Here is a 281,935-nt window from a genome sequence, read left to right as displayed (position 1 = left end):
TATATATATATATGTAACGTGCATGGATAAGATGATACGCTGGCCGCTGGCTCGCGGGTGTGACCTTTTGTCGAGCGGTTAGCGATGTCTCCTGCGGTGCGGGCGACACGGGTTCGCTTCCCGGCCGCGGCAGTTCCTGTGGTTGCGTTGTCCCCCGAATTCGCTACAATATATATATGTGTGTGTGTATATACATCCGTGATCGTTACTATATATATAGATAGATAGATAGGTATATCTATATATATTGGGTTGCTGAAGCGTCATGTGATGTAGGCTGAGAGGTTCAGGCTACCGATTCCTGCATGCGTGACAAACTTCGGATAGGTCCCTCCTCGAGGTATTGACCGGACTTCACTTGAGTTAGCGTAAGATGGGCAGCGCTCAGCTGCCTAAAGCCTAACGGGACCGCGGACTGGCGGTTATAAAAATCCCACACATCCCTGGCTCGTAAGTGTCTAACAAGTGGGCAGTCCAAACTCCCAATCCGACTATCACTTGGGTGCAACCTGTGGCGGATCCCATCGTCTTCACTCTTGTGTTGTCATGGAACTAGATCATCCCAGGCCAAGAAGTGTGGACCAGCGTCGCGACCTGATCACCACTTTAATCAAGGCTTTAGCGAATGGCTCCAAGTCTTTTTCAAGGACCGTGCTTTACCCCCCCCCCTTCACAAAGTCCATTGGCGATGCTGCGGAGCGACGGGAGCAGGGAATGATCATCCTGGAAACTCCTAGCTCCAAAGGCGCACAATTGGCGGCAAGGATCTGATGGTCGTCTCTACATGAATCCGGGAAACTTTGTGTGGATTCGGCAGCAACCTTGCGACGGAGCAGCCCTTTTTAGGGACAGCACTGCCCTCCCCCCCCCCCCAACCAGGGGAAGGTCCTAGAAAATGTGGGACCACCACTCTGGAGCCCCAGAGAACACAGCTGTCTTGGATGCTCAGTTCATCTTTTTGTTTAGCATAAGGCCTCAGTCTCTCATCCTCTACCACAGGGGGCCAACCCTGCATGAGGAATCTTTTCACCTGAGACAGGACCGGGTCCCTCTCTGTCCACTGTTTGATTTGTTTGGCAGTCACAGGGGAAGCTGACAGTCTCTCCAGCAAGAAAACTGTCTCTGGAGGTACCACGGTCTGGGTGGGTGTGTCAGGCAAAGGGAGCCGACTCAGTGCATCCGCATTTGCGTTGTCCGCCCCTGCTCTGTAGACTATAGTGTACTGGTAGGCTGACAATGTGAGGGCCCAGCGCTACACTCTCACTGATGCCATGGAAGGAATACACTTAAGCTCACTAAAAAGGCTCATCAGCGGTTTGTGGTCAGTACATATGGTAAATGCCCGACCATAGAGGTACTGATGAAAATTTTTAACAGCGAACACAACAGCTAGACCCTCCTTGTCTAGCTGGGAGTAGCCCTTATCAGCTCGTGTCAATGACCGTGATGCGAATCCAATGTGTCTTTCTGACCCGTCCTTCATCACATGCGAAAGAACTGCCCCGACACCATATGGCGCGGTGTCAAAGGACAGGATGATCTCTTTGGGTCAAAATGAACCAGAAGCCTTGCTGAATGCAGTAGTGTTTTCACATTGGCGAAAGCGCTCTCCTGTGCAAGCCCCCACTCCCAACAAGAGCCCTTGCGGAGAAGTGAGTACAGGGGCGCCAGCCATGTTGAGAGGTCTGGGAGGAACTTACCAGAGTAGTTCACCATGGCCAGAAATGACCGGAGCTCAGGCACGTTTTTGGGGCTTGGAGCTTCCTTGATGGCCCTGACCTTGCCCTCCACTGGATGCAAACCCTGGGCCGTGATGGTGTGGCCCAGGTATGTCATGCTTGGTGCTTGGAAAATACACTTGCTATGCTTCAAGCGGAGCCCTGCCTCTGAGAGTCTCTTTAGCACCTCCTCCAAGTTGCTGAAGTGCTCCTCCTGAGTCCCTCCAGTGACCAGGATATCATCCAGATAAACTGCTACATGGGGAATACCCTGCAACAGACTGTCCATTGTCCTTTGGAAAATGGCCGGGCAGGAGGTCACTCCAAACACTAGGCGGTTGTACCTAAACAACCCCTTGTGGGTGTTGATTGTGGTGAGCTGTTTAGAGTCCTCGTCCAACACCAACTGTTGGTAGGCATGGCTCATGTCTAATTTTGAAAAAGTCTTACCGCCAGCCAGGGTTGCAAACAGGCCCTCCACTCTCGGGAGAGGGTATTCATCTAGCTGGGAGGCCTGGTTGATGGTGAATTTGTAGTCTCCACAGATACGTACTGTGCTGTCGCGCTTGAGAACTGGGACTATGGGGGCCGCCCAGGCTGAGAACTGGACAGGATGCATGATTCCCAGCCTCTGTAGTCTGTCCAGCTCCTCCTCCACTTTGCCTTTCATAGCATAGGCTACTCTTCTGGGCTTGAAAAAGCGAGGGGTAGCCTGAGGATCTCCATGCAATTTAACTGTAGTTCCCCGCCGTGCCCACAGCTCATCTTTGAAAACCTCAGCATACTTTTGAATGACATCCTCAGTCACCTGTGTGTGTTTAATCTCATCCCAGTGCAGCTCAATTTTCTGGAACCAGTCCCGTCCCAGTAGACTGGGCCCCCTACCTTTTACTACCAGGAGCTGTGCTCTTGCTTCCTGGCTGTCACACTGTATGCACCTCCAGTGCACCGACCAATGGTATGGTCTTTCCTGTGCACATTCGTAGCTTAACACTAAATGGGGTAATGGTGGGTGCCTTGGTATCACCCCAAGTCTCTCTGTAGTCTCCTCACTGATGATAGAGGCAGAAGCCCCTGTGTCAACCTCCATCCTCATCTCTTTTCCACTGAGTACCACTGTGGCGTAGGTAGGCTCAGCACGCGGGTCACTCACCTTGAACATGTTGACAGAGCATTCCTCCTCCTGCTCTGTATCCAGGTAGTGTGCCGCCAACTGTTGCTTTCTAAAGGCCGTGTTGCCCCGCCCAGTCTATGTTTTCTCCTTAGAACACCTGCACCTTTTTGACTCTGCCTGTGGCTCATTCACATTGAGCACAGTGTAGGAGCATTCCTCCTCCTCCTCCTGCTCAGAGTCCTCCACATAGTGTGCAGCTGACCGTGGCTTCCTAAAGGTAGCATTACCCTGCTGAGTCTTTTTTTTTACCCTTAGCACCCCTACACCTTTTAGCTAAAAGTCCTTTTAGATTGCAGTTGTGACACACTGCCTCCTTGAACTTGCAGTTCAAGTTAATGTGCCCCTCCACACCTGAAACACTCCACTGCTCGAGACCTATCTATCTCCCTCCTAACCTGGTGCACTTCTCCCGCCTGCGCGCCAGCACACGCTCTCTGAATGTCTTGCGTTGTTATCAGCCATTTCCATTCCTTGGGCCAATTCCAATGCTCTCTTGAAAGTTAACGTGGTCTCGCTTAGTAAAAAACGCTGAATCCTGTCGTCATTAATGCCAACTACAAATCTGTCACGGAGCATGTCCTCTAACATCAGCCCGTACTCACAATGCTCTGAGAACTGACGTAACTCTGCCACAAACTGGGCTACGGACTGACCTGACTTCCGGACCAGAGTGTTGAGTTGAATTTAAGCCTCTGTGCGATCACTGATGGCCTGGGATTGTGGTGAGCCTGAACGAGCTTGACTAGCTCATCAAATGAAAGGTCACCCGGTTTCTGTGGTGTCGCCAAATTCCTCATCATTTTGTACGTCTTCGCACCACACACACTCAGTAGAATTGAGCGCTGTTTATCCTCATCGGTAATTCCGTTATAGCAGAGAAAATGTGTCCCAACCTTTCCACATATTCCGTCCAGTCCCCGTTCTCCTCCACTAACTCTCTGATAGTCCCAAACGTGGCCATGGTGCCGTTTCCTCTGTCGGCGTTCTCACTCGAACTCATTAACGTAACGTTAGCTCAATTAGCTAGCAAACACCGATCAGATGTAGTTCTATTCGCTGAAACTTCAGCAGTCAATCTCCCGTTTTATCCTCTTCGCCAAAAATGTAGTAACTTGAACGACACCTATAGTTTATAATAAGAAAGCTTTACTTAACTGAATGGGACCGATACATAGCCGAATTGCAGTGCACTAACCGTCCGCGAACATTAACATGGCACATACACAATAGACTGATGGACAGAACACATTTACTACTTCCAATGTGACGTCCTAAAGGGTCCGGGAACCCCACTAAATAATAACAAAACTAGTCCTGTTTAACTCATTATAACACTTACAACAATTATCATCATCAGTGAAAACATCTATATGCCGTCAATTGATTGGATGCGAGACTCCAGTTCTTTTTACTGATATTTTATTTACACCGTAAAACTAAAAGTGCAGACAGACAAAGAAAAAATAACATCAGCTTGTACAATCATTAGGAAAATAGCACTGCTTAGCACTGCAGCTAATACAGATAAAGAAAACATAAGCTAATACTAACCACTTTAGCCTGCTTCTCAACCAACGGCAGAGTTATCTTGGATATTCCTCCCAGGCAATCTTCTCAGTCCAAATACGATGCTTGAACATAAACTTTTCTTCAATCTTACATGCACTCTTTCATATGTAACTGTAGTGAAAAACTACAAAGCATAGAGTGACCAAAAACAAAAACGACTAGCAAGGTTACAGTACTACTACAGGCGCTGCTCAGTCCTTGCGTCAAGTTCACGGAATTAATGGGCACTGCTTCCGGTTTTGAGAATGTCAAAATAAAGGCAAGTATTTCAAATAAAAGCACATAGAACGGCTGCAATTACAATCTATGTACTATAGTAACTCACATAGTTTGTTTTTCTCTTCAACTGTGCCACCAATGTTAAGCTTGTTAAAAACTGACTGCACTCTACGCTGAGCATCAGAATAATTTCTCTCCACTGTGACCTGCTCAACATCAGCAGAGATGCGCTGAAAATTTACTTCACAGGTCTGTTCACTGTCAACACTCTCAACTCGAGATACAATACCCAGCCGGGTTCTCAGGCAGAGCCACACATCCTCTTGTGAGAAACTGACAACTTGGACTGGGACGGTTTGACGCTGACCACTCACCAGCGTTGGAATGACCGCCAGACCTTGAGGAAGCGGTGTGTTCTCAGGTTCTACCAGCAGTTGAGCATCTTTCTCAGCCCCCTTAAGGGTTCCCTTTACCATGACAGTGGCTACGGATGATGCAGGTATGTGTACCTTATCTCTACCAGCGACTCTGCAATGGGTTTCTTATCAACATTGCATGTCTGCATTTGCTGAAATACAGTTCTACATTCCGAATTGAATGTCCCACCCAGTGTAGTATCAAATTCAGATTGCACTAATTGCCAACACCTACGAATGATATCCATACCAATGATACAGGGTTCTGTCACATGGAAGCTCTTACACAAGAGCTCCCAGGTGACAGAACCCTGTATCATCTTCACAACCAAAAAGCCACAATCTGGGATTTTCATACCCATTGCTTCAACTTCCAATTCAATGTAACCTAGATAAGGTAGCTCTAGTCCATTTGCAGCAGTTATTCGAAGCCAGCTGGAGGTGGAATGCACATCATTCCCTTCCAAGTGCTTCCGAAAGAACTTTTCAGTGATGGTGCTTACATTGCTACCAGTATCCACTAAACAATGTGCTGTAGTACCACCGATATTAAGCTCTTACTGGGCATTTTCCTATTGTACCCTCTATCACCTGCTCTCGGGTTGGTTGTCCTTTCTGTGAGTCGTCTATCTGCTCCCGAATTGCCCAACTCTTTACAAACGGGGGGGGGGGGTCTCGTTACCATGAGCGTATGTGAAGGCAAGGTCTTAGAAGCACTGTGACGCTTCTGTCTGCAATTCTAGCAATATATCCCGCAGTCTGGCACTTGAAACATATCGGCTTACCATCGTCTGTGAATTTAGGCTGAGCTCTAGGTTTGCTACCTGAGAAGGCACCAATGCCCTTGGTCTGCATAGCCAAATCCTGTACTGTCTGAGTTAATTTACTGATGGCTTTCCTTTGCTCTGCAATGATTTCCATCATATCCTCTAGAGAGACTGTCTTCTCACTAGCTGTAACTGTTGTACATTGCACATTGGTAGTCCGATGACTAGAGCCCATGTTTTTACTTTTAGTCACCTCTACATTTTCTCCTGATTCCTCCATAATCCACGAGTAAGCTTCCTCACGCACTTCTATCGTCGTAGCATTTGGGTGAGTTATGACATATTTACGGAGTTCTCGTTTCAATTAATGGTCTCTGACTCCCTCAACAAACTGATCCCTGAGTATCAATTTTCCATTAGCCACAGAACCGGGACTTTGTTTCTGCAGTAAGGTTAGGGCTTGTGACAAAACATGTGAAAAGTCACGTATGTTCTCGCCTTCCCTCTGTTACAGCTATAAAAGCTCTGCAGTAACTGAGAAGCACTACGTTTGTCCCCAAAAGCTTCATTGAGATAGTTAAAGAGGTCACTTATCTGATCAGTTCTAGCATAATTTCTCAAACACACCTCCTTTAAGGCTGGCCCTTTCAGGAGGGACATGACAAAATCAAACTGTTCAGGAGCAGATTGATTTCTTGCATACAAAACACGTTCAACTTCTTCGATAAAATCATCAACAGATTTCCCATCGTCATCAAAATCACCACTAAATGGCAAAATGTGACGTTCTCTGGGAACATAAACATAGGATCTAGTGGGTGCATCATTCATTGAGGCAACTGCATTCATTACTTGTTCCTGTTTTCAAATCAGTTCTCCGATCTGTGCCTGTACATCAATTTCTTATGCCTCACTTTCACTCTCTGAGGAGTGCTCCTCATTCACTGTTGACATTTTTCCGTTCTGTTTTTTTTTCAAAGTCCAGTCTAGTCTTATAGACTTTGACAAAGGATAGAGACAGGGCAGCAGGGTAGACTTGAAGGAGGGACTCTGGTGACGTCTTCTCCAAACTCTGGATTCCCAGGACTTCTCTGGCACACCAGGCACTGCTTCCTCTATTTCAAAGGGACAGCTGGGCCACTCCTCACCACTACCGTATTTATTTATTTTAAGCTGCATTCACAACATTTTTCTGAACTATCAAAATAGGGACCCCACTCCTGGTACAAAAATTTGAAGCCGGGGGAATTACACACGGGACATTCAAATATAATATTAGGGTCTTTATTCCGATAGTAAAAATATGGATAGATAAAAGGTAAGGCGTTCACAACATCCCACTTTAGCTCTGTGGGTGTGAGAGGTTTTTTTTTTGGATGGAACAACCGTTTCAATTCAATGCAGCTCGAAATACAAAAAAAAAAAACTTGTATAAATCCAAATCCAAATCCAATAAATACGGCAGTGGCAGCTTCTATGGATGAACATAAACAGTATTATACACAACTCTTCGTATTCACAAAGGAAAATACAATGAGAAAATATAAAAATAAAACAATCTCTATTACACTGTTGTATTAGCATTAGTCTACCGTTGTACTAGCATTAGCCTATTGTCTTGAATCTACAACAGCGAAATCAATTAGCTAACTCTTGTTCTTATGCACAAGCATACATATGCAACTCAAAGTTATACAAACAAAACTCTTATCGTCCGATTCACATTTGTAAACGGTTTTAACAAACCTCAAAGGTTGAAAGATCTTATGGCGGACACAAAACCTGTTACGGCTCGACCACCCCGGGCGCCGTGGCCCGCCCACCCCGCGCCGGCAGCCAATCAGCTCGTCAGGGCCGGGCTTAGCCGTCGGGGCTGGGCTTAAGTTTGCTGGTCTCCCAGCGCCCTTTGTCTGTTCGTGCCGTAACCTCCTCGAAGTGGTGGTCATTCTTCCCTTCCGGTGCATTTCTCTCCGAGTTTACCTCAGTCCTTGGTTTAGGGTTTTCTTTGCAAAGTTCCCCTGAGGAAGTATCCTGCCGTTCCCAGTTTGGATTACCCGTGAGTTTTTTTCCTTGGACTTCCCGATTTCTTGTCGCTCATTGCCCTCCTGTGTTTGACCGTTGTACGAGCAAGTAATAAAGTACGCCAGTTTCGGCTAACCCCATCTCTGTCTGGTGTCGTGCGCTTGGGGTCTTCCACAAACCTTAACAAAACCCTTGCCATCATCTGGTCTGCAATTGTTCGCCTTCTCTGCTCTGCATGGTCCAAAACAAAAAAACGTGGCCACAACGAACTTTTTTTGACAAAACTTTATTTAAATCCAATTCAAAACATTACAAAGAGAACATCGTCATATACTATATATGTGTGTGTGTATATATATATACACACATACACATACATATACACACACATATAAACCAATTATAAACAATACAGAACAATACATGAGTTCATTTTTACCCATATTTTTCTATGGCAGCTCTCAGCGCCTGTGCGCACAGCGCTAGCCAGTTCCCCCCCTCTCCTCCACCAAAGACTACCGCGCTCTGGGTGCGGAAGCGGACAGGATTTTCATCGCCAACCGGCAGCAGTTCGTTGATGCGATGCTCCCCGCCCAGACCTTGCCGCCGCCTCTGGAGGACGCAGCGGGCACCGCGGCTGCTCGCCGCCAGCGTGACAGCGGGATGTGTTATTACCACCATAGGTTTGGTGCCAGGGCTAAGCACTGTCGCCCGCCATGCCGCTTCAGCGTCCAGGGAAACGCCAGGGCCGGGCGAGAACAGCAAGCTGTTGTTTATTAAGGACGCCTTATCTGGCCGGCGGCTGCTGGTCGATTCGGGCGCTCAGCGTAGCATCCTGCCTGTATCGGCCGCGGACACCATGGCCGGCGGACAAGGCCCCCCGATGGATTCCGCGAACGGCACGCCCATACGTACCTACGGCACCAGGTATGTGGAGGTGTGTTTCGACGGGCGGCGTTTCGGCTGGGACTTCGTTATGGCCGCGGTGTCGGTTCCCCTGCTGGGCGCAGACTTCCTGTGCGCCTTCGGGCTGCTGGTGGATGTTACGAACTGTCGCTTGATCGATGCTGTCTCTTTGGCTACGTACCCGTGCACACTGGGAGGTGCAGGGACGCTCGGCCTGTCAAACATGCTCGCCGCCGGAGATACGTATCAACGACTGCTCGCAGGGTTCCCTGACCTCACCACACCTACGTTCTCATCAGCGGTGGCCAAGCATGGCGTAGAGCACCATATTGCCACCGACGTTCCCCCGGTCTACGCACGTGCTCGGCGCCTCGACTCTGCTAAGGTCGCGATCGCCAGGGAGGAGTTTGCCACGATGGAACGCCTCGGCATCGTGCGCCGCTCGGACAGCCCGTGCCTCCCCCCTGCGCATGGTTTCTAAGGCTGACGGGGGTTGGCGCCCCTGCGGCGATTTTCGTCGCCTGAACAACGCCACAACCCCCGACCGGTACCCCGTCCCGCACATACAGGACTTCTCCGCCCACCTGGCGGGGGCCACATCTTTTCCAAAGTGGATTTGGTGCGGGGCTACCACAGGTACCGGTCCACACTCGGGACGTGCCCAAGACAGCGGTCATCGCGCCGTTTGGACTCTTCGAGTTCTTGCGGATGCCCTTCGTCCTCAAGGGGGCAGCGCAGACGTTCCAGCTGCTGATGGACTCTGTGCTACGGGATGTGCCGTTGTTGTTTGTTTACTTGGACGACAGTCTCGTGGCCAGTGCGTCCACGGAGGAGCACTTGACGCACCTCCGGCAGTTGTTTGAGCGGCTCAGTGCGCATGGACTCATAGTCAACCCAGCCAAGTGCCAGTTCGGCCTGTCGTCCATCGACTTCCTCAGCCACCGCGTCTCCCCGCAGGGAGCCGTTCCGCTTCCCGCCAGAGCGGACGCCGTCGCCAGTGGGCATAGTGAACTTTTATAACAGGTTCATTCCCCGCGTAGCTCACCGCATGCGGCCCTTGTACGAGGCCTTGCGGGGCAATGAAGCCATGGGCGAAGTAGACTGGTCCCCGGGGCTGGACGAAGCTTTCGACGACATCAAGGCTGCGCTGGCCAAAGCCGCTTTGCTGGCGCACCCGTCCCCCACCACTCCGATTGCCCTCACGACCGACGCCTCTGATTATGCGGTCGGGGCGGTGTGCGAGCAGTCGGTGGGCGGCGCCTGGCAGCCCCTTGCCTTCTTTAGCAAACAGCTTAAAGAGAACGAGAGGAAGTACAGCACTTTCGACCGGGAACTCCTGGGTCTCTTCCTCGCCACCCGACACTTCAGGTTCCTGTTGGAAGGCCGCCGTTTCACCGCCTTCGTTGACCACAAGCCGCTGGCATTTGCCATGGCCAAGACCTCCGAGCCGTGGTCCGGGTGCCAACAGCGTCAGCTCTCTGCCATCTCGGAGTTTACCACGGACATCCGGCACGTGGCTGGCAAGGACAACTTGGTCGCCGACTGCCTCTCCCGGGCGGTGGCAGGGTCCGTTCACTTGGGACTCGATTACGCTACCATGGTTGCAGACCAAGCCGCTGATGCGGATATCCAGGCCTATCGGACAGCCGCTATGGGGCTGCGGTTGGAGGATGTGGTGTTTGACAGCACCAACGCCACGCTCCTCTGCACCGTTTCCACGGGCCAGCCCCACCCCATGGTGCCCGACGGCTGAAGGCGCCGTGTTTTTGACGTTATCCATGGCCTTTCCCACCCCGGTGTGAAGGCGTCCACTAAGCTGGTGGGGGCCAAGTTCATCTGGCCCGGTCTCAGGAAGGACGTCAAGACCTGGGCTGACTCCCAGGTTTTCTGTGAGGTTTTCTGTGAGGGATGACAGAAGCGTTTGTCGTGGTGCCCTTTCATCTTCTCTTTTGCTTGTGTGTCTTTGGCTCTCATGAGCTCGTCCGGGACTGTGGACTGGACACTGGGCAGTGTTGTGCGCACTTGCCTTACCGAACATTGCTGTGGCAAGGGGCGTCCCAGTGGAGCAGTGTGGTGTTGTTCTGTATGCTCGCAGGAAGTGATTCAGTTCTTGTTGAGTGTTTTTGTGCCCCAGTGTTGCAATCCCGAGTATTTTTTCAGGGTCTTCATGAATCTTTCCACGTCGTCATTTGCTTGGGGCCAGTATGGAGTTATCTTTCTGTGGTGGAATTCCAGGTATGTAGCAAACCTGGAGAACTCTTCAGAGTTGAATGGTGGATGATTGTCACTCTTGACAACTTCTGGGATGCCGTATTCTGAGAAGATTTTGTCTAGTTTTGGGATTACAGCTTTGGCGGATGTGGTGGATACTGTCTCCACCTCAGGGAACCTTGAGTAATCATCCGTCACTACAAGTAGGTACTCTCTCTTTGGCTAGGAGCAAAAGTCAATACTCACTTCAGTCCAAGGTGCAGCTGGCAGAGGAGTCATCTGAAGTGGTGCGTGAGACTGTGTCGTGTTTGTTACTGCCTGGCAGGCAAGACAGGTTTTGATGCAGTCCTCTGCCTTTTGGTCGATTCCTGGGAACCACACTTTCTCCCGCAGTAGTTTCTTTGTTTTCACCACCCGCTTGTGGCTTTCATGGGCGATGTCTATCACCCGGTCATGCAGTGAGGAAGGTATTACAAGTTTATTCCCTCTCAGCAGGAGATCAGATGCAGAAACCATTAGCTTTGATTTCTTTGCGTGAAAACACCGGGGAACTGGTTGCTGGGCTGGAGACATGTCCGCTGTCTGTTCCAGAAGAGTGTGCCACTTTCCAGTCCTGACAGTAGTCATAACACTTTGGAGGCATGGGTCAGATTGTGTGGCAGCATGAATCTCCTGTAGTGTCATGGAACGGGGCACATTGTGGTTGACGATGAAGCGCACATGGGCTTTAGCCAGTTCAGTGGCATGTGTGTCCTTGGACTCAGGTGTGGAAACAGGGTGCCTGGAGAAATAGTCTGCTGGGTTACTGGCGCCTACCCTGTAGACCACAGAGTAGCTGAAGTTTTGCAGTTTCAGCAACCAGCGTTCGATTTTGGGAGGAGGGGCGGACGATGGCTTGTTGAACATGGGCATGAGCAGCTTGTGGTCTGTAACGACTGTGAAAGTGCATCCAAGTAGATAGAGTTGGATGTGAAGGCAACCCCAAATCACAGCTAGGGCCTCCCTCTCAGTCTGTGAGTATCTCTGTTCCACAGGTGACAATAATTTGCTGGCATAGGCGAGTGTGTGTAATCTACCGTCAGAGTCAGTTTGGGTTAGAACAGCCCCAAGGCCTATAGGGCTTGCGTCCACGACAACCTCTGTGTGTTTTGATTGGTCAAAGTAGGCCATGACTGTGTTGCTGCTTAGGGTACTTTTGTGTGTGTCAAATGCGGCCTGGTGTGCGGGGGACCAGTCCCACAGTTGGTCCTTCTTTGTGAGCTCTATGAGGGGCTGTGTCAGGGTAGCTAGATCTGGAATGAAGGTTGGCCTTTTGCGGGGGGGGGGGGTGTTCCTACTGCTTCTGGAGAGGGTAGTGGTCTGCCACACTTGATTTTGCCATTTCCTGCGCTTGTGACAGAGGTGCTAACAGCAGCTTGAAACCTTCGCAGGGGCATGGGTTTCTGCCTCGGCTTCAATTTCTTCTGGTCTCTTCTGTAGAGGTTCCATGCATTGATTACTGCCACTGTGACAGTGTGCCACCAAATGTACATATACCATCTTCGGGATCTAAAGCTGAACTTGTAAAGTGCAGATAGCATATCAAGAAGGTCAACTCCTCCCATGAACTTGTTGTATGTTTCAAAGATGGCTGGTCTGGGAACCATTATGTGGGTTTTGGATGTTCGATCCCAACGCTTCACATTGCCCAGTGGTTCGATGCTGACAAAAGAAGAAAGCAGGTTCACAGCTTTGTTGTCATACCATCTCACAATGATGGTGTTGTCCTGGTTTACTCTGAAATCCAGAGACCCTCTTCCCTTTTTCTTCAAATCTTTCTCATCCATCGTGTTGCAGTCTTTTACCCTGTTCATTCAGACTGTGCTTATGTAGTAGATTCCTCTTTCTTTCAAGTGCTCCACCAATGGAACTGATGTAAAGCAGTTGTCTGCAAAAACCTTGTGATTTTTTCCTGCTGGAAGGGTTGAGGTCATTTTCAGGACACTGTCTCCAGTAGCACCAACATCAGATTTCACTTGGTCTGGATTTTCTGCCCCTTGGCAAATGTCAAAGTCATAAAGAAAACCACTTTGTCCTGCACGTCCCCACATCTTGAACCCCCACTTGTGAGGTTTTGCTGGCATGTAGACGCGTAGATGTGATTTTCCCTTGAAAGGCACCATGATTTCATCAACAGCGTGACATTCTTCTGGAGCTATGCAAAGAAATTGTTTGTGTAGTTTTTGTAACCATGGCCTGAGTTTCCAAAGTTTATCTTTCTTTGCATCATCAGACACATTGACGTTGTCCTCAAAGTGAATCAGTGTCAGCAATTTCAGGAATCGATCTCGAGACATCACATCACAAACTGTGGAGTGCTTTGTCTCCATCTCCCAAAAGGCTCGTACATTGGCCATCTGTACTAACCCCATGCGCATGTACATACCCAGAATTTTTCTCAATGTCTTTAGCAGTTCTGTTCACTGACTTTCCTTCTTTCTGCACACTGTTCAGGTTTGCTTGTTCTGCAATTTCCTGTAGCATTTCGTCAGTCACAAAATCTTTGAAATACATGTATGGTTTCCAGTCAAGCCTGTCTTCTGAGTCTTCCTCAACACATTCATCAAATTCAACATCTGGAGGTTCAAACTTTTTCTTCTTCCACTGATACTCTTTCCTTTTCACTTTGCCTCTTGCTGACTGCTTTGTTGTTGTGTCCTGTGTTAGTGTTGGGTCCTCGACTTCTGCACTTGTCTGGTCCACGCTTTCATCTTGTAAGTCCTCCTCATCACTACTATCTGAGTTTTCCTCAGTACACATTGCAGTAGGAGTCCATTCCTCCTCCTCCTCATTATCATCACCTTCCTCTAACTGCTCCATGTCACTTGAATTCCCATCCATAATCATCTTCAACACATCTTCAACACTCCATTTTTTTGCCATCTACAAATACACACCAAAAAAACAAATTATTTTGTATTTCTTCTCTGATTTGTTCAGTTTTAGTAGAAATCAATTAACAAAAGACAATTATTAGCAAAGGGAGCCATGGCAACATTCAACTAGTTATCAATCATCATGATACAACAGGTTGCATATATAAAAATACAATATAGGTTAGAATTATCTCAATTTCTAATCTAAATATACCTAATTATGTCAGTTAAACCTTTAATTAGTTTACTTAAATAAGAAAAAGACTGTATGTTGCTTTATTGAATTCATAATGCATGAAATGCAATAAAATGACAATTGACAGATTTGCAAATAAATTACCTTAAATGTATATCTGCTGTATCGATTTTGATACACACATTTTCAGCACGGTTTTACTATAAATTAAGTTATGAAATATTAAGTAGTTTTACATTGCATCAATCCATTAAATATTCCTATTGAAGTTTCAGTAACAATTTGAAAGTTTTTCTTACCTTAACTTTTTCAAAATTGGCAAAAAATATCCTTGAAAAACCACTTGTGGGTCACCGATTGATGGCAGCCATTTTGGATGTCTCAATCGAAGGCCCTGTGGTGCATGAATTACTGATCCCTGGTGGATTATCCGTGCACTGCATGTGTCTGATTGTATACATCAGGTTTTTCAGGAAAAAAAATATCACACTGATGATGTAGAGGTCTCAAAAACTCATGTATCAAATATGATACACTTGGCGTTAAAGGCGCAATGCTAAAACACCATCTAAACCAGTGTCAGTTTGTTTTTCCATTTCAAGTGCTTGTTGTTCAGATGCTTCATTCAGCCTGGCTATTTTAAGGAGTTTTGTCAGTGTCATTGTGGGATCGGTGAGAGCTTGTCTTCTTCAACAGCGGGGAACTCACAGCATGCAGCCAGTGTGCATAGGCGAACGTAATATTCCCCAACTGTTTCATTTTCGGATTTAATAGATTGTCTGAATTTGTAAACTTTGAAGTCCACATTTTCATTGGTGAGAAATAAGTAGCAAGAGCCTGTTTGGCTTTATTAAAGCCCTTATCCTCTCCTCTATCAAGAAGTGTGATAAAAATGTCGTATACCTGTTCGCCAGCATAGTGAAGTAACATGGCACGTTTTCGAGTGTCCTCCTTGATGTCCGTGGCGCGCAGGAAATTTTCAAAACGAGCCATCAGTCTTTCCCATCTTGATCCTAATGATCCTGGTGCTCCACCGTGAACGTCAAAAACGGAGAATGAATCAGCCGTAGCAGAGAGCATGTTCGCGATGGTTAGATGCGGTGTAGGCTACGTTCTGATCTGAGCTGTGAGCTAATCCGTTTACGCAACGGGTAAACGCTAAACATTACTTAGCAGCTATCACTGATCGCTATTAGGCTACTCAACAATCCTTTCGGTCCGTAACAAGGTAGGTCCTTTTAATCCACAAAATCCTCGTCGCCATTGTAATGTCCACAAATACACGGGACGACTGTGTGAGCGAATAACTGGGGCTTTATTTTTTCACTCTCGTTCTGTCGTTCATACATCCATGCTGTGTGTCCCGTATACATTTTTTTGTGTCCCGTATACATGCTGGTTCGCCCTCCTACTTCCGTACTCGCCCCATAACCCCTTGCTTCTCTTAAAGAGGTATTCTCTATTAAAGTCTGAACATCACAGTAGGAAGGGTTTAGAGTTTCCAAGGAGGTGGAACCATGTTTTCGACAACCTAGCCATCAGCTTGTTGCCACGAGAGATTGTGCTGTATCGGTGTTGTTTTGTGCGGCGAGTAAACGGAATTAACTCGACTCGATCTCTCCGTCTCCCCATTCCTGCACTCCCACAATAATAATAATAAAATAATCCTTAGAAAAACAATAGGGTTCCGCAGCTGTCGTTGCTTGGACCCCTAGAAATAAATTACCAAACAGATATAAATAAAATAAAACACAAGTAAGTGGTCAATCAGGAACTAAGGTACATGGCTTTTTGTATTTTACAACATTTTACATATTTTTGTATAGTATTATCTCATATATATATAAATTAAACTTATATAGCGCTTTTCTAATACTCAAGGTCGCTTTACGATAAACGGGGTGAACCAAGACGACAGATAAACATAACACAGACATAGAGGGGTGGATAGGAAGGGGGGCTACGACAGGGAGAAGCGGCAACCACACACGACGCCAGCAGTACTCTCCGACTTGGACAGATACAAAAGGGAAAGAAAAACAAACTCATAAATCACATAAATCACAGATGAAGTCTGAAGAGGTGAGTCTCGATCAGTGACCTGAATGTGGGCAGACCGCAGCAGTGTCCGATGCGCTTGGGGAGGGAGTTGAGGGAGGGAGCAGGTCGAGCGCTTCGTCCTCAGCCTGCCCCAGACCAGGGGTGGACGAGAGGACGGGGGGGGGGGGCACGAGAAGGCAATGGAGGAAAGGTGTGTCTAGAGACGGGATTGGAAGAGTGGGAGGGGTTCCGAGTTGCTAATGATTTGGGGGAGTGAGTTCCAGAGCCTGGGAGCTGCTCTGGAGAAGGCTCGGTCACCAAAGCCGCGGAAGTTGGACCTGGGGTAGACAGAAGGGAGGCTGAGGTGGATTTGAGGGACTGAGAGGGTTGGTAGGGGGAGAGGAGGTTGGTGCGGTATGGGGGAGCCAGTTTGTGAAAGGCTTTATATGTAAGAACCAGGCTTTTGTAATTGATCCGGTGGGAGATGGGTAGCCAGTGGAGGTCTTTTAGGACTGGGTGAAAGGATTTGGTGAAAGTTAAAAGTCGGGTGGATGCATTCTGGACCAACTGGAGTCTCTTGATAGAGCTAGCACTGGGTGCCATAGAGGAGTGAGTTGCAGTAATCAAGGCGGGAGGAGATGAAGGCATGGATCAGTATCTCAGCAGCAGGGCGTGTGAGAGAGGATCTTATTTTTGCAATGTTGCGAAGGTGGTAGAAGGAGGATTTGACCATTTGGCAGATATGTGGCTCAATGAAGAGGGTAGGATCAAGGATCACGCCAAGGTTGCGTGCCTGGAAGGCAGGGGAGACAGTTGTGCCATCGATGGTGAGTGCAAGGTTGTTGATTTGGCTGAGAGTGGACTTGGAGCCAATGAAGAGGAGTTCAGTTTTGTCACTGTTGAGTTTGAGAAGGTTTTGCTGCATCCAGACTTTAATTGCAGACAGACAGGAGTCGGTGTGCGAGAGGGGTGGATTGTGAGGGGATTTGGTGCTGAGGTATATCTGGGTGTCATCAGCATAACAGTGGAAGTCCAAGTTGAAATGGTGGAGAATCTGACCCAGGGAGGATGTAGATGATGAAAAGGAGTGGGCCGAGTACAGAACCTTGGGGAACACCTTGTGTGACTGTGGATGGAACAGAGGAGTGGTTGTGAAGTGAGATGAAGTGTGACCTGTTGGAGAGGTAGGACTGGAGCCAGCTGAGTACGGTGCCTTCAATACCAACATCTTTCAATCTGGTGAGCAGGATGTTGTGGCTCACAGTATCGAAGGCTGCACTCAGGTCGAGGAGGATGAGGATGTTAAGGGCTCCAGTATCAGCAGAGGTGAGGAGGTCATTAAGTACTTTAAGGAGTGCAGTTTCAGTGCTTTGGAGTGGGCGAAAACCAGACTGGAGGTGTTCGAGTAGGTTGTTGGAGTGTAGGTAGGTTTGGAGTTGTGTGGCGACAATGAGTTCCAGGGTTTTTGAGAGGAAGGGGAGGTTGGAGATTGGCTGGTAGTGGTTGAAGCAGGATGGATTGAGACCGGGTTTCTTGAGAATTGGGGTGACAGCGGCAGTTTTGTAGGCAGAGGGGGCAATTCCATGGGACAGTGAGGAATTGAAAAGGTTGGTGAGGTAGGGGCATACGGCAGGGAGGCATTTCTTCAGTAGGGGGGTGGGGAGGGGATCAAGGGAGCAGGTTGTGGATTTTGATGAGCTGATGAGTTCAGAGATAGTGGTAGGGGCAACTGGAACAAACCGGGAGAGGTGGCGATCAGGGGGAGGGGTAGGGAGGTCAAGAGGAATGGGGAGAAGAGGGGCCGGAGTAGGTGCTGCCGATTCAGATGAAGGTGACAGTGATTTGTTGATAGCGGCGATTTTGTCAGCAAAAAATTAGGAGAAATTAGTTGCATTGTTCAGGAATAGTGTTGGAGAGGGCATCGGCACGGGGCTTGAGGAGGTTGTTCACAGTGGAGAAGAGGGTGCAGGGGTTACGGTTGTAATCATTAATGATGGTGGAAAAATAGGCAGACTTGGCGGCAGTGAGGGCATCTTTGTAGGCAGAGAGGTGGAGGTTGTGGGCTTCTTGATGTACAGTGAGAGGTGTTTTCTTGGCGAGTCGTTCCAGTTGGCGGGCAATCTGTTTCATTGTGCGGAGCTCAGGTGTGAACCAGGGTGCAGGTGTTGAAGGAGACCGTTTTTGTTTTAAGAGGGGCCAGTGTGTTGAGGGAGGCAGACAGAGTGGCATTGAGGTGATTGGTGAGATCATCAGGTGAGGTAGAGGCTGGTTCCAGGGGGACAGCAGTGCAGAGCAGATCAGAGTTGGAGGGGGTCAATAGATTTAGTATTGCGGAATGTTATTTCTCTGAGGAGGTGTGGCCGAGGAGTTGGGGATGGAATAGTGATCTGGGTGAGATTATGGTCTGACAGAGGAAATGGGGATGAATGGATGTTGTGTACCGGTAGATTGACAGAGCAGACCAGGTCAAGGATATGGCCTTTGACTTGGGTGGGGAAAGTGACGTGCTGGGTGAGGTTGAAATTGTCCAACAGAGTGATGAATTCTGATGCAAACTTACAGGTGGGTAATTCAATGTGGATGTTAAAATCACCAAGCAGTAATAAGTGTGAGGAGAGAGATGAGACTACTGAGAGGAGTTCAGAGAGGTCAGACAGGAAAGATGGATTTGGTGTGGGTGGCTGGTAGATGATAATGACAGCCACTGGGCAGGTTATAAAGGCAAGGAATTCAAATGATAAGACGGTGGGGAGTGAGAGCTCAGTGGTCCTGAAATTCCAATTGAATTAAACAGCAAGACCACCTCCACGACGGGAGGGATGGGGTCTGCAGATGTAGCCAAAACCGGGGGGGGGGGGGGATGCTTCGTTGAGGGAGAAAAAGTCACCAGGTTGTTGCAAGGTTTCAGTGGGCAGGAGAAAGTCAAATGAATTATCAGTGATTGTTTCATGTAGGATAAGGGCTTTATTATTTAGTGATCGGGTGTTAAGGAGGGCAAGGTTGATGGAATGAGAGGGCAACGTAGTGGGGGCATGCTGGAGAGGTCTGAGGTCGTCCAGGTTAGCGGTGCGGGGAGGTGCAGTGGGGGGGGGCAGTGGGAACATAGGGTTTGGATGTGGGATATCCTCACTGCAAGAAGGTCCTGGGTTCAAGCCCCGGGGTAGTCCAACCTTGGTATGTCATCCCGGGTCGTCCTCTGTGTGGAGTGTGGAGCGTGCATGTTCTCCCCGTGTCTGCATGGGTTTCCTCTGGTGGCTCCGGTTTCCTCCCACCGTCCAAAGACATGTAAGTCAGGTGAATTGGCAATGCTAAAATTGTCCCTAGGTATGAATGTGTGTGTGTGTGTGTGTGTGTGTGTGTGTGTGTGTGTGTGTGTGTGTGTGTGTGTGTGTGTGTGTGTGTGTGTGTGTCGGCCCTGTGATGGCCTAGTGGCCTGTCCAGGTTGTCTCCCTGCCTGCCGCCCAATGACTGCTGGAATAGGCTCCAGCATCCCTGAGAGCAGGATAAGCGGTTCAGATAATGGATGTATCCATTATCTGAACCGCTTATCTTATATATATACCGGATATATCATCATGGCAACCTGGTTAACACATTTCACTTGTAGATGTCACCAAAGACTTAATATTAACATGCCTGTAACAGACTGTTTACTGACTGACTGACCGGCCTTAGGACCATGACTTAGACTGACGTCGCCAGTTGTCACCTCGGGGGGAATCATTGTGTTGTAGTTTTGGTCGGTGTGTTAATAAAAGAGCACTCCCGGGGATGTGTGGTGTATGGGACACGGAAGCTGCCATAAAAAGCGATTTGTGCCTCTTGATTCCTTCTTCCACGCCAGCTCGACACAATATACAAAATTACTTATAAAACATCACAGCCTCACCAACCGAGTAAAATAACACATCCAGTCAGGTCAGCCTTTGCTGCTACCATTATGACAGTAGATGGTAGTATCTGCATCTGTTTCTACTGCCTTGTAGATTTGCCACTTTAGGCAAAGGCTAGGAGAAGGTAACTCTGAATTCAAATCCAAGAAGGCGCTGGCAGCAGGGCGCTCGGTGGTGGTTGTGGTAGAAGAGCCATTAGGATCATGAGCCATATCGGACCAATGGCACAAACATCAGATGATATGCAGAGGAACCACTCTGTTGGTCTATGGATGGCATCACTTTACAAGTAAGCTGTCACTGCTGGGCAACCTCTTTATCTACTGAGCCTGTTGCACTATGTTGTACCGCTTAGGAATGGGTTCTGAGGTCCAGAGAGACTGTTCAGCGGGGGCATGACACCGACTGTCTTAACTACCGTGCAAGGCATGATGTGAGGAGAGCTCGATGGGAAAAGCACTTGCGAGGAGGGGATCTGTGCCAGAGAAAGGGGAGCTCTGCCAGGGAAAAAGGAAGCAGGGAGGTCAGAAGCTATGCTTCAAAGATGTGCTCAAGTGCCACATGAAGATCTGCGGTATGGAATGACTCCAGCTGAGAGACAGTGGCCCTGGACAGACAGAGATGGCGCTCCTCAGTAAGGCAATCGAGAGCAGCTGTTGAACAAAAGAGACAAGAAGCCGATGATAAGGCCCACCATGCAAGACGTAACAGAACAACTCAAACAACATTTGTCTGTGACAAATGTGGACGATATTGTCACTCTAATGCGGGCCTGATGGACCACAGGCGTGCTTGCCGAGCTTAAACTGCATCACAGTCATCATCGTTTCGATGGACTGCCAAAGAAAAAAACACAGCAAATAGTTTCCCGGGGTTGCAGTCAAATGCGCCCTAACAGCCGTGGTATCTCCATATACCCCCCCCCCACACATATATATATATGTGTGTGTGTGTGTTTGTGTATTAATAAATGTATAAAAGTGTATTTGCATAGCTGTTCGGCGCTACAGATGAACACAAATTATATTGCTGAAAGATTAAACCAGTAGTAAATCAGTTATACTGGTAACGTTTCGAAACTACTAATGGTGGAAGCCACTTCCGGAATGATTCGTTTTCTAAACCTCTCTGGAACGTAACCTGCCAAGAGCGAGCTCATTCATACAACCAATGTTATGGGATAAGAGTTAAGCTGATTGTTTTCTAAAATCAATTAAACGTGAATTATTTTTACGATGAAATCTCAAAATTAGTTTATATTTATTGCTTTAAAATATTATCTGTATTCAAGTGATAAAGTTTTCTTAAGAAAATACGGCTTTACGCTGTAATTTCAATAGGTCGAACCCCATCCACGTCGCTGAATGGTTAGGTCTGCTTTGGAACCGACAAGTCTTTTTCTCTAAAAGGGCGTTTTTCTTTTCACAAAACCTCATCACTACAGCGTTTGCTGATTGATGAAATACACACCTTTACCTGTGTTAATAAAATTAATGGTTATGTTGGCGAGATCAATTGTCTTAGGGAACGCAAATTGATTTTATTTTAATTTTTAAACACCCCTGCCATAGTAGTCTAGTCTGACACTTCCTTGTTCAAAAGTTTTATTTAGGAGACCCTTTAGGAAGAAGTTGGCTACCGGCCGTTCCTTGCAGACATCAGTGTGATTGATCAACGCGGAAATGAGTTGTTTTGACTTTCCATTGCGGATCAACTAGGGAATCAGCGCATTTTCCACATGGCTGTAATTATGAGCTGTCCAGCTTCATAGTGAATGTCTTCATTATAAGTAAGATGACCACGGCTAACGTTAGCGAAGATATCGGGGTGAAGTTTCCCTTGCATTCCTCGGTATGGGAGAATGATTACAGGAGATTGGAGAGCTTGTTACCCCAGGTTTGTGAAATTTGACCATGCAGGGAAACCGTTCAACACTACTTGACTTGGCTAGCTAACGCTAGCTATTTAATGTCAGATGGAATACGTGAGCTATTTCGGTCTCCTAGTTGTCTTTCGTCGATGTAGGCCAAGCATCGTACTAAACGGACCGCAATGGCTACGCCGGCGGTTTGACAGATACCAAACACACGTGATGATGTAAATATGACAACCCTCACCGATCAGAAATGCACACAACACGTACATGTAGACGGTACGAGCCATGATGCTTGATCACATCGCCATAGTCGTTACTTGAATCTGGGTAGTGTGTCACACTGAATTGTAGAAATCTTAGATTGTCAATTTTCCCAGAATGACATAGAGGCCGTGGATCCCAGAGGGAGGACACCTCTCCATCTGGCTGTGTCGCTTGGGCACCTGGAGTCAGTGAGAGTCCTGCTGAGACATGGTGCCGAAGTTACTAAAGAAAATGCCAAGAATTGGACAGGTGAGACATGGTGACTCCCTGGCAGACTAGAAATGTTAGTAATGCCCTTATGTTTCCCGTACTTGACTTGCAGATGCTTTTAGTGGGTTTGTGGGCTGCCTGATCACTTAGAGCCCTCCTCGCATGAATCTGCACAACATCTTAATGGGATTTGTAGCAAATAAAAAAATCCCCAAAAAAATCCATGTTTTCTTATCTCTACTGACTGCTTTAAAACAGTATTGCTTTTGGGGTTCATTGGCACTATTTTTTGAGGTTTCATAATAATTTCTTGCCATATGTAGAGAACAAATAGTGGTCTCTGATTCACATTTGTCTCTATGTGCACAGTGCTGCAGGAAGCAGTGAGCACCGGAGACCCAGAGATGGTTCAGTTGGTGCTACAGCGCCGAGACTACCTCAAAGCCTCCACAGCACTACGTGGAGTGCCTGAACTGCTGTCCAAGATCCGAGAGGTGTCACTTCACAAGCATCATCTGTCTTGTGCCTACCTTTACCTGTGCATGTTGATCAATTAGAAGAAAGTAATTGCCTCATGTCCTCTTTTTATTTTACCCTCAGTCTCCAGATTTCTATATGGAAATGAAATGGGAGTTCACCAGTTGGAGTAAGTTTTTTTTTTGTACTTGGTACATGCTAGAGCCAAAGTTGGTGACCTCATTTACACTGTACATAGTTGTGGCCTTATTTATTATCTAAACAAAAAATGTTTCCACATATGATATGTCATACAAAACTCCCATGTTTATTATCCATGCAGTATCAAAAGTCAATATGTACATGTTGCTTACAATAAGGAGTTGTCATTTTATGATGAAAAATCTACATGAAGAGTCCTTCTAGTCAACAAAACATTATTTGGAGTGGTAATAAAGCACACATTTTTGCAAGCTGTATTGTTTAGATCAGCTTTTTTATTCTTTGAACAACTCATTTCTTCACAGTCCCTCTTGTGTCGCGGGTTTGTCCAAGTGATGTCTGTCGTATTTGGAAGAGTGGTGCTTGCTTGCGGGTAGATTCCACACTTCTGGGCTTTGAGAACATGACTTGGATCAGAGGGGGTCGAAGTTATATCTTCAGAGGGGATGGTGAGTATTGGAATACACATGAAAATGTTGAGTGCACAGAAACCTCTCCTGGCAATAATATCACCTGATGTCTTGCAGTGATTTTGATCTTTGCTACTATTTGTGTGAAATCCTAATTTTTCATAGACTAATTCCTTGATAGATACATGTACAGAGTTGATGGAGGTGAACCACGATGAGGAAGTGGTTGACACTGAACGCTTCAATATATCTCAAGAGATGGAGGATGTCACTCTAGATTCAATGCAACCACCTGAACAGGAAGTGGCCAAAAGATTGACTACTTCCATTGTCAACACTTACTTGGACACCAAGGATATTGCTTTTGAAAGGCAAGTACTCCTTCTCCATCCAAAATCCACTGATTAACCAACAAGCAATTCCACTGCAATGTATTTTCATGATAACAAATGGCCATCACGGAATGGAATTTTTACACATGTTCTCATACCAGTATGCTTAGAGTTAGGTTATTAAAATTGACATTCATTCCCAGCTAGCATCTAATTTCCTGAAATATAATATTTCAATAAATTGGTAATTTGTTTGATGGACTGTCAGTTTCAAACGCTGCATATTAGGGTTGGGCATATCTGGTGTGAGTACGATACGTATCTCGAGACACTTTCAATGATCTGATGCATTAAAGATACATATGCAGCAACTACCGATGTGATTCACACCCCAATCACAATGCAGTGCGATTCAATGCAATGTGATTCAACACAGTGCAATTCGATACGATACAATGTGATTGGACAATGCAACGGAATGATGCTACGCAATTCAATGAGTTTGATTATTTATCAATCAACTAAATTTAAGACCTTTCACAAACTGGCCTTTTTTCACAAATTCTGTGAAAGTGTTCTCTGTTTCAAGTTTACAATACACACTTTTAATACACCTGGCTCACAGAATTAAGGATGCTCAAGATTAACAAGAACAGTTAGGTGCAATATGAAAAACTATGGTTAACACTCTTAAAGCAGCAGGTAGGCTAACTCACCAGTGAGTAGCACAAACCAATTTTTTATATTATGAACAATAAAAAATAAATTAACCTTTCACGAAGAGGTCTTCCATAACTGCTTACAAATGAAAAAATGTAAACTAGTATTAGCAGTCAAATGCTGCTGTAAACAAACATCAGTCTCACTGTCATAATAATAAAAGTCATGACAGTAACATAGCCGGTCTACTGACAGACCCCGCCACGGTTACACTGTGTCATTGCTTCAGGTGAGTTATAAGGTTAGTTGTACTGCCTGTGTACTTAACAGCAGAATGGCACATTTTGCAAATTGCATCAGACCTGTCAATTTTCCCGCCTCTCTCGTAAAACCTGTAGTGTTCCCAAACTTTCGATTTGTAGCTCACAGGTGGGTATATCTGCTCAGCCTCCGCCATGTTTGTTGTGCACAACCGCCGTGCACATAATAGTATACATCCATGGCGCACGTTAACGTAACGTAGGTCCAATAAAAGTATGAAAATATCAAATTATTGGGTCGGCCACATTTATAAACAAATGAATAAAACATCTAATAATCTAATAGATTTTACCGATGCAAACATTTAATAACCGATGCATCTCGATTTCTTTCCAAAATTGCAGCGATTCACAGCTGCTCTACCGATGCACTCGCATCTTGCCCATGCGTGTTCGTGTATCGATACGAATTGGTTAATCGTCTCATCCCTACTGTATATAGGTCAACATTTCAAATTTAGATTACAGAGGTTGGCAACTACATTACAAATGGAACAGTGACCTTAAGGCCAGGCCACTCTACATAGTGGCTAGTGTAACACAGTGTCTTAGCTTTACCTATTACTGCTCAGTTATTATTACCAAAATTAATGTCATTGTGGTATTAAATGGCATACTAGTAAGGTTTTGTTTTCACAAAGCACGAATGTTGTTTTTCTACAGGAATAAGTCAGGGATATGGGGTTGGAGGACTGACAAAACTGAAGTTGTTAATGGATTTGAATCAAAGGTTTGTATGAGTATTTCTTGTAATCAGCAAGCGCTGCTGCTTGAATAAAACAATGCAATATATTTATAATGTTGTGCTTGCTAATATTGAAGTACAAGTGCTGGTGTTTTCTCAGGTATTCAGCGTGAACAATGTGAATGTGGTAATCCGGACAAGGACAGAGCATCTCACAGATGAGGAAAAAGCCAGGATAAAAAGTATGCTTGGAACTTTGTTCACGTTTTATTTTTCTGCATGCAAAATATTACATGTTAAATTGGTAATTATCAACCAATCAGTGCCAAATATATATATATATAGACTGAGATCTGCTGACAGTAGAAGATTGACCTTTTGTTGACAGGTGAGCGGAATATCCTTGAGTCTCTTCTGGGGACTGTGGAGCAGCACATAAGTGCACAGGGGGTAAGCGATGCAGATACTCATTACATATGCATAAGACCTTTCAATGCTACGAGTTAGATGATTTGATAAAAATGCTGACTGTCTTGTCTTGATAGGACCTTACTCTTGAGTATGCAACTGCCACCAATCCCACTGCCATCACTCCAGATGAATATTTTGATCCAGACTTTGACCTGGAGAACAGAGACATAGGCCGGCCAATTGAACTGAGCATACGGACGCAAAAGTGAGAAATACCAGTGCTGTAGCCAGAGAAAATGTATATTCAGCTTTCATTTCTTTTTTGACAGGGTTCATAGTTTGTAAGTACTTGGAAATTGTATTGGTATGTTTACGTGTGTGTTACTTTTTTTCCAATGAATTTTTCTGTCTTAACACAGGTTTAAAGGCACATTGTGGATGAGTGAGGAACACCCCCTCTCCCTGGTAGAGCAGGTTACTCCCATCATTGACCTTATGGCCCGTACCAGCTCCCATTTTGCAAGGCTGCGTGATTTTGTCACCCTGAAGTTTCCCCCTGGATTTCCTGTAAAAATAGGTACTTAAATCCCTCCAGAGAGCAGGAGTGGCACAAAAGAGGTCATGAGTTTTCATATAGACCACACATTCAAGATGCACACTGAAAAATACAAGGCCCCTATTGAGTCATTCAGATCTATTTTAAAGTCTAATCTATTATTTGTTCTTCCAGAAATTCCTCTGTTTCATGTGCTTAATGCCAGGATTACTTTTGGGAATGTCAACAAATGCAGTACGGAAGAACCACTGAACACGTCCCCAGCTGCCACACCAACCCCGCCAGGGGAAGATGTAGATGCAGCTGGTATGAACATAGCCAGTTTGAGCACTAAACACTTTGGAAGTTGTTTCTCCAGATTACTGTAATATACTAATATGCACTTTCTGAGTACTGTTCATTCTATTTTTCATCTACACAGCCCCCCTTCCATTCCAAGTGTGTCCCTCAGTGTTTGAGGTGCCCGTCCACTATCGCCATCGAGGTGGCAACCGCCACACACCCGTATCCAACCACGAGGAGGAGCTTTTGCAGTTTGCAATCCATCAGAGCCTTCTGGAGTCTCACCAGGTTCCAGGACAGGTCATAAAGCAACAATTATTTGAAAGAAATTACTCACTTAAGCCCAGCCACACACGTTATATCATGTTCTTTTTCAGTACATTGCATAATTTCACTATATTCTTATCCACTGAAGTCCTTCCTCCTATAAACTTCTATCTGTTGAATCTTTTTACATAATTACAGGAAGTGACATGGGATGATGCTAATGGGGACTTAACTGATGCTGTGCTGAGTAGCCTGAGTGATGGGTAAGGACATGAGATAAAGGCTGCAGGGCTGTTCTCTAATTTTGTTTTGCAGTCTGTTCTAGGTAAAGCATTTAATGGATATGTCAACAGTGCATATTTATTCATACAAGTATATATAACGTCACTTTAATATAGAATGTATTCACGGTTTTCTACTGTTGACGAAAACACCATCCTTTTTCCCCATGTTGTTTTAGAAGTATCCCAGAGGGGGCACTAGTAGACTATGGAGACACTTCCAGCCCTGCGAGCTCGGTGTCGGCTTCTAGCCCTGACTCCGATCTCCGCCTGGCAATGGAGCTCTCAGCAAGAGCTCAAGAGGAAGAGGAAAAAAGGAGGAAGCAGGAGGATGAGGAACTACAGAGGATATTGCAGCTATCACTCACCGAGAAGTAAAGGCTAGAAGAGGGAACAAGGAGCGAGGTCATGATCGTATTAACTTCTAGTTCCAGAAAGAACCACCACACCTCAACTTACCTTCCCAACCACTAGAGTCATCTATGCAACCTCAGATCTTTTCTGTAACAGGTCATTATTGCACAGGCAATATTAGACTCTCTGTATTCAATATTTTCAAATGGCTATTTTTGGTAAGAACATACTCCTTTATATATTTGTATCTCCACATAATTCATTATCACTTTTCTGTGCTCTAGCTTGATCCATGGATTTGTTGAGATTATTTTAGACGGGGCTCTTTTTGGTTCAGTTGAGAGCTGCAGCTGTAACCCATAAAAGTGGTTTTCATCTTATCATTATCAGGGTCAGTGGCAGATGACAGATGTTGAAGGTCTTATAACAGATCTTTTAGACTACTGGAGGTGATTCTGTAGTCCTCCTACAAGGTCACTTGGTAAAGGGCAATGGTCTCACTGAATGATTGAATATCTCAGGGTTCCACTATTCCACAATCCCTTTTGCATTGAAATTGCTTTGTTGACACATTGGAGGTCCTGCCATGTTTCTTAGATGCAAAATATGATCATACCTTTGCGGTCCACTCACTGCTTTTCCAATGTTATGCCATGACTGGGTTTCATTCAATTCAAACTGAGCTGCAAGTTCGTGGGTAAATGGAAAACGGAAGTTCTGGTTCTTTGTCAGTCTACGATATTCAGATGGGTATAACTCAAAGCATATAAATGTGAGAAAATGTCATTAAGCTGCTTGTAGAGGTCTTTGCAGCCGGAGACAGCTGATCCCAGTTTTTCTAAGCCAGTTTAGTGGAGTATGTCCCTTTGTATTGTGGTTGGAGGGGATGTCAGTCTTTTTTTTCTTTTTTTTTAATAATTATTTTTCTCTGGGCCGCCAACTGTCGCTGAACAACATCAGCCATTATCACCTCAGATCAAAGGAGCAATAGCAGAGCCCACTGTGCTTGCCTGTAGATAAAACAGCATTCATGCAGCGTAGGAGCATTCGCACAACCAGTGCTATGTAGATTATTATAACTGGGCCATTATTTAGTTTATAAGATTAATTCTGAAATATTAGCTTATGTATGGCCACAAGGCCTCAATACGATGAGTTTTCTAAGGGTAATCCTTTAGTCTTTTACTGGTACAAAACAACATGCTGAAGGAAGTTCAACTTGGATTCAGATTAAATGCACTTGTGTGATTCAGCAGTGGTTGCAATTTTGGATGCAGATCCCAGTGATGACCGCTGACAAAAGGATGGTTGAGGGAAGTGGTTTTGACTGTGGTGCATTGCCACCTATATGACACTTACAAAGTCAAAACATAATTTCTGAAATGCCATATCTTACAAACCAAGATGGTGTTCAAATGTAATTGTGATGTTGAATCAGATGCATTAACCACTATAGTTGATTTGCACGATAACTGATCATCAGAAGTGTCTCTCCGGGTTTCAAGGGCTTGCACTCAAAACCTGCTAATTATTATAATCAACCTGCCAAACTGCCGAACAGTCTACTTTAACAAGGTTAATTTGACTAGATTTTGGAGAGATCGTTTCTTTTGTAATGCGCCATTTGTTTGCTGCAAAGTTCTAGGGTTTTTTTAATTGATAAGATTTTAAGATTTGTTTTCCAAATGCTCTTTTTTTTTAATAAAAGCACTTTATTTCCATGTGGACTGAATCTGACTTTGCTTATTACTTTTTTCAAAAAACATCAAGAGATACTTTATGTAAGTAGCCTTATACAATTTGCTGTCACAGCACGTAAGTTGGATTTCTTCATATCTGATGCTGTTATGCCCGTTTACAATGCGAGGTCCATAGCATGCAGCCATCCAGGTTAAGGCTCAGATCTCCATTTGTCGACAGCACGTGAATGAATGGAGGTTATGTTTGGTTAGATGCTAAATATAGCTACATCCCTCAGTAATTCCTATCTGGCTGCGACATAATCAGACTATATAGTAACTGTTTATTGTAATTCGATTGGAGTGTGTAAGATGAAGCGTTTACACAGACACTAGGTAGGAAGGATTGATTCTAAAAATGGAATGAAAATTGTGTGTTCCTGTTTTGTGTTTTTGCCTGATCTGTCATTTGTCAAGGCCAAGTTTTCTACAAGTTTGAATCCCAGATGAACTGAAATGCCTCTGAAAAGCAATTTTGTTTTTGTTTTTTTTGTTCTGTGTATTTTGCAGTATGCAAACAGCCTGATCTTGGTTGGGACTGGGAGGACTAAAATAACAATGTTTGAGTCAGACATTTTGGTGCTTTGTGAAAATAGGGGATGATTTTTTTGTATCCGTGGCTGTGGACTAAGGAAATTAGATCTTTATCTTCTTGTAAACGTGCATATTTATCTTTTTAATGCCTGTCTCAGAGGTATGCTATTCAAAAGGCTCCTGTAATACGGCTGTACCTGTCACTTCTCATTGAGACCCGGGGCTCTTTTGTGGAACATGGTCAAGTTAATAAAGAAATTCTGTGAAGCAAAGACGACCCAATCGAGCTTTGTGTTGCAAGTAGGTTGTTTCTTTTCACTTTTATTGGATTTGAGAATATCAACAGGAAATAAAGCTTCAGCAGATTGTAATCTGTTTCCAAATTTACATCAGTCTGCTCACCGTGTTCTTTTCAAATTAGCTGACAAAGGCAGAAAAATGATTGTTTATGCCATAGAATAACCAAATGAAAAAAATAAAACAACTCTTAAATAACCAGGTCTCGTGAATAAGTCCTAGGTGTAATTGGCTAGTAAATGGGCGCCATGTTAAATCCTCCGTGAAGAGGTGAAAGCACCGGGTTGCTTCCTCACCACTTCAGACATCTTCATCGGCGAGGCAAAGGTTTGTAAACACACACAGCCATAATGATCATCGCCACCAGCAGGATAACGAAGACACTCACCATTGTAGCTGAAACACGACAACAACAAACTACGCTGCATCATCATCATCACCATCACCATCACCACCATCATCATCAACAGCAAAGATTGTCCTGACGTTTCATCCCGTCTGCTACCCCGTGGGGTGGAGCAGAGACCGAGACGGCTCGGGGTAATTGGCTAGTTACAATTGGGGAGAAAAAGGGGGGAAATTGAAAAAAAAATGTTTTAATTAAAAAAAAGTTGTACCGAGGTGTTGCGCATGCGTACATTAGATTGACGCGTTCTGGTCACAATTAACGTAAATGTGCGCCACGGTTAAGAAATCCGATAAGGCAGGTGAGGACAAATAATCACAACAGGGTGAAACAGCGCGAAGAAGAGTTTCTGTAACAATATGCCACCAGTTTAAAAATGTCCTACGTTTATATTCCTCCATGCCTCAAACAAGGTGTGTCTGACGTAGAGTCTACTGATGAAGCCCGTAACACCTTGTGGGTAAGGAGTCTGAGGCGGAAACGGTACGGAACCATTCCCTCGGTGATGGACACACTTTGCATTTCGAGATAGGCCATGCAGCTGTTTCATCATCGTATAATAACTTACCCAAATTCTGATTTTGTAGGACCACGTAAGGTCTATCGTTCGCTCTAGTGTTCGCCATCTGCCCGCTAACCATTAGGGTGGACGTTAGTATTGTAGTGTTTATTCGGATAAAACGCAGCATCATCGTAAGAGAGATTGGAGGGAGAGTAACGGGAACGAGGCGCACCGTCCTCCGCTGTGATGTCTGGGTCCTAGGGCCGATATTTTACTGAGGCTTTACACTGACCTTTATTCTCCCTGTTCACGTGGTGCTTCATTATGCTCCTGTATTATTGTGTTGTATCACTTTTACTGGGACAAAGTGCACCAGGCTACAATATGGGGGGAAGCCCCAGATGCGGCCAGGATAAACCTGCAAAAGGTGTAGGGATCTCTCTTGGGCATCATATAATGTGAGATCTCTATCCCATCTTTTCGTTAACGAAATGTCAAAGAGCAAGGTGGTATGGATCTAAAGGTCAAGCTCCTTGTGGTTAAACCCATACGACATTATTACTGTGCATGACTGATGTAGATGGCCTTTATCATTCACACGTCTTCAGGATGCACATCATAACAAACACAGCTCTTAATGATGTGCCCAGGGACCCTAAGAGGGGCTGACTTCCATGTTTGGCTTGAAACTGAAATTGCAAGCTTCATGGTCAATGTAAAGAAGGACCAAATAAACAGTATGCATGTATCTATCTAGGCATTATAAAGTTTGCAATTACCATGAAATGATCAGTTCATTTTTAAATTATGCACTGAAGGACACTGTTAGAATAAGATATTCAATGAGACCTCTAATTGTCATTGTGCATCATTGCTGTAATTTTGATCTGCCACCTACAAAAATGGTCAGACAAATGAATAAAGACGGTAGAATATTGGAGGTAAATTCACATTTGTCGAATGAGTGAAATCAGAGGTTGGCGGTCAGGGTTAATGCCACGGTGAAGTGCGTTGCAAATAAAAAATGCACTCAAGTTAAATATCGCCTGAACAGCGACAGCTAGCTGGCCATTGATTTTGATTAAGAGCATTTTAATGAGGTGATTTATCTGCAAATTCAATCCTACTTGGATGATGTTGAAGAGGAAAAGAAAAAGAAAACGCCATCTTAAAAACTGCAAAAGTATTCAGTAGTGTCCACCTCCATAGCCTGGTGTTATGTATGCACACATCGACAGTGCTGCATTTGATTTGGTGCTGTTCTATTGTGCTGGGATCGATTGGTGATGCCTGCGGGCTCTGGGTTGTTTGATCGGGTCTGCCTTTGATGCTGGGTCAGTCTAAATAAAGAATGCCACGGAGAGGTTGTGTCGAGCGACAGCGCTGTGCCCTGACGTGATTTAAAAATACAATATTGGCGACGAGGATGGCTGATATCTCTCTCCCACCACCTGCCCCCTTCCTGGCATTACCTGGCGAGCCTCCGGTACCATGGACTCGCTGGCTACATAGGTTTGAAAATTACATCATCGCCTCAGGGCTCGACGACGTGAGCCAGGCTAGGAAGACGGCTCTGTTGCTACACTGCTTGGGAGCAGAGGGTCATCGTGTGCTCGGGTCTCTGGGGAACGTCACAAGCTTTGCCGAAGCTGTGGGACTTATGAGCACCCATTTCGCTGCTCCACAGAGTGCCCTCCTTCGGCGATTTATATTCCGTCAGCGACACCAACTGCCTGGTGAGTCTGTGCGGCAGTACGTAGCTAATTTGCGAGGGCTAGCTAGCTCATGCAAGTTTGGCGCGCTTCAGGACGAGATGGTTCGTGACCAGCTAATCGAACACACCAACAACGCAAAGGTGCGTGAGACTCTCCTGCTGGAAAAAGACGATCTGCTGCTGTCCAGAGCAATTACCATCGCACTACAGGTTGAGGGAGCAGCTGAGTGTGCTGCTATGCTAAATACACAGCAAGTGGCCACCTCCAGTCAAGCTGCCAACGACTCCTCCCTCTACTCACGGCTGCCCCTCGGGACGCAACCCAACCAGAGCGAGGCGGGCGCCGACTCCACTGGGGACGTCTTGCAACTGCAACGACGGCGTTCTCGGCCCCGCCCTCAACAGTCCTGTGGTAACTGTGGGTCTCGGTCTCATGTTTCAAGGGCTCAGAACTGCCCTGCCCGTGGCCAGACATGCCGTAGCTGCGGTAAGCACAATCACTTTGCCAACGTCTGTCGATCTTCCCCGGCTGGGTCAGAGGGCTACACCCCCCAGTCTTCAACCGCCGTCATTCACAAGGTGAGCTCTGGGCCAATGTCATTCAAATCATGCACAGTCAACATTAATGATGTGTGCATCCCCCTGCTGTTGGACACCGGTGCAAGTGTGTCTCTCCTGAATGTTGATACCTACAGTCAATTTTTCGGTTCACTGCCACTGTCCGCACCCTCAGCTGTCCTCTGTGGGTATGGTGACTCCAAAATCGATCTGGTTGGCTCTCTCCAAGTGACTGTCCGCTATGGAACCAAGCTGGTGCCCAATGCAGTTTTTCATGTGGCACGCCGTGGGGCCAACCTGATGGGCCTGGACCTGTTCTCCGCTCTGGGGTTCTCCCTCTTAGACACAAGGGGGGCAGCAATCCTGACTGTCGCCACACCTTGGCAGCAGAAGTGGCCATCGCTGTTTATGGGGCTGGGCTGCCTCTCCACCTTCACCCATCAACCTCTCCTCAACCCTGCTGTGAAATCTGTCATCCAACCACTGCGCCGCATCCCGTTGGCTCTCCGTGATGGGGTCTCCGCCGAGCTGCAACAACTGCTGGAAGCTGGCATCATTGAACCGGTGGACGCGTCACCTTGGGTCTCAAACCTCGTGGTGGCTAAGAAGAAGTCGGGGGGCCTGCGTGTCTGCGTCAATCTACATGCAGTAAATAAGGCAGTGGTCCCTGATAAGTATCCACTGCCCACCTCAGAAGAACTCACTGCTCAGTTCTATGGCTCTGAGGTGTTCTCCAAGCTCGACCTCAGACAGGGGTACTTACAGGTGCCCCTCCACCCCAGCAGCCGAAACCTCACAGCCTTTGTGACACATGCAGGAGTGTTTCGCTACACCAGGATGCCTTTCGGTCTCAGCTCCGCCCCTAGCTGCTTCCAGAAAATCATGGTCTCCGTGCTGGCTGGCATACTGGGCGTGGCCATTTATCTGGACGATATAGTGGTACACGGGTCCACCAGTGAAATCCACGACAAGCGCCTTAACATGGTCTTCGCAGCCCTGTCCAAGCACAAGCTAACTCTCAATGCTGAGAAATGTGTCCTCTCTGTGCCAGCCATCGACTTCGTGGGGTTCCGGCTGTCAGCGAGCGGTGTAACTCCACTACAATCCAACGTGGACGCCATTCAGGCCATCCCTGAGCCCAGCTCGGCCGCCCAGGTCGCCTCCTTCCTGGGTATGACAAGTTACTACCTGAGGTTTCTTCCCCAGTACTCTGCGACCACAGCCCCCCTGCGCCAGCTGCTGCGTAAGGACGAGCCATGGGTGTGGTCAAAGGCATGCAGTGACGCTGTGCGTGATCTCAAGACTCAACTGACTTCACCACCAGTGTTGGCTCACTTCGACATCTCCAGCTCCACCTTTGTGACCTGTGACGCATCAGCCACAGCGATAGGGGCTGTGCTGTCTCAAACCCAGAACGGTGTGGAGAAGCCCATTGCCTTCGCCTCCCGTGCCCTCAACCTGACCGAGCAGCGGTACTCCGTGGGTGAGCGTGAGGCGTTAGCCTGTATCTGGGCTTGTGAAAGGTGGCACCTCTACCTCTATGGCCGCTCCTTCACCCTCAGGACAGATCACCAGGCCCTGACAGCGCTGCTGTCCACATCTGGGACAGGCCACAAACCCCTGAGGCTGCACCGCTGGTCTGACCGCCTCCGCCAGTACAACTTCAGCCTGCAGTTCACCCCAGGCAGAGACAATGTTGTCGCCGACCTGCTCTCTCGCTCTGTCTCCACCCCAGCTCCACAGACGGACGCTGACTGTGTGGAAAAGGACATTGTCCAAATGCTACACACACCCCTCCAGGCCACTGTCTCTCTGCAGGAGCTGAGGGCAGCCTCCGAACAGGACCCTGTCCTCTCCCAGCTCCGCACCTACATCCAGAACGGCTGGCCTCACAAGGTCCCAGAGGAGCTGGCTGCGTTCGCCCGAGTCAGACAGGAGCTCTCCTGCTGGAACGACACCTGCGTGGCACGTGGGTTTTGCACAGTGGTCCCAGCTGCTCTCCGTGCACGTATTTTGAATACGGCGCATGAAGGCCACCTGGGCATTGTGAAACTGAAACAGCGCTGCCGAGACCTGGTGTGGTGGCCGGGGATAGACAGAGATATTGAGGCTCTGGTGAAGGACTGTTCTGCCTGCCTTGTGAGTGGCAAGACTGGCCACCAGGCTCCCCCACCCCTGCAACCTCTCGCCTGGCCCTCTCAGCCCTGGGAACACCTGCAGTTGGACATTTGTGGTGAGATCCATGGAGTTCCCCACCACCAACGCTTCATGGTGGTCGCCTACGATCTACACTCAAAATGGCCTGAACTCACCACTTCCGGCACTGTGACCTCACAGATCATCATCGACTTCCTGGACTCTCTTTTCTCTCGCTGGGGCCTCCCAAAGGCCATCACCACTGACAACGGCCCTCAGCTGGTCTCTGCTGAGTTCACTGCTTATCTCGAAAGCAAGGGCATCCGTCATATACGCACTGCGTACTACCACCCCCAGGCCAATGGCGGCGTTGAACGTTTTAACCAGTCACTGAAGAACGGCCTCAGAGCACACATGGCCCAAGGGTGCTCTTTCACGCAGGCCATCCGTCACACTCTGCTGCACTATCGGGCCACACAGCACTCGACCACAGGCGTCTCCCCAGCCTCTCTCATGCTAGGCCGGGAACTGTGCATGCCCCTTGACAGGCTCCGCCCCTCCACACCTCAGGCACCTCCCTCTGGGGTCAGAGCCTCAGTCACTCGTCAGCAGACGCGGATGAAGCAACGGTTTGACCAGTCAAAACGAACCAGGGTGCCAGACATCAATGTGTCAGACTGGGTCAGGGTCCGCAGGCCCCACAGGGACAATAAAATGGCTTCATACTGGTCCTCTCCTCTCCAAGTCACCCGTCAGCTGGGCCCAGCCACTTACCTCCTCAGCGATGGCACTCGGTGGCACTCCAGTCGTCTACGGAAGGTGTCAGCTCCGCCACACACAGCTGGTGACACAACCATAGCCATTCCCTCAGCATGGCGAGACGCCCCGGGGCTTCATGCAGCTCCTACACGGGCCCCAGACATTTCTGGGCCTCAGCTTCCCCTGCCATCTCCCTCCCCACCTCGGCCTGCCCAGCCTCAGGCCGCCCCGCGACCTGTTCGCACACGTTTACGCCCTGGCCACCTAGAGGACTTTGTGTCAACCTTTCATGTTTGAAATCCTGCCGGGGGGGGGGGGGGGAATGTTATGTATGCACACATCGACAGTGCTGCATTTGATTTGGTGCTGTTCTATTGTGCTGGGATCGATTGGTGATGCCTGCGGGCTCTGGGTTGTTTGATCGGGTCTGCCTTTGATGCTGGGTCAGTCTAAATAAAGAATGCCACGGAGAGGTTGTGTCGAGCGACAGCGCTGTGCCCTGACGTGATTTAAAAATACAATACCTGGTTCTGCAATGTGCAGAAATAACATGGAGGTTTTTCTTTGAGAAAGCAGCAGGAGCGACAGACAGCTTGTCTGCGCCTACATGTGGACACTTGAGGGGGGGGGGAAGTAGTAAATATCTGCCATAACAAACTGAACCGTCATGATGATGGAAACGTTCAAAGGTTATGTCTTTATAATACTGTCTGTAGCTAAAGCATGGCAGGAGCACTGGTAGGGCCATTTGGCCGGAGTGCAGGGGTCACTGTGCAGGGCATGCAGCACGGCTCTCGTGTGTCTGCTTTGCACGAGTGCTCTAGAAGGACCCTCACTGCAGTGGGCCACACAAAGGGGCTTTGATCTCTGCTTCCCCCCAGCAGCACCTAAATGGAGACGTGTGTGTGTTTCAGTTTATATTCCTATCCTCATTTTACTGGTCCTTGCAACAATCAGGCCCTTCCAAACGGGGCATTTGTGAATAACTACAAGTTGGAGGGGCTGGCTGGGAGGAATGGTTGTGCAGGTGGATGGGTGGGAGTATGCATGTATGCATGCATGTGTTTCTGGTTGTAATAATAAAACATTTTATTGAGAGCATTTGAAAGAACAAAAATCTGCTCCATTGCCTGATTGTCGGTGAATGTGAGACACCGTGACACAGTTTGTTAATGAGAAAGTCCCATCGCGGTGGGGAGTAAAGACACATGAGCCAAGGACGACATGGAGGTGATGAAACGTGGTCTCCTCACGTCATCTCCATAACATCTATCTCATTACCGTTTTTGGGGAAGAGAGAAAAATACAGCTCCATATTTTAAGACATTTAAGGAACTTAATCGCCTGAAAGATGTGTGATTTGATTAAAGTAAAAAAAAAACCACTTTAAGATCGTAATGTACCCACTCCAGGAATAGAAAGAAGAAAAAGACAGATTAAGTAGATTGTTTATATCATTAGTTGTTGGACTTGTCAATTCAGACAAAGTTTGATCACATCATACATACTAACACAGAGTAAAGAGAGATGACATCGCACAACCATTCACTTGCTCGTGACAATATTCTTTCAATATAAATATAGTTTTACATAAGCAAAAATCTGCAACTTTAAACACAAAACTATATATATATATAATCTGGATCATTTTGCTCCTTATTCGTTGAGCACTTTCCCTACCATTGAGTGTTTCTTTAAACAGTTTTATATACGTATATATATATCTGCAGAGAAGTGTGAACAGTCCTTCAGTCAGAGAACACAACGTTTTCTTAATGTGGAGAGGCAACACAACATGTACAACATCCAGGCAGATTTAAGGCAAATCAGGTGAGTTCATCTTAACTGAGGCCATCAAATGTTTTCACAAGCCAATATACTTGACGTTTTACAGCCAATACACCTTGCTTGGAATATGGATATTATGTCACCTGAAAGTACATGATCTATACTTTTTACAAATTTGACGATATAATTCTTTCTGAACAGAACGGTACTGTTTGTTTGGAAGCTTCACTTACCCCCGTTACATGGACGAATAAACGCAACTCCTAATTTTTTCAATACCATTTAGCAGCTGGTATATACAGACGCTTTGAAATATGAAATGCATCTCTGAAAAAAAAAATTGAAAAAACTGCTTTTAGACATTGGCGTTGTCTTGGGTTTGGTCTCACACACCGCCTTATTTGAAAATCTCCTTTTCTGCTGTCCAATACAGATGGAGTTTAAACGTTAGTTGAAGACGTAATGTAAAGCTTAATCTTATCAGAAAAACACATTTGCGTTGGTTTTGGATTTGTTTTAGAATCATCTGCTGGAGAGGGAAATGTAGCAGTGTACCATGAACCCTTGTTCTCAGTAGGACAGCCACATGCCTTCGTATAAAGGCCTTTATTTCCCTTGACGTTGTGTTTCTGTGTGATTAGACATCTGATTTAGGTCAACGGTGGTATTGAGGAAAAAGGCTTCCTGTTTAGATAAATCACAATGTGGTCCCTTACACAGAGAAACCAAGCACTTCAAACTGAAAACATTTGAAAGCTATCGATTTTGTGCTATATTTAAGGTCAGTGGGCTGTAAATGCCTCTTATATATCAGATTTGTGGTATCATTTGTGTATATTGCATTTTAACAGTATATGATCATTACTTTTATTTTCTGTTTCATTATAATGATCTTCCAGTAGAATCTGTTACACGTATTACATTTAGCTATGATACAAGGAATTGCTAAAAAAGAAAAAGAAAAAAAAAGGTCATCTTCATTTCTCTATCTTGAGAAGAGGTTTTGGGGTTTTTTAAGTGCAGAGTTGCCAACTTTGGTAACCGAGCCAGAGGGAGGTTTTGCGTGTGCTTTCATTGGTTGCTCTCGTTCGTCTGTCTGCCGTTCCCTTAACGTTAGACAGCTAATGAAAGCTAGCTGACTTTACAGAGCGCTTATTCAACACGCGCATCGCGCACCAATCAGACAGTAGTTTAAGGTGCCTCTCCACACAAAAGACCCAGTTTTCGAATACTCAGCTGTCTTCTAGACTCAAAGTCGTTCGCTTGGTTTAATCATTACTATATACCTTTGAGACCATTACTATACCAGAGAGAGTTTACGTTCGCCTCTGTTGCTGTCACAGTATTTTGACGTGAGATTTGTCTTGGTGTGGTGTGAGCGTGAAACAGCCTGACAGCGTGAGAGTTGGCAACCCTGCAGTGAGGTGACATGATGTGCATAGCTGAATGGTGGCGATGTACTTACTGTAGGACCTTCAATTGATACTTGAGTCATCAGGAAGAGCTAACTCATGGGTGTCTCTTCATGCTTGTTTTTACTAGTTTACAGTCTATTTACAGCGGTGAAAGCCACATATTTGAAAGCCTGCCTGGATAATATCACGACTAATGAAAATACAAAACATACGTTTATGATTTGGTCGCTGATTAACTTAAAAGGCCTTTTAGGTGAGAGTCTACAAGCAGGAAACACAGGGGGTGTATCCCGCTCGCAGGCTTTTCCAGTTTATCACCTTTCTCTATGTGTCTATGGCACAGGGGCCATGTTGAGGCTCTCTGTGTGGATGTCTAACACAATCCTCTCTGGTCTCAGACATACCGCCAGACGCTGTGGACAACAACAACAAAATGTGATGGTTAGGGAAGACAGCCAAAGGATAGCTTTGCATTTATATCAAATATTGTCAAATCTTCTCTGCATGCAACCATCTATTTCATCAGAGCTGCTGGAGCCCCCTGACCTGTTTGAGAGACCCCGGTGTCCATACTAGCTTGTAGACCATGTAGATTGGGATCCACATGAAGGATGACAAGCCAATGACATAGCCCACTGTGATGCTCCAATCAGGATACTCATAGTCGAACAGGGTAAGCGGTGGAGCTTTCAGCAGGGAGCTCACGATGATGTACTGAGGATAGAGATGAGCAGCTTTGCCAGTAAGCTTTAAGGCGTACTACCCCGGGCATTTTACCATATCTGAATGTAAATTCGGTCTTTATACTTTGGAAATGCTGACAACTTGTTAAGGCAAGCTCAGCTTTTTGCACCAGGTAGAAGAAAAGTAATAAAGGAAAGCATTGTACAGCGACAATGCTAAATGTCAACAACAGGACGAGTGGGCAGATTGATGCAAAAGAGAGACAGATAATACATACAGTGTCTAAAGCATTATAGACAATGGTATACTCGAGAAAAATACTTAAATAAGGACTTTCATAAGCATGGTATGACTGAAAGTCAGCCCCAACCTCAGTCAACTTTGCCTCATCTCTCAATCTCATGCTGAGTATTCATCCACGTCACTCCAGCCTGGTGTCGCCAGCTACGGCTCATTGTTTGATCTTGTTTCCCAAGGGCCACACCGTAAACTGTTCTCCCATTCAGCGTATCATAATACAAGAATGAATTAACATGTTCTGGTGTTGTTTACATGTAGGCTTAGCCGTTAGTGTGTTCATCTCTTACCGCTAAAAACGCCGGACTGATGGCAACCCAGCACACCTTCCAGAATAATCCAGGAGCTTTGCCCAACATGGCTTGGATGTCATTACTAAACCTTTTAATACCTGAAAGCAATTTCAGAGCTCTCAAATACAAACAGGACATACCTCAGCCTCAAAGTTGTACATACTTGGTTTTCACCTTACTTAAAGTATGTATTTTGTTGGTTAGTATTTTTTTTGGCCAAAGTGATTAATTTACATGATAGTTCAAATGCTAACTGAAAGTCACCAAAATGAATTTCTTACCATAGAACCAAGAGACAGCAATGGCCTCGAGAAAACCCACAGCGATGATGGAGCATCCAACCCCAAACTCCTCAAGCAGCTTCACTACATAAGCCCCGCCCTGTCCATAAACAATGCAAACACAAGACTGTAGTCCATTTCAGCAGATATGGGGATTTAATCTCCCTTGTTAGCTAGAAAACAGCAGATTATCAACAGTATTATGTAGTTCACACAACCTACGGCTTTATGAAATGTTTCAGGAAAACCCTTCATGTAGTAGGCACGGGGCGGTTTGACTGTCGGCCTGTTTGGTTTTGATCTAAAACTGGACAACTTTAAATATTACTTACATGAGTAAGGGTGCTTAAAGAGCCCAAAAAACAGACAACTACCAAACCCAGAACAAAAAGCTCCCGTCTGTGTGAGAGATAATCTGGGTATTCGTCCAGTACAGCAGTGATGATCGCCTCCAGTCCACCAAACTGAGACACACGGCAGAGACATGGTGAAAGAGAAACACAAACAATTAAAGTGAACATAAACTTGATCTGTGCCTGATAAGACTCACAGAAATTCCAGATATCACAGAAATTAAAATGACAAAATTCCTTTACTACACTACAGCAGATACACCTTTTTTCAGATTCATATTTTGTGCAGCATGTGAAATCATATTTCCATTGTACTGATAGTGCTTTAAAAGTGGGCAATTCGGCTGTGATGGCACCACAGCCTAGTTTTCATTATGCCTACTATTTCTTTGAGACAGCTTAGGACGTAAGGGCTATACACTGTGACCTACCGTGCTGTCCAGGCCCAAGGTGATCATCATCACAAAAAATATAACGGCAAAAAAGGTGGAGCCCATCATATTGGCGATGGCCTCTGGGTAGGTGATGAAAAGTAGACTCGGGCCTGCAAATATGACGAGAGAGTACTGCAGTGAACGCCATGTAACATTTAAAGGTCTCCCATTTAAAGGTCTTCTCTCCAACCCAGTGGCTCACCTTTATCCCTGGCCACATCCTCCACCTCCACTTGTCTCATCTCCGCCATGTAGCCCAGCACGGTGAAGATCACAAAGCCTGACACAAAGCTTGTCAGACAGTTCACCAAGCTGGTCACAATGGCATCACTGTCAAGGAAGGAAAATACATATAATGTGTGTGTGTGTGTGTGTGTGTGTGTGTGTGGGGGGGGGGTAATCATACCTGTTCATCTTGTCAGAGATAATGGTGAGAACATCTCTAAAATCAACAACTCTCAAATGTGATCTTACAGTTCTGTCACCACTGTCCTGATAGATCTCGGTTTTTGTGTGTGAGACGCAAGGATCATCTGAGCTACAGCCAAAACACACATGCTTCAGATTTACAGACACGACAGCCTTATCAAACCACTGGTAAAACAAGACGGCTCAGTGAAAACGCACCAAGCTGGGCGTCCAGGTAGCGTAGAGGTCTATTCCGTTTCCTACCAACACGAGGATCGCCAGTTCGAATCCCCGGGTTACCTCCAGCTTGGTCGGGCGTCCCTATAAACACAATTGGCCGTGTCCGCGGGTAGGAAGCCGGATGTGGGTATGTGTCTTGGTTGCTGCACTAGCGCCTCCTCTGGTCGGTCGGGGAGCCTGTTCGGGGGGAATAGCGTAACCCTTTACGCGCTACGTCCCTCTGGTGAAACTCTTCACTGTAAGGTGAAAAGAAGTGGCTGGCGACTCCATATGTATCGGAGGAAGCATGTGGTCGTTTGCAGCACTCCCCAGATCGGCAGAGGGGGTGGAGCAGCGACCGGGACGGCTCGGAAGAGTGAGGTAATTGGCCAAAAATACAACTGGGAAGAAAAAAATGGGGGGAAATAAAAAAAAAAACGCACCGAGCTGTAAACGGTGATTTTTTTTCTCTCTCTCTCGCTGGGTTAATCAAATCAAACGTTCACTTGCAGAATGATTTTGTTAGATGAAAACAGTGTTTCTTCAGAAATGTTTTCAGAGAGCAAAAAATCTCCTTGCGAAACACTGTACATTTTAATGAAAAAAGCTGCAGTCAATGAAAGAGTTAATGAAAAAAAATCATTTGGGAAATGATATATTATGTCACTTGCACATCAGGCAGTGCTTGTATATAACAATAAACCATGGCCTGGAGTAGGCTATTGATTTACTGAAATCATAACTACCCTCTTCCACAGACTATCAGAGATACACTCTATGTACAAAAGCATTGGGACACCTGGCCATTACACCTACAGGAGCTTTTATGACATCCCATGGGCATTAATATGGAGTTGCCCCCCCCCCCTTGCAGCTATAACAGCTTCCACTCTTCTGGGAAGGCTTTCCACAAGATTTTGGAGTGTGTCTGTGGGAATTTTTGCCCATTCATCCAGAAGAGCATTTGTGAGGTCAGGCACTGATGTTGGACGAGAAGACCTGGCTCACAATCTCTGTTCTAGTTCATCCCAAAGGTGTTCGATGGGGTTGAGGTCAGTGCTCTGTGTGGGCCAGTTAAGTTCTTCCACACCAAACTCACCCAACCATGTCTTAATGGACCTTGCTTTGTCCGCTGGGGCACAGCCATGCTGGAACAGAAAAGGGCCCTCCCAAACTGTTCCCACAAAGTTGGAAGCATAGAATTGTCCAAAATGTCTTGGTATGCTGAAGCATTAGGATTTCCCTTCACTGGAACTAAGGGGCCTAACCCAACCCCTGAAAAACAACTCTATACCATTATCCCTCCTCTACCAAACTTTACAGTGGGCACAGTGCAGTCAGGCAGGTAATATTCTCCTGGCATCCACTAAACCCAGGCTCGTCCATCAGACTGCCAGACAGAGAAGCATGATTGGTCACTCCACAGAACACGTTTCCACTGCTCCAGAGTCCGGTGGCAGTGTGCTTTACACCACTCCATTCAAGGCTTGGCATTGTGCTTGGTGATGTAAGGCTTGTATGCAGCTGCTCGGCCATGGAAACCCTTTCCATGAAGCTCCCGGCGCACAGTTTTTGTGCTGATGTTAATGCCAGAGGAAGGTTGGAACTCTGCCATTATTGAGTCAACAGAGCGTTGGCGACGTGGTCTGCCACTTCATGGCTGAGTTGCTGTTGTTTCTAAATGTTTCCACTTTTCAATAATACCACTTGCAGTTGATTGTGGATTATCTAGCAGGGAAGACATTTCATGAACTGACTTATTGCAAAGGTGGTATCCTATGACAGTACCACGGTTGAATTCATTGAGCTCTTCAGAACGACCTATTCTTTTACAAATGTTTGTAAATGCAGACTGCATGGCTAGCTGCTTGATTTTATACGCCTGTGGCAATGCACCTGAAAGAAACACCTGAATTCAATGATTAAGAGGTGTGTCCCAATACTTTTGTACGTATAGTGTAAATATCTAGCATAATCATTGTGTTCAGATGAACTGATTCAACTTTGTGTGAATTGGAACGGTACATTTAGTAAGTACTGTTGGACTTGCAATTTACCAAGAGATTAATTTTTCATCAACAAGCTCAATGGTCATGACCATTTTCCGACAACATTGAAAAAGGGAGGGCGTTCGGTAGTGTAGCGGTCTATTTCATTGCCTACCAACACGGGGATCGCCGGTTCGAATCCCTACGTTACCTCCGGCTTGGGCGGGCGTCCCTACGGACACAGTTGGCTGTGTCTGCGGGTGGGAAGCCGGATGTGGGTATGTGTCCTGGTTGCTGCACCTCCTCTGGTCGGTTGGAGAGCCTGTTAAGGGGGCTGGGGAACTGGAGGGAATAGCGTGATCCTCCCACGCGCTATGTCCCCCCGGTGAAACTCCTCACTGTCGGGTGAAAAGAAGCAGCTGGCGACTCCACGTGTATCGGAAGAGGCATGTGCTAGTCTGCAGCCCTCCCTGGATCGGCAGAGGGGGTGGAGCAGCAACCGGGACGGCTCGAAAGAGTGGGATAATAGGCCGGATACAATTGGGGAGGAAAAAGGGGGAGAAATGTTTGATAAAGGGAATTGTTTTTCACTAAATAAGTGAACTTTAACAATTAAGTAAGGCTGACACGCAAAGTACAGTAATCCTTAGATGTAGCACACCTTCAAAAAATGTTACAAAACATATTAAAGTAAGATACTGAGCATGCAACGCATCTCAGCCAAAATTGTTTTAATCAATACGTTGCCTTTTGGTGTTCTGTCCCATTTTTTGAAGACGAGTGAGCCTTACTTCATAATTAACAAGGTCTACCGATGAGGAACATGTGCATAAATTGTGTCCTGAAATACAACAGTTTTTTTATATTGATGATCATGTTTCTGAAATGTGTTTTGCACAGATCTGATCATCTCTAAGGTTATGAAACGGTTAGCACGAGTGGGAAAAAAGTTGTCAAAACGACAGCGACATGTTTCGGGTTCATTCTGTGGCCATGTTCTATGCTGACCTCTCAAAGTGGCTTTGCACCACTTCCTCACGTTAGCCACTAATCGCATTAGCCACACACAACACTAGTCATACTGGGAGCTTAAAATTTGATTTCTTCCGCCGAATAAGTCCAACATATAGTATTCACCACTCCCTGTTCTAACGTCATTGTCTCATCCGTTTCAGCTTATTCATTCAACACATCTACAGTAATCACCGCTGATCTTCTTGAAGATCCCTCTTCCAAGCGAATGCTACAGCCTTTGTAATGAAGCCTGCAGCAATCTCAAGACTGAAAAAGGGAATGTGTATGTCCATGAATGTTTATACCAGAGTGTATAGAGCATACTCATGTGTTTGCCATTCATTCAGTTGGATCTTCTTTTTTTCCTGTTCATCACTGACAAGGTTCATATGGCTAACCGTATCACACTATATGTATTTTCAATTATGAATGAAGTTCTAGATGTGCACTGCATCACTGTTACTGAATGTAATATTCGTTTCTTACCGATAGCAGTTGTTTGTGAATGGGTTGTAGCTGGAGAGGGCCAGCAGCACCCCAAATCCGGGCCCCAAAGAGAAGAATATTTGAGCGGCAGCATCTACCCACACCTACAGAGAGCATTAAGACTCATTAGACAGCAACGTCTTCCCAACTTCATTATGCCCGCTGTCGCTGTCACCTTTGCTTCAAGTTTTTGAGATGTGGGAGTTGACCGAAAGTGAGAGGGATATGTGATCTACGACCAAACTGCTAAATCCATATTTTTGAGGCTCATGCCATGTGAGGCTGTGTGCTTAGCAATATTAGTCAAGTTGAAAAGCTCCGTGGTAGCCTTATAGAAATCTAGTTGCCACAGCTGTACACAACAAGATCTGAAGAGCAGCAGGCATGCGGCAGAAAAGAGAAGAGGGAGCGTTGGGTATGGGGAGTGAGCTAGAAAGAGAAGCCTTTGTTAATGGGGAAAAAAATCTAAACCAATTATGCATCTTATTATCCTGGTCTGTGGCTTATTTATGCATCTCATCTCATCTCATACATATTCCCTGGATCCAAAGCACTCACACGCGCGCACCTAACAACTGCACTGGACACAGTGGACAGCCCTGGGACATTCAGCAAGCCTCACCACGCAAATTCTCAAGGAACAAAAACAACACTTTGGCCATTTTTCTCTCCTTAAAATATATTTCATCCCATTCTTGTGCAGTGTGCACCCAGCTAAAAGCCAACTCTGCACCACTTACGCTGGTTTCAAGGAGCTTCCCCCACTGCGGTTTGAGATAAAACACTACACCTCTCCAGGCCCCTGGCAGCGTGGCGCCACGGATCAGCAGAACAAACAGCACCACGTAGGGCAAGGTTGCAGTCACCCACACGACCTTGCATGGCAGGGAGAGACAGAGAGAGACAGAAATGGAGGTGGGGGGCAAAAGGAGAAAGGAGGGAGTGACAAGAGATACCTTAATGGTTGAAGTAATATGTAGCATGTGGTAGTAGAGCATCCACAATGTGTGTTACCTTGCCTGAAGTTTTCACCCCCTTCCAGAGGCTGAAATAAACTATGGTGAAGATGAGAAAAAGGCAGAGCATCAGCTGCCAGCGAACACCCCCAACGTTACGCAGCCCTGAGGACTTGTGGATCTCAAGAACATTTCTCCTGTTCAGGCAAAACACAAAAATAATCAGCGAGTAGATATCACAGAAAGGGCTACTCCTTATCCAAAAATCTTCGGTCGTTATCGATGACATGCATTCGGAGCCTCTCTTTCTCTCTCTCTCTCTCGCTATATATATACAGTGCATCCGCAAAGTATTCACACCCCTTCACTTTCCCCACATTTTGTTATGTTACAGCCTTATTCCAAAATGGATTAAATTCCTTTTTTTCTCATCAATCTACACACAATACCCCATAATGACAAAAGCGAAAAAGTTTTTGTAGAAACTTTTACAAATTTATTAAAAATAAAAAACTGAAATATTGCATGTACATAAGTATTCATACCCTTTACCCAGTACTTGGTTGAGGCACCCTTGGCAGCGATTACAGCCTCAAGTCTTCTTAGGTATGAAGCTACAAGCTTGGCACACGTATATTTGGGGTATTTCTCCCATTCTTCTCTGCAGATCCTCTCGAGCTCTGTAAGGTTAGATTGGGAGCGTTGCTGCACAGCTATTTTCAGGTCTTTACAGAGATGTTCAATGGGGTTCAAGTCTGGACTCTGGTTGGGCCACTCAAGGACACAGACTTGTCCTGAAGCCACTCCTTCATTGTCTTGGCTGTGTGCTTAGGGTCATTGTCGTGTTGAAAGGTAAACCTTCGCCCCAGTCTGAGGTCCTGAGCGCCCTGGAGCAGGTTTTCATCAAGGATCTCTCTGTACTTTGCTCCATTCATCTTTCCCTCGATCCTGACTAGTCTCCCAGTTCCTGCCGCTGAAAAACATCCCCACAGCATGATGCTGCTGCCACCCCCATGCTTCACTGTAGGGATGGTATTAGCAAGGCGATGAGAGGTGCCTGGTTTCCTCCAGACGCGACGTTTGGCATTCAGGCCAAAGAGTTCAATCTTGGTTTCATCAGACCAGAAAACCTTGTTTCTCATGGTCTGAGAGTCCTTTAGGTGCTTTCTGGCAAACTCCAAGCGGGCTGTCATGTGCCTTTTACTGAGCAGTGGCTTCCGTCTGGCCACTCTACCATAAAGGTCTGATTGGTGGAGTGCTGCAGAGATGGCTGTCCTTCTGGAAGGTTCTCCCATCTCCACAGAGGAACGCTGGAGCTCTGTCAGAGTGACCATCAGGTTCTTGGTCAGCTCCCTGACCAAGGCTCTTCTCCCCCGATAGCTCAGTTTGGCTGGGCGGTCAGCTCTAGGAAGGGTCCTGGTGGATCCAAACTTCTTCCATTTACGAATGATGGAGACCACTGTGCTCTTCGGGACCTTCAAAGCTGTAGAAATTTTTTTTGTACCCTTCCCCAGATCTGTGCCTCGATACAACCCTGTCTCGGAGGTCCACAGACAATTCCTTTGACTTCATCGCTTGGTTTCTGCTCTGACATGCACTTTCAACAGTGGGACCTTATATAGACAGGTGTGTGCCTTTCCAAATCATGTCCAATCCATTGAATTTACTACAGGTGGACTCCAGTCAAGATGTAGAAACATCTCAAGGATGATCAGTGGAAACAGGATGAACCTGAGCCCAATTTTGAGTGTCATAGCAAAGGGTGTGAATACTTATGTACATGCAATATTTCAGTTTTTTATTTTTAATAAATTTGCAAAAATTTCTACAAAACCCTTTTCACTTTGTCATTATGGGGTATTATGTGTAGATTGGTGAGAAAAAAAAAGGAATTTAATCCATTTTGGAATAAGGCTGTAACATAACAAAATGTGGGGAAAGTGAAGGGGTATGAATACTTTCCGGATGCACTGTATATACATATATATATGCAACTCCCTTTTAATCACACTTATGTGCACTTACGTGTAAAACTCCTCTGCTGGAGACCTGGAGGAGTTGGTCCAGGTGACGTTGTGTATGCCAAAGTAATTGGTGCAGTCAGGGGTGTTCCACACGTTGTCACAGTTTGTCCAAGGCAAGACACTTGAGAAAGAGGAGTAGAAGTAGAAGAGGGCCCAGGCGATGATGGTGTTGTAGTAGAAGGACACGTAAAGGGCAATGATGCAAATCGCGTACCCTATACCTGGAACAGGGAAGAAACTCTTATAGAGGGGGAATTCACCACTTGCATAAGTCGATTCACACGCGCGCACGCGCACGCAGGCACACACACACACAGCAGGTACTGATGCATTACTTCTTATAGGAGTGCACACGAGTGATTATCTGCAATCTGTAAATGCGACTGGGAAAACATGTGCAGCGGTCAGACTATTAACGTTGAACAAAATATCAAGGGATATAAGAAGAAAATAGGGAAATAATTACTCTTACTCTTGAATGAAATGATAACTGATTTATGAATATCTCAAAACGATTCAGAAGTGTTTTGATGATGTATTCTACAGATTTGCATTATCTATATTGTGTTAATGGGAGATTGTGTTGTGTTATTGTAGTTGTAAGTACAGTAGTGTTTGCACCAAATTTGTGACAGATTACAATTTAAAAATCCTCCTCTTGATTTAGACGGAGAGACAATCCTTCAATGATCGATGTCCAAATGTATGCTGTGGATAGACTGAATGTCATGTGGAGCCTTTGAAAACGCAGAGGGAAGGAAAGGGAAGAGGGAACAAGAAAGACAGGGTAGACAGGGTGAGAGGGCTCACCTTTGAAAATGGGACAGATGTGTTTCCATATAGATATGGCTCCGGTTCTGTGGAATTGTCCTAGTGCCAGCTCCATGTAAAATAGTGGGACGCCACCGAAGATGGCCATCAAAATGTAGGGAATAAGAAAAGCCCCTGCACAGACATCCACATCGGTACACGTTTATGTTAAATGTGCTTGTTTGTTTTTCAATTAGGACATTACGACCTTAGTTTAACTGCACACTTTGAAACTCAAGCCTTTCATATAATGCATGACTATCTATGTTTTCCATAAACATCAAACCAAATAACCACAATCGAAGCAATACCTTAAAAATACCTCTGTGGGGAATAGATGGAGTCATAAATACAAAATAACCTCTATTTCTCTCTCTCTCTCTCTCTCTCTCTCTCTCTCTCTCTCTCTCTCTCTCTCTCTCTCTCTCTCTCTCTCTCTCTCTCTCTCTCTCTCTCTCTCTCTCTCTCTCTCTCTCTCAGACAGATAGATAGATTCACTATTGTCTATGGTGCTGAGCCTGCTGTGCCTCCCATACTTGTTAATAAGAGGTTTTTTCCCTCTATACAACAATACCTGACCTAGTGCACACTTCAGCACCATGGACAGTCTTAAACATGATCAAAAACCAACTTCATTTATCAACTTCATCATTAACGAACGAATTTCGGTTGAATTTGAAAAGCCAACCTCAGCATCAGGTGTTCAACTAGTCAGCCTATGTGGTATAAACCATTACATATGTGTGTGTGTGTGTGTGTGTGTGTGTGTGTGTGTGTGTGTGTGTGTGTGTGTGTGTGTGTGTGTGTGTGTGTAATCCAGTGATTCAAGTACATTTTTTACAGCTGATGATTGCACATAGTAGCATGAAACAGGCTTGTACTGTCTAATTAAAAAAATACTTTAATCACTGGATTATTTTGTTCGTTTGTTGAGCACTTCCCTATCGTTGAGGGTTTCATTTAATAAAGTTATATATATATATAGATAGATAGATAGATAGATAGATAGATAGATAGATAGATAGATAGATAGATAGATAGATAGATAGATAGATAGATAGTTAGATAGATACACACACACACACACACACACACACACACACACACACACACACACACACACACACACACACACACACACACACACACACACACACACACACACACACACTTTTTAAACACCAACATCAACGTTTCGAAAAAGAAAAGAAAAAAAGACCTTACCTCCACCGTTTTGGTAACAAATGTATGGAAATCTCCAAACGTTTCCCAGATCTACTGCAAAGCCAATGACAGAGAGGAGAAAGTCCATCTTTTTGCTCCACTTGTCTCTGGAGTCGGTCTGGGTGAGGACCGGGACCGGGACAGCGGAGTTGTTGTAGCCGGGGTGAGGGGAACCCTGACCGCTCGGGTTCCCCGCTGCCGCCGCTGCCTCTTTTCCGGACATGGTAGAGATGGCGAACTGTCAAAAGTAAAGTCCGCCGCCTGTTTCAACTTTCCAAAGCAAGCTGCAGCATGAGAGCAAGGGAGGATTTCTCCTCTAATGAGTGATGAGTGGGAGGAGTTGGAGAAGGAGGTACCACGGAGATGATCCTGGGGAGGGGTGTGTGTGTTTGTGTTTGTTAGGGGGGGTCACCTGTGGGAAGAAGACATCGGTGTGTCCTCATCTAGAGGCCCTCCTGTCAAAGCGATTACGTTACGGTTAACTTTACTTTGCAGCGGCTTACTGGTCGTACTGGTGTGCTTGAATTAAAGCAACATGAGCAAAACCTTTGTCTGTCAAACAACAAATGACAGTGTCGTTGCTTTGGATGCCATGCAATGTGGTTCATTCTAAAAAAAAATTAAAAACTTACACTGATTTTAGATAATATATGTGTTACACTCCAGATAACGAGAGAGACGTGATCAGGTCCCCGCCTATCGCTTTTAACAAGAAACCCGTCATCAGAAAACAAAAGAAAAAGAAAAAGAAAACCCCAAAGCAAAACAAAAACAGAGACGTCGAAAGAACATCTTATATACTGTACATTGCTTATTTCAGCATAGACAGTATCTCCTCTCTTCAGGCATGTTTTGGTTGCACTGACTGGCAATGTTTTTATGATGCTTGCGATGATATTGATGAACTTTCTGACACTATCTCGTCTTACATCACATTCTGTGTTGACTCAGTTATCCCAACTAAAAAAGTTGTTACTTACCCGAACAACAAACCTTGGATAACTAAAGAGCTCAAATCGGTTATTAATAAAAATAAAGGATCTTTTACACCGGCGATCCTCTCGAGAAAAATGCTGTCCAGAGAAGTGAGGAATAAAATAGCTAAGGCCAAAATGGGGTGTAGGAAAAAAAATAGAAATGCAATATAGCAGTTGTGATATTAGAGCAGCCTGGCAAGGGATCGAATCAATGGCACCTCCATTAACCAATATGCAAGCGAAACCAAGCAACTTATCAGTGTTAATGAAGTGAAGGATGCTGATCTGTCAAACACTTTTAATCCTTTTTTCTCTCGCTTTGAAAGCTCTGATTTTACTCATGTTTCCAGGTTAAGGGAGTCCCTTGTACCTCAGAATAATATTGTGATATCTCAAGAACGTATCCACCGCCTTATTTTACAAAATGAACACAAGGACTCTGCGCTATTGTGCTGACCAGCTCAGGGAGGTCTTCCCTAAACTCTTTCAGATGTGTGCCGACTGTTGCCAGTTACCTTCAATCTGGAAAACTTCCCCTATAATCCTTATTCCAAAATAGAAAATTTCCAGAGAACTAAATGAGTTCAGACCTGTTGCACGTACATCACTTGCAATGAAAAACTTTGAGAAAAGATGAGGTTGTCTCCCTGGTTGATGGGAAACTAGACCCCTTGCAGTTTGCTTATCAAGCCGGCAAGGATGTGGAGGATGCAAAACGCTTCATCCTTGACAAAGTATATAAGCACCTGGAGAAACCCAATTCTCGTGTGAGACGTTTATTTGCTGACTTCTCTTCGGCTTTTAACAAGATGCAACCTCACATTTTGATCGAGCGTCTTGCTTCTTATTTTAATTTACCTGATCAGCTTTTAATGTTGCTTTTAAACTTTTTACCAGACATAACCCAGCAGGTTTTAGTTAACGGAGTTATGTCCAATGTACTGGTTTCAAACAGGGGCTCACCACAGGGTTGTGTTCTTTCCCCCTGCTTTTTATTTTGTATGCAGACAGCTGCAGGTCTTCTAAAGAGGTTAGTTACCTGGTGAAATTCTCTGACGATACCGCACTTTTGTCTCTTCTTCAGGGCTCAGAGTCAGATCATGGTTGTGCCCTACCTGTCTTTGTTAATTGATGCGATGATAACTTCCTTGACCTTAATGTGTCAAAAACTAAAAACGTATCATTGATTTTAGGAAGAACAGTGATATACCCAAAGCTAGCACTATACATGGCGAGGATGTTCGTATTGTTGACACTTATAAGTACTTGGGAACCGTGTTCGACTCCCAACTCAAGTTCGATGTGAACACAGATTTAATTGTCAAGCGTGGACAACAAAGAATTCACTTAATGCGGACGCTTAACTTCTTTAATGTCTGTAACACCATCTTATTTTTTTACCAGTCATTTATTGAAAGTATTTTTCCTCTATTTGTTGGTTTAATGGGTTGACCGTGAAGGACAGGAATAGCCTAAACAGTACGGTCTGCTCCAAAATAATGTGAGTCCAAAAGAGAAACTTCTGCTCCCTCTGGGAGAAACGTGTGGCCCAGAAAGCAAAAAGAATTATTAGCCAATCTGATCACGTCCTGTCCAGGGAAATCACTGTAATGCCCTCAGGCCGGCGCTATAAAGCGCCCCCTTGGAAAACGAATAGGTCCTTCATTCCTTCTGCTATTAGCCTGTTAAATGATGAGAGTAGTCATTTTAAATAAATGCTTTATATGTCAAAGCTGAACCACAGGATTGGACTCAAAACGCAGACTCAGTCTCAGTTCACAAAAATCGGTCTTTTTAATCAGAATGAGGTCGGTACACAGGTGATCGAATAACAAGGCAACAGTGTCCAAATCGGCAGGCGAAAGGCGAGGTCGAAAAGGCAAAAAAAAAAAAAACAGGTAAGGAAACTATAGGGCTTAAGAAACTCACACAAGGGGGGAAAAATGCTGGAACGCTGTCACAAGGAACAAGACGAACTGGCACAGAAGGAAGGCAACACCAAGACTACATACTCTGAAGGAGGGGAGACAATGAGACACAGGTGCAACACATTAGGGCAGGGCAGGTAATCACACAGGAGGGAGACACATGAGGGCAGGAAGTAAAGGACCTGAAACGAGACAAGAGGTGAGTATCAAAATAAAACAGGAAGTACAAGATAAAGAACACTGGGGGAAACAAAAAGATAACTTAACTATCCAGACGGGGCGTGACATTATATTTTTTTAACCACAATAGTTGGTTTATACCTTGTTCGTTTTCCCCATGGCTTGTGGGCCTGCACGTTCACTTGGGGAATGTAACGTGCAATGCATCTTAGAATGCTACATTTATTTATCTATTCTTTTAACTTATATGAATTTTTACCCTTCGCCTGGTCCTCGTGTGAGTCTGCATGCAAGGCCACACGAGAGTGACAGTGTGCATCTCTTGCCCATGTACTGATCTGTCTATTGTCTCTGACATACTGATGATTGCCACTTGTCTGTGAGTTTGTGTATGGTCTGTGTAGATTGTAAAACCGAATTGCCCTTCTTGGATAAATAAAGTTGTCTGAATCTGAATGATATTTATATATTTTCTCCTGCTGGTGGTGTTAGATTAAACACCGCTATTTGAAATAATTCTGCTCTTATATTGGGTTCATTCCATTTTCATTACTTTGTACATTTATTGTAAAGGTATGACTGTGGCAAAACAGTTTTTCATTTGGGATTAATAAAATATAGATGACTGTTACATAACCCGTTGAAAGTAAACTTCATCACCATTGACACTGAGTAATGTGGATTGCCCACAACCCACCACAGTCCAACAGTGTACTGAAATAAAAATTCTGGAGAAATTTTGAGTGTGCCTGCTGCTTGGTGCCGTCATAGCTCGTAAAGTACAAGTCGTCTCGACATTTTTATTTTTTCAAAATGAGCATCATTTACAAGGCTTCAGTGAAGACGCTGATGTGTACCTACTGTTTACGGTACAGGAGCTGTTGCAGTTTAAAAACTGCCATCAACTCTGACAAGAACTTCAGAGCTCAGCTTAACATGGCAGTCTATGGGAGTTTTGGTCAGCACTCTGCTTGGAGGCGATTTATTCCAAGACTGTAAGTCGTGTCACAATGAGAGTCACACTGGGTGAGAGAGAACACATTTCTCTACGTTTTAATATTGTAACGTGCATGGATAAGAAGACACGCTGGCCGCTGGCTCGCGGGCCTGAACCTCTAGTCTAGCGGTTAGCGATGTCTCCTGCGGTGCGGGCGACACGGGTTCGCTTCCCGGCCGCGGCAGTTCCTGGGGTTGCGTCGTCCCCCGAATTCGCTACAATATACAACATTTCCCCGGTGGTTGGAAACTGTGGGAATTAAGAGAGGTGTTGTGGGTACATTTTCAGGGATGGCAGTTAGAGTGTGGGTCATGTGACCATACTCTAGCTCTGAACATTCCACGACCATTATAAACCATGAAACGGTCTAAAAAAGCATAAAAAACTTCGATTTCACAAAAAAACGTACTACATATCAAGATATCGATTTAACTCAACAAAGTCTATAGTCTTGTGACCCGTTTCAACCATATGTTTATGTTAAACTATGACGACGTAATGTGGCTCCAAAAGGGGTGGATTTGTTCATTTTCACGATGACTTCCCATTGCATTTCTATGGGGAATTTTTCGCAGTTTTTTGTGATTTTCGTCACCATGGTTTCTCGAATCACTAAGAAAAGCTATGGCACGCCACTCCCGATCGGACTGCACGTTTTGGTGTATAATTTGCGGGGGCGGGACTAATTACGTGGCGAAATTTGTACGGAAGAAGAATAAGTATCGGAATAAGTGTGTCTGCTTTGCACAGCAGGCACATAATTATTCATAATAGCATCACAACACACTGACACCAAACATAAAATGGGCAACATTCAGTTTGAATATGACTATGAAACATTAATGATAAGGCTCTGAATGTGGGTTTTTATTAAGTATCCGTCTGAATATTCTTTCAGGGTAAAATTTTCCAAGCTATTTTCCAGTATCAAACTGTGCCAGAATACGTTCAGTTTCAAAAGTCTCTCTGCCATTTAAGAAATTAAAAACAAAATGTTGTGAAAACAGTGAATAGGTGTAATTGTCATCCTAGAGATCCACGGAATCGTTGTTTGGACCTATATTTAATAAGAAAGCTTGGCACCTTAACACTAACTTAAACTTGCCGTGTCCGGGTGGCGTGGCAGTCTATTCTCCAAACCATATAACATAGCTGGTCTCACAACCATCTTGTAAACTTTCCCTTTAACTCTTGCTGATACCCTTCTGTCGCAAATCACTCCTGACACACTTCTCCACCCACTCCAACCTGCCCGCACTCTCTTTTTCACCTCTCTACTGCACTCCCCCACTCACCCGTTAGCTAGGGACTAACGTGTCTTATTAGTAGTTTACAGTCGTCACCCTCCCCGGAAGCGCGCCCTCGCGCTTGTTCTTCCCGCGCTCCGAAGAGACTTCTGAGGATCTGCACACTTCCGGATCCCACCGCTGCCACCAATGTAACCGGTTATTTTCTTGCCCGGTGCGAGATTCGATACGGGGTGTACTGCACCACAAGGCGACATCACTAACCGCTCGGCTAAAGGGTCAGACCCGTTAGCTAGGGACTAACGTGTCTTAATAGTAGTTTACAATATGTTAGCAGTCAGTTTTAAACTAGGAAATCGGGGTAGATTGCTCTTCGTCCACAGCAACATGGGGATTATTCTGCCCACAAACAGTTGCTGTTCCTAGAACATTTTTTTTGTTATGTACTCTTCTAGGTGTCTTTGAACCTAAGAGGGGTTTTAACCTATCTGGCTCTCAAGGTCAGACTCACAGCTCTAGGGGTTATAGGCTGTTCAGTAGACATCGGTGGAGTGTTTGTAGTTGGCTGGATTACAGGCTGGGCTTGTGGGCTGATCTCTCCTGTTGATCCAGGAACTCCTCATCGTGCTGTTCCGGTGTAGCTGAGGAGGGTGATTCTGGGACAGCCTGAACATGTCTGCAATTCCGACGATTGACTGTTCCAGTATCTGTTCTGATCACATAGGATCTCAGCTCGAGAGATTTACCTATGACTTTGGCTAGTGTTTTCCAATCCTTCTCTCCATCCAGTTTGACTCATGCTCTGACCAGGGTGTAGCTCAGGCAGAGCATGTGCTGAATGTCGGCGGTTATAGAAGAACTGGTAGGCTTCTTTAGCTTTGTTGCCCCTCTGAAGCACTTGTTCATGGCTGATGTGCGTAGGCTGCAGCTTCTCATCCAGCATAGCGAGTGTTGTTCGGATCTGACGTCCAGTCATGAGCTGCGCTGGACTTGCTCCGGTTGCACTGATGGGAGTTGCAGGATAACACATCAGAGCGAGATGATGATCTGGTTGCTTGAGAATGCGCTTGGCTGTTTGTACAGCTCTTCCATCAGCCCCATTCGCTTGAGGATAATGAGGATTTGAGGTGGTATGGGTAAAACCATATTGCTTTCTGAACTCCCGGAATGCAGTTGATGTGAACTGCATAGCATTGTCACTCACCAGCTCAAAGGGGATGCCCCATCTCAAAAACAGACTTTAGTCGTGTGATGAATTGTTGGCTTGTGGTAGTAGATAGCTGGGCTATTTCAATCTCTCTGGAATAATAGTCCACTACAATGAGGTATTTCCTGCCCTCAAGCTCAGACAGGTCGGCTGCGACCTTTTGCCATGGACCCGTAAGTAAGGGGGTTGTTTTGAGTGGCTCTCTTTTCTGTGTTGGTCTATGCTCCACACAAAATGTGCATGTCTTTACTACCTTTGCAATGTCTGTACTTATGGCTGGCCACCAGCCTGACATCCCAGCTCTTTCCCTGCACTTTGTCAGCCCCTGGTGACCCTAATGTATCTGTTGCATTATTTCTGCTCTTTGTGTGGCTGGGATGATGATCCTGTCTTGGTACAATACGAGGCCATCTGAATCAGATAGATGTATTCTCGCCATGTAGAATCCCTGCAGTGACAGTAACTGTGCCATTTCTGTGGCCAGCCTGTCCTAGTGAAATGAATGACCATCTGGAGATGTGTCATTGCGTGTAGCCTCTCTGATGTCATCCAGTCTGTGTGCTGGCATCGGTCTGCTTGTCATCCCAGCCTCCACAAAAGCCTTAATGTCCTCCTCTGTGTCAGACAACGTCCCTTCTCTCAGTGGGTTTCTACTGAGTGTGTCAGCCACTATCAGTTGCTTACCTGACACATGCATGGCCTTCACATTGAAGCGCATGAGGCACATCAGCAAATGCTGACATCTGAGGGGTGTTTTATCCAGATCATACGTGTTGATCAATGGAACCAACGGCTTGTCATCTGTTTGTAAACAGAAACTGGCCATACCTTGCAAGTAGCAAGAAAAACACTTACATGCCCACACTCCTGCCTGGCACTCCTTTTGGATTTGAGCGTATCTTTTCTCAGTGTCTGTTCATGTGCGTGAACAAAAGGCAATAGGCCTAAGCTCACCTTTGTGTGCCTGTAGTAGTGTGACTCCTAGACCGTAGCTGCTCGCGTCGACACTGATGACTGTCGGTTTGCTGGCGTCATAGTATGACAGTACTGGTGATGATACTAACATAGCCCTGACCCTGACAAACGCCTGATCTTGAGGCTCACCCCAGATCCAAGCAACCTCCTTCGTTAACAGCTCTGTGATCGGGTGCAGTGTGGTTGACAGGCCAGGCAAGAATTTGCCCAGGTAATTGATGAGTCCCAGCACTTGGCATAGCTCGTACGACTTGGCATCTCGGATATGGCTTTCACTTTGCTGGTGTCAGGCTTTATCAAGTCCTTGTCAAGCACTGAACTAGAGCAGGACCCAGAATGCAAACACACTCGAGGATAGGCCAAAAATCAAGTCCTTTATTCAGCAGAAGATTCGGTACACAGAGGTCAATCAGCTCAGCAAAGGTATCCAAAAACGACAGGCAAAAGGCAAAGTCCAAAAAAACTCAAGTCTGATTTAGAACACTCACGGGGAAAACACAAGGGAAAAAATGCTGGAATGCTGTCACGCAAGGATCAAGACAAACTGGCACAGAAGACAGGGAGCACACAGACTAAATAAACCAGGGAGGGAAACAATTAGACACAGGTGCAACACATTAGGGCGGGGCAAGTAATCACACACGGGGGAAACACAGGAGGGCAGGAAGTGAAGGTCTCTGTAACGAGATACAAGGTGAGTATCAAAATACGTACAACAGGAAGCACGAGACAAGAAAATAAGAGGAGATAAAAACAATAACTTAACTAAGATGGGCTGTGACAGTCCTGCCCAATGATGTGTTTAAAGTACTGTATCTCTGATTTTCCAAAGCGAGGCTTTTCCTTGTTCAACTTTAAAACGGAGTCTTTGATGTACCACTGCACTCAGGCGGCGGTTGTGTTCCTCCTCATTCTGTCCATATTAGCACGTTGTTCATTAAGGCAACGATGTCCTCATGGTTCTTCAGGAGTGCGCTCATCTCCCGCTGGAAGATCTCAGGAGTTGATGTAATTCCGAATGGAAGACGGCGGAAACAGAACCTTCCTACTGATGTGATAAATGTGGACAGTTTTCTACAGCTGGCTTCCAGTGGAATTTGCCAGAATCCACTGGAGGCATCCAACGTGGAGAAGACCCTTGCCCTAACCAGCTTGGGGGCTATGTCCTCCAAGGTCAGCAAGATGAACCTCTCCTGCTTCATTGCCTCATTGAGTCTTTTTAATTCCACGCATATTCTCACTTTACCTGTCTTTTTGATCACAGGTACCATAGATGCACACCAGTGAGTGGGCTCCATGACCTCTTTGATAATAATAATAATTCCCAGTGACTGCATGCATTTCAATTTCTCCTCCACTTTAGGTAGGATGGGAAAGGGCACTCTGCGTGGAGTGGCTAAGCTACAGGGTTTTGCATCTGACTTCAGTTCTGTCTTAACAGGTTCACAATTCAGTAGCCCTGTCACCAAACAAGTCTGTGTTGATCTCATCAACTCTCAGGACTAAACCCATCTTGCATACTACAGTTCTGCTCAAAAGGTTGTTTGCATAAGTCCTTTTAATTACATAGATCCAGAATGTGTACCGTTGTCCCTTGCGGTCACTTGTGGGTAGAAATTTTCCCGTGCAATCGATTCTGCCACCCGGACTACAGACGTCAGTTCCTGCAGTCTCCAGCTGGGGGCGCTGTGGCAAGCTCTGGTAAGTATTCTGAGACATCGCCGTAATCTCTGCACCAGTGTCAATTTTAAACTTTATATTATGTCCATTCACTGGGAGTTCAACATGCCACATATCATCTGAGTCTGATTGTTTAGTTAATTACCCTAGAAAAAAGCTCCTTGATTTTCCATTTCCATATTGGGCTCTGCTGTAACTTCTTTAACCATCGTTGTTTTGCACACAATTTCGAAATTTCCCATTTTGTTACACTTCCTGCACCTCTTGTTGCATGCAGGGCATGTTTCAGTATTATCATGCATTCGATTGCAATGTGAGCAATTTCCTTGCTTAAACGCAGTGTTTCTCTGCTTGTTGAACTGCCGCTGCTGTCCTCCGGTGCTCCTCTTTGAGTATCCGTGGCGCCGTTTTTGTCTCACCTCGTCCACTTTACTGTTGTCGGCCCACATGTCCGCGCTCTGCATCTTTATCTGCTCACACTGGCGCGCGGCTTAAATAGCCTTGGAAAGCGTCAAATCCTTTTCCAGTTGTAACTCTTGTGAAACATCACTATCCAGTGCCTATCACAATTCGATCTCTGATTTGTTCGTCCTTGGTAACCCCAAACTCACAATATTCGGCTAACTCGTAGAGATTCCTCACAAAAGATTCCACAGATTCTCCCGCCTTTTGAGCTCTCTTGTGGAAACATGCTCGTTCATGAACCACATTGCGCTTGGGCACAAAATGGTCATCAAACTTTGTGATCGCCGTGTCATAGTCAAACTCCTCCTCGTCACCCAGTTGAAAAGCATTATAGATAGATTCACTGTCCCTTCCCATCGCATAAAGCAATGAATTCACCTGCACTTCGCTAGTCTCCTTATCCAGTTTCGATGCTACTCGAAAACGGGAGAAACACTGTCTCTACACTGGCCACGCAGCTGGCTGGGAGAAATCGGTAGGTTGAATTTCGGCATTTTCCTTACTTCATCGGCGTAAAGTCCTTCCGTTCTGACACGATGTCATGACGAGCGAGACGATTTTTTGGGTAGTGGTATTTATTAATACAACCGAACATACAAATAAACTTCAGTACCGGAGCTAAACGAGTGCGACTACCTCAGTACATAAGTTCCGCATTGAGTGAGTGACGTCACAGGTAAGGGTGGCGTGCAAGACCAATCAATCCCAGATAGATCGGATGATAACCACTAAACAACAACACCACACCTCCCACGCGCTACGTTCGCCTGGCGAAATTCCACACTGTCAGGTGAAAATAAGCGGCTGGCGACTCCATATGTATCGGAGGAGACGTGTCTGCAGCCCTATCCGGATCAGTAGAGGGGGTGGAGCAACGACGGAAGAGCAGGGTAATTGGCCGGATACAACTGGGGAGAAAAGGGGGGGGGAAATTAAACGTATCAATAACACTTTGATATTACAGGTCCAACAACAAGTTCTCAGTTTGGCATTTCGTTTTCAGAACAAAAAGTTTGCGTTCAAATGTTCAAGCATTCCAGGAGGTGTTGGAACGAAGATCAAGATATCTATCATCCTATCCGCTGAGTTGAACTTTCAAAAGTCTGAATAACATCTCTGAGCCAACTTGACTTACTGAGCCTGCGGTAATGCAGTTTGGTGAAGACGGTGGAGAATAGAGTTTCTGTGCCATAACTGCACTCGTTAGGAAAACCTAATAAAATGACTTTGTAATCAAATCCACCGCTTTTAGCAGTGGCTGGTTTGAAAAGACTGCTAACTAGATACACACACAGAGCAGTAATCATGCAGGTCAATGAGTTGGGAGTGCATTAAATAAGGTTAGTTTGGGAAATGGATATGACAATACGATACGACAGTAGACATCCAGCACCATCATGAAATTGTCACTTAGAAAGCAGAATGGCAGCCAAACTGTCTGGCCTTTCTAGAGTACTATTGTCACATGACCTGCAGTCTGAGGTTGTAAACTGTGGAGTGCAGTTACTTTGCTTGACACTTATGTGCCTTGTTTCCCTGCAAGCTGTTGAATGCCAATTCTGCACTTGAACCCTGAACGACAGTTTTGTGTCCACCTAAAAAATAAAACAGGCGTCTATTCTTGATAGATAGATAGATAGATAGATAGATAGATAGATAGATAGATAGATAGATAGATAGATAGATAGATAGATAGATAGATAGATAGATAGATTTTTCCTCATTTCCAGGGCAGGGAAGAATAAACAAACCGCCAGGGGGGAAAGCAGTGGTTCCTCGGCTGCGGAGCCTAGAGGGAAAACCATACCAACCAACCCTTTCCAGCATAACACTGGCCTTCTCTAACACACAGTCCTGTCAATCTGCATTGGCACACATGGGCAGAAGAACATCTGATTGACAGGATGCTCTACCACATGCCCTGGTGCCTATTACAGCATGTCGACTTCAATCACACAAGGGCATGTGAACGGAGGCCCTGCAATCTCGTCTATACCAGAAGCTCAACACATATGTGGATGTGGCATGCCACCGTCATTTCTTTTACTGGGACTGATTTAAATGGATTTTGTCTCAAGATGCTGTCATATGCTGCCAAGAGGCTCACACAACCCATATTCCTCAGACTGTCTGTTATTCTTTCATTCTTTCATCTTTTCTCTCCATCTTCTCCTTTGAGCTTCTGTCTCCTGCCTTCCTGGCCATAAATGACATTTCTTACTGCTTCATTACTCTCTTCTGTTATTCCTGACATTTTCACGAGCCTCTTTCTAATTAGGATGAACGTCTTACGTGTTATTTCTCTGAGGGGGGATTTTCTTTAGTCATTTAAAGGCACATGGTCCCCTTGGGCTTGCAATGAATTAGAGGCAGGTGATATCACCGCTTGACATAGCCACAGCCATAGCTATGTATTTAGATTGATTGATTTGCCTCCTTTAGCAAAACGTCGCTGTGTTGTTTACTCTGCTTTGTGCTAGGCTGGGCACGAAGTGGGCATGAGAACGCACAGGTTTTCCTTTGACAAGTATGTAATCAGAAGCTGGTGTGATGTGTAGTCAGGCAGAAGGCCTGGCCTGGCATTTACATGAACTAAAGCCATAGCAAGGCGTGAGTCATCCCTGGGTGGGAATCCAAGGCTTGACAGGATATCTGTAAGGAGGAAGCAAAAAAAAGACGTATAGCTGTCATTGAAATGTCATGTGCTTGGTCGCAATAGTATGAATATCTCGTAAAAGGAAGAGGGATTTTTCTGTTTCACCTTTCCACAGAGTAGAGCAGGTGAACTTGTGAGATGATACATGCATCTCTTACTTTCCAACTTTAATTGAGAAGGGAGAATGTTCTAGAAGCATACTCCTATTTTGTTGTCGTTATCTTTGCTGGGGGATTTTCTTCTTCTTCTTTTTAATGTAGGTGTTATTGTACTCGAATAAATCATTTTAGAGGGCCATGTGCCCTCTGTGTAAATGAAATATTCTACAGATACACTCTGTAGAATCATTGCATCATTGCATGATTGAGAATTTGGAGCAAACGTTCAAACTGACATGCACATCTGCAGCAGGCAACCAGGGATGTAATGATAAGGGGATGATGGTGTGGAAACGGAGAAGGGTGCTTCCCCAAGCACTGCTCCTCCTTACTCCCCTTCCGCCACTGTCATTCTGGTTTAACCAGCCCACCGTCTCACCACCTGATGTACCTGACAGCTCAGTCCCCCAGGCAGGGCTGGAGGAGCAGCAACCAACACACTCCAGTGGTCCGAAGCTCCGAAACGTAAACAAAATGCCTTGTGATGCGTAAGACACGTTTATCATAAATATTTTGAAATGGTGCAAACACAGTGCATAAAAAAAGTTATGCACGTCAACAGTTTTATGCGGTTCGACTATCATAAAATACAATGTCGCCCCCTTCTGGATAGTAATTGGTACGGCAGCTGTTACGTGTCCAGCTTTTCTGAATCTGACCGCTGTGGATGAGTTATGAGAGATACGGCGGGTTTTTGTTATTTTTTAAACTTTTTTTATTGGAGTAAAAATTAAAATAATCTCAGTGTTTTCTTCATTGTTTCGATTAACCATAACCCCATACCCCTACTATACAAAGCGTTCTACTTAAAAGTATTAACTCCTGATAAACAATGTATATCAGGAGTTTACCATCTTGTTACAGCCCACAGAGGAGTTACTAAACTGCTGACAGGTGTCAGAAAACACAGGGCATCACAGCTTGCTGCGTACAGGGCTGTGGAGCCACAGACCGGTCAGTGCCCATGATGACCCCTATCCACCACCGAAAGCACCTACAATGGGCACATGAGCGTCAGCACTGGACCATGGAGCAGTGGAAGAAGGTGGCCTGGTCTGATGAATCACATTTTCTTTTACACAACGTGCACGGCCAGGTAGGTGCATGTGCATCATTTACCTGGGGAAGAGATGGCACCAGGATGCACTACGGGAAGAAGGCAAGCCAGCAAAGACAGTGTAAGGCTCTGGGCAATGTTCTGCTGGGAAACCTTGGGTCCTGGCATTCATGTGGATGTTACTTTGATACATACCACCTACTTAAACATGGTTGCAGACCAGGTACACCCCTTCATGGCAGTGGTATTCCCTGATGGCGGTGGACTCTTTCAGCAGGCTAATGCTCCCTGCCACACTGCAAAAATTGTTCAGGAATGGTTTGAGGAACATGACAAAGAGTTCAAGGTGTTGCCTTGGCCTCCAACTTCTCCAGATCTCACTCTGATCGAGCATCTGTGGGATGTGCTGGAAAAGCAAGTCCGATCCACCAAGGCCCCACCTCGCAACTTACAGGACTTAAAGGATCTGTTGCTAATGTCTTGGTGTTAGATACCAGAGGACACCTTCAGAGGTCTTGTGGAGTCCACGCCTCGACGAGTCAGAGCTGTTTCGGTGGCACGAGGGGGACCTACACAATGTTAGGCAGGTGGCTTTAATGTTTTAAGTTGGAATGTGTGGAAGCCACCTTTGATGTGCCAATTTGGGATCGACCCCTTCGAGTGACACTGAAGCAGTGCCACTGTGTTTTAATTTTACTCATTACACGTAATTTGCTTAACTTTGACCTGATTATGTGTGTACGCAATTTTTTTTCTTGAATGTACCCAGGAACAATATTGGAGTCCCCCAAAACAGTAGTTGAGTATAGCACCTTAATTTCCCTCTTGTGTGATATTGGAATTAGAAGATTGCTGATCATGGAAACAAAATTGAGCAGACGAAAAGTTGTCCAGTTTTAGTTAGCCCTTTACTGGAAAGTCCCAATATAAACAATGCTGTAGAAGACATTGGCGCGAGTGGCCGGGTCGGTTCATACGTTGACCACAAGATGGCGCGGAGGTCAAACATGGAGGCAGAAGACCTCTGGACGATGATTTACGATATGCCTTCGATTTACTTCATGAATTTAGCTTTGATTATTTATATGATTTTTTATGAATGCATTGAAATGTAATTTATTGTGAGATAAGAATGTATAACCTACTTTAACTGCAGTATTGTGGTTTTCCAAGTGTAATGTTATTTGCAGGACATGTCATGTTTGCAGGGGTATTAATATTTTGTTCAATTATTTAATTGATTTGATTTCGGTTTATCCTAGTCTGCTCCACGTAGCCTGTTTAAATTATAAAGTTGCTCAAAGTGACTTAACTCATGAGATTACAAAATCTTCATGTATTTCCAGATTTTGAACATAGCTTGCTTTTGCATCGGTCAGACTTGCAGGATTTGACAAGTGTTACTGCCATAGGCGGAAATCCCGGGGGGCACGACCCCCCCATCCTGGGAAAAATATATACCCCCCCCCATATATCACTATAAACATAACTGTGTAATTTCAATAATATTAATAATACACAACAAAAGCACCTGTGCTGATTATAGACACTTAATTGTGCATATTTAAGTTTCAATTTTGTTTGTGGTGCCAGTGTCTTCATGTGAGGCTGAGAGGAGTTTCAGTGCACTCTGCAGGTTGAAGACTTGGCTACGGGCTAGCTAGTATGGGCCAAGAGAGATTGAACGGCGTAGTTGTCTGTAGTGTACACAAAGACAGGCTGGACAGTCTCCAGAGGGAAAATATCTGCTAGCAATTTGTTGGATCCATTGAAACTCGCAAACATATGTTTGGTTCTTTTGTTCATTAGTTCAATAGTGTGTATAGCAGTGGTTCTCAGCCTTTTTGGGGTACTGAAACCCCTGCATATTTTGCAGCAAGGCAGGCAAGGTTTTGAGCGGTCCTCAGGGACTGCCACCTCCTTTGTGTTATATGTAAAGTTACTGGAAGCCTTATGGTACTGAATATGTTCATGACACTTCTTTATTTCACGGACCCCTTGCAATTACACCAGGGACCCCTAGGGGTCCAGGGACCCCTGTTTGAGAACAGTGGTGTATACTATGAAATTTTGTTCTTTTGTTTAGTAGTTTTCAGTTTTTAGTACATGACAGTACACTTACTAATTATTTATTTTACGTTATTTTATTTAAAATTGCATACTTTGTGTGACATACTTGTCCATAAGTGTTTTTGAAGAGTTGAGACACTGACTGAACAATACATTTTAAAAGTATTTTTGGAGGATATTTTGGTTTATTTATTTGGGTTATTCATTGAAGTAGTCCTTTCGCTTTTAGAACTGTACTTATTTTGTAACCTTTTTTCTTGTAAAACTATTGTAGTAGACTCAGGTCAGTGGCACATATTCAATGACTATATAAATGTATCAGAAAAAGTAAAATAAAAAGGTCAACTCAATACTGAGACCAACTTTGTGACGTTTCTCAATGGAGATTCTTTTAGATGAGATCACACCATCCACCCATCCACCCATTGTCTTAACCGCTTAACCCGCTCTCAGGGTCGCCCACACACACACACACACACACACACAAACACACACACACACACACACACACACACACACACACACACACACACACACACACACACACACACACATTATTCCTAGGGACAATTTAGTACCGCCAATTCACCTGACTTACATGTCTTTGGACTGTGGGAGGAAAACCAGAGCCCCAGGAGGAAACCCACGCAGACACGGCGAGAATATGCAAACTCCGAGACCACACCATGCTTGTTGTATTTACGAAAACTGCACCCATACAGCGTACACTATCATTGCCACCTACTGGCCTTTCTTGGTATTGCTGGTTGTAAATACAAATACCTGCATACATACTGGATTGATAAGGATTTAGTATAATGATTTAAACATTTGAACAAGTTGGGACAACCCTTTAGTCAACTACCTATCAATTATCCAGTAGTAGTAATTATGGTTCCTCAATATACATTTAACATATTGCAACGTAGGCTATGTATTACAGCACTACTTTTGGTGTCCCCCTCAGGAATTGCGCTTGAGAAAATTTCATGTAATTGTCCCCTCCAAAGCTGATATCAGATTTTCGTCCCTGGTTACCACCCAAGACCTGTCACCGAGCATATTTTCACATTACTCATGCGGAAATACAGAGGAATCCAAATATCTTCGTGGTATATGTGTGTGTGTGTGTGTGTGTGTGTGTACACACACACACACACACACACACACACACACACACACACACACACACACACACACACACACACACACACACACACACATATATATATATATATACACTACCGTTCAAAAGTTTGGGATCACCCAAACAATTTCGTGTTTTCCATGAAAAGTCACATTTATTCACCACCATATGTTGTGAAATGAATAGAAAATAGAGTCAAGACATTGACAAGGTTAGAAATAATGATTTGTATTTGAAATAAGATTTTTTTTACATCAAACTTTGCTTTCGTCAAAGAATCCTCCATTTGCAGCAATTACAGCATTGCAGACCTTTGGCATTCTAGCTGTTAATTTGTTGAGGTAATCTGGAGAAATTGCACCCCACGCTTCCAGAAGCAGCTCCCACAAGTTGGATTGGTTGGATGGGCACTTCTTTGAGCAGATTGAGTTTCTGGAGCATCACATTTGTGGGGTCAATTAAACGCTCAAAATGGCCAGAAAAAGAGAACTTTCATCTGAAACTCGACAGTCTATTCTTGTTCTTAGAAATGAAGGCTATTCCATGCGAGAAATTGCTAAGAAATTGAAGATTTCCTACACCGGTGTGTACTACTCCCTTCAGAGGACAGCACAAACAGGCTCTAACCAGAGTAGAAAAAGAAGTGTGAGGCCGCGTTGCACAACTGAGCAAGAAGATAAGTACATTAGAGTCTCTAGTTTGAGAAACAGACGCCTCACAGGTCCCCAACTGGCATCTTCATTAAATAGTACCTGTTAGAGCCTGTTTGTGCTGTCCTCTGAAGGGAGTAGTACACACCGGTGTAGGAAATCTTCAATTTCTTAGCAATTCCTCGCATGAAATAGCCTTCATTTCTAAGAACAAGAATAGACTGTCGAGTTTCAGATGAAAGTTCTCTTTTTCTGGCCATTTTGAGCGTTTAATTGACCCCACAAATGTGATGCTCCAGAAACTCAATCTGCTCAAAGAAGTGCCCATCCAACCAATCCAACTTGTGGGAGCTGCTTCTGGAAGCGTGGGGTGCAATTTCTCCAGATTACCTCAACAAATTAACAGCTAGAATGCCAAAGGTCTGCAATGCTGTAATTGCTGCAAATGGAGGATTCTTTGACGAAAGCAAAGTTTGATGTAAAAAAAATCTTATTTCAAATACAAATCATTATTTCTAACCTTGTCAATGTCTTGACTCTATTTTCTATTCATTTCACAACATATGGTGGTGAATAAGTGTGACTTTTCATGGAAAACACGAAATTGTTTGGGTGATCCCAAACTTTTGAACGATAGTGTATATATATATATATATACACACACACACACACACACACACACACACATATAACTTGGTAAAAGAAACACTCAACGAAAGGTGTTCAACAAGTAAGGAGCAAAATAATGACGATTACTTATGGCATGAAACAGGCTTGAGGCTTGTACTGTCTCATAAAGAATTTACTTGAATCCCTGAATTATATATATAGAGAGAGGGGGGGGGAGGGTTTTTTTTTCCGGAAACCATCAATGATGTTGATAAAAGTGCTCAACAAATGAGGAGTGGAATATTTATATATATATATATATATATATATATATATATATATATATATATATATATTGTAGCGAATTCAGTGGGCAGTCCGGGAACCGTCGCCACAGCGCGAACCCGTACCTCCCGCACCACGGGCGACAACGTTAACTCGTCGGCTGAAGGGGCCCAGGGCCCGCCCCCTTAGCTAAGGGCTAACATGTCTGCTTATCCGTGCACGTTACGCTACTCCCCTCTTCCGAAAGCGCGGGGACGCGTTTTAGCGTATCAGCTCTCTATGTCCTCACGCCTCTGGATGCACGCGCTTCCGATGGCCTCGCGGTCTCAACCATCCCACTTCGGACACCAATGCAGCGAATTTGGGGGGGGGGGGCAGCCCGGGAAGCGTCGCCACAGCGGGGGCGCGAACCCGTATCTCCCGCACCGAGGGCGACAACGTTAACCAGTCGACTAAAGGACCCGACGCCTTAATGAGGGCTAACGCGTCTACTTATCCGTGCACATTACAATATATAGGCCCTGTGATGGACTGGCGGCCTGTCCAGGCTGGCTCCGCACCTGCCGCCCAATGACTGCTGGGATAGGCTCCAGCATCCCTGCGACCCTGACAGCAGGATAAGCGGTTTGGATAATGGATGGATGGATTATATATATATATATATATATATATATATATATATATATATATATATATATATATATATATATATATATATATATATATATATATATATATATATATGAATTAAAGTTTTTTTTCCTACGTCTATCTAAAACACACACACACACACACACATATATATATATATATGATCTTTTTTCCTACATCTATCTAAAATACACACACACACACACACACACACACACACACACACACACACACACACACACACACACACACACACACACACACACACACACACACACACACACATATAATCTCCTAAACAGCAGTACAAGCTAATTAAAACGCCAGGCAATGCAACCGCAATAGGTTATATGTATATTGGTTATTTTGAGTGCTTTGCGGACAGGACACCCGTATCACCATAGAGTCACAAGAGGAGAGACAGACAGGAGGGGTTGAGGCTGGAGATGTATTATTCTGTATGTGGTAATAAAGACCAGAGATCTCTTCAACACAGTCTTTGCCTGTCTGTTTTAGAATGGGCAACGAGGTCACTGTGATGGACCCTCACTTCCGGTTTCCAGTGTCTGCGTTAAGTTTTATTCATTTGAAGGAATCTGTTTAATTCACTGTTTTTCGCAGTTTTTGTGATACTGCTTTCCTATTTCCCCCGATTTACCTGGCATTGCAGCTGCTTCTCCTTTCCCCTGTCTCTCTGCTCGACACATGCACGGCCCCCTCCTCCTGCCTTTCCTGTCAGAAAATTAACCCCTTCCACTCCGCTCTGGACTTTTACTTTTGGTACGGACGATGTCCAAATTAATCTGATATATTTCGACCGCTTTTTTTCTTCCTTTTTTACCCTATGGCTTTCTTTCCGCAGCTTCCCCAAAAAAGGGCTTTCCATTCACGCTCGTGATCCACACGCAACTCTGGGGCGTCTCCAAAGACATTCTCTCAGAAACCATGTGGTTCAGACGAAACTGCTGAACCGGCGTCATCCCAGGATCGGTTTGTAGTCCATAACGGCTGTACTATGCAGTATTTAGAAATCAAGTATCTTTTAGTCCGTCCGCGTTACATTTCGAAACACCAGATTACAGTTACTTAAACATAATTTGCCGATAGAGATTTACCATATGCAAATGATGATTTGGTGCGTATGCGTCTGTGCGCAGTTCCAGTGTGTATATTTTGATTCTCTGTTTTTTGAACTGTTTAAACAAAAGCGTCCCACAATTGATCAAGAGTTCAAAAATATTTGTGATGCAGAAATAACGTTTAAAGAATTGGATAATGCACTGAATCGTTTACACTTGGACAAATCCCCCGGTTCTGATGGTCCGACAGCAAAATTTTGTAAACATTTTTGGTGTGATAGAATTTCCTGATAATGTGTTGACTGAGGCTCTTGGTGAGCATGATCTTCCAACAAGTATGAAACAAGGGGTCATAGTGCTAATTCCAAAACCAAGTAAAAATCCCAAAATCATAGACAATCTAAGACCTACCACATTGTTGAACAATGACTACAAATTATTAGCACATGTTAACACAAACCGTCTCAAAAAAGGTATTGTCAGTGAAACTCAGCCAGGTTTCGTAAATGGTAGATCTATTTACAATAATATCCATCTTATTCTTGATATACTACAGTGAAATTATTGAGGATAAGGGTTTCATTTTATTTCTTGATTTCAAAAAGGCCTTCGACATGGTTGCACACCCCTTCATGAGCCATACTTTGAGGGCATTTGGTTTTGGGGACAATTTCATAAAAGGTCATAGAGACTTTTTACCAGGACATTAATAGCTGCGTTTCATTACTTCATGGTACCTCACCTCGTTTTGATGTCAGAAAGGAATCTAGCAGGGTTGTCCAGCAAGTCCAGGACTATTCATTTTGGCGGCAGAAATGTTGGCTATTATGATAAAGAACTGTGAGAACTTGAAAAAAACTTAACGTATTTGGTTCATAACTTGTTATAAGTCAGTTTGTTATAAGTCAGTTTGCGGACGACACAACCCTGTTTCTCAAGGACAAACATCAGATTCCTGTTGCCATACAGAACATTGAACTCTTCTCAAAGGCCTTTGGACTAGTGCTCAATATCCAAAAATGTGAACTTTTGTCTATCCATGAATGTGCACAAACTGTCATTTACGAAATACCTGTTAAAACTGTGGTAAAATACCTTGGTATTTACGTAACAAAAGATCAAAAGGAACGTCCATCCATCCATTATCTTAAAGAGCAGGGTAACCAAATTGACAGATTTGCTTCAAAATACTTTGTAAATGTGGGAGATGTATTGCTGTTGGCATGTTAAAATGTGTTGAACCATGTATAGACCTGACTTGTGGAGTTAGACCGTTTTTGGGTATTTTTCCCGTTTTCCTTTCTTGATTTTTTGGCCGGCTTCCCTGGTGACGTCGCCGTCTTGCTTTCAGTGCCACGCCCCCAGAGTCTGAAACCAGTGGACGCTGCAGATTTTTACACGTTTTTGAAGCTTTTTTTATATACTTCGCAACATTTTTAATCATACAGAATTGGCTGGGTGGTTACTGATATGTTTTCCTGGGGTATGGGTATCCCAAAACACAGATTTTAGCTCAATTACCCGCCACTTTAACCACTTATCTTGCTCTCAGGAGTCTATTCCAGCAGTCATTGGGCGGCAGGCGGGGAGACACCCTGGACGGGCCACCAGACCATCACAGGGCGGGCCGACACACAGACTGTTCACCTGACCTACATGTTTTTGGACTGTGGGAGGAAACCCACGCAGACAACATGCAAACTCCACACAGAGGATGACCCACCAAGGTTAGACAACCCCAGGGCTCGAACCCAGGCCCTTCTTGCTGTTAGGCGACCGCGCTAACCACTGCGCCACCGCGCCAGCCAAAAGGAACGTGAAAAGCTTAATTTGACCAACAAAATAGACGAATGTAAACATAAACCTAACGTTTGGTTGCAAAGGTATTTATCCATTTTTGGTAGAACTTATCTCACCAAAATGGAAAGTATCTCTAGCAGTGTTCACCCTGCATCTTCACTAGCACTTAGTTCAGACTTTGTTAAATCTATAAGCCAACTCAACTTCAATTTGATATGGAGGAATCAAATGCACTATATCAAAAAAGTTATCAATGTCAAAGATCTTTCTTAAGGTGGACTGAAGGCTATAGACTTTGACTGTATGAATGGTACTTTAAAACTGAATTGGCGGAAACTGTGTTGAATCCTCTGGCAGTATCTGGCACATATTCCCCTTAACTATCTTTGATAAGATGGGTGATATAGAATTTATTTTAAAATGTGATTTCAATGTGACCAAATTACCTCTTGAACTTTCAAAATATCATCAACAAGTTTTAATTTTTTAGAAATTATTTTACAACCACAACTTCACATCTCATAATACACCATTGTGGAACAACAGATACATACTTCGCAAAGGAAAATCTTTGTTTTATAGGAACTGAATGGATAGAAATATTTGGTGTGTAATGGACCTATTAGACGTAAATGGTGATGTACTACCTTACAATGATTTTTGTTATAAATTTAATTTTGATTGCAATCTCAACGAATTTAAATCTCTTATCAATGCCATACCAATACATTTCTTATCTTAGCAAAAAATATAGCAGTGTGTTCTCAGTCCCCATCCCATTTCCCAACACCTTTTATAAATGGAATTCATTTTCTTGATGAAAGGTGTTCAAACAAATTCACTCGGTCTATTCTAACAAACGATTTATACCCTGCTCAGTCTTACAGAAATGATATTTTAAACATTTTTGACCAACAGTATCCAAATTGAGAACCAAATTCTTCAAATACCAAGTTCCACCCAAAATAAAAGAAATTCACTACAAAATAATTACTGATTTCTATCCTTCCGGTGAATTTTTAAGATTAAGATTTGGATTTGAGAATAATGAATGTGTTTTCTTGTAATGATGATATTGAAACAACAGAGCATCTCTTTGTTTCATGTCCTCATACCCAATTGTTCTGGAAACAATTTATGGAATGGTTAAGTAGAAAAACCATAACAATGCATAGTATAGATCATAATAGTATTATTTTTGGTGTGTAATTAGCAGATAAAAATTTGATCTGCTGATCAATGTTTTACTTATTTTAGCCAAATTTTGTATTCATAAGGCTACACTTATTAAGACGCCACCCATCTTCATGTGCTACTATAATGAAACTAAACTCTATATTAAGTCCCTGAAATTAATGAAATCAAAACGTGCCAAAGATCTCTATGGATTACTAGAAAATGATCTGACCAACGTAATATCTTAAAAACCAACAATCGTTTAGTCCATCCTTGTGTATGATTTAGTTATTTTATCAATATTTTACATTTTATTCTGCTTAATTTTGTTATTTATGGTTATTTTGTGTTTTATTCTGCTTAATTGATTTATTTTATGCCCTTTTTGTATGGTTTGTGTACATGTTTTACATCTCTTGGGGTGACTGCTCTTTGTTTTCTGAAAGCTTTCAATTGTAATGTTTGCCTTATTGTTGTAAATTTATCGTTTGAATAAAACATTTGTTTGATTCTCTGTTATGGTCTTTTTCTCGTTCACACAACATAGTAATAGCATGGTGAGGTCAACTAAAAAGCCCCCATAGCCGATACCCTGGCTGGTGCTTATCTTGCTCTAAATTAAAAACTATGGTATTCCTAAAAAAAAAAATTGGGCCTACTGTTTTCGAATCAGCACACATGCATTTAAATTTCCTTCTGTTTATATGTCGGTAGAGCCATCAGTAATTGGCAGATGGTTAACGCACATTTTAACAATGGCATAGCGGTAACGCCGGTGAATAAGCAACAATTGCGACATAAACTATATTTACGAGGACGTCTTCTAATGTAATCTGAGTTAATCTTTTTGAGAATTGTAACTGAATACGTGCACAGACACCAAATACTTTTTTTCAAAGCATTCTATTACTATACGTAACCCCAACCAAAGACTTTAACCACTGCATCTGTACGACAATCGACTTTTGCATTAACGGGGTTCAAACTCGCCCGCTGTTTGATTTGATTGGTTAACTGTCAAATTTGGGCGGGGTTAAATGGTGATTTGGCCAAGGTTAAACGTCTCTGCTACTTGTAATGCAGATAGATAGATTCTAGCCTGTTGTTGTCACTGCTTCCATACCATAGAGAATGGCAGGCCTAACCATTAATTTCTTTGCCCTTAACAGCATTCTTTTGTCACAAAGTACTCCAGCTACCTTTCTCCATGAATCCCACCCAGATTGTGTCCTTTTCTTGATTTTCGTTTTACCATCGACTTCTGTCTGTATTGTCGATCCTAAGTACTTGAATTCATTAACTTCAGGGACATCTTCTCCTACGGTCAATCCTGGACTTTCTACTTGCTTATTTATACACAGGTACTCAATCTTTGTTCTGCTATTCTTTAGTCCTCTAATCTCTAGCGCTTCTCTCCAACTTTCTCTCTCATCAAACATGCTCCTTGGCGGCTCTTTCATAAGATGTTCTGTGAGGCTGTCCATCAGTATCACAAACAGGGATGGGCTCAACGTCGATCCTTGATGCAGTCTTACCTTTACCTCAAACTCGCTTGTTGTTCCCACTGCACATCGAACAACGGATTTACAGTCCCTGTGTATGTCCTGAATTATGCTGATGTAATTTTCTGCCACGTCGCTCTCAGACAATACCACAATTCCTCTCTTGGTTCTCTGTCATATGCCTTCTCCAAATCAATAAATATGCAGTGTAGCATCCCTGGCTGATTGATGGTCTTAGTCTTAAACTGATGGTTTATAAAGATTCACTTTTTTAATATATAGTCTTCACTAAGGTGACCAGATTTCTCAAATCAAATCCGGGGACATTTCCAGTTTTGAGGTTAAAAAAATCAAATGTTATCATGATGAAATAAAAAAACTGGGACAATTACAGTTTCATTTATTTTGACCAATGTATACACATTTAAACAAGAATACTCAGTCATGTATGTATGTTTTCTGCATTTTAATCTAACGTTACAATGTTATGTTTCATATTTAAAAAAAGAATCATGAAAATCGGATTTGAGGTTTTTGAGTTATGGACCCTCAATAGAATCGCTACTCATCATTGTAGTCATTGAGAAAACCAGTCCAGATTACATCATGTGGACTGGTTTTGGCATGGGAAAATGAAAATTTTCTAGGACAGGGTTACATTGACAATGTTTACAAAGCCTACTCATATAATTTAAACATTCAATCCAAATAGCCTTAAGATAGTATAGCATGACACTGCCCCTTTAAAAAAACACACACAATATGGTCATGTATTATACACATACATAGAATACACAATATTCTTTTCTGTTTGCTCTTCCACTTATCTTGTCAGGAGAGCCAGTCAGTGGTCCTGGTAGTCTGGAATGGATAAGAGTAGAAGAGAACATGAGCACAAAACTGAGAGAATAGGGATTTGAAATGTACCATTAACTAATTTAACCATGCAACAGCATCATAAAGACTAAACAATAACAACATAATGCAACTGTATTAAAATAAAAATAGCCCACATGCTATAACTAGCACTGATAAAATCCACTCATCAGAGGAACATATTCACAGCTTTTGTATAGAAATGCATTAAGGATCAGGTCATGTTTCTCCTTCTGCCGCGCTCTCTCTCTCTCTCTCTCTCTCTCTCTCTCTCTCTCTCTCTCTCTCTCTCTCTCTCTCTCTCTCTCTCTCTCTCTCTCTCTCTCTCTCTCCCTCACCTAATGTGCATATTTCTGAAGAACGTATCTTCTTCAGGATGGCTTTGTTGCTGGCTAGCATCTCCATGAACTCCTGACAAGGGAGATTGATGTTGTTCTTCTCTATTAGCATGGCCTTGATGGTCTCAACGGTGAATCTATTTCTGCTGTCTGTCCAAATGTCATTCATGAGGGAGAACACCCTCTCTACTGGTGCATTACTCCCAGGTAGGCACAGGACAACAGATACACATCTGGCCAGGTTAGTGTGTGGGATTTCGTTTGCTTTAAAGTGAGAGAACACTGTGCTCCATCTCTGAAAGAGAGGTATCTCATATTTTCTCCAGTCTTCAAGTGCCCCCCCTTTCAAAAATTCATGCAGAGCAGAGACCTCGTCAAATAGTGTATCCTCATCGATGTGGACACTGGGGCACTTTTCTTTCAGTCTTGTGGCTGTCTTCTCAATCTCCTCACGCTGAGGTGTCTTTTTTAAAAGTAGAGTTTAAGTCTGAGAGAGAGTCTGAGTGCTTTCTCCAAGCCTGTATGTAGTTGACAGCGGTGGTGAAGAATGACCAGGATGTGGTTAGAAAGGTGTCTCTCGTCATTGCGCCATTTTCTTCAAGCTCCCTTAGGAGTCCTCTGGCCAGAACTGGGATGAAGTTGTCGTCATGTCGTGCAGTCAATTTTGCCTCTAGGTTTCTCAGAATTGCAGCAGACTCCACAGCACAGCGGTCCTGGCCTTCAAGCATCTTGATTGTGTCACTGAACATGGTCATGTTTCCATGGGCAAATGACAGCCACAGCTCAGTCAGTAGATCTTCAAACATCCTTCGCAGGACAACAGGGCATTTCTCTTCAGAGAGAAAAAAGGATTTCAGTGGTGCATACATTTTCAGCACTCTTTCTAGTGCAGGGAGCATAGACAGCCAGAGAACATTGCTGTGCCCTAATATGTTGTGGTACTCCTGGCCAACAAACTCACAAAAGCTCTTCAGTCTTTCTACTCGAACAGTAAAAATATGAAAATATCCAAATATCTTTGTGAGTAGGTACTCCACATCAATGGGGATGATATCCAAAGCTGTTTTGGTTGCATTATGGATGATGTGGGCAGGACAACCCAAGCCAATCACCTCCTGCTGCAGAGAATCTTTGACTTTGGTGTGGACATTGACCCTCCCTGCCCTATTCAAGCCTCCAAAGTTAGTATTTGTGTTGTCGGCAGAGAATGCCACCACTTTGTTTTCAAGGGTGAATTTTTCTATAAATACCAAGATCTCAGCTGCAAGTTGCTCTGCCGTTTCTCCTTTAAGCTCAACAAAATCAAGCAGTTTCGTTTCTACGGACAGGCTGCCATCATATATTTTGCAGTACCTGACTACTTCTGGCAGCAGCTTCACATGGCCATGATTGGATGCATCAGTGGACAGGGACACAAATTCAACCTGGCCTAGGTCCTGTGTTACCATAGTAGTGGCCCATGGTGCAAAAACGTTCCTCACGATGGCATCACCTTTGGTCCTAGCACATGAAAACTTTGGCTCATAAAGCTTCCTTGTCAGTTGTGCAGTGCAGTCCAGAGAGCGGTAACTATGATTATTGCAGAATGTAAACATGAATGATATAGAATCTGAAATTATCTTTAATCCAATAATTACTTAAAGTCTATATGTCTATGCAATAGTCTCTAAGCATAATGGCAATGTGTCAAATTCTGTATGCCACAGGATATGATTGTGGAGAACTCTGAAGGCAATTACACAGCCTCTAGCTGCTGACAGGGGTGGACAATCTTATCCAGAAAGGGCCGGTGTGGGTGCAGGTCTTTGCTCCAACCAAGCAGTTACACACCTGTGTCTCCTAATCAAGTTCCTCAGCAAAGACTCTACTGGTTGATTAGTGGGATCATGTGTGTAACTGCTTGGTTGGAACAAAAATCTGCACCTACACGAGCCCTTCTGGATAAGATTGCCCACCCCTGCACCTAGCAACACGATCAGTTTCTAAACAGGGCGCTCCATAATGGATAGCTTGCTGAGACGCTATCCTTGTCTTCCCAGTTCCCTGTCTCCAAGTCATATCTTGACTCTTCTCACAAGTCCATCTTTATCAGTAGTAGTCTCTACAACTCTTCATTCCTGGGGAAATCATTAGCCTTCTTAATGACTATATCACTTGTTTGAATTTCTCCTTGTATTGTGCCAATGATGTCTGGTAGCAATGTTGGACGGATATTCTTTTCTCCATCAACTCCAAAACTGTTCTGCTAGATATTGAACATGTCACCACTTCTTACATGCATACATGTATTCTCTGATGAACTTACCAAGTGGTGGTAAATTGTGACAGATTTCATGGTGAGCAGGTGATTTGGGGTGAGGGGTTCAAGGCTGTTAGGATCATTCAGGTTGTCCACAGTGAGTGGTCGACTGTTTACAACAGCCATAGCGTCGTAGAAGAATGTGCGAAGTGAGGCATCGTCCAGCCTACCAGAGGAGAGTAACGGGTGGAACGAAGGACACTTCTCACAGTTCTGATTCGTCTTTCCCAGACACCGCCCACATGACTTGAATGAGGTGCGTTCAAGTTGAAGTCACACTGCTTCTTGGATGAAAATGCTGTCAGCCAATCAGTGTCCGTCTCTTTTAGGGCTTCTGTGAATTCATTCTTGACTTCTACAAAGTTACTGCCTTGGTCACATCTAATCTGAAGTACTGATCCCTGTATGGCAATGAAGCAGTGCAAGCTGATAATGAAGGAGTCTGCAGACATGCCATCCAGCATCTCAATGTGAATGGCTCGGGAGCAAAAACATGTGAACAGGAGACCGTATCTTTTGTGTACCTTATGCCCTTGTTTGTTGAGAAACGGGCCAAAACAATCCATTCCACAATATGTGAATGGTGGTTCTGGAGCTACATATTCTGACGGAAGATCAGCCATTCTCTGTTCTTCCGTGGGTCTCCTGAGCTTCCGACATGTCACACGTTGATGCACATAGGATGCCACAATTCTGTTGACTCCTGGAATCCAGCAGCCATTTGATCTGATCTCGTTAATGGTGAGGCCTTTGCCTTAGAGCCTAACCTTCTCATGATAATGAGCAATTATTAATTTGGTGATGTGGTGATCTTTGGGGATAATCACAGGGTGTTTGACTGAGTAAGGGAGTGATGCAGTGCAAAGTCATCCTCCCACCTTGAGCAGTTTATCTTGATCCAGGAAGGGGTCAAAGTGATACAGCTTAATGTGAGGTGAAAGTCGGATTCCTTTGCTCAATGACTATTTCTTCAGGACACACTTGTCTCTGTCAATCCTTAATGATGATGTGTTAAGCAGTCTCACGTTCCACTACTGTGCTGAGACTGTTTGACTTGTCCTTCTTGGTCCGACGATAAAGATGTGCTACTGCTTGAATAGCGTTAGACCATGAAGACAACTTTGACAGACGATCTGAAAGACTGACTCACTCTGCTGTTTGTGTACTCAGTTTCTGAGCTCTTTTCCTATTGTTAATTCTTTAATAACATCTTCTGGAGTGACTGGAGGAAGCTCTTTGACAGTGACCCTGTGACACATATTGCTGACATTTGGTGAGTGGTAGCATGGTGATGAGCAACCCACAATGATCCATCCTAGGTCTGTGCGAACTGCATAGGGTTCGTAATCTCAATATGGGTGCGGTTCACTGGTATGCAGTCTTTAGTGTAGGCTAGGGGAAGTTTAGTGACAATGGTCGAGCCATAACCTCTTACTCTAAGACCAGAAACCTTTTCACTCTGCATGACAGAGTCGTTTCCAGCCAGAGTGGTTAACTTAACTCTGACTGGACATGAGTCAGTTTGTAGTTCATTGCATACTTCCTGTTTAATAAAGATTGTGTCGCTTTGGGTGTCAAGTAAGGCGTAGACGAGTTTTTCAGAACCTGGATTACTCTGAGAGGATACCCACACTGGCACGGTCATTGAGGTGTTTAACAGATGGTCCATTAGTATCCACATTGAGAGACATTGTAGTAGTGGTTTCCTGTGTGCTACTCTGGTTTGAGACTGGTGCAGTTTTATATTTCTTCATGTAATTGTCATCATGCAGACATGTAGGATGCTTTCCTTTACAGGTTTCACAGGAGTGTCTGTGACGACAGTCTTTTGCACTGTGGCCTGGCTTCACGCAACCATAGCAAAGTTTATTTTCTTTCACATACTATCGTTACCTCTCAAGGGGCTTTGTCACAAATTCAGGACAGTTGTAAATCTGACGTTTACTGTCTTGACAGAATATTCATGTCTTAGCATTTCCCTTTGTGGATCTTTGATCCTTGTTCTCTGTAACTGTTTGAGTGTGGAGGACACTGGCCTTACCCTTCTTGTTGTTTCTAGAATTGCATTCCTCTGTGGTGGGCTCTGAAGCGCCAAGAGCATAGAGGGAGTTGATTGGATTGCAGGCAATTTCAGCTTCCATTGACATGAAGGCTGCAAAGTCCTGAAAACTTGGAAACACATTAGTCTCAATTAAGGCCTGTGTGACTTGACAGTTTCATCGAGCTGCTGCCCAATCGGGTAACTTCTGAGCAAGCTTCTGGTTCTCCTCACAGTCTCCTCACAGTATCTCAAGTCCTTTAACATGTGGCCTGGCTTCTTGACATGCATTCAGGAAATCAGAGAAGCTCCTAAATCCTTCAGCATCCTTTGATTGGATCTTTGTCCAGTTCGCGAGCCTTTCTCTGAATGCTCTCTGTATAACAAATGGGTGGCCATAACAGTGGTTCAGCTTGTTCCATGCATCCTTGTAGGCTTCATCGTCATTTCTGTAGAAGATGCCATCAAGGATTTTTCGAGTAGGGCCACCTACATACTTCGTTAAATAATACAACTTGTCCGCTGAAGAGATGCTCTTTTTATCAGTGAGTGACAGAAATGAGGCCTTCCACTCAATGAACTGAATTGGGTCACTGTTGAACATAGCTGGCTCAGGCATGGGGAACCTGTGGAGGGCTATGCTATCTTGGACTGCTTGTGCAAGGTAAAGGACATCTGCCTGTGGAGGTCATGGAGATATTGTAGCCACTGTGACATTGGTGGATGGTTGAAGGGACACTGAAGACATAGGTTGCTGTGGAGCTACACGCTGCTGTGTTCCAGCGATGAGATGAGAAGAACAGACACTATTATCCTGCCTAACTTCCTGTTCATACGTTACCAGTCTGCCTTGTGCTGCTTTTACATCCTTTTCTGCCTTTAGTCTTTCCAGCTCACGTTTCTGAGCTTCAAGCTCTCGCCTCTGCTTTTCCTCAAGGAGTTGAATCTTTTCTATTTGTCTCTTTTCCTCCAGTATCATTTCATACTCTACCTCCTTTGCCGCTAACTCAGCTGCTGCAGCCGCCCATTTGGCTGCTATAATGGAGCCCATGGAGAATTGACTCATGGATATGCTAGATTTATAGCTTAAATGTGAGGCTGTGGATCCATAGATAGAGAGGGCATAATCTCTATGAAGCAGCTCATGGAGACGCTGTTTTACCCTTTCACCATCGAAATCTTCATCAATGCCTGATATCCTTTCATAAGTGATTTTGACAATGTTCTTTGTTACTGCCTCACAAGCGTCAATCTGGCATCTTGTTTCATTGGATGGAGTGATGTAGTCTCCAATGTCCATGTAAATGCTCATAACATCATCCTTTCCTTTCTCCAGAGCGTCAGTAAGTGATATGAGTTGACTCTCAGGAATGTCCAACTTAAGTTGGCTTGCACTTTCCATTGTTCATACATATGGGTAAACCTTTTCTCCCTTTTATGCGCCTCCTCTTCCTGAAATGCAAGCATCTTCTCCGTGGGATTCCGTTGGCGACCAGAGTGACGGCGAAGCTCCTCCCTTTCTGTTCCATTATGAGGAGCTTCCACCTGCTGGTCTGGTTCTCTACAGTTGAGAGGTAAGTTTGCTGATGCTTCCATTTTTTCATGCAGGAGTACCACAGCTTTGGACCGTCACATCAACTCCTTGCATAACAGTCATGGACTTCAATCAGAAGAATAGCAGGACCGCTGAAGTGGAAAAGCTCTTACTGTAGCATCCCTGGCTGATTGATGGTCGTAGTCTTAAACTGATGGTTTATTAAAGATTCGCTTTATTAATAAATAGTCTTCACAAACACACCGTAAGAGCTAAACGTAGAAAACAAAAAATACGCTTTAACATTTACTATAACACAACAAAAAAATATAGCAGAAGGCTACCTATCTTACTACATATTATTGTACAAATAAAGAATGTACTGAAGAAATTATATGGTCAAACACAATGAGTTCGCTAAATTGTTTAAAACGGTAATTAAAAATTAAACTACACTGCTATTTTTTTAACAGGGGCAGAAAAGCTGAACACAGAAAACAATTTATCGGTACCGTAGTTCAAAGTAGGAAACATACACTTCGGTCAAAACAGCCAAATTCAAACACAAATCCACTAACCTTGTGCCCCTATCAGCCAGGTGCTAAACAATATTAAATAAACTCTTTCGCGAGACCTCCAACGCAAATTTGTAATTTGCGATATTGGGCTATACAAATAAAAGTGACTTGACTTGACTTTGACGGTGATTATTTTCGTCCGCCGGCATTTGCAAACCTTTCCCCGCGTTTATTCAGGTCCTTTCTGCTTTGCTTCTCCTCGTTCCTGCTTCACGCAACAGCTGCGCATGAGCGACTCAGGCAGTATAATCGAACTTCAAAATAAAAGCACATTTTAAGCACTAAGACGCGATCATAAACAAATATGCATCATTGCAAAAAGGAGCACTTATCAAAAATAATAATATAGCTCAATTAAAGGTTATTTACACGCAGTGCAATTCTTTCTGTCCTTCAATGTATTTTTCAGCTAAGGTCCTGAATACAAATATCGCATCTGTGGTACTTCTTCCAGGCATGAATACAAATTGTTCTTTCCCTATAGTCACTTCCTTCTGAAGTCTCACTTCAAACACTCTCTCCCACTTCATTGTATGTCCCATCAATTTTATCCCTCTGTTGCAACTTTGAGCACCACCTTTTTGCTTGTGAATTGGTACCAATATGCTCTTTCGCCATTCATCTGGCATTTCCCCATTCTGCTGGTATGGTGTCCGGTCCCACAGGTTTGGGCGGGGTTAAACAGGGTTGCGGTGACGGTTAGGAACCCCGCCCCATTCTGCAGACTGCTTCCAGGTACTCATCCATTCTTAGGGCATTTGTTCAACCCATTTGTTTTTGGGCTTGATAATGACACTCGACTATCGCCGTTGGTCACGTGGTTTCTCGCAGAATGTGGACGGAGACTCTCTCTCCCATTCTCTCTCTCTCTCTCTCTCTCTCTCTCTCTCTCTCTCTCTCTCTCTCTCTCTCTCTCTCTCTCTCTCTCTCTCTCTCTCTCTCTCTCTCTCTCTCTCTCTCTCTCTCTCTCTCTCTCTCTCTCTCGCTCTCTCTCTCTCCGTGCAGCTTTAAGAGGCGTGCGTAGACGGCGTGGAGGTGGAGCACCGAGCCACCTCCTGTATCCAGCTGATGCGAGCGGTAGGGTTTGCAGACAGGAGACAAGAGAATCCATGGCAACAACAATGGCAGGTGGGTGAAAAACAGATAGCATCATTTTTGTTTTAAATTGTACCTGAGGATATGATGGATGGAGATATGTGAAATGACTGTACTCCGCAACATAAACTATAAGGAATCCCTTCTGCTGTGTTGCAGAAGCCGAGACGCGTCAGAGGCTGCTACGCACCGTCAAGAAGGAGGTGGGTGTTTTCGGCTGAACAATTATCAAATCGGAAAAACAAACACGTTGGTTATCCAGTGCATGGACCTTTGTGGTGCTCCTTTAGAAAAAAGGAGAGTTCGTGTGGTACACTTAGCTACTTTTACAATGACCACTAAGATTTATATGAAGATAGTTCGAAAATATATACATGCAAACATTTTTGCTGTGTTTCTCCTTATCACATCACCCTATAGAGGGGAGAGAGAGAGAGAGAGAGAGAGAGAGAGAGAGAGAGAGAGAGAGAGAGAGAGAGAGAGAGAGAGAGAGAGAGAGAGAGAGAGAGAGAGAGAGAGAGAGAGAGAGAGAGAGAGAGAGAGAGAGAGAGAGAGAGAGAGCATGCTTTGGCTGGCCACGGGTGCTTACACGGGCTGCTTCTTGGATCGGACTCCTTTGAATGTAAACCGTTTGTATGGGAAAACAGTGTTGACTGGATCAGTGCTTGCTATTGAGTGCGTGTGCAGAAATTTTATGAATTAACATTTGGAAATTCGGCTGCAATATCTGCTTTATCGGGGGCCCTGTTTGGAATCAGTTCTGTCCTGCGGCTTTGGAAATTTCAGGGTGGAGTAGGCCACACATCACACCCATCATATTGGAAAATAGATTTTCTCTAGCAAGTATTAATATCTGCCATACCCCTCAAACTCTCAGGCTGCGGTCAAACCATTTTGTGCTCTCTCTGTCTCTCTCTCTCTCTGTCTGTCTGTCTGTCTGTCTGTCTGTCTGTCTGTCTGTCTCTCTCTCTCTGTCTTTCTCTGTGTGAGTGTTTGTCCCCGAGGTGGTCCATTTCCCCACATCAGCTTGACATGTGTGAAGTTATATGGTGTTAAAAAGAAACAATTATTAATCTAACTGCATTGGTTACTGACACTGACACACTTTTTGTCGAAAAATGTTGGAAAATTTTCTAACATTAAACGGATGAAGTTGGCCGAGCTCAAATGAAAGAAAAAATATTAATATGATACCTGAAGGACAAAGGTTTTGCCACAGAGTAAACACACACACACACACACGCACACATGCACACTTGGAGGCATCACAGCTAGTTTGCTCCAGTGTTGCCAGTATTCTGATATAATTCCTCCAGTGTTCCCTCCAAACAACTCCACACAAACACACATGAGGTTTGTAAAAGGCCGAGATTTGAAAAAGGGGGTTTCAGTAACATTGATTGTGAGTTAAATCATCCTCAAAGTGGCACGTTTTGAGGATTTAACTCAATGGCCTTACAGTCACATGGCCACTTTCTAACCTCGCTTCTCTTCACAATTGACCATTACTGCCCCAGCCGGCACTGTGATTCTGCCTCCGAAGGTTTCATAAACTACAAGATCATATACTATATCATACAAATGGAGATAAACGTCACATCTGGAGCCTCGTGAAAGAAAATTCTGAGTCCAGACACAATGATTTTCACTGAATCCTGTTTGCAGTCTTATCAGGAGGGACCAGACACTTCCCGTGATTAAACTTGCCTCTAAAACGCTGCAAAGGTTTGAATGAAATTTGCAGTGCACTGTGCAACTTTTTCCAGGCACACCTATCGATGTATACCACAAATGCGAGTCATGTCAAATAAACTCCAGTAGATTGTAAACAGACCACCAAAAGACCATCTGTCTTGTTGAATTGTTTGTCACAGCTGAACACTCAGGCTCCATTAAAGGCAACACTTTGTGAGAGGGGTTTCATCTGCACTTTGAGCAGGTGATCACTCACCATAGGAAGTCATTATTCAGACAAAAGACTGCAGCAAAATTAGAATAAGAATCTATCTGTATTTGATTTGGTAAGTTGCATATCTGAAACAAAGAAGAGGTGACAGAACATTGTGTTTAACGTGAGTAACCCACAGCATTGAGTAGTCTCATTTGAGAGGCTCTGAATTAAGCTTTGCATGATTATTACAATAACCATTTTGAGGCAATTGCAATGTAAGGCATTGGTATCAGATAGAAATTCATATTTTTCATTGGTCTACTGACAAACCCATTCCCATTAACCCCGAATTGAAACAAAATTCCTGGTCAATCTTGTAGCAATGGCACATTTAATGTTAATTTCTTATTACTTTGTGTGGTTATTGCCATATGGTGGGTCTTGGCTGAGGGGTGTCTAATTCTCCTTGTCCAGCTGGTCATGTGGCACCAGTCTGCACAAAGATTTCACAATCTGGGCCATTTTCCAACGAATAAAGGTTGTCTGTGATGTTAGATATACTTTCTCTGTTCTTTGCCCTGCTCTCTCTCTTTGATTTATCCTCTGAATTGTGCTCCTCCCTCTATCTCTCTGTGTATCACACATGTGCACACGCGAATACACACCTGTGTTTGCTCAAGGAGAGAAACGGGGCCCATAAACGTTCAGGGCACAGAGAGCTGCAGCTCATCAGCCATTTGCTTTCCTTTGTCACCTTTTATTTTCAAACCACCGAATGCTTACTCTGGATTAGGTTTCAGGCCGCAGCCAGCATGATCTGTTAGTGTTAGGGGTGATGATGATGATGTGTGTGTGTGTGTGTGTGTGTGTGTGTGTGTGTGTGTGTGTGTGTGTGTGTGTGTGTGTGTGTGTGTGTGTGTGGCAGGTTTTTCTGAAACCACCTACCTTGTGGGGGCAATTTATAGGTCCCCATGAGGAAAAGGGTCTATTTTAGGGTTAGGACCTGGTTTAAGGGTTAAGGTTAGGATTAGGTTAAGGTTAGGCATGTAGTTATGATGGCTGAAGTTAGGATTGAGGGCTAGGGGACGAAAGTAGTCATTGAGGGGTCCCCACAAGTATAGGGTGACGTGTGTGTGTGTGTGCGCGCGCACGTGGGGTGAGGTATTAGAGGCGATAGCCTTAGGGAAACCCATCTATTTTTCGGTCATTGTTACTGATACGAGTACATATCATTTTTATCTTTTTGAAATCAATAAATCCGTGATGTGGTTAAGTATGGATGAAATAAAATGACTTGTGTCAGTATACACAAGCCTACACCGAGAGAAAACCTATACACATTATGACTCATAGGAGCCCAAGTCTGTAAAATAGTGCAGAAATTTAAAATGACCCAACAGCATTTTATGGTTAGTTACGTACAGGATGCCATAATTTTTGCCTCCAAACAGCCTTATTCAAGCCACTGGTTATAGCTGCTAACTTTCTTAAGCACTGTTGTTATAGGTGGCATTATTCAGCAAAGTGGTGGCAGTTAAACCAAACCTCACCCAGTTTAACCACCTATTTTATTTGTCGAACACCTTTAACTCCTCTCACTAGGATGATAGATATTTGTATGACTATATCGTGGTATATACATAACAAGGTAACTGAGTTAAAGTAATATTTGTGGTTAAAAAAAAACAAAACGTTTCATGCTTTTCTAGGAATATGCCGTTGATTCATGCTAATATCGGTTTTGTTTGCCTAGCGATGATAAGCTAACACTATACCACTGTTGATATTACTTTAACTGATTTTATTTCTTATTTGTGCCGTATTTTGAAGGAAATCAAGCAAATCTTGTATGTGTGTGACGCCTGTTTGTGGGCACAAAATCACTCTTAAGGAAAGAGAAATAACCACTGTAACCTTCTCATTGTCATTAGTGACTCTGAAAATGATCAGTGCTGACAGGGGAAAGGGGGACTCAAGTTGGATTGGTCCATTTCTCTCTGGGCTTCATTTCTCCCGTAGCAGAAGCTAATAGGAGCGGTGTTTTTTTTTTTTTTTTTTTTTTAAAAATTTTTTTTAATCTACGGATGATCCTGTATATCACTCTAGCCAATCCATTTAGGCTATAGCGGTTGATAAAGATTCAGCAGGCTTGTCTGCCATGATGGAAGGTGCCAACCTGTTCATCAGGAGCAGTTAGGGGTTCAGTGTCTTGCTCAAGGACACTTCGACATGCTCTTTGGAGGAGCCAGGGCTCAAAACTGTGACCTTCCGATTACTAGACGGCCCGCTTCACCTCCTGAGTCATGATGCCCCTAGGTAGGAACATTCTCGTTTGATATAACACACCATATAACCCTGATGTGAACGGCTTCTCCGGTAAGCCATGACACCAGCTCGGGTTTCTTCTGCTAGAGTCGACAGTCCCTGTTGCAGTCAAGTTAAAATGCAAACTTTTAACGTGAACAGCGATCACAGCATCTTCTACCTGAGTTCTCTTCATAGGAAATGAGAATATTATCGGTATAGTTGGCTTGGGTGTTCCTCGCGTCTGTATAGTTTGGGGAGCAGTCACACTTTACCTGACGTTAAACTGAAACAAGAAATTAATTAAAGAAGGATGTGCAACATACACTGACATCGTTTCTTCCATAAGGAACAGGTGTAGCCTGCCTGAATATTATTAATTACTACTGCTTGCGATCAGCCATCAGCTGCATTCATTTAAATGACAGATTGGACATTGTTGACATCCCAGAAAGGTGAATCGGTTCATCTGGATACAACGTTTATTGAGAAACGTTTCATCACTCATCTAGGTGACCTCTTCATTCTAAACTGACTGCAGGTATCCCCACCCTTATAAACAATACAGTGGCATAACGACCGAAACCGGTGATCGGTTTCATATACAGATGTTGTGGCCATTAACTAGGGTTACAATGGTCATATGTACTGTTCACAGAGGATTTGGGGATGTTTGCAATCACAGCATCGTAAGATGGTGACAGATGTACTCTTAGCCCCCCCCCACCCCGCCACTCGATTCAGGGATGGTCGATCCCTCTTCACAGAGATGGCCTGTTTGACTCCCCATTCAAACCAGCGGCCCTCCCTATCAAGGATGTGCACATCCTTATCCTTGAAAGAGTGGTCACTGGCCTGCAGATGGATGTAGACTGCAGAGTCCTGGCCTGACATGGTAGCTCTTCTGTGTTGTGTCATCCTCTTGGCCAGTGTCTGTTTGGTTTCCCCAATGCACAAGTCACTGTAATCCTCTTGGCACTTAACAGAATCAGAACCAGAATCATGTTTATTGGCCATGTAGGTTTACACAAACATGGAATTTGACTCCAGTTTTGTGGCTCTCTCAGTGTAGTTAACAGAATAACAACACGACAACACAACAATCTTCAGATATACTATATACACAAGGATTGGCTTATACAGGCGAAATAAGAGGCGATAAAGTGCAGAGGTGCAGATAATATATCCGAGATGCTGAAATAGATGATAGCAGGTTATTTGCATACATGCCTGAGGTAGATGGACATGACAGAGCATATCAGTATACATACAATGTGCAGTACAGTATATACAAAATGGTTGGATTTATTTGACAGTAATAAGTGTTCATTTTAATGACAGCCAGTGGAAAGAAACTGTTTTTATATCTGGTTGTTTTGGGGTACAGTGCTCTGTAGTACCTGCCAGATGGGAGGAGTTGGAACAGGTTATAACCAGGGTGTGATGGGCCTGTGGTGGTCTTGCCTGCCTGTTTCCTGAGTCTGGAGGTGTGTAAGTCCTGAATGCAGGGCAGGTTGGCACCAATGATTTTCTCTGCAGCGTACACTATATTGCTCTGTTTGTGCAAACTGATCCTTGGGGTGGACCATTTTCCGGTGCAGCATGTTTTGGGGTTTGGAAAACACTTTCCAGGAGTTCCTTACCGGGAATACTGAGCATGCATCGAAACATTGTTGACGCATCTTCTTAGACGCAAGTGTGACATGTGCCGTCTCCATAGAAACGTGCAGCTTGTCTGGTGAGACACCGTGCCAGATATATTTCACAATAGGTGGTTTCTGTAGTCCAGACTGATGTGAGAATGACGTCAATTAAATTCAAGGAGTAGCGTGTGCACAACCTCACAAATCAATCAACTTCTCTCATGACTCACTTTGTTGAGCATTATGTCATGTGAACGCAAAAAAAGGCCATCAGCGAACTTCTGTGTGTGTGTGTGTGTGTGTGTGTGTGTGTGTGTGTGTGTGTGTGCGCGCGCGCGCGCGCGTGCATGTGTGTAGGAGGTGGTCTATTGTATGTGTATCCTTTTGGATATGTGAGTAATCATACTGGTATTGTTTTTGTTGTGCTGTCAGTATGAGTCATTTCTGTTGATCCTGAAACCCAAAACGCTACAGATAACAATCAGCATTGTGACTGGTCTCTAATTAGTGAGAAGTTTTTGTTTATTTGTTTGCTGTTTTGTTTGAATTTGTTCTGCTGGTTTTGTTACGGATTCGTTTTCTAAGTATTGACTACTTTTTCAAGAGAAATGGGTTAACAGACTAATCAAATTGAAATCATTTCACATTAATAGTGAGGCATAACAACTCTTGGAATGCAGTCGGTGCTCAGTGGGTTGATCTTTGCAATAACGTCATCCTCTGTCATCATTCTTGTTGATGGGGAAACAAATTGCTTCATGTCAAACAATGAAGTCAGAAATCCCCATTATCTGTGCTGATACTTGTGCATCCTTTTGTTTCTGTATGAACATAGAACAAATTTGCAGTGTGTGTGTGTGTGTGTATGTATGTGTGTGTGTGTGAGAGAGAGAGATTCTCTCTGTGTTTGTGTGTTGAGAGATAGGACATTTTTAAACCTTCCACCATTTGGAGCTTGCAGTTTACACAAATGAACAAAGAGAAGTTAGTTCTGATTAATGAGCGCTGGAATAATGCACAGAACTGAGCAAAGGAGGAATATCTTACAACACAACAGAGAATACACTTAAATGTTGCCAAAAATAAGAAATTTGAGTGAGTTGTAAATACCAAAAGATGAAAAGTTATGCTATTGTTGGCTGGTCAAGTGTTTTGTGAGCAGTGAGGTCAGATCAGACACATTACAGAGGTGAGCTTACAAAGTTGAGGGATTGTCTCATAGAATCAGAGTGTGGACAGCACGATGATGAATGCTAGATAGGACAATGTGAGGCAGGACTAGTGGGTGTGCATGCATGCATGAGTGTGTGCATGTACTTGTGTGCGTGCGTGTGCATGTTTTTGGATATGTGGGTAATCACGCTGGTATTGTTTCTGTTGTGCTGTCAGTATGAGTCATTTCTGTTGATCCTGGAACCCGAAAGGCTACAGTGTAAATCTTTGATCTAAATTTATAGTGAAATCTGAATATAATTCGGCTGTATTAATGTAATAGTGTTATACTGTAAACTGTAATGCAATTTGGGAGGGGGGGGGAAGCGTGATTACTGTGCTTTAAGATGTGCCATTATTTACAGGAAATTTCCTGTAAACAGCTGAGCATCTTGGGAAGGATAAAGAAAAGTGCGGGATCTAAAATTTATAAATAAACCGACGTAACAAGATATTTTATTTTTTCTGGGAAAAGATCGTTTTTGTTGCTTGCATTTTATTTTTGTTTACTTTGTGGTGACCCACATCTATATAACTAGAGACATTCACCTAAGAGAGAATGCACTTCCGCTTCCGGTCCAGAGAGTTCAGTGTCGTTGTCGAATATATGACATGTAAAGTTGGAGCTAGTAAACTACCTCGACTACGTCTACTCTCACGTCTCCTGCCTCGTTGTTTTCTAACTCCACATTGGTGACCCCGACGTGATCGAACAACTAATACGAGTATGTTTGACAACGACGACGCCGGTGCTAACAACATGGCTATTGCTAACGCTAGCATTTACACCGCTACTGTGAAGCTACCCGACTTTTGGCAGCATAATCCACGGCCGTGGTTTCAACATGTGGAAGCCCAGTTCCAGCTGAGAGGGATAACGCAGGATGCAACGCAGTACTTCTACGTAGTGGCGGCGTTAGACGCATCGACAACGGCGCGAGCAATGACACTGTTGGAAGCTCCGCCAGCTGCTGGCAAGTACGATGCTATAAAGACATTCCTCCTGAAACTATTTGAACTGTCGGAGCTGGAGAAGGCAGACCGTTTACTGTCCCCGAATGGCCTCGGCGACGGCAAACCGTCTGATTTAATGGAAAAAATGCTGTCTGTGCTGGGATCGGCTGATCCGGCCTTTCTTTTCACACACATTTTTCTGAGGCAGCTCCCCGCACCTGTACGCACAGCACTGGCCAGTTCTCCTCTCGCCGCCTCCAAGGACTACCGTTCTCTGGCTGCTGAAGCAGACAGGGTTTTCCTGGCCAACCGGCAACAGTTTGTGCATGCCCTGCTACCCCACCAGACCGCCCCACCACCACCTGTGTACGACTATATGGACACCGCGGCTGCGGTGACAGCCCGCCGCCAACCTGACGACGGGCTCTGTTATTACCATGCCAGGTTTGGGGCAAAAGCAAAACGGTGTCGCAAACCCTGCAGTTACAGGGTTCAGGGAAACGCCAAGGCCGGCGCTTGTTAACGGCTATGGGCGCCGGCCGTGACTGCAAGCTGTTGTTCATCAGAGACTCCTTGTCGGGCCGGCGGCTGCTGGTTGACTCTGGCGCTCAACGCAGCATACTACCAGCACAAGCTGTGGACACGATGACCGACAGTCACGGCCCCCAGATGGACGCCGCCAACGGCACGTCCATTCGGACGTACGGTATCAGACATGTGGACGTGTGTTTTGGCGGCCGACGTTTCGGCTGGGACTTTGTGATGGCTGCTGTATCCACCCCGCTCCTAGGTGCGGATTTCCTCTGTGCTTTCAACCTGCTGGTGGATGTTAAAAACTGTCGCGTGATTGATGCCGTCTCTTTTGCGTCATACCCCTGCACGCTTGGGGGCGCTGGAGCGCTGTGCTTCGCTAACACACTCTCCACCGGGGATCCATACCAACGCCTGCTCGCAAATTTCCCCGAGCTGACCACACCCACCTTCTCCTCGGCGGTGGCCAAGCACGGCGTGGAACATCATATCACCACAGTGGGGCCCCCAGTTTACGCCCGGGCCCGACGCCTCGACTCGGCCAAGCTCGCAATAGCCAGGGAGGAGTTTTCGACTATGGAGCGCCTCGGCATTGTCCGCCGTTCTGACAGCCCGTGGGCTTCCCCTCTTCACATGGTTACTAAGGCCAACGGGGGTTGGCGCCCGTGCGGGGACTACCGTCGCCTAAACAATGCCACGACCCCCGACCGGTACCCCATCCCGCACATACAAGATTTCTCTACCCACCTGGCGGGCGCTGCCATCTATTCCAAAATCGACTTAGTGCGGGGGTATCACCAAGTGCCGGTCCACCCACTGGATGTCCCAAAAACGGCTGTCATCACACCCTTTGGGCTCTTTGAGTTTTTACGTATGCCTTTCGGCCTTAAAGGGGCGGCGCAGACGTTTCAGCGCCTTATGGATTCTGTGCTCCGTGACATGCCATTTTTGTTTGTGTACTTAGACGACATCCTCGTGGCCAGCGCGTCGGCGGAGGAACACATGACGCACCTCAGACAGCTGTTTGACAGGCTCAGCGAACACGGCCTCATCATCAACCCAGCTAAGTGTCAGTTCGGGGAGTCGTCCATCACCTTCCTCGGGCACCGCATCACTCCACAGGGGGCCGTTCCCCTCCCTGCCAGGGTTGAGGCTGTCACCATGTTCCCCCGCCCCCGCACTGTACAGTCGCTGCAGGAATTCCTGGGCATGGTGAACTTTTATAACCGTTTCCTGCCCCGTGCCGCCCACATCATGCGTCCCCTGTATGAGGCCCTGCGGGGTAAGAAGTCTAAGGACGAGCTGCACTGGTCTTCGGGGATGGACGAGGCTTTTGTGGCCGCCAAGACCGCGCTGGCCAACGCTGCGCTGCTAGCTCACCCGTCGCCTGCCGCCCCCATAGCCCTTACAACGGATGCCTCCGACTACGCCGTGGGGGCCGTGTGTGAGCAGTGGGTGGGGGGGGGGGCTGGCAGCCGTTGGCGTTCTTCAGTAAACAACTCCGTGAGAGCGAGCGCAAATACAGCACCTTTGATAGGGAACTACTGGGTCTCTTCCTCGCAACCAGACACTTTAGGTTCCTATTGGAGGGCCGACAGTTCACCGCTTTCGTGGACCACAAACCGCTGACGTTCTGTATGGCCAAAACCTCAGAACCGTGGTCTGGGCGTCAGCAGCGTCATCTCGCGGCGGTTTCCGAGTTTACCACGGACATACAACACGTGTCGGGCAAGGATAACTCCGTCGCCGACTGCCTTTCACGGGCGGTTGTTAACGCCGTTCACTTGGGACTCGACTACGCCGCTATGGCAGCGGACCAAGCCAAGGACGCGACCGTTCAAGACTACCGGTCGACCCCTACGGCGCTACGGCTGGAGGACGTGACGTTCGACGCGGCCAACACCACCCTCCTCTGTGACATCTCCACCGGTCAACCGCGCCCCCTGGTGCCTACTTCCTGGCGGCGCCGAGTTTTCGACACCGTCCACGGCCTTTCCCACCCGGGAGTGAAGGCCTCGACCAAATTGGTGAGCGTCAAGTTTGTTTGGCCTGGGCTCCGTAAGGATGTTAGAGCCTGGGCCGGCTCTTGTGTGGCGTGCCAACGCGCCAAGGTGCACCGCCATACCAAGGCCCCTTTGGCGCCGTTTGTGGTTCCAGAGAGGCGGTTTGACCACGTCAATGTTGACCTGGTGGGTCCCCTGCCCCCCTCCCGTGGTTATACGTTCCTCCTCACTATTGTGGACAGGGCCACCAGGTGGCCAGAGGCTATTCCCTTGTCCTCCACGACGGCAGCAGAGGTAGCACGGGCGTTCATCGGCTGCTGGGTGGCCCGTTTCGGCACACCGGGTGACATCACGAGCGACCGGGGCTCCCAGTTTACCTCGGAGCTCTGGACGGCGGTCGCTGAGCACCTGGGGATGAAGATCCACCGCACTACGGCGTACAACCCGCAGAGCAACGGACTTTGTGAGCGGTTCCATCGGGACATGAAAGCCGCTCTGCGGGCAAGCCTCACTGGCTGCGACTGGATGGACCGGCTCCCATGGGTCATGCTCGGCCTGCGTTCGGCCCCGAAGGAAGACCTCCAGACCTCCTCCGCTGAGCTGGTGTATGGCCAGCCCCTGCGAGTTCCGGGGGAGTTTCTTCCGGATGCTACGACTCCCTGGTCGGCCGCCTCTCACCTCAGTGCGTCCCGGAGCGCTGCCGGTGCCTTCGCTCCCGTTCCGATGTCTCAACACTGCCTCCCCCGGTCCTACGTCCCCAAGGATCTGCCATCGGCGAGGTACGTCTTCATTAGGCACGACAGCCATCGGTCCCCGCTGCAGCCCCCATACGACGGGCCCTTCCGCGTCCTGGAGGCGGGGGATAAGAACTTTGTGGTGGACATGGGGGGCAGGCCGGAGCGGGTCGCTATAGACCGTCTCAAGCCTGCTCACTTGGACATTGGGGAGCCAATGCAATTGGCCCTACCCCCGCGGCGGGGACGCCCTCCTAGGTCGGCCCCGGCACCTGCCTCTGTTCCTGCTTCGGCCCCGCCTATGGCCCGGGTTTCGGCCCCATCTGTTTCCCCTCCTGTGAAGCGCAGCCGTTATGGCCGCAGGGTCCACCCCCCGACTCGTCACTTGTTTTCCCCGTGACTTTGCACTATGTCATTGACTGTTCTGTTGTAGAGTCTATTTTTATGTTCATGAGTTGCGCTTTTGCTGTTTTGCATTGTTTTGTGTAGGTGAATTCTGGGGGGGCCTGTGTGGTGACCCACATCTATATAACTTAGAGACATTCACCTAAGAGAGAATGCACTTCCGCTTCCGGTCCAGAGAGTTCAGTGTCGTTGTCGAATATATGACATGTAAAGTTGGAGCTAGTAAACTACCTCGACTACGTCTACTCTCACGTCTCCTGCCTCGTTGTTTTCTAACTCCACAACTTCAACTTTGGAGCACATTATCTGTCAGCCAGTCTGCCGCCACAAAGCCGCGGCCGCGCTACAACCTGCTCGGCTTTTCGTCACGTGTCCAGAGCTGCGTTGTTACGGCAACCTCCGGTAAGTAAGTCGCCATTTTTACTCTGCCGTCAGCGTGTTAGGGAGTTGCATTAGCTTTATTAAGGAAATAAAAACATCACGAGGCTTTCTCCAGTTGAATTCTCTGCCATTTAGAACAGTGCTATAACAAAGACGTTAAAAAAACAGCCTCACAGTTGCAATTTTCTAGCTAATGTTAGCTAGAATTAGCACGTTAGCATTTTGCCTCAGTTTGCATTAACTTAACGTAAAAACAACACTTGCTTATGCTGGGCGATAATTTAACTGTAGTGACCAATGAATGTAGTGAAGTAGTAAGGCTAACCTGGTGCTTTGTGTTTTCCACATTGGCAAAAAGCCACACAACACGTTTTTTCTAAGACCTTTCTCGAACCGTGCTCTAAATTAGCTGTTGGTTGTGCCCAAATGTTCCAAAGTCTAGCTGATGGGACTTTTATTATAAATTAGGTTATAATATTATAGCACGACATTTTCTTCTTTCCTTACATTAGGTCTTTTCCATTATTCTAACATTCTAGTTCTTTCATTGTCAATCAGCCTGTATCTGAAAGGTCTAATAACTGGTTTTGTTTCTGTGCTTTTCTAAGGTGTCTGCCTCACCAGCCACTGTATAGTTGACCGTCCCACTGGCTGACACCCCGCATTTGATTGTGGTTGATGTATATGTGATTTTCAGTGTGAATGAGATATGAACAGCTACACTCTTTGATTGCAAAGTGGCTGTCTTAAGACCACAAATTAGACAAATGGAAACTCTGGACACTTTAGACTACATGAAGCTTTACAGTATTTCCTATTAATTACCTTTTATCTCTTAAATAACTGTAACTATACAGCAAACAAACTATTTTAAGAACAATGCTAATGAAATATTTAAGTGCATTTGTCATAAAGACCAATTTTAAAAGTCGGCAGGGAATAGATCTAATTTCTAATATTTCACAAAACAAAAACGGACAAATCAAATTAAATTAGTTAACGGGAACTTCAAATCAGATTCATTTTTACCATATTAGGCAAAAAAAAGCAAAGGCACCCAAACACTAAGGTAGTTCATTATTGTTCCATTCAGCATTTTTAGCATACCTTGCATTTTTGCATTCAGTTTAACTTGAACAAGTTTAAAAAGTAGATGGGATCTAAAATATTTATAACTGTCAGCATTACAGAACAATATAAAAAGAAAAAAAACAAAACAAAGCCCAACTTATTATTTAATGTTTATTGTTTTATTTATGGTTTTGACTGTTATATAGCCTATGGTCTTACCGTGCAGCTGTTGTATTGTCTTATTGAAGCAATGCTACTGCTCAGACATGTTCTTTTTCATATTGCCAGACCCAAACTTGAAGTAATTGACTTGCCATTCTTTGTCATACGAGCATAATCAACCAGAAGAATAAGATTCCATTATTTTAGCCATTTCTATTAACTGTTATGTTTCTAATCTGTAATCATTTTCAGGTCCAATGACAGACAAACCAGTGATGGATGATGAGTATAGAAAATTGGTGCTTTGTGAAAGAATGTCTTTTGGTCCTTTGTGCTTGGGCTTGCTGTAGCCTTCTCCTACTACAATTAAAAAAAAAATGTCCCCACTTCCCCCCCCCCAATTGTATGCACCCAATTACCCCACTCTTCTGAGCCACCCTGGTCACTGCTCCATCTCCGCTGCCGATCCGGGGAGAGCTGCAGACTACCACATGCCTCCTCCAAGTCGCCAGCCGCTTTTCACCTGGGAGTGAGGAGTTTCACAAGGAGGACATAGCGCGTGGGAGGATCACACTATTCCCCCCAGTTCCCCCCCCCCCGAACAGGCAACCCGACCGACTAGAGGAGGCACTAGTGCAGCAACCAGGACACATACCCACATCCAGTTTCCCACCTGCAGACACAGCTAATCGACTCTGTGCATAACTGTAGTCCACTGACTTCCGGTTTCTACTGCAGTGGTTGTACATATCAAGTTACATCCGTCCACGTAACTTGATATGTACAACTTGAAACTTTTCACCCTTTTGCTGGTAGGTGCAGGTGAAAGTTTGTCGACAATTCTGTGCATGTCTTTGACATTTATTCATAGTAAATCTTGCAGGCATCGTGAAAAATATGCCATTGTCAATAGCACACACCAACAAACAGGAAACTGTTATGACCGCTGCAGTAGTAACCGGAAGTCAGTGGACTACAGTTATGCACAGAGCCAATTGTGTCTGTAGGGACGCCCGACCAAGCCATAGGTAACATGGAGATTTGAACTAGCAATCCCCGTGTTGGTAGGCAACGGAATAGACTGCTACACTACCCGGATGTCCCCTCCTACTACAATTTCAACCTTCAGCACCAACATGAAGCAGACAGCGTGCACAGTGGAATTCATTCAGAGGTAGGAGCTTCTTAAACATACTGAACCACACAGCTTGACTTGATTGACTTTTTTTCATACATCGCCATTGTCCAGTAACATGATACTCACTGGTGCCTCTGACACAAGAATAGCAACTACAAACATTACTGCTGCCTCTACTAAAATTGTTATGCCTGATACTATTTCCTTTTCCTCACGTCCTTCTTTTTAACTTGATCATTGGTGTATATTGATATATGTAGCTGCTTAGGGAAATGTGACAATCATATTGTTCAATATTCTGCAACCCCACTTTGTACTGAACAGGCTTTTGTTTGATATGTCACATTCACAGATTGACGTCACCCAAAAGAAGAATATTTTTGTCGTTCAGCATTGTTTTTCAGCACTGACATTAATCCTGAGAGGGGCACAGAAGCAAGCCATGATAAGTTGCAAAACAAGAAGAGCAGGAATATGGTCAAAAAGAACGCAACATCAATGAATCCGCATGTCTGCACATTCATCACTCATCTGTCAATCACTGTAATTTAAATTAAACTGTTAAGCTTTCGAAACAACAAAACAAAAAAGAAAAGTCAACAAGCAGGAAGTCAAGGTTTATTCAGGTCTAGTTTTGCTTGTGTTGTACTGGTGACACTCATCTGCACCCTCAGTGACTTCAAGTGGGACTTCGTCTGATCTTACACACACACACACACACACACACACACACACACACACACACACACACACACACACTCAACCACCTACTTACTACCTCAGCCAGCCACACTCATTCAAACATGCATTCATTTATTTACTCACTCACTCACTCACTCGTTTGCTCAGTGACAAAAACCCCAATGTCTTTTCTTATTCAAACTGTTGGACCTCAAGGTTAACGTTGTTGGGAAAAACAGTTGCATAATTATTTTATGTTGACTTTACTGTAATACACTTGTAGCGCTATCTATCCCTTTTAACTGTCAAGGACAACGCTCCTGAGTTCTCTATACAACTCGGTATCCAATAAACTATTGAAGTATGGTAACTTCGCTTTTTATGTGTTTAAAGTATGTTCTAAAGGCTCTAAATGTCTTACAGTGTCATCTGGTAACTCCAACTAAAAAGGTTGACTACCCCTTTAAGGCGCTTAAATATGGCATATGACCCCTTTAAGGCAATCTAACATGGTCTAGACACCTCAATGTGTCACCGAGTAACTTATATTAAAACGGTGGACTAGCCCTTTAAGGTTGTCTCAACATGTCACTTACCATAGCCTAGACACCACAGGAATAAACACACATGAATAATCCACACTCACACAGGTACGTAGAATTATATATACAAATGTATTATGAGTAATAATTATTAGAATTAATGAAAGTAATAAGCCTCAATGGCTAACAAGCATCTGCATTCATATACACACAAATGAATCAGACCAACACATTAGCATACAGCTCAACAACCCTATAACTAAGCCGGCAATAAAAATAAAAGAAAGTCAACCCCCAGTTGCAGGCCTGTTTCTTTATCGGGTACGTTGGGACCCTAAACAGCCCTCTTCGCTCCCCTTGGAAGCCCGCACATCCAGCTTGTACTCACAAAGAATGAATGCTCCTCTTCGTCTCGCGCTTCCCGCCGCAGCGCAGCAGCGAACGTCAGGCAGGCAGCCATCCTAGCTAACTGGCTGGTTAGCCGTTAGCACCATCTCACGGTCGAACCGTGCGCTCGCCTCGGCAGCACAACACGGCAACAGACGACTCCTTCTGCGTTCCTCGATGGTCGCATAAACACACCACTACACTATAACTGATAACGTTACTTCGCTAAACTAGAAGACGGCCCGACTCACTGTGGGGCAAGCCCCTTACCGCATCCAGTCCATTCGCGCGTCTTGCTGTGCTAGCAACGAACACCGACTGGCTAGCTCGCTCCGTGACGTCGCTGGGTCCACATATGGGACTGACGAGTAGTCAGTTTGTCTCCCCAGTCCACACAAACAGTTCCCGGGATGGGTCTCGGTCAGACACCCGCACACATCACTGTTCACTAAACTTCAATTACATTTCTCTCACCGCAACATAGCATATAACAACTCAACATCAAACTGCTCCGTTTTTCTCACACAAGGGGCGAGTGACCTCCCTTCTCTCTCAGTTCAGTCTGCTCGCGCTGACGTTCCCCGCTGCCCTCTCAACCAATCACATTCAAGGTAAGTTATTCTCTCCACAGCCAACCAATCACAATAATGGTAAGTTTTCAATAATAAAAGTAAATGCATTTCACATTGGTAAACAACTGTTTTGCAGAACAATATCAACAATATAATATATTCATATTCAAAAGGTAAACAAAATAACAAACATAGGCCAAACTCTTATCTAATAGTGCAATTGTGGTGACCCACATCTATATATCGAGAGACATTCACCTAAGAGGACGGTGTACCTTTAAGGGAAGAGGCGAGGGGTCAAATAATGCACTTCCGCTTCCGGTTCACAGTCAGTTCAGTGTCGTTGTCAGATGTATGACATGCTAAGTTGGAGCTAGTAAACTACCTCGACTACGTCTACTCTCACGTCTCCTGTCTCGTTGTTTTCTAACTCCACACAATATAATATATCTAAGGCCTATGATTTAACCACAGGGTTACACACTCATGCAAACTAGACTTCTGCTGTTCTGTGGCAGGTTAATTAAAAATAGTTTTGATGTTCCTTTCTCACAAAAACAGAATTGTCACAGTAAGTTCCCAAATACTGTATTCACTGTCGTTTGAGTTAAAAAAAACTGCCAATCTTCCAAAAGAACGAAACAAAAAAGACAATTAAACAGGCAGGGAGTCAAAGTTTATTCAGGTCTAGTTTTGCTTGTGTTGTACTGGTGACATGTTCTTATTTTAATATGCCGTTTTTATTATTATTATTATTATTATTATTATTATTATTAGTGGTAGTAGTAGTAGTATTACGGTAACATAAGTAAATGATACATACTGCAGATTCAAATACAATTTACATACCATAAATATACAGTAATTTACTGACAAAACTGTGACCAGTATTGTGTTGTATATTTTCAAGAATACAGCAATGGGGGGCGTCCAGGTGGTGTGGTGGTCTATTCCGTTGCCTACCAACATGGGGGTTGCCGGATCAAACACCCGTGTTACCTCCGGCTTGGTTGGGCGTCCCTACAGACACAATTGGCCGTGTCTGCGGGTGGAAAGCTGGATGTGGGTGTGTCCTGGTCGCAGCACTACTGCTTCCTCTGGTCGGTCTGGTCGCCTGTTCAGGGAGGAGGGGGAGCTGGGGGGAATAGCGTGATCCTCCCACACGCTACGTCCCCCTGGCGAAACTCCTCACTGTCAGGTGAAAAGTGGCTGGCAACTCCACTTATATCGGAGGAGACATGTGGTAGTCGGCAGCCCTCCCCGGATCAGTAGAGGGGGGTGGAGCAACGACTGGGACAGCTCGGAAGAGTGGGGTCATTGGCTGGATACAATTGGGAGAAAAGGGGGGGGGGGATACAACAATGAATTTCTTGTGATACACTATAATTTTAGAATACAGTAAGAAACTTTAAAAAAAAACGACTTTTTGTTTGTGTGTGTGTGTGAGAGAGAGAGACTGCTTCAGTAGGCAAAAATATGGAACCTGCGATGACACCTATGTATTAATATGTGATGTAATGTGAATTTAATGTGTATTTAATATGTGATGTAATGTTTTATTCTTCTGAAAACTGCTTTAGCAACATGTTTGTTGTTCATGCCAGTAAAGCTATTTGAATTTGAATTTGAGAGAGAGAGAGAGAGAGAGAGAGAGAGATTCTCTCAGTGTTTGTATGTTGGCAGATATAACATTTTTAACCCTTCCACCATTTGGAGCTTACAGTTTACACAAATGAACAAAGAGAGGTTAGTTCTGATTAATGAGCACTGGAATAAAGCACAGAACTGAGCAAAGGAGGAATATCTTACAACATAACAGAGAATACACTTAAATGTTGCCAAAAATAAGAAATTTGAGTGAGTTGTAAATACCAAAAGATGAAAGGTTATGCTATTGTTGGCTGGTCAAGTGCTTTGTGAGCAGTGAGGTCAGATCAGACACATTACAGAGGTTAGCTTACAAAGTTGAGGGATTGTCTCATAGAATCAGAGTGTGGACAGCACGATGATGAAAGAGGTACTGAAGGGAAAAGCTAAATAGGACGATGTGAGGCAGGACTAGTGGGTGTGCATGCAGGCATGAGTGTGTGCATGTACGTGTGTGTGTGTGATTAGCCGGGAGAGCAAGAAATAGAAAAGTAAAGCATTTGGTGGATTTATTTCATTGACAGACACTCTTCTATGCAAGTTAGGTAGACATGAGTGTTTCAGATGCTGCATCTAATCCTTTCATGGAAGGGGTTTGAAGATATTTCCTTCCCTTTCATTATCTTCCATTGCTCAATAGTTTTGTGTGTGTGTGTGTGTGTGTGTGTGTGTGTGTGTGTGCGTGCGCGCGCTGTGTCAACATGTTTGTTGGAGATTGAGCACACACAGTTGTGTACCTGTGTAAAGATGAAGTCAATGGTACTTTTCTGTAGGGAGCGTAATATCTCTATTGTGGACAGACTCATTACAGCAGGAAATTACAGCTATCTGAGCAGCTGTGTCCGGAGGTTGATATTCCCCGATGCAGATTACAGAGCAGTGCCCACACACAGAGATGTCTCCATAGCCACCAGGAATTGATTTATCAATCATCCTAACTAGAGTTACTCTGTCTGTTAACGCAACCCGCGGCTGGGTCGGTGAGGAGAAGTGGACAGCGCTGAGATGATTAAACCAAGTATTTCTGATGAGCATTTTCTTGTGAGCATAGACATAGTGATTTTTTTTCTCTCTCTACCAGAATTTGAGTGCGCACAGGTGGGATTTCATCAGCTTTTTACATGACAGAATCAATTGTTGCCTTTGAGGATTATGAGGCCATGCATTCAAGTATGTGCAGAGGGATGGAACCCCTCCCCCAGCACCATCCACCCCCATTTCCATTTAGAGATCCTCGGGATGAGAGCTGGTGACTCATCTACCGACTTAGCATGCACCTTACAACTCAAAACCACCTCCCTCTCTCTTTCCTCTTTAACGTTTCTCTCTATACGCTGTACGCCTGTCCCTTACCCTCCGTTACTGTTGCTGTGGCTTTTTGTTAAAGCCATGTGGTTGTCTTTATAAATCACTGTAGCTCATTTTAGAAATGGGTGAACAGTCGGCTCACTCTTTTAACTAACGAACTCTGATTCATCATTTATACGCACATTGTGGCATATTAATGAATGAGTCATCGAGAGTCTTCCGTGTCATCCACAGGTGAAGCAGATCATGGAGGAGGCTGTCACCAGGAAGTTTGTTCATGAAGATAGCAGTCATATTGTCTCCTTTTGCGGTAAGTAACGACGAAACATTTGTTCATTCATAACTTTTAATGTTTGCGTAAACCTGTGTGCAACCAGAAGAGATATACCTCCAAAATTAAAAATGTCAAACGTTTTGCTCACCCTGTGTTTTGTGGTAATGCTGTGTGAAGCTCTGAGTTCATGTTATGAATATAACTATATAACTAATTGATGAAATTTGCTAAGGGTCCTTATTTTATTGTCTCTCTCTTTTTATCTTGTACCTGTATTTTCTTATCTGCCATGACAGGACCTCATGAATGCACTGCTATTTCCTGCTGTTTAAGATGAAAAAAGTTTAGCATTAAATTGTTTTGGTTGATCTTTTTCCAATTACATGTTTGTGTATATCTCCTAAATTATATTTAAACTCAAATAACAGGCTCTTACTATAAGCGCTAACCTAAATGGCTCCTATTGTGAAATGACTCCATAGGAACAACATCCTTATCCACTTAACCTTTATTTTTTATATAAATGCATAATCATTGTGTGCAATAAAGACCAGTTAGAGTTGAGTACTGCACTAAATGTTTCTTCAACACACATTAAAATCGTGGTGATGGAGCACAGTGGGGTGGATGGCTGTAAAAAGAACACTTCCCACATACAGGTACCAGCAGGCAATCACAGCCGTCAGATGTCCAGCTCAGTGATGCTCTTCATCTCAGCCTGGGCCAGTAATCAGTAACAAGATATGCATGGCATTTTCAGCATTTTTCAATATGCCTCCAATACCACGTTGGCAACCTATAGAGAATTTGATATTATTACTATAATTATTTGCAGGCAATATGTGCTGAGAAATAAGGTTCTTTTCAGAACCAATATTTGATGCCCCCCCCATTATTAAATCTCTTGAGGATTTAGCGGCCTCTTGCTCAGTGTAATAAACAATATCGTTAATGTTGTGTGACTTAATAGTCAAGTGCCCTAGTCTTTCAAATTACATTTGAGTTAGTTTGCCTAGATGAGAGAAATGAAGAATTAAGTGTCTCATCTTCAGGGACCAGAGAGCGCAGTCGGTAGCAGTTGGTATATAATGACAGTCTGCTCAGTAAGTCTGTCCACTTCATACTGTCATGACATAATTTCACACTCTCAGGTGCATTGCGCGCGCGCACACACAGACACACACACACTGCGAGGGCCATGTTTATGCTGATTTGCCATACCTCTAACATAGGCACATAAAGTAGCACATTTTTATTGACCAGTGAAAGAGATAGAGGTCTATATGGAACTGTATGTTGTTTCACAATGACCACATACTCCTACATACCCCTTAAAATTCTACCAACTGCAGTCAGACTGATGGATAAGACTGAGATAGTCACAGCACACACACACACACACACACACACACACACACACACACACACACACACACACACACACACACACACACACACACACACACACACACAGGCTAAAGCACGCAAACATACAGACATACAGGACACTCAGAAACAAATACTTAAGCCACAGAATGACCCATAATGTTTCTCCCCAAAAACAACAGTTCACAACCAAATGAGCTTGTTGCAGCCAAAATGAAAAATGAAGAGGAGATACTTGAGGGAAAATGTAAGAAAGCATCTTGTGAACAAAACTCGAAACATCTGTTTAGCATTCTTCAAAATGGTAAATGTTGTTGTTGTAAGCCTTTGAATGAGATTATAATCACGAGGAATTGAGTCCAAGTTTAGGTGATATTGTTTATGGCATTGTTGACGGCGAGAGGGATATGTACAGTTATAGCCCTCGATCAACCCAGCAGCATCATATGTAAGCCTCAAAATTCAGGCAGCATTGTTTCAGAATTGCCACTTAAATCAATTGCTCAATCAGCTTGCCGTCAGATTTCACGCAAGTGTTTGGAAAATGCATGCACAGATGGAGAAATGAACTGTTTAGCAAGATGTCACCTTGCGGTTACTCATTAAATGTGTCATTTAACATTTGATTTCATCGTGCGTTAATGGAAATGCATCAACAAAAACAGAAAGTGATAATTGTGTAATCCTCCATGCTGTGGTTTTGCAATGTACTCATGAAGATCTTTTTTTTTCAGCACTCAAGGCTTGTGGCATAGACATCATCACTTGAGACATCCCCTCATAGCCATTTAGTTGTACCAGCTCATGGCAATAACGTTCAATCTGAGGGGGGTCTCTTCAACCCACCAAACCCTCCATACCAGAATCCTATAGTCCATGGGCCAGACGATATTTCGGTACACTCAAGGTGGCAAAACTTACTTATAATTTTTGAAAGGATCCATGTCTGTAGATAATATTTTGGTATGATAACCATTCCTGAGTGGCAGCTGTATCACAGTTATCAGCTCATGAAGTTAACCACCCCCTAAAGTAAATTGCATTTTAGACGCTGGTGCATATCCTGGTTTAGCCTCATGGTCAGGACATTTTTCAATGTTCTATAATATTGTCTTTGGTATCATTTTAAAGGGGACCTTCTTAGCTTTCATTCAAGCCCTGTTGTGGATATTTCTCACAAATATAGAGGTCACTTGAGCTCTTCAACCCGTCAATAACACACATCTTTCTGCAATGTTCGCCTAAACTATATACTTTCTTTTAGCCCTGTGGCATCTAGGAATATCAGGGACACAAAACACAAAAACTGGAATACTCACAGGACTGTAAAGATTCAGAAAATGTATAATATACCCATACTATTTCATTGTGTGAGGTGATTGTGAGCCTTAAATGAGAACTAGACCAAAGCCAGTTAGGTCACAAACTGGTCTCTATACATTTGTTTAAATACACAATCAAAATACATGATAAAAAGAAATACCATAGTGAGGTAATGAACTATTTTAATATTTTAAACAACATTGACATTTACATATACTTAGTCAATGATACATGTAATCCCATATCATTAGTGGGTATATGTAATGGTAATGGGTAGGGTAATGGGTATATGTGAATATGGTTACATTATTGTTATCAAGCTCTGGGTAACCAAGTCCAGAATCAACATCCTGTGCATCAATAGACTACTACCACAGTAATACCATCAGAATCATCACACTGTCATTCATCAAACTGCTCGTTTCTCTCATCATCTGACTCCCCAAGTTCAAAGTCCAGTTCTGGACCATCCTGCTGTTTTTGGTTACTGCAGGTCTGTAACCTGCACATGTCTGTGCATGGAAGTCCATTTGACAGGCACATGCAGCTTGGCATTTTGCATGAATGCACACACTTGCATGTTAGCATTTCCAAGACCACATCTGGTGCAGGTGGGGAGCGCATCCAGTAAATGGCCAGCTTGCCTTCATCATCTGTCCATCCATACTCAGTAGGGCTTGGCACCACAGGGTTAGCCTGCAGACAGCACTTCCATATTGCTGCCTGATAGTTGGCTCGTTGAACATGCATAAAGAGACAGTCTCTACATGGTGGCAGCTGGCTGGACTCAACCTCTCCCCTTTTGGTGCAGAAGAGCTGGTAACGCAGTTTGTTCACCTCAGCAGTGCTGCTATTAGCAACATACATCCGACAGGTGAACTGCTCAATTTTCTGGAACAGCTCATCACTCACATTCCCTGTCTGTCCCAGTTGACTGAAAGTCTCTTGGCAGGAAGTGTGCATTCTCACTATCTTCAGGGCATTCAGCTTCCCTTGACCAGCGAATGCCCTGACAGTGTCGCAGCCTGTGAAGGCATGTAAGCCAATTAGGCTGTCACAGATGCTGTCTCCAAGTGAACTTGCCAGTTTGGTGATGTCGACAAACCGTGTGCGGTTCTGAGTCCCACACTTCTGGTAGATGGGACAGGTGATGTCCTTCTGGAAGCCAAGACAAAGCACCATGACATCAGTGTCCTCAGCTGTGACGATAACTGACTTTGAGCCCGCATTTGCTGCATGCAATGCATGCAGGAGCAGACGGGTGTCAGCTTCTTCATGTGTGGAGTGCAGTTCTGCTGCTTCCTCACACCCATCTTCTGTCAACTTGTAGCAGGTTTCCTCACAGGTCATGTACAACACCTTGCCATGCAGCATAGCTCTGTATCGTGGGAGTTTCCACTCTTCCACCAGAAACTTGATGAGACTGGTCTTGTTGGAGGAACTGCACAGAAATTTTCTCCACTGCTGGACGTGGTGTCCCCCTGCAAGATTCTTGTACAGGAGAGTGATGTCTCCACCCCGGTTCAGTCGTTCAGCATCTTTGATCGAAGTCTGGTGATAGACATCAAAAACAACATCAATCCTCCCACTCTGTGCTCCCTCATGGAGGACCTGGGTCAAGGCTGACTCTGCCACCTGTGCAAAGGTTTTGTTGTTGCCATTCATTTTTTGGACCAGGCTCATCCCATCAATGATGGAAGTAGATGGGATTGGGATGTCTTCTGCAGGAGATACATTCTTTTCAAGCTCTCTGGCAAGTGCAGCCTTGTTTGTTTTTCGTAAGGACCCATCAGCATTTGCCAGTGCCCATGGTAGTGGGCACCATGGGTAGGCAAGGACATCCTTCAGATTCACCTTCCTGCTTTCAGCCACCAGGATCATGTGACTGAAAAGGTTTCTATCTGCCTTCAGAACCACATCCTGTGCTTTCTTTCCATGAGCTTGTTTTGTGCTGACATTGGAGAATGTTTTCAGACTTTGCTTGGTCATCTTGTCTTGGAATTTCACAGGTGGTGGGTCTGCATCTAACCTTGTTTGCTGGAATGCTTGGTAGGCCTCTTCTCCTTTCTCAAGAGCTCTCAAGAGATCTATGGTCACATCAGGTGGAGCCATGTTGCCAGTGGAGAGGCTAACCAAATCAATCTCATCAGGGGACATAGGATTGAGCCAGTTATTCTCCATAAGGTCCATGACAGACTGGACATCTGCTTCATCTCTCTTGATCCTTGGACTCTGTAGATCTGGATGAGACCATTTGCACCTGCCTTGACCTGTCAGGTCTCTCAGCTGTCTGAGGTACATGCTTCTATACTCAGCTGTGAGATAATATTTGGTCACAGCTCCTGGCTTCAAGCTGAATCCCTTTGTCCCTCCAGCTGTTTGGGTGTCTTTGTTCACCGTTTCTTCTATAGCTTGGTCAACAGGGATTCGGCCAAAGGGATTGGTGGAGCCCAGTTGGACTGAGAAGCCTCCTTCCATGAATTCTGTGTACACATCTGGGTGTGTGATGGGCAGCTCAGACATCTGGGCGTAGTAGTAGGGGAGGTAGCGTGCATAATTCATCCTGTCATAAGCAAAGCACCATGGGATCATTGCTCGAATGCTAGCCAAGTGTAGCATCCAGTCTCCCTCTCTGGATGCTCGGATGAGCCCCAACAAGATTTCAACCATGTCCAAATAGGACATCCAGAAGTTCGAGAGGCTGCCGTTTCCACCTCTAAGGAACTCACGGTAGACTTCAAATAGATCCATGATGCGTGTACAAGAGCTGTTCTCGAGGACCTCCTTCAAATCATGTTGTGAGACTTCTTTCCCAAGGCTGTCAATGGTCTTCAGTGTCTCATTCAGGTGAACCATGTCATTCCTGTGAGTTTCTTCCAACCAGGACAGGAAACCATTCAAGGTCAGTCGCATGAGAGCCTCATACAGGAGCTTGTGTAGTCGCACTGCCCTGTTGTACTTGCGGCCATCCATAACACCAGCAATTGAGCCTTCTGCAATCATGCCAGACTCAATGCAGAGGTCTTTGAGTCCAGCATCTTGGAAACGCTTTCCTATTATTGCCAGCAGTGTGCAGATGGTGTGGAATACCCCAAGCCTAACGATGATATCATGGAACTTGTCATGGTGTTTCCATGTGATCTCGACAGCCTTCGCATGCAGGGCTTGGTCAAAGACACAGACAATCTTCCTCAGGCCTAAGCACTGCATGATGCTCAGTGACTGGTTAAGCACCTCGTTGACAGTAGACATTTGTGTCGCTGGAGCATTGATGGTTGGCAGATAGCCTATATTGTCGGGGATGACTGTCATCTCTCTTCGAGTCAGGATGTTGAAGCCTGTCCAGCTGCTGACTGACTGTTCTTCGTGTTGTGACATGCGTGCTAGGACCCAAAGAAGGTTTTTCTCTCTGGCAAGCTTAGTATTGGCTGCAGTATCGGCATCTGACTTTTTGCTTTGTGGTGGCCCTACCCGTTGTCCAGCATTGTAAGTTGGTAACATTGGTGGGGGTCCATCAATGCTTCTCTTCTTTGTTTTGGGAACAGTGGGCATGGGTTGGACAGGAAGTGGGTTGACTGGCTTTGCTTGCACAGCAATCCCATTGACTCTGTGAGATGTTCCCTCACCACTGACAGTTTCTTCAAGACGGTCGATATTGTCCCAGGCTAAAGTTGTGAATATGCCAGGATGGATGTTAGCTGGAAGGGCAATGCCACTCCCTGATGATGAGAGTTTCTGGAGACACAGGGCAGTGTTGATCTCTTCCATCTGTGAATAGGACACACTGTGACCAAGTCGGTTGAGGATGTTTATCAACTCTACATTTCCTGTCAACGATTTGACACTGAATGGCAGAACAATGTGCTTGGAAGGCTTGGTATTTCCACATGTCACTGCATATACTATGTCATGGCCAAATGACTGCAGAAGGCACTGCACTCTCTGGGATGCATGATCAGGATCATTTGAGCCTGTGAGTAGAGAGTACAGGAAGATAATGAGCGACTCTGGAATGGTAGGACATTCTGCTTCTAGTTTGACTTCAGGCGGCCAGGTTTGAGGAACATCTTGACTTTTAATGTCTGCTCTCAATTTGATGGCTGCTTTGGCTATAACATCTTGTGCACTGACACTTTTCAGGGTCTGCAGCTCCCTTTTGAGAGACTGATTTTCTTTGGCAAGTTCCCTCATGGACAAGTTATCGGGATAGAGGAGGAATTTTCCTTTCTCATCAGGGAATATCTGCAAGGCTCCAGCAAACTCACTCTCCAGGTTTCGCCTTATGTGCTTCTTGGTTGATTCCTTGACTTGGGCAATGCCTTGGGAGTTCATTGAAGCTACCAGTCTAGAAGAGAGATCAGTCATTGTCATCACTTGAGGATTGCCAAAAAGCTCCATCCTGATTAAGAGGACCAGCTCATTGTATGCCTTATTCACAGCAGCTTCATACTGGGCTGCAGCATCATCATCTTCATTGCTGGCAACCTCTCCTTTGGAAACCTCTTCTTTGGTGTAAAGTCTATAGCATGACCTGTGGTAGTGCCCTTCAGCTGCTACAAGGTCTCTACTAACAATGGCAAGGATTCTGCTGTCCCTTTTCTTTGTGGCTGCACTCCTGATCTTTGCGTCAGCTCGCAGTTCTCGACACTGCACCAGTACTTCTCTCTTATTCTGTCTCTTGGAATATTTGCTGTTTTTCTGACAAAATATGCACTCTGCATCATAAGTCCTAGATGTACTTGGAGCATGTCGAGCTACTCTCTTAGATTGTTTCTCTTCAGCAGAGACACAACTTTTCTTTTCTTTTGCAAGGAGGCCATCAAGAATTTGCTTCATAGTGAAGATACTGCGACACTTTCTGTGGTAGTAGATTGCTGGAATCTGTCCCTCAGGAATGTCTTTTGCCAGTTTCAAAACTGGTGCATGATTTCGTATCTGAGCTGCCCTGAGCAGAGTTCTCCATGAGTCGACACTTTGTAGTGAAACCAGCTTATCTGTATCATCAGAACAGTGGATAATGCACTCCACCCGTGGGCGCTTTGGTATTGGGTAAAAACTTGCTTGTTCACCAGTGGCCATATTCAGTCAGTTTTCATCCTGCCACATACAAACAAATACATGTAACTTAGGTGTATGAACACTACTAAAACAAAGTTTACTTTGCTTCACCAGCGTCATATTACCATTATTTATCTTACATAGCCACAAATAGATACATTACCTAGTTGCTATGCAACAGCTGTATTTTGTCCACATGAGGCCGCTAAAATCAACACAAGATGAAAGTTCCTCGTAGCCACTTTAACTAATCATATTAACATATACATTAAAAGAACATGCTAACATTATGGGAAATTAGCTTACAATCTTCTCCAGAGTGAGACAAGAAGATAGATACCAGTTTCCTCTATATGTGTTTAGTAGAAAGCTATCTGGCTGCACGTTAGCCTAGCTTAGCACAATGAATGGAAGTACACAGTACTGGTTATCCTTGGTTGTTGGCCAACTAAGAACTGTCCCAGAGTTTAAGCTAGGCTAATCAGTACCAGGGGTGTTGAAATGCTATATTTGTAAAAATCTGGGCAAATACACAATCGTGAGAGGCACAGAAACAGGTTTCCTGAAAGAAAAATGAAATAGCTGCTCATTTGGAAAGGTTATCATGTATTATTTTACTTCTGTTAGTGTACCAAATAAAATGGCACCAGTGAAGTTGTGTCACCTTGGGTGATATCGATATCTGGTCTGACCCATGGACTAACTGGCTTTGGTCTAGTTAGTTTCTTAGTAATAATGCCCTTCTAATTTAAGGTTCACAATCACCTCACACAATGAAATAGTATGGGTATATTATACATTTCCTGAATCTTTACAGTCCTGTGAGTATTCCAGTTTTTGTGTTTTGTGTCCCTGATATTCCTAGATGCCACAGGGCTAAAAGAAAGTATATAGTTTAGGCGAACATTGCAGAAAGATGTGTGTTATTGACGGGTTGAAGAGCTCAAGTGACCTCTATATTTGTGAGAAATATCCACAACAGGGCTTGAATGAAAGCTAAGAAGGTCCCCTTTAAAATGATACCAAAGACAATATTATAGAACATTGAAAAATGTCCTGACCATGAGGCTAAACCAGGATATGCACCAGCGTCTAAAATGCAATTTACTTTAGGGGGTGGTTAACTTCATGAGCTGATAACTGTGATACAGCTGCCACTCAGGAATGGTTATCATACCAAAATATCATCTACAGACATGGATCCTTTCAAAAATTATAAGTAAGTTTTGCCACCTTGAGTGTACCGAAATAGGAAATTTTGGGCTCTGGCCCATGGACTACTACAGCAGACATGGCCGTAGCTCATGGGGACCTTTCTGTCTTTGCGGTTCATCAGCTTTGTCCCCTTGACTTCCTTCCTTCTCCTCAGCACCCTATAATGGTTTGTGCTCTGGTGTGTCCATATGGATGTGTCTGTTTGGACATCACAGAGTGGAGGATGGGAGAGGAGTACAGCAGTGGGTCAGCCAGCTCACTGGGGAGTAATTAGTCCTTACCATGGCTACTTTTATGGGTTGCCATAGCAGAATCTAAATGGCAACCGAAGCAGATATTTGTCAGCAGACAACGCCATGAAATGCCGTGTTTGACTTGACTGTTGAAACCATGAAAGAAGTCCAGTTAAGCGATGAACTGGTGTTTTTTTGCAGTTTGGTTGAATGCAAATGCAAATGATGCCCCTCAGTCTTATGCTTCCCGATTGTGGGGGCAATTGGGGGGTGTCAGAGTTTCAGATCATTGACCAAAATGGAGTTTATGCAAGGAGAAGATGGCATTTAATGTTAACCTTAAAATTCGTTTAGTGTTTTCCCATGACATTTCACTTAATCATCCTTTTATTTTACAGATCAGATTAAGATGGATTGGGAAATACTGTTAATATAAGAGCTGTAGAAACAGAAATATGTTCCTGATGTCCAAGTGCTTCAGTGTCAGCAAATGGGAATCCTAATGGCCCAAAGTGTGCTTGGCCACCTTGAGTCCTTGTTTTTATGCCATTAGATGAGAGCTACTCTGAGTGAAGTATTGGGCAGGGTTGTGTTAGTGGTAACACAGACACCAAGAGTCTCTTAATGTGCTCAGTTGCCACAGATACGGGCTGATTAGAGGCAATTTACACTGGTGGCTGTTATTACCTATTTTGTAAAGGCGCCTGGAGAGAGGACTGTTCCTATTTAGATACGCATTTACTGTGTGGCAAATTTAACAAGTGTTAATGCTACTTTGTATAGTGGGTAGATTAAATAAGCAGGTATCCCAAGTGTGGGACACTGAAAATATTATAAGTGCTAATATTGCTATGCACATTATAACTACCACTACTATTAACATTAATATAACTGTGATAAATGCTTATAAAGAAAGTTGTTGTTTTTGCAGTAGCATTGTGAGCTAGATGTTTGTGTTTTGTGTCTCAGTGGATAGACTGTGGTGCCAAACACTGCAAGGGTTTGGGATTTGTCTGCACTCTGCCCAACCACATTTAATAAGCATGTACAGGGAAACCCTTTGGCTTAACATGTCCAGCCAATGGAAAATGTCTTTTGCTTTCTAATTAATACAGATGAGAAAGTGAGAAGGATGCAGTTTGCTGGGAGATCTTGTCATGTTATGTTTGGTTGCGACTATCAGCTTCTTTCTCCTATAATGACAAGGAAAAATACACTCCATTCAAATGGAGATGAGGAGTGAAAAAAACCCTGAGAGAATGGGGGGGGGCATACCAACAGAGATATAGAGAAGACGTTGAGGTTATTCCCAATTAAAACCAAAATGAAAAGTAGAATGGAAATTTTCAAATTGGCTGCTGTGAAAGACATTTTGTTTAACTTTTTGAATCACATGAGGGACCCTGCCAACAGGGTGATTATTAGTGACACAGCGACTCAGAGGGATTGAATAAGTACGAGTCTGACACAGATGCATAGAGACAAGTTGATGGAAGGAGAGAAGCAGTGTTTGGTAGAGAGAGAGAGAGGCAGAAAGAGACATATCACAGAAAGTTAAATCAGTTCATCTGGACATGACGTTTATTGAGAGAAACTTTTCATCACTCATCCAAGTGACCTTTTCAGTCTCAACTGACTGCAGGTATCCCCACCCTTATAAACAATACAGTGGCATAACGACCGAAACCAATGATCAGTTTCATATGCAAATTGCTGTGACAATTAACTAGAGTTACAATGGCCATGTGTACTATTCACAGAAGATGGTTTCAGTCAGAGCATTGTAAGATAGTGACAGATGTACTCTTACCCCCCCGGTTCAGGGATGGTCGTTCACTCTACCTTACCTGGATTATTGAACATGCATAAAGACAGACAGACAGAGAGAGGGCAACAGAGAGAGATAGAGACAGAAAGAGACATAGACATAGAGAGATATGTTGATGGTGATGAATCGCGGCCCCTCCCTCCTCTTCTCTCTCTCCCAGAGCAGTAGTGCTCCATCAACATGGGTTTCTATGACAACCCCAGTCTTTCCTCTGACCCCATGTGAGCAGAGCCACAGGATTAGTCCTGTAGGAGAACTCAAATGTCAACACAGCTCAAGGTACTGCCACGTAGGCCGTAGATACAAGATGGATGTCTGTTTTGGGTTGTTTTGTTTTGTTTCCCCGTTCAATAGAGCGGCTGTTTAACCGTGTATCTTGCATGCACAATACAGTTTATTGGATAAGTGGTAGGCTTACACAAAGGAGGGCTATGCGTGAGTGTGAAATTAATATGAAAAATGAATTTGTTTATTTCAGACATGGCTTACTCATCGCAATATTAAGAGCCGCTCTTCACATATGCATATGGGAAGCGTGAAATTCACAACTCTGTAAACCATAAGAGAAAAATGTCACCTTCATGAGTATCTGTCAGTCCATGGCATTTCTAATGTGTGGCAGGGTTGATATTCTCCTGGGTAAACTTGTTTCTACGCCATGTAGCCAAGTCTATGTAAAGTGATATACATAGGTTAATACTTCAACAACAGTCGCTGCTTCTTCTACTGGTTGTTTTTTCAACCATCTCCAGATAGTGCCAGACTGAAAGTAAATAAATAAAAATGTTTTCAAACTGCTGAAATGTGCAAGACCCAAGTTGCCCAGAGGGCTATTCCTTATGGTTTAGCTATTTGTTCAAAAGCTGATATCATCTATTCATTCATAATTTTTTACACTTATAGGTCACACTTATTCATATTAGTCAATAACTGAAAAATTGTTGATGTGTGTGTGTGCGCGTGCACGCATATGTGTGCGTTTTTTTTTCCAACCCTATATATCTCTACACAGCTGCGGTGGAGGCGTGTGTTCTTCATGGGCTAAAACGGCGAGCGGCGGGCTTCCTACGGAGCAACAAGATAGCGGCGCTCTTCATGAAGGTGGGGAAGAGCTTCCCTCCAGCTGAGGAGCTGTGCAGGAAGGCCCAGGAGCTGGAGCAGATCATTGAGACCAAGTGAGACGAACCCGCTTGCCTCTTCAGACATCACACAGCTTATTCTCACAAATCACTGTAGAGATGAAAGCGCACATTAAAAGGCTATTTTGGCTCTCAATCAGTGACAGCAATCCCATCAAAGGCCTGTCGTCTTTCCTTAAAAGGGCACCTTTTTATTTCTAAAGGCTTTTCAAAATCATCCTCATTCATAAAATGCTATGAATCATGAATCGCTGATGTTGTCAGGTGCACTCAAATGGAGTTTTGTTTGTTTATCACGCGAGTGCAGGGAGACAGACCTACATGAAAAGTGAAAAGGGCTATGATAGATTGCCATCTTGAGTACAACGTTTTTCTGAATATTTTTATTATTTGAACATTTGCAGGTTGGGGAATTTTAAAACACTGCACATCAGAGGCCCTTAAGTCAAGTGTTTGTGATTTCAGAAGGTCCTTTTTCACACTCTTTGTGTTATATTTGCGTTATGTGAATGTATATTTTTGATGCTTATCCTTTCCTGCCACAGACGGAACCAAAATTTGCAAAGCCAGGATAGTTTGCGGAGGTTGCCCAGACTGCCCAGCCTCACCCCACAGGCTATTAAAAACTTGTGGATCCGCACAGCCCTATTTGAGAAGGTGCTGGACAAAATTGTACTTTACCTTGTGGAAAACAGCAGGTGAGTTAAGGGGCCTAAATGATGTGATCGCCCGGTCAAGTTAAGAGGATGTCAACGTTGATGTAATTCTCACTCTATGTTGTCTTGTCTTCTAGTAAATTCTATGAAAAAGAGGCTGTCCTAATGGACCCTGTGGATGGACATATTCTTGCATCTTTGCTAGGTAATTTATCTGTGCCATTGCAAATCTATGTATCATTCAGTTTGCAAAATTCAGTTTTAATTTGAGAAATTGTATCTTGCTTATAAACTTTCTTTTTTTGTGGGGAGGAGACACATATTTCACAAATCAAGTGAAAATCAAAGCCATTTTTCACATGCAGATACCAGAGGAAAATCAGAGGAAAAAAATGGTGCAGTTTTGACCCTGATCTTCAAAAATCATGGGTTGCAACATGATTCAGGCTTATACTAGTCCTTAGTACCCAAGTACAGAGTATTAATTAAGCCACGATGATTGAATTTTACTCAAATCTATAATGTTATGGGAAAAGTCTCGTGCATCATTCTTATTAGGCTAATTCTCTGTGCACGCTGATGTTAGGGAAGGCAGCTGACGCCTGACATTTATTTGAAAAAACACTTGGCAGTGTCCATTTGCCCTCTGTAACTGTGTGTGTCTTCATTGTGGCAGTTGGACCTTGTGCACTAGAGTACACAAAAATGAAGACAGCTGACCACTTCTGGACTGACCCCTCAGCTGATGAGCTGGTGCAGAGACACCGCATCCATGGTGGCCACTGTAGGCAGGACTCTCCCACCAAGAGGCCTGCTCTGTGTGTAAGTAGTAAACTGTTAAAGAAATACTTCAGAGGTTTTAGGGTCTACCCCCTGTTGTATACTCATCGCTCGTGCAGTACATGGGTAGGTACTACTGACATGCAACTCTAGCTTGCCATCTACAGTTCAGTGCAATTGATAGGGTGGGGGTGGGGGGATGGGTGTAAATCCACAATGCTCGTTCAGGGCAACAAAAGCTCTCCACAGCTCAGCCAAAACTAACATGCTATTACTTACAGCAGCCTATCAGAGCAAATTTGTCATTTTAAAAATTTCAATTTTTCAGGCGTCCGGGTAGCGTAGCGGTCTATTCCGTTACCTACCAACACAGGAATTGCTGGTTTGAATCCCCGTGTTACCTCCGGCTTGGTCAGGCATCCCTACAGACACAATTAGCTGTGTCTGCGGGTGGGAAGCCGAATGTGGGTATGTGTCCTGGTTGCTGCTCTGGGCGGTCAGTCGGGGCGCTTGTTCAGGGGGGAGGGGGAACTGGGGGGAATAGCATGATCCTTCCACGCGCTACATCCCCCTTGCAAAATTCCTCAATGTCAGGTAAAAAGAAGCGGCTGGCAACTCCACATGTATCAGAGGAGGCATGTGGTAGTCTGCAGCCCTCCCCAACTTGGCAGAGGGGGTGGAGCAGCAACTGGGAAGGCTCAGAGAGTGGGTAATTGGCCAAGTGCAACTGGAGAGAAAAAAAGGGGGAAAAATCCCCCCCCAAAAAATGTCTATTTTGCAGGAAGTAGCACAGTAGGAAATGAGCGTGTTGATTATCAGAAATGACTGTAAATATTTAAAAAGACCACTCAAATTCACTATGTTAGACTACTGTAGTATCATGTTTGCTTGGACTGAGCTTAGGATTTTTTTTTTTGCACTGAACGAGGATTGTGCATTTGCCCCCATTAATTGCATTTAAGTGTAAATGGGATGCTGGAGTTGTGTGTCCAGTATAAAGGATGGATGACTGTGAAAATGAAACATACCTATGTATAACAAGAGCAGTGAGGATAAAATAGGGATAGATGTCAAAACTTCCGAACTATTCCTTTAAAGGGTGATGAAACTGCTGGTGTCATTCCCTCTCCACCCGCCCCACTATTTTAAAAAATGCAGTCAAAACAGTGGAAAGAGGGAGAGGGCCGAGGGTGGGGCATCACTACCTGCACATACACTCATGGCAGAATGGCACAGAGGATGGAGAGTGATGCAGAATCTCACCAAACGTTTGCCACCGAAGGACCGTTTGAAGTGGAGAACTTCTCTCAAAACACTGACAGTCTATCTAAACTGTCAAAAAGCAATAGCTAAATAGATGAACTGTCAATAGACTGTAGATAAATGGAAAAATTTAGCTCAAATGAAAATTGTCTCCCTCTCTGAAACTTTGGGAAATGACTGGCATGGGTGCGCAGGTAGAGGAAAGTGGATAAGGCCACACCTTCCATCAAATGTATTTATATGGGGAACATTTTAAAACTGATGATGTAGTCGTGCTGAGGTAAGAACACACAAAACATCCAATGATGTTCACCTACTTTTGATTTTAAATCTAAAAAAAGAAAAGAGAATAGTGATATAGCACCCGAAACAACAGCATTTCAACAGATGCTCTTATTTGTGGTGTTATTGCCTGCTGTTGGTATTGTCTGCTGGCTCAAACATCACTCTGGTATCAGATAACACCTCATAAAGAGTGTTTTATTGTTTTTGACCCCTTTGATAAGGAGTGTAGGGCACGCAGCACAACTATAACCGACTGACTCTGCCTGCCTGCCGACAGTATGTACAGTTCTGATACCCTTTCAAGCTGACCGATTTTCAGTACTGAGATTGATTGCTGGGGCTTGCCTGTAAGACACTCTCTCTCTCTATCTCTCTCTCACTTTCTATCTCTCTCACTATCTCTCTGTCTCTCTCTCACACACACACACGTGACAGAGGATGTGATGAGATCAGTGCATTAACTTAAGCACAGTGCGTCCCAAGGGGGAGGACACTGCATCTCAACCACCCACATCTCTAGTTTATTTCTCGAGTGATTGGTGATCCAGTGCAACTCTAAATTTTGCGCCATTCACAGTGCTTTGTTTTTCAGAAAGTGTTGCGCTCCACTGTAAATGGAGGAACCATTTATTTAACTGCCTAAGGCAACATGTAATGGTCTGCATCACCAGAAATATAGCTGAAATGGCTCCCACATGAATTTTGATTATCTTGCATCAATGGCTTTTAATATTTTACGTTAAGCCATATGAAGCATAGAGTTAAACCAAGGAAAACAACTGCACTGGATCGTTAGGCAAGCACAACTTCTTTGAAATAGGGTGGACTGTATGTTATCAGCCCCACTGGGTAAAATGTTGAATTTTGTATGAGATCCGGTGGTCTGGTTTGGCCTTTTTTCACTGTGTGATCCTAGATCCAGAAGAGGCACTCCAGCAGCAGCATGGATGAGCGGCCCTCCCCCTCGCCCTCCGCTCGTGACTACGTGGAGTCGCTGCACCAGAATAACAGAGCTACCCTGCTGTTTGGCAAAAACAACGTGCTTGTACAACCGGTAGCAATTCTCTTCCTTTCATCTCCGTGACTTTACAGTAGAGGACAAATAAAAGAACGGCCATCCCTAGATAGAATAATGTGTGAAGGTGACGTCCTAACCTCAAGGCACAAACTGGGAAAAGTGAGGATGGTATTCATAATTTAATTTCTTTTCCCCTTATAGTGTAGCTATTATAAACTATGAGATAACATTGACACAAGATAATTTTTTCCAATATGTGACCAGTTATGTCAAAGGGGTTTACTTACTGGCACCAGGGTTGATATTTAATGATGACTTGGCCAAGGAAAAACAGAAAGTTTTTCTTTCCAATCGTGCCAAGAGATCCAAAATTTAGGTCATTGTCCTTTGATTTTCTTGATGTGATGTTTTAATTCAAGGTGGTCAGATGCAGTGAAGACTCTTATAAAATGATTTAGGATGAATCCACTTCTGTTTTGCCAGTTTGATGACAATGTTTAAGCCTTCATTTAAGTATTGAATAACAACGTTTTTATTGTTCCACCATAATGTTGCCTATTCTACTTCAATGCTGGGAATCAATATTATTACTAAAAATGAAAAACAAGGTTTGTATAATATGCTGGGGACCATGCAAACGAGGATTTTAGAGCAGCCAAACAGATTCCATGCTCTTTAATGTCAGTAAGAAAATCGACCAAAGGTCCAACCTTCAGTGCAATCTGAGATCATTTAATGATTTTGCCCTATTTATGAACCTCTTGTACTTCTCCACATTTCAGCATGTAGTGCAGCACAGTATAGTAAAGACATAACTGCAAAGGTAAAAATAAATGGCGAGTCTTATTACAAGTCTTATAAACATTGATGGGAGACCTATCAGTGCTGGATGCAAGATCATAGAAGCACATTGTACTTTTCTCTGAGCTGGCTCCAATGTTAAAATTGACTTCTAAAGATGCATTGGAAGAATGCTTTGCAAAAAATAAAGTTTTCTGAATCACGTTCATCATCAATTTGTCCCACATGTTCAAAAGAACAATGTATGGATGCATGGTGAACAGATGGATCTGGGGAGTAGACTTTGATTTCTGTTTACTGTTACTAATCTGTTTTGTGATTGTATTGTTATTTCAACATAGTGTATGCCTTGTTTCAGTTGTTTTAGACTTATCATATACACCACATTGATCTGAGTCAGTGCCGTGCAAAGACAATAAGTGGTCAATTACTGTTTGTTTTCTTTTCGCAGACAATAGAAAAGCCATCTGTTTTATTTGAATACAAGTATAGCCCTATATTTGTCCTTTTTCAAACAGCTGTCTTTGTGGTTGTTTGCAGAGGGACGACATGGAGGCCATCCCAGGGTACCTTTCTCTACACCAGACCGCTGACATCATGACTCTGAAGTGGACGCCCAATCAGCTGATGAATGGCTCTGTAGGAGACTTAGACTATGAACGCAGGTGTGCACAACTACCCAAAAGCTACCACTACTACTTTCGGCTGCTCCCGTTAGGGGTCGCCACAGCGGATCATCCGTTTCCATTTCTTCCTGTCTTCTGCGTCTTCCTCTGTCACACCAGCCACACCTGCATGTCTTCCCTCACCACATCCATAAACCTCCTCTTTGGCCTTGCTCTTTTCCTCTTTCCTGGCAGCTCCATATTCAGTATCCTTCTCCCAATATACCCAGCATCTCTCCTCCACACATGTCCAAGCCATCTCAATCTTGCCTCTCTTGCTTTGTCTCCGAACTGTCCAACCTGAGCGGTCCCTCTAATATAATCGTTCCTAATCCTGTCCTTCTTCGTTACTCCCAGTGAAAATCTTAGCATCTTCAACTCTGCCACCTCCAGCTCCACATCCTGTCTTTTTGTCAGTGCCACTGTCTCCAAACCATATAACATAGCTGGTCTCACAACCATCTTGTAAACCTTCCCTTTACCTCTTGCTGGTACCCTTCTGTCGCAAATCACTCCTGACACTCTTCTCCACCCACTCCACCCTGCCTGCACTCTCTTCTTCACCTCTCTTCTGCACTCCCCGTTACTTTGGACAGTTGACCCCAAGTATTTAAACTCAAATGCCTTTGTCACCTCCACTCCTTGCATCCTGACCATTCCACTGTCCTCTCTCTCATTCACGCATAGGTATTCCGTCTTGCTCCTACTGACTTTCATTCCTCTTCTCTCCAGTGCATACCTTCACCTCTCCAGGCTCTCCTCAACCTACACCCTACTCTCGCAACAGATCACAATGTCATCCGTGAACATCATCGTCCATGGAGACTCCTGCCTGATCTTGTCCGTCAACCTGTCCATCACCATTGCAAACAAGAAAGGGCTAAGAGCCGATCCTTGATGTAATCCCACCTCCGACTTGAACCCATCTGTCATTCCAACCACACACCTCACCATTGTCACACTTCCCTCATACATATCCTGCACCACTCCTACATACTCCTCTGCAGCTCCTGACTTCCTCATACAATACCACACCTCCTCTCTCGGCACCCTGTCGTATGCTTTCTCACAATGCAACTCTTTCTGGCCTTCTCTATACTTCTCAATCAACATTCTCAAAGCAAACATCACATCTGTGGTGCTCTTTCGTGGCATGAGGAAACCATATTGCTGCTTGCTAATCATCACCTCTCCTCTTAACCTAGCTTCTATTACTCTTTCCCAAATCTTCATGCTGTGGCTGATCAACTTTATACCTCTGTAGTTGCTACAGTTCTGCACATCGCCCTTGTTATTGAAAATCAGTACCAGTATGCTTCTTCTCCACTCCTCAGGCATCCTCTCACTTTCCAAGATTGTGTTAAACAATCTAGTTAAAAACTCCACTACCATCTCTCCTAAACATCTCCATGCCTCCACAGGTATGTCATCGAGACCAACTGCCTTTCCACTCTTCATCCTCTTCATAGCTGCCCTCACTTCCTCCTTGTTAATCCACTGAACTTCCTGATTCACTATCCCTACATCATCCAACCTTCTGTCTCTCTCATTTTCTTCATTCATCAGCCCCTCAAAGTACTCCTTCTACCTTCTAAGGCACACTCTCCTCGCTTGTCAGCACATTTCCATCTCTATCCTTGATCGCCCTAACTTGCTGCACATCCTTTGCAGCTCGGTCCCTCTGTCTAGCCAATCGGTACAAGTCCTTTTCTCCTTCCTTAGTGTCTAACCTGTCATACAACTCACCATATGCCTTTTCCTTTGCCTTTGCCACCTCTCTCTTCGCTTTACGCTGCATCTCCTTGTACTCCTGTCTACTTTCTTCATCTCTCTGACTATCCCATTTCTTCTTTGCCAACCTTTTCCTCTGTATACTTTGCTGTACTTCCTCATTCCACCACCAAGTCTCCTTGTCTTCCTTCCTCTGTCCTGATGACACACCAGGTACCTTCCTAGCTATCTCCCTCACTATTTCTGCAGTGGTTGCCCAGCCATCTGGCAACTCTTCACTACCACCCAGTGCCTGTCTTACCTCCTGCCTGAACTCCACACAACAGTCTTCCTTCTTCAACTTCCACCATTTGATCTTCGGCTGTGTCTTCACTCACTTCCTCATCTTGGCCTCCAAAGTCATCCTACAGACCACCATCCGATGCTGCCTAGCTACGTTCTCCCCTGTTACCACCTTGCAGTCTCCAATCCCTTTTAGATCGTGCCTTCTACATAAGATATAGTCCACCTGTGTGCACTTTCCTCCACTCTTGTACGTCACCCTGTGTTCCTCCCTCTTCTTGAAATATGTATTTACCAAAGCCATTTCCATCCTCTTCGAAAAATCGACCACCGTCTGTCCTTCCACATTTCTCTCCTTGACTCCATACCTTCCCATAACCTCCTCATCACCTCTGTTCCCTTCACCAACATGTCCATTGAAGTCCGCTCCAATCACCACTCTCTCCTCCTTGGGTACCCTCTCCACCACGTCGTCCAACTCACTCCAGAATTCTTCTTTTTCGTCCGTCTCACACCCAACTTGCGGGGCATATGCGCTGATAACATTCAGCAATACACCTTTGATTTCCAGCTTCATACTCATCACTCTGTCTGACGCTCTCTTCACCTCCACCACCCTCTTAACATACTCTTCCTTCAGAATTACCCCTACCCCATTTCTCCTCCCATTCGCACCATGGTAGAAGAGTTTGAACCCACCTCCGATACTCCTGGCCTTACTCCCCTTCCACCTGGTCTCTTGCACACACAGTATGCCTACCTTTCTTCTTTCCATCATGTCAGGCAGGCAGCTCTCTCCCTTTACTAGTCATAGTGCCAACATTCAAAGTTCCGACTCTCACCTCCACACGCCTATCCTTCCACAACTACATAACTACCCAAAAGCAATAGATTAATAATTTGACATGTCCGTCACTAACATATCAGTAATCCTTCTAAATATGTACCTGATATTCATTGAAGGGCTTTCACTGGTGAATATGATTCCAAGTCACAAGTTTACACACATAGGAAAGTGTTTTGAATATTTTTTTGTCTGGTGGCACTGATATGACTCAACAACAACATGGGGATGCAAAGCTTACAGCAGTTTTTGTCGCTCCTCTCTGCTGTTAGTGTCACAGTTGAGTATCACTGAATAATGCAATGTGTTTTTATGGGACTTGTATCTTAGTATTAATCCCGCTGATATTGTGAGGCTTATTTTCTGTCTGCTAAAGTCACCAGATGGCTTATTGACGGAGACGCTGTCAAGCATCACTCAACCTAACAAACATATTGATGTTCCCTGTGTATGTTTCCTCTCATCAACAAATGGATGTTTTATTAGGGTGCTCCCTGTCCGTGTACATATGTGTCCACACTTGACTATTCTCTTGATCTACCAAGAAGGGGACTATGAATTGTTGTCTCAGTGACTGCATATTTAATTTAATCTCTTTCAGCATATACTGGGATTATGCCATGACCATCCGGCTGGAGGAGATCGTTTATTTGCACTGTCATCAGCAGGGTGAGTCCAGGCTCCAGACACGGCTCTGGCTTCCATCAACTGGCAGTCGATCAGTTATCAGTCGCAAACTGAAACATGCATTGAATAGTGTTGAAGCGTGTGAAATTAGATTTGATTTACACTTAAACTGCCTGTTCAGCATGTCCACAGTAAGTTATGATATAATACAAATAGATACTGGTCCTCCATTTATCGGTAAAATAGCAGTTTCATTAAATGTGATCAATTGAAAACCCAAATAAACTTGAATTATTCTATTTTGTTTGCTAGTTGATAGTGGGGGAACAGTGGTGCTGGTCAGTCAGGATGGGATCCAGAGGCCTCCGCTTCGATTCCCCAAAGGAGGCCACTTACTCCAGTTCCTATCCTGTCTTGAGAATGGCCTCCTTCCCCATGGTCAGCTGGATCCTCCGCTCTGGTCCCAGAGGGGAAAGGTCAGCACAGGAGGGTCTTAAAGGGTCACTTTCTTAGCTAGATCCATAACACAAATTACCTGTTCTAGACATTGTTCTAATAAAAACGACATATGTAATTAAAACACCTAGCAGGATATGACTCAGATATGATCAATACAATCAATAAAAGGACATTTTAATTTGCGGATCGCAAGCAGGCTGTATTTACTGGGATAATTTGTTGACATGCATCAGTGGTTGGTGTAGTACTCTTGAATGTATTGTCCTCTGTTGGCTCATCTTGATGTTTCCACCATCATACAACATGTGGGGAATGAATGCATTCACATGATAATGAATTAATGAACCGAATAAGGAAAACCACCCACGCATGTTCAGCCACTAGCCTCTGCAGACACACACTATTATCCTCCAAAAATAGCACGGGTGGTTTAGCTGTTTAGTTTTCAGTGCTTCACTGACTCTTGTTGGCATCAGTTTAATAACAATTATATTCTCATTAACAGGGCAAGGTTTTTCCTAAGCTGCGGAAAAGGGTTCCTCAGGGATCCGGGTCGTCAGACTCAGTCTCAGATAAGGAGGAGGATGAAGCCACGGACTATGTCTTCCGCATCCTTTTCCCCAACAGCCAGTCCGAGTTTGGTAAGAAACCAAATAACACCCTTGACTATGCGCGGCTCTTAACGTGCGGCACCCATCCATCTCTCCTAAGTGTTGCCTTTTATGAAGATGTCCCCTCATTGTTTGTTGCAGTGTCTGTAACCCACCCTCCCCATCCGACCTCCTCCTTCTCCCTTCAACTCAGAAGACAGACCCCCTCCAAAACAGGGACCCTGGTGGTCCCCAGGCGTTGCTGCAGCTGTCCTGAAGAGTCCCCCTCCCTCACAGGAAACAGCTGTAATAATGTCACACCTCAGCTTGTCCGGCCATCTGTCAGCTTGTCTTGCTTTAATTCCCTGCATTTAATATCCTCCTGACCCTACTCTGCGCCTCTGGCAAATTTTATTGATGTTTGCCGCAATTAAAGGCTGTCCCATACCCCTCTCCCCACGCATACCCACTTTACTGCATTACAATGCAATGACCTTTTTATGATGGTGACGATGGTGGACAACTGGCTGAAGGATCATGGCGGCTGAACTGAGAACGGCTCTTGATCTCTCTTAATCGTGCTCTCTAGGTATAAAGTAATTGACTTCTACTGCTTAAAGAAATGTTCATGTTAACAAACACAGGCTCAGTGTTTAAAGAGGCAAGATCAGTGAGTCCCCTGTAACCCACGCGGACAGTTGTTCACCCCCTCCCTCCAGTTCACTCAACTGCCGTGCTTATCTGTCCTCCAACAGAGATCCAGTGCAAACAATTCGTAAATCATACTATGAAGAGAGAGAGAGATCGTAATTGATCGCTTTAATTCCGCTTATGCCAAGCAATATTCAAATCATCCAAATCTGATTATTTTTGAGACGCTGAACAGCGGCATACTTGAGAAAGAAATTCGCTGACGCTTATGATGGTTTGTGTGTGTCTCGGCATGTGTGTCTTTTATATGCACACGCATGTCACAGTAAATCCACCAGACCTGATGGACCAGGGGGCTACGATGTGGCAACCAACTCACAGGAAGTCCTCCTGCTCCTCCTGTTCCCAAGGGAGCCTCTCTGAAGGGGCACCGCCTAATGGATGCAACCATGAGAGGTGAGGACTAAACACTTCCCTGAACAAAAGGCTGGGTTTTGCTTATGCTCAGCTGCTTTCACTCCAGTGCAGCTGGGGTACCGTTTACCTAAGTTTACTGAAAACAGACTCAGACATCTTGCTTACTTTCCAGCCCTCCACAAAAATCTTTCAGATAGGGGAGACCGAGGCATCTTGTCACACTTGTCACTCTCTTTTATACATCTTGGGATCAATACATCATATTGTTAAAAATTGCACACCAAATCAAAGAAAAACTCTCAGGCATATATTTTGTATTCATTTCATTTTCATATCTTATTTCAGTAGAGAGTTATAGGCATTTAGATAGTGAGTGTGCACATATGACACATTGCTCCATCATCGGGCAAGTTGTCACACTATGTAGGGTAAGATGTCACACTGGATTTTGCAACAAATGAAACAGGAACCAATTCATTGTTCGGTCATGTTTTTTACTTGAAATTCAAAATTAAATTCGGCTACAGAAAAAAAGATTGGTTAATCATTGAACTTGAATCAATCCTGGAACGTGACCATTAAATCAGTCCCAACTAAAACAACATGGTGGCCCAGTGGTTAGCATTGTTGCCTCACAGCAAGAAGGTCCTGGGTTCGAACCCAAGGCCATCCCAGGTCCTTTCTGTGTGAAGTTTGCATGTTCTCCCTGTGTCTGCGTGGGTTTCCTCTGGGTGCTCTGGCGTTCTCCCACCATCAAAGACATGCATGTTAGGGTTAATATTCCTGTCTGTGCCCCTGACCAAGGAAATAGAAAAAAAAAAGAACTGGAGTTGGGCACTACACTGCGGCTGCCCACTGCTCCTAGCATAGGATGGGTTAAATGCAGAACATGAATTTCGTTGTATGTATGTACAGTGACAAATAATAAAGCGTGTGTGTGTGTGTGTGTGTGTGTGTGTGTGTGTGTGTGTGTGTGTCTTCTAACTGGAAAATCATTTCAAACTTTCAAATAAAACATGTCAAGCGTTCAACCAATCTCAAACTAGGTCTAAAACTTCACTAGTCAGGCTTGTCGTCAAAATTGCAGTTTTGGCACATAAACTGCTTTGCCAGGGGTGCACTCTTCATAAGCCCACTGTTTGCCTATCATGCACTGGACCCAAGTCTCTCTTGGATGGATGTTCACAAATGGTTCCACACAAACAAGGCACAGGTACTAATCTTCATCTGACGAAGAGGCATCTGGAGTCTTTTCTTTTTATACCTGCCTTCTTTTTCTATGGTGTTTTAGATTTGGTTCCCTGCATTTCTTTTTGAACAGATTCGTTTTACCTTGTAGCTGCCTTTCTGCTGAAAGTGCATCCTTCACTGATGTGTTAGTGAGAATAGCAGTTTTTCTTGTTTTGTTTTTGTTTTTTTGTTTTTTGGTTGGCAGGCTAGTTTTCTTGGACCAGCTTTTGGGTATAGCCAGATGTCCTCTGAAGTTGATTGGTGGGTGGAGCTGACATGACTAGGCAAGGGTGAGGTGGTGCTAATGGGCAGGGCTGGGTTATTGCTGGGGCCCAGCAAGACTGGGTTGGTGCTGGGGCCTGGAAGTGCTGGGGCCTGAAAGGGGCGATCTGAGACATAGGATGGTGCAAATTTTGTTTCCAAGAACACATCCCTGTTGTAAGGTTGAACTCCTGTCACCCGAAAGCTGGCCTGAATATTCAGTGGGGTTGCAGCCAGAGGATATGCAATTGCCACAATCCTAGGGATGTCATAGATTGTGGTTATTTTCCCTGGGTTGTTCCTCATCCAGGAATCAGACACAGTGTATGTGCGTCTTCAGTGGCCCATAAATGGTTCTGTCCAAAGGTTGCAGCCTATGTGAGCAGTGGAGTGGGAAGGAGAACGTGGTTATACCATTTTCTTTGGCAAAATTTAATCCATCACTGTAAAGATAGGAGATGTGGTTGTCCAGAAGGAGTAAGCATGGCTTTTCCTTTGAACACTTGGCATGTTCAACAAAATTATTTGGGAAATCCATCAAGTGTTTCCTTCATCCAGCCAAAGGGGTTTGTGCCTCCTTTGCTGCCAAGCGGTCCATGGTTGAGGAAGTGACCGTGGCAGTTTACCCGAGGAAATATGAAGTAGGGGGAATATTGTTCCCTGTTGCTGAGACTGCACATGCTAGCATCACTAGGGTACCCCTTTCACCAGATGTCAGTGACCCTACCTGTTTAAACCTGCGCCTGACCCCCAATCGGTCTGGTTTCTGCACAGTCTTCATGCCAGTTTCATCCATATCCCAGATGTCCCCTGGTCCCAGGGTATGTCAGCCTAACACCTTCTCCAGATTGTCAAAGAAAGCCTTGACATTCTCCTTGTTAAAGGCACTTACCCAGGCAAAGCTAGTTGCCTCTGGCTTTCTGCGAGTGTAAGCTGGTGCTTTAATAAGTGTGTAAACCACTTGCTGCTGGCTTTTTTTTTCAGCCCAGGCTGGTGGAAAGTGCAGTTCCCGTGCCACTGCAAATTCGTATGCTAGCTTTCTCACCTCAGTTGGAGACGAACCAAAATAGATTTCAGCTTATCTCATAAGGTACTGCTCAAGCTGCAGCTCTAAGTCTGGGCTAAAAACCTGCCGTGGATATTTACACCCAACCACCGTAGTTGGGATGGCTGTCTTGACTTTCCATTTCAGCTGCAGTGAATATCTTACAGTATCTAGCCAGCATACAGTAGTTAATGTTATAATGCTTCGCTGTACTCCAGATTGATTTATTTGTCAACTTCACCTGCATCACTACCCTTAGCATCACGTCAGGTGGTGTGCTGCCATTTTCTGCTTTTCTTTCACAATCCTGACCACCTCTTCTCCCTTCCTTCCTTCTTGCCTGCCTTCCTTCCTTTTTCTTTCTTTAAAAACACATTCACTAAATTCTAAATTACAAAATTAAATTTGTGTCTATGTATACTGGCAACTTGTCTCAATGATTTTGGAGTAAGTTGTCACATGTGATAACTTACGCCAAAATCATTGAGACAAGTTACCCCAAACTGCCATGTTTGCTATATCTTAAAGGTAGATTAAAGCAGGACATTAGCAAAGGTATAACGAGACACTTTATTCTCTCCTCTGCCAAGTACAAATGTATAGTTGTGAATGTCAAGTTCAATTCTTTACTTTAGAATGTGAAAAATGGTATATCAGTGCTCACCTCAGTTACAAGTCTGCTTTGCGTTTCCCAGACAGGATATGACATCAGACCAAGTATTTGACTTTTGAGTAGCACCCTCTGATGGTGAAAATATTAGCAACGTGACAACTTACCTATGTGACAAGAAGCCCCGGTCTCCTATTATTTCTGCAACAAAGGAAACTGAGATGTTGAAAAGACACAAAAAACCACGAGACAGTTGTGTGAAATTTATATAACAGGGAGAAGGATGTGTTGGAAGAATAACATGATATGCAAGACAGATTAATTTGTCTAAGTATATGCATAATTGCTAGCCAGCAGCTTGTTCTATTTGGCATGCAGCACCTTTGGTCCTCATTTAAATACTAAATGGTAGGACCCTGAAACTAAATATTTCACTATTATGCACTTGTCATGACGATTTGAACTCCCACTTTAAAAGCAATTTCAAAGAAAGATCACTCATGTTGTATTTTAATGAGATTTATTTGAGAAAGCGAGCCACCAGAATAAATTGCATCCTCTCTGATGCAGCAGTAAGTACCAAGAGTGGCTAAACTGTGACCTCCAGACAGCAGTCATAAAGCAACCACCAGTATGAACAAACGTCAACTATTTTTTCTGAGAACAATTTCTTTATACTTTATTTCCTCACAGTACCTTTTTCTTACGTAAGTTACATTAGTTTTAACCTACTTACTGTGATGTACGCTTAGAATTGTACATTCTAAAGATTGCCTGTCTGAGTAGATGAGCAAAAGCTATTTTTCAGTGAAAAAGTGGTTGTGTCATCATGTCAAAATGTTTGGCTGTGAAGGAGTGAGAAGTTGTGTGCTGTATTTCACTGCAGGGCCCCTTTGAAGATGCTATGCGACAACATGAAGTACCAGATCATTTCTCGGGCATTCTACGGCTGTATGTGAATGTATTTCCCCTTACTCCTTGTGTCTTACTCAAAGTGCACATTGACTCAAATATGATTATCTAGTCTCATTCAGAAAAGCACAAAAATGGGATTGACTCACAACTGAGGAAAAAAAAGGTCTTATACATAATCTTGACTGATTATTGCTGTGAGTCATTCTTTGTATTTCCAACTAGGGCTGGCATACTGCCGTCACCTGTCTACTGTCCGCACACACCTCTCTGCTCTGGTCAATCACACCATCGTGGAGCCTGACGTGCCATGTGATGCTTACAGGGGGCTCACTGCCGAGGTGTGGCAGACGTTCCTCCAGGACTGCACCGTAAGCATTGCTGTTAGTCACTCATCATTGTCCTCATCGTGTAGCTGCAACCCAAGCTTAAAATCAGCTCCTGACAATATGCTATCATACATACGCGGGAATGTACATCCACCCCCACTCGCTCCCTCTGTCTCTCACCTCTCCCTCTCATCAGTATTCATCCTCTGCTAATTATGTAGCTCACACTGTTAGTCACACAACAATATGCATGAAGAATGACTAATGCCCTGTCGTTCTAGTAGTGATCCAGGATTTATTTCTGGTAATCTCAGTATAACTTATAATAACCTGGATTCAGCAAGAAAATAAAAAGATTTTTGGACATTTAGATGCCCACTGTTACACTAAAAGCATGTCTGGTAGTCCTCAAGTTTTACCAATGATTCGTAAGTAATGTTTTGAAATAGCAATCTTTGATGCCTTTGCAACCTTTTCGGGGCCAGTCAGAAACAAATCACATCTTATTTGTCAAATATTTTCTGCCTTCATTGCAATTGCTTGGAAATAAAATGGAGAATGCAAGGAAGAGTGAAAATATAAACAAAGCGAGTTGTGGAGCATTAATGATTTATTACCTTCCTGAAACTGCAGGGTGAATTTTACAAGGTACCGTATATTCACCCATTCAACCATCCCATATGTATATCTTATTGTATAAAACAAGGAACAACTGTATTAGTCACTGCCTTTCATGCAAGAGCCACTGCTGGTATCCAATGGTGAATTGTATTTTTTTTCCAATTATTTTCCGTAAAATAACAGGATATGCTGGCAAGGACAATATCTCTGTGAACACTTGTTTCCCAAAGCCTTGCTTGTCCATTCACTTCCCCTTTTCGTGACTTTAATTATTGCTGCTTGTGTGTGTGTGTGTGTGTGTGTGTGTGTGTGTGTGTGTGTTTAAGAGTGTGTGCGTTTGCGTTTGTGTGTGTATGTGTGTGTTTGAGTGTGTATGCATGTTTGTGTGTGTCTTGTGTGCGCGCATGTGTGTATGAGTGTGTGTCTATATGGGTATTTTATATCATGCCATACTGTTTTTAGTTCCTGAGGCATATATTTTCTCTGCAGGCCTATGAGGAGCAGGAGTTGCTGCGTTTTGTCTACTTTGGTGGGGTGGAGCCCTCACTACGTAAAGAGGTGTGGCCCTTCCTTTTGGGCCACTACCAGTTTGGAATGTCAGTTGATGAGAGGAAAGAGGTTTGTTGGTCATGGCCATCATTCTGACTTTGTTTTTAGATTAGTTTACACCGAATACCAGACCTCTGCCTGTTAACCCTTGACCCCTAAACCATAACCTCACCTCACCTCAGGTGGATGAGCAGGTCAAAGCATGCTATGAACAGACCATGCACGAGTGGCTGGGCTGTGAGGCAATTGTCCGCCAACGAGAGAAGGAGCAGCATGCTGCAGCATTAGCCAAGTGCTCCTCTGGGGCCAGTGTGGATATTACAACCCAGAAGATGATACACCGTGACTCCACTGTCAGCAATGAGGTAACCCAATACAGCAAACACTCAGAAACACAAGGGTCACTAGGTGATTCTGCATAGTCCAATCTTGCAGTGTAACTTACCTGACAGCCTAAAGAAAAACGATCTCATTGTATTACTGTTTATAATTCATTAATTACTTGTTACTGTAGATTATTTTTACATGAAAGTGGCACATTTGTCATGAACAACAAGACTTACACAGAGTTATGCCCGAGCCAAGTAGAAACAAACTTGGCACTATTTTCATAAATCAGGTCGCACAGTGCAAAACACAGATGGCATAAAACATATGTAGTTTGCATAGATATAATGAACAACGTTCGGTATTTTCATGGCAGGAGGAACACGGTGCACCTTGGGCATATTTGGGAATTGGGGGGAATATATAATTAGCAGGTGTGGTCGGGGCTGGTGTTGAATGAACCAATTCAACACCACCACTGTTGAATGAACCAATCAAGTCTCCTGTTTTCCTTCCCCTTTAAAAGGAGTGCATGTTGTTCTATGAGCGCACTGGTGATGGTGATGGAAGCAGCAGAGCTCAGTCCAGAGCTTTCTACACAAAGAAAAAGTTTCTCACAAGGAGAAACTGATGTCCTTGTGTGGGGAATGCAATATTGCCGGTACCAAATATCCGTAAATATGAGTTTTCAAGGCAGAACTATGTTATCAAATATTATTTACCTTCCTTTACACAAATGTTTTCTTTCTGACGACAATTGAATGTGCAAGAATGAATTCGGCCTTCCTTCCATCTTCTTTCAATAAATAAAGAAAGGTAGGCATAATTCCAAGAGTTAACCATTCATTTAATTCAATTCAGTTCAATTTATTGTCATTGAAAACTATGTGCAGGCCTTTTTTTTAGCCTTTTTAGCGAGTAGAAACCTATGCCGATGTGGAGATATGGAGGTCTATTTGGGTGAACCTTCTCCAACTAATGTGACGAAAAGAAGCACAAAAATCGAATGTGCCTCATGCGATGCACCGTTGACCTGGTCCCGGTCCTGATCTGGTCACACGATGCAAATCACAGTCATCCTTGACACCAAAATGGTAGTGCGCAACTGTCATTGCCAGTGACACATCTCCAGCTGCGCCTCTCCTCCCTCTTTGGCACATGGCAAGCCACCAATTATCGATGGGTACAGCTCGAGGAGAAAACGTCACTGCACCTCAGGGAAATATCACTTCATGCGCCTGTACAAAAATAGGTTCCTATACATCAGTATATGTTTTTGTATATAATTGCTCAGTTTGATTTCTCTCTCTGTTTTTTCATTCCCAGTCCTCCCAGAGCTGCAGCTCAGATAGACAGAGTTTGGCTCGACTGCAGAGTGACTCCAGCAGTAGCACTCAGGTACCACGGCCACACCTCAAAACACACTGCAAGATTTACACTTAACACATTCTCCTTATGTCCATATAGTTTAGATCATGTTAAATATCCATTCAGTTATGCTGCATGTAGCTCACTGTATGAATATATTGTGTATGAAAAAAAAACATTCTCACAAACACCATGCTCTTATATATCTGCACATCAGTCTGGTACTGTTATCAAAATATTGAGCATTTTTCAGAATATACACTACCGTTCAAAAGTTTGGGATCACCCAAACAATTTTGTGTTTTCCATGAAAAGTCACACTTATTCACCACCATATGTTGTGAAATGAATAGAAAATAGAGTCAAGACATTGACAAGGTTAGAAATAATGATTTGTATTTGAAATAAGATTTTTTTTACATCAAACTTTGCTTTCGTCAAAGAATCCTCCATTTGCAGCAATTACAGCATTGCAGACCTTTGGCATTCTAGCTGTTAATTTGTTGAGGTAATCTGGAGAAATTGCACCCCACGCTTCCAGAAGCAGCTCCCACAAGTTGGATTGGTTGGATGGGCACTTCTTTGAGCAGATTGAGTTTCTGGAGCATCACATTTGTGGGGTCAATTAAACGCTCAAAATGGCCAGAAAAAGAGAACTTTCATCTGAAACTCGACAGTCTATTCTTGTTCTTAGAAATGAAGGCTATTCCATGCGAGAAATTGCTAAGAAATTGAAGATTTCCTACACCGGTGTGTACTACTCCCTTCAGAGGACAGCACAAACAGGCTCTAACCAGAGTAGAAAATGAAGTGGGAGGCCGCGTTGCACAACTGAGCAAGAAGATAAGTACATTAGAGTCTCTAGTTTGAGAAACAGACGCCTCACAGGTCCCCAACTGGCATCTTCATTAAATAGTACCTGTTAGAGCCTGTTTGTGCTGTCCTCTGAAGGGAGTAGTACACACCGGTGTAGGAAATCTTCAATTTCTTAGCAATTTCTCGCATGGAATAGCCTTCATTTCTAAGAACAAGAATAGACTGTCGAGTTTCAGATGAAAGTTCTCTTTTTCTGGCCATTTTGAGCGTTTAATTGACCCCACAAATGTGATGCTCCAGAAACTCAATCTGCTCAAAGAAGTGCCCATCCAACCAATCCAACTTGTGGGAGCTGCTTCTGGAAGCGTGGGGTGCAATTTCTCCAGATTACCTCAACAAATTAACAGCTAGAATGCCAAAGGTCTGCAATGCTGTAATTGCTGCAAATGGAGGATTCTTTGACGAAAGCAAAGTTTGATGTAAAAAAAATCTTATTTCAAATACAAATCATTATTTCTAACCTTGTCAATGTCTTGACTCTATTTTCTATTCATTTCACAACATATGGTGGTGAATAAGTGTGACTTTTCATGGAAAACACGAAATTGTTTGGGTGATCCCAAACTTTTGAACGGTAGTGTATGTTTTATACATATTTAGTACAAATGACACTCCCGCTCTTTTTGAACCACTACTCCTCACCCTTGCACTCTTTCTCCTGTTAGTTTTTCACGCTCTCCCATCCCTTCCCCTGGAGTAGCCTGCAGCCCTTTTCCTTGTTCTTTCAGGTGTTTGAGTCTGTAGAGGAGGTGGACCAGATTGAGATGGAGCCCAAGACCGAAGAGGCCAAGCAGATGCCCAAGATGCCCAATGGGGCACTCCAAAATGGGACCAGCTCTCCTGACTCTGGACATCCCTCCTCCCGCAACTTCTCTGTCACCTCTGGCATATCGGACGGCTCGCTCAGCACTGAGGATGGCACTGCGCCCGATGCAACCACAAAATCTGTTGTCGCTCCTCGTGACGCAGCAGTGGAGAGCTTGGGCCTGCGGGACGAAAAGGAAAGCCAGGTCAAAGTGGACACACTGGTGAAGAAAGAAAAAGAGGAGGATCAGCAAGAGGGGAAAACACCCAACAGGGCAAAAAAGACAGAGGACACCAAGACTGAGATGCCAGATGATAAGATGGCCCAGTCAGGAGAGGAGGGGCAGGCGAGGGCCTGTGAACGTATACAGCTGCTGCCTAAAACAAAGGACACTGCTGTAGAACTATCAGAGGAGTCCAGAGGTGTCAGTCCTGTGAAGACCGAACAGACGACAGGTTCGGGGGGAACCAGGTTGGAAAATGGGGAGCAGATCACAATGGCAGTCGGTAAAGAAATAAAAGCCACAGGACAAGATGTCAAATGTGATACTTCAAAATCAGAGTCAGGGAAAATAGCCAAAGAAGTGCAGCATGAGGATAATGTAAAGTTTGTAGAGTCAACAGAAGAGCAGATCAGACTTGTTGAACAAACTGCCAAACAAGAGATGGAAGTAGTGCCTAGTGAGCAGACATCAAAGGACGAGGAGGCTGTTGAAATGGAAAGTAAAGGAGAATTGGAGGCAAATCAGTCAGAGAATTTGAAGATGGGGGGGATGTTAACAAATAAGGCACAAAAGGACATTTTGTCAATGGAGCAGGATAAGATTGAGAAAGCCGAGGCATTGGAGAAGAATGTCATTTTCACAGCAGATGCTAGGTTCTCAAGAGCAATGGAGGTCTTTTGCACCACCCGGAATGACGAGGCTGAGGTCACAACTGAGTCTGATGAGTCTCCCTCCGCCATTGAGATGGAGGAGATCCCTAAAGCCAAAGTTTCCATGGTACCCTGGGACAGAAGGGCCCCTTGTGAACCACTGTCTTCCTCTGAGGACTCGGCCCCCCACTTGGAGCTGGGGCTGGATGAGGATCAGGGAAAGAACAGCCCAGAGGGTACAGAGTCCATCCTGTCTGAAGAGCCAGAAATGGAGAGCCTCTACTCTCACTTTGATTCTCCGTCTGTAGCTGGAGACACCAAGTGTGAAGAGACATCTCCACTCTCCGCTGGCACTACCTACTCTGTATGCTCCACTTTTTATTTCCATCTGTCACTAATAATCATTACTTCACCTTCAAGTGATTCCACAATTGTTTGATTCTCTTATTTTGTTTGGTTTGATTTTGACTGTGTTACAGCAAGAGCTTTTGGACTTGTACACGCTAAATCTGCACCGGATTGAAAAAGATGTACAGCGTTGTGACCGGAACTACTGGTACTTCACCCCTTCCAACCTGGAAAAACTGCGCAACATCATGTGCAGGTAAAACACAGACAGCCCATCATAACTTTCCCTCTTGACTTGATGACCGTTGTAGGAGGATTACCATATAAATGTTGCTCAGTAGACTTTAGATCAGTCATAGATTCTGGTCATACACAGGACTTGAAGGAAAATGCAGATTTTGTAAACAGAAAAGTCAAATTATATGTTTGCATCACTCTCTGGAATCAATAACATTGGTAGATACTGAAATGACTTTTGCATTGCTTCATCCAAATAATAAATTATCCAAAATGTGGAAAATACCTTTCTATATGGATAATGGATACGACTGAAATATTGGCATGCTATTTAGACAGACAGACAAAAATGTTCAGATTCCTGCTTGTACTGTTCACAGTTATATCTGGCGGCACCTAGAAATTGGTTATGTGCAGGGCATGTGTGATCTGCTAGCTCCACTCCTAGTCATTCTGGATGATGGTGAGTCAACACACTTGAGTCAGTGCTGTGAGCATCCTACACTCACTGTACACTCCCCCAACACTTGGTGTATTATTAGCATTTGGGTTTGGTATTGATATTACAACAAAAAAAAACAACACAAACAACCTTGTCTCTTCACCTTCTCTCAGAGGCCATGGCGTTCAGCTGTTTTACGGAACTGATGAAGAGAATGAATCAAAACTTTCCACATGGAGGAGCTATGGACACTCACTTTGCCAACATGCGCTCTCTCATCCAGGTGACATGAGCGCTTCAAACATTTTTGCACATATTAGATCAAGTGTTTGTACGTTGAAGTGACCACTAAATCAGTTTATACCTAGAAAACTCCCCACTTTATTTTGCTCATTTATTACTCATTTTCACCTTTGCATCCACAACCAATTCCATTATTTGTTCATATCTGGCACAATTTTATTTCTCTCTATCTCTAGATCCTGGATTCTGAGCTCTTTGAGCTAATGCACCAGAATGGAGACTACACCCACTTCTACTTCTGCTACCGCTGGTTTCTTCTAGACTTCAAGCGAGGTATAGTAAAAGCATACTGTTGAGGGTTTTCCATCACCAGGAAAATAAAGGAATGGAAGGTTTTTTTTTCTCAAGGCCTTACTTGTTCAGAAAATATCAAACCACTTGACAGCTGTCTAACAAGGCATGCAGTTAATGAGGCCTTTGTAAGTAAGGGATATGAAAGATGGGGACATTTTGGAAAACTCTTCCTGGAAATTGCTGATGGAAAAATAGACATTCGTTGCCAGTGCATGGATATATTGTGGGAAGGCAGTCCAAGGGGTCAACAACAGGCTACCTCAGAGTTTCCTTTTTTCTCTTGATTCTCTCACCTGTGCATTGAGCTTCTTTCTCAAACATGGCTTACACACACTTCTCGTCCCTATGCATGATAATTTAGCATTCAAGAGCCTCCATCCCAGCCTCAAGTATTTATGTGGATAACTCCCATTCTCTTGCAATTTGTCTTCCAGAGCTGGTATACGATGATGTGTTTTCAGTCTGGGAGACCATCTGGGCGGCTAAATATGCCTCCTCCAGTCACTTTGTCCTCTTCATTGCCCTGGCATTAGTGGAGATATACAGGGACATCATACTGGAGAATAACATGGACTTCACTGACATCATTAAATTCTTCAATGGTAATAATCTATGTCATAGCAGGTCGATGAACAACACAAGGCTTAATTTGTCAGTCACTTAAAGGCAGTGCAATGTATTGCTTGATTATCAAAACAATGATACTAAATTTGTAGTTCATATAATGAGACAGCATTACATAATGTAACATTGGATAATGCAAGAGAGGTTTGTTAACCTACTGTAATCCCTTACTGTAAAGACTGGACTGAAGGTGTTTTGTGTTAGTAAATTACATGCAATGTCAACTGAAAACTTATTCACAACTTTAAATGTTCTTATGCATATACTCAATCCTTTACAGTCTGGTTTGCGATTAGTAAACATATAACTAGATGCATCGGTAAGGGCATTCAAACAGCTTACCACAATTATCTATTACAGCTTATTAACTAACAGGTGCTCAGATCTGTAAAGTTTTGACAAAAATATCCTACAATAAGCTTTTGCTTACTCATAATTGCTTTTACCATTCATATGATTTTAATCGATGCGCAGTAAAAATGCTTGTAATTTTAACTGAATGCGTTTTTCTGTTTTAGAAATGGCCGAGCATCATAACATAAAGCAGATCCTGTCACTGGCCAGAGACCTGGTGTCGAAGGTGCAGATGCTTATAGAAAACAAGTGATGTTGTTATTCGTCCTTCCTGGGTCTCATCATACAAGTGTGAATAGCTGTAGCAGCGCAAGAGCTATTACTAAAGTGGACTTGTGCTCACTAACACATGTATGCATATGCACATACACATTCAAACACACACAGATTACAGTCACAGTATGCTGCTATGAGTCTCTATCCACCTTATCCACTACAATGTATGTGTTGTTAGCTGCTGTATAAGGATATCACATTTCATATCTACCAGTGACTCCAAGTTGGGGGAAGAAATTTAAGAGCGGTTATTCCTTATCTTCTACGTATTTTGTCGCAAAATTTGTCAGGTGTGAATTTTATCTGAGTGCATATGGACTTGATGTTTAGAGATAAAGAGTAACTAATTTTTAGCTGCATATATCAAACCAAACTGCCACTTGCAAAGACATCTAAAGAGAGACTATATTTATGAGAGGAAGAATAATCCAATGCAAGTGTGATAACAGTCTATTTTAACTATTTTAATAAGTACAGTCTGGACATTAAAAAGAAATTTAAAACAGAAGTCAGGTAATGCCATCTTTTAGGTAGGTCCAAAAAAATATAGACATCTTTTAACTGGTTGCTTATCAAAATCTTTTTAATCCATACTCCTAAAATCAAATACATTCCGCCATTTAAGGGAGGGTCCTTTTTTTGTGCTTTTGAGGTTTCTATATCATTCTGTGGCTCCCCAGTAGTGTTTCTTATGTATTCAAATGCAAAAATTCAAATTTTGTCGAAGTACGTATGTTTTGGCATCAAAATGCTATTTTCCCAAGCCCTGCTAAAAACTTTCCCATTGTGACCCTGATGTAGGCCTCTGCACTTTCCTTTAACACTTGCATCACTCTCCATGCTTACACTGTCAGTGAGCTGTTAGTGCGTGTGTGTGTGTGTGTGTGTGGGGGGGGGGGGTCAGGCATCAGCGCTATCCTGCGTCACTGTGTTTTGCTAACGGCTGAGTGGTGGGCGTTTCCATTTGAACAACCCGGAAAAGAACGCAGATGGCGTCGCCCTTTAGAGTCCTATACTTTGCTGATTTTCTGCACCAACATGCCTGGGGTTTTGGCCCACAATATAATTCAACTTCCTCTAATGTTTGGCACTGAACAGTGACAGTCATTTATGTTTCCATGCCATGGCCGGGATTTAGTATCAGACAGTGTTTTCATCAAGTCTCATAAACTACCTTGTCTACCAAATAGTATGTCTGTATTTGTTGTGTGTGATTGTACTGTAATGAGAGAAAAAAGTTATATTATGAAAATATCTTATATGTATGACACATAGGACGAGGTTTGCACAAAGCAAAAAGCCTGACAATTCAATAGTGCTCTTGTTCATTTTTTCATCATCGAGCAACCCATTGTATAATTTGTACATTATACTGTTTACTCTTTACCTTGGTTGTTTACTTGTATCATCTCTGAGAATTCCCTAGTCTTTGAATGCTAGTTTGAGCTTGAACACGCTAGTGAAGGGGAAAGATTGGACGGCTTATCTTGAACTAAAGGATAAATTCTGTTATTTCCACTGTTTATTCAGTTTTGATGTACGAGTGGGCAAAAAAAAAAGAAAAGAAAAAAAAGTGGTTTGATTCTTTGGTCATAGCTGTAGAACCACTGTAAATAAATTGAATCAAAACCAAATTTAATGTTAATGCTAAATGGGTTGCCTGGTCTCAACTGTGTAAAAGTTTTACTTATGCATTTGTTTTGCACAGAGTGAGGAAAGTATGCGAAATATTTTGGCATATCCACATTGGTCATGGGATAAAATATTCCCAGTTTAGAATGATTCAGCAGAGAGTTAGGATGTGTGTTGTTGTTGACATTAATTTTCTAGCATTAACAGCAGCTAAATTTCTCCTAGAATGAAAGTTACCAGAGGACACAACCATTCACTTCATTTGGTACAGGTGTCTTAGACAACTCTCAGATGAAATAAGCATATGAATGTCACGTTTTATAAGAACAGCATTTATCCTTTGAAACAGTCAAGGTAATATGGATAACACTAGTATGATTTTGACATATCCACTATGTTTGGAAATGTATGTGCTGTCATCTCCTTTAATACTAATCTAATGATGATGAATATCTCTTTGACCAACATTAACAGTTGTCATTCATTGCCTAGAACTTATAAGTTCTAACAGTGTTGTTTCATGAATGTGATAAGATTAATTGCAGCTGCAAGTATTGGTGGTTCTTTGTGAATGCAAACTGCTAAATCAGATAATAGAATCAATCTATTTTAATGTAACATGAATTTACTTGTCAACATATTTATTTATTTATTCATTCAAAAGCTGCTTTATTGTAAAGCTAATATTCTTGTTATTTTGTGGTCAGTTCTAAACGTGTATTGTAAAACAATCAAATTCTATCAATGAATTATATATTAAATGGTACATGTTTTTATAATAAATATTGAATCATTCTTGTCTTTTCACAGCCTTTCTAGTGAGAATTCTACTAAAAAAATCAATTTTAGGAGCATCCTGAGGTAACATACTGTATAGCCTATGAGATTATACTAGCAGCTACAGAATATGATTAAGATCCGTAGCGAGAGAAGGAAACCTATCAAAGAATAAACACGTAAGAGCTAAGAGCCACAACTAACTTTGTTGAGTTAAATGAACCGGTTGCAAACACCATCAAGCTATAATGGGCCATTAGACAAATTGTGTAAGTTAAACAAGTTTGTAATACACTTTTTGGCCAAAAAACGCTGTCGCCCGAACAGGGACTTGAACCCTGGACCCTCAGATTAAAAGTCTGATGCTCTACCGACTGAGCTATCCGGGCTCTAAATAGTCCCGTGGCATGTCACGTCATAACTAGGCGACTACAAATAATAATGCTATACTCATTTCCGGTTTGACTTCTACGGCAAGTCGTTTCCTTCCTTCCTCGCTGTCTGGTGAACCAGTCACGGAAAAATACACGCAATTAATGTCATAGATCATAGTAAACTAGCTGGTTTTGTGGAAAATGGTTGCAGTTGCCATGTGTTCTGCACGCATACTGAACGGCGTGCCGCTGAATTTTATAAGGTGTTCATTTCGCTCGTCCAAAACCGCTGAAGTTTCAGTTGCGAATATGGAAAACCGTTTCATACAGACGCACGCTGTCGGTGTAAGACGTCCGTACAGTACTAAATCACACAATCTCAAGGTAAGACTTTGGTTGATTTATGTAGTCTGCATTATAAACAGTGGGATGATTTCTCATTCATTTCTCACATTCATTCAATCGTACAATGCTGTGATGGCAAACATTCCCAAATCCTGAGTGAATTGTACACGTTGCCATTGAAACGCAAGTTAATGGTCACGCCTATTTGCACAAGAAACCGATCGTTGTTTTCGGTCCTTATGCGACTGTATTTATTGTTTATAAGGGGTGGGGATACCTGCAGTCAGTTGAGACTGAAGAGGTCGCTTAGATGAGTGATGATACGTTTCTGTCAATGAACGTTGTGTCCATATGAACTGATTCAACTTTCTTTGATATGTCTCTTTCTGCAGAAAGAGACATATCAGTAAATTTACTGAAGCCAATGAACTGCGTCTGTAATATTGTGTCTTTATGGCGCTCTGACATGGGTTTCTGCTTCCTAGGTACCAAGTGCTGCAACATGGAAACCGGTAGTGGAGAACCAGCTTCCCCCGGTAATGTGGTTATGAATGGTTTCATGTCAACTATGTAAAGATTGTTTGGGGTTTCATTTAAACTAGACAGACCAATAGATGGCCCTCGTAAAGATTTTGTTAAATCTGTACAGAACGAGCAACGGGCCAAAAGGACGCTTGTATTGCATAGCCTAACAACATCAGGCAAAGGGACTGCCGGTGGACACTAGCCTCGTATCTAACTTGGGTACATTTACATTTGTTTCAAATGTTGATTAATGTACGTTGTCCCTTCCCAAATAAACGTTTAAATGTAAAAAATGTAATTTTAGACAGATCAAACTTTAAACCCATTATAAGTACACTTCTGCCCTATTGTTTAAAGCCTACTCATGTGCCTGCTGACCTGGTCGACAAATTGGAGAGACTGGCTTTAGTTGATTTCCGCACAAAAGAGGGACTGGCCTGTTTGGAGAGTGCTATAAGATTTGCCGATCAGCTTCATGTCGTTGACACAAGTGGGGTCAAACCAATGGATTCAGTTCTGGAGGAAAGGTATCATACAATCAGAGTTATAAATGAAACGTACAGCTTTGGGGTGTCCGGGTGGCGTGGCGGTCTATTTCGTTGCCTACCAACACGGGGCTCTCCAGTTCGAATACCCGTGTTACCTCCGGCTCGGTCGGGCGTCCCTACAGACACAATTGGCTGTGTCTGCGGGTGGAAAGCACTGATCTAAAAAAAAAAAACTGGATCGAGCAACTCGCGATATGAAGTGAAGCCGGCATGGGCGACTTGGCGGCCATCTTAGGTAGACCAAGAAGCGACCAAATTGCATTAGAATTGCCTTCTAAAATGTTGAGTTGCGGCGCATACAAGTGCTCTAACCGCACAGGGTCGAAAAAAAGTGGCAATTCAGATGATATGACATTTCACGAGTAAGTACCCTTTTTTATTTGACTCTTGCATTTAAGATGCCATAGCAACTGCTGTTTTAAGATGCCTTGATTTGTCAAAATGTTTTTCCCGAGCTGGCTCCTCAGACGAGTGCGTGAAAGAATGACAGAGCGTGCCGCTCGCAAGGGAGAGAGTGCTGCGTCCTGGCTTCCTCAGGCCGTTGCTCGCCATCGCTGCAACACGCTAGCTCTCTACCTAAGCAAATTACAGTATACTAGGCTACTTTACGATCACCTATATGTGCAAGCAAGACTGTTAAACTTTCCAACGAGTCTGGTGTTTGTAAACAACAGAGTCTCATATTCTCATGTTCTGCAGTCATGATCTTACATTTACATTTAGAAGTTTTGTCAGCTATTTTCGCAGCTTCTTGCCAGCTAGCTTTGCAGTGCATTCTTTGCCAAGATGATGCAGTCGTATCTTGCAATAATTACAAGATTACTTTTATAAGATTAAAAACATGATTATCCGTGACAGCAGTGTCGAACATGTGAGGAGCCAGCTCGGGAATTTTTTTGACAAATCAAGGCATCTTAAATCAGCAGTTGCTATGGCATCTTGAATGCAAGAGTCAAATAAAAAGGGTACTTACATGTGAAATGTTATATTATCTGAATGGCCACTTTTTTTTCGACCCTGTGCCGTTAGAGCACTTGTATGCGCCGCAACTCGGCATTTTAGCTGGCAATTGCAATGCAATTTGATCTCTTTTTGGTCTACCTAAGATGGCGCCGATCAAGTTCAATTGGCCTTCATAAATTGGTGGCACGGAATTATGGGTTGGGCGATCCAGTCTTTTTTTTTAGATCAGTGGTGGGAAGCCGGATGTGGGTATGCGTCCTGGTCGCTGCACTAGCGCCTCCTGTGGTTGGTCAGTTGAGGCGCCTGTTTAGGGGGGAGGGGGAACTGGGGGGAACAGCATGATCCTCCCACGCGCTACGTCCCCCTGGCGAAACTCGTCACTGTCAGGTGAAAAGAAGCGGCTGGCGACTCCATATGTATCGGAGGAGGCAGGTGGTAGTCTGCAGCCCTCCCCGGATCGGCAGAGGGGGTGGAGCAACAACCGGGACGGCTCAGAAGAATGGGATAATTAATTGGCGAAGTACAATTCAGAGAAAAGGGGGGGATCCCCAAAAAAGCCACAGCTTTTTATGGTTGACTTGGACACCATTTGAAGTGTGCAGCTGTCCAGGTGCATGATTATACTGTACAGAGAATCAGTCATAAAATGGGTGCAATGGGTCCACAGTTTTAAATCCCAAAAGCAGTATTTGTTGTAGTTTTCATATTGTTGTGTTTATTTTTCTTTATGCTATTTCCATATATTGTCATATTCTGTAATCTGATGATCGTTTGGAATGCCTATTATTGATCAATTGAATTGTCTTACAGGGCACTATACCTAAGGGGTGATACAGTGACAGAAGGGGACTGCGCAGAAGAACTGCTCCAGCTCCCCAAAAGCTCTGTTGAGGAGTACTTTGTGGCTCCCCCGGGTAAGTAAGGGACTTGGATTACTACTCCATGCTTATACATCCGGGATCAGGAAGTCCTGGGTTAACGCAATGGGCTTGCTCACTGTATTTCGACATGGAATTGATAGAAAAAGGATTTTGAAATATGAGTTGATTGACTGAAAAATTAGTGATAAAAGAAATGGAAATAAAGTTGAAATATCATGAACCGTGGATTTCTAAGGAGTATCTTTCCCAAGACTATAAGGGCACTAAACACCAAATAATAATAAAATTAATAATTAATGCTGTATATACATTAGTAAGAACTGTCACTAATGCCCCTTTGCCTCTGACTTTCATTCAAACAGACTATTTGCACATTTGTCTACAGATGTTTATCAGAGTATACCTTATGTATACTCCCTAGATTTTTTACTTTTTAGATTTTATTTTATTCCTTTTTACTTGTTGTTCTACCTCTTTTTTGCACAGTTTCAGAGTTTGCCAAAAAAAGAAAACACCTCGCTGCTCATTGTACTTGCAAATGAAGTATATGACAAATAAACCTTTGAATCTCTTTTTCTCATCACAGGAAACATTCCACTTCCGCATAGGGAGGAGAGAGCTGCCATGCTCAAACACTCAGAGTTTTGAACTAGTTCTTGATATTTATTTATTGCATGTTATTATATGGTATTTGTTTGTACATTAGATGTAATTATCAAAAGATATTTGTTCCGGTGCCTTTCAACATTATGTTGTCACTGTCAAATTCTGCTGTTTCATCTTGTGCGACCATCCTGCTTTGCATTACTAGAGATGCACTTTGTTAATGTTGCTCAATAAATGTTGTGTCAGATTGTAATTGTCGCTGTCAAGATTGGTGGAAATACTTGCTCTTTCATAAGTTCTCCAGTAGCTAAAGGATTCCAGATAATAAACGTTTTCCTAACTAAATGAAGTGTTTATTTACTTTCTTTCTTTCTTTCTTTCTTTTTTTTAAAGTGAAGGAAAGACTTGGAGGCTGCAGGCCTACCATGGGATGCCTGGGCGTCGTTTAGTTCTGGGTCAAAGTACTTAGTTTCTGTAGTGACGTCGTGTTTCAGTTTACAGACTGATTAGTCACTCTTGGGACTACTTTCGATTTCTGTTATAAAAGGTGACAGAAGGGAAAGTGGGTGTGTTTGTTGTTTTGGAACTAAAAGTATCGTTTTCAATTCACACTGGCGTATCAATATATCCTTATTTTACCCTCAGTGTCAATAAGCTAAGAGGATGAGGGTTTACCAACAAATTTCTTCGTTTTAATAACAGCTATGATACACAAATCAGGAAAATATGTAATAGTCTAAAGCAGGGCAAGTTCAATATTGGTGCTCATTCATGCTACTCAAGTACATCCATTGTAGTTAAATTCTGTTTCTCCGTAAACGGACTCCGAGCAAACTCCTAATGGGGATTAAATACTTTTGGTTTCGGTACTCAAAAAATGCTCTGAGGCGAGCGAACGAGTTCATCAAAGTTCAATGCGAAACGACTTCTCGAGAAAAGAAACCGAGTGACGTCATCCCGCGGCGGCGAATGGAAAACGAAATTTAAGTTTAACGGGGCGGCGCGAGTTTATAAAGCGGGACGTGTTGTTGTTTTGGGAGACAGCAGAGGAGTCGCTCACTGAGTGGTGTCAGCTCGGAAGGTCGTCTAGTCTACAGTCGGAACTTTATTTCTCCAAAACAAAACAAATTTTCATCAGCTCTTCACAAAAGACCGGCAGGTACGTTTATTTTAGTTATTGCGTTTTATTTGTATTTATTCGTTGTATTTATTTTGTACCTCTGTTAATTAAAAGCAAATTTCAAAGTGTTACTCTTCACACACAAATGTGTGAAAGTTTTAACAATATTGATTTATAGAGACAACATTTTGAAAATGGTGGATTATAGCGATGTCTGACAGGTTTGATGTGTGTAATTGTAGTGGTTATGGGGATACATAATTCCCCTTATTGAGCTAGTACGAACGTTAGTTTACAGCTGCTGTTTTCTCGGTTCGGGTTTACAGTGGTGCACTTCCGCTGCGCGGGTTTTTTTGGTTGTTGTGATGGTGGAAGGAATAAATGGTGCATGTTGTGTAGCCGAAAGAGAAAGTTGTCACGACTCCTGCTTGAGCTCCTCTACATAATAAATCATATTGTCTAATTTCACAGCATCGCCTTCCAACATGAATCTAACGGTGACTTTGCTGACTGGGGAGTCCTGTTCTCTCATGGTTTCACCACAGAGCACTGTGGGCCAGCTCAAAGTCCTCATCAGCCAAAAGTTTGAAGTGGCCCCACGGGAGCAGAGGCTGATGTACCAGATGAATGGCCACAATGTAACGCTCGGCGATGATTCGAGATCTTTGAGCTCCTACAGTTTGCTCCCTGGATCTGAAGTGCAGTTGCTGATAACGAAGTCGACGAAGATCCAGGTGTTCCTGAAAAACGAAAAGGGCACAACGAAGACGTACGACATCTCCACTGAGGAGAGCGTCTCCGACTTCAAACGCAAGGTTGAGAGCATGGAGGGCGTGCCTGTGAGCCAGATGAGGCTGATCCACGAAGGAAAAGAGATGGATGACCAACACAAACTTAGGGACTACAACGTCCGCGAAGGAAGCACCATCTTCCTTACCTTCCGTCTGAGAGCAGGCTGAGAAGCTTGGGACACACGTGACACACCCACTATGCCATGCATTTATAATTAATTATTCATTTAAGAGCCGTGTTCAAACCATGTCTTAGGATAAACTTTATTTTTTTTAAATGACCAACACGCACCTTGGCTTTCTGTAACATAGTTTGTAATCCTGTGGTTAAATCTTTTAATGTGTTGTTAAAAAAAGTGTCTTACAGTACATTTGTATTTTGGCAACTACGTCAAAGGCAATGCGGTATGGAATTGTTAAGAGATTGAAAATAATTATAATAATAAAATTATTTAAGTATATAAAACGAACTATTTCGCATGCTTTCTGGGGGGGGGGATACTATATTTTACAAAGGCGGTGTAAGTCTAAACTACATGAAAAAAACATACAGACCTCGGAAAATATACATTTCAGTAGCTTCGATGCCGTAACATACGAGTGGCGTTGCTTTAAGAAAAAATATTAATTTCATCACAAAAAATCAGCTGTTACAGTTATTATGATCAGTTTTCAAAATGTTCTTGATAGTTTGGGAATAGGACTAAGTGTCAAACTACATGTTACAGTGACTTGGAGTCCATGTACAAGTTAAATGCATGTGATTCATAAGGCAGGAATTAGAAGAGGTACTACAAGTGAATTGAGATCCACACAATGATGACTGACTGTAGCAGGTCAATGCCCCGGCATCCACAGGTGCCCCCCGGACCGTCAGGATGAGGCAATGTCTTCCACTTCTGTTTCTCAGGGAAAAAACTCTTGGGAGGTTTCATTTCCTCACAGATGCGAGGTAAGCATACCAAAATAAGGCAACCATGTTGGCAAACAGCACTCTAAACTGAAACCAAGAACAGATAGGAGGAGACACAAAGGATAAGAAACAATATGACATTCATTTATTCATTGTGACTCAGCCCTTATAAATGACAATGCCTCAGTGAACTGCATACCTGAACAGGCACAAAGTTGATGTTGATGAACTGAAAGGGAGTCCAGACTTTCCAGTTCATCTTCAAAGCAGTCCAGTAGCTACTTTTCATCTTCTTTTCAAAATCCAGCCACCCTTTTGCCTGTGAAAAGACTGGAACGTCTGAAACGTGTATACTCAATTCATCCATCCATTATCCAAGCTGCTTATCCCAACCGGGGTCGCTTGAGCCTATCCCAGCAGTAATTGGGCGACAGGTGGGAGACACCCTGTACAGGCCACCAGTCCATCACAGGGCCCAGGCCCACACACACACACACACACACACACACACCTAGGGACAATTTAGTATGGCCGATTCACCTGACCTACATGTCTTTGGACTGTGGGAGGAAACCAGAGCACCCAGAGGAAACCCACGCAGACATGGGGAGAACATGCAAACTCCACACAGAGGACGACCCGGGACGACCCCCAAGGTTGGACTACCCGAGGGCTTGAACCCAGGACCTTCTTGCTGTGCAGTGACCATGCTAACCACTGCGCCACTGTGCCGTACTCAATTCATTTAAATAAATAAATGAACATTATATATTTACACATTGCACAACTCTGGCCTATGGAGGACTATACTGAAATCAACTCATGGAGTAACATAACTTTAAACAATCAGTGCTATGCATGAAATGTAAGGGGAAAACAAATGTGGCCAATGCATAGTGGAAAAGCACTGAGCAAACTCAACAAAGTGGGAAAACAGAAGAGTGTCTCAACGAGGACAGTTGTAAAGATTTACTTATGAAATTAACTAGACAGGAATGGGAGTAGCACGCAATAGACAAGACCTCATATCGTCCCTTTGTAGCAACACTCTACGGCTGTCCCACTTGATAATCTCACCTGACTGTGGAGTAGCCCATAAAGAGTATAATGCAGGAGAAAAAACAAGAGAGGGTGTACACTTAGGTAACTACGCTTGACGTGTGCCATGATTAAAGCAATAATCACAGGGGAGGAAGTGCTGCTATCAGCATGGCTGTGATTTGGTCGTAGGTACGAGGCCGCAACGGTACGACCTTTCCTTGACGATATCTACTCATATATTTTCGGAATGTGTGTGTGTGTGGTGTTAGTGTGTGTGTGTGTTAGTTAGTGTAGATAGCGGGACTGAAAACTAAAGGATTTATGATCCTAATTCTTTTTGGAGGTGGTAGGTATTGTCTCAGAGAGTAAGGGAAAAATCCCAGAAAATTAAAATTATTCATAATTATGCGTAAATATGCAAAATATGAATTTTTCTAAAAATGGCTAAAAACCACTTTTCTCGGCATTTCAGATGATTCTGAGCATCTTTGATTTTTTTCACCTATAAAAAAAATTTCTGGGACAAATTTTTTGGCATTATGCAAAATATGCATTTTTGCAAAAATGCACTTATGATCCTAATTTTTTTGGAGGTGATAGGTATTGTTCCAGAGAGGACCAGAAAAATAGCAGAAAATTAAAATAATTATAATGATTATGCATAATTATGCAAAATATGAATTTTCTAAAAATGGCTAAAAACCACTTTTCTCGGCATTTCAGATGATTCTGAGCATTTGGGGGGAGGGAGTTGGAGTGGGGGGGGGTTTTAGGGGCGGGGGAAGGCGGTTAGCTGGCAGGATGAAGAGGAGGGAGATTTAGACGGGTGGATAACCAAACCGCTACATTGTAGCGGGGTTCTTCTAGTGGCTTTTATACAACAGTTTTACAAGTGCCATTTATTAGTTAACAGTAATAAGTGACAACAGATCATGATTTGTATGTTTATTTAATCAATTTTTTGGCACCGCCAACACAAATAGTTCTGCAACTGGACAGGGACTGGACTGTTGCCAAGCAACACACAAACATTTTCCTGCACACACTAGCTTGCTTACTTTGTGTAGGTCTACACGTTGCGCTGTATCATGTACATTTATCTACAATACCGTTCAAAAGTTTGGGATCACATTGAAATGTCCATATTTTTGAAGGAAAAGCACTGTACTTTTCAATGAAGATAACTTTAAACTAGTCTTAACTTTAAAGAAATACACTCTATACATTGCTAATGTGGTAAATGACTATTCTAGCTGCAAATGTCTGGTTTTTGGTGCAATATCTACATAGGTGTATAGAGGCCCATTTCAAGCAACTATCACTCCAGTGTTCTAATGGTACAATGTGTTTGCTCATTGGCTCAGAAGGCTAATTGATGATTAGAAAACCCTTGTGCAATCATGTTCACACATCTGAAAACAGTTTAGCTCGTTACAGAAGCTACAAAACTGACCTTCCTTTGAGCAGATTGAGTTTCTGGAGCATCACATTTGTGGGGTCAATTAATCGCTCAAAATGGCCAGAAAAAGAGAACTTTCATCTGAAACTCGACAGTCTATTCTTGTTCTTAGAAATGAAGGCTATTCCATGCGAGAAATTGCTAAGAAATTGAAGATTTCCTACACCGGTGTGTACTACTCCCTTCAGAGGACAGCACAAACAGGCTCTAACCAGAGTAGAAAAAGAAGTGGGAGGCCGCGTTGCACAACTGAGCAAGAAGATAAGTACATTAGAGTCTCTAGTTTGAGAAACAGACGCCTCACAGGTCCCCAACTGGCATCTTCATTAAATAGTACCCGCAAAACACCAGTGTCAACATCTACAGTGAAGAGGCGGCTGCGGGATTCTGGGCTTCAGGGCAGAGTGGCAAAGAAAAAGCCATATCTGAGACTGACCAATAAAAGAAAAAGATTAAGATGGGCAAAAGAACACAGACATTGGACAGAGGAAGACTGGAAAAAAGTGTTGTGGACGGATGAATCCAAGTTTGAGGTGTTTGGATCACAAAGAAGAACGTTTGTGAGACGCAGAACAAATGAAAAGATGCTGGAAGAATGCCTGACGCCATCTGTTAAGCATGGTGGAGGTAATGTGATGGTCTGGGGTTGCTTTGGTGCTGGTAAGGTGGGAGATTTGTACAGGGTAAAAGGGATTCTGAATAAGGAAGGCTATCACTCCATTTTGCAACGCCATGCCATACCCAGTGGACAGCGCTTGATTGGAGCCAATTTCATCCTACAACAGGACAATGACCCTAAACACACCTCCAAATTGTGCAAGAACTATTTAGAGCAGAAGCAGGCAGCTGGTATTCTATCGGTAATGGAGTGGCCAGCGCAGTCACCAGATCTGAACCCCATTGAGCTGTTGTGGGAGCAGCTTGACCGTATGGTACGCAAGAAGTGCCCATCCAACCAATCCAACTTGTGGGAGCTGCTTCTGGAAGCGTGGGGTGCAATTTCTCCAGATTACCTCAACAAATTAACAGCTAGAATGCCAAAGGTCTGCAATGCTGTAATTGCTGCAAATGGAGGATTCTTTGACGAAAGCAAAGTTTGATGTAAAAAAAATCTTATTTCAAATACAAATCATTATTTCTAACCTTGTCAATGTCTTGACTCTATTTTCTATTCATTTCACAACATATGGTGGTGAATAAGTGTGACTTTTCATGGAAAACACAAAATTGTTTGGGTGATCCCAAACTTTTGAACGGTAGTGTATATGTTTCAAGTTATTGTGCAACAAGTGAAATTAGAGTCTGTTGAGAGTCACTTTGGTGGCATGTGTGATTCTGATGAGTTCACAGCTTGATCAGACAGTACGTTGCTCCATCATTTCCTGCTCTCCATGGATGGCCTCCCGTAACTTTTTAGCGAGCTCTCACACCTGCAAGACAAATTAGTTTTTTGTTCCCATTTTTTATGTTCCGCGACACATTATAAATCACAATTCACATCATAGTCTCTGTATATATATATATATATATATATATATATATATATATATATATATATATATATATATATATATATAAAAAGCATCTCACTTATGCCCACTCACTGCCATGATGAGTCCGGCATCAGACAGTTTCTGTATGGCAGTGGCTCTCAGGCTGTGGTTGATGTAAGACGTGTGTGTGTCCCTGCCTCTTTGCACATCCTGAGTAACATCTGTGACAGCTGGTTTACTCTCACGGGGCCGGCGGTATACCAGAAACTGCCTTTCATAGCTGTTACCCTCCTGGGTTGCAGATAGAGGGCTTTCACACCAAGCAGAGTTTTGCTCAGGAACTTTGAGAGATCCCACCAGGCAGAGGGGATTCTCTCGCTCCTCAAATGTAGCGCCCCTCCGGTTTTCTCTGTCTCTCTCCAGTGGGTCTTTGTGATTTTTTTGTTTCTTCATTGAATGTCACGGTGAAATAAATTGCTCCCTTCTCATAATGTTTTAGGATGAATGAGTCAGGTTTGAGATCCCGATTCCCCTTTGCCACTGCGTCCAACGTGCAACTTAATATCATACCAGACCTTGTTCAGTAAACCTTTTGGATTGTCTGGACTTAGTGTTGCAGAACATCTTAAGATGTGCTGGTCTTCAGGAGAAATTGTGGGGGGGTGTGTTGTTTTGTCTTTCCTTGCCCTTTTACAACACCTTTGAAAACATTATTAGCTGATATGAATTCTGGGTCCTGTATTAAATTCCATTAATGGCTAGCCAGAGGCTCATTGATATAACGATTTAAACCAGCCCAAAGCTCAAGGTAGCTGCTGATGCTGTAGCTCTCCCCTTGAGTTGTCCGGATGGAACCATAAAACTGTCCCATTGTAGAGCCGAAGGAACGGAGAAGACCGTAGGTTCACACTTTAGCCGTGTAGGCAACTTTCTTTAATCACGGTAAATCAGCGAGACAAACAAAACCCACCGCTCGACTGAGCGGAGGTGGCAAGAATAATCAGAATACTGGCTGGACAACCATAACTTAACCCTGCGTTAATCTGCCAGGGCAACCATGACTTAACCCTTAGTTCCTGGGTTGAATTCTGTCCCCAATACGTGTCCACCACATGAGCCCCCCCAGAATTCGCCCTAGTAATCGAAGTCAGGCAGGCGCGGGTGGACGACAGGCCGTCCGCGGCGGCTCCGGATAACAGGGGCCGGAGTGTCTGTGGGAGGCATTGACGCGGGCCTGTGGAGGTCGGCCTGAGGAGCAGAAGAGGCAGCTCGGGCCTCCACGGGGGGAGGAGGCGGAGCCGGGGGACGACCGCGACGAGGAGGTTGGGCTAACTCCAACGGCTGCGTCAAGTCCAGGTGTGCGGGTTTAACTCGGTCCACTGAAACATGCTCGGCCGTGCCCCCAAAATCCACCACCAGGTGCTTAGTTCCCCGTTCCAGGACGCGGAAGGGGCCGTCATAAGGGGGTTGCAGAGGGGGGCGGTGTGCGTCGTGACGGATGAACACGTAGTCCGCTGACTGCAGACCTGGGGGCACCTGGGACACCGGAGCGCCGTGTTGGGCGGTAGGGACGGGTGTGAAAGCTCTGACCCCGTCCAGCAAGGAGGCTCGTTGGTCCACAGCTGACCAGGGACGCGTTGCATTGGGCATGAAATCGCCTGGGACTCGCAGCGGCATGCCGTACACCAGCTCCGCAGAGGAGGCTTGTAGGTCTTCCTTCGGGGCGGTCCGCAGGCCCAGCATGACCCATGGGAGCTTGTCAACCCAGTTGCAGTCCTTGAGAGTAGCCCGAAGCGCAGCCTTCATGGACTGGTGGAAGCGCTCACATAGGCCGTTCGCCTGAGGGTGGTAGGCGGTAGTGCGGTGAAGCTTGACGCCCAGAGCCTCACCCACAGCATTCCATAGCTCTGAGGTAAACTGTGGCCCACGGTCAGATGAAAGGTCGGAAGGCGTACCGAAACGTGAGATCCACGACCCAATAAAAGCCCGGGCCACATCAGCAGACGTCGTGGATGCCAGGGGAACAGCTTCAGGCCAGCGCGTAGTCCTGTCCACCACAGTGAAGAGGTAGGTGAACCCATGGGAGGGGGGTAGGGGACCAACCAGGTCGACGTGGACATGGTCAAATCGTCTCTCCGGCACTGCGAAGCGTTCCAGGGGCGCCTTAATGTGGCGGTGTATCTTAGCCCGCTGACAGGCAACACACGAGTCGGCCCACGCTTTCACGTCTCTCTTAAGTCCCTCCCACACAAACTTAGCAGAGGTCAGGCGCACGGATGGCTTACCGCCTGGATGAGAGAGGCCGTGCACAGCTTCAAATACGGGGCGTCTCCAGCTGTGCGGGGAGAGGGGCCTGGGCTGTCCTGTGGAGACGTCACACAGGAGGGTGACACCTGTGTCGCTGAAAGGAACGTCCTGCAGGCGGAGCCCCGTGTCGGAGGCCCGGAGACGGAGGATGCTCGGGTCCGTGGCCTGGTCAGCAGCCATCTGTGCATAGTCAAGGCCTAGGTGGACCGCTCCAATCACTGCCCTAGACAGGCAGTCAGCTACCTGGTTAGACTTACCAGCGACGTGCTGGATGTCGGTAGTGAATTCCGAAATGTAGGAGAGTTGTCGCTGCTGGCGAGCGGACCATGGCTCGGCCGTCTTGGACATGGCAAACGTGAGGGGCTTGTGGTCCACGTACGCAGTAAACTCGCGGCCCTCTAGCAGGAAACGGAAATGCCGGACGGCGAGCCAGAGACCGAGGAGTTCCCTGTCAAAAGTACTATACTTGCGCTCTCGGGGTGTAAGCTGGCGACTGAAAAAGGCCAAAGGCTGCCAAGCCCCCCCCACCCACTGTTCGTGAACCGCACCAACAGCATAGTCCGATGCATCCGTGGTTATGGAAATAGGCGCTGTAGGTGAAGGATGCACTAGCAGGGTAGCCTGGGAGAGCGCAGCTTTAGTCTCGGTGAACGCACGGTCCCGCTCTGCTGTCCAGTCGACCGCCTGGTTGGGGGACATGCCTTTCAGCGCCTCGTACAGTGGCCGGATGATAAAGGCGGCTCGAGGAATGAAGCGGTGGTAGAATGTCACCATCCCGATGAACTCCCTGAGCGCACGAGCTGTTTGGGGGCGCGGAAAGGCCGCCACCGCTTCCACCTTTGAGGGCAGGGGGACTGCCCCGTCCCCAGTGATGCGGTGCCCGAGGAAATCAATGGCTGTCAGCCCGAACCGGCACTTCGCCGGGTTGACGATCAGCCCATGCTGGCTGAGGCGTGTGAAGAGGGCATGAAGATGGGACAGGTGTTCTTCCTCGGAGGCGCTGGCGATGAGTATGTCGTCCAAATAGACGAAGATGAAAGGAAGGCCACGGAGCACTGAATCCATCAGCCGCTGAAAGGACTGGGCCGCGTTTTTGAGTCCAAATGGCATTCGTAGGAATTCAAATAGGCCGAATGGGGTTGTCACCGCTGTCTTGGGGATGTCTGAGGGGTGCACGGGAACTTGATGATAACCACGGACCAGGTCGACTTTTGAGAAGACGCATTTGCCAGACAGGTTTGCAGAAAAGTCCTGGATATGCGGGACAGGATAGCGGTCAGGCGTGGTGGCGTCATTTAGTCGGCGGTAGTCCCCGCATGGGCGCCAACCTCCATCAGGCTTAGCGACGATGTGGAGTGGGGACGCCCACGGGCTGTCAGAGCGGCGGATGATCCCCATGCGTTCCAGGTGCTCGAACTCAGACTTGGCAATGGCGAGTTTGGCGGGGTCGAGACGCCTGGCTCTGGCGTAGACCGGGGGCCCCTTCGTAGCAATGTGATGCTCCACCCCATGCTTAGCGGTGGGTGCAGAGAAGGTAGGCTGGGTGAGGTCAGGGAACTCAGCGAGGAGGCGGGTGAACTTGTCTGCCTCTGAGAGAGAGTTGGCTAGACCTGCATAGGCCGCTTCCCTCCGCGTACATGCGAAGGAGGAGAAGGTTAAGGCATCGACCAGACGGCTGTTCTGAATGTCCACTAGCAAACCGTAAGCGCACAAAAAATCAGCTCCGAGGAGGGGAAGCGTTACATTGGCCATGACGAACTCCCACGTGAAACGTTGTCCACCAAAACACAGTTCTACAGACCGCACGCCGTAGGTGTGGATAGGGCTGCCGTCAGCCGTCGCCAACTGGGGGCCCCGCTCCCCGCCCATGATGTCGACGTCAGTAGCAGGGAGCACGCTTCTCTGTGCGCCCGTGTCACAAAGAAATCGCCGACCGGAGATGGTGTCGAGGATGAAGAGTAGCCTGCTCGTATCGCCAACACTCATGGCCACTACTGAGTGTTGGCCCTCTCGTTTCCCGTCGGCCTGTAGTTGCAGGGGGAACGGCACCGTTTAGCTTTCGCACCAAATCGAGCGTGGTACATACAGAGTCCAGAGGGCTTGTAGCGGTCTGATGCTGTGGCGCCACCGTCGGGCCACGCCCGCGATGTCGGCGGGGGGCCAGTGAAGGTAGGAGCCAGCACCCCGGCATGGGAGGAATGTTGTGTAGCGACGAAGAATCGGTCAGCCTCCTTTGCCAGCTCACGGGGATCAGTGATGGTGGAGTTAGCGAGCGCAGTCTGGACGTGGGGCGGCATGTTGCGCAGAAACAGCTCCATAAACAGGAAACATGGCTTTTCTTGACCCAGTAGGTTTAACATCCTGCTCATTAGCTCCGATGGTTTGCCATCTCCCAAGCCCTGAATTGCGAAGAGGCGACGTGCTCTCTCCGTTGCTGACAGTTCAAAAGTTTCAAGGAGGAGATGTTTAAGTGCGGCGTATTTACCATCGGCCGGTGGGTTGGTTATGAAACCGCTTATCCTGGAAGCCGTAGCGCACCCCAGCGCTGCCACTACGTAGTAGTACCTGGTCTCGTCTGCTGTTATGTCTCTGAGCGCGAACTGTGCCTCAGCCTGCGCGAACCACGTAGCCGCGGAAGACTCCCAAAACTCCGGCAGTTTAATTGCAACGGCGTTCGTAGCCATAATGTGTGTGGTTTCAGAAAACTTATCCGAAAACCGACGTCGGGGTCACCAGTGTAGAGCCGAAGGAACGGAGAAGACCGTAGGTTCACACTTTAGCCGTGTAGGCAACTTTCTTTAATCACGGTAAATCAGCGAGACAAACAAAACCCACCGCTCGACTGAGCGGAGGTGGCAAGAATAATCAGAATACTGGCTGGACAACCATAACTTAACCCTGCGTTAACCTGCCAGGGCAACCATGACTTAACCCTTAGTTCCTGGGTTGAATTCTGTCCCCAATACGTGTCCACCACACCATGACTGTATTCAGCTCAGTCTTCTTAATAGACTGAATATCAAAGTACATTTCTGAGACTCAGTCAAGTCTGAAAGCAGTTCAAAGCCCATGTTTTCCAGCATCATTTTTGCTCCTCTCTAATTTGTCTAGGTCGGCTGATGTCATATGAGTCCACCCAGAGGTTTGCACTGAAGTATCCAGGCTTCTTTCCTCCCCTTCGTCCTCTCCTGGCGACCATTCATAATTTAACTCAAATGTTATTTGTGGAAATATGTTCATCTTTGCTGTGCGAAGTTCATTACAATCTAAGATAGATAACGATCATTAATGGTGATGCAAAAACCCGTAGAGCGAAGTGATACATGTACGGTTAAAAGTCCCAGTGCTGTTATTACTTTATATCAGCACTCATGGACTGTCTCTTGTTCAATCAAATTACTTGGTCAGAACTAACTCTCGTATAAGCACTAATAAAGTGTGATAATACTGCGAAGAACTTTGAGTCTGAATAATGGTAAAATAATTGCCACGACAACAATACACAGAATTAACCATGATATATTGTGACGTTGGATGAAGGTAAAATTGCTAACCACTGTCAGTTTTTTTTCTCTGCTGAAAACTATGGAGATAACAGTAACTGGATCCTGGACTTCCTGACCAACAGACCTCAGTCTGTTAGGTTAGGTGACCACTCCTCCTCCACCCTGACCCTCAGCACAGGTGCCCCTAAAGGATGTGTTCTGAGCCCCCTCCTTTTCTCCCTCTTTACCCACGACTGCCTGCCAACTCACCGTTCAAATGTTACAGTTAAGTCGGCAGATGACACCAGTCATTGGCCGTATCACCAACAATGACGAGATGGCCTACAGAGACGAGATTGAGCACCTCACATCATGGTGTACTACCAACAATCTTGCCCTTAATGTGCAGAAGACAAAGGAGCTGATTGTGGACTTCAGGAGGTCCAGAAGCTGCAGCCACTCCCCCATTCACATCAATGGGGTGGAAGTGGAGCGTGTTTCCAGCTTTAAATTCCTTGGAGCCCACATCAGCGAGGACCTTTCGTGGATATTAAACACCCAGGCTGTTGTGAAAAAGGCCCAACAACACCTGCATTTCCTGAGGAGGCTGAGGAGCGCCCGTCTACCCCCCAAAATTCTCACCAACTTCTACCACTGCACCATAGAGAGCATCCTGACCATCTACATCTCAGTGTGGTACGGCAACTGCACCTCAGTAGACCAGAAAGCTCTGCAGCGGATCGTCAAGGCGGCCCAGCATATCACCAGTACCCAGCTCCCAACCATAAAAGACATTTATCACAAACGCTGCCTTCGAAGGGGTCTGAGCATCAGCAGAGATCCCATCCACCCCAACCATGGACTGTTCTCCCCCGTGCTCTGGGAGGCGCTACAGGAGCCTCAGAGCCCGCACTACCAGGCTCAAAAACAGCTTCTTTCCACAAGCTGTTGCCCACCTGAACCTGGCTACCCACTGAATGTCTGTAGATATTTTTAAATATTTTGTACTCCAGCTCTCTTTTAACTTATTTTTAGCTTTGGTCTTCATGTGTGTATATCTTATATTGTGTTTGCGGTGTTTGTCTGTGTCTGTCTTGCACTGTTTGGTGAAGCCACAGCCCTCATTTCATTTTTAACATGTGCCTGCACATTGTTTTTAATGACAATAAATTGAATTGAATTGAATTGAATTGAATTGAAAACTATGGCGATAACGGTAACTGCATTAGTATTTGGCCACTTTAAGTCCCAGAGAGCCATTTGAGGTGGAACGCATTGTGATTGCGGTGCTGTTGCATCAGCAACTTCCCCATCTGAGTTTTGGCTATTGATGTTGTGGTACCTTTTGGTAAAGGTCTCCTGCAGTTTAGTCTGCCATATCTGCATGCAAGCCAGAACAAGCTCCTTCTTCAAAATTACTGCTACCTGCCTTTTTCTTCCACATTTGGCTGCTACGGCAGAGATGTACAATGCTAAGTGCCTAACGATATTTCACAGGAAAGTCCTACCAGACAGTTAATGTTTAAATAAGCAACTATAAAAGTGCTTGTGATTTTGGATAATCATGTATTACCCATTGTCTTGTATATGCTATAGATAGATAGAAAGTATCAACAGGTGCCTGTACACCTTCAGTGTTGTAGCTTTAACATCCAGGGCAAAATTATTAGGTGATTAAACCCTTTGTTTATATTTGAGGAGTGTTGTAGGACATACATCACTCCAGATTACACACCTCAAGTATGTTCATGACAAAATAGAAGAGCAGCAGAAAGCCAGGGGCAAAGACAACGCGATCCAATAGCAGACGCTTGACTATACAGTATGGGTCTGTGCTGGGCATCCATACTTCCATGAGCTGGTAAAAGTAATGGCTCACTGGTCCCGTAATGAACAACCTGAAACCAGTGAAAGGAAGCAAGTCCATATCAAAATGTGCATGTAAATTGTTAGAATGACTTCAAAAATGTTTATTTCAATGCACAACCAATTTACATGGCATGAATTTAGCACAAGCACAATACAACTTTAATAAATGTCTTGATGCATGCTCAACAATCCAGGTAAGAAAATCCAAGAAGGTTTAATCAGTTCATCTGGATACAATGTTTACTGGCAACGTATCTGTCAATAAACGTTGTATCCAGATGAACTGATTCAACCTTATTTAGTGAATCAGTTCCAAGTCAAGATACACATAAATGACTAGTTCACAACAGGGTTGGATTTTTTTTTTTTTTAGGATCAGCACTGTGATTTGGTATGGAGGATCAATCATCACAGGCATCTCTCACCCATAAATAGCATAACGGGTCGCTCCTGCCATGTCAATCTCCTCGGCTGGAATTCCATTTTTGGCTCTCTTTTTTACCTCCAAAATCTGAGACAGGAGATTTCCTAATGCTGAAAGGATGCCACTGAAAATACCAAGCACACAAAGCTCCACATCAAGACGGGATAACCTCAAAGAAGGACATGCGCACAAAAGATATGACATGGGGGGGGCGTCACAGTTTATGCAAAATACAGGGGCGGTTTCAAAGGTAGAGTCTGATTGGGTAAAAGTAGACAGGTGCGCGAGGCAAGACGTCAACGCGCGCGCGCGCACACACACACGCACACACACACACGGCAGCAGCTTTAATTTAGAAACGTAAACAAGAACCGACAATAAAGAAGCCAAAATGAGCTGACTAGGTTTTCTGTTTCTTGCAATTGACTTGGCCCTTGAGTGACTGTGACTAAAAACCGCTGTGACTAAAAACACCAAAACAGCGAATGTTCATGTCATTTCAACTCTCGTCTTTCCTGTCTCGGTACTCCGGTGGTAGAAGATAAAACCCGGAAGTTGGCTAACGAACGGATGTCCTGCGAGTCACTATTCTGCAAAAAAAAATTGCACCGACGAACCAAACCATCTCCACTGACCTCGTTACAGATTTGGTGACAACCGGGTATTTCTTCAGGAGGATTAAATATTGTCGTAGGAGCCGCAGATGGATGGACGAGTCGCGGATTGGCAAACTGTCAACAGGCATTGTGAGGCTGCTGAGCTAGGCATGTACCGCGGACGTGACCGCCATAGACGTTCATATATAAGGGCCATGGCCAGTCTTCACGTGTCTTCTCACCAGACCTCTGACGTCACGGCATGTCCTCAAGTTACGCCCACCTGACGCGCTCAAACCAACACAAACACGAAGCCCCAGTGGTCTGTTTTTCATACTGAACAAGGTACAGATTACAACACGGACAGTAAATCATTACCAGGCGTGCAGCAGTAAAAAAAAAAAATCTTTTGAACGCTGCTGGACATCGTGAAATAACAGTTACACTAAATTAGAATGTACAATAGTTATATACATTTTCTAGCAGCCTTTAGATCACGAAATTGGCAGTATTTCTCGATACATGCTCAATAATCCAGATAAGGAAATCCTGATTCAACTTTCTTGGTTGGCAATGTAAATTTCAATTTTCAGCAGCCATTGATTTTTTTTTGTCTTTGTAAAAAAAAAATTGCGACTAAAACACTTTGCTAATAGGACGAAGTTAATCGATCACTGGCGTTCATCATCTTTGTCTCGACAGTGAAATAAATATTAAAGCTGTCAGTAGTTACAGTATTGTATGTAGTATTGTTTCGCCGATCAAATTAGATAGAAGTAATTTTGCAGATGATTTACCCTTAATCGCTTTGGATATCTTAAGAAAATAAGATGTTTATGATTGAATGGTACACGAATTCAAATACATAGAAAAATCGCCCTTTTACCAGTTGTCTATGAATACTACCGAATTTCAGTTTAAAAAAAACAACTCAAAGGGGATTTTTGTGGGAAGTGTCAGACAATGTTGTATTCTGCAAATTGTGTAAACACATCCATTGCATCCATTGTCCGTCTTGGGAGAGCGATCCCTCCTCCTCTGTTACTCTCCCTGAGGGTTCGTCCTATTTTTTCTCTGTTAAGTGTTTTTTTTTTTAAGGGAGTTGTTCCTCATCCGGTGCGAGGGTCTAAGGACGGGATGTTGCGTTGCTGTAAAGCCCCTTGAGGCAAATTTGTAATTTGTGACGTCGGGCTATACGAATATAAAACTGACTTGACTCGACTCCTTTTGTCTCCTGCCCTCTGCTGGCTATACAAGATATTGCAGTCTGCTGGACAAACGACTTCTGCTCTTTATGGTGCATTTGGGCGCGAAGATATCGGTTATTTGCTTGGTTGGTTCAGGATGTAAGGGACTTCAAGCAATACGAGCCATCAGGTTTAAGGAAACAAATACGGTTGTTGGGTGCAAGGCAACCAGAGCTGAGTCTCAAGAGGCTTATATCTTGTTTCTGTGAGTCGAATCGTCCATTACTTTACATCTTTTTCAATGCAACATCCATAACTAATCTTTTAGAAAAGTGGTAACATATGAAAGTAAGACTAGAATCCATTGTAGATTTTATCTTATATACCTGATATTATCCCCTTACCAGTTTGACTCATTTTTTTCTGAGGCCTTGATTGAATCATGGAATGACACATGCAACATTTTAGATTCTACTGTCGTAGCACTTGTTCTACATGACTATCACAGATTGACTATTCAGAGTCAAAGTTCTTTGCAGTATTAGCACACTTTAATGCTTTAAGCATGGCACACATCAAGCAGTTACCCAAGTGTGCACGCTCTCATTTTTTTCTTCTGTGTTATACTTTTTCTAAGCGACCCCAGTCAGATTAGCAGAACTGCCTTGGGTGTAGCTACAAAGAGATGATATGAGGTCTTATCTATCTCGCTCCACTCCCGGTCCTGTCTAGGCAATTTCATAAGTAAATCTTTGTAACTATCCTCGCTGAGACACTTCTCTAATTTCCCATTTTATTAAGTTTGCTCATTTGCGCCGTACTTTTCCACTATGCATTGGACACATTTGTTTTCTCCTTAAACTACCTCTATACATCCTTGCATGAGCTGTGGCAAAACATTAAAAATCCAACAAATGATATATATGCTCTAAGGTGCAAACAACAGTGACTGAAGCTGCACTATAAGCAAGGTGGCAAATAAGCTGACATACCAGGATTTGAGCATATCCAAGATTTGCTGCCCTGCAGCACACCTTTAACAACAAAAAACATTTCTGCAAAAAGTATAAAACTTTATTTTACTAAAAACAAAACTAAAAAAAGAATACAACACATTTACAATGTGTCAGTTGAAAACTGACTGGAACGTTGTAGATAAAGTACAATAAATTGTATCAGTTTATTTTGGAAAAATAGGATTTGAGAAAAGCTGAAAAAGCAAACAACTGTGCAAACTGCAAAAAATAAGAAATAATATCAAAAAATATAAGAGAAAATAAGCAAGCTTATTGTTTGGTCTGTAGTTAATCTACACAAATGTTCAACAGTGTTTGAGAAAAACTAACACAAGATTTAGAGTGCCTTCCAGTTTATGGGCTTCTTCCCAGATTTGGTCAACAACTCATTGGCCTTTGAGAAATGTTTACACCCAAAGAATCCACGGTGTGCAGATAATGGTGATGGATGCACTGTATGTAGGATGTGGTGACGTTTCTGCAGATAATGATAAAAAAAAAAAAATTAGCTGTTGTTACTACAGAATTATTTAGCTGCTCAAGTATAATAAGAATATAACTTATAGGCAGTATACTGACCCTGTCAATAGCAGAACCTTTCTTTTGCGCATATGACCCCCACAGCATAAAGACAAGGCCTTCCAGGTTAGCGCTGAGCCACTGCACAACAGCATCAGTAAAGGTTTCCCAGCCTCTCTCTTTGTGGGAGTTGGCCTGATGAGCTCGGACAGTCAGCACAGCATTGAGCAGTAACACACCTGATGAGCAAGGCCACACCAGATTAAAAAGGTTGGGTTGAATAATACAGTGTACCTCTCTGGGCATCTAAAGTAGTCATCTGACATGCTGCTTAGCAAATGGTACCTTGTTCAGCCCACCCAGTCAGATCTCCATGTCCAGGGTGCTCAAAGCCTTCAACATCTGAGGCCAATTCTTTATACATGTTCACCAAACTGAAAGAGAGGGTTTGCATTCATCAAAAAATTCACGGTATTAATAATGCCACATAATACAACTTTTGTCACATTAACCAGTCCAAGGAACAGGGATACATGACAAATTATTCTGCAGTGGTGTCTTTATGCATGCTAAATAACCCAGTTAGGGAAATCACAGAAAGTTGAATCAGTCCATCTGGACACAATGTTTATTGAGAGAAACATTTCTCTCAATAAACATTGTGTCCAAATGAACTGATTCAACTTTCTGTGAATTCTGCAGTACAAAATTTAAACTGTGTGCAAATGTAGGAATGCCTTACCAATATACACAAATTAAATGTTATTACAAGTAGGAATGTTACATTTAATTTTTTTCACTTAGCATATGATTTGTGTTTCCAACCTATTCTACTTTACCTTAATTAAAATGAAAAATAAAAAAATAAAATAAACCTTGACATCATGTGAAAGTCTGCAAGTAATCCATGCATAAAACATTCTGAATGTGACAAGGATAGGACTAATCACAGTGTTTGTGTATAATTATAACGTCGACTCCTGTATTTTCACAATGTGTGTCTGGTGTGTGTCTGTGTGGGAGTCTATAAACGGCCAAACTAAAGCACTTGGGGGCCTTGATTCTTTTTGGAGGTTATCGGGGATGATCAGGGGCACCTATAAAAAATAGCAGAACATTAACATTATGCATAATATGCGGAATATGCATAAAATGTGGAATCCCTTCATAATCCTGAGCAGTTCAAGAAGATTGCGGGCTCTGGCTACGTCACGCCTCGGCTCTTTCCGCCGTTCGCACAAACCTCGCGTTCTTAACGGGTTGCTGGATGGCGGTCGGAGACAGCGAGCAGCGTTGGAAATAGAAAGCGTCCTTGAAATAAGCCACAACGTCAGAGTCGCATTTGCATGGGTCGAGCACGGGCGTATATGGCGGCTGTCACGTGAAGTGAACTCAATAAAGTTTTCTGTTTTTGAATGGAAATCAGCGCGTGCGGGCGGTTCGGGTTTTGGCGGGTCTGACGAACAATAAAGTTGGCCGCTGTTGCGCGCGTGGAAGTGTCCGAGTGTCTTATCTGATGAATCACATTTAAAGGCCCAAACATACTCGGGCGGAACGTACGCGGAGCGGACTCCACGAGGAATGTCCGCAGTCATTTGGGCTTCCATAGTCGAGCGCACTTCCGCGTTGTAGTTTCCTGTAAAACTGTCCGTGAAACACTACATTACCCACAATGCTTGTGTGTTGTTTACACTCCTTTGTCATGGCGTCCGACACTGACGGCGAGGAAGACATGCTCTTGCCTGCTGGCTCTACAAGAAAATAAACTGAAGAGACGGTGGTATGTATCCTCTCTGTGTCGTGTCGTACAGGTGTGGGTGCTTTCGCACCTTCTACTCATATATGTTCGGAATGTGTGTGTGTGTGTGGTGTTAGTGTGTGTGTGTGTTAGTGTAGATAGTGGGACCGAAAACTAAAGCATTTATGATCCTAATTTCTTTTGGAGGTGGTAGTTATTGTTCCAGAGAGGACCAGAAAAATAGCAGAAAATTAAAATGTAATTTTGCATAATTATGTATAATTATGCAAAATATGCATTTTCTAAAAATGGCTAAAAACCACTTTTCTCGGCATTTCAAGTGATTCTGAGCATTTGGGGGGAGGGAGTTGGAGTGGGGGGGGTTAGGGGCAGGGGGAAGGCGGTTAGCTGGCAGGATGAAGAGGAGGGAGATTTAAACGGGTGGATAGCTAATAAACGTCATGAGCACCGCAACTTGGTTGCGGGTCACTTGCTAGTTAATACATACAGAGAAAATAAAACATGACTTGAGTCATACATTTTAAATAAACCAAATCTTGCAATTTGTTAACAATTCATTGTATCATACACTCAAGTGTAATGGAACTAGTGTGTCTCATCAGTTGGTAGCAATCAAAAGACTTCGATGTAACAGCACTGGAGCTTGCTAAAATGTTTTTAAAAACAATAGTAGTGTGTGTCAGCCCTGTGATGGACTGGCGGCCTTTCCAGGGTGTCTCCCCGCCTGCTGTCCAATGACTGCTGGGATAGGCTCCAGCATCCCCGCAACCCTAAGTTGGTAAGCAGTTTGGATAATGGATGGCTGGGTAGTTGTGCTAGACATAGCATCTAATAATGATCTTGTTTACCTGGGTGGAGGTGGAACTGGTCTTTGCACACTAAAACATAATCCATGGGCTTGGTTGGGGCCATGGTATGGATCTTGACCAAGAATTACCACCTTGACCTGGAATTAAAAGGCAGAGACTGATTTGTAAAGCTATAGTGATAACTACTGCCAAATTCACAGCCCACCTAAAACCTATTTATCATTTTGTTGTTTTGAGGTATAATCAGTTAACCAGCATTTCAATGTTAATCCCATTTTTACACAAAGATTTGATTGTAATTACAAACCCCAATTCCAATGAAGTTGGAACGGTGTGTAAAACGTGAATAAAAACAGAATGCAATGATTTGCAAATCCTTTTCGACCTATATTCAATTGAGTACACTAAAAAGACAAGATATTTAATGTTCAAACTGAAAAACTTTATTGTTTTTTGCAAATATTCACTCATTTTGAATCTGAGGCCTGCAACATATTACAAAAAAGTTGGGACAGAGGCAACAAAAGACTGGGAAAGTTGAAGAATGCTCAAAAACACCCTTTTGGAACATTTCACAGGTGAACAGGTTAATTGGAAACAGGTGAGTGTCATGATTGGGTGTAAAAGGAGCATTCCCGAAAGGCTCAGGCGTTCACAAGCAAGGATGGGGCGAGGTTCCCCACTTGGTGAACAACTGCGTGAGCAAATAGTCCAACAGTTTAAGAACAACGTTTATCAACGTACAATTTTCAAGGAATTTAGGGATTTCATCATCTACAGTCCATAATATCATCAAAAGATTCAGAGAATCTGGAGAAATCTCTGCACGTAAGCGGCAAGGCTGAAAACCAACATTGAATGCCCGTGACCTTCGATCCCTCAGGCGGCACTGCATTAAAAACCGACATCATTCTGTAAAGGATATTACCACGTGGGCTCAGGAACACTTCAGAAAACCATCGTCATTTAACACAGTTCGTCGCTACATCTACAAGTGCGAGTTAAAACTCTACCATGCAAAGCAAAAGCCATATATCAACACCACCCAGAAACGTTGCCAGCTTCTCTAGGCCCGAGCTCATCTGAGATGGACTGACGCAAAGTGGAAAAGTGTGCTGTGGTCTGACGAGTCCACATTTCAAATTGTTTTTGGAAATCATGGACGTCGTGACCTCCGGGCTAAAGAGGAAAAGGACCATCCAGATTGTTACCAGCATCTGTGATGGTATGGGGGTGTGTTAGTGCCCATGGCATGGGTAGCTTGCACATCTGTGAAGGCACCATTAATGCTGAAAGGCACATACAGGTTTTGGAGCAACATATGCTGCCGGTCCAAGCGACGTCTTTTTCAGGGACGTCCCTGCTTATTTCAGCAAGACAATGCCAAGCCCCATTCTGCACGTGTTACACCAGCGTGGCTTCGTAGTAAAAGAGTGCGGGTACTAGACTGGCCTGCCTGCAGTCCAGACCTGTCTCCCATTGAAAATGTGTGGTGCATTATGAAGCACAAAATACGAAAACGGAGACTCCGGACTGTTGAGCAACTGAAGTCGTACATCAAGCAAGAATGGGAAAGAATTCCACCTACAAAGCTTCAACAACTAGTGTCCTCAGTTCCCAAACGCTTATTGAGTGTTGTTCAAAGGAAAGGTGATGTAACACAGGGGTGAACATGCCCGTCCCAGCTTTTTTTGGAACGTGTTGCAGGCATCAAATTCAAAATGAGTGAATATTTGCAAAAACACAATAAAGTTTATCAGTTTGAACATTAAGTATGTTGTCTTTGTAGTGTATTCAATTGCATATAGGTCGAAAAGGATTTGCAAATCATTGTATTCTGTTTTTATTTACGTTTTACACAACGTCCCAACTTCATTGGAATTGGGGTTTGCATTATTATTATTATTTGGATTAAGAGAATGAAACTTAACAGTTTAATTTTTAAAAATTTATGGAATCATATTTCAGAAACAGCTCGATAGATATCTGAAAGCGGTTACTCAGTTCCTTGAGCAGCCTATGAATGTTTGCTGAAAATATACCAAGGGCATGGAAGTACCCAAAGAAAACGATCTCCCTTGGAATAAAGGGCATCAGCCCCATAAAGGTGATGCATGAATATGTTAACTTTTGTTCGTTAAACCTGGCTGTGACGTCAACGTCAAAAGCAAAACACAGAATGACAGCATCGTTAAACTTACATCTTGAATGTCACACATCTGGGTCCAGGTGAAGACATTTTCTGCAGGTGGGTAGATAGTGTGGCGGTTCCTCTCATCAGTAACAAATGAAATCAGCTGTGACAGAGGAGGAAACGGGAACTTTTCAGAATGGTTACAAATGACAATGTGGAAAGTGTAATCATCATCAATCAATAAAGTTGCATTTTTTATAGCGCTTTTCATATATGTATTTATATAGAGTGGTTACTGTATATCTGTTACTGCTCATCTACTATGCCCACTGCTGGCAAAACTATGCACCTTATTACATTCGTATTCTCTAATCTGTCCTGGAAGAGGAATCCCTCCGCTAATGCTTTTCCAGAGGTTTCTCCCTTTTTTTTTTTCCTGATAAGGTTGGGCCATGGGAACCAATTCTATCGTTATCTGTTAGACGATATAATATGATTGTAAAGCCCTCTAGGACCGGAATATACACTCACTGAGCACTTTATTAGGAATACCTGTACACTTATTTATTCATACAATTATCTAATCAGCCAGCCATTTGGCAGCATTGCAATACATAAAATCATGCCGATATGGGTCAGGAGCTTCTGTTAATGCTCACATCAACCATCAGAGTGGGGGAAAAAACGTGATGTCACTGATTTCGACTGGGCATGATTGTTTGTGCCAGACAGACTGGTTTGAGTATTTCTGTAACTGCTGATCTCCTGGGATTTTTCCGCACAACAGTCTCTAGAGTTACTCAGAATGGTGTGGGGGGAAAAAATCCAGCAAGAGGCAGTTCTGCAGATGGAAACGCCTTGTTGGTGAGAGAAGTCAACTGACAATTGTCACGTATCTGGAAAGAACCCAAAAGCAGACGGGACAATCAGGTAAGGGAAGAAATCAAGTCTTTATTGAAGTGGCCGATCCCAGGGGTAAAGCAGGAGTTGGCTCAGTGGCAGGTAGACTGGCAGGCAGAAGTCCATGAATGGCTACGTTCCAGCGAAGACTGGTCCACAGTGGAGGCTTTTTAAGGGTGAGGGCGATTGCTTTGATGGCCAGCTGGTGTGCCGGGGTGAAGGGGGGGTCAGCAGGTGTCAAGGGAGAGGGGCTGTGACAGTACCCCCCCTCCGAGGGGCGCCACCGGGCGACCTACCAGGCCCGTCAGGGTGCGTCCTGTGGAAGTCCAGGATGAGGTTCGCGTCCAGGACAAGGCGACGAGGGACCCAACACCTTTCCTCCGGGCCATATCCCTCCCAGTCAACGAGATACTGCAGGCTTACACTGTTCGTCGTCTCCTGGACGAGAGTCCAGGAGACGACGAACAGTGTAAGCAGGATGATCATTGATCATACGATGAGGTGGGGGCGGGGGGGCCGGAGGAACTAGATGGCTGGTAGAGACAGGTTTGAGGCAGGACACATGGAAGGAAGGGTGAACCCGGAGAGTGCGGGGCAGCTTGAGATTGACCACAGAGGGGTTAATGACTTTGACAATGGAAAAGGGACCAATATACCTGGGGGACAGTTTTTTAGCGTCCAATTTCAAGGGTAGGTCCTTGGTAGAGAGCCATACCTGGTCACCGGGGGAGTAGTCCGGAGCAGGGGTGCGATGACGATCCACCAAGCGCTGGTAACGGCCGGAGGCCCTGAGCAGTGCAGCACAGGCTCGCCGCCAGGTCCGACAGACACGGACCTGGACAGACGGAACCGGAATGTCTACCTCTTGAGAAGGAAAAAGGGGGGGCTGATAGCCGTAAAGGCATTGAAAAGGGGACAACCTAGTAGCAGACAATGGCAAAGTGTTATGGGCATATTCTACCCAGGGAAGTTGTGAGGACCAAGAGGATGTGTTGGCAGACACCAGAGAACAGTCTACAATGCCTGGTTGGCCCTCTCGACCCGGCCGTTGGTCTGAGGATGGAACCCCGATGACAGGCTGACGGTGGCACCGATGGCAGAGCAGAAAGCCTTCCAGACAGCAGAAGTGAACTGGGGGCCACGGTCAGACACTATATCACGGGGAAGACTGTGGACCCGGAAAACCTCCCTGACCAGCAAATCCGCAGTCTCTCGGGCCGAAGGCAGTTTAGACAAGGGCAAAAAGTGAACAAATTTACTGAAGCGATCAACAACAGTCAGTACAACGGTGTTACCGTCGGAGGCGGGCAGACCAGAGACGAAATCCAAGGACAGATGCAACCAGGGACGGTGAGGAACAGGCAGGGGGAGCAGCAGACCGGCACTGGCCCGAGTGGAGGGCTTATTCTGGGCACAAACAGGACAGGCAGAAACAAAAGACCCAGTATCCTCCATCATGGAAGGCCACCAGAACCGCCTACGGAGGAAGGCTAGGGTACGGGTTACTCCAGGATGGCAGGTAAGTTTGGAAGAGTGAGCCCACTGCAACACACTAGATTTAACAGCATCTGGAACAAACAAGCGCCCAGGGGGACCATTACCTGGGTCAGGCTGAGTCTGTTGTGCTGCCATGACCTCCCTTTCAATGTTCCAGGTGACAGCCGCAGCCACACAGGTAGAGGGAACGATGGTGTCAGGTTGGAGCTTGGGCTCAGACTCCTTCCCATGCACATGAGACAGAGCATCGGGCTTGGCATTCCTGGAGCCAGGGCTTGACACCTGACAGGGGACAGACTGAGGCAGAGCAGACTGGAGGCATATGGCATGACAGACGGGACTCCAACTTGAAATTCTGGCGGATGACCACTCAATATGGGGACTATGCTTAACCAGCCAGGGATGACCAAGTATAATGGGCACAAATGGAGAATTGATAACAAAAAAACTTAACTCATCTTGATGGTTTCCCGACAACAGGAGGCGCACAGGCTCGGTCTTAGAGGTTATCCGGGTCAGGAGACATCCATCCAGGGCATTAGCTTCAAGAGGCTGGTCCAGACTCACAGTGGCAAGACCTAACTGCTTCACAACACTTGCATCCAAAAAGCTTTCATCAGCTCCAGAGTCAATTAAAGCCAAGAGTTTAGTGGACTGACCTTTAAAACTGATGGTAGCTTGTAACTGGGTACGTGGACGAGGAGACAGAGGGCAGACAGTTGGGCTCACGAGGATCCTCCCCCTCCCTCGTGAGCCTGCTAGTTTTGATGGACGGTGAGGGCAGGAGGCGAGAAAGTGACCAGGCTGACCACAATACAAGCAACTGTTCTCGGTGATGCAGCGTTGACGCTCCTCCGGGTTGAGCCGGAAGCGGCCAAGTTGCATCGGCTCCGAAGCTGGGGAAGAGTCACGCCTCGGGCTTTCTCGGAGGACGTCAGCCTCAGTTGAGCGAGCTCGGCCCCCAGAGTTTGGAGGTGTGGTCTGTGGAAAGTTGTTGTGACCCGGAAAGCAGCGCGTCCTCTCTCTCCTCCGCTCCCGGGGACGGTTGTCCACACGAATGGCCAGGGTAACCAATTCCTCCAACCCTCCAGGCTCGGGGTAGGAAACCAATTCGTCCTTTATGGATTCGCTTAGACCGTTGGAAAACCCGGCCTGGAGGGACTCGTTGTTCCATCCGCTCTCCGCTGATAGCGTACGGAACTCAACTGAGTAGTCAGCGACGCTGCGGGAACCCTGGCGGAGAGAGATCAGTCTTTTTGAAGCATCCTTTCCCCGCACGGGATGATCAAAAACCTGGCGAAAAGCAGTGGTGAACTCAGCGTAGGATGAGGAAGTGGAGGCCCGCATCTCCCACACCGCTGTAGCCCAATCCAGAGCGCTTCCCCGGAGAAGACCCATGATGTAAGCGACTTTGGCTCCATCCGTGGAATATGACTGGGGCTGCTGGTTAAACACAAATCTCACACTGCATCAAAAAAGGGCGACAAAGTCCAAAATCTCCATCATACTTATCGGGCGGGGCAACTCATGGTTCCTTAGCCGAAGTTGATGGCGCTGAGGGTGGCGGAGCTGGAGAGGCGGGTCCCGGGCTAGCGGAGGCACTAAGTTGGGTCTGGATTCCGGAGATCTTTGAGCTGAGCTCACGGAGGGCGTCAGCCATCTCATGTAGCACCTGGCTGTGCTGGCCGAGGACCAATTCCTGGTTGGCTACAGCCTGGCAGACCGTGGCCAGGTCTGTGGTGGAATGGTCTGCTGGGTCCATAGTGGCTGGAACGTACTGTCACTTATCTGGAAAGAACCCAAAAGCAGACGGGACAATCAGGTAAGGGAAGAAATCAAGTCTTTATTGAAGTGGCCGATCCCAGGGGTAGAGCAGGAGTTGGCTCAGTGGCAGGTAGACTGGCAGGCAGAAGTCCATGAATGGCTACGTTCCAGCGAAGACTGGTCCACAGTGGAGGCTTTTTAAGGGTGAGGGCGATTGCTTTGATGGCCAGCTGGTGTGCCGGGGTGAAGGAGGGGTCAGCAGGTGTCAAGGGAGAGGGGCTGTGACAACAATGGCCAGAGTGGTTCGAGCTAGTGAGCAGAAAAGCATCTCCGAATGCACAACACATCGAACCTTGAGGCAGATGGGCTACAACAGCAAAAGACCATGTCGGGGATCCATTTCCGTCAGCCAAGAAAGCTCAGCCTCAGAAAGCCGAGGCGGTGATGAGCACAGGCTCACCAACACTGGATAGTTGAAGAAAGGAAAAACGTAGCCTGGTTGGATGAATCGCAATTTCTGATGAGGCATACAAATGGTAGGGTCAGAATTTGGCACCAACAGCATGAAACCAGGGACCCAACCTGTTGTATCAATAGTCCAGGCTGGTGGCAGAGGAGTAATGGTGTGGGTAATGTTTTCTTGGCACACCTTGGGCCCGTTAATACCAATCAGTCATCACTTGAATGCCACAGCCTATTTGAGTATTGTTGCTCACCATGTACATCCCTTCATGACCACAATTTACCCATCTTCTAATGGCTACTTCCAGCATGATAATGCATTATGTTACAAAGCAAAACTCGTCTCAAACTGGTTTCATGAACATGACAATGAGTTCAATGTTGCTCAATGGCCTTCCCAGTCACAGAATCCAATGGAACACCTTTTGGATGTCGTAGACTGGAGATTTGCAGCATGAATTTGTCTACAGAAATTGCACGACGTAATCATGTCAACAAGGACCAGAATCTCATCAGAATGTTTGTGGAATCCATGCCATGAAGAATTGAGGCTGTTTTGAGAGCAAAGGGATGCCCTACCCACTATTAGTATTGTGTTCCTAATAAAGTGCTCAGTGAGTGTATGTTTAGATAAGGGCAGATCTAGGAGGTAGCCAAGGCACAATAAATACCTGTCCACCTGGTTGCCACCCCATCGCTTAAAGTTGAGGGAAAAAAATTAAGATGATTTTGTGTTAGTGATCAAGTTCCATGACAATGAGCACTTCATGACAACCTATGGCGTCTGACCAATGTTCCTACAATTCTGACAAGACACCTTATAATTATATGGGCCCTGAGCTCATATCCATAGACTGAATTAATCACTGAGCTATCTGCAAATGCTGCATCTAATGTACAGCGATGAGGGCGGCTCCAAAGATTACTTGAGCTAAATATTTTCAACTCAGAATTATAATCCTGTTGGAAGTCAATTATATCTAAATGGTCATTTGCATCAGTTAAAAAGAAGTATTCACATGCTTGTGGCTGCACAACTATGCAAGCTAAAATTGTAGATAGGCTCCTTAAATTTTTTAGAACTATTTAAAGTTCAGACTGTTTCAGTCACTGCAGTCAAGCAGATGCCTCAGCAGCCACAAGGCCAACAGAGAGACTCTGAAGGCCATAAGGACACTAAACCAACTTAAGAATGTCAATTTATGACACTACTGACACTTTTATCACTCTGCCTCAGACACTTTACACATCAAGTCTATTGTCACACTTATACTTGTATTGTATATAGCAACTGCACAGTGTACTATATATGTATTTATTGGGATTTATCTTGTGTATACTCTCCGACAGAACCGTCGCATGGGCTGTGCCAAGTGTGCGATCACACAGGATCTTGTGCCTGACCTGCAATCATGCACTATTTATATATAAATAATGACTGTTCTTGACCCAACATGCTTCTAAAATGAAATTCCTGTGTCGACTCCATTATGCCTAGTCAAGGTCACATGAAAAAAAAAATTCAGGTTTCTTTCATCTTCAATATTGCATTGTTACATACTGCGTGTTAGGGCTCGGTCTGTTGACCAACCTGGCAACCAGCAATGAGAGCGGGGGAAGGGCGCGTCTGAAACACCTGCAGCCTATCTACTCGTTAACCACTCTAGTATAAGTTTGTTTGCTTTCCAGAACTCGTCGCTAGTTCGTCCTGAACAGTCCCGTGAGTAGATTCTTCGTCTCGAGTTTTGTGACATTTCTGTGTCTCCCGGTGGAGTACAGATTGTAGTATTCTCCGTGTTTTTGCTTGTTTGATTATTCCCTTGTGTCAGTTCTCCTTGAGAGCTTGTTCGGAGAAGGACTCTCTTTGTGTTTTCCCCATTGGATTTTCCCATCGTGATTTTCTAGTTGAGATCAAGTTTTTGATATTCTAATTTCTCCTCTCTCACTGTGGATCTTATTACTCGGTTGGACTTCTACCTTAAAGGAGCAGTTTGTGTTTTTTCCCCTTTCGGACTTTAAAGGAGCAGTTTGTGTTTTTTCCCCTTTCGGACTTTAAAGGAGCAGTTTACGTTTTTTCCCTTTCTGACTTTAAAGGAGCAGTTTACGTTTTTTCCTTTTCGGATTAAGGGGGCAGTTTACGTTTTCCCATTTTTAAGAAGCTATTCTCAAGTTCCGCCTGAAGCGCCTCCCCCTTCTGTCCAGGCCCGGCCGGCTCTCCCCTACGAGTCCTGCCAGGTTGGTGCTTTACTTTGTCTTGTGTTGTCGCTATTGGGTTCGTTCTACAAACCCCTTAACAGTACGAACTAGCCTCTCACTATGAACCCAGACAACCCAGACGCCAATCCTGTCCAGGCTGCTCTCTATAAGCAGATTCAGCTTACAGCCTCCCACGGCCAGCAACTACAAGAGGCCGCTGTTGCCATGCAGGGCCTCCGGGCTCAGGTGCAACCCCTCCAGGCTTCGGTGGATTCTCTTTCGGCCCAGCAAACGGCGCTCGCGAGCCAACAAGAGGAGGTTCTTAAGCAGTTGCAAACTCTCACAGCGGCTATCACCATCCAGCCAGCTGTCCCACCAGTTCCGGCCGCCCCTCCTCCAGCAGTGCCCGCAGCCGTTGCCTTAGACAATCCTACCGTTTATGTTTCGGATTTCCGGGAGCCCAGTATCTCCAATCCCAAGCCTTTTGATGGCAACTTTGAGACCTGTGCCACGTTCATCATGCAGTGTGAGCTTGTCTTCGCCCACCATTCCAGGGGGTTCACCACAGATGCTGCAAAAGTTGCTTACGTGACTAACCTGCTGACTGGCCGCGCTGCTCAGTGGGCCACTGCTTCCTGGTCCATGGGGGCCAGTTTCTGCTCTTCCTACGATGACTTTGTGGCTGAGCTTCGGAAGGTATTCCATCATCCAGTGTACGGTCAGGATCCGGGTGTCCGATTGAGCAGGATCCAGCAGGGCAGTGGCAGTGTCACTGACTACTCAGTCGAGTTCAGGCTGGCTGCGGCTGAGAGTGGCTGGAACGACCAGTCACTTCGGGTAACCTTCCGTAGGGGCCTCAGCGATGCCGTCAAGGATCAGCTAGCCACCCGGGAGGATCCTACCTCTCTCGACGACCTTATCAGCCTTGCCATCCGCATCGATGGACGTCTCCGCGAGAGAAGGCGCGAGCGAGGTCTACGGGGAACCGTTTCTACCTCTCAGCCATCCAGAGCTTCCGAAGGGGGCTCTTCTTCGTCGCACTCCACTTCCCCTGTGGCAAGCCTCTCCTCCTCCCAGACAGTGACAGAGGAGGAACCTATGCAGCTTGGGCGTACACGACTGACTCCCGCTGAACGTGAGGCCCGGTTCAAGGCAGGTCTCTGTCTTTACTGCGGTCTTAAGGGACACCGGATCAGCGAGTGTCCTACGCGGCCAAAAGATTAGGCTCACTGGGACCCCGGGAGATCCTAGTGAGCCGTCTTTCCTGTTCCCGCCATCCTGCTCCGGCTAACCATCTTGTGAGCGTTACCCTGGCTTGGGCAGACCAGCGGCTCACTGTAGGCGCACTCATCGATTCGGGAGCTGATGGGTGTTTCTTGGACTCTACGTTTGCTGCTCAAGCTAACATTCCATGTGAGGAATTGGAGAGGCCAATAGAGGCCTTTGCTCTGGATGAGCGCCGCCTGGCCAGTGTTACCCGACAGTCCTGTCCCGTGTCTCTCACTATTGCTGGAAACCATGTGGAGAGCCTTCAGTTCTTCGTCATCCAGTCTCCCTTAGTTCCTGTGATCTTGGGGCGTCCCTGGTTGGCTCAGCATGAGCCACACATTGCTTGGTCGTCTGGTAACATTTTGGAGTGGAGCTCCTCCTGTCACGCCCGGTGTCTTCAGGCCGCACCTGGTCCAGCAGTCCAGACTGTTCCGATTGCCCCTCCTCCCGATCTTTCCTCTGTTCCTCCCGAGTATCATGATCTCGGGGAGGTCTTCAGCAAGACGCGGGCTCAGTCTCTCCCTCCGCATCGGCCATATGATTGTGCTATCAACCTCCGTCCTGGGGCCTCTCTCCCTAGCAGTCGTCTTTACAGCCTTTCCATCCCCGAGAAGGCTGCTATGGACGATTACATTTCAGAATCGTTGGCGGCAGGGCTCATCCGACCCTCATCCTCCCAGGTGGCAGCTGGTTTCTTTTTCGTTAAGAAGAAGGATGGTGGTCTCCGACCCTGCATTGATTATCGCCAACTCAACGACATCACCATCAAGAATAAATACCCCCTGCCTCTGATGAGCTCCACCCTCGAACCCCTGACCCAGGCGACTGTCTTCACTAAGCTGGATCTCCGGAACGCCTACCATCTCGTTCGGATCCGGAAAGGGGACGAGTGGAAGACAGCCTTTAAGACTCCCCGTGGTCATTATGAGTACCTGGTAATGCCGTTCGGCCTCACCAACGCCCCGGCGGTGTTCCAGGCACTCATGAATGACATCCTTCACGACATGCTCGACCAATTCGTTGTCGTCTACCTTGATGACATCCTCATCTTCTCCAGGTCCCTCGAGGAGCATGTCCAGCACGTGCGGCAGGTTCTCGAACGCCTCCTTCGTAACCGGCTGTTCGTCAAGGCTGAGAAATGCCTGTTCCATTCTGAGTCAGTGGACTACTTAGGTTTTATCGTGGAGGGAGGCAAGACTCGAGCTGATCCTCGCAAGATCAAAGCGGTGGTGGAATGGCCGGATCCTAAGTCACGTAAGGAACTGCAGAGCTTCCTCGGGTTCGCGAACTTTTACAGGAGGTTCGTCCGAAACTACAGCTCTGTAGCAGAACCCCTCACCCGTCTAACCTCCCCCTCTCAGCCGTTCGTCTGGTCCCCAGCTGCTCGCTCTGCATTTCTGTCTCTCAAGGAGAGGTTCACCAGTGCCCCCGTCCTACTCCATCCCGATCCCAAGAGGCAGTTCATAGTTGAGGTGGACGCTTCGGACACCGGATTGGGGGCTGTGCTCTCCCAACGATCAGAGGCCGACCAGAAGGTTCATCCTTGCGCGTTCTTCTCCCGCCGGTTCCTTCCCGCCGAGGAGAACTACGACGTTGGTAATCGGGAGCTTCTCGCTGTAGTGGCTGCACTTGAGGAATGGCGCCATTGGCTGGAGGGGGCAGAGCATCCATTTACCATCTGGACTGATCATAAGAACCTGACGTTCATCCGGGCAACCAAACGTCTCAATGGTCGGCAGGCACGGTGGGCCAGTTTCCTCAGTCGGTTCGACTTCACACTGACTTATCGTCCTGGCTCCCGCAACACCAAGGCAGATGCTCTGTCTCGTCAACACCTTAAGGAACCTGTAACGGTGGAGCCAAGTCCCGTCCTCCCTGAGACCAAGGTCGTTGGCGTGGTGACCTGGGGCCTTGAAACGGTGGTCAAGCGCGCCTTGCGCTCCAGTCCAGCCCCGAGCAACGTGCCGCCTCGCCGACTGTTTGTTCCGGACTCAGTGAGGTCTCGGGTCCTCAAATGGGGCCACACCAGTCAGCTCGCTTGCCACCCTGGAGTCCACCGCACTTTCACTTTCATAGCTCGACGGTTCTGGTGGCCCACTATGAGGAGGGACGTCAAGGAGTTCGTCATGGCCCGCACCATCTGTGCCCGCAGCAAGGCCTCTCACCAGGCACCGGCTGGTCTGCTGCAGCCCCTTCCTATTCCCAGTCGGCCCTGGTCCCATGTGGCGTTGGATTTTGTCTCTGGACTTCCTCCGTCTCAGGGCAACACAGTGATCCTGACGGTGGTGGATCGCTTCAGCAAGGGTGTTCACCTGGTGGCTTTGCCTAAGCTTCCTTCTGCTTCAGAAACCGCTGACCTCCTGATGAGCCACGTCTTCCGTTTGCATGGACTTCCCAAGGACATTGTGTCAGACAGAGGGCCCCAGTTTGTTTCCCGTGTGTGGCGTGCTTTCTGCAAGGGGTTGGGCGCCTCGGTCAGCCTTTCGTCGGGATATCATCCGCAGACTAACGGACAGACTGAGAGGATGAACCAGAGTGTGGAATCTGCTCTCCGTTGCGTCGCTGCCAAGAAGCCAACCTCCTGGAGTCAGTTTCTCCCCTGGGTCGAGTATGCGGTCAACTCCCTGGTCAGCTCCGCCACCGGCCTCTCGCCCTTTGAGGCATCCCTGGGTTACCAGCCGCCCGTCTTCTCTGCACAGGAGTCCGAAGTGGAGGTTCCCTCCGTGCAGACTCATCTGGACCGCTGTCGTCGTGTCTGGGAGATCACCAGGGCTGCGCTGCTCCGTGCTACGGAACGTGCCAGACGAGGAGCTAACCGTCGCCGATCCACAGCACCAGCTTACCAACCCGGACAGAGAGTCTGGCTGTCCACCAAGGATCTCCCCCTTCAGTCCTCTGCCAAGAAGCTGAATCCCCGGTTCGTTGGACCCTTCGAGATCCAGGAAGTACCCAGTCCTGCAGTTGTGCGTCTTAAGCTCCCGGCCTCCATGAAGATCCATCCGGTTTTTCATGTGTCCCGAGTAAAGCCTGTCTCCAAGAGCCCCCTTATGCCTCCGGCCCCAGCTCCGCCTCCCCCTGAGATTGTGGATGGGCATCCACAGTGGAAGGTCCGTCGGCTGATGGACGTCCGACGCAGGGGACGGGGGTTCCAGTATTTGGTTGACTGGGAGGGCTATGGGGTGGAGGAACGAAGCTGGGTATCCCGCCAGCTCATCATGGACCCTGGTCTGCTCGCTGAGTTCTATCGCCGTCACCCTGACAAACCTGGCAGGTCGCCTGGTGGCTCCCGTAGAGGGGGGGGTACTGTTAGGGCTCGGTCTGTTGACCAACCTAGCAACCAGCAATGAGAGCGGGGGAAGGGCGCGTCTGAAACACCTGCAGCCTATCTACTCGTTAACCACTCTAGTATAAGTTTGTTTGCTTTCCAGAACTCGTCGCTAGTTCGTCCTGAACAGTCCCGTGAGTAGATTCTTCGTCTCGAGTTTTGTGACATTTCTGTGTCTCCCGGTGGAGTACAGATTGTAGTATTCTCCGTGTTTTTGCTTGTTTGATTATTCCCTTGTGTCAGTTCTCCTTGAGAGCTTGTTCGGAGAAGGACTCTCTTTGTGTTTTCCCCATTGGATTTTCCCATCGTGATTTTCTAGTTGAGATCAAGTTTTTGATATTCTAATTTCTCCTCTCTCACTGTGGATCTTATTACTCGGTTGGACTTCTACCTTAAAGGAGCAGTTTGTGTTTTTTCCCCTTTCGGACTTTAAAGGAGCAGTTTGTGTTTTTTTCCCTTTCGGACTTTAAAGGAGCAGTTTACGTTTTTTCCCTTTCGGACTTTAAAGGAGCAGTTTACGTTTTTTCCTTTTCGGATTAAGGGGGCAGTTTACGTTTTCCCATTTTTAAGAAGCTATTCTCAAGTTCCGCCTGAAGCGCCTCCCCCTTCTGTCCAGGCCCGGCCGGCTCTCCCCTACGAGTCCTGCCAGGTTGGTGCTTTACTTTGTCTTGTGTTGTCGCTATTGGGTTCGTTCTACAAACCCCTTAACACTGCGTGCTCCATCTCGCTGCTCACTGAGGAAGAAGGGGAAACAATTTCAGTTGCACGAGAGCGCGACCGATTTCATAAACATGAGTCAGGGGCTGAGATGGGGGGGGTGAATAAATAAAAAGGAAGAATTTCATAAGTCACTGCGAGGATCGCTGGATAAATTTGTCAGCACTTCCAGAGATGTGGCTGAGGGGTCCAAAGCGAGCGGGTGGGTGCATGTGACTGTGACCGTAGGCTACTTGTAATGACTGGTCTGTAAAATGATCTAAAATCTGAATATCAGCGATAGACCTGAAATATTAAATATAATAATATTGTGACATACTGTCATACTTCAACATGCCAAAATAAAGTGACAGCTGAGCTGACTTTAAAATGTAAAGCCAATAGTTTTACAGTTAATTTTTTTTCCTTTGGAAGACTATAATAGCAAAAAGTCATTGCTGAGACTATGTGCATGATGATGCTGTGTTATTCTACTTGTTAAAATGTATTACACCGAGATTACACGTGCAGTAGAACTGGAATAGCAAGGTGTGTGTGATCATGATTCAGGTGCACGAATGTCTGAGTAGGGGCCTTTATTTTTTTTTACTCTCATTTTATTATTAGTGTATTAATTTCTCTTGTTGCACAATTTCAAAACTTTATGCAGACTCAGGGTCCATAACAAACAACGACAAATAGGTAAAAGACAAACCCCAGACAACACACAGAGTAAACAATAAAATAACATAAATGGAACAAATCAGTGTCTTATAAGAAGGCAGCTATACCAGTGGTCCCACTGCTGGGATTGGTAGCGTGTGGCACTGACTCTTATATTAGTTAAACGCATGATGATTACATTATCAGAGCCGGCAAATACATTTATATATGAGATTTCTTAGAAGAGCCTGAAAGATATTGACTCCTGCAGCCACAAACATTTCACTTGCACTACACCATCTAGGTCTTTTTAGTAGTATTCTCATAGCATCATTATAAGCCACTAGAAGCCTCTGTAAGCTTGCTTTTTTGTAGTTTGACCACAGGTGTGCAGTATAGAGTGGTGTACAATATGCTCTGAACAGAGACATTTTCACACTAACTGAACACATACCAAACTTGCGTGACAGAGTGTTTGCTTGTGCATACATCATTGCCTATAAATATCATCATCATCTGTCATCTGTTCAGTAAGATAATGTCCAAGATATTTCACCTTATTACATACCAAGACTATTATCATCCATTATCTGAACCTCTTATCCTGCTCTAAGGGTTGTGGGGATGCTGGAGTGTATTCCAGCAGTCACTGGGCGGCAGGCGGGGAGACAACCTGGACAGGCCATCACAGGGCGCACGCACACACACCAATTCATACCTAGGGACAATTTTAGTATGGCCAATTCACCTGACCTACATGTCTTTGGACTGTGGAAGGAAACCGGACTGGACCCCCCCGAGGAAACCCACGCAGACAGACATGGGGAGAACATGCAAACTCCACACAAAGGATGACCCGGAAGGACCCACCAAGGTTGGACTACCCCAGGGCTCAAACCCAGGACCTTCTTGCTGTGAGGTGGCCATGCTAACCACTGCGCCACTGTGCTGCCCCGATTATTATCAGACAATTTAAAATCATGAACTTTTAGATAATTAACCGGTTTGGTTCTGCAGATCATGACAACACTCTTACTAGCATTGTATTTGATATCATGCTCCACACCACACACAGAACATATACGTATCAAGGAGCTGCTGGAGACCAGCGCTACAGGGACTAAGAATGACAAGGTCATCTGCATACATAATATGGTTCACCAAGGTATTACCAATCATGCACCCAGTGTTACAGGCTTTCAATTGCTTGGACAAATCATCAGCATATATACATTGTAGAAAACTGGAGACAGAATTCCCCCTTGTCTGACACCATTGCTAACCCCAAATGGGGCTGAAACACTATTACCCCATTTCACTTGCATAGTCTGGTGGGCATACCAATAAGCCAGAATTCTCAAAATGTATTTAGGCACTTGTCTTTGACTCAATTTAACAAACAACTTTCTATTATTAACACGATCAAAGGCTTTAGAAGCATCACTAAAACATATAAGAACCGGTGAGTTTTGGCCTCTGTATTTGTTAATAATTTCCTTTAAGGCCTCTACTATATATACACACACTCACCGGCCACTTTATTAGGCACACCTGTCCAACTGCTCGTTAACGCAAATTTCTAATCAGCCAATCACATGGCAGCAACTCAATGCATTTAGGCATGTAGACATGGTCAAGATGATCTGCTGCAGTTCAAACCAAGCATCAGAATGGGGGAGAAAGGTGATTTAAGTGACTTTGAACGTGGCATGGTTGTTGGTGCCAGACGGGCTGGTCTGAGTATTTCAGAAACCGCTGATCTACTGGGATTTTCACGCACAACCATCTCTAGGGTTTACAGAGACTGGTCCGAAAAAGAGAAAATATCCAGTGAGCGGCAGTTCTGTGGGCGAAAATGCTCTTGTTGATGCCAGAGGTCAGAGGAGAATGGCCAGACTGGTTCGAGCTGATAGAAAGGCAACAGTAACTCAAATAACCACTCATTACAACCGAGGTATGCAGAAGAGCATCTCTGAACGCACAACACGTCGAACCTTGAGGCAGATGGGCTACAGCAGCAGAAGACCACACCGGGTGCCACTCCTGTCAGCTAAGAACAGGAAACTGAGGCTACAATTCGCACAGGCTCACCAAAATTGGACAACAGAAGATTGGAAAAACGTTGCCTGGTCTGACGAGTCTCGATTTCTGCTGCGACATTCGGATGGTAGGGTCAGAATTTGGCGTCAACAACATAAAGGATGGATCCATCCTGCCTTGTATCAATGGTTCAGGCTGGTGGTGGTGGTGTAATGGTGTGGGGGATATTTTCTTGGCACACTTTGGGCCCCTTAGTACCAATCGTGTCAACGCCACAGCCTACCTGAGTATTGTTGCTGACCATGTCCATCCCTTTATGACCACAGTGTTCCCATCTTCTGATGGCTACTTCCAGCAGGATAATGCGCCATGTCATAAAGCTCGAATCATCTCAGACTGGTTTCTTGAACATGACAATGAGTTCACTGTACTCAAATGGCCTCCACAGTCACCAGATCTCAATCCAATAGAGCACCTTTGGGATGTGGTGGACCGGGAGATTCGCATCATGGATGTGCAGCCGACAAATCTGCAGCAACTGTGTGATGCTATCATGTCAATATGGACCAAACTCTCTGAGGAATGTTTCCAGTACCTTGTTGAATCTATGCCACGAAGGATTAAGGCAGTTCTGAAGGCAAAAGGGGGTCCAACCCGGTACTAGCTAGGTGTACCTAATAAAGTGGCCAGTGAGTGTATATATACACACACACACACACACACACACACACACACATAACAGTACCATGTTAGCTTTAAAACCAAACTGGTTATCTGTGGAGTTGATAAATTCATGCACTCTATCTAGAGGATTCCTTCTAAGACGTTTGACAGTATGCTGGCTAGAGCTATAGGTCTGTAGTTATCTAGGCTGTATACTTGACCAGCTTTGTCCTTAATGACTGGCACTAAAAGTACAGACAACATTGCGTTTGGTAACAAGCCATGGACCATAAAGTCAGTAAAACAGATAGCAAGAAGAGGGGCTATCCTCGGACTGACATATTTAAGGTGTTCAGCAGTAACATGATCTAAGCCACTTGCCTTGTTAACAGACAGCTTGCATACAGCTTGGTACACCTCATGTGACATGATCACCATTGAATCATCACTCTCAATATTGCCCACCTTATACAGATCACTTTGGACACAGTTGAATAAGGAACTATAATGCTGTTGCCATAACTCAGCAATATTGTCTGTACCGGATATACCATCAACAGTGCAAGGTAGAGATCAAATCAAATCAATTTTATTTGTATAGCCCAATATCAAATTACAAATTTGCCTCAGTGGGCTTAACAGCAACACAACATCCTGTCTTTACACCCTCTCATCGGATAAGGAACAACTCCCTAAAAAAAAAAACAACCTTTAACAGGGAGAAAAAATAGGAAGAAACCTCAGGGAGAGCAACAGAGGAGGGATCTCTCTCCCAAGACAGACAGCGTGCAATAGATGTTGTGTTTACGCAATTTACACAATACAACATTGAAAGAGGATAACAGAATTATAATGTTGTTTTATAGTTGTTGAGAACTCACTTCTTTCCAAGTTAGCAGGATTGTTTCCTAGCAGCTTCTTAGCCATGCAATCTGCCCTCATGGCCTGTTCATTTTTACAAATGAAGCGAATGGCGTTCTTGTATCTTGCATTAGTGAGCTTCTTGTGTTCAAGCTCAGCCTTTGTCTGGGTCTGCCTGCTATAGCCCATGTTTTAAAGGCTTCACGTGCTTCTTCATGATACCCAGCTACATATTTGTTCCAACAAGGCCTGATGTTATGTGTCTTATTTGCATACTTATAGTAGGGCTAGTATACTACCATCACACAGAGCACTAACAATATCATCATACATGCAGCAGAGATCTCTCCTATGCCTCATATCCTTACAATTAATGTCTCTGCACATAACCGCATCTCTAAGCAGACCAATCACCCAAGGTTTCATCTGTACGGGCATGATAGGCTAAGATGTCCTCCTTTGTAAGAGCTGACCAGTCCAACCTTCCTTCATTGTCACTATCTCCATTACTAGATAGCACAAATAAATGTTCAACATTTACAGCCATAGCAAGAGGTATGTGATCAGTCATTGCTGCCCCATACATAATACTCATACTCCCCAACGAGGCATGTGCATCAACAGTGCAAATAGAGTGGTCCAGCCATGACGTAGTGTGCTAGGCCTCACTTATGTATGTATAACTATTTGTAGGCAACAAGACTTTGCTTGACAATATAAGATTATTATCGAGACAGAACTGAACCATGCGATTAGCAAATAACGAATTCCTGTCTGAGTTATCAGCATTCAAATCCCCAATGACATACACACTGGAAGAAGTATTATCTTGTATAAAGGAATTGATGAATGCAAGCCTATTTAAATATTCATCCTCATTCTGCTGGCATTCATACTGTGTATACAAATTTAGGCTAAAGAATTCCCTGTCACTGTGAGTAACCTGTATTGCAACGCACCAGTCAATACCAAGCCTAACCACATTTATCAATGAGTTGAGCTTCTTATTCCATAGAATAGCCACACCCCCTGGTATCCTGCCTCTGACTATCCCCACGTGAAGTTCAGTTGTCGACTCCCCAGCCCCATGAAAGTTCTCATTGAAGGAGTTTAGTTTTTCCAGCTCTTGCTTTGCTAAAAATGTCTCTTGCATACATAGTATGCCACAGTTCTCCAAAAGGTTTTCAACAACTATGCGACGAGCTTCATCCCCTGCGCTCTGGCCCAGGCGCAGGCCACGACAGTTGTATGACAAAAGCCGAATGGTCATTTAGCAAGACTAGTGACTGGCCATATCACCAGCAGGCATACTCACCCCCCCCCCTCCGCAATACTGTAAGAGATTTTTGTCTCGTTCCTCATTTCTGTCAGCGTGGAATTCAATCATTGCCACGACATTGACCCGATAACTCCACCCCTGCATGGTTCATAATAGCGCCGGACAGGCGCCCCTTCAGGCCAGAGGTCCGGATGGTACATTTCACCAACCTCACTGCATTCAGCAGATATTTTAAATGAGCCGAATCTACTGTGTACAGAGTCAATCTTTTGACAGATAACATCACGGCCAAGTTTATCTTTAAGATACCAAGACAGAGTGTCAGCGTCTAGGTCTGGTGTGAACTTGGTGGCAAAAACACTCACCAGCTTCGTCTTTACCACCTTGATATTACTCCAGCTCCGGTACCAATAACATTACCAGATTTCTTTTTCTGCCCGAGGTTAACAGTACGTGGTCTTGAGTGAATAGCAACTTTCGCTGGGCGACGTTTCACGACTTGACTCCACATTGAGGTGCCTGGCAGAGGCGTTAATCCACCTGGACCCTCCGCTATCTCAGCCTTCTCCACTTCCAGAGCGGAGAACCCTGCCGAAGCTCCTTCCTCTGCTCCCAGGCCCGAGGCTTCCACCGGTGCAGCCCCAGATGCCGTGCCGACCAGGCCGGCGGCTCCATCCATCGTGCCCATGACAGTGGCCCCAACCACCGCCACCGACGTATCTGGACCACTGCCCCCAGTCGGGTCAGCGGAGCGCTCCAGTGCACACACTCGCGATCGATCTTCTCAGTGATAAACCGAAGCTCTTTGCTCACGTTAGCATGTATCTGCATTGCATGCTTCACAGAGCTGACCTCCACATACAGCTGCTCCCAAGCAGGGTCGAGACATCCATGTTGGAGAATGTCACCGGCGGCAGAGCATCCAAGTAATGAGAGACAAATCTGGGAATCTTCTCTCCACACTCATTCAGTACATTAAGGTAAGATTTTATGTTACTGACATCTTTCTTAAGCCCTTTATGGGAAATGAGCCGCTGCGTAGGACGGCAAAGGTTAAACAGCACCTACCTTGAGACCTCTATCCACTCGGAGTCAAAATTGTTCTCAACCAACAACACGGTCTCATCCTGGGTCGGTGTCTTCATATTTACAGCCAGGAAGTTGAGCAGTTCATCATCCACAATAATTCTACCATCTTTAGTCTCATAAATCTCAGGTTCTGTACGAAACCGAATCTGCGACCGGCAATGGCGTGCAGCGTCCGCCATCTATATGGTTGTCAATTGATGTAATCGATTATGAGTAAAAAAAATCCATAAAATACACAAACCATAAAACGATCCAAGGTCTCACGGAGTCGTTAAAATTGTTAAAATTTTAAAAGTAGGCAGAGCTTCAAACAAACAAACCGCAGTTGGTAACGTTTTGGAGTTGTCGTTTCACTGATTATCGTACTTGCACATGAAGCATGTGACAAATAAACCTCTGAATCCCCCCCACCACCACCACAATCCTCCTATGTGAAGGCTAGTTTGTCTAGCTTACCTGTTTAAAATAGGGCTTCCCGAATTCAGCGGATAATCCCTTTCTCCAGCTCTCCCCGAAGCCAACCGGCGCTTGACCAGCGGCGAGTTTCTCTCGAGCCGCTTGCTTGTTTCGGGCGATCCGGTCCAGCTGCTCCTCACTGAGAGACGGAGGCCGAAGAGGAGCACAGGTGGCGCTGGGCACTGGCTCGGCAAATGAGTTCCTCAACTTCTTACTCCCGATCTTAGTATATTTGGCAAAACACGTATATTGTGAGACGCGTGCAGTTGATGGTATTAGTTTCAGAAGTCGAGTTCCATGTGGTGAAAACATTCTCGTTTCCGTGTAGGAGTACAACCGCCGGGCCGCAACACTACTGACAGCAATCCAAGTGTAACACCGACGCTTGTGAACATAACTCCGTCAGATGACGAATGGCGCACACTGAGCCATTCGTCCCTTAGGAGGGAATTTAAATAACGTGAAAATGTTTGTGAGTGATATATAATTGTAATAATTGCGCACATCACTCCGCCAATATTAACCGCTTGTTAAACTAATGTCGCTAATTATAAGTGTGGGAGGAAAAAAAACTTGACAACTCACCTCGTAAACTTGACAACTCACCTCGTCGTTTTTGGCATCCTCGGTTTCATTCAGCTCTTTGGAGAGTCTCTTTTTGGAAACCGGTGAAAAAAACGAGTTTATAGTTTTCTGTCCAATCATGTTGGTATCTAAACCAGTGCGACAAGCTGACGTTAAGTGTTATTTTATTTTCTAAAAAGCTGCAGGAGTCCTTGGGAAAACTCGTGCACACGCTTCCATATAAAAACCTATTCCGCGCCAAAACAATATGACGTCCCCTGTTACAACGACGTCATGGTGAGGGTTGTTCAAGAAAGACACAATCATTCAATATAACGCGATCTCAAACAAGCACGGTCGGATGGCAAGGCTGCATAATTAACTGCCCAGTTACCATTAAATCGGGGCTGATCAATATATATATTTCCCTTCATATATCTCCTCATTGCACCATTATTTAGGGAGGGTGTTGCGATGGACAGGTTTGTGACTCGAAAGCAGAAGCGCTCTTGTAATACTGAGGCAACGGATGATGACGTTAATAATGCCTTTACAAGTACGAGGAAGAGTATGAGACAGGAGGAACACGGTAACGACGAGACGAATGAGGTCATTAACCATGAAGATGCAGCTTTTGCGGAGTTTTCCAACCCTGTCCCTTGGCAGAAGATAGAAGGAGAAGGGCTGGACTGTGATTATGCTTTGCTTTTCTCCAAGGAAGAAGCAGACCCCCTGTTCAAACAGCTGGAGGAGGAGGTGGTGTACCTGACAGGTATGTCAAAACGTCCCACAAAACCATGTCCGTTCAGGCATGAGCAACATGATCCAGAAAGGACCGGTGTGGGTGCAGGTCTTTGGTCCAACCTAGCAGTTACCCTCCTGATTCTATTAATCAACCAATACTCTTGTTCCAACCAAGCAGTTACACACCTGAGCCTACAAATCAAGGTCCTTAGCAAAGACTATTGGTTGACTAATCGAATCAGGCGTGTAACTGCTTGGTTGGAACAAAGACCTGCACCCACACCGGCCCTTTCTGGATCATGTTGCCCATCACTCTATTTGCTATTCATGTACTGTACTTCTATCCCGCCCCGCCCCGCCCCCCGGCTTTATGCCCCAACTTGTTTTTACCAGTTTTTCTTTTATTTCCTCTGTATTTTGATTTTAGTAGTTGTTATTGTGAATCCCTTTGTGACTTTGCTGTACATATAAAATATTATTATTGTGTATGTATCATTGTGTATGCTAAACGACTTTCTCATTTCTGTTTCAGGGGATGACACAAAGGTCCATGTATTTGGAAAATTCTGTGATATACCCAGAAAGCAAGCAACGTATGGGGATGCAGGACTAAACTACACATATTCCGGGGTAAAACATTCAGCCCGCCTGTGGACACCAACCTTGGCACATATTCGGAATGCCGTCACCAAAACAACTGGACAGTCATTTAACTTTGTTTTGGTTAACAGGTAACAAATTACTTAAAGCATTTGTGAAGTTTTTTTCTTCTTCTAATAAAGTGACCTCCCTGATAACGGTCTTTTCTCCATCAGATATAAAGATGGGCAGGATCATATGGGAGAGCACCGTGATGATGAGAGGGAGCTGGATCCCCTTTGCCCCATTGCCTCAGTCTCTTTGGGGGCAGCACGAGACTTCATCTTCAGGCATAGGGAGGCACGGGGCAAACAGAATTGTCGGCAGATTGAACCAGTGAAGCTGGAGCTTGACCATGGAAGCCTATTGCTCATGAACCACCCAACAAACACATTCTGGTACCACAGCCTACCTGTACGCAAGAGGGTTCTCCTGCCTCGCATTAACCTCACATTCAGACGCATCCTAATGGACACAAAGAAATGAGGATTACCAATTACGATTCTGTGTGTGTGTGTGTGTGTGTGTGTGTGTGTGTGTGTGTGTGTGTGTGTGTGTGTGTGTGTGTGTGTGTGTGTGTGTGTGTGTGTGTTCCGACAAGTCTTGAGTGACTGCAAATGCACCACTTCTTAGGGATTACCCGCCCTTTTGGTGACTGATAGTTTTGTTGTTTTCCCATACACAACTATCCCAATGCATTGTTTCTATACTGTAATCAATTCATTAAATACACTCACTAAATTGGCAAACACTATGACGACTCTGTGGGCTTTATAAATGATGTAAATGGGTACAAATAGCTGCTTTGATTTGGAGAAAATTGAGATAATGCACGTCCAATGCTTTTTTTTTTTAATGACTGAAATCTGAAAACAATCAAGTACTTTACAGATCTCACACAAACGCACACAATCTCACATAAATATACATTAGTGCAAATTGATTGGCAGACATTAACATGAGGTTTGCACCAGGCCATATCCTAATTTTCCTTATTTTTGACAAGGAAGTGAAATGGCAGTATCTATTACACATAAGTGGATATTGTATTTTGCATTACATCATGCCACTATGTGCAATTATACTCTGGCTTCCATGATTTAAAATGCCGAGGGATGTAGACAATAGCAATTAGGCAATGTTAACCATCAGTTAAATGTCTTCTTGGACTCATGACTGTTCACACTCATTCCCCAGTGATGTCAACATTGGCATTCTGGGGTATAAAACGTAGCATGTATTCATGTTAAGAGTTGTAACACATGGTTTAATGTGTTCAAAATCTTGAACATTGATGACAAGATGGCAGTTTGACCTCAACTGTGCAGTTATGCAAATAATGAAAGTATAATTGATTTCTTCAAAACACAGAAAAATATCAAATTGAGCAGCTTATGAACAATGTCAACTAAGACATTATTTCAATTACAAAACTGCCATTTTGGAATGATGAGGCAAATTAAGGAGGACAAGAAAGGAGGAAAAATATCAAATCTGACCCAATGAACAGAGACTACTTTCTTTTCCTCTTGATGTAAAATCCTAAATATTATATGGTTGAAACAGTCACACACAGGCCAAAGAGAAAATTATCTTTCATGATGAAAGATGTTAACATATAATCTTGCACGTTCACTATCTTTGGGATCAAGTATGCCGCGTACTCTAGGTCTGAGAAACAGCCATAGTTTCCATTCATGATTTAATGTCAGCACAGAAGAGGCTAAAGGCTGACCTTCACTGAACATGATACAATACAGTCTCTATGATAACAACTCATTGGTTCTCCTCAAAGATCTCAATGTCACAAAGTAAGAATCACTGGTGATGACCATGTAACTGGCACATTCGGTGCGGGCGATATGAGTGAAGAAGAGGAAGAGTGGTCAGACTCTAGGATGAAAACCTGTGGTTTCATCCTACTCCTTTGGAAAACAAGCTGGACTGAATCTTTGGACTCTCTCATAGAAAAGCAGGTAAGCATTGGAGGACAATGCCTCCTGTAGGCTAGCTTTGCGCACCGAGTCATCTGACACCCAGAGCCACTGGGAGCTAAAGGGTGAGGAACTACAAGGTGAGGAAGGGCTACGGCGGTATGTTACGAAGTGTCCTGAGTGCATGTCGCCATGGTGGACAAGCACCGCCATGAGCTGGAAAAGGTACTCTGAGGAACTGGAAATGAAGAAATTTGGATCAGAATACATTGTTTTTGAATTCAACTTGACACTGAATCAAATGACATTTAACAACTGCTTCTTAAGGTACTAAATTCATCAAACTGCTATCAAAAAGTTAATTACCTGTAGTCATATGTAAAGTTGAGCTGAGAGCTCACTCCAGGAGAGTGGAGAAAGACAGACGAACAGGTTCCATTGGACAGAGGTTTGTTGTTGTTATGGTGCTCTGTGTCTAAAAATAAGGTGCAACATGTTGATGTTTTATTACAACACACAAGTTTAACAATCAACCAATGTTATAGTTCCGTTTTGCAGTTCAATCAATACCGATGCCAATGGAGTTGGGCTTGTCAGTGGACTCCTCCGAATTCTCTGTCTTAATGGGTTTGAAGGAGCACTTGATCCGCTGAATTCTCTGGATGGTGACATTGTGCTTGTAGCGGTCCATAGACAAGTACTCTGCAAACTGTACATGCTCTTGTCTTTTGATTGGGGTTCCTTCATTGGACCATGTCAGTCTCTGAAGGTGGATACAGAGGCACTGGGGGAGCTAGAAGAGGGAAGTAAAAACATACTGTTTTATATGCCAAGAATGTCGGAGAGGACAACTGTCGCAAATGTAAATGAATTCAAGTGCAAATTCTGGTTGGCATACTTTGTTAATCTGACAAACCAATCTATTGAATGGCCACAATTTAACAGAGTTCTGGAGAGAATTCGTCATTCTTGATAGGTTTTAGTCTGGGTAGTGTTTTGAGATTCCAGAATCTTCTTCCTCCTCTGTGACCCTCTGTTTTAATTGCTAGATATTAATAAACAACTTTAATCGATAGGTAAAGATGCCATCTTAGAAATCACAAATAATTACCTTTCCAAGTTTAAGCTGTTTGATAAATGTTGTTCTCTGGCTCTCCAAAACTTGCCCATTCACAATGGACTCTTGTTGGAGCTAAAGAGAATAAAACCATAGTATACATTTCACAAAGGAATAAAGTCACCTCAGGGGGCTTGTCACAATATTCTGTGGCTTTCAGTGAATTATAAATTTTATTAGGCTCATCGTTATAAGCAATGTAAAAATGCAGGAAAATGTACCTTTGTGCAGTTTTCACACTCTACTTCTTTGATGGTTTCTGAAGAGATGAAATATTGAAGACACTGGTCTAGGGAAACAGGCCGACCCTAAAGAGAAATACTCTTCAGAATGACACACTCTAAGAGTTTACAAACTGTTCATGTTAAGTAGATGTCATGCAACAACAGGCCCTCACTACAATATTTGTTGTCGCAGAACTAATTATTTGCTCCTGGTATTGGATGTTTTGCATACCCACTGTGGTGATGGTATGGATAGCGACAGGCTGTCAAATGAGTCATATCGCACTGGACTCTAAAACAAAGTAAGGGAAAAAGTATATGTCACTTTCCAATAGCAGGCAAAAAGCAAAACCATTTTTGTATGAACTAGCTGGGATAAAAAAAAACTCACTTGCTGTTCACAGTGCTTGCAGGACATGTTGCTTGTTAAACGACCATGAAAAGGATGCTGAAACTTCCAAGGACTTGGTATGGGATGAAGAGGGGCTAAATCAAAGTAACAAGAATTTAGCTGAAATACATTTTTTGCTGGTTTAATACTGATGTGATAGCACCATGAACTCTCTACCTCCTTACCTCGACCTCTGCAACTCATAGTCTTCTCATCTAGTTCAGGGAGACTCTAATGTACAAAAAAATAAAACAAACAGAAGAAAACCACACAGTTAACACTTTAAACTTTGATCCTACTACCTATGTTGCACACAATGGACAGAAACGAGGCAATGTATCACTGAAGTTGCTGGAGTTTATGGGCGTATCCCTGTTTTTTCTTGTTTGTTTCCTCCAAGTAGCTCTGACAGGTTTACAACCCAGCCACTGAGGATGCACAAGCCAGTGCATCCTTAGTGCCGGTCCCAAGCCCGGACAAATGGGGAGGGTTGCGTCAGGAAGGGCATCCGGCATAAAATCTTTGCCAAATCAAATATGCGGATCATAACTAAGACTTACATACCGGATCGGTCGAGGCGCGGGTTACCAACGACTGCCACCGGTACTGTTAATCAGCAGGGTGTTGGTGGAAACTATGCTACTGTTGGGTGAAGGAGAAGGAGAGGGGGAAAGCATGTCCAGAGGCAGCTAGAGAGGAGGAAGGGTAGGCATGTAGAGGTGAGAGTTGGAACTTTGAATGTTGGCACTATGACTGGTAAAGGGAGAGAGCTGGCTGACATGATGGAAAGAAGAAAGGTAGGCATACTGTGTGCGCAAGAGACCAGGTGGAAGGGGAGTAAGGCCAGGAGTATCGGAGGTGGGCTCAAACTCTTCTACCATGGTGTGAATGGGAGGAGTAATGGGGTAGGAGTAATTCTGAAGGAAGAGTATGTCAAGAGCGTGCTGGAGGTGAAGAGAGCGTCAGACAGAGTGATGAGTATGAAGCTGGAAATTGAAGGTTTATTGCTGAATGTTATCAGCGCATATGCCCTGCAAGTTGGGTGTGAGATGGATGAAAAAGAAGAATTCTGGAGTGAGTTGGACGACATGGTGGAGAGGGTACCCAAGGAGGAGCGAGTGGTGATTGGAGCGGACTTCAATGGACATGTTGGTGAAGGGAACAGAGGTGATGAGGAGGTGATGGGAAGGTATGGAGTCAAGAAGAGAAATGTGGAAGGACAGATGTGGTCGATTTTGCGAAAAGGATGGAAATGGCTGTGGGGAATACATATTTCAAGAAGAGGGAGGAACACAGGGTGACGTACAAGAGTGGAAGAAAGTGCACACAGGTGGACTATATCTTATGTAGAAGGCGCCATCTAAAAGGGATTGGAGACTGCAAGGTGGTGACAGGGGAGAACGTAGCTAGGCAGCATCGGATGGTGGTCTGTAGGATGACTATGGAGACCAAGAAGAGGAAGCGAGTGAAGACACAGCCGAAGATCAAAAGGTGGAAGTTGAAGAAGGAAGACTGTTGTGTGGAGTTCAGGCAGGAGTTAAGACAGGCACTGGGTGGTAGTGAAGAGTTGCCAGATGGCTGGACAACCACTGCAGAAATAGTGAGGGAGACAGCTAGGAAGGTACTTGGTGTGTCATCAGGACAGAGGAAGGAAGACAAGGAGACTTGGTGGTGGAATGAGGAAGTACAGCAAATTATACAGAGGAAAAGGTTGGCAAAGAAGAAGTGGGATAGTAAGAGAGATGAAGTAGACAGGAGTACAAGGAGATGCAGCGTAAAGCAAAGAGAGAGGTGGCAAAGGCAAAGGAAAAGGCGTATGGTGAGTTGTATGACAGGTTAGACACTAAGGAAGGAGAAAAGGACTTGTACCGATTGGCTAGACAGAGGGACCGAGCTGCAAAGGATGTGCAGCAAGTTAGGGCAATCAAGGATAGAGATGGAAATGTGCTGACAAGCGAGGAGAGTGTGCTAAGAAGGTGGAAGGAATACTTTGAGGGGCTGATGAATGAAGAAAATGAGAGAGAGAGAAGGTTGGATGATGTAGGGATAGTGAATCAGGAAGTTCAGTGGATTAACAAGGAGGAAGTGAGGGCAGCTATGAAGAGGATGAAGAGTGGAAAGGCAGTTGGTCCTGATGACATACCTGTGGAGGCATGGAGATGTTTAGGAGAGATGGCAGTGGAGTTTTTAACTAGATTGTTTAACACAATCCTGGAAAGTGAGAGGATGCCTGAGGAGTGGAGAAGAAGCATACTGGTACCGACTTTCAAGAACAAGGGCGATGTGCAGAACTGTAACAACTACAGAGGTATAAAGTTGATCAGCCACAGCATGAAGATTTGGGAAAGAGTAATAGAAGCTAGGTTAAGAGGAGAGGTGATGATTAGCGAGCAGCAGTATGGTTTCATGCCACGAAAGAGCACCACAGATGCGATGTTTGCTTTGAGAATGTTGATTGAGAAGTATAGAGAAGGCCAGAAAGAGTTGCATTGTGTCTTTGTAGATTTAGAGAAAGCTTATGACAGAGTGCCGAGAGAGGAGGTGTGGTATTGTATGAGGAAGTCAGGAGTTGCAGAGAAGTATGTAGGAGTGGTGCAGGATACGTATGAGGGAAGTGTGACAATGGTGAGGTGTGCGGTTGGAATGACAGATGGGTTCAAGGTGGAGGTCGGATTACATCAAGGATCGGCTCTGAGCCCTTTCTTGTTTGCAATGGTGATGGACAGGTTGACGGACAAGATCAGGCAGGAGTCTCCATGGACGATGATGTTCGCGGATGACATTGTGATCTGTAGCGAGAGTAGGGTGCAGGTTGAGGAGAGCCTGGAGAGGTGGAGGTATGCACTGGAGAGAAGAGGAATGAAAGTCAGTAGGAGCAAGATGGAATACCTATGCGTGAATGAGAGAGAGGACAGTGGAATGGTCAGGATGCAAGGAGTGGAGGTGACAAAGGCATTTGAGTTTAAATACTTGGGGTCAACTGTCCAAAGTAACGGGGAGTGCAGTAGAGAGGTGAAGAAGAGAGTGCAGGCAGGGTGGAGTGGGTGGAGAAGTGTGTCAGGAGTGATTTGCGACAGAAGGGTACCAGCAAGAGTTAAAGGGAAAGTTTACAAGATGGTTGTGAGACCAGCTATGTTATATGGTTTGGAGACAGTGGCACTGACGAAAAGACAGGAGGCGGAGCTGGAGGTGGCAGAGTTGAAGATGCTAAGATTTTCACTGGGAGTAACGAAGAAGGACAGGATTAGGAATGATTATATTAGAGGGACTGCTCAGGTTGGACGGTTCGGAGACAAAGCAAGAGAGGCAAGACTGAGATGGCTTGGACATGTGTGGAGGAGAGATGCTGAGTATATTGGGAGAAGGATGCTGAATATGGAGCTGCCAGGGAAGAGGAGAAGAGGAAGGCCAAAGAGGAGGTTTATGGATGTGGTGAGGGAAGACATGCAGGTGGCTGGTGTGACAGAGGAAGACGCAGAAGACAGGAAGAAATGGAAACGGATGATCCGCTGTGGCGACCCCTAACGGGAGCAGCCGAAAGTAGTAGTAGCTCTGACAGGTTTACAACATTTTAGCTAGTAGCTAAATACGCAATTCTTCAATTCATACGTAATTTCTTAATGCATTTATTGTTTGAGTCAATCCTTTGTGTGTACTCCACGTTTTATCAATTGAGGAGAAATATAGTCAGCTGAAGATTGTATAAAACTGGGAATCCACAGCCCACAATGGTCAGCATCTTATACATTTTTGTTTTAGTGGGAAGAGGTGTTGTTTTAGCACAGTAGTTAAGAAGTGGAAAAAGTTAAGTATTTCTAAAGTTTTTACAGGTCATAATGTCCCATAATATCAAATCCATGGTAAATTTCTGCCATGTCTTAAACCTAGACTGCTTTTATTTGTCATTGCCTTATATGCATGACTCATTCATACAGGGGAACGAAATTACGTTTCACAAGGACCTCAGTGCCACATAAAAACAAATAACACACAACAAATATTAAAAACAAAAAGTGCATTAAAAACAAGAATTCAAGAATTAATCTTCACAGACCTGAATGTCACAAGCACACATGACACAGACAGTGAGTAAGATGGTCAAAAAGTAATTTTATGGAAGGTCTAAGAGTTCAGGCTGTTGAGGAACCTCGCAGCCTGAGGAATAAAACTGTTGCATAGTCTGGTGGAGGCAGCACAGATGCTCCGATACCTCCTGCCAGAGGGTAGGGGGGTGAAGTGGAAGTGGGAAGGGTGGGTGGGGTCCTTCACAATGTTAGTTCTCATGGAAATTTAATCGACAATTGTCTGGACAAAGACGCTAGAGTTGCATCGTGTCTGAATGTGCCTTTTGATTTGTCAACACAGCATAAACCAGAATGTTGGTGTGATTGGAAAAGTGCACATCTTTCTCTACATCTCTTATACACTTCAACACGCTCTGTGTTCAATTTCTAAACAGCATTACTTTGTTGCATTTCAATCATACAGGTTTTTATATTCTACAATAGAGTTTTAAATTTGCCGCCCAATGACTGCTGGGATAGGCTCCAGCATCCCCGCGACCCTGACAGCAGGATAAGCGGTTTGGATAATGGATGGATGGACGGATGGAGTTTTAAGTGCAGTCTTTCATTTAATCACTTTTTCTGAGAAAAAAAATTATAGGACCAGAAAGTGAATGTTTTTTTTTTCGTTTGTCTTATTCCATCAAAAAGCAATCCCCCTGTTTGTAAGTCTTTTTTCCTTTGCAGGCCCTCCATTACAGTCCCTCTCCAAAAGAAAAAGCACAGCTATCTTGTCCTAAGCGCAACCTCTCATCTTGTAATTGGTGTGCATGATGGGTAGCATATCATACATTGTTTTAAATACCCCTGCCCCTTCATCTGACAACTGACTATTTATGTTTTATCCAAATAACCATTCAGATTAAACCAGATGCATGCTGTGTATTCAGTTGAAATTGAAATACTGGCCTCTCTTTCCATTAATTTGCAATAATAATTCAACAGTATTTGATAGCACTGGATTCTTAATTTGAGTGAGGCTCTTAGTGTTTTCTTTGAGCAGCCAGATTGTAAATTTAAGATAATCATATTTTTGAACACTTCGGAATGATCAGTATGCAGGACAGATTTAGTCTTTAGAAAAGAAAAAAAAAGGATTAATCCCAGGTACTCGCTAGATGATTTAAATAGCGATTATCAATGCTGATTTCACCATGGAACTGCTTTTCAAAGTCGTCGAGACTCTACAACAGTCTGTGTGAAATAGAGCAGGTCACCAGGAACAGTCGGCACACATTATCTTGTGGTGGGCAGAGTTTAGGATTCAAATCTCTCCACAGTTGGAGCCGTCACATTTGGATCAAACATGTTTGATTTTTAAGACTAAAATCTAACACAAGTCTTAACATGCTCATATATTGTGAGCTGCCAGTGACCAAAAAAAAAAAATTAAGATTAAGATTGGAAAGACCAGAAATCAGCATAATTTTATTGTTATGTGTGCGGTGCCTTGCCCTTTCATAGCCTGGTATGATTATAAGAGTCTTATAGTTTGTCTAGGGCTTAAGGTAGTAAAAGGGCAATTTACCTCAAGAAACTGCATGTCAAACAAGTGAGTGACACTGGGTTGGCGATCTCGCTCCTCCTCCAGAGAAGATGTAAGGACATGAAACAGCTCATGGGCATCCTAACATGGGGCAATCAGACAGAAATATTCAGATCTAATGGAACTGAACTAACTTGAATAAAACACAAGAATAAAGATAATATGCAATAGCCAAAATATCACTCTACAGTATTAATGACCTACCTGCTCTTCAAATGAACTAATGTGCCACCGGTACAGTCTGAGAACATCCAGTAGGCATCCCGCATCAAGTACATTTTCTTCTCCAGGGTCATCACTGGACAGGGCTGTTGAGTTCATTTACATTAAAAGTGTCTATGTTTAAAAAAAAAAAGGCTGAAAATAGTCTCTGTATTCTACCAGGTCTTGCCAATGATTGATTTTACATACCTCTAAGGAGTCGAAGGAGAGTCTTGGATAGTTGCTTGTCTTTGCATGGCTGACCCTCAGACGTTCCTGAAAACTTCTCCAGCCACCTGATGAAGGAAGGACATGCTGCTAGGCCCTGAAGCAAAGAGTTCATGAAGCAGGTGTTGCCCAAGTTCAACAGACCTGGAACCATACCTATGGACAATAAGTTTTTGTAAATACTGCATTATAGCCAACACCAATGTCCAGTACATGGTCAAGACATCTGTGACTTAATTTTGTTATTTATTCATACCTCTCTTTTGCTTCTTTCGCTCTGTAGTCGGGCCCCACAGAACATACACTCCAGCTGCCATGGCAGCAGCTATCCCACCAATGACACCCCAGTTTTTTAACATCTTGTTTCTGAAAATACAATGTGTGATAATAAGCATACCTGACAAAACTCAATCCCCAAATCTCAATTTTGACCCCAAAGCTTAAAATGTGAGATGTGAGAGGCAGGACTTGACATTAACTCTTCGGCAAAAAAGATTGCTTGTCTGATTACTGAACTTACTAATCCAAAATGGAAAATATTATCCTATTAAAAAAAACGATTTATGGTTTCACTTTTACAATTATTGTTATTTACTGAATACACCAACATAAAAATGAAAATAGCAGACAAAGTGTCTGCCTTGGTGGGAAACTCCCAGCAGGGGAACAAAACATGATTCTCTTTAGTTCTTCATAACAGAGCCACGGGAAGACATCAAACCAGATCGTTATAAACTTTTTTTTTTGTCTCTTTGCATTATAATCTTTTTTCCCCACTTCTATCAGTGTCAGTCAACTTTTGGGGGACCATTCCCAGGTACATGGCCAGGTTTAAGAGTCTGGAGGAACACCTTTATCCACATGTCTAAATACAACAGATAACACCGGCTTGGGTCCCATAATGATTGGAGTGCATTGCGTACATATTGCAATTGTAAATAGAGGAGGTTCACTTGGCGATGACAAGTGCAGGCACACAGAGCTCGAGGCAGTATTCTATGCTTCGATAGCAGATAGGTGCACCAAGTAAAACAGAATGTATGTCTAAAAGACTGACAACTTCAGTTACTTTACTGGTACTTTACAGTTGTTGTTTTTTACCTTGTTCGATCGGACAACTTCCAAAGGCATGCCACTTGTCTGATTAAAAAGTTTGCTTCTCCCAGACAAGTTGTCAAGTGTTAAATGACAAGCCCTGTGCAATAGCACCAGACAAGCAAGTGAATCACTGACTTAAATAAATGCTGAGGGATTACAGCAATGGAGAAAAATGGCTTTAGTTTGGTGCCCCAACATAATTCTAAAACTTTTCCTTTAACATTTGACATTTCATACTACACTCCAACTTCATACCATAATGATTTCATACATTAACTGGACAGGTGCAATTTATATTTAGAATACAGGCAGCCATGAGATTAAGATATTTGTAATATACTCTGACATGATTTTGTGGCCTCATTTCCTAGCTTTGGCTCCAATGAGTTAAAAGACATGCACTTTAATCATAACGTCATCTAACTTGGGTATCTTCCATACCTTTAATACCTCCACAGAAGTAACAACTGCTACAAATTTATTGTAGAATGTACCTCGAGGCAGTTGGGGGAAAATGGGAAAGGGGAAAAAAAGCAAAGGAAGATGAGAGGCAGCTAAGGGGCTCTATAGGCCGACAATTAGGTTTCCAGTGATGCTGACTTTGACTGACTTTATACAAAAACATTTACACTGAAGATTTTTGCGTACTCTGTCTTTGAATCTATGCTGCAATACAAAGTGTTCCAATGTTTAGTAATGTGTGTGTGTGTGGAGGGGGGGGGCTTTTTCACCTGTTAACACTTAGAATTAAGAGGAAGAATTTTTTAGCACAGTGTGCCAAAATCATGATTGCACCGAGACGCGTGACGTTTACGTTCAATACGAGGCAAGCCTGTAAAACATTAGGAAAAACAAAAACAGCGTCACAAATATATGGTGATAAGATACTACAATGAACGGTCCTAGGGCTAACTGACAGCGCCTGTCCTGGTTTGTGAGCAGTTCGGTACGAAGCCCGAGTGTCGGTCTTGCTATCGCTTCGTATGTTTGTAGAAACAAAGGATAACAAGAGGGAGCAGAGCGAAAAGGAGCCTTGTACTTAAGTCGTTTAACGATTGTCCATTCATCCGTAGTAAACTCGCCATCTGGCTCGACGTCAGATCCAATAGAAGTCTCTCGGAGTTAACCGATTAGCTTATATAAACAACTAGCAAGCTAGCAGCTGCCCACTGTAAAGCGTGGAAAGCGCAATTGTACTATCGGAGTCGATAACTTCAGACTTGATAAGAGTTAGCGTTCAGTATTGTCATCTATCATATACGAAGCTATACCTAGCTTAGCAAACAGCGCAAGGGCAAAAATATTAACTTACCCAACAGCACCGATCGGTAAAATTTAAGTTGCCTCTGCCGTGTAGACAAAACACACTATGCCATCTCCATAATAATTTCAGTGACCGGACATCGGCGTCGGTTCACAGTTGAAATGTAATATTTGTGCTGCAGTGTTGTTAGCAGGTTTTCTTCATGGGAAACACTGCCTGCCTGCCTGCTCGTATGCGGATTGTATCTGCGCATGCTAACACAGCAACCTGTCTCACCCGATCCTATGTCAGGTAAATAATGTTTGGTTGTATTTTGCCGGGGTGATGTTTTTACCTGGTTATTGGTCCTGTGCTGAGGAACTCATGAACAAGCTTTTCAGAGCAATCAGATGTGCACCACAACATTTTGTCTTCACTACAGAACCTGTTTTATCTGCTTTGTTTCAGACGGACCACATAAAAAGCTGTACCGCTTGCTCGCAGTTTGTACTCCGTCTAAAAATGGTAAAAGTGCAGACTGCTTTCAGTTTACACGAGGGTTAGCGCGCCGTGAGAACCAGCGAAAACAAATACAAAGTTGAAACTTTACAATATATTTTATTCTTGAAAAGATTAATTGCAAATTTCATTGTTTTGTAGATTAAACGCCTTAAAATGTAACAAATCATTCAAAACGTTACCGAGAAAACAATGCATACTTTGGTTTGTTTATTATATAGCCTTTAGGTTAGTTATTTGGAAATCATTTTACCAGTTTTTTCTTTCATGCGTACCAAACAATAGAAATACATCTTTACGAGCCCTCTTTTGGAAAATAAAAGATAAAAAAAACGTTGTTATTGGGCAGAATTATGTTGAATGTGGAATGCAAATTTTAGTTTTTTACAGTTTTCCCTCTTTTTCTCCCCAATTGTATCTGGCCAATTACCCCGCTCTTGCACGCTCTTGCACAACAAAAAATAGTAATAGAGTAAGATAATAATAATAATAATAATAATAACATACTGTCAATCACGTGACATCCGCCCTATAGTGCCTCAGGTCCATAGTTTGGACCCGGCTCTACAGGATGTAAAACAGAAAGCACGAAAATAATAATAATAATAATGATGATGATGATGATGATGATGATGATAATGATAATAACAACAACAAAAATAATCATAATAATAATCATAATAAATATGAAATAAAACATTTAGGGTATGCTACAATGGCTCTTCTAAAAAAAGTTAATAAATCTTTGTAATTTGAGGGTTTTCTGTCGTTTTTTTCCATTTTCAAATGTTCTACAGTTGTAAGATAAGTTTTTAAATCTGTACATTTGAAAGTACGAAATGACGGGCACTTCTTCAGCCAAATCATTTTGTGTACATAATATTTTGCAAGGCTATGGCACAGAAGCGTTTCCTTCAACCGCTTTGACGTAATGTGGCTACGGATGACGACATGGGACATTTAAAGTCAAAGCGTACGGAGGCGTTCTTGAGGCTGCAATAACAGGCAACCGGGCGCTTGGGATTTAATTAGGATGGCATACGATTATTGCATATCAACTGTAATAACAGTCGATTGTCAATCGATTGTAAACATGCGAGAGACAGTTGGGTATTGGGTACGTTTTGTGTGAGACTACGGTTATATCTATCACAGGACAGGAAGCATCCAATCGGCTGTCAGCTGACAAGCAGAACAGGTCGCTCTCCTCGGTGCTGAAAATCTCTGCTTTTTGTAATAATGTAATGGCAATGAGGCACAACAGAGCATCAGCCGAACAACAACAAAATGGACGATGATTTGTTCCAGCTGAGACAACTCCCGTAAGTAACCTATACCGGTTAAACAAACGCAATTAACATTTTAAAAAATATATTTTTTTTAGATAGCGGCTGTTTTCGCCGAGAACCGACGCGTCGCCCCCGTGACAGAGCCTCCTCACTGCTGTGATGGTTTGATTATCCTGCTGGACCCAAAATAGCACATCACGCCTTAAAAAAGGCAGAAGGCTTATATAATAAAAACAGTCTGGGGCGGCGAGTTTGATTCCCTTCGCTGTCTTGTTCCAGGGACGATGTGCTGTACTGAGCTTAACGTTTGACACTTTACCCGCATTTGAATGGCTGTTTCGTCCGAGATATCAAACCCAATCGTTTTCACATTCACTGAATTTCACATCCAAAGGCTGTATTTTTTTCTGTTTATCACGACCAGTGCTTTCCCCATTTAAATGCAAAAAAAACCCAAAAACATTCATACAGTCTTTCCCAATTAAATGTTTCATCAACTGAACATAGAATTTATAGAGAGAAGAATGGTCTATTTCCAAATCTAATGTAGGATGTAGAAGAATAATGGACGTTTCTAGGGTGATCTGCAGCACTGACAGTACTTCCTATGAAGACTAGTTCTTTTAATTACTGTGATTAAGTCGTCAGGGGCAGTTCCCCCCTCAACAAGCCCGTTATTATGTTCGAGTGGGTTAAAACTGTATAATCCATTTTAGAAAACATTCATTAATTTTGGAATTGTCCTTACAAGCTTGCCAAAGGGTGAATACAGCACTGGAACATAATTCAGTGTTACTGTTTATCACTTTTCAACAGAGTATTGTATTGTAACGTGCATGTATAAGTAAACACGTTGGTCCTTGATTAACAGGTCGGACCCTTTAGTCGAGCGGTTAGCGATGTCTCCTGCGGTGCGGGCAATACGGGTTCGCGTCCCGGTCGCGGCAGTTCCTGTGGTTGCCCCCGAATTCGCTACATTGGTGTCAGGAGTGGGATGGCGAGACCGTGAGGTCATCGGAAGCGCGTGCGCCCAGGGGCGTAAGGGCGTTAATATGCTGAAGCGCGGGGACGCGTTTCCCGAAGGAGAGGGTAGTGTAACGTGCATGGATAAGTAGGTACGTTGGTCCTTGATTAACGGCTTGGACCTTTCAGTCGAGCGGTTAGCGATGTCTCCCGCGATACGGGTTCGCGTTCCGGTCGCGCCAGTTCCTGTGGTTGCCTCCCGAATTTGCTACAGTATTGTGGTGAACTTTGACCATTGTCATACCGTGATGCACAACTGTGACGTCTAAATGGATGACAACGAGAATTTATGACCTTGAAATTCCTCACAAAATGTGGACAGACATATTTGAGGGAGTGTAAGCTGACAACCAGTTTTGATTTGATGTCATATATATTGCCAAACAGTTCAATGGTGATGAACTTCTAAAATTGTCAAGGCCACTCCCAGTTCCGACCACTCCAGCCCTGGTTTCTATGTCTCACGTCCTGTCATTTTGTCATGCTCTGACAACATCATCCCAGTCCTGTCCAGTTTTCCTCTGTTACACATTTATCCCAAAGCTGTTGTTGATTATTCAATCAAACTTCTGTGTATTTAAGTGTGGCTGTTTGGTTTGTTCATTGTCAGAATGTTCCACGTCTGTACCATGTCACCGTCATGTTCTCATCATGTAACCATTATCTGTGTTCCTGATACTTATGTTTCCGACCTATAAACCTTTTGTTTCACCTGTTGTGGGTCCTCGATTCCTGCTTCCGCTGTGACATAAACATGGTATTTCCACACATAAGCAGGTATCGTGATATATATATCGGTATCGTGCAAGAATACCATGATGATTATCGCGATAATAATACTTTCGATTTTGCCAAACACCAGGTGAAAAGCAGGACTCGATAACATCACCTGTTCACAAAACTGTATGTAGATCTACATGTGTGAATCTCTCGGGACATGTTCAAATTCTCGCGGGCTTCTCTCTTTCTCCAGTGTTGTCAAGTTTCGTCGTACAGGTGAGAGTACACGCTCCGAGGATGAGAGTGAAAATCGAGAGCAGGGGGTCCGGGTTAGCACAGAGCAGACGGATCTGGAGTCTGTGGCACTCGCAGATGGAGCGCCAGTCCCTCGCGAGTTTGCCAATCCTACCGATGGTACTGCACAGTGAAGCTCACTCACCCTCAGACAGCAACCCTGCTCCTCCATTTAAATCCATATTACTGTTTTCCACCGTCGCCATTAAGTCAAATATCTTTAACTGAAGAATATTTCGCATATTTGTTTTCCATTAACCACAGATACATTCATGGTGGAAGATGCTGTGGAGGCCATAGGCTTTGGGACATTTCAGTGGAAACTTTCCGTCCTTACTGGTCTGTCCTGGGTGAGAACCTCTCGTGAGGCGGAATATGTGATCTCTGTTAAGAGTGCTGTGTTTTGTTTTGGATGGGTGGGGCTTGCGGGTATCTCTCAATGAACATTATTTTATTGTGTTTTCTTCTGGGTTTTTTTCTTTTCCCCCATCTCGTCGCTGGTTTGTTCAGATGGCAGATGCTATGGAGATGATGATTCTCAGCATCTTGGCCCCACAGCTCCACTGTGAATGGAGACTGCCAAGTCTGGAAGTGGCACTACTTACCTCGGTAATGGCTACCTCATGTTGACTACATACACATGTGTAGTGCTGCACCAATGTTCTGAGAGATGCTGGTGAAGTGTTCAGAAAAGGTCTGAAATACGTGCATCCGGAAAGTATTCACACCCCTTCACTTTCCCCACATTTTGTTATGTTACAGCCTTATTCCAAAATGGATTAAATTCCTTTTTTTTCTCATCAATCTATACACAATACCCCATAATGACAAAGCGAAAAAGGTTTTGTAGAAATGTTTGCAAATTTATTAAAAATAAAAAACTGAAATATTGCATGTACATAAGTATTCACACCCTTTGCTATGACACTCAAAATTGAGCTCAGGTTCATCCCGTTTCCACCAATCATCCTTGAGATGTTTCTACAGCTTGATTGGAGTCCACCTGTAGTAAATTCAATTTGATTGGACATGATTTGGAAAGGCACACACCTGTCTATATAATTTCCCACTGTTGACAGTGCATGTCAGAGCGGAAACCAAGCCATAAAGTCAAAGGAATTGTCTGTGGACCTCCGAGACAGGATTGTATCGAGGCACAGATCTGGGGAAGGGTACAAAAAAATTTCTACAGCTTTGAACGTCCCGAAGAGCACAGTGGTCTCCATTATTCGTAAATGGAAGAAGTTTGGATCCACCAGGACTCTTCCTAGAGCTGGCCGCCCAGCCAAACTGAGTAATCGGGGGAGAAGGGCCTTGGTCAGGGAGGTGACCAAGAACCAGATAGTCACTCTGACAGAGCTCCAGCATTCCACTGTGGAGATGGGAGAACCTTCCAGAAGGACAACCATCTCTGCAGCACTCCACCGATCAGGCCTTTATGGTAGAGTGGCCAGACGGAAGCCACTGCTCAGTAAAAGGCACATGACAGCCCGCTTGGAGTTTGCCAGAAAGCACCTAAAGGACTCTCAGACCATGAGAAACAAGATTCTCTGGTCTGATGAAACCAAGATCGAACTCTTTGGCCTGAATGCCAAACGTCATGTCTGGAGGAAAGCAGGCACCTCTCATCACCTTGCTAATACCAACCCTACAGTGAAGCATCGTGGTGGCAGCATCATGCTGTGGGGATGTTTTTCAGCGGCAGGAACTGGGAGACTAGTCAGGATCGAGGGAAAGATGAATGGAGCAAAGTACAGAGAGATCCTTGATGAAAACCTGCTCCAGAGCGCTCAGGACCTCAGACTGGGGCGAAGGTTTACCTTTCAACATGACAACAACCCTAAGCACACAGCCAAGGCAATGAAGGAGTGGCTTCGGGACAAGTCTGTGAATGTCCTTGAGTGGCCCAGCCAGAGCCCAGACTTGAACCCCATTGAACATCTCTGGATAGACCTGAAAATAGCTGTGCAGCGACGCTCCCCATCTAACCTGACAGAGCTTGAGAGGATCTGCAGAGAAGAATGGGAGAAATACCCCAAATATAGGTGTGCCAAGCTTGTAGCTTCATACCCAAGAAGACTTGAGGCTGTAATCGCTGCCAAGGGTGCCTCAACCAAGTCCTGAGTAAAGCGTGTGAATACTTATGTACATGCAATATTTCAGTTTTTTATTTTTAATAAATTTGCAAATATTTCTACAAAACCTTTTTCACTTTGTCATTATGGGGTATTGTGTGTAGATTGATGAGAAAAAAAAGGAATTTAATCCATTTTGGAATAAGGCTGTAACATAACAAAATGTGAGGAAAGTGAAGGGTTGTGAATACTTTCCGGATGCACTGTATACCTCTTAAAGTTGGAAGTTTTTAGTACAGAGACAGTACAAAGTGCATGAAAAGTTATATTAGAGCTTCAATTTTGGACCGACTTTAAAATCTATATCGCTTAAAAACAAATTTCTTTCCAGTATCCAACTCAGCCCTACATTCATGCCTGTTTTCCCGACATATTTCATTGAGCTGTAATTAATACTATGTTCACCATCCTCAAATAACTCCCAAACTGAAAGAAATTATGCAGGACTACTTACAGTTTATATATATAAGATGATACACAGATGGTATGCATATATTTGTGGTATGCACCCTAAAGCTGCTGCAAGGTATTCATTTCATGTCTCATGCATTCATACACTTCTGTCTCACTATTCCAGGCAGTGTTTATTGGAATGATGATTAGCTCCTCCCTTTGGGGAAACATATCTGACAAGTACGGCAGAAAAACAGTAAGTTCTGAGATAGTCTCTGTTTGAATCGAGTGCAACTGTATGTAATAGTTCACATGGCATGTTGAATGAATTAACTCATGTTGTTCAGTGAGGCTAATACTATATAAAGTTATTATAATCAAATGGCAAACCAATACCTTATTAAAGAATAGTGCTAGAAGGTACTCATTCATTTTTCACACACACAAGCTGCCTCATGAACTAATAAAGAGTAAACCTCCATTATTTGCTCTCCAAGTAATCGATAGTCTACTACATCCATCTTGATATACATTATCCAAACAGCTACAGTTAATCATCAGAATTTGAAATACAGCACAGACATATCATAAAATATATGTAGCCTGTAAATATTACTTTTTCAGCTTGGTTTTCCAAACTGGATGCTTGTAGCATTGCTAGAGATATCTTGTACAGAGAGTCTCTTGGAATATTTTTTTTCCTTGATGGCTGGAAATCCCTTTTAGATGAAGTATTCCTTTATAAATGTAGCTGATTCTTATGTTCTGACTGTCTGTGCATACAGGGTCTGAAGATGAGTGTGCTATGGACCATGTTCTATGGCTTGATGAGTGCATTTGCACCAATATATGGCTGGATCCTCTTCCTCCGTGCACTTGTGGGCTTTGGCATTGGGGGAGCCCCACAATCGTAAGTTACCCCTCACCTTTCCATTGAGGATAATATCACAGTGATTTAAGATGGGATTAACAGTGACATGTCTCTTTAAAAGGGTGACGCTGTATGCTGAGTTTCTGCCTATGAGATCCAGAGCTACATGCATCTTGCTGATAGAGGTACAGACCACGAGTCGCTATCTCCTTTATTTTCCATTTATCCAGCCACAGTACCTACTGTATATTTTGTATGAAATCCAAATGCAATATCCAAGCGGAGCGAGACGGAGTGAATTACATTTCTTTTGCAGATATTTTGGGCACTGGGAACTGTGTTTGAGGTGCTGTTAGCAATTCTGGTAATGCCCACTTTGGGCTGGCGTTGGCTGCTTGCCCTCTCCACTATTCCCCTGTTCATCTTTGCCATCCTGTGTTTTGTGAGTATTAGATCAGTAGTTGCACCACAATAGTTGGATGTCATATACTGTAGGGCAGGATGTTGTGTTGCTGTAAAGCCCTTTGAGAATTTGTCATTTGTGATATTGGGCTATACAAATAAAATTTACTTGACTTGACTGTAGGCTAAGATGGAATCATTGTTTACAATAATTAACAAAAAAAAAAGACATGTTGCTTTTTTTGGGGGGGGGCAGTGGCTACCAGAGAGCGCTCGATATGATGTATTGACAGGGAACCAGGAGAAGGCTCTGGCCACCTTGAAGCGCATTGCCACAGAGAATGGCGCACCAATGCCCTTGGGAAAGCTAATTGCTGCCAGACAGGTACAACTTATTACACTAATATAATACTATACTCATTCATACAGTGTTCATGTAAAACCTATGTCTGCTTTAAGACTGACTTTATTTTCAAGAATTTTTTTTCTAAATGTCTTTTCCTGAATTAGGAGGATCGCGGGAAGATTCAAGATTTATTCTCTTCACACTTCCGTTGGACTACAGTTTTGCTGTGGTTTATTTGGTAAATGTTTGCAAATTACTATATCAACGAGGCATCATTTGCAAACAGGTGCCATCATACCAATATCTCAACTTATTTTCCATCCACCTCAAGCCCTTTTTTAATTTCCAATACAAGGGCACCTTGATTTGAGCCTCACTTTGATTGATGTCTCATGCTATATTCTCAGTCATTTTTTATTTGGTCAGTTTTGAATTCAGAGAGAGTGCTGTGGTCTGTCTCCTCAGGTTCTCCAATGCCTTCTCCTACTACGGGCTGGTGCTGCTCACCACCGAGCTGTTCCAGGAGGGGGGAGCCTGTGGAGGTGAGTCACAGCTCCACTGACATCATCAGGAGCTCTCAAGGGCACACACCTTCATTTAATAAGCTTACAAGTATACAAAATTCACAGTTAGAAACATATGACACTATCAACACCACCACTATACCACATCAGCCTCTAAAGTCAACATATGAAAATATTGTTATATGGCATGCTAACACAAGTCATTGCAAAAGTGTGTTGTTTGCTTATTTCTGCATGCAACTTTGTGTGTTCGTTTCAGGAAGCTATACAGAAGCAAATATATACACTTGAAGTTGTGTTCTGTAGTAGATGTATGAGCTGCTTCCTTGTGTTCTCGCTCCCTCTAGTATCTAAAGGCAATAAGATGGAGCCCCGATGTAGCTTGGAGTGCAAGTACCTGAACTCGGATGACTATAAGGACCTGTTGTGGACCACCTTGTCTGAATTCCCAGGTGGTATATGTCCACGAATTCTTGTCGTCTTTATTATGTCAACCAATGCATTTTCCAAATTCTAATCCATTTTCTTCTATTTAAGTCCCACACTAAGCTCTGTGATACATGTAGCATGGGGGATATATGACTGATTACCTTCACGTCAAATAGGACTGCTGGTGACACTGTGGGCTATTGACCGTCTGGGAAGGAGGAAGACCATGGCATTGTGCTTCTTTGTCTTCTCTCTATGCATCATTCCACTCTATGGTTGCGTTGGGAGGTAAGGTGGATCGTGGAGACGGAATTTTTTTTTTAAAGGAAACTGTGAAAATGGCAACTGAAATGTTGGTTTCCCCATTTGTAATATTAATAATGTCACTGCTCTTTTCAGGACATCCATGACAGTGTTGATATTCATTGCCAGGGCATTCATAGCAGGAGGATTTCAGGCGGCCTATGTGTACACCCCAGAGGTACGGTCAGATGAACTGTACATGGCGTAAAGTCTCAAATAGCAGCCTGCTCTCAAATACTGGCCAGGGTTGCCGCTTGTGGTGATGCTTCTGTTAGACAAGCAATATTACTGTAGAACAGTGAATGATGAAAAAACAGTTGTTAATATAACAAAATAACAGTAGTTGTAATGTTATTCTCAGTGCGTCTTATTTAGAAAAAGTCATGAAAGGGAAAACTTCTGCATGTCTTAATTGGAAATTAATTATTACCATACATACACTACCGTTCAAAAGTTTGGGATCACCCAAACAATTTTGTGTTTTCCATGAAAAGTCACACTTATTCACCACCATATGTTGTGAAATGAATAGAAAATAGAGTCAAGACATTGACAAGGTTAGAAATAATGATTTGTATTTGAAATAAGATTTTTTTTACATCAAACTTTGCTTTCGTCAAAGAATCCTCCATTTGCAGCAATTACAGCATTGCAGACCTTTGGCATTCTAGCTGTTAATTTGTTGAGGTAATCTGGAGAAATTGCACCCCACGCTTCCAGAAGCAGCTCCCACAAGTTGGATTGGTTGGATGGGATGGGCACTTCTTGCGTACCATACGGTCAAGCTGCTCCCACAACAGCTCAATGGGGTTCAGATCTGGTGACTGCGCTGGCCACTCCATTACCGATAGAATACCAGCTGCCTGCTTCTGCTCTAAATAGTTCTTGCACAATTTGGAGGTGTGTTTAGGGTCATTGTCCTGTTGTAGGATGAAATTGGCTCCAATCAAGCGCTGTCCACTGGGTATGGCATGGCGTTGCAAAATGGAGTGATAGCCTTCCTTATTCAGAATCCCTTTTACCCTGTACAAATCTCCCACCTTACCAGCACCAAAGCAACCCCAGACCATCACATTACCTCCACCATGCTTAACAGATGGCGTCAGGCATTCTTCCAGCATCTTTTCATTTGTTCTGCGTCTCACAAACGTTCTTCTTTGTGATCCAAACACCTCAAACTTGGATTCATCCGTCCACAACACTTTTTTCCAGTCTTCCTCTGTCCAATGTCTGTGTTCTTTTGCCCATCTTAATCTTTTTCTTTTATTGGTCAGTCTCAGATATGGCTTTTTCTTTGCCACTCTGCCCTGAAGCCCAGAATCCCGCAGCCGCCTCTTCACTGTAGATGTTGACACTGGTGTTTTGCGGGTACTATTTAATGAAGATGCCAGTTGGGGACCTGTGAGGCGTCTGTTTCTCAAACTAGAGACTCTAATGTACTTATCTTCTTGCTCAGTTGTGCAACGCGGCCTCCCACTTCTTTTTCTACTCTGGTTAGAGCCTGTTTGTGCTGTCCTCTGAAGGGAGTAGTACACACCGGTGTGGGAAATCTTCAATTTCTTAGCAATTTCTCGCATGGAATAGCCTTCATTTCTAAGAACAAGAATAGACTGTCGAGTTTCAGATGAAAGTTCTCTTTTTCTGGCCATTTTGAGCGTTTAATTGACCCCACAAATGTGATGCTCCAGAAACTCAATCTGCTCAAAGGAAGGTCAGTTTTGTAGCTTCTGTAACGAGCTAAACTGTTTTCAGATGTGTGAACATGATTGCACAAGGGTTTTCTAATCATCAATTAGCCTTCTGAGCCAATGAGCAAACACATTGTACCATTAGAACACTGGAGTGATAGTTGCTTGAAATGGGCCTCTATACACCTATGTAGATATTGCACCAAAAACCAGACATTTGCAGCTAGAATAGTCATTTACCACATTAGCAATGTATAGAGTGTATTTCTTTAAAGTTAAGACTAGTTTAAAGTTATCTTCATTGAAAAGTACAGTGCTTTTCCTTCAAAAATATGGACATTTCAATGTGATCCCAAACTTTTGAACGGTAGTGTAAATATTTAAAAACGTACTACTCAACTACTACTACTACTTTCGACTGCTCCCATTATGGGTCACCACAGCGGATCATCTGTTTCTATTTCTTTCTGTCTTCTGCAGCTTCCTCTGTTACACCAGCCACCTGCATGTCTTCCCTCACCACACCCATAAACTTCCTCTTTGGCCTTCCTCTTTTCCTCTTCCCTGGCAGCTCCAAATTCAGCATCCTTCTCTCAATATACCCAGCATCTCTCCTCCACACATGTCCAAGCCATCTCAATCTTGCCTTTCTTGCTTTGTCTTCAAACCGTCCAACCTGAGCTGTCCCTCGAATATAATCGTTCCTAATCCTGTCCTTCTTCGTCACTCCCAATGACGTATTACTTAAACGTACTACTTAAAAAAGGACAAATTAGAAATTTGGCCTTTCTCTGATAATCTACTACTACTTTCGGCTGCCCCCGTTAGGGGTCACCACAGCGGATCATCTGTTTCTATTTCTTCCTGTCTTCTGCATCTTCCTCTGTCACACCAGCCACACCTGCATGTCTTCCCTCACCACATCCATAAACCTCCTCTTTGGCCTTCCTCTTTTCCTCTTCCCTGGCAGCTCCATATTCAGCATCCTTCTCTCAATATACCCAGCATCTCTCCTCCACACATGTCCAAGCCATCTCAATCTTGCCTCTCTTGCTTTGTCTCCAAACTGTCCAACTTGAGCTGTCTCTCTAATATAATAATTCCTAATCCTGTCCTTCTTCGTCACTCCCAGTGAAAATCTTAGCATCTTCAACTCTGCCACCTCCAGCTCCACCTCCTGTCTTTTCGTCAGTGCAACTGTCTCCAAACCATATAACATAGCTGGTCTCACAACCATCTTGTAAACCTTCCCTTTAACTCTTGCTGGTACCCTTCTGTTGCAAATCACTCCTGACACTCTTCTCCACCCACTCCACCCTGCCTGCACTCTCTTCTTCACCTCTCTCCTGCACTCCCCCATTACTTTGGACAGTTGACCCCAAGTATTTAAACTCATATGCCTTCGGCCTTTCTCTGATAATAACCTGTCTCAAGTAAAGGCCTGGAGTAAATAAAGGCCCCGGCCACTATTGTAGAATTTATGATACATGTTTAACCATGGCAAAGTAGGGCTGTTAACAGTGGCGGCTGGTGTTAAAAGTTTTTTTGGGGGGGGCACAATTTACCTTTGCACAGCACACCTGACACCTGCTTTAATGTTCACACAGTCACAGAGTTATTAAGAAGGACAATGTATCCTATAGATTTTATCAGGGTCCGTAGACGATGGATGAATGACAGTTGAGACGAGGTGTCATGGCGGGTGTGAACATGATTGACAGCCATGCGAATTGTCCAATCACATTAGATCAAAAAACATGAAAACAATACCAATTCGTTGCCTAAAAAAGTGGGAGTGCCTGGGGCACACAGAACTACGCCCCATGAAATATCTGAAGAAACCAATTAGACAGCAGCCTCAGATCACCTGCTCACCAAAAGTTTGAGGGCTTACATAAGGTACCGTTTGGCCAGCGCCCCTCACCCAGGAAGTATAGCTATGTATTCAGACAGAAATCAACCAAATACCATTTGGAACCAATATTTACTGGCTGCTGACAGGCGCTTGCAGACTGAAAAACACTTTCATTTCATAATTATTTGCATTATACAACTAAATGATATTTAACATGTTTAAGTATATTTTCATCTGTTGATATTTGAAGGGGGTGGTGCCCCAGTGCCCTGTACTGGCCAGCCACCACTGGCTGTTAATACTTTTAATGTTATCATTTGTCATCTTTCAATGGTATTGTTTTGGAATGAAATTCGGGTATTGTCATAACATGACTCACAATTGTATTGTCTAAATCAACGATCATGAGAAATGGTGTGAAATATCTTAAGTATTATTTGAAAAGTAGTTTTGGTTTGATACTATACTTTAGTAAACAGTCCAATTTGATGAACTTCAGCTGGATCCTTTAACATGGTTGTTTTGCATAGCAAGCAGATATCATATATATTGATACTGTGTAAAATTCCACATGATTATTATGACAATATCTTCATATCGTCCAGCATTAGGTCAAAGACTGAAGTCTATTGTCAGAATGGTGTTATGTAATGCTGTTTATACAATGACCATTTACTATCTGAGCAAATAGCTGAATAAAATGGAGGCAATCCAGCCACTCCACTATTTTTCTTGAACATTTCTGCAGGTTTACCCAACAGCCACCAGAGCTTTAGGTTTGGGAACAAGTAGTGGAATGGCCAGAGTTGGTGCACTTATCACTCCTTTTGTTGCACAGGTAAAAACCATTCGTGTGCCTTCTCCTTGCTGTCATACAAAAAAAAAGCAAAGCAAAGTGGTAAAGTCGTATTCCTTTTCCCTTCCTGTCCCTTGTAATATAGGTCATGTTGGAGTCTTCTGTATACCTGACTCTCTCAGTGTATTGCTGCTGTTGCCTGTTAGCTGCCTTCGCCTCCTGTGCTCTGCCAATTGAGACAACAGGTCGAGGCCTCCAGGAGTCCAGCCACCGTGAGTGGGGCCAGGAAATGATGGGCCGGGGCTCTGCCCATAAACCAGAGGGTGTCCCTCACTCTAGCTCTGGCTCCCAGGATTGAGAACATGTTGAAGTATGACACTATGAGATAGTTGTGGTGAAAAAAGGGGAAACGAACAAAAAAAGCAAGAGCAGTTGTCCCTGTCCAACTCAAGTCCCATCTTATAACTGCAGTGTACAGTCACCACAGTGGCTTCAGACAACCAGCCAGCACAGTGTGTTTGAGAAACATGTCACTATAATTATCGTCTTGAACCACCGTTACTGTCATGATTTTGCCAATGTATAATACCAACACACAGGGTGATTAGAGATCAGATGACGAGAACCAGGGAGAAACTGAAAAGTCGCAGCAGTGATGCCTTCTTGAGAGTGGCAGTTCAAATACTTACAGCGTAGTATTTGATTTCTACTTCATTTTATTAGTGAAGCAACAGGGGGATATGAGACGAAAGATGTAGTTTCAGTCAACTTACTTTGTTTCAAAGAGCCTTAAAATAATGGTCCAACACAGTTTATTGTTGAGAGATTGACTAACTTGTTAACTTGTGAAACAGCTGCTTTGAATATTACATTGGTGAAATAGATAAGTTGAGCGAGCAAGGGGAGAGAGAGGGGGGAGAGTGAGAGAGCTGTAGGCAAGCAAGATTATCTTGTGCACACAAATTGCCTGCATTTTGCCTACAAAGCTGCTTACAGTGCACTATGACAAACTCAGCTTTATTAGTGCTTGGCTCGATTCTAATTCCACATCATCAAAGCAATCATCAGAACATGAGATTAAAGAAGGTCTGGTGCACCAGAGCCTAAGAAAGACTTCTGTGAAGGCACTAATTTGTAAGGCAGACAGCAGGATGACATAAATCAGCATGTTGTCAGCACGCTGATTTGGGAACAAGTAGTACTTGCCTCTATTTTTCACATTTTCTGTTGTCTTAAATCATCATTTTCTGTGTTAAAGTGAAAATAACATTTTACATGAAATAAGCAGTTTGCAAATCCAGGAAAAGTATATTCCAGCAATACAAATTATATTTATGTCTCCATATGGAACCACCATACAAATTTTGAAAAGTAGTTAGACAGCATTTGTCAGAAATTGTAGTGCGCCTTGAAATGGCCAATATCAAATAATCTGAACACACCAAGCAAACTAGTTCTGTATGGCAAGAGTTAGATAACAGGAATGAGATCCTTTAGATGAACATGGTTATACAGTCCTTCAGTCAATAACCCAAACCCATGTTGTTCTCTTAACATTAATATTACATTCCTACATAAACATTCACTCATTAAGCAGAAAAAACATTACATTCTGTATTCACTGAGCATAGGTAATATCTGTAAATATTGTATGAATACCTTGTTTTGTTGTTGTCCATGTTTTTGTTTGTAAGAAATGTGGGGATGTCCTTTGCCCAATCTGATTGTACAATTCATATTCTGATAAAGGTATTGCTGAATCTGAACGAAACACAGGTGCAGCAAGCTGAGTCCTACCTGCCTGTGTATCTAAACTAGTACTACATTAAGTGTTTGTGCACAGGTTCTTGTCACTGCACTGGATGTAAATTAATATGATACAATAGTAAATTATATTTCAAAAAGAATGTTGAGTTTATGTCATTTATTTCAAACAGTGAAATTAAATTAACAAATCACCTTTTTTTCTATTTTCACATTTGCTTGGAAAGGTTAAAAAAATATATATTGCACAAAATTTTTTAGCTCCCCAAGATCCTAAAACTCGACAATCAAACTCATTTATTGAATATCCAACATCAAACCATGTCCCCCCCGATGATTTGCTTTTAAAATCTTACAAGCCTCTTTTTTTATACCTTTAAAAATGATGTTAGAATCATTCACAACTGAATTAATCTGCTTAATATACTGTATTTACTATTGTTATTAAAGGCAAGAGGTTGACTTTGGACATTCCAAAGTAACGGGGAGTGCAGAAGAGAGGTGAAGAAGAGAGTGCAGGCAGGGTGGAGTGGGTGGAGAAGAGTGTCAGGAGTGATTTGCGACAGAAGGGTACCAGCAAGACCTAAAGGAAAGGTTTACAAGATGGTTGTGAGACCAGCTATGTTATATGGTTTGGAGACAGTGGCACTGACGAAAAGACAGGAGGCGGAGCTGGAGGTGGCAGAGTTGAAGATGCTAAGATTTTCACTGGGAGTGACGAAGAAGGACAGGATTAGGAATTATTATATTAGAGAGACAGCTAAAGTTGGACGGTTCGGAGACAAAGCAAGAGAGGCAAGATTGAGATGGCTTGGACATGTGTGGAGGAGAAATGCTGGGTATATTGGGAGAAGGATGCTGAGGATGGAGCTGCCAGGGAAGAGGAAAAGAGGAAGGCCAAAGAGGAGGTTTATGGATGTGGTGAGGGAAGACATGCAGGTGGCTGGTGTGACAGAGGAAGACACAGAAGACAGAAAGAAATGGAAATGGATGATCCGCTGTGGCGACCCCTAACGGGAGCAGCCAGAAGTAGTAGATTAAAGGCAAGAGGTGATGGCACATATTTATAAGCGAGCTCTTGTTCCTCTGCCGTTTTCTCCCACAATCTGACCAAAGAGCCTTGCTGCCTCCTGGGCACAGCCTCGATGGATGGTGAGTCCAAAACCACCATGGCCATAGTTGTGTATCACCTGAATGAGAGCCATGTTATTAGCAAATACTTTCACATGATGGCATCAAAATCAATGTGACCATGAACATTAACATCTATCTTAATAATCGGATCTGATGGCTTACCTCTATTTTGGCTGGTCTGTACTGTACAGTCTCCCTCTCCAGTCTCACTGAGCTGCGAACAGGTCTGAGGCCTGCCCAGTCATCTACTATCCTGGCATGCTGAGTTCAGAGAAAAATAAGGCATACAAAATGTATAAATATTGTAGAGGATTGAAAAAAACAAAAAACAAAAACCTGGCATTACTTCCCTTTCAGCTGCATAATTAATTAGGGTATACCTTGAAATTGTGCCAAAATGTCAAACAAAATAAAATGAACCTTGTCTGCTATTAGCGTCACTGATTCGAATAAGCCTCGAGGCCGCTTTATTTCATCAGAGACAGCAGCACAGGTTGTACTGTATGGACTGAGACACTATGCTATTTCATCGTAGTCTGCATTTGACTGAGTGTGTGTGTGTGTGTGTGTGTGCGTGTGTGTGTGTGTTTAACTCTAACAACTCCCTTAACAACCCAAAGAGGACATGGCAGCACCACCTCGTCTAAGAGAAGTCCAGGATGCCATCAGGAAGATGAAAATCAACAAGGGGCTTGTCCTGATGGGAAAACTGGCAGAAGTACTGAGCTGCCCTGCTCCTTAAAATATGGGGAAAAAGAGGAAATCCCTGTGCAACTCAGGGACACACTCATTGCCTCTGTCTTTAAGAAAGGAGACAAAGCTGAGTGCGGAAACTACTGAGGCATTTCATTGCTTTCCACCACAGGGAAAGCCCTGGCTAGGGTCTTGGCCAAGAAACTCCATCCAATATCAGAGGAAATTCTGCCAGAATCACAGAGCGGTTTTCGACCTAACACAGGCACCGTGGACATGATTTTTACTGCTTGTTAACTCCAAGAAAAAGCCCAGAAACAGAATCAACCATGTACGTGGTCTTCATAGACTTAACCAAAGCTTTCGATTCCGTAAACCCCCAGGTCCTCTGGCTAGTTCTGTCAAAAATATGCTGCCCTGACAAATATATCAGAGTACTACGACTACTACAAGACAATGTCAGCTAGAGTACTCAGCAGTTATGGAGATGAGACAGTCTTTCAAGGTCCACACTGGAGTTAAACAAGGCTGTGTCATTGCCCCAACCTTGTTCTCTCTCTTCATTGCCACCATCCTCCACCGCACGGGTCCCACTCTGCCTCAGGGTGACAAAATCATGTACAGGACTGATGGGAATCTTCTGGATATTAACAGATTCAGGGCTAAAGGTAAAACCACCACCACATCCATCATAGAGCTGCAGTACACCAACGACGATGCCTTTAGTGTCCCTCATAGAAGAGGAACTACAGAGCATACTGGATGCCTTTGCAAAGGCATAAAAGCAGCTTGGCCTCGGCATTAACATAAAAAAGACCCATATCCTCTACCAACCCCTAACCAACAGAAATATGCCTGCTCTGCCCCCATCCATCTCTGTAGACAACAACAGACTCAAAAATGTGGAACAGTTCCCATATCTTTGCAGCCTTCTCTCCTCCAAAGCCAACATTGACATTGAAATACACAATTGTCTCAGTTGTGTCAGCCGGGCCTTCTCAACATCGAGTAAATGGGTTTTTGAAATACATATATATCCCTCTCACCCTTTTTCAGGTGGTGCGTGTTTTCCTCAAGCCCGGGTCCTCTACCAGAAGCCTGGGAGTTTGAGGGTTCTGCCCAGTATATTAGCTGTTCCTAGGACCACACTCTTCTGGACAGAGACCTCAGATGTTGTTGCTAGAGCCACTCTCTCACGGTTTGGGGTCACAACCCCTAGCACTCCTATTACCCCTGGAACTACTGTGGATTTCTCCTTCCACATCCGATCTAGTTCTTCCCTCAGCCCTTGGTATTTCTCATGCTCTTTCTTCCTGATGTTGCTGTCGTTCGGGATTGCTACATCAATCACTACTGCTGTCTGCTGTTCCTTGTCGACCACCACAATGTCTGGTTGGCTAGCCAGCACCTGCTTGTCAGTCTGGAACTTGAAATCCCACAGCATCTTAGCTCCGCCATTCTCAACCACCTTTGGCAGCATATCCCATTTGAACTTGGGAAGTTCCAGTCTGTGTTCAGTACAGATATTCCTGTACACCATCCCAGCCACTTGGTTATGCCTTTCAGTGTACGCTTTCCCTGCTAGCATTTTACACCCCACTATTAAGCGCTGGACAGTCTCAGGGGCATCTTTGCACAGCCTGCATCTTGGGTCTTGGCAGGTGTGGTAGACCCCTGCCTCAATCGAACTGGTCCTGAGTGCCTGTTCTTGTGCTGCTATGATCAGAGCCTCTGTGCTGTCCTTCAGTCCAGCTTTTATAGCCATTGGTAGGATTTCTCGATATCAGCCACGTCTTCCATCTGTCGATAGTACATCCTATGGAGGGGCTTGATCGTCCATGATACCTCCTCTCCTTCTTCTCTCCCCGCACTCTCTGTCTTCTACTGCCTGAGACACTCACTCAGCAGTTCATTCTGGGGGGCCCCTCTTTCTATTGTACTTGTTTCATCCTGGATAATGGCCCTGACACTCACTAATCCTCGGCCCCCATCTTTTTGCTTACTTTACAGTCTCAGGCTGCTGGACTTTGGGTGGAACACTCCATGCATTGTGAGGAGTTTCCATGTCCTATATCAATCAATCAATCAAGTTGCATTTTATATAGCACTTTTCTAGCTGCAACAGCACTCAAAGCGCTATATGAGTTATGAAACGTTTCTCTCTCAATAAACGTGTCCAGATGAGTTGATTCAACTTTCTGTGACTCTTGATTCGGTTTTATCTAAAGGGATAGCTGTTTCTGATCTGAATGTCTTGCCAACCACATCTGCTGTGTCAGATCCATCCATCCATCCATTATCCAAATTGGGCGGCAGGCGGGGAGACACCCTGAACAGGCCACCAGGCCATCACAGGGCCGACACACACACACACACACACACACACACACACACACACACACACACACACACACACACACACACACACACACACCTAGGGACAATTTATTATAGCAAATTCACCTGACCTACATGTCTTTGGACTGTGGGAGGACACCAGATCATTTCAGTGTCAGATCATTTTCTCATCAAATCTTAAGCCTCTTTGGCCAGTCCTGTTAATGTCAGTACAGATGTAATTGCCACTCACCACATTGGTCCACCCACTGTAGCTGCATATGGCTAGCAGCTGCCTAAAGTCTTAGATCATTTCATTGTAGAGACTGCCTCTGTTGAAAATTTCACTAGTCAATTAAATGTGGCCCTCTCTAATCTCCTTGAATCATTTGCACCTCTGACTACCAGAGCTAGGTGACTAAAAAGGCCTACCCCCTGGTTTAACGATGAGAAATGCTCTTAAGCGGGCCTGCAGGAGATTGGAACATAAATGACGAAAATCAAAATGTGAAGTTTTGGCATGAGTGTTTATTGAAATACAAGTGTGCTTTAGCTGCTGCAAAACCAGCGTATCTCTTTCACTTAATATTAATTAACATAATCCCATATTTCTCTTTGACACTGTATCTAAACTTACTAAAAAGGAACCGTCTATTAGCTGCTGACCATTTATGGCCCATAAATTTATACTTTTTTTGCAATAAGGTTGATAAGATCATAAACAAAATTAGTTCAACTCCAGCTACTACTACCAAATATATATATCTATATAATAAGTCACTGATAGTCTCTGTTACTACAGCTTTTGAGACCATCTCTCTTGATACTTTGAATAAGCTTGTGTCAGCTTCTAAACTATCTACTTGCCTACTTGACCCTTTACCAGTAAAACTTTTAAAGACCTCTGGCCTTTCCTGGGACCTAACAATGCTAGACATTGTTAATTTATCACTTACTACTGGCACTGTTCCCAGCAGTTTTAAGACAGCTGTGGACAAACCTCTACTTAAGAAATCGCACCTCGATCCCGGGTCTCTTAATAACTATCAAGCAGTCTCTAATCTTCCATTCTTTTCTTCTTCTTTTTTTTTTGGACCCCCCCGTTTCTCCCCAATTGTATCCGACCAATTACCCCACTCTTCCGAGCCTTCCTGGTCACTGCTCCACTCCCTCTGCTGATCCAGAGAGGGCTGCAGACTACCACATGCCTCCTCCGATACATGTGGCGTTGCTAGCCACTTCTTTTCACCAGGCTAAGGAGTTCCGCCAGGGGGACGTAGCGCGTGGGAGGATCACGCTATTCCCCCTAATTCCCCCTCCCCCCCAAACGGGCAGCCTGACTGACCAGAGGAGGCATTCAATTCTTTTCTAAAGTACTAGTGAGAGTTGTGTATCAACAACTTTCAACCCAGACAGAAGAAATTAACCTTTTCAATCGGCTTTCAGGGTCTGGCACTCCACTGAAACTGCTCTGACCAGATTGGTGAATGATCTTCTACTAGCTATGGACTCTGATTCCACTTCTGTGCTTCTACTACCGGACCTCAGTACAGCTGATTTTGCTGTGCCAGCTACAGGTGTGTTAAGGAGGTTCAAGAAAGGAGCTGTCCCCACACTGTGTGTGGAATGAGTACTCCAAACCCGCACCCAGGCTAGGTGTGTGGGAGCGCAGGGAGCGTCCTGCTGGCACTCCTCCGCCAGCTCTGGACTCGCCTTCCTCCCAGTCTGTTAGATCAGACGTCAAGGTGCCTCTGCTGACTTATAAAATCCTAAATGGACTTGCCCCATCATATCGGTCTGATCTCCTTAAACCGTATATTCCATTTCTAGCTCTCTGTTGTAGGGTAATGTTATGCAGCCAACAGCTCCCCCTGGGGGAAATGATTGATGTATACTTGCCCTGTGTAACATGCCTCAGTTGCGTTATGGGCACAGCCGGTGAATACATGTTACTAAGCGACACAGCCCGACTCTGTCTGCTATTTATATGCACCTACACTTGCAACATGGTGTCAGAAGCTGTATTTGAACCCAACGTGAGTCTTACGTTGCCTGTTGCTTGAACAGCGTGCGTTTATTTTTTTACTAAGCGTAGCTAGAAGTTTTAGTTAGCCTGCTAGCATTAGCATCGAGCCAAGACGATGGCTTCCAATATTCCGCCGCCGGAGCCCATGAAGATGACTGGGGATCTTCACAGCAACTGGGCTAGCTTTTGATCAGAGTTTGACGATTATTTGCTTGCGACCGGGATCGACAAGGCAGAGAAGCCGGTGCAGGCAGCGACGCTCCGGAGGCTAATGGGGAAGGAATGCCTCCATGTTTACGTGCACAACCTGGGACTCACAGCGGAAGAGCAGAAAGATGGCGGAGCGATACTCCACAAACTGGGGGAATACTTCACACCTACCAAAAACGTCATCTTTGAAAGGTATGTTTTTGGCAACCTTAAACAAGAGGAAGGAGAACCTGTGGATGCTTTTGTCACGAGACTGAGAGAAAAGGCTGCCACATGTGAATATGGAGCTATAAGAGATGAGCTTATAAGGGACAGGCTTGTTCTTGGAACAACTGATGAGGGCGCCAGACGACGCATGCTAAGAGAAAAGGAGCTTAAATTGGAGGGAGCTATTGACATTTGCCGTGCAGCGGAGGTGTTGGACAATAAGTTAAAATCCATGTCAGTTAGCAGCTCTGTGCCTGGGGAGAGCATCAATGTAGCACATGGACAGCGACCAGGACGGAGACCTACCAGCAGGCCATCCGAGCCCACCAACACATCTGCACGGCCACAGAGAGGCACAGGTGAATGCAAGTACTGTGGCACACCGCACAGACGGGGTCAAGACCTGTGCCCCGCATTTGGAAAGTCATGTCGCTTGTGTGGCACTGCTAATCACTTTGCCAAAGTATGCATGAAAAGAGGCCAGCAAGCACGTCAGTTGAACGCTGTGGATGACCCGCCACTAGTGGACCCGGAGGACAGCGACCGCGATGAGAGGGATGTGTACACGGCTGAGAGCGTGGGGGCTGTGAACACTCAAAGGAAAAAGTGGTTTGTCAACCTGCCACTGCACAGAGGGGTCCAGAGGTGCCAGCTTGACTCTGGAGCCACCTGCAACGTGATGAGCTTGAAAGACAAGATGAGACTGGCGCCTAGAGTGCCTCTTCAGAAAAGTCTCACCAGGCTGAGACTCTACAACAGTGAGTGGATGAGCTCAATGGGCGTGTACAGCACACAGTGTGTCATCAGGGGCAAGATGCACAGACTGGACTTTGAGGTCGTGCGCACCAGCCAGAAGCCCTTGCTTTCAGGGGAGACATGTGAGAGACTTGGCTTGATACGCTTCACCATTCCCGAAGAGCTGAATAAAGTGGAGCACTGCAAGACAGGTGAGCTAACCAAAGGCTGTCTCATTAACACTTACAATGACGTGTTCACCAGCCCAGTCAAGTCACTGCCAGGTGATGTTCACTTCGAGTTGGATAGCACTGTGGCCCCTGTCCAGTGCGCACCAAGAAATGTCCTGGTAGCCCTCAAGGCAGCTGTTAAGGCGCAGCTGGACCAATATGAAAAGGATGGACACTTAACCACAGTCACTCAGCCCACAGACTGGATTAGCAATCTGGTCATAGTGAAGAAGCCGGACAAATTGAGGCTTTGCATCGACCCCAAGCCACTTAACCGAGCCCTGAAAAGGTCCCATTACCTCATGCCCACTTTAGATGACGTGCTGTACAAGCTGCCTAAGGCACGTATCTTCTCCCTGGTGGATGCGCGCGACGCATTCTTGCAGTGTCGCCTTGATGAGGAGAGCAGCCTGATGACAACGTTCTGGACGCCGTGGGGTAGAAAGCGATGGCTGAAGCTCCCTTTCAGCGTGTCAGTCGCACCAGAGGAAACGACATGAGCTGCTGGCCGGTTTGAAAGGAATTGAGCCCATAGCCAATGGCATCCTCATAGTCGGCTGTGGGGACACGGAGGAGGAGGCCGTTCGCAACCACGACGCAAACCTCATTGCTCTGATGGACAGATGCAGGGAAGTGAAGCTGAGGCTGAGCATAAAAAAGCTACAGTTTCGTGTGAGGGAGGTCCACTTCCACGGCCACATACTGTTGGCGGAGGGCCTCAAAGCTGATCCCGAGAAGGTCAGGGCAGTCCTGGACATGCCAAACCCCACGGATGCAAAAGGCGTTCAGCAGTGTGTCGGCTTCGTTAACTATTTATCGAGGTTCATGCCCCGCTTGTCAGAGGTGTGTGAACCGCTGAGAAGGTTGCTGGACAAAGGTGTGCTGTGGCACTGGTTGCCCAAACATGATGCTGCTATGAAGGAAATCAAGACGCTGGTCACGGTGGTGCCAGTACTACGTTACTATGATGTCAGCAAGCCAGTCACCATACAGAGCGACTCCAGTCAGACTGGTTTGGGCTGCTGCCTGCTTCAGGGGGGACAGCCGGTCGCGTTCGCCTCCCGCGCGCTGAACCAGACGGAGCAAAACTATGCACAGATTGAGAAGGAGTGCCTGAGCATCGTATTCGCTTGTCAACGCTTCCACTACTACCTATATGGGAGGGGTGATGTGACTGCAGAGACCGACCACCGCCCGCGGGTGTCAATCTTCACTAAGCCCCTTCTCAGTGCGCCAAAGCGCCTTCAAAGCATGCTGCTCACACTTCAGAACTACTGCCTCACGGTGATGTACAAGCCAGGCCCTGAAATGTACATCAGTGACACGCTCAGCAGAGCCACCACCCCACCACAGAGAACGGACACTCAGTACAGACGTGAAATGGTCTGCAGCATGCAGCAGGTGCAGTACAACACGGCAGCCATTCAGCAGGCAGACTATCTAAACGTCACCAGCCAACGCCTCGCACAGATTCGAAAACACACAGAGGAGGATGTGTGTCTTCAAACACTCAAGTCGGTCGTGCTGGAGGGATGGCCAGAACACAAAGAGAAGAGCCCCATAGCCATCAGAGAATACTGGGCCATCAGAGATGAAATAAGCGCACAGGACGGTGTGCTTTTTAGGAGCCAGCGTGTCATCATTCCGAAAGCTATGCGTCCTGAGATGCTGAAACGGATCCACTACAACCACGTGGGGGGTGAGGCTTGTTATAGACAGGCCCGGGATACTCTCTACTGGCGAAATATGCAGGGGGAAATCAAAGACTATGTGCAGCAGTGCTCAGTGTGTAACGAGTATGCACACGAGCAACAAAAAGAGACTATGATGTCACACCCGCTCCCCACACGTCCCTGGCAGCTGGTGAGCATGGACTTGTTCAGCTATGCAAGGCAGGACTTCCTGCTCATGGTGGATCACTATTCAGACTTCTGGGAGATTGATCTACTCCCAGACCTGTCGGCAGAAACGACCATCCGAAGGTGCAAGGCGCAGTTTGCACGGTACGGTATCCCTGACCGGGTCATTTCCGACTGCGGAGGTCAGTTTGATTGTGGAGAGTTTCGGGCGTTTGCGAGGGAGTGGGGCTTCGAACATGTCATGTCCTCCCCGAGACACCCAAAAGCTAACGGCAAAGCAGAGTCTGCAGTGAAGATTGTGAAAGGCCTATGCAGAAAAGCAGACCGGTCTCCCCCACAGGCTGTGACCACACCATGCCGTGAGTTACAGGGCCGGGCCGGGCCTTCTCCCGGAGCGGGAGGCAGATTAAGCCTCCAGAAAGACTTGACCTCTAGGTCATACACTGTACTGAGATTGACACACACACATATACACACACACACTGGACTGTGGACATTAAAAAAAAAAAACGAAACAAAAACTGTGATGTTCACTTCTAATGTTCTTATTCAGTGGTCCACTTGCAACACTCTCTGCTCTCAAAATACAGGGCTCCTGTGTGTACCCAACGTTAAAAAGAGGTCAGCTGGTGGCAGGGCCTTTTCCTGTCGGGCCGTGTTCTTGTGGAATAACCTGCCTGCTGCTGTCGGACAATCAGAGTCCGTTTAGTCCTTTAAATCCCAAACTAAAACCCATCTTTTTGCCATAACCTACAATTAGTTGCTTTTAAATTGAATACTTCACAACCTGTACGGCATGGCAGGTCGGTTTCTGTCTCAATGAATTTACCAATCACTGTTCTGCCAGTGAGATTATAGAGTATAGATTATTGCAAACTGTTCTCTTCTCTCACATGTTTTTTCTCTCTCTGAATGATGTCACCTCCTTTGTGAATGGTGTGATGCGAGCCTCCCCTGTGTGTATGTGTAGTCTATCCTCCCAGGTCTACATGGTAATGGTAGTCGCCACCTGGACACTGCTTGGCATCCCCCTCATCACATTATTTTTATATATCTTGTAAAGCCACATATTTTTTTTATCCTCTTTCAATGTTATAGTCTTCTCTCACTCCGATGTGTGACTAATGTCTTTTCTTGTCTCTTTTCCCGTGTATGTGAATGGTGTGATGTGAGTCTCCCCTGTGCGCATGTGCAGTCTGTCCTCCTGTCAGATCTACATGGTGATGCTGGTCGCATGGGTCAGGTCCTAGGCTGTTCTGGTGGCATCTGGACACTGCTTGCCATTCTCCTCATCATATTCTTCATATATTTTATAATTCCATTATAATTCTGTTATCCTCTTTCAATGTTGTATTCTGTAAATTGTGTAAACACAACATCCATTGCACGTCTGTCTGTCTTGGGAGAGAGCTCCTCGTCTGTTGCTCTCCCTGAGGTTTCTTCCTATTTTTTCTCCCTGTTAAAGGTTTTTTTTTTTGGGGTTTTTTTTTTAGGAAGTTGTTCCTTATCCGATGCGAGGGTCTAAGGACAGGATGTTGTATTGTTATAAAGCCTACTGAGGTAAATTTGTAATTTCTTATAATTGGCTGTACAAATAAAATCGACTTGACTTTCTAATACGTCAACGAATTTCTTACCACAGAGAAAGAAGTGTTATAGACTCTTAAGAAAAACCATTGATAAATGACTATCAACTTACCTTGAGGCTTGGCTCAAGCTTGCATGCGTCCTCCCAGATTTTTTTATGGTCAGTGGAGTTGTTCTGTTCACTCCAGTTTCCAAGCTGAAACACTCCGCCAACAGTAACCAACCGGCTCCTGCGGTCACAGAGATACCGGTGATAAAGGATAAGTGCTTTAATAAGGATATGATATCAAAATCACAATCTTTTTTGGGGGGGGGGGTCCCCCTTTTTCTCCTCAGTTGTACCCGGCCAATTACCCCACTCTTCTAAGCTGTCCCGGTTGTTGCCTCACCCCCTCTGCCGATCCGGGGAGGGCTGCAAATTACCACGTCTCCCCCGATATATGTGGAGTTGCCAGCCACTTCTTTTCACCTGACAGTGAGGAGTTTCGCCAGGGGGACGGAGTGCGTGGGAGGTTCACGCTATTCCTCCAGTTCCCCCTACCCCCCGAATGGGCACCCCGACCGACCAGAGGAGGAGCTAGTGCAGCGACCAGGACACACACCCACATCCAGCTTCCCACCCGCAGACATGGCCAATTGTGTCTGTAGGGACGCCCGACCAAGCCAGAGGTAACACGGGGATTCAAACCGGCGATCCCCATGTTGGTAGGCAATGGAATAGACCACTACACTACCCAGACACCCCAAGATCACAATCATTTTAGTATCGCAACACGCAACATACACAAACTAACAAAAACTTTGAGGGACAAAGCACTTTCATCATATTCATCGCTGAACTGGAATTGTGTTACATGTCCTTTTATGTTTTAATGCAGAGCTACAGTAAAGGAATACCCTGGAATGATGTATGGTGAATTGTACACTCCTGTGGTAAAATTGTGGGTGAGAATCCAGTGCTTCAGCCAAGGGGCATCCACCTGAAATACAGAGAGATAAGGCAGATTAGCAACAACCATTTCCATAATGTATGTATTGAAAAGACTTCTTTAATCTTTTTTCATTCTCTCACCTTCACTATTTGCCCTCGTCCTGGTTTGAGGTCTGGATCAGGCTGGAGCTCACCTGATCTCACTCCTGTACAGTTGATTATCACATCTGCCCCAGTTTCTGCCAGCTAAATACAAAGGGCCAAGATAAAAAAACGAAACACTTGTTTTTGAAGGAGTGAAAGCTAGTGTTCTCCCAGTAGTAGAATATTATACAGCAAGTATGAAGTTACCTTTAAGAAAAAAAATTGTGGAATACTAAAGGCTTACATGAGACTGAAGTTTACTAACAAACCTCCTTGAAGGATTCTATTTTCCTGTGGTAAAATTTCACACCCCTCGTCTGCAACCTAGGATTAACACAAACTATTATCTCCTGAATAATCATATGTCTAACCTTTACTCTAGATGGGTAACTGGAGCCAATAAAAGATGTAAATAGCACGCTATCAGCAGCTTTCTCCTTTTGGCAATCAATTATCTTGCAAACAACTACTTATGTAATTTACTCAGCTCAATATGTGACCACCTAAGATTTAGTTCAAATAAAATATCTTTGAATTCATACCATCATCTGCTGATGAATGTATGAATAAAATAATCTATGTGTTACATCATATGATCTGCCTCTGTGTGGAGGATCACTTGTAACATATGTAAATCACCTACCAATCCATCAGCCAAGGTAAGTAGGTCTTTCCTTCCACCATGAGAGCAGTGTTAAACCATCCATTGCTAAAGGGTTAGCAAAATTAGGAGCGAGAGAGAACGGACAGTGAGCGTCAAAAACATCATTCGCATTCTTTTTAACTGATAAAACAAAAAAGGTATACCTGTATCCAGGAAACATTGCTAGCTCTCGCTTTGTAAGATGCCTGAAGCCCATAACGATATCTTTAAATGAGGGCTCCTGCAAAAAAAAAAAAAAAAGAGGCACTTGCCATGATATGACCATTATTTCCTAAATCTGTCTTAGTTGTGCTGGTTTGCATGCAAGATACAGAATTCATTCACGTCATCTCACTCCCAAGCACTCAGGACCTCAGACCTCAGGGTTTTTGGGTTTTTTCCCCTGCCATGCTATAGGACTGTTCTTTTTAAGGATGAAAAGTGCATTCATTCAGCTGGGCAAAATACCAATGGACTCAGTTTACATCATCACCAAGTCATTGTGTGGCAGATACTGTATTGGCATACAATAACAACATAGATAAATCAGTTTAGATTATAATTCATCAGTTAGCAGTTATGGTCCAAATGTTTCATATTACACATCGGATATAAAATGTCTTTCTACGCCAGTCAAAAGGCACAACGTTAACTTAGAGAGTAAACATACAATACATTTTTCCACAGACAAAGCATTACTCACAGGGGCAGGCTCACAGCAGAGATTGTAGCCAGACTGAAGGAATATACCCATTTTTACTGATTCGGGCGAACTGAGGAAACCCAACAGGTAGTCAAATGTCTCTTTATTCCATTTTCTACAGGTGAGCGAAATACAGCATTAAACTGATGTTCACTGTGTATGTTCAAGAGCGGCAACAAACAGTGGGTTTCAAGTGCACTGTGCAGAGCACTCACGTCTCTTGGATATTGCCCTTGTCATACAGGTAAGGCTGCCAGAAACCTGCAGCTCCATCGCTGGTGGTCAGTGGAGTGAAACAGTCTGCATACACCTCAATGGTCAGTGGACTTACAGTGGCATGGTACTGCTCATAGATGCTCTGGGCTGTTGAAAGGCCGATAACTCCAGCTCCAATCACTGCCACCCGCATGTCTGAGGGAACAATGGACATCAACTGAATAAGATGAAAACACACCAATGTTTAAAGTGAACATGACACCTGCGTGTTTTTTTTAATTATCATATATGGTATGTCATGTTCTTATATCTATCTGGCATTCTTTATATATTTCATGATATTCTACTGAAACTGATTAACGCAAATTGTAGGATCACATAAGCTTTTAACTGCGAGAACAACGTTATGTGCCAATAATTTGCAGGTTTGGTATGACACTGGAACAACATATCTCTTGGAAAGCTTGTTGGACTCAAATTCCACACTGTAGAGTTAGCACCCTTATCTGAGTCAGATATTATTGTTCATAGAAAGCATTTACATTCTCAGTGTAGGGAGAATTATGTTAACTGCTAAAATAAGTAGCCACCATTTTGACGTAACACTGAGTTTATCTACGGATACGGCCCGCAGCGGAGCCTCGAGGCGTCGTTTTGACTTGACTTACACATGAACGTCCCCAGCACAGTGGGATGTATATGTTAATGCGGGGGAAAGTACACATTTGCTGTAACAAGGAGTTCATGTATCGGTATGGCCCGCAGCTCAGTGGGTATCAAGCGCAGTCCTAGAAACCTGTCTTAATCATCGGTTATAAAAGACTGTCTATGCTCTAAGTAGTGCACTGTAAACTTACCTGATAAATAAATCTCGTTGAAATAAGACAGAAAAAAAACAACTTTCCCACTACTTCCACGGCTTTTTCGTCTCCTTGAAGGCTGGACTTCGCCGGCTGTCACATGGGAAGGGCTCGGTTCACTGATTCCAGTCTGATCGCAGCAAAGGTCGTACGCACGGCGAGACCTCAAATTACGCCCAACGCCCCCTTCATGTTACGCCCCTCTTGCAGTCCGCACAGACAGACCCTTCTCCACTGGCTGCGTTTCAAAGCTGAATCGGTGAAGTAATTTGTACATTCGTAAAATATTCGAATACGATTCAGTCTGACGCCGTAAATCATGCCTTATTTTGTGAGATCGTTGCGTCACTTGGTCTTGTCACAATGCTCAGTACTGTTATAATCCAGCTGTATAACTTTTGAACTGTGTGAGATAATAATGTCAAATCAAAGGCATATGATTAAGTGTGCCCCCCACAAAGCCTGGGTTGTGAAATTGTCGCACACTTGGTCATGTCACAATGCCAAATAGTTATAATGACAAGGATGACCATAAGAACTCGAATACTTGTATCCCTCCGCAGCTGCTAATTTGAACTGATTAGCACACATTTAAATCAAGTCAAGTCAAGTCAGTTTTATTTGTATAGCCCAATATCACAAATTACAAATTTGCCTCAGTGGGCTTCACAGCAACACGACATCCTGTCCTTAGACCCTCTCATCGGATAAGGAACAACTCCCTAAAAAAAACAACCTTTAACTTGGAGAAAAAATAGGAAGAAACCTCAGACCTCTTTAGCCAAAAGAACCTCTGTAAGAACATTCATGTGATAGCAAATTTTGTATCCCCAAAAGAATATGTTTCCCGCGAAGCCACGAACATATGGGAAATACTCTTGTCTTTTTCTGTTAGCTTCAAAAAAATATATACACACTGTTTTCAGACATCAACACAGTTTTACAAAGTAGCGTACCGAAAGCAGGCGAATTGAAATATGTGTGTGTGTGGGGGGGGGCCTACTGTGTCTTCGGTACTGTATGCTGCTTTGTTTGTAAAACCGCATTGATGATCCAAGGATAGCAAAAATAAATCAAACAATGTGCATGTTGCCTGTGTCAGTTTTTCTTTGCGTGAAATTAAAATGTAATAATGTTCACGTTAAAGCGCATGCAGGCGCGCTCCCGCGACGCCGCGGACGTATGGGATACATATTCTTCTGGGGATACAAAGTTTGACAGCCCAGCCTCCTGAAGGGCAATACCGACGTCGTACTTGATAGAGTTTGTCGGTCGGGCAAAAAACAAAAAACAAAAACAGGTAATGGACGGGTCTCTTTACGAGGCCACAACTTCCTCCCAGATAGCGCTAGCTCCGGAATAACGCCCACCATCACTTGTTTCCAAGGTTAGCCAGCTAGTCACAGTACACAGGGCCACATCGGCCGGTGCATCCTCGGCTCTGCAGAAATGGCCCTGGTTACTTTACAGCGTTCCCCGACACCGAGCGCGGCTTCCAGCACCAGCACCGCCACCACCAACGCAGGGGAGGTGAGTTGGACCTGGATGTATTAAAAAAAATATGCACAGGGATGTTCATTAAGGGGCTGTGAAACCGCCGAGGATGTATGTGGGAGGTGCTGCTAAAGCTTGGCCTGCAGAATGAAGCTAAAATAGTATCTTTGGTCAACCAATTATGCTAGGCGGTTAGCTAGCTATCGCTACTGGTTATTGATATTTACAGACTATCCCCACAAGCTAACGCGGCTATCTCAGACAGTATCTGCTATAGTGTGACGATGGACAACGTCAAGGGGAGATGGTTGTATTTTGTTAACTTGAGCTAGTGACAAAGCAGGGACAACTTGCATAACTAACTAGGTGGTTACCAGGTATTCACGAAAGCTTTTCTAGCTAGCCGTTTATGATGTGACTGACTGGTCGTCCTGATAATGCAACAGCTATTTGTTGCGAGAATGTCTTCCAGTTTATTTGGCACAACACCAGCATGGTCGTAACAGGATCTATACTGTTGTTGCAGTCAACTCACTGCTAGATGTTGGTTGCGAATGATTAAAGAAAAAAAATCTGGACCCTAGCTAGCTATGCTGTAATCTAGTGGCATGGCGTGGCTAGGATATATGATGGTGAACTGATGCGATCTGCCAGTTGTGGGTTACTCGGCGAACAACACGGATCCTTACAATGTAATTCTGTTGTTCTGCTGCAATCCCTCTAATTTAAAACATGGGGGGAAAATAACTGGAATTTTCATACTGGTGGAGAGTTGCATGGAAAATACTGAACCTCGTTTTGTACTAATTCTTCCAACACAGCCCTGAGACGATGCGATCTTTCAAGTACCCATTCATTTAAATTAGCGATCATTTCATCATAAGCGAATAATTACGACTTGACATTTTCAACCGCAGTAGATGTTCACGCCAGGCATTGCTTTATCAGTGGACACACTACCAGCTGGGGTCGCCAACTGCTAACTAGAGGAGAAAGCTCACCTCAGTCCACCCTTCATGACTGCAGTGGCAAATGAGAGTTTTACAACAGTAGCCTGTTTTATGTGCAGCATTCACTGTAACCATCATTACCTTTTGGTTACATCTGGGTTTAGTTAAACTCGTTTGATCGCTATGAACCTCCTACTGGATAGGATATGCAAACCACATAGCATTGTAATTTCCTGTTTTAACACTTTGGAGGAAAATGTATTGCCTATTTCAACTACACCTCTGTTTTGTCGGTTAGTTGTTTTGTCTTGACAAGCGTTGACTGCCTGTTCCCCTAACCTACTGACCTGTTGGAAACAGTGTGGTCCAGCACAGCTAACCTCACAGGAGGCTGCTGCAGCTATGATGTCATCTTCTCATGCGGAGTGGAGTGGTGTAGCTAGCACCATAGGATGGGCAGGTTGTTATGTTGGATGATTTAATCTCGAACAACAAAGAATTACCTAGTTTCACAGGCATGTCATTGGCATCTATGTTAAAAATTATGCTTTCCTCTCCTCAAAGATACCATAATTGCCTGTTTGTCAATTAAACACCCCTAAAGGTGATACTCTGCTTTCCTTTGTCTGGGTATCTGGTTTGGAGCTTTTGTCATACTTCCTTTTTCATTGAGCTATCATATTATATATGCTGTGAATTACCTGCAGTGATGACAAGGCAGCAGCTATAGGATTACCCTGACACAGTGAACAGAAGCATGTCATTATGAACACACAAAGCTAAGCATGAAGTCTGCTCACCATTTTCTTTATTATCGTCTGAAAATAATAAAAAGGTGTCCCTGTGGATTATTGTTGAGTTATAATCACTTTATGTGGCAATAGTAAACCTGTTCACATTTTTACAATTGTTGAAATTATGGCTGACTCCCCCCAGCCTCTCTATTCCTTGCGTCTTTTCATTGGAGCTAAACTGTACTTCACTGTTCCTACATAATGGGACTTTCTGTGGTGAAACTTAATGACTATATTTTCACTATGTAGTGCTATTTACCCTTCTGATGTTGGACTGGAGGGGATCAGTTCTGCCATCTCATAATACTTCAATGATAACATACATTAAACCATTTTTTTCTTATATGTAACATGTAACAATAATTGTATACATGTGGCTGCCACAGATTACATATCATTTAATTACAGGATGGGAGTATGAGCATACCTACTAAAACCTACTTTGAGCTCAAAGTACAAAGATTTTTTTTCAGCCCAGGTTATGTGGACATTTGGATTTAGCATCAGTGTAATCCTTCTAAAACATTACTTTTAATACATAGAAAATACAATACGGACAATATATATAATATATATAATTTTCTTTGTCACTCACCCCATTAACTGGTGTTATCAATGCTTAGAATATTGTATTAAGGTTAATATTAAGGTGCACTCATATTTTTGTCTTGGTTGTGGGCTTAGATCATTTAAAAGTCTCTAAAAATATATCTAAAGACTTTGTATTATCAAATGTGTGTTACGTGTGCTTCTTATCTTCATTGCAGGATTTTGGAAGTGATGATGAACGACGAATAAATCAAAGGTGAGTTTGGTCTCAATTCCTCACATATTTGCATGGAGTGCAGTAAAATAGATTAAATACAGACAGGTTTTATTACCACTGATGTGGTGCGTCTGTCTTTGAGTCATTTTGTGAAATCTGGAATGGTGGTAGACTGGTTCCTCTCAACAACAGCTGAACAAACGACTACCAGTGTAATAAAACATCTGTCTGTCTGTCTGTCTGTCTGTCTGTCTGTCTGTCTGTCTGTCTGTCTGTCTGTCTGTCTGTCTGTCTATGTGGCAGAGTTATCTATTCCTAATAGTCTTTTGTAAAAACCATGTTGTCAGCAGCGTCACAGAAAACCCAGTTTTAGTTTTGTAGCTATATCTTGAGTTTTTTTTTCTCACCACCTTCAGTTTAGAAAATTAGTTTTTGGAACTTCATATTTATCAGTTTAGTCATTTACTATAATCTGTCCCCATATTCTAAATGTATGGCACTGATGCAGACCACTCTGGCATATTTTGCTGTCTGTAAAGATTTGTGTTTTTACACTTTGAGACTGAGAAGTCATGTTAGAACTTAATAGTCATCATTTTGTGTCCGCATGAGAAGGCATTAGCCTGAATTTCTGAGTCCCTGAGGCTGTGTTGAATAAGGTGAATTTTTTCGCACAAGAGGAACTGATAGCAACGAACTTTTCTGTTTGTGCAACCTACAATGCTTATACCAATTCAGTCTTGAGTCTTTAAGATTTGTCACAGCCCGGTTCATAGGCTGCGACAAAGGTGGGAGACCAGACGAGTCTGCAATTTTGCCCAAGCACATTTATTTACAAAACGATAAAGAACAACTGAATAAACGTGGTAATAAGTAATCAGTGGTGTGAGGATGTGTGTGTGAGTGTCTGCAAAAAACAAAACAGCCGCCGCTGCGATGGAAGAAGGAGAGAGCAAGAGTGCTCTGTGGACAAGTGTTGCTTTATAGCAAACCACACCAGGCCCAGGTGTGGCTCATGAGCAAATGATGACCCTCTGCCCCCAACCAGGATCCTGCAAAACAAAAAAGAACCAGGGAAAAGAACTCAAAACCACAGGCGCACCTAGTGGGGCGGAGGGGTCGTCACAGATTATTAGTGGATGAATTATTTGTGTTAAAATTAACGCACCAATGTAAAAAAAGTGAGCGCTTTGTCGCTCGACTTGTTTGAAAGGTAATTGAAAGATCAAGTAATGTTTCAGCAGAATGGTATTTCTAACACAGGTAAATCTACGGGGTTACAATTTTGACTAGTGAAGTATTGTCCACTCTAAATCCTCTGCTATTGGAAGCTTTACCTCTGCTCACAACACCCAACAGTGTCCTCATCCAAAATCATGTTCGGCTGGAGAATTAGTTATAACAAGTTTAGACCCCAAATGGTCCCAGAGAAAAGAAAAGTTGTTTTGTTTTCGGTTTCAAAAAGATAAATCAGGTACAATTTTGTGATTGAGGTTTTCTTTTCCAAATCTAACATTGACTACCAGCAGTCAAATGCCATTCAGTGACTTATTTTGATCAAAACCGTTTCACTTTCATACTAAGGACTAATTTAGATAAATTAATTTCTGAGATAAATAATAGTAGATGACCCATACTTTAAATCATGTTTTTCTTCAGCAGCTAATTAAATTCCAAGTTCCTTCCTTCCAGGAGGTGTGATTTTTTTTTAGTGGTGTTTTGTTTTAACAGTGAGCTTACCCCTTTTGACTACAAGACAGTTTTTAGTGTCGTCTGTCCCTTGGTTAATCTGGCTTCAGAAATGTACATCCTTTAAAACAAGCCAAAACATGAGGTATAATTAAAGGTGACATATTATACCCCTTTTCCACAAGTTAACACAGTTCCCTGGGGTCATAATGAAATGTCTGACATGCTTTGGTCAAAATACCACAAGGCTCAAGCACCAAAGCACCCTACGTATCTAAACAGCCCTGTTCAGAACGGCCGGTTTTGAGTGTCTGTTCCTTTAAATGATAATGAGCCACTGCTCACCCCACCCCTTCTTCTCCGGGGTGCCCCAACGCAAGTACGGCTTCGTGCTACCATGGCAACTGTTGAGCGTGAACGCTGGGAGAAACATGGCTGTTGGAGAAAACATAGCGGTGCAACCATGTGTTTGAACCAGAGTCAGACCCTGAGCGAGAAGAGGCTCCTGACCAAGTTCGATAATCAAGGATACAACAGGACGTTTCTGAACGGTTAGTTATTAACTTTATGTCACTTTGTATGTTTGTACATTGGCTAAGGTCATACGATTTTGCTGGATGTGGTGGCTGTGTTGTGGACAACGCAATGCTAGTGATGAATGGGTATATAGTGTGTTTATGTACAGGTTATCAAAAGCTAGGTTTCCGGCATTTAAGAAATGCAAGTAACGTAAACGTCATTAAGCTATTCCCGTTACACCAGTAAAACTCAAGCGCAAATGTTGTAGGTAACAGCCAGCAATGTTTTCTTAACAACAGTACCTGTCAATGGGCCAAGCAGGGGTGTAGGATTGTCTGCAAACACCTCATAACTCATAGTAATGTGTGTTTACCAGTTATTATAGCATTATGTACTTATTAATATTAACATTATTAAATTGTTGCATTTGATGACATATGCCTGTTAGTAACAAAACATTCAAATAAACAATACCCACAATATTTTCACTTTTTAAATCTCTTTCCTGGTACAGGTGTATTGTGGGAATTGTGCAACAATGCCTACAGAGAATGTCTGGTGCAGGGAGATACCACAGGTAGTATGAATGCTTGGTGAATGAAATTGTAATTATGCAGTCATTATCTTTTCTATATTCCATGTCACTTAACCTTTCATATTTACTAGGTTACAAGAAGACTACAGCAGCTTCAGAACCAACCAACTAACCATCATGCATGTTGGTGGATCATCCTGGTCTTGAACCTGTATGTTTGAATGTGTTCTACCTACAGAATGCATTCCACATTTATATAGAGTGGACTATGGACCTTTATGTCTAAGGGGAATAGAGCGATAAGTTTTTATACATACATGTAAATTTTCAGTTATTATTGTAATACAAATGAGTAAGGAAGAAAATGCAATAAATTACTGTTCCCTCTATTTTACATTGCTTACTGTTCATTGTTCATGTTTGTCACTTGTTAACGTGTTACATATGAAACACTAAAAGCACATAAAATAGTTTATATATACTTAACGACAAAAGGCAAAAATGTTAACAAAAAATTGTGTTTACAAAAAACAAAATTTGTGTCAGGCTTCACAGAAGCCACACTAGAAAGAAAGATGGACACTATAAATGGGTGTTACCATTTACTGTTGACTAAATATCATGTACGCTTTGCTCAGCAAACAGAAGCTTTGTAAGCTGGTGCTGGGGCTTTTTGGGCTGGAGAATCTGAGTGGTACTGCCCACCTGCGTGGTGCTATGGATATGGACAGAGCTCCCTGACATTTAAGGAAGGTACGTGGGGTTCAGACCTGTTCTTGATCGAACCTCGACACGCATCTGGCTATCACTCCCTGCTTCTTTGGTCTTTCAAACTGGGCAGAGAGATCCTCGGGGATTGGGATCTTCAGCACCTCATCCACAGATGGGGCAGGGTTCTGGAAAAAAGATGAGGTCAAACGGTTCATCCACATAATCTGTAAACAAAACAAAAAAAGAAAGATTATGTATACTTTGTGAAATCATCCAATAATCCAATTGCCCTGTTGCAGTATTGCACATTTGTTTTTCACTTGATTTTTAGTATTTATATTGTTTTCATTATTAGATTTATTTATTATGAAGGCCATTTAAAGACAACAGTTACTTTGTTATTTTTTAGCTTGTATAATGGCTGTTTGCAAATTTTTTGACTTTGTGGGATTTTCAGTAAAAGCTTGTAAAACGTACTGAAGGTTGGTTCTGCTTTCACTAGCTTTGTTGTGCATTCTCCCTAAAGTCACCACCTAGGATGACATAATGTTGTTGACTAAGCTGCTCCAACATGGCATCCTGTGCTGTCTTCCACCTGTGCACGATCGCAGGTTCTATGTATATCCAGGCGTGCCTTCGAAAGGTGTAATACTTGAACATCTGCAACTGCATTGTCCAGAAGATTTGAAAAAGAGACAGCATAAGCACGTAACTGTTTTACACTGTTCTCTTTTTTCAGCAATGGTGGGTATATTAATTTAGTTTAGTTTATTTAATAGGGGCCATGCACAACACAGCTGTTTGGCCAGAGTTAGCTCTATACCTAATTTACATCAGTGGTCCATGGACAGGAAGATATTAAAAACAATACAGTATAATACAATACAAACTATTAAAAGCAATACAATTAGCAAAATTTACGAAGAGCACATCATATATCATACAAAGTATACATAACATACTCTCAATGTTGGAAAATAGTTGGATCCATACAAAAGTTTAGAAAAGTGATCACATGTTTTAAGTCTTGTTTAAAAATACCGAAGCTTGTCTATTCTTTGATATGGGTGAGAGTTGAGTTCCATTTATCTGCTGCTCTGACTGAAAATAGTGATTGTCCAAAGGCAGTTTTTCTAAATTTAGCCAAGCAGTCACCTCTGGCTGATGCCTTGGTCTCCCTAGCATTTTCCTGCAGAATGACAAACATTGTTTAAGTGATGGTAGCGCAAGCTCATGAATTAATTTATTCATAAGCCACATATCTGCAAAACAAAGAAAACTGTCAAAGGTCAATAAATTGTACTTTTTAATGATGGTACAATGATGGTAGCTTCTTGGTTTTTTATCAAGAATTTTCACAGATTGTTTATTTGTAAAGCGTGTATAATGGTTTTAGCATAGTCACTCCTGCCTGAGACCAGCTTGTAGCACAGTTAAAAATGTGTAATATGTCTAAAATTCATTAGGCTAGGTTTGACACTTCTGGAAACTTTTTTTTTTGTAGCTCATGTTAAGAGTAAGATAACAGTGAGTTAACCAGTCTGATACTTTGTACAATGCTGCAGTGAGTACGGAAGAAGCTTGTTCTCTTGTTTTAGCATGGGAGTAAATAACTGCATCATCTACGTACATCTGGATGTGGACCTCTGGACAAATCAAGGGCAAATCATTAATGTATAAGCTAAACAGAATTGGTCCAAGGATCAATCCCTGTGGAAATCCAGTAGTACAGTCAGAAAAAGATGAGCATGTCCTTAATTCTTGTGCAGTTTTCTTGAGTTTAGGTATGACTCCATCCATGTTAATGCATTAGTGGAGAAATTGAACTTTGACAGTTTGGATAAAAGAACATTATGCTTGACCATATCAAAAGCCTTTTTAAAATAGAGAAAAACAGCACCAACAACACCACCCCTATCAAGACTAGATTTCATTTGTTCACTAAAATAGCAATTTGCTGTCTCTGTGGAATGATATTTCCTGAATCCAAACTGCATAGGATGTAGTGGGAAATGGTCATGGTGAAGATGGGATAATAATCAATAATAATAATAATAAAATGATAATTCTGTAGTTGGTTACATTGGTTCTAGTTATTGCTGCTTATTTCCAGCCTTTGGGAAAATGGCGTGTTTTTATTGACAAGTTTACAAGATGAGTGATAGGAGTACAGAGGATACTTTTGTACTTGTTTACAAATGCAGTATCACAGTCAAAAACATGTTTGGCCTTGGAGCTTTTAAACTGACTCAAGATTTTGGTTATGGAGAACTCTGACGCAAGACAGAGAGATTATAATTTGGTGGTATAATGATATTACTTCTTAAGCCAACATCTCATGCCAGATCTTGAACTGAATCTATAAAACAATTATTACATACAGAAGAAATGTGGTCTTTGTTTTGAATTAAAATTCCCAAACTTGTAATTCAAACCCTTTACCTCCTTTGTTGCTATTTTTTTCTTTGGAATTCTATTGATGGTTTCCCAAGTTTGCCTGCAATTCCCTTTAGCATCATAAGATCAATAAAGACATTTCTCAATTCTTTTACAATTTTATTATGTAATTGCTGAAAAGTCCTCCTATCACGGGCTAACCCTAACTCAAATGCGATTTTTCAAGGCGTGGTCCTTCCTTTTCAGTTGTTCATTTAACCCTGTAAGTTCTGCTTCTTTCTAGAATGTGAGTCGTTTTTACTGAATTCATGTTTAACCTCATTAATTGTGGTCATTACATTAAGCACTAAGAAGCAGCCTCAAAATCGTCTGTGGACAGGATCTCACTCCAGGCTAGTTGTTTAAGCTTCTTTTCAAATTCACTAATAAAATTTTTTTGGTATAGTGTTTGACACATTTTTATGGTCTTGATCAGGGTTGCCCACTACGTCGATCGCGATCGACCAGTAGATTGTGAAGGCAGTGCTGGTAGATCTCCGTGACATTCCAAAAAAACATTTTTTTCAAGATATTAGCCTATCATCTGTCCTCCATTTGGCATTTGCCTTTTGATTGACGTAAAGGACGGTCAGTCTGCTGTTGCCTAAAACCAAAGATTCTAGAGCGAAACCTAAAACTTTGTTACATTAGGTTACCATAACAACCAGAGCCCTTCTCTAATGTACCTTGAAGTTCACATGCCCACAACGTGAGCTAATGCAGAACTGCATCGAGCTAGCTAGTTCAACTCTCTAAAAAAAACTCTACTAAAAAGTGAAACAAAACAAAAATGAGTGGGGGAGCAGGACCTAGCAAGAAACAAAAAACGTACCATTTCCATGTGGAATGGGAGGAGGACTTTTTTCCACCATGTCTCATTCCAAATGTGTTTGTCTCATCTGTCAGTCTAGCATTGCTATCCCAAAAAAAGGAAATGTGGAGAGGCACTTTCGAACTGTTCATAAAAACTATGACAATGACTTCCCTCTGAAAAGTGAGCTGAGAAAGAGAAAGGTGAGGGAACTAAAATCGCAGTTAATCGTGCAGCAGTCACTTTTCACGCAGCCAAATTCAAAGGCAAAGGCAGCCACCGAAGCATCTTTACGGGTGAGTCACTCCATCATTAAGCATAAGAAGGCCTTCCAAGATGGAGAGATGATGAAAGAGGCCTTCCTTGAGACAGCAGAGTCGTTGTTTCGAGACTTTAAAAACAAACAGAAATAATATCTTCAATCAAAGCTCTCCAGTTATCAAGAAATTCTGTCACAAGGCGCTGTGAAGTGATGGGCGATGATTTGACACAGCAGCTTTGGAGGGACATCGTGGACTGCGAGTGTTTCTCACTACAATTGGACGAGTCTACGGACATAAGTGATACGGCCCAATTGTGCATTTTCATTCGGATGGTGTTTCAAGATATGACCACAAAAGAGGAGCTGTTAACAATACTACCCATGAAGGAACACACGCGGGGAGAGGACATTTTTCAGATCTTCAAAAACTTTGTGGATAAAATCTAGCTCCCAGTGTGTAAACTGGTGTCAATCACCACAGACGGTGCACCTGCTGATGGGCTGCTCGAATGGATTTATTGCCAAGTGCAGGGAGGACGATGCTTTCCCGGACTTCCTTAATTACCATTGCATAATACACCAACAAGCATTATGCGCAAAAATGCTAAACATGAAAGAGATCATGGATGTGGCAACAAAAATCGCCTGTTCTATTCGAGCAAGGTCTCTTCAAAGACGGTTGTTTCGTACACATTTGGAAGAGGCCGACTGTAACTACTCTGACCTCTTGCTACACACTGACGTGAGATGGCTTAGTAGAGGGAGATTCTTGCAGAGATTTCGAGAGTTTCTCCTTATCACTAAACATGCGGAACACAAGCAACTTAATGACAATCAGTGGCTGCTAGACTTGGCGTTTTTAACTGATTTAACCAACATGTTGAACGAGCTTAATTTAGAGCTGCAAGGAAAAGACAAGAGCGTGGTAAACATGATCAGCTCAGTTAACGCTTTCAAACGGAAAATGCAACTTCTGTCCTCAAAGTTGCAGCGCCGTGATTTGGGAAACTTCCGAAACCTCGCAGCAGAGCTGGAGAAGCAAGGGAGGGCGTGTGTGCAACTTGACAGTGCACGCTACACAGTGCAGATTGAAAATGTCCGGTCAGACTTTGACAAACGGTTTCAAGACTTTGCTTTGCTCGAGCCAATCGCTACGTTTATGTGCTACCCATTTGGGGAAGATACAGAGGTGGATTCCCTCGCCTAAACAATGGCATCACTGTTTCACCTGAACTCGTCTGCAGTGGAGGATGAGATGCCAATAGTACAGGCTGACATTCAGCTTAAGTCCAGCGCACATGGAGAGTTTTGGAACTTACTTACAGAGGACAGGTACCCAAACATGAGAAATGTGCAACCTCCTTGACGGCATTATTCGGCTCTACTTATCTGTGTGAGTCAGCCTTTTCTCACATGAAGATTATCAAGTCCAAATACCGTTCCACCATGACAGATGATCATTTGGAGGCCTGCTTGAGGCTGGCTACCAGCAGCTACTGTCCGAACTATGCAACCCTGTCTGACTCACTCCAGTGCAGGTCATCATCAGAGTAGAGAGGTAGAGATCACAAATCTATTTAACACAGCTGTAAAGGTTCATGCAGTGATGCAATTTCAACATAGTGTAGTAGCAAATGCTTGGTATGATTATTGCCTGTGTAAGGTTCAATATAAATGCAAATCCATTGCAATACTCTATATGTAACACAACATGTATATAAATACGCACACTGCATATAAATGTTCATATATATATAAAACATGTATTGAGTATTTTTATTATTATTATTATTATTTTTAATATGAGTAGATCATTCTGACCTGGTCATTTTGAAAATAGCTTACGAGTCAAAAAATTGTGGGCACCCCTGGTCTTGATAGTACATGAACCTGTGTTTTGTTAGCTTCTGTGCTACAAATTATGATCTGATGGGGGCGCCCCAGTTGCTCACCTGGTAGAGCACGTACCACATAAAGCTGAGTCCTTATTGCAGCAGCCTTGGTTGAAATCCAGCCTGGGCCCTTTGCTGCATGTCATCCCCTCTCTCTCCCTTGCCTTTCCTGTCTCTCTATTGTCGCTATCAAATAAAGGTGGAAAATGGCAAAAAAAAGAAAGATCTGATAGCCCAGTCAGTAAACTGAATGATTTGGTTAATCTTTCTGGCTTATTGCTGAATATTAGATCAATCTGGCTTTGAGATGATGGGGTGATTCTAGTAGGGCATTGGATTACTTGGCTGTCAAACTGACTTATGTCCTTAAGTTTTTTCCTGTTTGACGTTTCAGCCAAATTAACATTTAGATCCTCAACCAGAATTAACTTTTTTTAATTTCTGTCAAGTTCTTTCAAGGTGTTTCTTAGATATTCATAAAACATTCTATTTGATGAGGGAGGTCTGTATACCAACAACAGTGAATGACATGCATGCGACACAATTCAGGGCTCCAGGCAAAATAAATAAATAAATATATACTATGTGTATATATATAAAATCAGTATTGATATTGATATTCCGCTCCTCATTAGTTGAGCACTTCTACCAACAACATTGATGGTTTCCAGGGGGGAAAAAACGCGATATATATATATATATATATATATATATATATATATATATATATATATGAGGTGGCTGCTAAACCCTAAATATTTAGGAACCAAATCAAATTTTCAGGAGCCAAAAAATAGTGATGTCATATGCTACATTGTTTCCTGCTTATTCAGGCTCAGAGTCTGTATCTCCCATGACCACCATGTCAGTGTCACTTGGCCAGCCAGTGTAGTCAGGTCTGTACTGCCTTTTGCTTGCAGACAACGAGTGCTTCACACTTCGCTCATCTGCTCAAGTGAGGGGCCCTCAGTACTAATCCTCACCAAGTCTTCCAGTGTTGTAACACTTAGGGAATTGCGCACCAGCATAATTTCAACTAAATGAAGAATGTTCTTAAAATCTGTGCAGAATGACTCCTTCCTTAGCATGACTTTCCATAACTCGGTTTATGTCTTATCCATGAACTGACCTTGCGCTAATGTTCTCAGCATTCTCCATTCCCTTTGGACAACTCTAACATCACATCCATGGTTTGTCAAGAGCTCTCTGTACCAATTCACTGATGTATCAATCTGCTCCTCACCATAGATAACATCTTCTGGCCATGCATCATTACAGAACACTGAAGAGGACCCGATGACCTCTGATCCCTTTGAATGTCCCTTCTCTGTAACATTCATCAGCATGTTTCCAAATCTCTATTTCTTTAACAGTAATATCAATGGTTTTATCAATGACTGCATTCAGATCATTTGTGAATGTAGCATGACTTTGGGGGCCCTTAAGTTTGACATTTTGGAAAGTTATGACAGGGGCTTACTTGCAGCTCTCCACCTCTTGCTTACTGGCAGAACTTCCTGCTTCTCTGTACCTTCAGAATCTTTCCCTATATGCTGTAAGATTTCCTGAAACTTCTCTTCTCTCAGTGGCTTTGCCTTCAACTTTTTAACCAGACAATTCTCAACGGCTGCAACCACTTTTGGGAGGATCAGAGAATTTCTCTGAAGTGTGAGGCTGAGTTCTGAGACCTCTGGAAAAAGATCATGCAAAAAGTGACAGAAGGCAACAAAAGACAGGCTTTCCATTTGCAGCACTGTGTGCTTGGCCCTTTCCATTATGTCAGTGTTTTTGGATGTGGCTGCAAGGTGCTCCATGTGATGATGCACAGCAGTGTATTGCCCCTGCCCTGTTGCATAATTTGACTTGAGGAAAACTGAGAGTGCCCGATAAATGTGTGGCAGCCAGTGCTGAGTTTTAACAGCTGAAGGTTTTTGTACTTTACAGCCCAATTCTGTACCTATTGCCTTCAGTTCTCACTTGCTTGCTAGGACTGAAGTAATGTTTTCCACACAGGCTGCAAAAGGTCATAGACTTTCTCAATCATTGGCACTGACCTTTGAGTGCTTAGCATTGCCAGTTCCAGACAATGAGGTAGACAGTGGAAGGACAGGACATGTTCACCTATATCATCTCTGAAATGTGCCCCTATTCCCCCTGTTGCACCCATGTTAAAACTTACACCATCTGCTCCAAAAGCACTCATTTTGTGTACCCACCAGTTTGGATTGGGTGGATCTGCATTTTCAAGCGGCGACTTGATAGTATTTAGGGTTCCTTCCACATGATTGTGATCAAGTTTGGCCAACCCTACTAAATGGATCACTGCTGTTCCATCAAATAAGTGCCTACAATATACAATTAACATTTGTCTTTTCCTGAGACATCTGTTCCACAATCAGTTATAACAGAGATGTAATTTGCCTTTAAAGCCACATCAATCACACTGCTTTTCAATTCATCTGCAATGCAACCTACGAACTCTGCACATGCTGTATTATTATCATATGTCTTAAACACATCCATGCCATTCTTCTTCCATCAGTAGAATCTGAGAGCTACATTTTGTGAATGGTATTTCTTCCACTGTAATCATGTAGGCTGCATTGAATTTTATTTTCAATTCCGTCATCTCTTTTTCTGCGACTTTATCTCTAGGCTGAGCAATGACATAATCCCTGGCGTTCTTATGTTTTTTACTGTCGCCATGCTTCTTCACAGTTTCTTTATTAAAATTATTCATACCGGTGATGAACTCTGTTTTACCAGCAATCTCTTCTCCTACTTGAGCACAAAATGTGCAGTACATTTTCTCCTTGCCATAACGTGACCAGGTGAACTCTTGTAGTCAAGCTGATTTAAACTGTCTTGTAGGGATTGGAGCCGCAGGGACTGGAAAGGAAGACTCCACTTGTTGCGTTCAGTTATCATCATCTGTAAAGGACTGCACACTGATTGAATTGGGCTGGGATGACTCAAATGTCACTTAAGAACTTTCACTGGTTGAGTTGGTCTCGACATCACTGGCATCTGATGTAGATGAAGCTGGGTTTGGACAGGCAGGGAGTGAGAAAAAGTCTTGATATTTTTCGTTTGCGCGTTTCGTTTTCTTGCCAGCTGGCCAATGTCAGCTAACTCTGCAGTTAGCTACATCTAACTTCTAAATTCAAACTCCATCGAACTCATCTACATTTAACTAAATTAAACACCGTTCATAAAGTTAATACTTCAGGTTTTTAACCCGAAAAAAGTGACGTTAAACTATCTTCAACCACTGCTTCTATTCATCTGTACAGCCAACACTTCAACCACCACAGGACAGGAGTGCAGAGAATTTTATGTATTGGAAACCGTACAGGAGTTCATGTGATAGGGCAGGTAGACGCAGGCGCAAGAGGAGAGGAGAGTTCAGTACACAAACAAAATGTATGGCCATTTCTTTTTTTTGCGCTTGTGGTTAATGGTGGCCACTGGCGACTGGCAGAAAAATAATGGTTGCAAAATTAGTCGCACTGGTGACCATTTTAGTTGCCATCTCAAGCCCTGTAATTGTTACAGTAATGCATTCAATATCCATAGAGCTGCTGAATTCAATTTCTTTACAGTTTATGCAGTCTGTCATGTACATAAGCAACCCGCCACCCCTGCCCAGTTTAGCTATATCATATGCTATATTCAGTTATTTACTACATAGTTAAGTCTTTATCCATTATCTTTTCAAGTTTGAAGAAAGAGGCACCAGTGACACACACTGCAGCTGAAAGTTAGAGGTTCACGGCAGGAGTGCTTTGGAGAATAGTCTGACTATTCCATTTTCCGGAGAACTGACAATGTGGGTACTGCTGTTCTACAGAGAGGAATGTGCCTAACCTTCTTCTCTGAACGTCTGAAACTTGCTGACACACAGGGCACACCTCAAACAGCTCCAGCAGTTTTCATTGACAATCAGTATATGTGGGAGTCTTATGGACAGGGCTGGAAGATTCCATTCTATTAAAACGACAAAAATTGACAGTAAAATGATCAACTTCCACACTGCTAGAGCTAAAATAAGTAGTGGAATCTAATCTAACTGATTATTAAAATGTGTACACTAAATAGCGAGTAACTTGTGTCATGTCTGCTGACTCAGTCAAGGCTGTGACAGAGTCTGCAGGATGATACGTATAATCTTGTAGCTCGTGAATGTCTATAGATGAGCTGCCTTCTAAAGGGTTCTCCTTTTCCTCCTCCAGTTCCAAGCGAGGTCACTTACATAGTGTCTTTATTGGTGTTGATGTAAGGAATGGTTGTGAAGGTGTGAAGGCAACAGTTGAGGTGCCAACGCCAACATCAGTGCAGGACACCATTGTCTGCATGCCTTTGATACATAAAAACAGACATTCCATATCCTATTTGTCACACCAAGTTCAAAAATGAGAAGCAATTACAACTTACAAAACTACAGAAACATAATGAATGACATCACATAATTAAGTAACTGTAGGTCAACAAACTTATACTTCTGAAGTGAGGTTTGAGAGTTTTGATAGAAAGCTTTATGCCAACTGTGCATCTCTTCGGTGGGTCTGTCTGACAGGCCACATGATGTACCACAGCCAATGTCCAGATGTGCTTGCCTAAATACCAAGAGCAGTAATATTTAATGCATCCGTTTTTTTTCCAAATGTCACAGAAAGCAATAAAACACTGCATACATAAATGCAGATATAACTCGGGAATTCATCTGACAGATCATAATCCTTGCAAACCCATGCCTATAACATGGGGTAAAAGCAAATAAATCTCCCATAAGCATTTAAAGAAAGTTATTCCATTACAATTTTACTGTTTTGTTATTGGGCCAGTGTGAGCTTTATGTGGTTGGTACAGTCAGATGTTGCTCATAGTCCATTTCAAGTTTCCTTGAGTAATAAAAAGAGGTACCCACACATCCGTAACCATGACCTAGAGCTTTACAAGTGAGCAATAAACTTTGGCGAAACAAGAAAAACAGTATTGACGATACTAATGACCGAACTGCATCAGAGTGATTTTAAGAGTTGCTACCAGCTAATCTTTCTGGTCTAGAAGCCTTCATATGCAATTCAACAGGCAGCACAGCAGGTGAGATGTGCCTCCGGATCCAAAATAAATTAGTGATTACATTGCTGCAGCTATACAATGCTCAGTTTCCTCTGAGGTCAGGTCTCTACTCATTCTAGCAGCGACACACACTTACATCCATACCTACACACTGCAAGGCGTGCCCATTTGCCAAATTGCAGATGGACATGGGTGTCCGGGTAGCATAGCAGTCTATTCCGTTGCCTACCAACACAGGGATCACCAGTTCAAATCCCCATGTTACCTCCGGCTTGGTCGGGCGTCCCTGCAGGCTTAATGGGCTGTGTCTGCGGGTGGGAAGCCAGATGCGGTTATGTGTCCTGGTCGCTGCACTAGCGCCTCCTCTGGTCGGTCAGGGCGCCTGTTCGGGGGGAGGGGGAACTGGGGGGAATAGCATGATCCTCCCACGCACTACATCCCCCTGGAAAAACTCCTCACTGTCAGGTGAAAAGAAGCAGCTGGTGACTCCACGTGTATCGGGGCAGGCATGTGGTAGTCTGCAGCCCTCCCTGGATGGGCAGAGTGGGTGGCGTAGCGACCGGGACACCTCTGAAGAGTTGGGTAACTGGCCGGGTACAATTTGGGAGAAAAAGGGGGGGGGGTGTCAAAAAAGAAAAAAAATTATAGATGGATGTACATTTTCCCCAAACACAACATGCTAACATCGCTAACCCCTACCTGAGTGGAACACAACTGTATCTTTGACTGCAGTCTAGCTCCATGAGGGACAGGGGGGTGGAGCTGTAATGGCCTCAGTGATTCACATTAACTTAAAACCTCTTGTGAATATCTATAAAATCCGCAGCAAGAAACACTCTGGAGACATTTACACCCATTCTCTCATTTCACTCTCATTTTATTTAAGAGTGTTGATAAGATGAAGTTCATGTTACAGACATTCAACTGACAAACTAATAGCATTAATGTGACTGTGGATCCTGCAGCAAGTAACACCAATAACTCTAAAAAATTACATATTACCTCAGCTGTTAGCATTAGCTAGGGCTAAAAGGCCAAAGAAACACATAGCGTAATTGTTTTTTTAAATACTTACATTTCCCTCATCTGCAGTTTTGCCATAGACAGTTGGTATTGATCCCTCTTTTAGGAAGAGTTTCATTGCCAGATCTGTGTTGTACTGACCCAGGCTGGAAAAGAAGTCAGACAAAAGTAGTTAGCACACACATACAGGTTTTTGCTGACTGTAGCGGGGACGTTGCCATCAAAAATGAACTATCAACTCAGCTGTTCTGTCCCTTAAGGCTGGGGGCCGATGTAGCAATGTAGCGATTTGTGCTGGTCTGTGCAGCCAATAGCAGTTCCCGTACTCTTAGCTTCAACATAACTCTAGTGGGTCTGGTGCTTGCGAGAAAAAAATGGCGCACCATCGCAAAGCTAGTTTTCAAGCCATACTCAGATTTTTTTTTTGGGGGGGGGGGGGTATAATTCTAACGAGCCTGCACTTGACTTAGGAAGGGGAACCAAATCTGAATGGCTTGTTGAATCCCATGTTTTCTGACCAAGGCAGCCCACAAAAACATTGACGGGGTTGTCTTATTTCAGTTTGTGCGTTGGTAGGCACTCCAGATACCCAAATGTATTTGCACAAGCACTGAAAAAGTGAGCTTTTCATAATATGTCCCCTTTAAGATTTCAAGAAGAGTCATGTGTTGGGAGTTCAGCTCTTCTCGTACTTTCATCTCAATAAGGCTGATCAGGTCCTTAGTAACTCTGCTTGTCCTCTTCAAATTATCAGATGAGCAAATAAGAATCATTCCACATGAAATGAAGACAAAGCAAAATATTTGACCCTACTTCACTTAGATCGTTGGTTTATTTAATAGATTTAATTTAAACTGCCATCAGGGTTGCGGTGGCAGACTCACACCTAACAAGTCATGGGTTCATTTTCTGTAAATACACAATCAAAGAGCCCTTGAAAGACACTGAACCACTGCTTGCTCGCTTGAACGTAGCCCGGGGTATGAGTGTCAGCAAAAGTCCAGTAAAATGAAAAAGGTTGCCTTTTGTGTTCTGTCAGTAAAAACAAGTAGCACATTTTTTCTAATTTTTCTCATTTTTGGTCTCATTTCTTGCAGGCCTCTTAGAATATTAAGAATACAGTGAACTCTGTCCCCAGCACTTCCACCCACATTTTAACAAAATGAATCTTAAAACAACCAGAATGCCTCAAGAATGCATCAAAGTAGTTGAAAAATTTGCTCACAATTTTCAAGCTGTGTTATAACTTCACATTCTTTTTTCTACCTATATTTATGTAAACGATGTGTTTAAATCACGAGGGTACCAGCTTTTTCCTTGAAATAGATCGACCAGGTACATATATACATATTTTATCTGTGAAGTCCAATTTAATCCATGGGTATGAGGGGTAAGAGGCAAGTAAAAAAAATTTTTTTTAAATCCTAAGGCTTGAGACACTTAAAACACAGATTTTGTATGTGGGAGGAAATGAGTAAGAAAAATGATTTCATTGCCTTTGAACTGGGTATAAAGTAAAGTCCAGCCCCTCTCCAGGAATTTGGTACCAGAGCCCATGCTATGTGTGGAGGTGAGCCCAACTATGTCTAGTTGGTACCACTCCACCCCCCGCACCAGCTCAGGCTCCTTCCCTGCCAGAGAGGTGACATTCCACGTCCCGAGGACCAATCTGCGATGCCAGAAGTTGGCACGCCCCGGTCCCCGCCTTTGCCTGCCACGCGGCTTGCATTGTACCCTACCCCAGTGCTCATCCCCACGTGTGATAGGTCCACGGGTTGGTGGTTCCATGTTGTTTTTTCAGGCTGGGCCCGACTGGGCGCAGTGAGCCAAGGCCTGGCCACCAGACGCTCGCCGGCGAGCTCCCTTCCAAGGTCTGGCCCCAGGAGGGGGCCCCGGTTTCCCTTTTTCGGGTGAGGTGCTGTAGCTCTGCTGATGCACTTTCATTGGGTTTCTTGGGAATCGCTCTTAGTCTGGCCCCTCCCCTGGGACCAATTTGCCTTGGGAGACCCTACCAGAAGCTATTGCCCCCAACATCACAGCTCCCAGGATCACCGGGACACCCAAATCCTTTCACCACATTAAGGTGGCGATTCTCAGAGACTACATGTCCAATCTGGCCTGGGAATGCCTTGATATCCCCCAGGAGGAGCTGGAGGGCATTGCTGGGGAGGGGGATGTCTCGAGTGCCCTACTTAGCTTACTGCCACCGCGACCTGACCCCGGGAGAAGCGGCGGATGATGAGATGAGATGAGATGGTGAACTGGGTATATTAGGGTGTCCCAGGTTTGCTGATTTGAGTGAGTCAAGAACTGCAGTGCTGCTGGGTTTTAACATTTTAAAACACATTTCTCTATGACCTGAAGGCCATTAGCAGACCCTTGGTAATCTTAGGCTGGTTAAAGCACTGTTGTGGTAGTGAAATGAAAATTTCATAATTTAAAGCAAATAATCATTATTAAGACAGTTTCATTTTAGTTATGTATTACCTAATGCATCATCCTTCAACGATATAGGTATGAAGGAATGAGCTTTGCATGATGCGAGTTGAGACATATCTTGCATCCAAATTGCTTCAACATTTTACTGGGACTGACAAACTGCATAACGCAGTCAAACTGCCTATACATGCACAGCTTATATAATTCAGCATTTGACAGGTGTTATTTTCTTCAAGATCTACTGAAGTATTTTAAGTCAATAGATAGACAGGAATTTGATGTTCCGTACTGAACATAATGATGACAAGCCCAAGGACTTGTGGAGGCCAACAAACATTATGGAGGTTTCAGTGGCCTGGTACCAAGGATAAGCTCATCGTACCACCATGATACACAGTAGAATGAGGCAAGCAGAAGGGGGTCAGAAGTCCATTAATATATATGTATGTTTGTATGTGTGCATACATGTGCATACATAAAATTGAGCTAATTGAGGTTACTCATATCTGTGATCTTTTTTTTTTAACTTCATGCAGCACTGGTTTGCTCAAAAAGCTTACTTATCAAGCATGTTAGTGATAAAAATGTCATGTCCATTGCACACACATTTATAGACATTACTCCCCTTGGATTTTAATGCCAAAGCTATGTGTATAGGAGTAGAAAGGTAGGCAGACACAAACTCCTACAAAACAAATAGGCCCTGGCCTCCAGGAACCAGTTGACATTTGTTTCCTGGGCAGGCCAGCCATCTATCTCTCCCCATGACACCTGAGGAGGTCACCCACCCCTCACGCCTTCCCCATAGTCCTTTCAACTGTGTGTGGTGAGAAACTGCCATCATTATGCAACAGCCAGCCCCAAGAAGAGGCTTTCCTTCCATTGTGCTGATGTGTGCAGAACACTTTGAAACCATGAATAAACCAGCCTGGTAATTGCATCTGTGTAGTCTTTCTTGAGAGAAACCTCAGAGTAATCCATCACATTATTACTGCCCTACACCTGGTGACTCAGAGCAGCGGCTTACAGGACATCTGGTCCTACTTGGCAGCAGCCAAATCCACCTGGCCGCTGCTGCAACAGCTAGCTACAGTATGCCTCAGCTGAGATGCCTTAAGCTTTTAACATGCTGAGGAGAATGATCATAAACACCGGTCTTCCATTAACCAGCATAGTCCCTGCACTACTGGAATATTTTTTCTAGTTATTATAGTTTCCATAGTTTATTTTTGTCAACTTTGGATTCCTCTTTCATTATTTAATAGTAAAAAAAAAAAATTAAAAAAAATCAATGTCAGTGTGATAGGCTAATCCTGTGGACTCACGGAAAAAAAGGATAGTTCCTCCCGAAACCTACCATTGAACCTTCTATTATTCGGACACATTGTGGTCTAAATCCTGTACATCTGAATGAGTGACAGGCAGCACTGGCCACTTAAAGAAGAGGAATAAAGTAATCCCTCCCCTATAAACCAAAGTCTAATGAGATTTGGGGGGAGCTCTGCCAGTTCTTGCTGCCCTTTATACCCATGCCTGGTCCACATGTGAAGTTCCCTGACAGCACTGCCTGGGATGTACTTGATCCGGAGGATGGTATGCAGATCAAGACATACCAGTAGGAAAGTTTGGCCAGAATCCTTCTGTTTTGTTTTTTTTTGTTGTTGTCCCCAGTTGAACAAGTGCTTTTTCCTTGGCCCAGGAAAAATGAGGAGGGGAGTAAAAACTCACTTTGGAGAGCTGGTTTCTGTTGGACAGCAACACAAGATCCTGGATCTTGACATGTTTTGCATTGCGAAAGTGGGAACCACTTGCTCACTTTCAGCTGAAAAGTAGGCCATTGTTTGGTCAATGAATTGGACCCGATGGAGGAGGACAGCAAACAGTCACTGAGTTCATGCTCAAGGAAGAGGAAATCCAGAGGCTAATTCCACTGGCTTCATTGCCGTCCTTAGCTCTCCCTCTGTTTGCTTATTTGTGTGTTTGAGAGCAAAAGGGAGTTAGACTGTGTTTGTTGTGAATGTGCATTTGCAGTCTATGTGTGTGTCTGAGAGAGTTTCAGATTGACACAGTATGCTTGCATGTGATATATACTATATGCTGGAGTGTGACGTATAGGATGAAAAGAAAGGGATCGTCTGTGGATTCCTGTACACCGCTACATGTTAGAGTGTAATCTATTGCCTGTATTTGAGAGCAAAAGAGTAAGCTCGACTGCTTCTGTACCGAGCAGCATTTGAATTTGTGTAGCCAGACACTGCTTATGAAAATGTGTGAGGAAAGAAGATCGACAACATAGCCCCCCCCTTCCCGTTGCGGGTGGAGACTGTAACAGTCCAGTCCTCCAGGCAGGAGCCTCAATATACTCCTCCTCACAGCTCCTCTCACTGGTACACAGAGAGACGCACAGATGAGGGAGGAGGGGACAGCTGGTGCTTGCTTCACTTAGGCAATACAGATGAGTGCAGACTGTCAGTCTATGGGCCAAGACCTGAGAGAATCTCACGCTTTGCTCTGTCACCGTTTTCGGGAGTGGATGAAGAGGAGATAGCTTGTACCATTAAGGCCTGAGCTTGCTCCGGTCAACAGGATGCATCTGGTTGTAGGGTCCACTAAGGAGGCTGTGATGAAGATGCTACCCTATTTTGTGCAGAATGCTGTGTTGACCCAGAACGAGATATGCCGCATGTGAGTAGTACTTGGAGCCCTTTTAGAGTGGGAGTGTGAACTTTAACAACTAGGTCACTCATTGGCAGAATTTGATAACAGTTGATGTCAAACCACATAAAGGTTTGACTTACTTCATAAAAATCAGCAGTATTGTTTTGGCATGGTTTTGAAACAGAAATGAACTCATGTGCTTTTGTTGCTGCAGCTTGTAGAATGGTCTCAGTGTAATCTTTTTACCGCAAGAGTAATGTCTGTGAATTCAGATTTTCCCTGATCAGTTTGCTACATAGCTATTCAGAGCTGCCATGTTATATTAGATGAACAAACTGAATAATTGAACTTGTCCAGGTGTTTTGGAAGAGTGGAGCACAATGAGAATTATAAGCTTTATATATGCAAAGGCAGTTGTGATTTAAATGAGACGGTGTACTTAGAAAAAGTAGCATTAGGCTGCACCTCTGTCTCCAGTAGGAACAGGAGTAGCCTGATTTCTCTCTCCTATGGGGTGTAGAAACTTTACGTTGTTATCATGTGGGATCATTGAGGTTATCTGGCAAGCCTTTCTGTCACAGTCTTTGTTTGCCTTGATACTAGTTATATTTTTGGCCCTAGTGTTTATGGAGAAGTTGATAGCAGGGTGCCGGAGGGCAAGAGACACCAGAGCCAAGGCCATTTAGTTGGGCTGTCTGACTATGACCTGCTGAGTGGTAGGACAGCTTTTGATTTACACAAAAGGACAAGTTTCACACATTCTCAAATTTCACAAGAACGCTTATTCAAGAGTCTTTACTGGTATGTGACCAGGTATCACAATCTAAATCCCCTGAACCTAAGGTTAATCTACTGCTTAAAATGGGTCAGATGAACAGTTGGTGTTGGTATACGATGAGCAATGAGTGTTGATGTAGCACTGGGGCTTTGACACTTTTTACCTCATAACACCCATCATCCCTGACAGGAGAGCCTGCTGACATCCTCATTAATTTGTCAACAGAGAGAAAAGGCCAAAACATTAAAAAAAAAAAAGTGAGACAAAAGCTCTTGTGATAGCCGTCCACCCCCATGCCGATGTTGCTATGAAACTTTTTTCTCTGGGGTGTGGTGTGGAAGTCAGGGATTTTACTGTCATGCACACAAAATGGAGCCTGTTGCTCAAGCAGTATCATTTGTTTGGCCCAGACATAGGTCTTCCATATTGGACAGTGAAAGTCCAGTTTTGTGTGTGTGTGTGTGTGTGTGTGTGTGTGTGTGTGTGTGTGTGTGTGTGTGTGTGTGTGTGTGTGTGTGTGTGTGTGTGTGTGTGTGTGTGTGTTTTTTTTGGGGGGGGGTTATTGGTACTTGGTTTGTTCCCATCTCTTACCATTCCTGTACTTTCTCAATGTATCCTGGTTTACTAGAATGCACACACATAATACATTGGGTACATGTACCACCTTGCTGCCAGGTAGATTGGTGAGTGAGTTGAGTTTGTCATTCTATCAGCACAGTGAAATGGAATAATTTCAGTTAGCCCTGGGGGAAAGACCTCAGTTCCACTTTTCACTGTAGGCCTTTGTTAGGTCATCTGCTTAAAAAAATCTTAACCCAAAACAGACTGGAATAACAGCAGGTGTGAACTGTTAGCTGCTGCTTGTTCAGCCATTAGGAATGCTCAGGCTTCATTAACAATTACAGTTAGGTGAAATTATTTAGGTCTGTTGTCTGTTGAGCCAAGCCAGCAGAAACTTGACAGATTAAATGAGTACACAGCTCATGCAGCACAGACAAAGCCAGATAAGCACTCAGAATTGAAGCTTGATTCATGGCTGCAGCAGAACCGGAGTCTCCCGTTTGAGCAGGGTTCTGACAACAGCGCTTTTTTCACTTGGCTCTTGTGGTAATGTACTGGCAGCAGGCATACATGATTTATTCCCATCTCATTGCCGGCTGTTCTGAACTTAACCGCTCCACTGAAAGGGAATACTACATTTGTCTTGTGTCTTGTGTCCCAAATCTCAGCCTCTGCTCACTGTGCACTGAATACAGAATGATGATTTTAGCAAATAGGTGGGACGCTGTCTTATTCAACACCCCCCCACCCCCCAGTATGCTGTCTGATGCACAGCATCTGAGTAAGCACTTCTAACTTCTGTCTCCCATCTGTTTCCCAGCCTGAGTGAGAGCTTCTTCATGGTGAAGGGTGCTGCTCTCTTCCTGCAGCAGGGCAGCAGTCCCCAAGGCCAGAAAGTACATCCGCACCACAAACATGCAGGTGAGAACCACAAAGCATGACACCACCAAGCAAAGCTGGAGCTCACCATATTTGACTAACCACTTGAAATACACCTACAACTCAAGCCATATTTTTCATGCTCGTCAATCTCCCACTTTGTAGACAGCAGAGGTATTATTTAGTCTACTTTAAGTGGTGCATTTGTCTGATAAGTCAACATGCTGCCCTGCCTAAAACTGCAGCAGATGTTTGTACCTGAGGCAAGGAGGAGGGAGGGTGCCCCCTTGATAAGCATGTTCCAGACGTATAGCTTAGGCAGATTAGTGGTTAAGTCCAGTTCAAGGGAGAGCTGCAGGGAGAACTTCTGTTTACGATTAAGAGAGGTCCCATAGTGTTGTTGTCACCTGTATGTCCTCCATTACCCACCCTGTGCCAACTTTAATTGACAAATGCAGAGTGAATGGAATTGTTATCAACTTTAGTAGCGTCTTGGGCTATGAGCTACATCCATATGGCACAGGGTGAGAGAGAAACCCTCAGGAAATGGGTCACTGATAGATAAAATCACTGTGTATCATTAGTTTTCTATTAACATTCAGACAAACTGAATGTACCTATAGCATGGGTATGTTTGTTTGTGTGTCATGTATGCATTTGTGTGCATGAGTTCATGTCTCAAATCATTTTTGTCTCATTTTTTTAGAGTGAATTTTGTCAAAGTTAGCATAGTTTAAATACCCACAGGAATTGACTAAATGAGATAGTAGTGAAGACGGGCCAGTTTAAAGGGTGGGCTCACCTTTTTTAACCCAGACCACAGTAAAATGTTTTCAGGCGTCATTAAGAGTAGTTCAAATTAAAATGTCACTGACCGTTTTAGTATTGAGAAACTTGCCACTTAGCTGAAATTTGTTGCTCAACTTCAACACTGTCCAATCGCTAAAGCCTTCAAAAACCATGAAATATCTTCTATTTGAAAACGGGGTGGTCACAGTACAGTCACACATATATCTTCATTTATTTGAGGCTTATTGAGAATGTGTATTGAACAGGAGCGAAGTACCCAGTTGATGCAGTACATAGCAACCTTTTGTAAACTTCTGCTCTTGAGAGCAGTAGGTTATGTAAAATGTGTAGTTAAAGCCATGCACTTTCCAGAGACTAGCGAGGAAAACATGTTTGCGGAAGTGTAAAATAGTCAGTTTAACTTTACAAAAAGCGTGGTTTGTGACTTATTTTTTTAATCAAACGTACTAAGATACATAATAATAATAATAATAATAATAATAATAATAATAATAATAATAAATCAAACTTATATAGCGCTTTTCTAACACTCAAAGTCGCTTTACAATAAACGGGGTGAAACAAGACAACAGATAAACATAGCACAAACATACAGGGGTGGATGGGAAGGGGAGGCTACGAGAGGGAGAAGCTGCAGCCACACATGACGCCAGCAGTACTCTCTGACTTACAAAAGGGAAAGAAAAGCAAAAAACAACAGCACTGTGGATGTTGATTTTCTGTAGGGGTTTACTCCCGTAGCCTATTCCTCTCCCGAGGTATCCATTAGGCAGTGGCACTGTTTAACCCATAGCTGGGGGCTGATTCGTGGGCATCAGGGAATATCCACACACCGGTGGGCCTGCGTACCGCAGGTCTAGGGGCCAGACCTCCTTCGAGTCACTTGTAGTTCAGCCAGGTACATGGGACTGTACTATTTAAAAAGGACGTGTATCATTTTTCGAAGGCTTAAACAATTGTCCAATTGGGCTGTGGTGAAGCCCAGTGAGAGGTTTCAGCAAAGTAGTAAGTTTCCCCATACTGAAGCGATTGCGGAGGTTTTGTCTGTACATATTGAAAGGATGCCCAACAACATGTTAATAAGGTCTACATTAAGAAAAAGTTAACCTTCCCTTACATGTGGTTATTGAAGGAATCCATTGCCATGTGCTTCTTATAGGGGAAATTAAGCACCGGCTTTTGGAAATGAACGGGGCAAAACCTTTGTATTCAAAGTCCCTGGTAAATGTCTGAAAGAAACATGGCTGAAGGGATGGTGTACTAACAAAATGCAAAACAAAGACCAAAAAACTGTTTCCCAATTATCATCCGTATATTGTAGAATGTACTGGTATGATATCACAGATTTTAGTCTAACTTATTCAAGTTCAACTTTATTATTATGTGTATTGGAATAGAGTAAAACTCTTATGCTTTGGCAATTCATTCAGTTATTTATTTTATATTAATACTTTTTTTCAGGAAGACTTGGCTGGGCTAGTTGGGGTAAAAAAAATGAAATGAATTAATTATTCTTAATTCATAAACTGAGAGATTTTTCCTGTTAAAATCCAGGTCTGTGGTTTAACTGCTTTTCTTAGAACAGGACTGGCGGCTCATGGAGCACAGAGAGCCTCAAGCCACCAAGTCTGCCTGTACCATCTCAACATCTTTTCTGTCTCAAGTCTCACTCAATGAGGAATCCCACAATTATTTTCTTAGCCACAAAGCTTTTTAGAAGTGACTGGGACCTGCAAATTGGTCTGTTACCTGGAAAAAAGTGTCTGGTAGGGTAAACATGGTCTCCAGCTACATTTCAAAGATTCAGCACCATTTTGGCTGACTCTCGGGACAGAAAATGCACCGTGAGGCTGAGAAAATCATGCTTAATGTAGTCATGGTCACATTCTCCATCATTCTGTGGAGTTGTACATTAGTGGGACGTCACAGATAACATGGAAGGACAAGCTCTGTGATGACTGCTAACACCAAAGGAATTGTCATAGACCATAAAAATTATACATTTCAAAAGTGAAACAGTGTTATCTGTGCTAGTCAAGTAATGGCAGCCAACTGAAGAGGCGTTAGCCATACCTTTCATAGGGTTATTGTGTGTTACTTAACTGTCTGCGGACTTACTTAGTTTTCTGGATACAACAATGACCTCTGAGTTTGACTGACTGACTGAGAGGAACTCCCATGGCCTCAAGCTGTTGTTTTTCAGAACAGATGCCAACTTGGCTACCAGTATACAAGCACACACAGCTTCTTCAACCAAGCTCCAAAGTCTATAAACATGTGCAAATGTGTATGACGCTTAAGAAGAACCTGTTTTGGGGAAGAGACATGTCTACAATAGGGCCGTGAGTCACAAGGTGCAGAAAAGAACATGATCCAACCAAGAAGAGAGCCTTACACTTTCTGTTTAATGCTGGAAGGTGTAATTAAAACTTTGATGGATGACTTTGATATGTTATCTGTTGTGACATATATAAGACAAAAAAACCTCGGCTTGGTCAGGTGTCCCTACAGGCACAATTGGTCGTGTCTGCAGGTGGGAAGCCGGATGTTGAGTATGTGTCCTGGTCGCTGTACTAGCACCTCCTCTGGTCGGTTGGGGAGCCTGTTTGAGGGGGAGGGGGAACTGGGGGGAATAGCGTGATCCTCCCACGCGCTACGTCCCCCTGGCAAAACTCCTCACTGTCAGGTGAAAAGAAGCGGCTGGTGACTCTACATGTATCAGAGGAGGCATGTGGTAGTCTGCAGCCCTGCCCGGATCAGCAGAGCGGGTGGAGCAGCAACCGGGATGGCTTGAAAGAGTGTGTTAATTGGCCGGATACAACTGGGGAGAAAAAGGGGGGGAGGGAAAAAAAATACCTGGCTCCCCTTCTGAAGCTGTTGGTGCAATGGCAGGTGGTGGATTTGCATGTTGCCTCCATCCGCTAATTGTTTTATGGTCTCACTTTGCTGAGTTACCCTAACTCAAACCTAGCCAAGCTGGTAACTGCCGGTAAGATTGAGGAAATGCTCAGATGTAGTTATATGTGGTGAGTTTATGTTAATCATTTGTTGATGATAAGAAGGACATGTGACTTTTCAGTTTGTTGAGACACGTTGTAGTAAAACAACACACTCCAGCTAAAAGTACAACGACAAACAAGGTGAATAATCTCATGTCAAGGAAGCATTCACTGGATGTAGAGTTGAGTATTTAACACCAGGCTACGCCAGTGCTTCGCACAACTTGTCTGGAAAACTGGGCGAAGTAGTCCAGGCTGGTCTTTTAAAGAGTTGAGAATTACGCTAAGGTATTACGTTAGCCAAAGATGCATTAATCAGCCAACACAGGTTATCATGGTTCTGTTTTTGTTTTATGATCTTCCTGTACAGGCGACTTACCTCAGCACCTGCAGGTGATGATAAACATTCTTCGTTCTGAGGACAGAATCAAACTGGTGAGAGACAACACGCACGCACGCACGCACGCACACACAGACACACACACACACACACACACACACACACACACACACACACACACACAGGCCAGACCAGTGACTAACAACCTGGCACTCTGTCATAGCTAACTCTCCTGAATGCAATTTATTGTGTACTTAAGATCCTCATTTGCTCACTATAATTATTAGCTCATGAGAACATGTTTGAACGCACACCAATTAGCGTTACCAAATGTTTCCATGGTATGTGTGATTACCATTTTGTTTGTTAGTTTTATATCAACCACCATTGTTTTCTCCCATTTTTTTTAAGAGTTCAGTCCCTGTATAATGTCGGGTACATGCAGTTTGTAATACACATTTTGTTGCATAACAGTGGTACATGTACAAAGAAGAATATGACCATATGCACATCAACCAGGAGGGTCAATGTATTGTGTCAGCCATTTGTGGGCCTGTGGGATAGAGAATCAGTCTTTTGAGCTTCTAGTCATGGGACACACACACACACACACACACACACACACATATGACCTCAACCCCCACTACCCCTTTACTAGACTGAAGAAAAATGGAAAAATTATGAAATTCATCATCTTGTGTTTCTGCTCAGCTTGCCCTTCAAAAAACAAACAGTTGGAATAAAAATGTTCAGTTGTTATTTTGTCATTTAGACGGCTGTGCAAATACAGTACAGCTGTCCATATATACCATGATGTTTATTATTCAAATAAGAGCCACTGTTTAACAGTAACATCTACGAGAACTGATTCCGGATCCAGACCGGGAGTGACCCTTGATCTCAACACCACAATTACCTTAGTCTTTCACATCTATATTCATTCCACATACACATGGGTTACTCTGGACAGAAACTGGGCTTGGCACGAGGAAATGGCATGAGGAGCTGATGTAAGTGGCCTGTCCCTTGTCTCCAGGCGGTGCGTTTGGAAAGCGCATGGTCGGACCGTGTGCGCTACATGGTGGTAGTGTACACCAGCGGACGACAGGACACTGAAGAGAACATCTTGCTCGGGATGGATTTCACCAACAAGGACAGGTAACGATTGGCCAGATGCATGTGTTCCACGAACTTTGCAGTCATCTGCATGCAAGATATACTATTATTGGGAGACTCCACTCAACTGACGAGTTTCTTAAAGCTGTTCTTATGATTTGCAATATTACAATCAAGATTTGTAAACGTAAAAAACACCTCTCCCCCATACCAGGAAACAGGATAACTAGTGACTCAAACTTAGGATGTTGGAAGGTATGAAGTCTAGAGCTTCCACATACTGTAGACTAGAAAGTACATTTTCTGGAGAAAATGCGTGGGCTCGCTATAAGTGTTGGCGAAGTGGTTATCAGGCAGTTGTCCGGAACTTGGGAACAGCCAATCATAAGCCGCCAATGATGCCGCGCTCCCCTTGCAAAACTCTCCATTTAATCATTAATTTCTTTGGCAAAAAAGAAAATTGAAGTTAAACATCATAAACAATGTACAGAAATTCAAAATACTCGAATACATCGACACATTTAACAGAGCTGCTACATTAAAGTATGTAAGAGAAGTTTGAGTTATTTTGGAGAGAATAATGAGAAAGAGAAATATTGGCAACAGCATGATGAGTGTGCTGGTTTTCAGTTAGTCCTCGAATAATGATTGTAATGCAATAAAATGCTTCAGTAATCCCTTTTAGTAAACAGTTTCTTCTCATGCCAGGGAGGTCAGAGAGTAGGGTTGTCAACAAATTGCACCATTGGAGCTCTCAGGAACCAGCTGCCTGTTGACATGGAGGCTGAAACTGGTTTGAAGACTTTCTTCTTCAACCTTAGGCTGTCATGCAACCCCACTGGTACAGATTTTGTGGACAAGCTAGAACATTAGAATTTTTTCCATTCTGGCTTGAGCTTTAAGCTTTATTTCATTACAGCGTCGTTAATTCTGAAACATAAAAATGAATCACTGCACCCAGACTATTCCCCAGGCCTCAGTGATCTTTAGTAACCTGCTAGTTTAAGCCTTAGCTCTTTGGTTCCCAGTTTTGGGAGAGGAAGTGTCAGTGTTCACAAATACTGGCTTGGCTGTCCTTAGCTAAAACAAGGAATGTAAGGCGATTTTGCAATTGAATGTTTTTTCTCCTGTTCGAGAAGACATACATCAAATAACCTTTCCGAACATGTCGCCCTCAAAGTAATCAAACCATTTAAAGGAAGTTGGATTGCTCTTTGTGACTCTGGATTTTCTTTTTTCTCCCCCTCCTGTTATTTATTAATTTCTTTATTTACCCTCTTAGTAAAAACTGTTCAATCGGACTGGTGCTGCCTCTTTGGAGTGACACCAAGATCCATCTGGATGGAGACGGGTGAGTTGCCTCTGTCAACCCTACTATTGGGACAGACGCCACATATCTACAGCATTTACTGTTGTGGAATTACTTCTGAATCAATGTTTAATCTACAGCTGACATTTGTTGTTAAAGTAATACAGCCACTAGTAATCCATTGGAAACGACTGTCAGCGCTGGATAAATTGTTATGCTAATTGGATAAATTGCAGTGGTGTTGGAGATAAATTGTGCTCTAACTTAGGGAATGCTCATCTCTTGTATTCTGTCTTCAGGGGTTTTACTGTGAATACAGCAGGTCGCACTCATGTCTTCAAACCCGTGTCTGTACAGGCTATGTGGTGAGTAATTAATATTGAAACCTCTCTGTCTGTTTACAAAAGCTCTGGGAAGTGAATTGGTCACACAGACCACCAGTGGTGGCTGGTGAAAAATATTCTAGGTGGGGCTGTGCCATATTCAGTCAGTTTCAGTAACCAGCCTAATACAATTTAACACAAACTGCAGGATACCAGTGCTCGGTGAAATGGTCAGTAATTATTTAATGCCAGTATTAAAAAGTTGAGGCATTCTTACACAAAAACATAAACAGAATTCTACACAAACTTTCCATCTGCATTTGAAACTGAACTAAACAATTGACATTTCTTTTTACACGCAACAGCTCTTGAAAAGGCTGTTGACTGGTACACTAGTGCCCCTTGTGGCGAAAGAACAACTGCACTGTTGAGCTCATGAAACGGTTCCGTTGGTAGTCAATAGGCAACGCAAGGGCAAACAGTCAGAACAGAGTGGAAAGTGGAATATATACAAAAGCATCAAATTATATAGGGCCCATACATTCGTGTTTCTTAATCTTCTCAGATAAATGTTTCATATCCCCTGCCCCTGTAACACTCCATGTTGTATCTGTCCCCACCATTTTAAAAAGTAAGCATGGGAAGCAAGATACGGCATGACTGCATCCAGTTAGCCAAGCCTTTCTGCTGTACCATTGTTATGGGTGAAGGCTTGCATCTACAGTTTACCTTTTTCGCTAGCCTGTTGTTTGATTTTGATGTCAGGTTGATCTGAGCCAAGCTCTTTGACTTGTAGTTTCTTGTAGATCTTATTTAATTTGGGGGCAGCTGAAATCCTGTGTCTTGAGATTCTGCGTTCATCATTGTCAATAACATCAGGTGTCCCTACTCCACCACTGACTGAATCTGCTTGGGTCGATAAATTAATTGCCCTTTAGGCATCAGATTCGAGGATGCTGATTGGCTAAATTTATGTTGCTGTGCATATCTTGTGTCAACAATTGGCTGCGCCGCTGCCCTGACTGGGCAATGTTTCTGTCGCCCCAGAAATTGAGCAAGCGGATGACCAGGAAGCTAGTTTTCCCCCAAACATAATTACTTACATTTTATATAGTACAATTTTATATAATATTGTGCATTTTAAACACACACATACTTAAAATAAGTAATTGTTTATTTTAAAAATGTTAATAAAAAAAAACTTTCCACCAGGCAGGGGAGCACCCTAGTGCCTTCTATTGGCCAACTGCTGCTGCAGACCACCATAAATATTCCAGTGCAGATAGGAATGTCACCGAAGTGCATTAGGTTAAGTTAATACTGATTAATTCTGCCATCTGCTGGTGTAGAGATGTGTGTGCCTAGATTTACAAGAAGCCTTTGCAAATTGCGTGATCGGCACTGTCATCCGATTATTTTTAGCAACTCAAGCTGTGCAGTCAGCCAATGCTCTGACCATTATTTTTCTAAACAACTACATTCTAGGTCCGCTTTGCAGGTCCTGCACAAAGTCTGCGAGATATCCCGCAGATACAACTACTTCCCCGGGGGGATAGCCCTCACATGGATGGGCTATTATGAGAGCTGCATTGCCTCAGAGCAGAGTTGCATTAATGAGTGGAATGCCATGAAAGACCTGGAGACCACGCGTCCTGACTCACCCACCATGTTTGTTGACAAGTCAGTGAGAAGAAATCCACTCAGATCAGATTAACAGAAGAGCACAAAGTGTAGACTCAAACTGTGTACTCATTTATTTGCTGTTGAACTAATCTAAAATATGTTGAGATCTTAGCTACTTATTTGTGAATTTAATTCGTTAGCAAGATTCTAATGTGACTTAATCTTGGGCAGGCCCTCAGAGAGGGAGAGGACAGAGTGCCTTATCAAAGCCAAACTCAGAAGCATCATGATGTGCCAGGATTTGGAGAATGTGACTTCCAAACAGGTGAACAAAGCACACATGCACTGTCAGAGGAAGCAAGCAGGCCTACATTTGGATTTTGTGATTTCTACTTCATTGTGACATGCTTACATAGCATGAGAAACTCTTGCAGAGTAGTTTCTTAAATAGGTGTATTTTTCACACAAACTCCACTGATCAGTTCCCACAGTTTTATCATTACGTTGCTGTATGTCTATTTTGTCCTACTGACACATAAACACATTCCCCCTATCCTGTTTTGACTCTCAAATTCAGCTTTTCTGAATCTTGGCACTATGTTTCTTCCTCTGTCAAAAATATTACTTGGACAATATTCAATGTTTGCTCTTTAGCAGAAAAATCAATTTTGTAAAATTTCCCCATATATGCTTGTTGCGGCTGAGGTATTAACAAATCTCTAACATTTTTAACATCGCACAGGTAAAGAACTAAGTCTTTCTTAGTTCTTTCCCTAATAGAAATATATTCATCACTGCACAAATGTATTGCCAGAGATGTTCCTCTTTTGATAGTTATAAAGTGTATTTACATGATTTAAATCAGTGTGTACACATAATCTCATCTTGACTGCATTCATTTTCCTTTTAACTTAAAGAAAAAGTAAACTCATGGTATCCCAGAAAGTTGATTCAGTTCATCTGGACACAATGTTTATTAAGAGAAACATTTCATCACTCATCTAAGTAACTTCGTCTGTCTCAGCTGACTGCAGGTATCTCCAACGTTATAATCAGCACAGTTCCATAAAGACCGAAACCAACGATCGGTTTCATATGCTAATTGCCGTGTTCATATGGGTGGGGATACCTGCAGTCAGTTGAGACTGACGAAGTCACTTAGATGAGTGATGAAACATTTATCCCAATAAACATGTCCTGATGAACTGATTCAACTTTCTGGGATTTCCTTACCTGGATTATTGAGCATGCATCAAGACATAAACTCATGGTAAAAACACAGAAGATAGAAGTTGATATAAATTAACGATTCAAGTTAATGATTGAAAATAAGGGAAGCTATCAGTCTCCAAGTGTGTTTTTAAGCAGACTTGTGTGGCAACAAGTTAAGATTAATCTGTTGCTCTTGTATGCACAAATAACATAATTGCAGTACATGCCCTCTACATTTTATAAGAGCATGATAAAAGGCTTAAATTATACACATACACACGTTTGTTTCTCTTTATTTGTGGGGACCCCCTCATTGACGACATTCATTCCCTAGCCCTTAACCCTAACCTTAACATCATAACTACATGCCAAACCTTAACCCTTACCCTAACCTTAACCTAATGTTAACGCAAAACCCAAGTCCTAACCCTAAAGTAGACCCTGTTCCTCATGGGGACTAATAAAATGTCCCCACAAGGTAGGTGGTTTCTGGTTTTTCTATCCTAATGTGGACATTTGGTCTGCATTGGGATACAAAACAAAAACAAACAAACACACACACACACATGTATTATGAATGGTCTGTGATCTAATGCCAGGGGTCTCTTTGACAGATTCGTACGGAACTGGAGCAGCACATGAGCTGCAACCTGAAAGAGTACAAAGAGTTCATCGACAACGAGATTCTACTGATCCTAGGTCAGATGGACAAGGCCACGCTAATCTTTGACCACCTCTACTTGGTAGGACACCTGATAATCATCCTCCTCCTTTTATTAAAGCATTTAGACAAAACATTGTTTCATATGAAAACCCATACTGACTTTTTGCTGTTAACCAAATGAAAGTGTTGTGTCCTCTGAATCTTAGTTGAAAGGATTGTTGACGTAAATCTTACACAAAATGATTGTCCTTCAGAAGCAAAGTGACTGTACAGAGTGGACCAATTTAAAGAGTATGAATAGCATTTTCTGTCATATTTGCAGGGATCAGAGTGGAACGCTTCTAATTTGGAGGAGCTGCAAGAGACGGGGTAATTGTGACTAGAGCCTTGATACCTTCATTCCAAACATGTTATCACTGGGATTTCAATAAGTAGGAATGTTGATGATGGAATAGTGTTTCCCTGTAACAACTTTATTCTTTTCCTCCCCAGGGTTGGCTTTATCCTCAATGTCACACGGGAGATAGACAATTTCTTTCCTGGCACATTCAGCTACCACAACATTCGTGTCTACGATGAAGAAGCCACTGACCTGCTGGCACATTGGAATGACACATACAACTTCATTGTTAAAGCAAAGTTAGTTTTGTTTAACTCCCAAAAGTCAGAATGTTAGTCATATTACAGTGTAGAACAGTGATACTCAGACCGCGGCTCTTGAATGACTATATTGCGGCTCTTTTAAGTATCAAATTTTGAGTTTTCCGATGCTTTTTAACCAAATATTTCTGAGACACTTTCAGCAGCAACCTCCTTATGGTGAATTTGCGGCGGACTAGACTCAGCAAAGGCATAATGCTGCCCTCCATAGGTTATTTGTAGAACTCCATTGAATGAGCTAAATCCTTTATAGAGTCCAGTGCGATGGTGAAAATTAATAAGTTCTTGTTGTTTCAAAATGTTCCGCGCTGAGTATTGATTTCAGTGAATGATCTGTAACTCCAATTTCTGACCGTTCTGCTTGCATGAGGCTGCTCTCTGTGTGATAGTTTGTGCATTCCATCAAAGCATGATTCACAGTTTCCAGCAATAACATTAATAATCCAATTTCCCAATAAAAGCAATCTATGATCCTACGAAGGTTAGGTGAGGAGGTATATTTTTGCAATGTAACTCTTTCCAAAAAAAATATTTTCAATGTGGCTTCTGAGTTGGCCAAATTTTAGTACCATTGGTGTAGAGACATGACTTCAGCAATAGAGACTTGGCTGACATTCTTTTACGCAAGCTGCTGCATTTTTATTTTTCACATTTTCCCCTTCATTGTAAAAACAACATGGTAGAGGAAACATTCATTTGTGTTAGTGAGCTACTGAAATAGATTTTTTTTTAGCAAATTATTGTGACTAACTGTTAGAGTAAGGCTTGAAACATCAGTGAAGAAAGAGATAAATACACCAGTTTTTAATCAAGATTTTGACTTAACGGGGTTTCTTTCATTTATTTCCCTTTTGATTTTCCCAAACAGGAAGAACCACTCCAAGTGTCTGGTCCACTGCAAGATGGGTGTTAGTCGGTCTGCCTCCACAGTTATTGCCTATGCCATGAAAGAGTATGGCTGGTCATTAGAGAAGGCCTACAATTTTGTCAAGCAGAAGAGAAGCATCACAAGACCCAATACAGGTTTCATGAGACAGCTGGCAGAGTACGAGGGCATCTTGGATGCCAGGTACAACCCCCCCAGCTCCACTGTTGGCTCTTTGTGTGTGTGTGTGTGTGTGTGTGTGTGTGTGTGTGTGTGTGTGTGTGTGTGTGTGTGTGTGTGTGTGTGTGTGTGTGTGTGTGTGTGTGTGTCCACGCATGCCAACAATTTTAATAACCACACACTAGTCACCATTTTGCATGTTTTATAACATGATCTGCAGCATCCGGTGTGCTTGCTTTCTTGCTGATTGCTGTATATATGCAGGGATGTGCTATATCATCTGCTCTCCTCCTCTTCATCTCCCTCCCCCTCTTTTTTTTTTTGTTGTATTTCTATTTTTTCCAGCAAACAGCGTCACAACAAGCTGTGGCGCCCAGACCCAGACTGTGAGATGGCAGAGGGGCAGCAGGGGATGGCTCAATGTTGCGGAGGGGATGAGGCAGGCCACCTGACCCCAGAACCAGGGATGTCCCCCTGCTGCGAGGAGGCACTGTCCGATAAGGGGGCCGCATGCCCTTCTCCGTGCAGGACCGTCTCACTGGAAGTAGACCCTGCTTACAACAACTATTACTTCCGCCGGCTCTCTGACTCGGCCCTTGACAGTGAGCCTTCCACACCCGTGCGTGGCCCTCCACTCCTTAATATGGACAAGGTCTTCATAGAAATTGAGGATGTAGAGAGGGATGCTCTGCTGGATGACGAGGCCTTTGAGGGACGCGAAGGTCCCCCACTACCCCATTTTGGCCCCACTGGGGAGGGCACAGCTGCTCAGACTTGCTGCCGTGGTCCTGAGCCCCTTGAGGAACTGCGGCTAAGGCTGGAGTTTAGCACCGTGGAGGAGGAGGATGAGGAGGAGGTGAAGAAGGAGGAAGCGGAGATGGAGGTACTTATGCAACCCGATGCTGGAGGAGGAGGAGGGGGAGATGATGCAGAGGATGTGCAAGATGTGGAGGTAGAGGGGGATGCAGAGGGTAACGGGATGGACCTGGCAACCCTGAATGACAATTCAAACAACAACAACCACATGAGCAGCCAGCACAACCTCAATGTAAGTTTGAGAGGTGGGCTTGAACTCAATGTTGCACTGTACAGTTCCAAATCCACATTCTAATACATAGCCCAACTTCCAGAGCAGCAGCGTTCCAAGTTTCTGGAGCATCTTTTGCCCCCTGAAATCCACCTTGTAGGATTTTATCGCTCCTTATTGCTTCTTTTCTCTCTGTGTTTAGGAAACTGCTTCTTCAAATGCTCATCCACTGAATCCCTCTCTCCTGCCTTGGTGGGATTGTCAGTCTAGAGAGAAAGAAGAGTCTTCGGTTCTGGTCGATAAGCTTTGCATGAATCCCAATCTTCCTGCTGCCGAAGTCCCTGGTGCTTCATTCCCATCATCCTCCACCTCTTCTCATGGCCTCCATTCCTCCGTAGGATTGCTGCACCCCTGCAGCCCTCTGTGTAACTGTGCCAAGTGTACTGGCTCACCCTCTACAGCCCTACCTGACACTGACAGACAGGGGAAGTTGGGAGACACAACACAATTAGTGAGGCCTGAGAAGAGGGCTAATGTGCTGGAATTAAAGACTGAGACTGAAGAACAGCAGTCTGCAGGGACCCCAGAGGCTCTCCCTGACTTGATGAGCATGGATTTGGAGGATGAGAAGCATGCAACAGCCTGCTATCTTGGTCAGCAGCAGGAGACACTTGTGAAGCTGCAGAGATCTGGGCTGGTCCGCCGTCAGGCAGAGAGACTTGAGAGGTTATCAGGTTTATCCCAGGAGAGCCTCCATTCTCTGCAGCCTTTGCATTCTTGTCAAGGACCCAAGAAAAGCTCTATCCACACAGTGGAAGAAGAGGAGCTCTGTGGCTTTCCAGGTGACTTTCCTAAATCTTCAACCCCGTGCCAGGTACGCCTAGAGCCACTGGTGATGCCACTGACCAATGAGGCCTTGCTGGGTGTGGTGGGGCCCGGGGTTCTCACCCCCACCTCCTCGCCTCATGGCTCCACCCTGACACGCAGCTCCAGCAGTGACAGTCTGCGTAGTGTGAGGGGGAAACCCGGCCTTGTTCGTCAGCGGGCACAGGAGATTGAGGCACGCATGCGTTTGGCAGGCCTCACTGTGCCCTCCAGGCTCAAACGCTCTAACTCGCTAGCTAAGCTGGGCAGCCTCAATTTGTCCTCTGATGACCTGTGTTCAGTCTGCTCCTCTGATGCGGGCACCCTCCTGCTCCTCTCCCTGTCTCCAGAGCCGGACCCTGGCCTGGAGTGGGACTGTCCTGCTGTCTCAGCCCAGCCCCAGCCCTGCAAGGACTTGCAAACTCCCGAGAGAGCACTGTCAGGGGAGCCCACAAGCTGACATGAAGAATTGAGGTCCACTCCTCCATCCATCCCTCCATCCCTCACTCTGGGGGGGGGGAGAGGGGGGAGAGTTAAAAACCTGTGTGCCAATATGACAGGCATGTCAACTAGTGGAACCCACAAAAAAAGAATGCCAATCTTTGATGTGGAGCTGTCAAGTGCAGTGCCCATCTTCACTCTCCTTTGCCACTTAGTTTCTGATATTCCCAGTACAGAGTCATTATTGCTGTATCTATCAAGTGTGTAAGCCATCAGATCACCTCTACCTTGTTTCGATTTGTGGACACAAAAGTGCCTTACCAGTGAGACCAGAGGCACAGAGCTGTGTGTAAGGTTGTGTGAGTGTGAGACTGTGAGGGACATAATTCAACCCCTCACTTGACAGTGTGTTTTAAACTGTTAGTACCTGCCATTTACCATATTATGGTATGGTATCCATTGGTATGTGCATTATTTTTACCTGTCTGGTACAAAGTGGTACACTGATGAACGTGAGTCACTCAATGAAAGCAAAGTTTAAAGTTCTTGTAAAACTTGTTTACCACATTACTTCTGATGAGATGCTTGAGGATTGTAAAACAAAGGGTTACCTCATGGTACATTCATGTCGCAGAGTTCCTTCTCTGAACACTGGGGTAGAATTTTAATTCAGTTCTTTTCGTGTTGTCGATGGGTCGTGTGTGTGTGTGTGTGTGTGGCGGGGGGTAACACATTTTGAACCCCTTTTAATCTAGAGGTGTTTTGTTTTTCTTTTGTTTGCACTGCTTTTAAGGAGTGGATACTAGTACACAAAAAGCTATCTTCCAAAATAACATTAGGAATAATGTTATTGACCTCATCATTCCCTATATTATTGGGAATGCAGAGTGAGTAGTCACACTGCATGGCTTCAGATCATCTTTAAATACAAGCACCCATGGTCAAATCATATAATGTGAGACAGTTTATATTTCCCTGCAAAAATAGCCTTCTGAACAATTTTGGTATGAACAAAATAAACATAACTCAGTAGTCACACCGATACTTCTGAGTCTTCAATCCCTTATCGCATTTATCAGCGTGGATTGCCAAGGTTTCAAACTCAATTACTTAATGTTCTTTGAAATGTGGAAGACCAAAGTTCTTTGGCTGTCTCGTCAAATTAAGAACACCGTTAAAGCTGTACAAAATATGTGAATCATAATGTCGGCCGTATGTGTATTTAAATGCTGTTACATCTTTTTGCACCTTTGGGAGAAACAAAAGAAAGAGAGACTCGGTGGAGTCATCGTGCTCATAGCTGTTAAGCTGTTTTGTTCATATTGTCAATGACTTTTAATGCTTTTGTCACACTGATGTGACAAGGATCACAATAGGTTACTTCCCCGTTTTTGTAACCATTTTCTTTTTATATTTAATTATGAAGTAACTTTTGTACTGTACATTTGCTGTAGTTCAAATGCATATTGCACTTTTTATGTTGGTTTAAATAATGTACTGTATGTGTTTATTATGGAAATAAACATTTCTTTTTCATATCAGAGGACCCCATTTTCATTTAGAAAAATAATTTAACCTTAAAACTAATGGTGTTGACCATTTAAGCCTAATTTAATCTGTAGAATGACTGATAAATGACAACACAGGAAGTTGTATAACACATAAGACCTTTCACATATATTTACACTTCTTAAATTCTAATCATTTAATCCAAGTCAGATAGTCTAGAAATGTATCTGTCAATCTGGCTGAGAAAACAGCACATTGATTGTCACTGATGTACTTGTGAAGGAAAAATCTAAAACAAAAATAGAAAAAGTCTTGACGGGCATAACAGTCTTTTTTAAGTGACTTGACTGGAATGGTTTGCATCATGAAATGACATTACATCAGTATGCCCCCATCTGTATGTGTTGGCAAGAACAGGGTTTTCTAACAGCCAAGTTATACAACATTTGGCTGCCTGTTACCATTTGCATGACATCAATGAAACACTTAAGCTGCGCGCTCTTCTTCTTGCTGGCCTGTATGGCTGTGTGTGCATGTGTGTGTGTGCGTGTGTGTGTGTACAGTGGCGTTACTGGCCATTCCAGTGCCCTAGCGAGAGACCCCTCCCCCCCAAAAAGTTCCAGCATCAGGTGAAATAACACTTTTTAATTTTAATATCATAAACGTGCAATAAATAAATGTAACAGCAAGTGTGCAAAAAGGTAAACAAAAAAAGGAGAATCGACATATGTTGCGAGGTCGACACAATCCCCGCAACCCCGAGAGCAGGATAAGCGGTTTGGATAATGAATGAATGTATGAATGTACATATTGTGTACAGTTATAAAATTAATAATAAAAAAAATATTTACTAACATGCAATCAAATATTTAAAGCAGCTGTAGACAACTTTTCACCCCCCCCCCCAGCGTTTCCTAGTGTTTTTAATGTTTGCGCTGCTGTAAATACAACTGGATCGCTTTCCGTTTATTAGCAGCCCAGCTCCTGTCCAAATAAAGAAACAACCGTCAGAATTAGGGTTGCCAACTCCTTGAAATGGAAATAAGGAACGGGACAGGGACGGGGGTTGGATGGACGGGGCGGCGCGGGCATAACAAATATAATGTGCCTTACACTACACACACACACATATCTATCTATCTATCTATCTATCTATCTATCTATCTATCTATATATATATATATATATATAATTTATATATATTTCATATATAATAAGGAACGATTCCCAATTTTAAGGAACAGTTGGCAATCCTAGTCAGAATCCCAATTTGAACTAGAAACCCTGATCTCAGTGCTATGATAAAAGCGGAGTAAAAAAAAATATTCGGTAGTATTGATAAGTAGCCAATTCACCTGATTTACATGTCCCTAGGAATGAATGGGTCGGCCCTGTGATGGCCTGGCGCCCTGTCCAGGGTGTCTCCCTGCATCCCCGCGACCCTGAGAGTAGGATAAGCGGTTAAGATGATGGATGGATGGATGGATGGATGGATGGATGGATGGATGGATGGATTAATAAGTAGGCAGGTTGTGTTACTTACTGATACAGTAGAAAGAATGCCAACTGTATGTCGGTTTGGAACCCTCTCGTATCGAACTCTGTTTCCCTGTCGAGATCTGTTTGCCCCTAGCCAGAGTTCAATACACCAGGACGCTTGATTAACTGTAATCTAACTTTATCCTAACTTCATCCTAACCTTAATCTTAAACAAAGTTCAACTTAACCGTTACCTTAACCTAACCCTAAACTTAACACAACGCTTACCTTAACCTAACCGTAACTGATAGCTAACCTGTTTCCATGCGAACGCTTTCGTCTGACTAGGGGGAAACAGAGTCCAACACCGGATCTCCATCAAGTACGTGAATGCCCGTCCGAGGTTCACTCTTGTTCTACCTCTGTTTCTATAACTCTCCCTCTTCTCCTTCTTTGCCTCCTTCCTCGTCGTCGTCGTGTCTCTCTCTCTCTCTCTCTCACGCAAGGTAGAGTTTCCACTGTCACTTCGATTGTTGCACCATCCGCTATTTCCGCTACTGGTGATAGCTACCAGTAGCTACCGGGGAAAACAAAAGTGCTATCCTGTTCCTATTTTATAAAATGGCATGTGGGGGAACGCCAATTGATGTCATATGTTTTTGTTTGTGCGTATCAAACTTGAGGATGCAACTGTATGTGTGTGCCAGTGGAGCTGTCGGAAATGTTACAGCCACACAACATAACGATGAAATGATTTACAGTGATCAAAATAGAAAACTTAATAAAAGTTTTCTTTAGCAAGCCAACAAGCCAGAGCATTGTCATTCTCTTTTGTTATATATTTTAGCCTGTAATAGAAACAGGTGGCTTGACTGGTGTGCCACGTCCAGTGGTTTTAAAATTGAGGCAGATGTGCTATTGTTTGCACTGTATGAAGCTTTGTTTTTTACATGATAGTAACATGACTTCCTAAGAGGGTGCTATTACACATTTTAAAAACACAAATATGCGCCAGTGGTTAATAACATGTTCTTGGGGACCAGACAGACCCTGTCTTTCTGTCAGCACTACAACATTCGGTTTCTATACTAACAGGGTGTGGGTCAGTCCCTCTTCCCGTTCCTCTGCCTATGCTGCTGGTGAATTCTTGGCTGCCATACCTCTGCCTTTGTTTTATTATCTGAGCAAGTATCCTGTTTTGGATGTTACCATAGAGACCAAGGGAAAAACAGTATATTCTCAGCTATTTTTCAGGTCATTAGCCTCACTCTGGGTTCAATGGGCCCAGGTTGGTTACTGTTATTTTAATTTGCTCCTCAGGAGAGTTATCCCCCCCCACCTCAGATGCACTCCACATACATTCTTTAACTTTCTTCCCCTTCTCTGAGAACAGATTTCTGGCATTGAAATTGGGTGTGGAGGCCACGGCAGGGGTATGCAAACAGTGTTGGGTAAGGAAGACAGGAAAAATGCGGCAGTCCCTCATGTTCAATGTGATAAGGTTAAGGAATTATGGAGTATAGGGATCTGCAATTGATCATGCTTAATAGGACCACACTGTTATTATCTATCACAAAAAGAGTGCCCACCTGGGTGCCCCGTTGAAGTTAAATGTCAAGGGTAGAAATTTCCCAAGTTTCTTAACATGGGAAAAAGTACACCTACAAGTAAGAGTTTTCGCTGATTTTATTAGTCAAATCTGCTGTGACATCACGTGGCTAGAATATAAGGCTCCCATTGCTTGTGCAACTGAAGGAGGACTGAACGTCGTCCAACAACCAACAAAAGAACACTCTGTCAGTCACAGGAGACCAACCGACTCAGCGACGTCCAGCTGGTAAGTGTCAGCCAGGCTAAACCTGGATATGATCGCATAGGAGATCAATATATTTATCCATTACACCGCTAGAGCAGTTGACTTACATGAGACAGGCTGAAGGCAGTTCTGTCTCTTGTACCAGCCAGATTTTATAGAAATGGTAGACTTAAACTTTAACAACTTGTTTTCCAAAGGTTCTTGGTTTGCTGCTTTAAATTCTCATAAGTCTGAGTATGTTTATGGAGCATAGCACATGGTGATCAAGTGATCAGCCTCAGGCATTCAGGGAGGAGGATGCAGAAGAACAGACTGGTTTTAAACGTGTGGGGTGGGGGGGGGCCTTAGGGCAGGGGGTCCTCGCTTCACACTGACCACTTGCTGCCATGATGAAGAATGCAGCACTCAGGGAATGGTGGAAGATGAGCAGAGAGTACTAAATACCAGAGAGTGGATGTCTTTGAAGGGATGAGCCCAAATGATGTGATGGAGGGGGATAAAGGCACTTGTCTTTTCCATGGGGTTCACAGCTAAGATAATAACTCTGTAACTAATTAGATGGACACCCTCCCATTCTGTCTTCGTTTTAGACATCGTTGTCTATGTTTACATACCTTTCTGCTCGTATATTTCTTTTCCCTCAAAATCTTTCACTCCTGCTAACAAGTACTATAGTTTTGTATCCTCTTTGCAAATGCTTTGGTACTGTAACAGTTGGAGAGCATGAGCTCATTTAGCCATGACTCTGGTGAATGTTCAGGACTGTCAGATGATAAGACAACAGCAGCCATATGCTGCAATGCAGAGGGAGTATGAGGCCGTCAGCAGGAAACAGGCCCCGGCTTCAGAAATTTGTTCATCGTGCTTCACCAATTTCTCTGCGCTCAGTTTGTTGGGAGAAACTCGGATCTGAAGCCTGATAGACAGACTTAACCCGATGGAAAATTATGGCTTTGTGAAATGTGTGTCTTTATGTAACACTGTGCTCTGCTTGACTGGATTACTCACTTTGAGGTAATTGATAACAAACAATGATCATTGGTAAAAAAAATGATCAATTACAATAACAACACTTACATAATAGCTCACCGAGAACCAAGCAGTTTCCAAATACACCAGATTGTGGATAATATGTGGCATTAAAAAAAACGAATTTGCGAGTGGATGGAGGACTTGAACTAAATCAACAGTTGTAGCTGTTAACTTTCATATTCAACAAGGCTTATTGTCTACAGCAGGGATATCATAGTTTCTCAGGACACTCTATGGTTGAAATTTTCAACGCCATAAAAGACAGGGACAGACGGGGCAACATCATCAGGCAGGCAGCGCGAGCAGCTAACGCCCACAAAGACGACGCTGGATGAGTGAGTGAGCGAGCGATATCATAGTTTCTCATCAGATAAATAAGATTAAATGTGGACATGGTGCATCACTATCTTAGGGCATGTTGACATTTGCTGCATCCACTGAGCGAAAGTGAGAATGAATTGGCAAAACATGCCCACAAATAAAAGAACAACTGAATCAGATTTGTGGGTGAAGTGCAAAGGGTGGAGAAAAAGATTTACGGAGAGGAGCTGCGTAAGACCTCATAAGCCTGTAGATATTGAAACAACAGGATTGATTTATCAGTCTGGCTACATATCAGTCTTCTTATTTCCTTTGGCCTCATCTGCTGTGATCCTGATTATCCCAAACAGTTAATCAAATAAATACCCTGCTTTGCTTCTTTCTTCACTTCCTCATTAGATTACATCACATGCAAGTATTTCTCAACTACTTTAGAACTTTGACTTTGGATTCAAGGCTGGATGTTCATTTGACATTTCCCTTTCCCTTTCTCAGAGCTGTTATTAATTTTAGCTCAGACCATCGATTCATTTTAAACCAACTTGAATTGAAAATTGTGCATTGAGATATTATTTTGTGGTTTTTGGGACGTTAACCTACATCTTTCCAATCATCCTAATAAAGCAAAAGTAACATGTATAATATGTGAATCAAATAAAACTGTGAAAAAGTCTCATCTTATAGAATAATCATGACCTATGTGAGCTCATATGTGTTGAAACGATGAACCCTACACAAGTGAGACTCCAACTAAATCTTGTGACTCTAATTTTTCCCCCTCAAAGTTGCCCTATAAGAATGGCCATTGCAAACCATGAACAATCAGCAGACTTGATAATTGTTCTAGTCATAAGATATTCAGCCTTCACTCATCCCATGAAAATGGCCTCTGTGTGACGATTCTTTTTGAATCGTCACACAGAGATTTAGATGAGATAGTCTCTTCTCATAGAATTAATCGATGAACACTGCAGCGTGTCGGATGTGTACAATTTCATTTTAACATGCTCTGATTTTAATTCTGGGTGACTGGCAACTAATGTCAATGCTCATTATCCATATTTCAATCACTTCCTGATTCCTGTAAACTATTAGACCTTTAACACATGGAATGTTGCTGAGAGTGCAGAAGAGAAAGCTATGAGAAAGAGACCAGCTAGCCGGTAGTCCAGAAACAAACAAAAAACACTATTGGACTGGCATGCCAAAGACATGGCATCATTTGAGGCAGCCGGTCTATTATTGTGAGGTTAATAGCGTGTCTCTCTCTGCAGACCAGTATGGGGCAGAACCAAGACAAAGTGGAAGGGGGAGAACTGGCCCTCGGGGAAGGCTCAGAAGAGAGAGGGCCTTTCCCTGTCCCCGAGGATGCAGGCAGTGATACAGGGAGTGTCACAGAGGGAGAAAGCCCCTGCCAGGAGGTTTGTAACACTGGGGAAAAGTCTTGGTACCCGGAGGCACACGGTTTAGATGAGAGCCCAGGCGGAGAGCCAACAAAACCTTCCATTGAGAAATGTATAAGCTTGCAGAAACGAGCACGGCCTTCCACTGAGAGGGAGGTGAGAGAGGGAGGGGCTGGAGGAAAGGGAGGAGAACAGGAGGGAGGAGAAGCGGGAGGTAGGACTGCTCTGCTGGCTCCACGGGAGCCGGAGAATAGCCAGAACCTGAAGAGTAGTGCGAGGATCAAGGAGAAGGTCAGAACATCCGAGCGATTCAGTCAAATTGAGGTAGAGAAAAAGAGAAAGGAGGAGTCTCACACTTCCTTAAAGGTTAAGATGGACTATCAAGCCAAGGGAACGGTCCAATACCAAGACAACCAAGATGAGCATTACTCACCAGAGATTCCTGGCGAAAAACAGGGCCCTGCTGTTGGAAAAACAGTGGATACAAGCTCCATTGAAAGTAAGGAGGCAGGCTGTGTGAAGATCAGCATGGGTGGGTCTTTTACAGGAACTGATGATGACATCACCCAGAGGACAGGAAGTGAGTTCTCACTGTCTCTTCATAGACAGAAGAATCAGACTGTGGCCAAGTATTACTCATCAGCCATAAGTGATACCCCAGACTATGGTCCTTCAAAGGAGAATGCAAAAACGAATACAACAGAGGAAAGGTTTGTTGTCAATGATCCCTCACAGTCTACAACAGCAGGGGGCAGGAGTATTGACGGTGAAACTCTTCATGCTGTCCAAGATGATGAGGAAGACAAATCTTTTTACCAAAATGAAACATATACACACAAAGAGATACCATCACATTCAGCATCAAATCCAGTATCGCCTGCTGAACCCGGTTCCATTTTGGAGAAGCTACTGAAAAGAAACAGAAAGGAAAAAGACCCAGGTGTTACAAAGTTAAAAAGAGAGGTGGACATAGGAACCAAGGATGTAACAGATACTCCTGAGGAGATAAACACTGAGCGAACCCTCCAATCACCGGACAAGGATAAAGACCATATAGCAGAGGTTATAACTACTGATGATATTGTGAGGGC

The 281,935-nt window shown here is 44.0% G+C and overlaps 12 protein-coding genes, 1 long non-coding RNA gene and 1 other non-coding gene across 15 annotated transcripts; 8 read left to right on the top strand and 6 right to left on the bottom strand.

Moving 5' to 3' along the window:
• The first annotated feature begins 21,669 nt into the window (after positions 1 to 21,669).
• On the top strand, positions 21,670 to 29,806 carry ankrd13a (ankyrin repeat domain 13A). Its single transcript, XM_056284258.1, has 15 exons — positions 21,670 to 21,942; positions 22,300 to 22,435; positions 22,766 to 22,890; positions 22,997 to 23,042; positions 23,380 to 23,523; positions 23,666 to 23,855; positions 25,460 to 25,526; positions 25,642 to 25,723; positions 25,870 to 25,931; positions 26,027 to 26,157; positions 26,312 to 26,469; positions 26,623 to 26,754; positions 26,870 to 27,030; positions 27,196 to 27,260; positions 27,458 to 29,806. The coding sequence occupies exons 1-15, from the start codon at positions 21,841 to 21,843 to the stop codon at positions 27,654 to 27,656; spliced, it is 1,800 nt and encodes a 599-aa protein (XP_056140233.1). The 5' UTR covers positions 21,670 to 21,840; the 3' UTR covers positions 27,657 to 29,806.
• A 10,006-nt stretch (positions 29,807 to 39,812) lies between these two features.
• On the bottom strand, positions 39,813 to 51,174 carry slc6a4b (solute carrier family 6 member 4b). Its single transcript, XM_056274767.1, has 13 exons — positions 50,952 to 51,174; positions 49,728 to 49,862; positions 48,919 to 49,138; positions 46,952 to 47,090; positions 46,678 to 46,812; positions 45,938 to 46,041; positions 42,025 to 42,152; positions 41,820 to 41,932; positions 41,368 to 41,499; positions 41,036 to 41,135; positions 40,752 to 40,852; positions 40,027 to 40,194; positions 39,813 to 39,893 (listed from the first exon to the last, which is right to left on the bottom strand). The coding sequence occupies exons 1-13, from the start codon at positions 51,172 to 51,174 to the stop codon at positions 39,813 to 39,815; spliced, it is 1,779 nt and encodes a 592-aa protein (XP_056130742.1).
• A 32,996-nt stretch (positions 51,175 to 84,170) lies between these two features.
• sgsm1a (small G protein signaling modulator 1a) lies at positions 84,171 to 142,395 on the top strand. The gene is made up of 25 exons (XM_056273895.1): positions 84,171 to 84,238; positions 84,365 to 84,408; positions 104,006 to 104,081; positions 116,101 to 116,263; positions 116,773 to 116,925; positions 117,021 to 117,088; positions 117,560 to 117,705; positions 120,128 to 120,265; positions 121,571 to 121,695; positions 125,154 to 125,221; positions 125,492 to 125,655; positions 126,144 to 126,279; positions 127,206 to 127,335; positions 131,329 to 131,393; positions 131,580 to 131,725; positions 132,794 to 132,922; positions 133,036 to 133,218; positions 134,507 to 134,578; positions 136,153 to 137,466; positions 137,582 to 137,706; positions 138,068 to 138,150; positions 138,303 to 138,412; positions 138,609 to 138,705; positions 139,161 to 139,328; positions 139,869 to 142,395. Exons 1-25 carry the CDS (start codon positions 84,220 to 84,222, stop codon positions 139,955 to 139,957), a joined length of 4,011 nt encoding a protein of 1,336 aa, XP_056129870.1. The 5' UTR covers positions 84,171 to 84,219; the 3' UTR covers positions 139,958 to 142,395.
• Positions 142,396 to 142,705: 310 nt separating this feature from the next.
• On the bottom strand, positions 142,706 to 142,778 carry trnak-uuu (transfer RNA lysine (anticodon UUU)). The gene has a single exon. It is a non-coding gene; the product is annotated as a tRNA-Lys (tRNA).
• Positions 142,779 to 142,869: 91 nt separating this feature from the next.
• gatc (glutamyl-tRNA amidotransferase subunit C) lies at positions 142,870 to 146,967 on the top strand. Its single transcript, XM_056292560.1, has 5 exons — positions 142,870 to 143,147; positions 143,594 to 143,644; positions 143,991 to 144,160; positions 145,955 to 146,058; positions 146,612 to 146,967. Exons 1-5 carry the CDS (start codon positions 142,965 to 142,967, stop codon positions 146,671 to 146,673), a joined length of 570 nt encoding a protein of 189 aa, XP_056148535.1. The 5' UTR covers positions 142,870 to 142,964; the 3' UTR covers positions 146,674 to 146,967.
• Positions 146,968 to 147,654: 687 nt separating this feature from the next.
• On the top strand, positions 147,655 to 149,009 carry isg15 (ISG15 ubiquitin like modifier). Its single transcript, XM_056273436.1, has 2 exons — positions 147,655 to 147,790; positions 148,223 to 149,009. Exon 2 carries the CDS (start codon positions 148,237 to 148,239, stop codon positions 148,708 to 148,710), a length of 474 nt encoding a protein of 157 aa, XP_056129411.1. The 5' UTR covers positions 147,655 to 147,790; positions 148,223 to 148,236; the 3' UTR covers positions 148,711 to 149,009.
• A 212-nt stretch (positions 149,010 to 149,221) lies between these two features.
• On the bottom strand, positions 149,222 to 162,689 carry pxmp2 (peroxisomal membrane protein 2). The gene is made up of 5 exons (XM_056273427.1): positions 162,169 to 162,689; positions 161,535 to 161,657; positions 160,976 to 161,138; positions 149,655 to 149,774; positions 149,222 to 149,542 (listed from the first exon to the last, which is right to left on the bottom strand). The coding sequence occupies exons 1-5, from the start codon at positions 162,276 to 162,278 to the stop codon at positions 149,474 to 149,476; spliced, it is 585 nt and encodes a 194-aa protein (XP_056129402.1). The 5' UTR covers positions 162,279 to 162,689; the 3' UTR covers positions 149,222 to 149,473.
• Positions 162,690 to 164,472: 1,783 nt separating this feature from the next.
• On the bottom strand, positions 164,473 to 189,051 carry unga (uracil DNA glycosylase a). Its single transcript, XM_056288585.1, has 6 exons — positions 188,714 to 189,051; positions 169,621 to 169,716; positions 167,459 to 167,556; positions 165,197 to 165,285; positions 164,912 to 165,090; positions 164,473 to 164,810 (listed from the first exon to the last, which is right to left on the bottom strand). The coding sequence occupies exons 1-6, from the start codon at positions 189,023 to 189,025 to the stop codon at positions 164,670 to 164,672; spliced, it is 915 nt and encodes a 304-aa protein (XP_056144560.1). The 5' UTR covers positions 189,026 to 189,051; the 3' UTR covers positions 164,473 to 164,669.
• On the top strand, positions 188,011 to 191,400 carry alkbh2 (alkB homolog 2, alpha-ketoglutarate dependent dioxygenase). Of its 2 annotated transcripts, XM_056288602.1 has the most exons (4): positions 188,011 to 188,148; positions 189,995 to 190,049; positions 190,554 to 190,752; positions 190,837 to 191,400. In XM_056288602.1, the coding sequence occupies exons 1-4, from the start codon at positions 188,098 to 188,100 to the stop codon at positions 191,144 to 191,146; spliced, it is 615 nt and encodes a 204-aa protein (XP_056144577.1). In that variant the 5' UTR covers positions 188,011 to 188,097; the 3' UTR covers positions 191,147 to 191,400. The 2 variants fall into 2 exon arrangements, with proteins under 2 accessions (XP_056144577.1, XP_056144569.1); XM_056288594.1 differs by lacking the exon at positions 188,011 to 188,148 and having other exon boundaries at positions 189,807 to 190,049.
• A 100-nt stretch (positions 191,401 to 191,500) lies between these two features.
• usp30 (ubiquitin specific peptidase 30) lies at positions 191,501 to 203,132 on the bottom strand. The gene is made up of 13 exons (XM_056292516.1): positions 203,062 to 203,132; positions 200,622 to 200,731; positions 200,348 to 200,521; positions 200,141 to 200,244; positions 199,919 to 200,017; positions 194,512 to 194,557; positions 194,327 to 194,421; positions 194,168 to 194,227; positions 193,933 to 194,019; positions 193,706 to 193,786; positions 193,165 to 193,387; positions 192,961 to 193,069; positions 191,501 to 192,832 (listed from the first exon to the last, which is right to left on the bottom strand). Exons 1-13 carry the CDS (start codon positions 203,130 to 203,132, stop codon positions 192,580 to 192,582), a joined length of 1,512 nt encoding a protein of 503 aa, XP_056148491.1. The 3' UTR covers positions 191,501 to 192,579.
• Positions 203,133 to 204,505: 1,373 nt separating this feature from the next.
• Positions 204,506 to 216,651, top strand: svopa (SV2 related protein a). The gene is made up of 16 exons (XM_056291198.1): positions 204,506 to 204,547; positions 206,511 to 206,671; positions 206,816 to 206,901; positions 207,062 to 207,160; positions 209,264 to 209,335; positions 209,865 to 209,989; positions 210,072 to 210,135; positions 210,267 to 210,392; positions 210,609 to 210,737; positions 210,863 to 210,936; positions 211,164 to 211,240; positions 211,570 to 211,674; positions 211,828 to 211,939; positions 212,051 to 212,132; positions 216,246 to 216,335; positions 216,439 to 216,651. The coding sequence occupies exons 1-16, from the start codon at positions 204,513 to 204,515 to the stop codon at positions 216,649 to 216,651; spliced, it is 1,650 nt and encodes a 549-aa protein (XP_056147173.1). The 5' UTR covers positions 204,506 to 204,512.
• A 775-nt stretch (positions 216,652 to 217,426) lies between these two features.
• LOC130121620 (D-amino-acid oxidase-like) lies at positions 217,427 to 232,678 on the bottom strand. The gene is made up of 11 exons (XM_056290464.1): positions 232,570 to 232,678; positions 231,712 to 231,907; positions 231,497 to 231,611; positions 230,958 to 231,034; positions 230,794 to 230,859; positions 230,420 to 230,474; positions 230,148 to 230,252; positions 229,973 to 230,055; positions 229,188 to 229,305; positions 219,354 to 219,452; positions 217,427 to 219,247 (listed from the first exon to the last, which is right to left on the bottom strand). Exons 2-11 carry the CDS (start codon positions 231,903 to 231,905, stop codon positions 219,122 to 219,124), a joined length of 1,038 nt encoding a protein of 345 aa, XP_056146439.1. The 5' UTR covers positions 231,906 to 231,907; positions 232,570 to 232,678; the 3' UTR covers positions 217,427 to 219,121.
• Positions 232,679 to 233,886: 1,208 nt separating this feature from the next.
• On the top strand, positions 233,887 to 237,434 carry LOC130118816 (uncharacterized). Its single transcript, XR_008810800.1, has 3 exons — positions 233,887 to 234,102; positions 236,578 to 236,615; positions 236,880 to 237,434. It is a non-coding gene; the product is annotated as an uncharacterized LOC130118816 (long non-coding RNA).
• A 19,128-nt stretch (positions 237,435 to 256,562) lies between these two features.
• On the top strand, positions 256,563 to 274,750 carry ssh1a (slingshot protein phosphatase 1a). Its single transcript, XM_056279448.1, has 14 exons — positions 256,563 to 256,660; positions 258,793 to 258,893; positions 263,031 to 263,095; positions 264,037 to 264,158; positions 265,399 to 265,467; positions 265,725 to 265,790; positions 267,234 to 267,428; positions 267,603 to 267,696; positions 269,198 to 269,326; positions 269,570 to 269,616; positions 269,740 to 269,886; positions 270,776 to 270,976; positions 271,298 to 272,000; positions 272,182 to 274,750. The coding sequence occupies exons 1-14, from the start codon at positions 256,563 to 256,565 to the stop codon at positions 273,301 to 273,303; spliced, it is 3,159 nt and encodes a 1,052-aa protein (XP_056135423.1). The 3' UTR covers positions 273,304 to 274,750.
• The last annotated feature ends 7,185 nt before the right edge of the window (positions 274,751 to 281,935 follow it).

This window comes from Lampris incognitus, chromosome 1, assembly GCF_029633865.1.
Source record: "Lampris incognitus isolate fLamInc1 chromosome 1, fLamInc1.hap2, whole genome shotgun sequence".
Classification (NCBI taxonomy): Eukaryota; Metazoa; Chordata; class Actinopteri; order Lampriformes; family Lampridae; genus Lampris; species Lampris incognitus.
The sequence above is the reverse complement of the archived record's forward strand: the minus strand, read 5'-3'. Positions and strand labels throughout refer to the sequence as shown.

Coding starts and splice junctions, on each gene's coding strand:
- LOC130121620 (XM_056290464.1), bottom strand. CDS start 231,905: ATGCGGGTGGCAGTGATTGGAGCTGGAGTTATCGGCCTTTCAACAGCC. Junction 231,612..231,711: donor AAGGGCAATATCCAAGAGAC/GTGAGTGCTCTG, acceptor GCTCACCTGTAG/AAAATGGAATAAAGAGACAT. Junction 229,306..229,972: donor TCACCATACATCATTCCAGG/GTATTCCTTTAC, acceptor CTGTGACCGCAG/GAGCCGGTTGGTTACTGTTG.
- pxmp2 (XM_056273427.1), bottom strand. CDS start 162,278: ATGCCTGTTGACAGTTTGCCAATCCGCGACTCGTCCATCCATCTGCGG. Junction 161,658..162,168: donor GTCACCAAATCTGTAACGAG/GTCAGTGGAGAT, acceptor TGGTATTTTCAG/TGGCATCCTTTCAGCATTAG. Junction 161,139..161,534: donor ACCCGTTATGCTATTTATGG/GTGAGAGATGCC, acceptor CACTGGTTTCAG/GTTGTTCATTACGGGACCAG.
- alkbh2 (XM_056288594.1), top strand. CDS start 189,848: ATGAGACAGGAGGAACACGGTAACGACGAGACGAATGAGGTCATTAAC. Junction 190,050..190,553: donor GGAGGTGGTGTACCTGACAG/GTATGTCAAAAC, acceptor TTTCTGTTTCAG/GGGATGACACAAAGGTCCAT. Junction 190,753..190,836: donor AACTTTGTTTTGGTTAACAG/GTAACAAATTAC, acceptor TTTCTCCATCAG/ATATAAAGATGGGCAGGATC.
- ankrd13a (XM_056284258.1), top strand. CDS start 21,841: ATGACCACGGCTAACGTTAGCGAAGATATCGGGGTGAAGTTTCCCTTG. Junction 25,932..26,026: donor AGCACATAAGTGCACAGGGG/GTAAGCGATGCA, acceptor TTGTCTTGATAG/GACCTTACTCTTGAGTATGC. Junction 27,261..27,457: donor CTGAGTAGCCTGAGTGATGG/GTAAGGACATGA, acceptor ATGTTGTTTTAG/AAGTATCCCAGAGGGGGCAC.
- slc6a4b (XM_056274767.1), bottom strand. CDS start 51,174: ATGTCCGGAAAAGAGGCAGCGGCGGCAGCGGGGAACCCGAGCGGTCAG. Junction 42,153..45,937: donor TTCACAAACAACTGCTATCG/GTAAGAAACGAA, acceptor CTTCCTTGACAG/TGATGCCATTGTGACCAGCT. Junction 41,136..41,367: donor CTTTAAGCACCCTTACTCAT/GTAAGTAATATT, acceptor GTTTATGGACAG/GGCGGGGCTTATGTAGTGAA.
- unga (XM_056288585.1), bottom strand. CDS start 189,025: ATGTTTTCACCACATGGAACTCGACTTCTGAAACTAATACCATCAACT. Junction 165,286..167,458: donor CCAGTTCCACCTCCACCCAG/GTAAACAAGATC, acceptor CCTCTCTTTCAG/TTTGGTGAACATGTATAAAG. Junction 164,811..164,911: donor AAGGTTCTGCTATTGACAGG/GTCAGTATACTG, acceptor CATTATCTGCAG/AAACGTCACCACATCCTACA.
- sgsm1a (XM_056273895.1), top strand. Junction 125,656..126,143: donor TCTGGTCCCAGAGGGGAAAG/GTCAGCACAGGA, acceptor TCTCATTAACAG/GGCAAGGTTTTTCCTAAGCT. Junction 139,329..139,868: donor CATCATTAAATTCTTCAATG/GTAATAATCTAT, acceptor TTTCTGTTTTAG/AAATGGCCGAGCATCATAAC.
- svopa (XM_056291198.1), top strand. CDS start 204,513: ATGGACGATGATTTGTTCCAGCTGAGACAACTCCC. Junction 210,738..210,862: donor AGCTAATTGCTGCCAGACAG/GTACAACTTATT, acceptor TTCCTGAATTAG/GAGGATCGCGGGAAGATTCA. Junction 211,940..212,050: donor CTCTATGGTTGCGTTGGGAG/GTAAGGTGGATC, acceptor TGCTCTTTTCAG/GACATCCATGACAGTGTTGA.
- usp30 (XM_056292516.1), bottom strand. CDS start 203,132: ATGTTGTGGTGCACATCTGATTGCTCTGAAAAGCTTGTTCATGAGTTC. Junction 194,020..194,167: donor CCATACCATCACCACAGTGG/GTATGCAAAACA, acceptor ATTTCTCTTTAG/GGTCGGCCTGTTTCCCTAGA. Junction 193,388..193,705: donor AACAGCTTAAACTTGGAAAG/GTAATTATTTGT, acceptor TCCCTCTTCTAG/CTCCCCCAGTGCCTCTGTAT.
- ssh1a (XM_056279448.1), top strand. CDS start 256,563: ATGCATCTGGTTGTAGGGTCCACTAAGGAGGCTGTGATGAAGATGCTA. Junction 267,697..269,197: donor AGAATGTGACTTCCAAACAG/GTGAACAAAGCA, acceptor TCTCTTTGACAG/ATTCGTACGGAACTGGAGCA. Junction 269,617..269,739: donor GAGGAGCTGCAAGAGACGGG/GTAATTGTGACT, acceptor TTTCCTCCCCAG/GGTTGGCTTTATCCTCAATG.
- isg15 (XM_056273436.1), top strand. CDS start 148,237: ATGAATCTAACGGTGACTTTGCTGACTGGGGAGTCCTGTTCTCTCATG.
- gatc (XM_056292560.1), top strand. CDS start 142,965: ATGGTTGCAGTTGCCATGTGTTCTGCACGCATACTGAACGGCGTGCCG. Junction 143,645..143,990: donor TGGAGAACCAGCTTCCCCCG/GTAATGTGGTTA, acceptor TATTGTTTAAAG/CCTACTCATGTGCCTGCTGA. Junction 144,161..145,954: donor GATTCAGTTCTGGAGGAAAG/GTATCATACAAT, acceptor ATTGTCTTACAG/GGCACTATACCTAAGGGGTG.